The 276,013-nt window shown below is 50.1% G+C and overlaps 16 protein-coding genes and 1 long non-coding RNA gene across 38 annotated transcripts; 7 read left to right on the top strand and 10 right to left on the bottom strand.

Moving 5' to 3' along the window:
- The first annotated feature begins 328 nt into the window (after positions 1-328).
- LOC131399043 (uncharacterized) lies at positions 329-1,867 on the top strand. Its single transcript, XR_009217055.1, has 3 exons — positions 329-460; positions 852-931; positions 1,502-1,867. It is a non-coding gene; the product is annotated as an uncharacterized LOC131399043 (long non-coding RNA).
- An 18,805-nt stretch (positions 1,868-20,672) lies between these two features.
- Positions 20,673-22,982, bottom strand: CFAP65 (cilia and flagella associated protein 65). Its single transcript, XM_058533025.1, has 2 exons — positions 22,824-22,982; positions 20,673-20,921 (listed from the first exon to the last, which is right to left on the bottom strand). Exons 1-2 carry the CDS (start codon positions 22,980-22,982, stop codon positions 20,673-20,675), a joined length of 408 nt encoding a protein of 135 aa, XP_058389008.1.
- A 13,040-nt stretch (positions 22,983-36,022) lies between these two features.
- Positions 36,023-42,527, bottom strand: IHH (Indian hedgehog signaling molecule). Its single transcript, XM_058533027.1, has 3 exons — positions 41,846-42,527; positions 39,193-39,454; positions 36,023-37,458 (listed from the first exon to the last, which is right to left on the bottom strand). Exons 1-3 carry the CDS (start codon positions 42,155-42,157, stop codon positions 36,800-36,802), a joined length of 1,233 nt encoding a protein of 410 aa, XP_058389010.1. The 5' UTR covers positions 42,158-42,527; the 3' UTR covers positions 36,023-36,799.
- Positions 42,528-55,909: 13,382 nt separating this feature from the next.
- On the bottom strand, positions 55,910-132,973 carry NHEJ1 (non-homologous end joining factor 1). Of its 5 annotated transcripts, none has more exons than XM_058533030.1 (8): positions 132,892-132,973; positions 130,094-130,270; positions 129,460-129,672; positions 122,496-122,634; positions 121,844-121,902; positions 57,816-57,933; positions 56,905-57,023; positions 55,910-56,417 (listed from the first exon to the last, which is right to left on the bottom strand). In XM_058533030.1, exons 2-8 carry the CDS (start codon positions 130,268-130,270, stop codon positions 56,343-56,345), a joined length of 900 nt encoding a protein of 299 aa, XP_058389013.1. In that variant the 5' UTR covers positions 132,892-132,973; the 3' UTR covers positions 55,910-56,342. The 5 variants fall into 5 exon arrangements, with proteins under 5 accessions (XP_058389013.1, XP_058389016.1, XP_058389011.1 ...); XM_058533033.1 differs by having other exon boundaries at positions 56,905-57,020; positions 130,094-130,370; positions 132,892-132,952; XM_058533028.1 differs by having other exon boundaries at positions 130,094-130,370; positions 132,892-132,950.
- A 1,107-nt stretch (positions 132,974-134,080) lies between these two features.
- SLC23A3 (solute carrier family 23 member 3) lies at positions 134,081-140,074 on the bottom strand. Of its 2 annotated transcripts, XM_058533467.1 has the most exons (12): positions 139,462-140,074; positions 139,167-139,324; positions 138,931-139,052; positions 138,672-138,745; positions 138,292-138,473; positions 137,863-137,986; positions 137,597-137,711; positions 136,342-136,595; positions 136,017-136,122; positions 135,559-135,726; positions 134,454-134,549; positions 134,081-134,376 (listed from the first exon to the last, which is right to left on the bottom strand). In XM_058533467.1, exons 1-12 carry the CDS (start codon positions 139,645-139,647, stop codon positions 134,087-134,089), a joined length of 1,875 nt encoding a protein of 624 aa, XP_058389450.1. In that variant the 5' UTR covers positions 139,648-140,074; the 3' UTR covers positions 134,081-134,086. The 2 variants fall into 2 exon arrangements, with proteins under 2 accessions (XP_058389450.1, XP_058389452.1); XM_058533469.1 differs by lacking the exon at positions 136,342-136,595 and having other exon boundaries at positions 137,597-137,642; positions 137,854-137,955; positions 138,955-139,052.
- A 1,356-nt stretch (positions 140,075-141,430) lies between these two features.
- CNPPD1 (cyclin Pas1/PHO80 domain containing 1) lies at positions 141,431-147,266 on the bottom strand. 3 transcript variants are annotated; one of them, XM_058533035.1, is made up of 9 exons: positions 147,179-147,251; positions 145,876-145,965; positions 145,323-145,431; positions 144,694-144,775; positions 144,409-144,529; positions 144,195-144,323; positions 143,587-143,648; positions 142,841-142,958; positions 141,431-142,697 (listed from the first exon to the last, which is right to left on the bottom strand). In XM_058533035.1, the coding sequence occupies exons 2-9, from the start codon at positions 145,942-145,944 to the stop codon at positions 142,152-142,154; spliced, it is 1,236 nt and encodes a 411-aa protein (XP_058389018.1). In that variant the 5' UTR covers positions 145,945-145,965; positions 147,179-147,251; the 3' UTR covers positions 141,431-142,151. The 3 variants fall into 3 exon arrangements, with proteins under 3 accessions (XP_058389018.1, XP_058389017.1, XP_058389019.1); XM_058533034.1 differs by lacking the exon at positions 147,179-147,251 and adding an exon at positions 146,826-147,172; XM_058533036.1 differs by lacking the exon at positions 145,323-145,431 and having other exon boundaries at positions 147,179-147,266.
- A 196-nt stretch (positions 147,267-147,462) lies between these two features.
- RETREG2 (reticulophagy regulator family member 2) lies at positions 147,463-153,175 on the top strand. Its single transcript, XM_058533037.1, has 9 exons — positions 147,463-147,803; positions 148,096-148,202; positions 148,913-148,943; positions 149,299-149,434; positions 149,856-149,940; positions 150,249-150,392; positions 150,559-150,653; positions 150,820-150,955; positions 151,202-153,175. Exons 1-9 carry the CDS (start codon positions 147,529-147,531, stop codon positions 151,825-151,827), a joined length of 1,635 nt encoding a protein of 544 aa, XP_058389020.1. The 5' UTR covers positions 147,463-147,528; the 3' UTR covers positions 151,828-153,175.
- Positions 153,176-170,482: 17,307 nt separating this feature from the next.
- On the top strand, positions 170,483-173,546 carry ZFAND2B (zinc finger AN1-type containing 2B). 4 transcript variants are annotated; one of them, XM_058533044.1, is made up of 10 exons: positions 170,483-170,541; positions 170,663-170,737; positions 171,017-171,111; positions 171,338-171,469; positions 171,590-171,741; positions 171,995-172,090; positions 172,166-172,226; positions 172,310-172,377; positions 172,703-172,775; positions 173,019-173,546. In XM_058533044.1, the coding sequence occupies exons 2-10, from the start codon at positions 170,683-170,685 to the stop codon at positions 173,061-173,063; spliced, it is 777 nt and encodes a 258-aa protein (XP_058389027.1). In that variant the 5' UTR covers positions 170,483-170,541; positions 170,663-170,682; the 3' UTR covers positions 173,064-173,546. The 4 variants fall into 4 exon arrangements, with proteins under 4 accessions (XP_058389027.1, XP_058389026.1, XP_058389028.1 ...); XM_058533043.1 differs by having other exon boundaries at positions 170,488-170,541; positions 170,666-170,737; XM_058533045.1 differs by having other exon boundaries at positions 170,488-170,541; positions 170,666-170,737; positions 173,123-173,546.
- ABCB6 (ATP binding cassette subfamily B member 6 (Langereis blood group)) lies at positions 173,509-180,547 on the bottom strand. The gene is made up of 19 exons (XM_058533042.1): positions 179,801-180,547; positions 179,342-179,479; positions 178,909-179,095; positions 178,611-178,712; positions 178,266-178,449; positions 177,554-177,675; positions 176,944-177,053; positions 176,682-176,747; positions 176,390-176,515; positions 176,158-176,234; positions 176,008-176,071; positions 175,810-175,895; positions 175,567-175,624; positions 175,316-175,420; positions 174,713-174,887; positions 174,456-174,568; positions 174,121-174,215; positions 173,979-174,047; positions 173,509-173,792 (listed from the first exon to the last, which is right to left on the bottom strand). The coding sequence occupies exons 1-19, from the start codon at positions 180,347-180,349 to the stop codon at positions 173,696-173,698; spliced, it is 2,523 nt and encodes an 840-aa protein (XP_058389025.1). The 5' UTR covers positions 180,350-180,547; the 3' UTR covers positions 173,509-173,695.
- A 465-nt stretch (positions 180,548-181,012) lies between these two features.
- ATG9A (autophagy related 9A) lies at positions 181,013-190,106 on the bottom strand. 3 transcript variants are annotated; one of them, XM_058533039.1, is made up of 16 exons: positions 190,088-190,106; positions 189,044-189,098; positions 188,496-188,627; positions 188,335-188,378; positions 187,742-187,806; positions 186,811-186,972; positions 186,486-186,627; positions 185,500-186,248; positions 185,263-185,416; positions 184,979-185,158; positions 184,325-184,573; positions 183,938-184,116; positions 183,717-183,834; positions 182,709-182,931; positions 182,375-182,520; positions 181,013-182,087 (listed from the first exon to the last, which is right to left on the bottom strand). In XM_058533039.1, exons 3-16 carry the CDS (start codon positions 188,596-188,598, stop codon positions 182,082-182,084), a joined length of 2,520 nt encoding a protein of 839 aa, XP_058389022.1. In that variant the 5' UTR covers positions 188,599-188,627; positions 189,044-189,098; positions 190,088-190,106; the 3' UTR covers positions 181,013-182,081. The 3 variants fall into 3 exon arrangements, with proteins under 3 accessions (XP_058389022.1, XP_058389024.1, XP_058389021.1); XM_058533041.1 differs by having other exon boundaries at positions 190,073-190,106; XM_058533038.1 differs by lacking the exon at positions 190,088-190,106 and adding an exon at positions 189,638-189,954.
- Positions 190,107-190,443: 337 nt separating this feature from the next.
- ANKZF1 (ankyrin repeat and zinc finger peptidyl tRNA hydrolase 1) lies at positions 190,444-196,944 on the top strand. Of its 2 annotated transcripts, none has more exons than XM_058533048.1 (13): positions 190,444-191,021; positions 192,151-192,263; positions 192,450-192,552; positions 192,675-192,892; positions 193,232-193,344; positions 193,438-193,585; positions 193,866-194,094; positions 194,271-194,420; positions 195,090-195,576; positions 195,739-195,850; positions 195,985-196,152; positions 196,288-196,373; positions 196,597-196,944. In XM_058533048.1, the coding sequence occupies exons 1-13, from the start codon at positions 190,874-190,876 to the stop codon at positions 196,718-196,720; spliced, it is 2,199 nt and encodes a 732-aa protein (XP_058389031.1). In that variant the 5' UTR covers positions 190,444-190,873; the 3' UTR covers positions 196,721-196,944. The 2 variants fall into 2 exon arrangements, with proteins under 2 accessions (XP_058389031.1, XP_058389030.1); XM_058533047.1 differs by having other exon boundaries at positions 190,445-191,021; positions 192,675-192,868.
- Positions 196,873-207,888, bottom strand: GLB1L (galactosidase beta 1 like). Of its 6 annotated transcripts, none has more exons than XM_058533055.1 (17): positions 206,391-206,529; positions 205,071-205,155; positions 204,723-204,889; positions 204,317-204,467; positions 204,091-204,151; positions 200,260-200,354; positions 199,970-200,159; positions 199,839-199,897; positions 199,614-199,735; positions 199,467-199,507; positions 199,148-199,266; positions 198,772-198,846; positions 198,581-198,670; positions 198,326-198,439; positions 197,922-198,053; positions 197,475-197,690; positions 196,873-197,311 (listed from the first exon to the last, which is right to left on the bottom strand). In XM_058533055.1, exons 2-17 carry the CDS (start codon positions 205,137-205,139, stop codon positions 197,042-197,044), a joined length of 1,971 nt encoding a protein of 656 aa, XP_058389038.1. In that variant the 5' UTR covers positions 205,140-205,155; positions 206,391-206,529; the 3' UTR covers positions 196,873-197,041. The 6 variants fall into 6 exon arrangements, with proteins under 6 accessions (XP_058389038.1, XP_058389033.1, XP_058389032.1 ...); XM_058533050.1 differs by having other exon boundaries at positions 199,985-200,159; positions 206,391-206,439; XM_058533049.1 differs by lacking the exon at positions 206,391-206,529 and adding an exon at positions 207,349-207,888 and having other exon boundaries at positions 199,839-200,159.
- On the top strand, positions 206,765-209,854 carry STK16 (serine/threonine kinase 16). Of its 2 annotated transcripts, XM_058533060.1 has the most exons (8): positions 206,765-206,844; positions 207,045-207,234; positions 207,813-208,032; positions 208,284-208,417; positions 208,575-208,695; positions 208,824-208,919; positions 209,284-209,405; positions 209,516-209,854. In XM_058533060.1, the coding sequence occupies exons 2-8, from the start codon at positions 207,149-207,151 to the stop codon at positions 209,652-209,654; spliced, it is 918 nt and encodes a 305-aa protein (XP_058389043.1). In that variant the 5' UTR covers positions 206,765-206,844; positions 207,045-207,148; the 3' UTR covers positions 209,655-209,854. The 2 variants fall into 2 exon arrangements, with proteins under 2 accessions (XP_058389043.1, XP_058389042.1); XM_058533059.1 differs by lacking the exon at positions 206,765-206,844 and having other exon boundaries at positions 206,851-207,234.
- Positions 209,855-211,405: 1,551 nt separating this feature from the next.
- Positions 211,406-215,183, bottom strand: LOC131399057 (tubulin alpha-4A chain). Its single transcript, XM_058533056.1, has 4 exons — positions 215,103-215,183; positions 213,128-213,350; positions 212,690-212,838; positions 211,406-212,445 (listed from the first exon to the last, which is right to left on the bottom strand). Exons 1-4 carry the CDS (start codon positions 215,103-215,105, stop codon positions 211,474-211,476), a joined length of 1,347 nt encoding a protein of 448 aa, XP_058389039.1. The 5' UTR covers positions 215,106-215,183; the 3' UTR covers positions 211,406-211,473.
- A 9,409-nt stretch (positions 215,184-224,592) lies between these two features.
- On the top strand, positions 224,593-229,913 carry LOC131399249 (tubulin alpha-1D chain). Its single transcript, XM_058533423.1, has 4 exons — positions 224,593-224,673; positions 227,468-227,690; positions 228,025-228,173; positions 228,930-229,913. Exons 1-4 carry the CDS (start codon positions 224,593-224,595, stop codon positions 229,911-229,913), a joined length of 1,437 nt encoding a protein of 478 aa, XP_058389406.1.
- Positions 229,914-236,048: 6,135 nt separating this feature from the next.
- DNAJB2 (DnaJ heat shock protein family (Hsp40) member B2) lies at positions 236,049-242,571 on the top strand. Of its 2 annotated transcripts, XM_058533058.1 has the most exons (10): positions 236,053-236,218; positions 236,496-236,596; positions 237,245-237,354; positions 238,429-238,482; positions 238,649-238,771; positions 239,551-239,643; positions 239,862-239,964; positions 240,140-240,210; positions 241,068-241,274; positions 242,428-242,571. In XM_058533058.1, the coding sequence occupies exons 2-10, from the start codon at positions 236,532-236,534 to the stop codon at positions 242,436-242,438; spliced, it is 837 nt and encodes a 278-aa protein (XP_058389041.1). In that variant the 5' UTR covers positions 236,053-236,218; positions 236,496-236,531; the 3' UTR covers positions 242,439-242,571. The 2 variants fall into 2 exon arrangements, with proteins under 2 accessions (XP_058389040.1, XP_058389041.1); XM_058533057.1 differs by lacking the exon at positions 242,428-242,571 and having other exon boundaries at positions 236,049-236,218; positions 241,068-242,421.
- A 2,399-nt stretch (positions 242,572-244,970) lies between these two features.
- PTPRN (protein tyrosine phosphatase receptor type N) lies at positions 244,971-263,112 on the bottom strand. 2 transcript variants are annotated; one of them, XM_058533062.1, is made up of 23 exons: positions 262,989-263,112; positions 261,490-261,540; positions 261,140-261,253; positions 258,118-258,214; positions 256,950-257,211; positions 256,511-256,865; positions 255,963-256,094; positions 255,326-255,360; positions 254,396-254,670; positions 254,131-254,217; positions 253,721-253,800; positions 253,482-253,546; positions 252,602-252,820; positions 251,977-252,177; positions 251,730-251,877; positions 251,497-251,570; positions 251,183-251,260; positions 250,951-251,070; positions 249,810-249,976; positions 246,867-246,920; positions 246,148-246,212; positions 245,872-245,945; positions 244,971-245,662 (listed from the first exon to the last, which is right to left on the bottom strand). In XM_058533062.1, exons 1-23 carry the CDS (start codon positions 263,101-263,103, stop codon positions 245,591-245,593), a joined length of 2,940 nt encoding a protein of 979 aa, XP_058389045.1. In that variant the 5' UTR covers positions 263,104-263,112; the 3' UTR covers positions 244,971-245,590. The 2 variants fall into 2 exon arrangements, with proteins under 2 accessions (XP_058389045.1, XP_058389044.1); XM_058533061.1 differs by lacking the exon at positions 262,989-263,112 and having other exon boundaries at positions 255,963-256,097; positions 261,490-261,717.
- Between the last annotated feature and the right edge of the window lie 12,901 nt (positions 263,113-276,013).

Genomic DNA, 276,013 nt, shown 5'->3' on the forward strand with positions numbered 1-276,013 from the left:
AAGGGTGGGGTCTTTGTCACCCCGTCAAGGGCTGATGCAGATACATGGAGATCCATGCTTAGGCCTCTTGGTGACCGGGACAGTGTAGATCACTGACCTGCCTCGGGGGCAGTGGGTCGCCGATGGGGACCGGGATGAACTGGTGGCTAGTGGAGGTGAAATGCACGTACTTCTGCTCTGGCTTCACTGTCACACCTACGAAATTCAGCTGGAAATAGAAAGCCCATGAGTAGCATCCTTCCCAGGAGGAACAGAAGCACCTAGCAGAGAGATCTGGACCCCAGCTCCCCGGGGGGCTCGGTGTCTTGGTTGCCCAGGACAGGACCAGGGTGCTGGGGCCTCACCAGGATCTCCCGGCCATGGGACACCTTGAAGAGCACCGGGAGGCGATCAGTGCCGATGAACACGTGGCTGGAAGAGAGGAGACAAGTCCGAGATGAGCTATGGAGCTGTGGTACAGGTGGGAGAACAAATGGTCATGGCACGCTTGTGGCTTTGAGCTGGCTAGCCTTTGGGAGCATGTGGAGACCCCTGAGTTGGGATGGAGCAGGAGGGGAATTAAACCTCCCCTGCAGGTGGGAAGGTGGGGTCCTCCCGGGGTGGTGGCCACTCAGGGACTCCTAGAGTCACACAGTGCAAGGCCAGGCTCGTCCAGGAGCCAGGGGAAACGGGGTCTCCAGGACCGGAAGTGCAGGGTGGGTGGTGGGGGAGCACCTGTATTTGAACTCCACCATCCGCTCCTGCCCGGGACTCAAGCTCCCGGCCTTGGGGCTGATGGAGAATATGCAATTGTCCAGCACGCGCATTTGATGCAGCTCGGTGGCGTCAAACTCTGCTTGCTCTGCCCACAGCTCCAGGTCGATCTGCTGGTCACTCGGGAAGAGGAAGGCCCTGGAAGAGGAGGGAGGAGTCTCTCAGTCAAAACAGAGAGGTGGGAGCTTTGAGCCCTGGATGGGATGGATGGAGGGCTCCTCCACGCTCCCCCCACTTCATGCCCCCATTTGGCAAGCTCTCCCATGCATGGCTGAGCAAATGTGGCTGTTGTGGATTCTCATTCCATAATGGCCTCAAAACCTGGGAACAGAAGCAGGGCTGTGGTGACTAAACGGGAAGTGGAGACTGGGCCTCTGATTGTGGGTGCCAAGGGGCACCCGAGGGGGTGGCTTGTATATGTGGGTCACTTTGAGCTGGCCACTAACCCTGGAGGGGTTTCTGTGACAAAGCTCTTAGGAATAGCCATTTGAGGTGTCTAGGAACGCCCACAGCACCAGCCAGGGGCCCAGAGAGGGAGGGTGTCCGCCCAGCTTGGGCACAGGGCAGAGAACAGATGCTCCAGGAGGGCTGGCACTCTGGAATTTAAAGCAAGGCTGGGCAGAGAATTAATGCCCCTGAAATTCCTCATGTTGTAGTAAAGTAGACACTGCACTCTAAATAGCTGACAACACAAGTGACAGAGGGGTCCCAGGGTCACAATCTGAAAAGGAGACCCCCTCACTCTCAGAGAGATGGCACAGAACTGGCCTCAAACTGGGCAGCAGATATGAACAGGGAGCAGCCAGAAGGGGAAAAGAAAATGGCCAAGACATCTGAGAAGGCTCGATGAGTTGGAGAAATGCGAGTCGAAATCCCCTCGAATCAATCTTACGTTATGTTCACGTCGGAAACGCGAAAAATGGTTACACTCAAAGCCGGTGAGTTTAGAGAGAAGAGACCCCCTCCAACATGGGAAGGGAGAGAAGGAGCTGCTGCCACCTTTTGTTGTAGGAACTTTGGGAGCAACTATTAGAATAAAAAATGTATATGCCCTTTGACTCAAGAATTCCATTTTGGGGAACCTGCGAGAATAAATGCATGCATGTGTGCGCGCGCACACACACTCACACACACACATCCATGGATGTTATTACAGCTTTGTTTGTAGTGGCAAAAAACAAAACAAAACAAAACAAAACAAAGCACTGGCTAATGTCATCCAGTAAAGGAGTGGTTTAATAACTTAAGGTCCATTCATATTAGAGAATATTATGCAACTATTAAAAAGAATGATTGAAATCTGTATGGATTGATCTGCATTGATCTGAAGGGAATGTTATTGGTATAATGCGGAATGAAAATGTTATTGATATAATGCTGAGCAGGAAGTAATATGTATAGTTTCGTGCCATTACTGTAAGAAAAAAAATGCGAGGGAAACAGAGTAACCCTGTAGCCGCATCCGTGTGTCTGTACGTTGTACGAGGCTGAGAGCAGAGCACATGCTGATCCCTCGTCATCCCCTCCGAGTGGGCTTGGAGGGGGAGCTAGCCATCTCTTACTTTTCTCCCATCACCCTTGTATTGTTGACTTGTTACAGGTCGTTTTATCTGGGGATACGGATCAGTGGCAAAACCGGAGATCTCGCTCCTTTAGGGTCATCTGGGTAGTTTCAATACCTCTGTTTCCTTTGTGGTCCTCACCCAGTCTCCCTCCAAATAATCCCGACCCCCTTGCCTTTTCTAGCGTGGTACCCCATCTGGGGACTGCAGCAGCCTCCACACCTGTCCCCCTGCCTCAAGCCGCTGACCCATTCCTCTCTCCACACCCCGCGCCCCAGACCAGAGTGACAGGTCTTGAAAGTAGACCATGTCTTTGCCCCCCATCCCATCGATGCCCTCAGGAAGAAGACCACACTCCTAGAAGGAGAAGGATTCCGAGGCCCCGCATGCATTGGCCCCGGCCTGCCTCCCCAGCCGCATCCCAGGCCCTTCCCTCCCCCTGATCAACGCTCCAGCCACGCTGTGCCCTTTTCTCTTACCCATGTTCATGCCAGGCCCTCTGTCTGGAAGGCTCTTCACAGCCTCTCTTTCTCTTCTCCTGAGGCTGCAGGTCTAGCTTAGTTGTAGCTTCCTCCAGGAAGCCTTTTTGGTATGCCCCCCACCATCAATTGCAAAATGGAGTGAAGTGGCCTTGAGGGCTGCCCACACCTTCACAGCAGACATCACCCTGTGCCAAAAGGTTGGTCTGCCCTGAGACCCCTGCCATACCTGGAGGCCAGGGCCTGGGCTCCTTCTCACTTCTATTCTGAAGGCCGAGCCTGAGCCCCTGCCTAGGAAGCCCCCAGCAAATGTTTAGCCAATGACTTAATGAGTGTATGAGGGAACAAATGACGTTAACCAGCATATCTGACATCTGTAAGGAATCTCCCCTTAAATGCGAGACCTGACCTCTCCCTGGGCCGAGAGCAGAGGCATCAGAGGAGAAGGCTTGGAGGGGGTTGGGCGGCCTTCTGGTGCCCTATTTCCCCCGGTGGGCCCCCTCCCACTTGGGGCTCTCACTCCGTCCTGCCTGCTGCTGCCTCCAGGCCAAGAGTCCACACTCCCCGTTTCTTACTGGTCTTGGCAGGAATAAAACCTTCAGTCTGTTCTTTATGAGCTCAGCAGAGACCGGCTCGAATTTTCAAAAATAGCCTTCTAAGAAACTGAAAGGAAACACAACAACACAAAAAGCCAGGAGAGTCCAGCCTTCCAAGGAAGGTTGCCTGTGCTCAGAATTCTGGAAGGAGCACGGACTGCCTTCCTGAACCTCAGATGGTCTCCTGACGGACGGCTCAGCTCAGTGGGCACCCTGCCTGGCTTTCCTCTCGCCTCGGTTTCCAGCCACCTGGACCCTCTCCACCGAGAGTGTGAGCTGGCTTGCTCCTACACAAACACACACACGTACAACCCACCAAAATACCCTGCTGCATGCCAGGATGCAGGCCAACGCCGCTTTCCCTGCCCCCGCCCCCGAGCCCTGTAGGGCCTGGCTCCTGGCCACTCAGAGCCCAGTGAATGGTGGATCCGGCCCCGCCTGGCCAGCAGCCCTGCCTGCCAAGCCTCCTCAGTCATTCAGGGCCCGGAGGCCTGTTACTCACAGTCCTCGCACTTCTCAGACAGGAGCCACCTAAGAAACCAGCTTCCCCAGGCACCTCCACCACACGGAGGGGCCGGGCAATCCAGACAGTAAGGGGGGGCCACTGTACCCCGACGATGCAGCCCCACTCCAGCTTCACCCCCACACACCCTAAGACTCTGCTCAGGCAGGAGGGTTCCTGAGACCACAGATGCCCCTGCCTGTGTATTTTCACTCTCATCCTCCCACGGTCACGCCCAGGCTGGGCCCCCGGCTCTCTCTCCCAGGCCTGACCCAGATCGGGACACATCTTCCTCACCTCCCTTTAGCCAAGTGAAGTTGGAAGTCATCAAAAAGAAGTTAACTAGGAAATCAAGGGGCGTGGTGGAGGCAGGGAGGAAGAACAAGAAAAAGCCCTGGTGTGGAAACGGGATGTTCGCTGGGCACAAGTTTGGGGCTCCAGGGGGAGGAAAGTGCAGCACAGGAAGGGCGAGGCATGGCAGGCTCAGGTCTCCGGGCCTGGGCCCCTTGTGACTGGAGAAGTGCAGCCCGCCCCGGGGCCAGCCTTCACCCTTCCCGTAGCCCCACACGGCTTCACTCAGCCAGGCCATCCTCCCCGACACCTACTCGGTGGCAGCAGATCCCTGTCGTTCCTCACCAGAGACCTTCAACTCGCCCTCATGCAGGCCCAGTCCCCCTGGGCCAGGGCTCCATCAGGGGTGCCCCAGGGCCTAGCACAGTGCCTGGCATGCAGCAGATGCTCAATGGATGTTTCTTGTTCATGAAGCTATGAAGATGAACGTGCCAGTCTTCATCAGGATGATTCCACCACTGCTGAGACCATTGATGCGTCTCAGCCAGTGACAGCTCCGGTGTCCTGCTGGGCAAGCCCGGTCCCACCCTGGCTTCCACACCCCATCACTGGGGGGTCCCGCTCTTCACAGACACCATGCAGCCAAGCCTACCATCAGCAAGAGAAAGCCTCCAGCACCTGCCTCCTGGGCCCCCTCGCATCCCCCTCCAGCCAGCCATACCAGTCCAGGGGCACCACTCCGCTGTTCTTCAGGACCAGGAGCACCACAGAAGGTGGGGCCTCTATCGGTGCTGCCCCAAAATTGAAGTCGAGCTTCAGAGGGGTGAAGACGTGGGGGATCTGGCTTGTGCTGTGTGGAGCAGAGAAGCGGGTTCAGAGACAGGGATGGTGACAGGATGGGGCCCTCCCAGGGGTGGCTGGCTTGGCACTCATCTCCCTCCAGGTGGGAATTGGAGAATCTGGGACTCAGGGGTAGGGGTGGGCTGGCACTTCCGACCTCCAGTCAATCCCTGCCTTCTCCAGGCCCCTCCAGGGATGGGCAAGAAGTTGGGGGGAGATAGGGAGCCACTTCTTGGACAGCTCCTGGTGCTGGGGTGTGGGCAGAAAGCCCCAAGAACATCTCCAGATGGGCCCTGCCCCTCCCCAGGCCCAGCTCACCTGTGCCGGGTGGGCACCTTGTAGGTGAGCTCGCAGGGCATGGGGTCGCGCTCCAAGTAACTGTTGAGCATGTCCAGGGAGAAGAGGCGCCACAGGTGCTTCCGGGTGATGCCCTCGGCGCTGCCCATGGAGCAGGCATCCAGGATGGACAGTAAGGGGTACACGGCCATCAGGGACACGTGACACAGCTCCTGCTTCTCCCCAACCTTGTTATCTGGGGGAAAGGGATGTGGAAGAGGAGAGCAAGCTCACCTCCCGGAGCGGGGCGTGCAGGCTGAGGGTGCAGGACCCCCGGGCCCCCTGTCCCAGGACCCTGGTCAGGAGCAGCAGGTGTCTCCCAGGCTCCGGGATGCTTCCGACAACGGCTGACCCTTGACTGATGCTTTTTCCATGCCAGGCCTTGTCCTAAGTGCTTCCCACACATCAGTGTATTGAATGTCCACCATGATTTGTTTTCAAACTAGTAATTCTTACTAACAGCTTTATTGAGATATCATTTATACACCATAAAATTAACCCTTTTAATGTGCACAATTCAGTGGTTTTTCATATATTCACAGAGTTGTGCAACCAACACCACTATCTAATTTTAGACCATTTTCAACACCCCAAAAAGAAACCTGGTACCAAGTAGCTGTCACTCTCCATCCACCCCTCCCCTCATCTCTGGCAACCACGAATCTACTTTCCGTCTCTAGAGATTTGCCTATTCTGGACGTGTCACTTAAATGGTGTCATACATATGTGGCTTTTTGTGCCTGGCTTCTTTCACTTGGTGTAATGTTTTCAAGGTTCATCCATGTGGTAGCATGTCTCAGTACTTCCTTTCTCTTGCCTGCACACCGTTAATATCCCCATTTTACAGATGTGGAAATTGAGGCACAGGGAGGTTAAACAACTTGCTAAGGTTACATGGCTAATCAGCGCTGGGGCCGGGGTCCAACCCCAGGCAGTCTGGCTCGAGCCCACACTCTCGGTGGCTCTTCTGTGCTGCCTGGATTCCTCCCAGCAGGACTGGGGGAGGCTGGTAACAACTCCATTTTACGGAGAAGGCTGAGCCCCAGGGTAGCTGAGGATCTAAGATCCCACAATAAATTAGCACAGCTCCAAGCTCTTCATGTTGAGTCCTCCAGAGCTCAAGCACACACAGACACAGACACCCCCACAGACAGATGTGGGTGGAAAAAGGCATGCACATCAGACAAAGGCACACCCTAGCACGCTCGCACTCTGCTAGCTCTGTCTGGACCCTCAGCATCCTCCCACCCCAAGTCCTGCTCCCACAGCCCTCCCCCTCTCCTCGTTGGTCCTCAGTCTCTGTGTCAGATGGCCCAGTACCTCTGTGGGAGAGGAGAGAGTAGCTGATGGTCCAGGAGAACTGGGCCTGGAATTTGGGACAGGCGGTCAGGCAGATGGTGTCCTGGGACCGGGCTGGCACGCTCCCCTCTGTACGGTCCAGCTGCAGAGCTGCTCAGGGATGACCCAGGTGGGGTCAGGGCAGAGGAGGCCCTCAGTGCAGGCCAGGGAGGCCAGCCTCTCCTCCTGCTCCTTCCCAAATACCCTCCCCCGGGCCAGAAGAGCACTGGCAGGAGAGCAGGCCCTGAGCTAGAAAGTAGGGAGCAGAGTCTCTCCTCCCAGACCAAGACAGAGGGGACCTGTCTCTGCGTCACTGGAACCTGCTAAGCCCTTTGTTCCACCTGGCAGCCCCGCGAGGTGGGTGCCACCATAGCCCCGTTTTACAGACGAGGAAGTTAAGGCTCAGAGAGGACAGTCACCCGCCCAATGCCACGCATCTAGAAAGTGGCAAGCACCAAGTGCTCTGCCGGCCCCCAAACCAGGGTCTGGTCAACCAGTCTGAACCAGTGCCCCTCACGGCCCGCCTCCCTGGCCCCAGTCCCGGCCCAGGGTACCGAGGGTACCGTCGCCGACGAGCTCGGGGCTGCGCTGCTGCAGGAAGAGGCGGTAGTGGAGCGTGCAGCTGCCGGCGTTTAGGAGCACCAGCAGCCTGGACTGCTTGCTGTTCACCAGCATGTTCCCGAAGTCCAGCTCCTTTTCCTTGGCCTGAGGGCCAGACTCAGCCAGCCCAGGCTCGGGGGCTCCCCCAGGCCCACGGTGCCAGCTTTCCCACCCCTGGCCTCAGAGAATCCCCAGGAAGGGCAGGTCCAGGGTGCGGGCAGGAGGGCCAGAGGGCTCCCATCCTCTACCTCTTGGAGTCGGGCACCCTGGGGTCTTCCCTCCCACCTGTGCCCCGGCCACTGTTCCCACCCCCACCCTTCAGGGCTCTCCCACTCACAGAGAGGCTGCTGGTGATGCCCATGCCCACCAGCCGGAGCATGTAGTGGGTGGTGGCGGGGGGGTTGGTGTTTGGGGGCAGGCCGCCTTCCCAGACCCACAGCCCCACTTGGAACAGGTACTTGGTCTCCTCCAGAGGGCTGAAGGTCCATGTCAGCGTCTGGGGTCACAGAAATTATCCCTGCATGGGGGTCTCCAGGAACCACCCCGGCCAGGCTCCTAGCCATCTGAGGTCCGATTACAGGATATCCAGCTATGGTGACCCTTTCTGAGTGTCTGCCCTGTGCCAGGCACTTCACACACATCACATATTACATTATCTCCCTAAGCCCCTCAATCTTTTATCCCCACGAGCTAAGTGGTATTATTTTAGTGCCTCGTTTTCTGAGGAGAAAGTGGACACTCAGAGAAGTGGGGTAACCAGCCCAAGGTCACACAGCTGGTGAGGCGCCTAGAGGGGGCTGGGGTGTGGACTCTCATGGCTGACTCCAGAGCCTGTGTGGTCTCTCACCTCGCTGATTATTTCCCCTGGGTTCTTACAGACACCAGGCGTTGCTGGTTCTGGGCCCAAGCTTGGCCTCCCCAACTAGTCTATAAGGCCCTCTAGGGATGGGGGTCTGCTAGTGTGGGTCCCAGCCCGTGTCCCCCTCCAGGCTGCTACTGGGCCTCTAGAAGTCCCCTTTCTCACTCCTTAATGATAGCCACCCATTTGGCCCCAAATCCAGCTGCTCCAAACTACCCCCTAGTGATCTCACAGCTGTGGGGCCTATGGATGGAGAGTGGACTCTCCCCCGAACACTGGCATTAGAAACCCTAGTTCAAGTCCCAGCTCTGGGCCTCCTAATTTATAATCTTAGTAAGTGGCGTTTTCTTCTCTAAGTCTCAACTCTTTGTAAACTGATGATGGTAACAGTGGTACCTCCTCACAAGGCTGGGGGAGGTGACTAGGATTGAGTGGTTGGGGTCACACAGTAAGCCTGGACCCTGAGAGGCGTGAGTAAGAGATGATGGTGACAGTGAGGATGACGGGGACCCTTCCCTCCAGCCCTTGGCAGTGGGGCAGGGCACTCACGAGGCTCTCGTTGGGCTGGATGAGCCCCCTGGCAGGCTGGACGGCCAGCATCTTTCGGTGCTGCTGGGAGACCCTCCACTCAAACTCCAGGGGCAGACGCGAGGGGTTGCGGCAGGTGGAGAGGCTGGTGGAGCAGCAGCCCACCCAGGTGGGCTTGAAGAAGATGCTTCTGCCAGCGTCCAGCCTCAGCTGCAGTGGCTCCTCCCGGCTCTGCATGCTCACCTCCTGGGGCCAGAGGAGGGAGGGCAGTGCCCTGACCTTACCCCACAGCCCTGGCTCCACCACACGTCCAGGAAGCCACAGAGGGGCAGCTTTTCCCCCTTGGAGAGGGCAGCAAGAGGCCCTCTGCCAGCCGGGGCCTGGGCAGCTTCTGCCAAAGGCAGAGTAAGTAGCGACTGACCCAGAAGATGGTTCTTGGAAAGAACTCAGGGACCGAGAGAGGATGTACAGACCATCTTACGGGGCAGGCACGGGTCCACCACTCTGGACCCTTTCCATGGCCTGGCCCCACACACCCCTCTACCTCCTGCAGATACGAGTCTTGCATTGCCCCTGCTCCTTCCTTTGGGACCTCTGCGCCCTTTTCCTTGTCCCAGACCCCCTGAGGTGGACGGGCAGGGCCCTGAGGGCTGGGAGAGCTATTCACAAATGTGGCCAAGGGGTCCTCCCCCTGCTCTGCCACTTCCTGAAGGAGAAGCGGCCCCTCGGCTGCTGTAGGGGAGTGTTAGAGGCCAACCCCAGAATGTGGTTTTGAAAAAGGAAGCCCCAGACTACGGCCCACTCCCAAGGACCCAGTCCCCTTCCCCTGCCTCCCACCTTGAGATACTGGGGGCCAAAATTGAACTGCAAGTAGAACGTGTGCTGCTTCCAGGCGTTGCCCTTGGGGTAGGTACAGACGAGGAAGATCTGGTGGGCCCCAGGGGCCACGAGGCCTGAGCTGGGCCGCAGGGAGATGTCTGAGCTGCTTTTGGGGGCCAGGCTGAAGGTGAGGAGCATGGAGCCTTTGTTGACCAGGAGCAGGCTGCGGTAGGAGGGGTCGCCGGGGGACACTGCAGGAAATAGCTGGGGTGCGAGAGAAGAGGGACCCAAGCTCAGATCTATGCCTCCCCCCATTCCCCATACACACAGTCAGGGCAGTCTGTGTGGGCTCAGGTGGGGCCATCTGCAAGGAGATCCAAGATGCCTCCACACACTCCAGCCAAGGCCCTGGGAGCAGGGAACGGTGGGAGGCCATAGCCTCGCACCAAAAAATGCTTCTGTCCTCCAGAGACTTCCAGACAGTGAGAGGGGGTGGCCCCAGGACCTGGCTCTGGGAAACTCCAGCTTCTGAGATCCTTCTCAAGGTTAAGTAGAAATTGTGGCATTTTAGCGTGCCCTCAAATCATCCTTTGGAGAACCCGCTTTCAGAGATCCTGGTCCAGAAGCTCTGGGGTAAGCAGCCCCTTCTAGACGATTCTCATGCAGGTGGCTGAGGGGAAACCCCCTTTGAGAAAGGGAAAGCCCTCACAAGCCCAGCTTCCAACCACTCCATCAGCATCTCAGTGTGGCCAGTGCCAGGCTGAGAGCTGAGCAGGCTAGGAAACACGAGGCCTGGAATCACTGCCCAGGGCGCCCCACCCATCCAGCTGGGGTAAAATGTGCACTGTGTGAGACGGCGAGGGGGCGACATGGGCCCAGAATCTGCTGGACTGCAGGAGAGGCCACAGACCTCTGGGAGGAACTGGTCAAGGGAAAGGGATGGGGGGTCGGTGAGGGGAACCCTGTGCTGTCAGGGAGGGCCTCAGGAAGGGGTGCCCTGAGCTGAATCTTGCGGGTGGAGTAGGTTTGGGACTAGAGGGCAGAAGTGTAGCTGGTGGGAGGAGCAAGATCGCCCCCAAGCACATGGTCCCAAAGTGGCACCTTTCCAGCAATACGAGGCACAAGGGTAGCAAAGACATGAGGGGACAGCCCGGTGGCGTAGTGGTTAAGTTCGCGCACTCTGCCCGGGGTTCACGGGTTTGGATCCCGGGCACAGACCTACCCGCTGCTTATCAAGCCGTACTGTGGCAGGCGTCCCACATGTAGAATAGAGGAAGATTGGCACAGATGTTAGCTCAGGGCCAATCTTCCTTACCAAAAAAAAAAACACTGATGAAAAGCCTGACAATAGTACCAGAAGTTGGAAAGAGGCATCAAGGGAGAAACCAGAATTGGAACGTGGCTGTCTGGTTCCAGGGTCTGTGCTTTAAGCCCTATGTCATCCTGCTGCTCGGGTCAGCCAGGGCCACCAGGGGCCCTCCAGAGAGGCCTGGGAATTACGACTCCCTGAGAAGGGGCTAGGCCAAGGGGCCAGCTCTGTGACCCCTGCAGGCCTCGGCGGTCCCCCAAGGCAGGGGCTCATGGTGTGCGTGGTCGTATCCCTTGGGCCTAGTCCAGAACTTGGGGCACAGCAGGTGCTCAGTAAACAGGACAAATGAAGGGACTGGAGAGTTTTAAGCTCAGTGTGAGAGGACCAGAGAGTATTTCAGATGGAGCAGGGAGGAGCCAGCAGTCCAAGCCCCAGACTCTCCCCAGGCCCAGTGCTGAGGCCCCAGAGAGAGTCCTCCACTGGCCCAGAGCCCCGGGGCTGGCGGTGGGGAGGGTGGGACGACCGGGGAGGGTGGTGGGATGTGTTCCTGAGGCCATCAGAGAGGGAAGAGCGGAAGCCAGGCTTCCCCGTCCCACCCCCCACTGCCGCTACCTTGGGGGCATCCAGGGAATACTGGGGGACGCGGTGCTCCAAGCTGGGGTAGTAGCTGTGGCCTCGAGCCCGGAGCGTCAGGCACCAGGACGGGCACACGGTGCAGTCCTCCTCGATATTACTGTAGCTCTGCAGCACCTGCAGGGGCCAGACCCACAGACAAGCTCAGGACCCTGCGTCCGACCTTGGGGGCTCCCCAACTTGCCCCCCTGTACTGCGAGAGTCCTGCCTGGGGCCCTGGGAAGACAGGGCAGGGAACAACAGTCATCACAGCCGTGCACTGAGCACTCGGCAAACATGCTCCATAATCCTCACGACAGCCCGGGACGAGGCTGGGGCTGGGATGTGAAAGCCACATTCATCCTGCAGGAATGCGCCTAGAGAAGCGCCAGCCAATGGAAACAGAACGCGAGCCACAGATGCAAGCCGCAGACGTCATTTCAAATGTTCCAGCAGCCACAGTCACACAGTGAAACATGGGGAATTAGTTTCAATAATATGTTTTATTTAACCCAATAGATCCAAAATCTTATCATTTCAACACATAATCAATATATAAGTGACGTGTGAGATATTTTGCACGCTTTTCGCGCTAAGTAGTGGAAATCTGGCGTGTCTCTTATGCTCATAGCACATCTCAGTTTGGACCAGCCACACTCCACGTGCTCAGTAGCCAGCTGGGGCTGGTGGCCGCCGTATCCGACAGCATAGGGCTAGAGCCTGTAGCCTGAAAATCTGACGGGCTCAGCCCCAGCCAAGCCAGGTGTCCACCATCTTATTCCTACAAACCTCCCCATTCCCCCACTGCCAAGGAATTGGAACAGAGGTAATGCAAGACTCAGCTTTGGAAAGCCTTCTTGAAAGTTCGGACATGACCCCAAGTTTGTAGATGAAAAGACCAGGGCTCAGAGGCATTAAGGGACTTGCCCAGGGTCACACAGCTGGTAAGGGACTCTGATCTTGACTGCACTGCTCTACTCTTCTCTTGGCCCCTGGACCCGGGCCAGTGGGAGAGAATAGCAGGGTAGGCAGAGCTGAGAAGGGAGGGAAAGGGCAGAACTGATGTGTCCTAGGCTGGGGACAGCCTGTGCTCTGATTCCCTGGCAAACAGAAGTTGTGCTAGAAGCCCCTCCCGCACACGCCTAATCACCGGTGCCCCTGACTCTGTCCCCCACGATATGGATCCTGCTCACGGCTCTTCTAGAGGGACCACTTCCTGCTTCAAGGACTAGAGAAAAGCCAGGAGTCCTTCTAGCCAGGAGCCTCAGGGAGCTACTCCCTGTGCACCAAATTTTCCCAAAGGGCTTGACCCTAGCTGAGTCCTCCCTCTGGAGGGTGTGGGAGGCCACATATGAATGAGACATAATCAGATGGGCCAAGAAGCCCCCCAGCCAAGGCAGGCCTGCCTGCCTTGAGGCTGGGAGAAGATAAACCAGTAAGGCCGCCGTCCAGCCAAGGAGAAGAGCCTGGCAGAGAGGAAGGATCCTACTGCAGCCATCCGTCACCCCCTCCAACCCCACCCTGCCATTCAGGCTCCAGGCCAGAGACCCTGTCTCCCCCCATTTCGTCTGCCTGCACACACCTTATAGACAGCGAAGGCTTCGAGCTCCACGGCGTAGAGGGTGTTGGGGTAAGGCGGCCGGAAGTGGAGGCGCCCGGCCGTGGACTTGAGCGGGGGCACATCACAGGTGTCTGGGGTCACCCAGAAGGGGCAGTCGGACCTGCGCGTCCAGACCACGGTGATCTTGCCCTTGGTGTGGTTCACCAGGCACAGGGGGACAGGGCTGGGGTCCTCGGGCCCAGGACAGGCACCAAAATCCACCTCGACAGGCTCTATGCTGACGGGCGGGGGGAAGATGGCCATGTCATTGGTGCCGTCGAAGAAGTACTCAGCCATGGGGGGGATGAGGGGATACTGCGGGGCTGGCGTGTCCTCCAGGTCCTGCGTGGGGAGAGACCAACTGCCATTCCCCTGCCGCTGCCCTTGATCTGCAGGCTACTTTCTGGAAAAGGCTACAAGAGCTCCACACAGGTCACCCCCAACTACTAATGGCGGCACGGGACTGCCCAAGAATTGCTAGAGAAGAAAGCATGCACCTGGGGAAGGTAGCCTGCCTCCGGGGGATCCAGAGGGGTCACCATACCTCAGTGGGAATCATGAGGGCCCCGCTCCTATCCTGCTCCAACTTCTTCTCGTGCAGCATGATGCCCAGGATGTCAGGAGGGTAGAGCGTTAGGCCCCGTACCAAGTGTGTGCGGTACCAGGTGAGGTGCTGAGGCTTCAGAATGGCAGGCTTGGTGCTGTCTGAGTGGCAGGTCCCGAGCAGGTCCAGGAACAGCGGGTCCTATGACATTTGTCCATGAGCAGCTAGATTTCAGACCCCACTCGCCACATTGGCCAGGCACCAGCTGGCTAGGGCACCATTTGTACCACCTTGCCCAGGAGCCTGGGTTGGGGTCCTCGCTTCAAGGCTCTCTGCCCTGCACATGCTGTGTGGGGTGAGATCCAATCCCCCCTCTTCCCAGCCCAGCAGCAGCAGCAGCAGCAGCAGCAGCAGAACAGTCCCTGGCCTGGCAGCAGTGAGGGCAAGATGGACATATCCACCTGGCCCAGACTGGGCTTCATGTGCCCCGCCCATGCTCTCTCTCCAAAAGCTAGGCTGGGGCCCTGGAGGAGATGATCCAGGCAGACAGCCCCAGAAGTTCCAGAACACAAGAGAGTGAGCATCAAGCACTGCCTTCATCATTAGGCCTCAGAGGGGCCCCTCCAGCTCCTAGGGGAGCCCCTCCTCCCCTGTCTCCCACCTCTCACCTGGTGGTGGATGAGACAGGCCACCCGCCGGAAGTAGATGATGGGGTGAGTGGGCTGGAAGGCACAGTGCAGGGTCACGCGGGCCTTGCCCACCAGTGTCCCAAAGGTAGGTCTGATGCTGAAGACACTTTCCTGGCAGTCAATGGCAAACTGGAAGTGGGCCGTACAGTCCGACTTGTTCTCAATCCACAAGGGCTGCTCAGAGCGCTCCCCGAGGTTGACCCAGCTGAAGTTGACGCAGTAGTGCTGCAGGGACACATCAGGACCTGGGCGTAGGAGATGCGGTCCCCGTGAGTGGGCCCTGCCACCTGGGTGGGGCTGGGGTACCAGCCTCCCCAAGGATATCTCAAAAAGGGTCCAACTCATGGGAGGTGGTGCTGCCAGGAGATGGGAGGCTGGAAAGGCCAGGAGCCCCAGTGGCCTGAGCAGAACTCCAGCATCACCAGGGGCGAGGGTGGCAACATCATCTCCAGGTGTCTGCAACTGATTCCTCACTGAGCCCACTAGGGGGCAGCAGACACCCAGGCTGAAGGGCAAGGAGGCATCCGGCTCTTAGGAGCAGGCAAGGAGCACTTCCCATCCTAAGTGTGGGCTGCTCCTGGGGACTGCAGTGTCCTGGGGTTGCCAGTACCTCTACAGAAACCAACGACTTGGAGCAGGGTTTGGGAGGCACAGCCAGAGGGCATGATGGACAAGTAGTCCATAGTTCTGACGTCCAGGGTCTCGGGGTGGAAGAACACCGACACCCATCTCTTCTCTCCTGGGGGCACGATGCCATGGGCCGTGGGGCACGAGAAGGCCTGGTCTTTGGCCAGTGTGTCTGAGGCCATTTCGATCCTGAAGGGGGCGCTCACCTGTGGGGCCAGGTGGGGGCAGGAAGGGTCAGGTCACAGGGTGGGGCAGTCTGCCATTATAGAGGTGCCCCACTCAGGGAGTGAGGGCAGCTGGCATCCAGCCTGCACCCCACTTGTCAGCTTTGAGTGTGGGGTGAGGCCACGTCCACCAGGAGGAAGGAAGGGACCAAGCTGTGTGCCCTGCACTGGGACCACCCAGAGGGGGCACGCTTTTCTTTTCCCAAAGAAAGGATACATAAAGGATAGCTGGGGTCCTGGAGTCAGGACAATCTTAGAGCTGCTCTTGGGGTTGCTCTGGGGGTCAAGCCATACCCCAGTCCAGCCTCCAGCTGAGAGGAGAGGGGGACACCTGTTGACACACGTGTGTATCAACAGACATAGGTTACGTGAGGCATGGGACCAAGGGTATGAAGAGAAAGAGGTATGCTGTAAAGGCGGTGGGTTTTCGGAGCACCCAGCCCTGTGGCCCCTGACTGAACAGTCCCTCGGGGTTGTTCTGCCCCCCCCCACATACACAGGTCGCATACCACCGACGGGTTATACAGCTTGATCTGCCTCTTGGCAGTGCAGCCCACAGCCACGGAGCCAAAGTGCAGCACTTTCTGGAAGCCTTCGACATCCTGGTCCTCTGGTCGCTTCTGCTTTATGCTCACCAGCAGCTGGGCGCATTTGGCTGGGGCAGAGATGGGAGGTCTTGAGGAGAAACCCACCAGGGCCCCTGCGGCCCCTGCTGAACAGCCCCTCGAAGAAAGCAGGGGTCCCCAGGGAAACATTGGCCTGTGACACCAAGGAGGGCAAAGAAAAGGCAAAGCCTGAGGGCGGGGGGAGGGCAGGAAGCTGCCGGAGGTCCCATGGGGGGCAGGCCAGGGTGGCAGGTGGGGTAGGTGGCACAGTGAGGCTTTGAGACCCAGGGAGGTGCACAGGTGAGCCCTGGGGACAGGTGAGAGCTCGGGCCTCACCCACAGCCTGCAGCTGGATGCTGCTCTTCTGCTTGCTGCCCTCCCCGTACCAGCACGTGGCTGGAACTTCATAGATGATCGCCATAAGGGGCTGAATGGTCACCTTGATCTGGCAGGCCTGGCCTGGCTCCAGCAGCCCCGTGGTGGGCAGCATCTGGAACGGGCTGGGGAAGTCCCAGCTGAAGAAGGTGGGCAGGTCCCTGGAGGGGGGTGCAGGTCAGAGCCACCGGGCTCATTCTCACCACTGCCCTTGCTTTAGAAAGATGGAGATGCTGGGCAGCCCTCTCTACTCCCCCCACCCCCTGCCCCCTCCAGACACACCAGTCTCTCCCGCTCCCAGGAACCCTCCTCATGGTTCCCGCTCTGCACACTTCTGAGCCTCAGCCACTCCTCTCACCCCACATTGTCCAGGCAGAACCAGGCCTCGGCCGTGTCCCCCACGGCACACATGGGCAACTGCAGGAATGGTGGGCAGGTCAGATTGTGGCAAGGCAGGGTGGCCCTCAGGTCCACACAGAACATCCCCTCTGCTTTCTCAAACCACAGCTGGTCCATGTACTCCTTCTGCAGTGCGGGGGGTGGCGGGCAGAGGGAGTCCCTGGTCAGTGGTACCTGGGTGGGACTCAGGGACGACACATCCCACTCTAGCCCTTGGCCATCTCCCCAGCACAACCACTGAGGGATGGGCTGGGCCATGGCCCTCCATCTCAGTCTCTGAGGAGAGGGTCAGTTACCTATGCTCCAACACTGTCTTGGTCTCAGAGATATGGGGCCTCTTTTGTGAGGAACAACATATTTGGGGGAATGTTTTGAGAGTAGGAAGAGGCCAAGGAATCTAGGGCTTTCTGAGGGCTGATTCAGTAGCACAGCGTTTAACCTCCAACATCCAACTGGGAACCCCCTCTGTCTAGTGAGTTTAGGGTCTGAGCCCCTCCAGGGCTTCCCAAGCTGGAGTTTTTCCTCCAGCTGGCAGGCTGTGTGTGTGTGGGAGCTCCTTGCTGCTCTGCCCTGCCTCCTGTTCCAAGGTCACTGTGCCTGTGTCCCTCCCTGCTCTCTGCTCGCCGTGGCAGACCTTACCTCCTCCAGAGGCCGGAAGATGATGGGGAGCGTGAGGGTTATGCCCGGGCTCAGGAAGATAGGCTGAGGGATGACCGTGAAGAAGAACTTAGTCTTGGGGGGCCTGCGGGAGAGAGCCAGGAGATAAGCAATTCAGGATCATCGCTCAGAAAACTAGAACGAGGAGAAAGGTTAGGGAAGACCCTGGAAAGCTGAGGGGGCTGGGTCCTTAGGACTATGGAGGGGGAAACAAGGGGATTCTGTCACAGGAGGACCTGTCTCCCTCATCCTACAACTTTTCTGGCAGCCCTTCACTTCAGGATGTCAGAGCACTGAATGAATAGATGCGCTGCGAGGAAGCAGCACTGGTACCTCTGGTGCACGTGGGGGTCAGCAGGGACGGGGGTGGGGAAGGCTCCTTGATGTGACCTAGTGCCTGAGCGCTTAGCTGGGAAAAACCAAGGCTGAGAACAGAGGTACTGGGGATGCCTTTCCAAGGGCTCCAGGATGGGTCCAAACCACAGATCCTGCAGACTTCACAAATATTAATAAGATATTGCCAATAAGTCTGTACCAATAAATGTTAAACTTTAGATGAAAGAAATACATTCCTAGGAAAGTATAACTTAGCAAAACTGACTCAAGAATTATACAATAAATCTTACGGCCACCCTACCTAAAAATGATCAAAGAAATTGAATAAGTAGTCAAAAATCTTCCCACAAAAAACACTAGGCTGGATGACTTCACAGTAAGTCCTAACAAGCATTTGATAAAAAAATAATTCCAGCCTTAATTTCCCGATAATATAAAATGAGGAACCACTGCCCAACATATTCTGTGAATCCATCATAACATTGTTACCAAATCCTGACAGAGGCAGGAGCCAAGAGAGGAAACAAAAATTACAGGCCAATCTCACCCACAAACGAAATATTGGCCAAAAGAATTTAGCAATATCTAGAAAGGATACTCAATCATGCCCAAGTTGGGCTTATCCTAGGAATATTTAGGTTTAGAAAAATCAGTTAATGTAATCCACCATATTAACAATTTAAGAGAGGAAAAATTAAATGATCATTTCAATAAAGAAAAATATTAGATAAACTTCAACATATATTTATGAGAAAAACTCTCAGCAACCTAGGAATAGAAGGGAATTTCCTTAACCTGATACAGTCTAAAAAGACAAAACAGAACAAAACAACTACAGGAAACACCCAAATTAACGGTGAAACATTGGAATCTTTCACTTTGAGATCGTGAATAAAACAAGGCCGGCTTCTATAACCACTTCTGTTTAACAACAAGGAAAGATCAAGAAAGAAAAGGTATAAGGATTGGAAAGGAAGAAAGAAAAATGCCATTTCCGTATAAAATATAAATGTGTACATGGAAAAGAAGATTGACAAACAAATGATTAGAATTAATGAGAGGATGTATCAAGGTTGCTGGACACAATAAGGTTATGCACAAGACATCCACATAAAAAATGACTTCCTGGGGGCCGGCCCAGTGGCGCAAGCGGTTAAGTGCACATGCTCCGTTTCGGCGGCCCGGGGTTCGCAGGTTCGGATCCTGGCGCACACCAATGCACCACTTGTCACGCCATGCTGTAGTGGCGTCCCATATAAAGTAGAGGAAGACGAGCACAAATGTTAGCTCAGGGCCAATCTTCCTCGCAGAAAAAAAAAAAGAGGAGGATCGGCATCAGATTTTAGCTCAGGGGTGATCTTCCTCACACACAAAAAAATGACTTTCTAAAAAAATAGGAACATGCAGAAAATGAAACAACTTTAAGAGATACCATATATAACATCATCAAAAATATAAATACTTGGGAATAAAGCTAACTAAAGATACGTAAGACACCTCTGGAGAAAATTTTACACTTTATTGAGAGATATGGAAGAACACCTAAATAAATATCAAGATACACCAGTCTCCTGAATTGAAAGACTCAATTTTTAATAATGTCAATTCTCCCCAAATTCAATTAAATCCCAATCAAAATCTCAAAAAGTTTTTTATGTGTAAGCTGATTTGAAGATTTATATGAAAGTTCAAAGGGCCAAGAATAGCCAAGACAATCGAATAAGAACGAAGTTGGAGGACTTACACTACCATGTATCAAGCTTCACTATAAGCTCTAATAGTTAGTTCAGAATGATACTGACTCAGGGAGAGAGCGGTAGAGCAAGGAGACAAAATAGAGAGCTCAGAAATGGCCCCACACATATACGGACACTCGCCATACATCAGCGGTGGGGGAGATCACCACAGACAGTATGAACTTTTCAATAGATGGTGTTGGGACAATCGGACATTTGGTTGAGGAAAAAATGTCATTGGATCCCTACTTCAAACCATTCACAAAATTCAGTTCCATATAAATAAAAGACAAATATGAAAGGCAAAATTATAAAGGTTTTAGAAGATACTGTGGGAGAATATCATGACCCAGGGAGGGGTAGAGAAGGACTTCTTAAGCAAGACAAAAAATTATCAACCATAAAATAAAAAGATCAATACATTTGATTCCTTTGAAATGAAGAACTTTTCTTCAAAAGACATCAAGAGAGGAAAGGATAAGCAACAAGGTGGGAGAAGATATTTACAACACATAACTGACAAAGGATTGGTACCCAGGATAAGAACTCCTAATAAAAAAAGAAAAAAAAAAAAAAAAGATGATCTAGTAGAAAAATGGGGACAGACTTAAGCAGGAATTTCACAAACATTAACACATGCACATTCACATTCAATAACATACAAAAAGACACCCAACTGTATCAGTAATCAGGGAAATGCAAATTAAAACCACAACAAATTATCATTTTGGCAAAAATTTTAAATCGTGACAATAACAATTGTTGGTAAAGATGTGGAGGAATGAGAACGCATATGTGGCTGGTGGGAATATAAACGGATACGGGTACTTTGGAAAATAGGTACTTTAGCTACGCAAAGCAAATACGTACATGTTCTAAGTCACAGCAATTCTCCTCCTATGTATCTACCCTGGAAACACGCTTGTACTTGTGCAAGGGGAGATGCATACATGATTGTTGATAACAGTCCCAAACTGGAAACAACCCAAACGTCCCTCAACAGAGGAATGAATGAACACATTATAATATAAGCATATGTTGGAATATTATACTGCAATTAAAAAGGATGAACTATAGCTGCACATGGATGAGTCTTCAAACATAATTGAGCAAAATAAAAGAATGACAAAAGTATACCATATTATTCCACTTATCTAAAGTTCGTAAGAAGGTAAAATTAAATTATATCATTTAGGGACGCAAATATAGGTGGTTAATCTATTTGAGAAAAGCAAGGACATCATTATCATGATAGTGAGGATGGTGGGTACCTTTATGGGAAGGGAAGGTGTTCCAATAGGGGCGGGGCATGTAATGGGAGAAGGTGGGCTTCAGACACTGTTATTATTCCATTATTCAACCTGGTCGCATGGTTCCACTTTCAATAATTATCCAAACCGTACATGTCTTGTACACTCTTCTGATTTTACATAACATTTTAAAAGTTTGTTTTTTTTTAAGTGCCTGCTTTGGGGGCTTGAGGGCTCGGGCGCTGGGTCTCTGACCCCGCCCACTGGTACCTGTACTTCATCTTCTGGATTTTCCAGGAGAGATTTTTCAGAACGAGGTTCTTGGTGATCTCCTTCCCTAGCTCCCAGCCTTTCCACTGCAGCTCCTCAGCCACCTCAATGCCCCAGATGACTCTCTTCCTCACTTTGTCCTGCTTCTCTGGGAAGCATATCTGAGTGTCCATGGAGCTGGCAGGCTGTTCAGTTGGCAGAGAGAAGGGGGAGAAGGAAGGATGCATTAGTGAGGTCTGAGTCAAACACCCAGAGAAGGGGCAAAGATCTCCCCACCTCCAGAAAGTAACGAATTACATCACCCCTTGCCCCTGGGGGATGGTCTGGAGAGAGAAGGTGAGGAGCAGGCAGGCCCTCGAGTTGGCTATTACCTCTTCCAAGGTCACTGGAATGGTTTTCCAATTAGATTCCCTGCGACCCTGCCCCTGAAGCCTTCCCTGGGCCACCCCATCTGGCCATTCCATCCGGCACACTTAGCAGTCTTAGTCTGCCTGTTCTGTTCCTCAGCGCACCCTCAGGGACCGCTCCCCTCGGGTGCTGCCTCCTCCTCCTTTTTCTCCCTGTCCTGGCCCTTCACTACAGCAGCCTCTCCTAGCTGGAGTGCTCTATCCCAGGCACTTTTCCAGACCACACAGACACGCCACCATTCCCTCTCCCATCCCTCATCTGGCTGGTGGAGCAGAGCAGGGAGTCGATTTGCCTGCAACCAACCCCACCCCAGGCCCTGACTTTGGGGCCCCTCCAAGCACTGCTCCTGAGGATGCTAAAGGTGCAATGTGCCAGTGCTTCCCGTCTATAATGGAACATCCTTTTGTGGGCTGATCCCTAACCCCTCTCTATTTGATGAGGGGCACGGGAACCCCTAGGACGGCATGGTGAACACAGGAGAGTGAACCAGGTACCTCTTCCTACCACAGTCATTGCTATGAATGCTCAACTCACTGCCATCTTATTTTATCTTTGACCAAGTATCGCCTTTATACAGTTACATAACATAAGGACGTATTCATCCGTTCAACAAATATTTGTTGACTACCTATTATACACCAGACACTGTGCTGGTGCCAGGACTATAATGGTGAACAAGACTGACAAATCCCTTCCTTCTTGGAGCTCACACTCTCGGTTTCAATATTTACAGTGTCAGATGGCCAATACAGTATTTTATTTGCCTATGGAGAAAGGGCAACGTGGGGGAGCGAGGGTAATTTATTATAAACACCAGTTGGTGCATCAGTCAGGTCCAACCAGAAAAACAGAAGCCACTCTGGGTGTTCAAAACAAGGAATTTAATGCACAACCAGGGGAGAGTAAAGTAACCCCGAAGTTAGCAACATCAAGAAGGTGCTACCACATCTAGGTTAGGGGACAGGATGGGGTTCTCAGAGCCCAGAGGCCTCTCTGTTGGGGACTGGATTCACAGGGAGACGCAGCTGCTGATGGAGACACTGTCAAAAGCAGAGAGGGAGAAGAGAAATACCCGGGCTTCTCCATTCCTCCCACTTTTCAATCTCCAGCCCGCTCACAGCAGAGCAGGGCAGGGCAGTGTGTGAATCTGAGAGCAAACAGGCCCAAAATGGCACAGATGGAGGGGTGAGATGACCCCTGGTCCCCAGGGCAGCAAATGCACCCACCAGCACACCCAAGGAGACATGAGAATCCACACACAACACAGACACACGCCGCACCAAACACAAAGTCGTATCCCGTAGTCACACCTCCAGTCACCGCCCCCACTCCCCACCCCTGCGCTGTCACATACAGAGAACCCCCAGAGCTGCAAAAAGTAAGCAACATCCACGCATTGGTCCAGCACAAAGTCCTAGTGGTCAAGACCAGAAGAGCTTTCTGTGGGAAGAGAGAACTCCTGGATACTCAATCACCACCCTTGAGTTCTCCTCCCCATTACGGCCACTGTCACTGCTACCACTGCTCCAGTCAGCCTGGTGCTCAATCTATGCAGGGTCTCGTGCTGGGGTGTAGACAGGAGACTCAGGTCCTCTCAGATTCCCACCCCCCTGCCCTGCCACCCCTCTCGCACCCTAGCCCTGCTGCGCCCTGCTCCACGGCCCTGGACGCCTCCTTACACGGGCACTGATGCTACTGCTGCTGCAGGCACTCATGGCCGCGCTGCTGCCAGCGATGGTGGGAATGGCCATCGTGCTGGCACTTAGGCATGATCCGGAGTTCATGGTGGAGTCCCCGCTGTCCCTAATCCTCTTGAGGGGGGCTGCCTGGGTGAGCATCTGGCACCTGGAACACAAATCCAAGGGTAGTACTCTGGCTAGCCAGGAGTTCCTGCCACTTTGGAGCTGGGAAGAGACCAGAGGCGAGACAAGAAAGACTTGAAAAAGAGAGGCCGATGGAGAAGACTCTCCCTGGCCATCATTATCACGGAGGAGCGCCTGCCTTGGAGCTCTGGCAACAGGTGTGAGGTGGCCCCATGAGGAACCAGCCTGAATACGAGATGCACGGCTTTGCCTGGGAGCCTAGAGACTCTCCATTCAGGAAAGGCACTTAGAAGAGGGACTTGGGGACGAGGCCCATGCAGCCATGCCCTCCTTGGCCACACTCGGCATTTCTCAGCAGGCCCCCAGTGAGTGTTACTGAAGCATATTACCTCTATCTGGCTTTTACTCTCTACTTGTTTCTTCTGACCATGTCGTGCCCCCTGTGAGAAGACGAATAAGGGGCAAAGAAGAGGCAAATGAGACCGGAGGGTTTTCAGTCTTCTGGGTTTCCTCTAATGGTACGCAACCTGTAGTCCAGGTTTAAAGGAAACAGTCACTGAAATAATGACTCAGTCCAAGGATAAATGAATCGACCCCTAAGGCAGAGGGATCTGTGGATGGACTGCAGCTGCAAATTATATGCAAATATATGCAAATATTACAGGCAAATTATATGCAAAATGTCACGTGTATGGACATGTGCTCTTTTCCAGGGAGAGCATCCACAGCTTCACCAAGTGCTCAGAAGGGTGCCTGGCCCTGCTCTAGGGGACACACAAATGTCCCAAACTGGCTCTGGCTCCATCTCCTCAAATCCTCTCTTCCTTTAGCAGACTTCCTTCGGCACACACACTTAGGTGTAGCTACCATACTATATTGCACAGTGTCAATCTATTTTTTGAACATATGTTTATTTTTCAGACTACTCGGTACTCTTCCCCACCTCTTCAAATAAGAATCTCAAAAATAAATAACGACTTCTACTGACATTTACCAAGAACTTATAATGGGCCAGGCAGTGTTGTAAGGCCTTCACATGTATTTTAATCCTTACAACGGTTTATGATTAGATGTGAATTCCCTTTTATTTGGCCTAAAATTATCGCTTTTCAAGTTTGAAGGTTAGCGCCTTATTATAACATATTATGCTTAAGTAAACAATTTTATGGTCACTCTTTAGAAATTTACACACTTCCGTCAGACATTCTCCCATCCCCTCCTCACCACCCACCCAGAGCAAAGATTCTGTTATTCAGTTTTTCTTAATTGGCAACATCTCCAGAGTTTCTGGAGGGGCTTATCTTAGAGTCACTCACTCACTCACTCATTCATTCATTCATTCACAAAGCATTTACTGAGGGCCTGTTAGGCACCAGACAAGACCCCTACCTTCAACTGTGAAGTGTACATTCAGGTGGAATGAAAGAAATGCAAGCTGGGGAGACAGGGAGGAGGGTCCTGTTACTTGTCTGCTACTGGATGGCTCTTTAGGCCTGCCTGTGACCTCAGGGCTTCTACAGACAGCCCCTGCTTCAGGGCTCTGAAAAAGTCTCCAATCAACCCATGAAACATCCCAAGAGTGCATAGAAGAGATGAGAGACGATGGGGTAGAAAGCTGGTGCAGACTTAGGGCTGAGGGCTTAGGGGAATGAACACTGAGCCTGGAGCGAGGAAAGCTGGCTTCCAGCATCAGCTCAGATTCGTTTGAGATGGGCAAGTTTCTCCAGATCACTGAGCCTCAGTCCCCTAGCTTATGAAATGAGAGTTATCCTGCCTATTTCACAAAGCTGATGTGAAGCTCGAATGAAACAGGAGACTTGAAAAAGCCGTGGACAAACCTACGTTACCATAATTACCAATCATAACCCCCACACTAGCCTGCACCACTCTTCCAAAAGACTCACATATCTGCAATTATTGTGAAGACACTGGGCAGGGAGCAGGTCTTTTTTAATCCAATTTTCTAATCTCAAGGACTTGAAAAAATATTTTATCGGCTTCCTTTATTTGTCTAATTTCCAACCTAAAAATTTCTAAGATGACTAGTGGAAAAAGTGGCGGGTCGTTGTGGAGAGTCAAAGAAGGAGGAAACAGGTAAAATGAAGAGAAAACATATACTTAGAGCTGTTCCTCCTTTCTCTTAGGAATCCCCAGTCTGATTGATCTCGCCCAAGTCTCAGTCCCACGGGGCTCTCCGAAGGACATGGAGGGGACTCGGGCCACCTCCCGAGGAGGTGGTCTCCCGGGACAGATACCTTCTCTGGCCACTCGCGCCGCTCCCTGTGTGCCTGGGATCAACGCTCACACCACCGCCATGTTGTCGTCTCCATAGATACAGGACGCGCAGGACCGGCGTCTCCTGGTATCTCAGGGCAACGACGGCAGCCCGAATGAGTCATGGTTCAGAGAAGGCGAAAGCACCGCCCAACTTTAATTCCCACCTTCATTTTTGATTTTCTAACTTCACCTACAAGTAGTAACTGAGCTTCTACCAGTCTCAACATGGTATGTCTAGTCCCCTAGTTATCGAGACGTCCCGTCAATCAAGACTTTAGTTGACGACCAAATTCATAAGAGGCTTCTTGATGGATTCGGCGCCTGAGTGGGAGTCGGTCCTGTTCTTTTCCGACATGCGACATGCGTTGGTGACATAGGGTCAGAATCTCAACCGGAACTTCATTTTTGTGACTGCAATTGTTAACTTAAAAGCAGCCCGTAGTTATTTCTTATTTGCATATTGCTTTGCAAATGGATTCCTTTTTCTGATGGAAGAGAATGTATCCTCGGCTTTTTCTGCCGGCATTTCCTCCTGCCCAGCACAAAGCTAACTCTTTAGGGACCTGAAGGCTAAAGTATGAAGAAGGCATTGCTATACATAATGAAGATTTTTGGAAGTCCATTTGTTCGTTTGCCGGTGTGTGTGTGTTGGGGGAAAGGGTCTCGTTTGGTGAAGACTCCTTGGGTGAGTGAAGCTGAAAGTCTCAAAGTTCATTCATGGGCAAGAAAAGATGTTTCACTACCCAGGACAGTGGTGGGGGGCAGGTGTTAGGGGTGAGACCTTAGTGAGTCTAGGGGTAAACCCAGAAAATAAATTCTCTTTTTGGGAAAGTTGAGTTTACTTGTGAAAGGTGAAAGATGGCCTTCGGTGACAAGGTGGCCTGAGTTGGCCTGAGGGGTCATATGGCCAGAGGCTGGCTGGACTGGAGGGAAGGGGCAGGCCAGGGGGCCAATTAAGTTATGCCAGCATGATTAGGTCTGGAGTTTTCTTGGGACTGAGGAATGTGGTACTCAGTGAGCTTTTCACTGGTTTTAAAATCATTCTCAGAATCTGAAACCTGCACTTTGGACATGACGACTTTTATGCTGTTTGTAGTTTCTATAATGATTTTCTGTTTGTTTTCCCCTAAACTCTTTTTGAAATGATCAGCCTGACTCAGCTGGACCTAAGGGACCTGTTTATCTATTCTTAGTCTAAAAAGAAATAGAGAGCAGTGGGCGCAAGTCTTGGCGGTGGCCTCAGGAATCCTGGCAAGAAAACCCCAAGGAGGAGGAAGAGCTCACGCTAGAAGCTTCACATCCTTGCACCTCTTCCCTAAGAGAGTGTCTCTCCAGAGATCTGGCCTTCCCAAACCTTGGTAGATTCTGGGCTTGGGACTACGAAGAGATTCTCAGTAGGGGCCCTGCAGTTTCTGCTTCTTTGAGGTTTTGGCCCCCTCCCAGGAGCTCTGCTGGTGAGTGACCTTGACTCATATGGACTCCCAGGGAGAGGCCTGAGCTGGACTTTGGCCCAGGAGGCAAACAGCATAGAAAGGGGCGTGGCAAGGGGTTGAGCCCGAGGATGGGAGAGGAAGCCAGGTTTGCTTCAGAAGTCCCCCTTTTCAGGAGCCCAGAACCCCGTGGAAGATAATGGGTGCTGGCTCCTGGTGACCATATCCTCCATGGATCCAAGACAGATGATGGACGTGGGTGCTGTTTGGTCCAAGGCTGCGAACAAGGGTGAGTGATGATTCAGGAAATTGATGAGGACCAGCATGTGGGAGGAAAGGAGGAAGGAGGATAGGATAGGACACAGACTCCAGTCCTCCTGGCTGGAAGCTGGAGATGGGGTTAATAAAGATAAAGCACACCCATGACCTGGGCTGCAGCACACATACAAATATCTTTTCTAAGCTTTTTTCCCATACTCCCTTGCTTCCCTGTGGAATAGAGAAGACTCTGGGGGAAATCAAGCAGATCTGAGATTAATCGTGACTCTGCAACTTACTGGCTGTGTGACCCTAGGCAAGTCACATGACCTCTCTGAGCCTCCGTTTCCTCATCTGTTATCTGGGGATAATTATCAAAAGGCTGATGTAGGGATTGAGTGACCAGGCATGTGTAAAGTACTTAACACATGGTAGACAATCAGCAAAGTTAGATACATACACACACACACATGCACACACACAGGAATGTCACTCACTAAATAGAAGATCCCTATAAATAAGCCACTAGGCCTTCTGTGCCCCCTCCTTTCCTACCACCTCCCAGCCTCTCTGCTGCACACTAAAGAGGCAGGAAATTTTTCTCCTCTCCAGATCCTCCTCTTGTTTCTCCAAGAAGGAGGCTGCCTTGCTGGCCTGGGGTGGAGAAAGACAAAAGGAAATGCCAGGGTGATCTGCTGTCCAGACGGCAAGTCAACCCAGCTCCAGCACCTGCAAAGCCCTCTCCACCTTCCCTCCCCTGTGACTCTGACTCCATTTGGAATGTTGGTTCTGAAATCGGGTCTGCATCCAAGATGTACTTAATTTAGGGGAGGGAGACGAGGAGGTGGGTCCTCCCACAGAAGCTCCTGACCTCTGAAGTTAGTGGAGTAAGTCTTCTAAGCCCAACCTGAGGGGTGGAGAGTGATGGAAGACTGCAGCCAAGAGGGCAACTGGGCTGGTTCAGGGCTGGATCTGGGAGCAGGCATGGAGCACTCTCTGCATTAGAGTGCCGTGTTCCCCTCTAGCAGCTGGGGGGTGGAAGGGAGTGCATTAAGAGATTGATGGCACCTCCAACCTGAAAGCTGCCAGGGCACAAAACTGGCAGGGGTTTGAGGGTAGACTGCCATATGTCAAGAGAATTCAAAAGAAAGTGTTCCATTCAGCGTGGGACCCCCATCGGGTTTTCTAACTCTCCTGTGCCAACCCAAACCCCCTAGATAACTTTCTTCCTCTATTCATCATCCCCACCAAAGGGTAGATAGACACACAGGCCAAAAGTAGGGAGATGGAGGGAAGAGGACAAGAAGTTTGATCCCAGAAGATTTGAGTTCAAGTCCTGATACTAGCATTTAATAGCTGAGCAGTTTCAGGTAAATTGTTAAACATTCCAGAACATCACTTTCCTCATCTGTAAAATGGGGACAAAAGGGTAGTATTCAAAATACTTAAGAATTGGTAAAGTGTGGAGAATGACCTATGAAAATGGACTTTAGCTGGCCTGAGAGTCAGAGTAGGGTCCTGGGAGCCCACTCTGTGCCAGGCCTTAACCCTTTAGCTGTTGGGTCATAGGGAAGCCTGGGGGTGCAGGGAGGAGACTGGGAGAGCAGCCACAGCAGTGGAGGACTCAGTCAGTGACTATTTACCAACTGGCACTAAAGTATCTCTAGATTTCAACAATCAGTATCACTATACTGAACAGTATTAGTTGCAAGTCAGAGCTGAGGACAAATCCCTGTCTCAGCTACTGTATATACGGTTATTTATTTCAATCCAAAACTTGAAGTCTCTCCCCATCTAATTCCTCCTCACTGGTGGAGGATCTGTCACCACGTGTACCTGCTCTTTCCTTCTACTCTGAGCAGTGCTCCTTCTGTGTTAGCTCTCCCGGTTGTCTTCCCCTACACCATCTCCTGCAGGCTCTCCAGCTCCACGCCTCTCTGACCAGCACCATGGACAGCTCCAGCTGACCGGCCCATCCTAGGCCATCCCCTTCCTCCTGCCTTCTATGTCCTCTTCCCTCACCCACCCCAGCACAGAAACCTTTAGGTATGAACTGAATGAGGGACATCCCCGAGAAGACAGGGGAGTGGAGTGGTTAAGAACAAGCGCTAGAGTAAAACAGACTGGATTTGAATCCCAACCCCACCAGCTCTCAGCTGTATGATCTTGTTCCCTTCACTTCTGTAAAACCCAGTTTCCTCATCTGCAGACAGCGAACACTTTAACAGCTACCTCAAGGGTTGTGAGGTTAAGTGAGATAAAAGATTTAAAGAACTTAGCACAGTACCTGGCTCATTATATGTTCTGAATAAATGAAGAACACCATTATTCGGTGACTTTCCATCCTATCTAATTCCTCAAACTCTTTTCCAATCCACTTCTGACCAACCCAATTATGACCGTTTTCAATCCATTTTCCTCTCTCAAGTAAAGATGTCGTAACATGACCACTGGCTCAGTGCATCTGGCCTCTTTTGGGTGTGGAAATTGGCTTGGACTTCACGTACGGTAATGGAGCCCGCCTTTGACTGGTCTGCGAGATTCTTTCTTTTAGATTTTTTTTTTTGCATTTTTTAAATATTGAGTTAATTTTAGATGTACAGAAGAGTCATAAAAATAGTACAGGGAGTTCTCATAAACCCTTTACCCAGCTGCCCCTTAGTTTAACATGTACAGAATTTATCTATATTTCACAAGTCTGTTCACTAATGTCCTTTTTCTGTTTCAGTATCCAATCCAGGAAGCCACCTGGGGTATTTCCTGAGTCTTTCTTTGTCTTTCATGACCTCGACTCTTTTGAAGAGTCCTGTCAATTATTTTGTAAAATATTCCTCAGTCTGGGTTTGTTTCTTATGATTAGAGTAAGGTGTGCATCATTAGGAAGCATAACACAGAGGTGACATGCCCTTCTTGGTGCATCATATCAGGGAGTGCATGGTGTCAATGTGTTTTATTGGTGACATTAACTTTGGTTACTTGGCTAATGTGGTGTCTGCCAGGATTCTCCACTGTAAACTTGCTATTTTTACCTCTATGTTAGATTTTGATCATGCCCATCTTTTGCCTCTCTAGGATTAAGAGTTCAAAACCAAGAAACCTGTCCTCACAGTAACCTCTCCACCCCTACACTCCCAACCACTCCCCCAAGTCATACCCATTCCCTATTATCTGCCTGGTCACTTTCCTCTGAGTTTCCCTGACTTGGACATTCGGAGGTGTGTGCAGAAGCCAGTTGCAGATGTATCTGAAGTTTGTGAGGGCAACAGCGTGCTTCCGGTTCATTTTCATGGACCTTCTTGTTGAGGTCCTACAAATGTCTGCTGGCAGGAGCACTCTGAGAGAAGGTGGCCAGCGACTGTCCACAGGAATGTCCAACCCTTTCTTAGGTCTGGCTTCCACCTTTGAGCACTTTCTTCAACATCTAACATTTGGGTTTTTCAAAATCTCTAATAACATTCCTTCCACTTGGCCATGTATAGCTGCTTGCTACCCACTAGCCCAGATCCATGAGCTCTCTTCCTTCCAGAAGGCTCTTCACTCCTCCCAGAGTTCACTATCATCAGAGATCCTGCCACCAGAGCAGATACATAACATTCTTTCAAGCAACTGAGTGTGAAGAGATGTGCTTATCCAACTCTCCCCCTTTGTCTCCATCTCTATCTGCCCGGAGTTTATTCCAGGTCAGCTCGTCTTCTCACGCTGCTCCTTAGAAGATGAAGAGGCATCATACCTCCTCCAGCCTCATGCAGGCCCCATTTTTAAGAGCTTTTGTGTAAAAGTGTGTTAAAGGCCTCTGGAAAGCCTCAGAAGATGACTTCATCGGTTCCCATTCCCTCTTTGACCTTTGTTCTGGTTACTATTGCCGTGCAAGAAATTACTCCAAAACTTCAAGATTCCAGACAACCATTTTATCTTGCTTATGATTTTGTGTATCAGGAATTCCAGAATAGCTTGGTCAAGCAGTTCTCTCTTGGAGTCACTCATGCATTGCATTCAGATGTTGGCCTGGGCTGCAGCCATTTGAAGGCTCCATTGGGATGGACGTCCAAGATGGCACACTCACATGGCTGACAGTTGATGCTGGCTGTTGACTGGAAGCTCACCTAGGCCATGGATGGGAACACCTGTCTATAGCCTCTCCAATCTCAGGGTAGATCCAGGCAGAAGCTACACGGCCTTTTCTGACCCAGCCTCAGGCCAGATTCAAAGGGAGAGGAGTGTCAACTAATTTGTGGACATATTTTAACCATTGTCACTCCCACCAAAATGCAATCCTCTACAGCATCTAGAACATTATTCCTCCAGGGCCACCTTCCCTGACAGGTTCTTAGCCACCCTCAGCCCCATCAGATCTTTTAGGTTGAGGCTAGGACTGCCTTCCTCCCATTCTTCTGGGATGGTGACTCATCATTTCCCTCAGTTACCTCCCACAGTTTGCTGCTGCAGGGGACTTGGGTTCTAGTCTGGACTCTGCCACTGTGTGACCTGGGGAAAGTGACTGCACCTCTCTGGGCCTCAGTTTCTTCCCTGCAAAGTAGGAATTAGGAACAACCTCACTTCAAAGGCTACTACGATTTAAAAAGATAATGTAAATAGCACAATTGGTGCTCCTAAGTGTGGAAGAAATAGCGTGGGCAAGTCATTTTCCCTCTTGGAGCTTTGGTTTCTTTATCTCTGAGATGAGGATCATTCCCTTATCCTGTTTCCCCACGTGGATCAGAGGGGGTCTTAAACAGACTGCAGCCGGTGCCAGTCCAGAGGTTGAGGCTTCCCGATCCCAACCTGGACGGGAAGTCCCCTTCCTCTATGCCTTATCTTGGGAGAACGCGACGTGGACGTGCGTGCCGTGCGGTGCGAGCTGGCTTGGGTGTGGCTTGGGGCGGCACTGAGCGCAAGGTGGGGCCGCTATCTGCTCCACACGGCCTTATCAGATCCGGGCTGGCCACAGCTTGGCCCAGTGGAACAAAGAGGCTTTGAGAACCAGGCTGGGGTGTGGGACGTGGGGCTGAGCCCCAGGAGGCGCATTCCACCCAGGGGCCAGAGGGCACGGGCTGAGGGAGCTGCCGCCGTCAACCCCTGCCAGGGTGGTTTCCCGTGGCGGAGGCACACTTCGAGATGGGGAGCAGGGCCTGTGCTCTCCCCCAGGGCCTCCATTCCTAGAGTCCGGCTTCCTGGGGGTGTTTCCTGCCCCTGCGTGGGGCGCAGCCTTTCCTCTCCCCCACTCCCATTTTGCAGTCTCCCCTCCTGGCACCTTTAGCCCCAGCCACACTGGCTCCCAGTCCTAGAGCGTGCCCTGCACTCTTCCTCCGCGCTTCTGCTCCTAATGATCCATCCACCTACCCTTGCCTAAGTCACTCACACCCTGAAGACCCAGCCCAAAGCCACTTCCAGGAAGTCCCTCTGTGCTTCCTCCCGTGTGGCACTGTACAGAACTTCTCTCTGAATGTTCATCACCGTGGAATCGGCTGAGCCTGGCAGAGGCCCAGGCCCATCAGGACCACTGTGTAGGGTAGTACAAGTTGTACACTGCACAAGGGCTCTAGGTTGGGGAGGCAAAGGAGAATGAAATCCAGACGTGCTGCATGTCCCAGCGTGCACCCTGAAGGAGGCGCTCTCCTAAATGGGCTTCCTGTCTCCTGGAGCCAGGCCAGAAGAGTTGCCTTTTCTAGCTGGATCTCCTGAGGGGGCCTGTTTGCTACATTTTCTCAATGGAGGGGTGCCTATTTCTGGTTCCTCCACTGGGGCTGCAGGTGCTAGCAGGGTTGGTGGTCTAAAGGGTTGTTGCATTTGGGTCAGCCCTTCCCAACACAGCGTCAGTCACTGTCGGAAGCCATCCCGCAGGCAGCATCTTTTGGCGTGTGTTGGGGGAGAGAGAGGAGTACAGGCCCCATGGCTTCAGAAGAGCCATGCCTGGTGGTGATTGGGTCTTTCCAAACAGGAGAGAGGAGGCTGCAAGGACGGCTTGAGGATGGGGAACTGAGGAGAGGCCTTGGCACAAACAAGTAGGGGAGCCAGGGTGCAGTGGCCCCTGTGTTGAGGGTAGTCTGCCCAGGAAGCTCCAGGGGCCTCATAGCCAGGAGGTTCCCACACTTTGTCTCCTGGACCCCGACACTCCAGGTCTCACTGTATCCATTTCTCCCCAAGGAGGGCTGAGGCACAGGTCTTGCAACTTGCCTGGGCTGGGCTATCAGGGGCTACTCTGTGTCCCCTCCCCATGCACTTCCGGGGACGGGTGGGCACCAAGAGAGCAGGAGCCTGGAGGGCCCCTTCAACCCAGGCAGACCAGCCTTGGGCAATGAGGAGAGATGATGCTTATATGGGAAAGCCCTGGACATCCCCTTACAGGTGCAGACACTAAGGCCAGAGAAGGACCGAGGTCAAGGGTGCTGGGCATGGGGGCTCTGGATCTCATGCTTAAAAGCCCATGGTTGACTTGGGCCCTTTCCTCACCCCCACTGCTCATCTGAACTGGCTTCTGGTCCTGGCCATTCTACTGCCTAAATGTCTACAATCTCTCACCTTCTTTCTGACCCCATGGCCACCTCTTCAGTCCAGGTCACCAACTTCTCTCCCCAGTAAACAGACTCCCTGCTTGGGCCATGGCTGCCTTCTCTCGTCTGTCCTCCACACTGCGGCTAGTGAGCCTTCTGAAACCATCTAGTTGTGAGCTTCCCTGACTTCAAACCCTCCAGGCGCTCTCCAAGCCTTCAAGATCAAGTCTAGATGCATGGAAGACAAGGATCTGCGTCATCAAACTCCTGCCCACCTTTCTACCTCAGCTTTGCCAAACCCACACGCGCTGAATAGCTTTGCAATGCCGACCTGATGGCGGCTCCTCCAAGCCCCCAGGCTCACTCAAGCCTCTAAGACTTGGCATTTACTGTATCCGCAGCCTAGATCCCCTTCCTTGACTTACCTGCCGCGCAACCTCCTCCTCGCCCTGCCTGCAGCATCCTCACCTCCAGGAAGTCTTCCTACTTCCCAGGTTCTTCCTGTCACTCTCGTAGCCCCTGTGAGGATGTCAGCCACAGCACACAGCACATGGTGGGGACATCCGTCTCCACGCCCCTCCATACCACCCAGGAGTTCACTGAAGTCAGGGACTACCTCTTTCCCCCACTCTGGCGCAGCGTCCGACTCAACGGAGTCCAGTGAACGATGACTGAACGGGTGAATGAAGATCACAACTGTGCACACGGCAGCCTTGGGGGCTGAGCTTGTGCCTGAGAGGAGAGGCCAGCTTTGAGTAAGTAGCTGCCTGGGCCTGGGCACTGTCCTCGACCTTCCTCTGGGCCTTGGCATCGTATGGAGGATGCATCAAGCTCGGTTCTGGTGGGAGGGATTGGGGCCACCGTGCTGCAGAGGTGGAGGGTGACTTTCCAGGCTGTCTCTGCTTGTCTCCCCACTCACACAGTTTCCCCAAGCCTGGGCCCAGGATCCCCAGAAAAGCTGCAGGGCCCCACCTCCACCCCAAGGTTGGTCTTTTGAGGGTCTGAATGCAAGCAACATTTTTTTCTGAATCTTTGCAGCCTTCTTTGTCTGAAGGATAAATGTGTTTCCTAAGGAGGCCCATCTAGAATAAAAAGGTCTGGGGACACCAAATGGCTCTGTGTCTGCAGGACAGAGTGTGCCCAGGCCCAGTAGGAGAGGTGGGTAGCGCCCCCCGCCCCATAGGGAAGAGCCTCTCTCTCATTCTGTCTCTCTTTCTCTCTCTCCCCCAATAGAATATCTATAGGGAATGTGCAAATGAAAGGACGAGAGTATCTTGGCCTTGACATCATGTTTCTCACTATAAATGAGTTCATGGCCATTCTGGTCCCTGTGAGCCTGATCTCTGAGAGTCTGCCACAGAGAAATGGGTCCACTCTAGATGTGCTGACATAGCAGATTTCCATGCTCTGAAATGCTAAGCATGCCTTCCAGAGAGGACTCAAGTTCACCAATGGAAAAGCCTTGTGGTTGAAAACAGTGGGCCCCGAAAGCTAGATGCATGGGTTCAAATCCTGCTTCTGTCACTTGCTGTGTAATCTTAGGCAAGTTACTTAACCTCCCTGAGCTTCCGCATTCTCATCTGGAAAATGGTACTATTAATGTATATACCACACAGGACTGTTATGAAAACTAAATGGGTTACTACATATAAAGCACTTAGAACAATGCCTGGCAATGGTTAATCTTCATTAAATGACAGCAGTTTGTCATTATAGCCTGTAGGGGCCTATTTCCTCCCAGATGACACAGTCCCTAGGGTGATGAATTTTTCTTTGGAGTTTTCCTCCATGGAGGTGGGGGGTGGGTGAGAGTCTGAGCAGACATCCCCACACAGTAATCTCTGGAAGAGGATAGAACCTGGGCAGTGGTATGCTTTAACACGGGCTCTCCATACTGGCGGGAACCCTAATTTGCAGCATTTGCCAATTTCCTCCATGACCTATTTCAACTGGCTCCTGAAATTCCTGAAAATTTAACAATTGTACCACTGGACCTGGGAATCTCAGCTGATCCTTAGTGAGTATAGAAAACACTGCCTTGGGATGGAGAGACCAAGAGAAAATGGAGAAGGGGGTCGTCCTGTGTTGGCAATAAACTAGGCCTTCTCTAGGCGAAGCATGCTTCTCAAAGTGTAGTCCACGGACCACCTGCCATATTTGGGGTGTTTGTAAAAATAAGTTCCTGGGCCTCACTCTGGATCTATTAAAGCAGAATCCTAGAAGTAGGGCCGTGAATCATTTTTAAACAAGCTGCCTGAGTGATCCTGAGGTTTGAGAACTGCTAGTTTAGGGACCTCTGATTTATCCAAGAAGTCAGAATGGGCCACTAGGCAGATGTGAAGTGGACTAGTTACCTCAGTTCTCTCTCTGGTCCAACGGCATTTAGGGCAACCTTTGGGGTCAGCAGGCGAAGGCCTTGCCTGTCAAAGAGCCCAGCTCTCTATTAGGACTTTGCAGAGCTGCTGGATGAGAAAGGGCCAGCAAAGAGGTGGAGCACTGCGGGTTTGCTTGCAGGAAGGGGAGCACACCCCCGGACAGACTCACCCAGGCTCCAGACTATCTCTATATTGGCCCCACTCAGCATCCTGGACTCCATGGCTCTAACAACTTAAATAATTTTTATTACAAAAGGAAGAAAAGACCAAAACATCCTCATAATTCTCCCGGGGGCTTCCCCCTCCTCGCCAATAAATAAGGTGGGGGAGACTGACCGGAGGAGGGGGTGGGGTCATGGTTCAGCAGAAGAGGGAGCTTAGCCTGGGCAGGGGCGGGAAGGACATTCAGCCCACTCGCCCGGCTCCGGGCACCAGGATCACATTGGCTGAAGCACAGAACTCTGCCCACTGACAGCAACAGTCCCTGGATGTGTCCCGAGGAGTGTGGCCAGGGAGGAAGTTCATGCCTCAGGATGGCCAGGCTGGCTGCCCTGCCCTGCGGCCTTCTCAGTTCTGGGCAGCATTGAGTCCAGCCAGCTCCCTGCTGGCTCCCAGGGAATCTAGCAGCATCAACTGAGGTGCAAGCCCACCTAAGGGGGGCCTAAGACAGATGAATGGGCCCTCCCCATTGGGGGAGGCAGGTATGAAAAACCGTAGTGAGAGCTGGCTGTGTTGGGACCCAACGTGCCAGCCTCGAGGTCTCTAGGATAGAAGGACACACCACCCCCGTCGCCAGCTCAGCTTGCAGCTCTGTTATACACCAAGACAGGGGTGGGGGACGCTGGCGTTGCCCAGTCAAGTCTCAACGGTGTATCTCTGTGGTGGAGGAGATGGTGGGAACCAGTGCCCCCTGCTCAGGTCCCTTCCAGGGCCAGTGCCCCCTGGCAGGGAGGCCTTTGGATCCAGTTGGGTAGTTCCAGGAGGGCAGCTGAGGAATCTTTTCAGCTCCCTGGGCCGGCCACGCCCAGTGAGTGGAAGCTGCCCTCTTCCAGCAAGAGCCGCCCCAGGCGGTAGAGCAGCTGGGGGTACCAGTGCACTCCCTCCCCCGGGGTCCAGCTGCCCCATGCCAAGCTGTGAAACAGTCGCAGGGGCCAGAAGGCCAGCTGAGCCAAGTGGTGGTCAGCCACGGCCGCGAAGCAGGAGGCCACCACATCCTCCACCACCAACGTCCCGTGCCTTGTTAGCGGGGCGTAGGCCCCAAGGGCCACGTGTGTGGAGACGGCAGCTACCCGGGCAGGCTGCAGGCCCGGCACCCCGGCCACCAGCACATACTGGCCAGGCTGCACTTGGCTGGCAAATGTGGCCCGGAAGTGGGCCGCGGGTTCTGTGTGATTGTTGGCGGTGAAGAGCAGGTGGGCAGGCGTGAGTGCCAGGCGGCGCGGGGGGTCCTGGGTCTCGATGACCTGGAAGGCCCTCAGCTTGTCTGGCTCCCGATCCAGGAAAATGAGCACGTCACTGAAGGTGGGGTTCCCATCCTCCCCCATGGCCAGCACCCGGTCTCCTGGCCTCACCGCTGACAAGGCCACACGTGCCCCACTCTCCAGGCGCACCTGGGCTCTGGCAGGGAAGCAGCCGCCTGTCTTGGCGGCGGCTGAGTGCTCTGTGGAAAGAAGTGACATGAAGGTGTTACTGCTGTGGAGCTCAGATTCCCAGTCGCAGCACCCCCTCCCCCCGCCCCCAGCCCAGCCCAGCCAGAGCTCCTCTTGCTCCCAGAGAGCCCCCCATCACCAGATCCTGGCCTCTGCCCCCACTGCAGCCTTGAACCCACCCCAGCCCACAACGTGATCTGCTGCCCTCCTCCCCAGTCTAATCCTTTGCCAGTGAGAGAAGCATAATTGTGGTTCCAGGACCCAGTAAGCAGAAGAGAAAGGGCCCTTCTGAAGCCGAGGTGAAGCCCCCTCTTCCCAGTCTGCCCTCTTCCTGACAATGCTATGAACCTGCCAGAGAGGCCAGGGGTCAGCTGAGCAAGGCAGTGGTCGGCTTGTGACACCCAGAAAGCTGCAGCCTCCTGGAGAAGGCCAGTTGCTTAGCTCCTCTGGGGTCTAGATGTCCCATTATTTCTCATTCCTTGCTCAGACACTCCCCAAAAAGTGCCCTCAGACTGACAGCCCAAGTTCTGTGCCAGGGCTGGCCCTTGGAGTCTATATGGAAGTGAGAGACGAGGAGGATGGTCCGTGGGCGAATACAGACTCCTGGGGAAGCTCAGAGTGGAAGGTCAGGCCAGGGCGTGGCTCAGTAGCAAGGGCGAAGTCATCATCTTCAGTTCATGTGCTGGGTCCTTGTGCAGGGACAGGACACAGTGGCATCAGTGGGTGGGAGGGAGAACAGTGTTTGGGGGCCAGGAGTCATGAATGGAACTGGCCACTCTGGGGGCTGGCACAGGGCCAGTGTTTGCAGACGAAGGGGGGATGTGAATTGAAGTAGATGTGTTGGCAGGCAAGTGCTAGGGGCAGGGTGGGGGCAGGGTCACCACTGTGAGCCAAGGTGGGATGGGAATAGTACAAAGCGGACCTGGTCTCAGTGTGCGTGTCTGCGAGTGTGACTTCTGCATGGTGCCCACATGGAGGCCGAGCCCGCAGCCAGGTGGGGCCAGGCTGGCAGTCACACAGGAACCATCTGAAGCATCCTTGACTGGGTTGAGTGTAGATGACAGGGATGCTGACAATATTTGAAGGAGGGGTGAGGCCCCAGTGCCTGCCCATTCTGATCAACAAGGCGGCCACTCTGGGAAAATCCACTTTATTAAGTCCACTCTTGATTCTGGCCCTCACTGCTGGCTTTGCCCCCAAATGTCCAGCTTCAGGGCTCTGAGGGGAGGGTGGGGGACGCCTGCACCCACTGGGAGGAGCTTACAGAGTGCCCTAAAGGGCCTGACCTGCAGCAGGGTTGTGGGCTCTGAACCTCTGGGCTCCTCGCTCCTGGTCAGGCATGCTGGTGACTGGGCACACCCTGGCCCCTGGCCCCACCACCCGCCTCCGTTCTGCACCTCGCTGGGTGGGGAGTCTGTCTCTGCCGGCCTGGCTTCCTCCATCTGTCCAGCTTGCTCTGTCTTGCACCTCCTGCGGCAGGCTCTGGATTGTGGACCACCAGGTCAGCAACCCAGCGAGCTGGGACAGGGCCCTGTCTCCCTAGGCTCCTGCCATGTCACTACCAGGCGCAGGACGAGCAGGCGGTCACTAGCAGGAGTGGGGAGTGCCGCTGACGTCCTCTTCCCCGGGGTCCCCGCCTCCATCCCCGGGCGGGCCTTTTCACCTTCTTGGCCCCAGCGGGCCCTGTGCCGCCTGCCTACGCCCTGCGGCCCCGGCCCTGGGCCCAGCCCCCGGCAGAGGCTCACCAGACTTGACGGAGCAGTGCACGTGGGCCTTGGACTCGTAATAGACCCAGTCGAAACCGGCCTCCACCGCCAAGCGCGCCAGCAGTCCGTACTTATTGCGGTCGCGGTCCGATGTGGTGATGTCCACCGCGCGGCCCTCATAGTGCAGCGACTCCTCCGAGTGGTGACCGTCCTCGTCCCAGCCCTCGGTCACCCGCAGCTTCACCCCGGGCCACTGGTTCATCACCGAGATGGCCAGCGAGTTCAGGCGATCCTTGCAGCGCTGCGAGAGGAAAGCGCGCGGAGTTAAGGGGAGGAGCTGGCCGGCGCGCAGGGGGAGGCGCAGCCTGGCCCCATGTTCTCCCACTGCACCCGCTGGAGTTGGGAAACCGGGGAGGGTGCTCTGGCCCTCTCTCAGGAACAGAGAGCCCTAAGGTGGCTTCCTTCCATTCTAGCATCCGGCTGCCCCGAGACCTGGACCGCATGGTGGCGCCACAAATCTGGAGGGCGCGTTGAGCCGCGCACCGATGGGGCGCCCTTCTCTGATAAATGGTCCCTCCCTACTGTGTTCTCTCCCCAGCTCGGGGTACCGATCCCTCCGCAGACAGGGCTATATCTTTCCAGCACCCAGTTTCTCTGTTTCATCGAGGCGCCAGGAACCAGGGACTGCCGGCTGCCTGGAGGGTGGGGGTGGTAGCAAGCCGACCGCCAGCGGCTGGCCTGCTAGGCATGCAAGGCCGGAGGTGCCCAGTAGGTGTCACCGTAGCCTCAGGGCTGAGACCCGGGGACACCGGCCCCGGAGGCGCGGCAGGTGCGGAGCGTTCCAGCAGCGTGGGGGTGTGTTGGAGGGGAATCCCGAGCTGTCTGGATCCCTCGTGCGCCACAGCATTCCCGCTGGGACCATCTTACGATCCAAAACCGGCCCGCACTCGCGCCCGGGGTGCGGCAGCACGGGAACCAGAAGCTGGTGGAAAGGCCAGGGCCTCAGCCCCTTGGAGGGCGACGCGGAACGTCTCGTGCTGCAAGGGGCGCGCGCGCGATTGATAATTCCAGGCAACGTCCTCCCTGAGCCCAGAGTCCTCAAAACCTCTGCGCCTACCCCTATCTGGGAAGGGACAGGAGAAACCGAGCCTCGGATCTCAGAGAGCCGGCTCCACGCTCCGCCTCACAGAGGGTGGGAGTAGAGCCGCGCCCTGGGGGAAGGACGGGAGAGATGATCCGTCTATGCTGGCTCCTTGAGTGCCTGGAGCCCAAGGGACCCTGCAGCTGACTAGGGGGAGGGGCTTGGAAGAGAGGGGGCCCTGCCACAGTCCTTGACTCTGAGGTGCAAGGTGCCGCCAAGTGTGGGCAGCCCCTGTCTCAACCTACCCCCGCCTCGCAGAGCCCGGGCCCCGTAGACCCTTGGACTCGTTCTCCCAGGAGCCAACAGCGGCTACAACCCAAGGCCCGGTCGGTCTTCCCAGGCGAGCAGTTTAGCTGGGGGCGCTCACTGCCCAGGGAGGGAGCTCCGTGTGCTCCTTGCCACCAGGCTTCTAGCCCCCCACCTATGTCCGCCCCGCGGGCCCCTGCTCCCCGCCCCTCTTTCCCCCACTACCCCCCCTCCTCGGGTCCAGAGCCGGGGCGCGCGCTGTCAATGATTGCCCAGCCCGTGGCCCGGATCCTTATCTGCATTCCTCGGCGCCCGGCCCGGCCCGGCCACCAGCCAACCTTCGCCCCGACACGGGCCGGCCAGCCCCGGCGCCAGGGCGCATGCTGAGGGCCGTGGTCTAGCTGCTCTTCCTAAGGCACCTAGAAAGCAGGCTGCCTGCCTGCGGGGGAGCCCCGGGAGACCACTGAGGAAGGGGGCGTAGGTCTCTTCCCTTGCGGACCTGGCTGCAGGAAAGAAAGTTTGCTCCCCCCCTCCCGCGCTTGGGCTGAGCGCGGGTCCTGTTCGGAGCATGCAAAGACTAGCGTTAACTCTGCTCACTGCCTTCCCCCGCATCCCATCTCCTCTCATCCAGTCCACACCACCAAGCCCAGTGATCCCCCAAGTTCCTTCCCAGCGCTCTAAGGCCCCGGCACCCCACCCTTCAACCGCAGCTGCGCCTTTTAGCTCTCGGGGCAGACACGTGGGCTCGCCCAGCAAGTTCCCTTTCCCACCTCCGCCTCCCGGCTCAACTCTTTCCCGCTGTTCCTTAACCCCAGACCCAGCCGGGAAGTTGCTCCAGGAGGGGGCAGCGCAGCGAACCAAGAGCGCGCGTGGGGCCCGCCGCGCCCAGAGCTTCTTCGCTCAGGCTTGGAAATGAAAGGGGCGCAGAGGTGCGGAAGGTTAGGCCGGGAGGGACGGCGTGGGTCCCGGAGGCGCAGGAGGCAGTCGTGTCGAGGTACCTCCGGGTGCCGCGTCTGACCTGAGCTGCCAGCACTCCGAGGCAGAGCGGCCGCCGCCAACCGGCTGGGCTGTGGCGCTTGGCAGCGGAGAGCTCTTCTCGCAGCCTCTGGCGGGCTCGGGGATGCCGACAATCCCGCCGAGACCCCTGGCCAGCCCATCTTGGGCAGGAGGCAGCCAGGCTTGGCGAGAGGGGCAGGTGCCAGGGGGCGTGCCAGCCAGTCAAGAAAAGGTGCCAGGGGGGCGGGTAGGGCCGGGCAGGTGGCGGTGCTTCGGCAGCGGCGCCCTACCAAGGCGGGTCGCCCTCACCTGGGTCATGAGGCGGTCGGCGCCCGTGTTCTCCTCGTCCTTGAAGATGATGTCGGGATTGTAGTTGGGGGTGAGCTCCTTGAAGCGCTCGGAGCTGCGCGCGATCTTGCCTTCATAGCGCCCGCTGGCGCCCAGGGTCTTCTCGGGCACGTTGGGGCTGAACTGCTTATAGGCGAGCGGCACGAGCTTGCGCGGCGGCCGCCGGCGGCTGCCCACCACCCGGCCCGGCCCGCAGCCCCGCGCCGCCGGCACCAGCAGCAGCAGCAGGAGCAGGCAGAACCGCAGGCGGGGCCGGAGCCGGGCGGGAGACATGGCCGGGGAGCCCGGGAGAGGGGCAGGCGAGGGCGCCTGGTGGGCTGATGGGTGGGCGAGCCGACGGGAGCGCTGCGGGGGCTCAGGCGTCCGGGTGGCTCCGGGGGGCTCCAGGTGGGGGCGCCATGGGCTGCGCGGCGCGGCGCAGGGCTGGCGGGACTCAGGTGCGGGGTGGGGGCCCGGGGCCCTGGCTAGTGGCGGCGCGCTGTCCCCCTCGGCGCCTCCACTCTGAGCTGCCCGGCTCGCCGGCCGCCAATAAATAGGCCGGCCCGTTTGTTTTGGCAACGCGGCGGCGGCGGGGGGCGGCGGGCGGCGGGGCTGCGGGCCGCCGGGCTGGGCTGGGCTGGCCGGGCCGGCGGGCTGGCGGGCCCCGCGGTTAGCACCCCGGCCCGGCGGTCAGGCGGCTCGGGCGGAGCGGGAGCTGCTGCCGTCTGCGGCGCAGCCCGGGGCCGAGTGAGAGGGGAAATGGAAGAGATCCGGGCTCGGGCCCCGCGCAGACCGCACCCTACCCATGTCCCTGCCTCCTGTGCGCTCGACAGCGAACCTGCAGCAAGGGCAGCACAGCCTCCTCCCCCTCGGGCGGGCGGCCCCGGCACTAGCCAGCCCTCGTCCCGCTCGGTCCTCTGCCGCGCGTCCGCCCTCGGCGCCCCCTGCACTGCCTGAGTTTGCCCTCCCCGCCCGGACGCGCCCCACCCCGCCTTGGCCTCGCCTCTGGGCTCCCCGCGGCTCCGGGGTGCCCCGCCAGGCGCTAACCTCCCGGACAGCAGCTGCCACCCCCACAGAGACCGCAACCCACGGCGCGGCCGGACGCGAGGGGCGGGGGGCAGTGGCCGGACCGCATAGCCGCCTACGGTGTCCCCTGCGGGGAAGTAAACCCAAAAGGCAGGAGGCCGCTCATAACCTGGTGCCCCACCCTGGCCCAGGAGACGCGCCCTCTCAGCTTGGTGGAGCTGAATTCTGTATCACCCCGGTGCTCATCCCACGGCCGCCCGCCGGGTGTGAAGCTGGGAGCCGGGCGTCCAGGCTTAGAGGAGTCAAACAGGGGTTTTTGAGTTGGCAACACTGTTAAAAGGAGCAAGATGAAATTGCAAAGGGATATGCCAAGGTGTAGAGGAGAACAGCTAAATGGTGGCATCAACAGAATACCGGAGGAACCCGGACTGACCGTGGTCAAGAGGGGCTGCACAGATCTCAGGGGCAGGGGGGCTTGCTCAAAATGGGAAAAAGATTCAAAGCCACCAGCATATAGGAGCTGCTAAATAAAATTACCCTCGTAGTTCTACTTTACAAGTTAAAAAGGACAGAGACTATGTAGAGGCAGCTAGAGAAGTAAACATGGGCTGTGTGTGTATCTTAATGTGACATTCAGGAAAGCTGAATGAATTAGGATTCATTCTGCTAAAACAAGAAAAGGCAAGTGTGTTAAAAACACCACCACTACTGCCAACAACAACTGTTATGATTTGGTTGCAATATATTCTACAAATTCAATAGAGATAGAAAATAAAAGGTTTAAAAATTGTTATTACAAGAATATTAATACAATAGGTACCGTTTTATTGACACTTATGTGCCTGATACATGGAAGCTATTAGATATTATCATACTAAGTAGTCTACTTGCATTATCTAATTTCAGCTCACAACCCCAAATGAGCTATTATTATCCCCATTTTACGAATGAAGATTTTGCAGTTCAGAGAGGATAAGCAACTTGCTCCTGGCTGAAGAGCAGGGAAGGAGTCAACCTCCTCCTCCCCCGTCTGACCCCAGCACCCAGCCCTCACCCCTGCAGATGCATTGGCCTCTCTCTCTGCACCTCACTTGACCAGGACAGCCTGGGTTGGGGGACTGAGGTGGCTTCTCATAGACGTACTCACATTTTCTTTGGATCAATTTCGTGAACACAAATTCAGAATTGGAAGGAACCCAAGAGAATGCTTAATCTAAGTACTTCATATTACAGAAAAGGAAACTGAGGCCCACAGAAGGGAATTTAGGATGGCTCCACCAGGAGTGCAGTAGCATCTGTCACTTGGAAACAAAATGGATTGTGTCCTTTCCTCCCCTTTGCCCGTACTTCCTCCCCCACGCCCTGCTGTTCTTACATTAGCATTTGGATTCTTCTCCCAGTCACAGATTACTCTAACGTTGCTTCTTTTCCTTGAAAGCTTTCAAGTGCCTTAACTTGTGTTTTCCAGGTTTCAAGAACTATCCCTGCAGTATCCACCCTACCTACCTCCTGCTCAGATTCCTGGGGCAGACTACTCAGCCAGGTGAGCACCTCCCCCAGCCCAGATAAACAGGGGCTCTCTGTTTTTACGGAGCTCCAAAAGAGAAAATCCCATAGGCTTCCATGGTCACCCATCCCAGTGCTTCATAATAATTTTCTAGAGAAGCTTTGCCTAAATTCAATCTTTCTTTCTTCCTCCCTCTCTAATGTAAATTCAACTCCTTCCCTCATTTTCCAGTAATTACTAAGTAATTTCCACTTAGTAATTAGAGCCATCATCCTGCTTGTTATCCCGTATGCATGGTCTTGAAGAGTTGTGGAAATCACTTTCAATCTTCTTCTCTCCAAGTGAAAGATAATTTCTTTAAGATTCTCTCAGAGGTTCTAGATGATAACCATTTATTACCTTTGCCATTCTTCCTCTCATTTCTCCTCTTAAACTGTGACCCTCGTGAACACAAATCGCTGGTAAAGATCTGATCAGTATCAAACAGGCATTACTTATGCGATGCTGAGGTAGCTTGGTGCCTCAATAGCAGCGTGACCTCGCTGGTTTAGAATGTGTGACCCTCCTCGGCCCGGCTCGCTTAGGAGCAGTGATCAAGGTGTGTACTGAGAGAAGCAGATGGGGGGCTAACATTGATCATGTTTTTTCTCTATGATAGGTGCTTTAAGCACTTGTAAGATCTTCACAATAACCCCCTGTGCACAGCAATTAGTATGCTCATTTTACAAATCTACAACTCTAAAGCTCTTGCCTGTGGTCCCATGGTCAAGATTTGAAGCCAGAGCTTTTTTTTACTCCAAAGCTATACTCTTTTCTCAGGACACAGTGGGATTCAGTTCAAGATCTAAATCTCAAATTTAGATCCGCATCAGCCCAATCTCCTTCAGTGGAGGAAGGAGGAGAGGAGGGCAGAGATTGGAGGCATCATCGTTTCTACAGCAGTGACCCTGGAGTACTTTTAATCCAAGTGGGGGCCTAGGAACCTTGATCATTTCTTATCTATGTTCTTAGCTGTTCAGTAGATGTAGGCTAGCTTTTGAACTGGGCCAGTCCGTTAGACCTATCAAACAGCCTGGCTCTTCTTCTAGTCATGGCCAGGCTCTTGCCACCAGTCAAACTGGGAAACTGAGGTGTGCCACTCTGGAGGCGCCAATGGCCTGGGGTGTGAGCAGCAGTGATAGACCTGATCAGGGCACCTCACATCTGGGCCTGCTGGTAAAATCGCTCTTCTTCTCTCACGTTTAGACCTCGTCTACCCTTCAATCATCTCTATTTTGCAGAAAACAAAGTAAAATCTATTTCTTTGGATAATATGATTAATTTTTTGCAAGTGAAAGTTGGAAAAATAGGTTGGAAGGAAAGAGAGGGAGGAAAATATCCCATAGAAGCTGATAATGTAAACATCTGTTTAGTCGACTACCATGTTAGTATTTTTAGTCAATCTTGAATTTAATGCTATAGTACAAATATAGCACACTTACAGTGATATATTCATATGTATGTTCACACAAACCCACACACTGTGTAGGTCCACACTTCTATAATCAACTAGTCTCTTTTTTCCTGATCCTGCCACTTGACCAGATCAATCCTGCTCTAAATCCATGGGTGCTGAGCCACAGCCAGACAAGTTTCAGGAATGCAGTTAGTCAAATATCCTCCAATGACTCAGTGCACAGCGGCCCTGGCTCAGGAGAAATAGCACTACGCCTGGAGTTGGCAGATCTGTGCCCGAACACTGACTTTGATACCTTCTACTGTGTGGCCTTGGGCAAGTCACTTGACTTCTCCAAATTTTAGCTTTCTCGTCTCTACAGTGAAAATCATATCACCTACCTTGCAGGCTTACTGCGAGGGTTAAAAATATAAGCTGTAAAGTACAAATCTTACGTGTGGTTTGTTTTCATCCTCTGCTGGATTGACTAGCGGTAGCATCAGCTCTCTGATTTCCAAGGGGAATACATCAGGATGCTCATGTCTGTGTGTCCCATCACAGTAGGGATTAGGAGGCTCTGCCTCTTTCTATTAGCCAGCATCTACCTTGCGCAAACTGGTATCATAGGCACATAAGGATAGAGAATGCAATTAGAAAAGTAGAAGACACAGTTGTTGTCCTCAAGTTGCTGTCCTATTTAACCTTAAAGATAAATCATGAAAATAAAAGGCAGTTACAAAGCCATGAATGCCGCTCATAAATTAGCACAGAATAATGCATGACAAACTAGATAGGTTAATAGATAAGATGAACTTGGTCTAGAAGAATATGGAAACAGGAAACGATTAGCCTCGGCTTAGACCTCTTGGAAGAAATCCGTCTTGAAGGAGGCAGAAGAATGACTGAAAAGAATGAAGAGGATGGGGCCGGCCCTTAAGTGTCTGCGCTCTGCTGCGGCGGCCCGGGGTTCGCCGGTTCGGATCCCAGGTGCGCACCGACGCACCGCTTGTCAAGCCATTCTGTGGCGGCGTCCCGTATAAAGTAGAGAAAGATGGGCATGGACGTTAGCTCAGGGCCAGTCTTCCTCAGCAAAAAACGAGGAGGATTGGCATCAGATGTTAACTCAGGGCTGATCTTCCTGACCAAAAAAAAAAAAAGAGAGAGAATGAAGAGGATACTCAGGAAAAGGCAAGGGCATAAGCAGAGATGATGGCACTCGCACTGATGAAGAGCAAGTTGGATGATCTAGTAAAGGGCAGAAACCGTAATATTTCATGTTGCCTTCACAAAAACCTTAAGAAGCTGACACTGTTATCCTCATTTTACAAACGAGGAACTGGGGTTCAGAGCTTCTGAGAGAGGGAGTTGGAGTTGGAATTCAGGCCTGTTTGACTCCATAATAATCCACTTTCTTGGTGAGTGAGTCTGAGGGCAGGCATCCGGGGTTGCTGATCTCTGTTTAAGTCACTCATTTCCTCCCTAAATCTAGGAAACTCTTTTGTTACCTTCTTCTTGGGTTCTTAAGCCCTCATAGAGTCGGCCCTCTGTATCTGTGGCTTCTGTATCCTCGGATCCAACTGTGGATGGAGAGGCCTACGACGGTTGCATCTGTACCGAACACTTACAGACTTCTTCTTGTCATTATTCCCTAAACAATACAGTATAACAACTATTTACATTGTATTAGGTAGTATAAGTCATCTAGAGGTGATTTAAAGTAAACGAGAGGATTGCGTAGGTTCTATGCAAATACTAAGCCCTTTTATAGAAGGAACTTGAGCATCTGTGGATTTTGGAATGGGGGGCAGTGTCCTGGAACCAATCCCCCGAGGATACTCCATTTGACCATTTCCCCAGTGGGTTGGGATCATTCTGATTTCTACCGTCGATTTTTTGAAGAGGTTAGCAACTCCACCAACTTTGGCTCATATGTAGAAATGGAAGCATGACTATCTTTAAAGCTTCAGATCAGTCTAGAACACGTTTGGAGGTCCAATTAGAGCCACTCAAAACTAACAATGCTTTGAAAGCTAGCTATTGATTAGAAATGGGAATGTCAAGTTACCTTTGCCCAAACAATAAGCTCGTTACAAGGCACTTCAGAGAGATTCAAGCATTAAAGACCATGTGTTGATGACTTTGAAAAGGCAGGAAGAGGCGGCAGCATTAGTTACAAAGAGTGTTTTCCCCTCAAGAGAGAGACTAAAGATTGTGGGAAATTCTTACAGATGGAAAGACACTTGCAGACAGAAAGACATACATATATTTCTGTATATGGATTATAACATGTTTACTAATTAACAGGCTTTATTGCCACCCCAGTGGCTCTATTTGGGAAGAAATTAGTTGCTTAAAGAGAATTTTGGAAAATACCAGTCCAGTGAATGTTCCGTAAAGGGGGAGGGGACACCACTCTTTTAATAGTTACAGGTGCTTCTGCCATGTCTGTCAGCTTCCTGTAACTGGGTCTGTACTGTCCACCCACACTCTCACCATCTCTTTTGAAGGAGACAGCACCCTAAGGATGCTGGGGATCTAGACCCAAAGAAAGCAAGAAGCTGTAGTCACTGCTTTTCATTGATTTATTTATTTTATGCTGAGGAAGACTGTCGCTGAGTTAACATCTGTGCCAATCATCTTCTATTTTGTATGTGGGTCGCCGCCACAGCATGGCTGCAGACGCGCAGTGTAGGTCTGCACCCAGGAATTGAACCCGGGCCACCGAAGCAGAGCATGCCCAACTTAACCACTAGGCCACCTGTATTGTCAGTTTCTGCAAAATGACAAATTCACTCTGTTATGGTGATAGCTGACAGAAGGGTATTTAACCCCCACTCCCACTCTATGACTGGTTGCCCCCCGCAAAAAAAGATTACATTCACTTATACCTAAAACCACTTCAAGAGTGTAGAGGGGTGTGGGTCTGAGTGATCATCTTTCTTCATTTATTCGCTCTACACGTATTTTTGAGCACCTGCTAAGTGCCAGACACTGTTCGAGGTGCTTGGGATGTGAGAGAACAATAAAACCAGAAAGACAAAGATTCCTGCCTTTATGGAGCTTTATCCTAGTGGGGAGACACTGGGGAGACAGACAATTAAAAATATATATAAAAATAAGTAAAGTATATAATGTGTAAGATGGGAATAAGGAGGGACCATGAGGACAAAACATAAAACAGGGTACAGGATCGGGGGTGCATCAGCCTGTGGGGAGGGTGTGAGGCCAGGAGGCAGGTGGCTCTGTTAAGTGGGCTCTGTTAAGTGGAGGCCTCATTGAGAAGGTGCAATTTAAGCTAAGAAAGAAGCGAGGGCTTCAACCAAGCAGAGATCTAGAGGAAGAGCATTCTAGGCAGAGAGAACTGCCTAGAGCAAAGGCCCTACTGTGCTGGCCTGTTAGAGAAATAGCAAAGAGACCAGCGTGATGGAAGATGAAGCTGGGGGAAAATGGAGTGGGTAAGCTTGACTTTCTACTTTCTGATTATGAGGGTGTTTTTCAAACTTTTGATAAAGGTCAGAGTGAAGACAATTTACCCTTTAAAGAGATTTATGTACTGACTTGTAAATATAGACACAACATAGTTAAGTAAAAGTCAAAGCAGGTGACAAAACAGTATTTATACATACGATTCTTCCAACTTTATAAAAATCTAAATATAGACATGGCTCTCACTTTCTACTTCATACACCTGAAAAACTTTGGGGGGGGAAAAACCCGATCCTTTAAATATCATCTTTGGATTGTAGGCTTCTCGAAATCAGGAGATATGTCTTTGTGGCCACACAGCAAGTAGCATCATGCCCCTGTTGGTGGGGATGCCAGTGAGTAAGCCACCAATATATAGATATGATTTGAGAGAATGTGTGCTTAATTATTCCTGTTTCTTGTTGAATACGGGTTTTCTATCTCATTCTCAACACATTTCCTACAAAGTTGTGCCATTCTTTTGAATTCCTTTGTAGTGATCTGGAATTTTCCTGTTGGACTTTTCCATTTGTTCAAATCTACGCACAGCATAAGGTTTAACCAACCAACTTGGCTTCTTACATCCCTCTTCCTGGTCATGAATATAGCCCATTCTTGGAGCTTCCATTGGGGGTCTTTCTTCCCATTGAATTCTTCCCATTGGTTATCCAAGTTGCTTAACTGTTGACATATTTTCCGTCACATTTAGATGATTCTGATATCAGTTTCATACCTGTTTGAACTCCATTTGATGACCGCCATTAAGCTATTTTTGAGATTGCTATCCAGAAGCATACATACCTCTTAGATTCTCATTCCCAGGAATTATTTTCCAGATGTCTTTTTGGTGGGAAGCTCACCTCCCAGCAAGCAGTTCCTGCTTTCAAATGGCTTTGATGAACGACCTACAGGAGCCATGCCAGTGCCTGAATGATCACATAGCACCCTAGGTGAGAAACATCAAGTGCTCTCTGTTGTGGCTCCACCGCACCCCATATGAACAGATTAAGTAAACACAGTTTCGTTTGGCACAGTTCTGCTGTTTTCATTCTTCACATCCTAAACACCCACATACACTTTGACCGTTCAATAGTCCACGGCGCCAGAGCTGGGGCCTCACTGTACTTCACCTCGGTGACTGGTGACACCTCCAAAAGCAGGGTGGCTGCAATTTGTGCCCAGTGCCTCCGGGGTGCACAACGGCCAAGTACAAACTTGGAGTCGGCCACTTCACAAGCCTGGTGCCCTCGTGTCTGCAAGAGGAACATTCTCTCCCTTTTGCTGAACATATCACTGTGTTAATTTTCCCCATTAGCACAATCCAGACACTGCATCTTTTTTTGATTCAAAATGCCATTGTACAGCTTATCTATTCCCTCTGTCCTGCTATTCTAATTATGTAAATTATCCTGCTACATTTAACTAGTACCTATTAAAGAGAGCAACATAATGGACATCACCACTACCAGAGACCCACTCAAGCTGAGACATCAGTATCACAACCATACATCATCAGAGTATTATTATTTGTATTGCTGTTATATCAGGTTACTAATGAAACAGAAATCCTCATTACCAATTCCCCTTCCCCCAACCAGTGCCTTCCTGTTCCTCCCATATGTGACATAGGACCAAATGGTCTTGCTTTGTGCCCTGAAAGCGCCAGGCAGCAATAATAAATGAAACTGGACGTCTTTCCCTCTCATCTGGCAGCAGTCTTTTTCTGTCTCGAATAAGGAATTCCTTACCACCCAGGATTCCCATCAGTACTGCTCTCGACCCCTGAACACAGACCCCGACCCTGCAAGGCTCCCCCACCACCACCCCTGCTCACCCTTCAAGGCCTGGGCTCGGAGGGGAGGCAGGATGGAGTGCCAGGCAAGAAGATTACCCTTCCCCTACTCCGTTCTCCCTTCTCCCGTCACCGATTTCTGACCGGCTGTCGATCCTATCAGGGGTCCATAAAGCGAGGAGGACTCTGGCCCGGGAGAGGGGGGTAGGGGTTAGGCAAACAGGCCAGGGAGGCAGTTGGTTGAAATTTAACCACAATATTCTTGGTCTCTATTGTTTTGAGTGAGGCCCAATATTTCCACAGCAGGATTATAGGATCTGATTAACCGTGTTAGACAACAATGCTGAGCTGGGATGGGTTCCCCTTCCAGCTGCCAATATACAAAAGCAAATACAGCACCCAGATCTCAGAAGGGACTCCCAGTGGTGCCCGAACCTACTCCCCGATTCTAACCCTGCTACTGGCTTTGGCCCCAAAGTGAGGGTAGGGAGGCAGAGTGTGGCACTGCATGCTCCTTTAACTCCTGGCCCTTGGCCCAGCAGGACGAGTAATCCTGGCACAGTCTTCCCAGGTGAGTCAATGGCTGTGTGCTCCCCACACCCTGGAGTTCTTCAGTGCCTCTTCCGGGTTCCCCTAGGCTGGCCCAGAGTCTCAGGAACTCAGAAGAGTTGGGTGCCGAGAGGCTAGTCCTCACTCGGAAGGGTTCAGGAGTGTGGAAAGCAGAACAAAATCAGCTGGGGTCCAGGATAGAGAAACTGAATGCAGGGAGGACTTCACAGTTTGGAGGAGTGGTTGAGACTTGGCTAGAATGCTTTGGGGCTACCTAATGACTTCCATGTGCCAGGGGACAGAAATGAGGCCCCAGAATTGAGGGGAAGCATAGAGGCCACGGTAAGGCAAAGTCTCAGGAGGGGAGAACGTATTCCCCAAAGGGTCTGGGATGAAAGAGGATAGATAGAAACCTCTACTTGAGGGAGCTCGTCAGGCAGAGAGAAATTCCCCAGGGTCCCTCTGCCTCACACACAGACAAGCACCTCATGCCCTCCCCTCTCTGGATGTTTCCCTGCAGGGTGGGATCTTCTGAGGCCCTGTCCAAGACAGGGGGAAGAAAAATAGAGCAATGAGGGGCCCTCAACAAGAGTGCTCTCTATCAGCTCCCAGGAGGTCACAGAAGCTAGGAAAACCCTCCCTCCACAGTGTGGGCCCCTTCTCTCCAGCATTTCTCTCTGTATCTGAGTGCCTAGCATCATCCTTTACAATTCTGTGAGCCAACACTGATGCTCAGAACAGGGACTAGGAGCCAAAGGCGTTGAGCTCTGAGTTTGGTGGCTTCCTTGTAGCATGTCACTTACTCCTTTGGAACAGTTTCTTCTTCAGGAAAATTAGAAGATAGAAAATACTTCAGGGCAGAGCTTAGAAAAGCATATCCTGATTGTATCAAAAACCCAGTTAACACCAAGTGGCACCCTTTAGTAGGATAAGACCCCCACAGTGGTATTTTCTGAGTTAGGGTTAAGATCTCGAAGATCTAAGGAAAGGATGGAAACACACAGCACGTAGGACATGTGTATATAAACCAGATTACATCAATAGCAGATAGTGAGGTGATAGGCAGAAACAAATAAGAGTGAGCTTACCACATCACGAGGAACAGTAATTAAGAGGATTTTAGGTTTCCCTATACTCTTTAGAGCAAATTTCCTACTTTTGTAAATAAGAGGAATTGAGGGACACAATAGTTGGAGAGAAGAAAATGCCCCAGCAACAACATCAAGAATGAGACTAAATCCAGGACCAGGAGGAAGCACGGCCTTTTCCATCCCCCTCCTCCTGCCATCTCTGCACAGAGAATGACACATGGGGCTCCTGCTCATCTCCCAGCAGACCAGGGCGAAGGAGGAGGTCAGGGCTTCGGAAAATGGGAGGTTTAGATGAACAGGACGGCAAGGAGAGTTCAAATGCTCCACGGGATAAAACTAAGCAGCAGTAGGGTTGAGTATTCGGGAGACTCGAGCATCTCTCCTCCCCGCAAGTGCCCATGTAGGTCAACTGCATCAGGCCCCTGGAAGGATCTGGGTCTGACAGCGACAGATTCTTCTCACGTCCAGAGCATAGGAGCAGATCTCACTCTTTGCCACCTTACAGCCTAGGAATTCCAGGGCTAGCTCCTCAGGATTCAGTGGGAAGAGACTAGAAGCTCCTTTGTCCCTTCTCAATAACTTTACTATCCTTTGGAAACACTCCTTGATCTGGGAGACTGGCTGACTGGTGGCAGGAGAAAAGAGAATGACCCTCGTGGGCTTTTCCAGGACCCAGCAAGGGCTCTGCCTTCCAGGGCTGCTGGGGAAGCCCTTGGTGAGGCCTGAGTATAGGAGGTGCTGCCCAGCTGGAATGCTAAGGGATGAAGATTTCTCCTCCAGCAGAGCTGGCCTGTCTTAGCTGACCATGGGGGAGGGGTGAACCAGCCAGCAAGGCCAAGTAGGCCTTGCAGCCTAGGTGGCGCTATTTCTCTATTTTTTAGGTCAAGTTCCTGCAGGAACTTCCTCGAGGTCCCTAGTCCTGCTCCTGGTTTGCTGGCTTGCTCGTGTAAACCACCTTATATTATTTTTTTTTCTAAAAATACTCCAAAGCAATTGAAAGAGTCCCTTCTCCCACCAGCCAGCCCTGGCCCCAGCCCCGGCCCCGGGGAGCGGGCGGGTAGGCGGGGAGGTGGGCCACTGCTTTATTAAACACAGGGAAAACTAATATTTACGGAATAAAATTTATGGAGCAGCCACGAGAATTCGACCCTTTTATGTGCATGTGGAGTGGGGGTTGGGCCAGGCTGGGGGCCTTGGGGAGGGGCCCAAGCCAGGGGGCAGGGCTGGAATACAGCCTGGCTGGGCCAATTTGTCAAGGCAGGGATTTCCCTGGACTTGCCCTGGGATGAATGATTCTCAACCACCACTCCTAGCTTTGGGGGTAAGAGCTTCAGGGCAAGGACGCCTCAGGCAGGGCCTCTGGGAGCAATGTTTCTCTAAGGATATGTCTGGGCAAGATCCCCACGGAGGCAGCCACCTTTGGGGATAAAGGGAACAGCGGAAGGGAAGGTCATTAGGCATATTCTTACCTAACCCTTTTAAAAAGTATACATTCTTTTGAGAACATGAAAAATGTTATGCTCTTAGAATATTCCTTACAATTTTGGGGGATTCACAAACCCCTGATCCCACTATGATTAAAAATCCCTGCCCTGGAGACTGTCCTCTTAGGGCAGACGGATTATCTAGGACAAAGAACCTATATTCTTGCTTGCTGGGGAAGTCTTTCCATTTTCCATGTGGTCTCATATCTTGACACTGGAATCTGACTGACTAAATTATGCCAAAAAGAAACTAAAGAATGAAGTGAGCCATCTGATAGATTTTTACATAGTTCCCATTTCACTTTGATGACAGTCACGACACCCTGGGGCACTGTGGTCTGGAGGTAAAGAAAGTTACCAGCAGCACCTGGGAATGAGCCCTGGTGGAGCTCCAGCAGACCCAGGCGCTCACCAGCAGGTGAGGCACGGGGGCCAGTCCCGGAGTCCTCACAGGCTCCTGCCCTGAAGAGCCAATGGGAAGAACATCCTATTGAAAGGAGGCAGGGTCACAGGAGAAGGATGTTACAGTGGGAGACAGGCGAGGAGGACCTAACATCCCTCCTGGAAAATGTTTTCAGTAATGTACATAATAACACAGTTAAGAACTCAGCTGTCCAGGTTCAAATTCTGGCTGTTACTTATTAGCTATGTGACCTTTAAGTAAGTCACTTAATCACTTCAAGCCTCCACTTCCTAGTGGGTTAACAGAATCTTCCTCACATGATGCTGTGAGGAGTCAATGTCAGGCCCTCATTAGAGTACCTGGTATACATTAACTGCTCAATAAATTTACTAGTATTGTTGTTCTTATTATAATCATTATTATTGCTTGGACTGTCCCCTCTCACATGACTTGACATAAGGACAGAAACACCAGTCCCAGGTAGAGAGAACATGTGGATGAGCAGGCATTTGACCGTCATCTGTAAATAAACCAGAAAAGGCCCCTGTGGGTTCTGCCCTGACCCCTTCCTCTGCCTAACAGCTGCCAGTGAACATCTGAGTTCTCCTTTCTTTCCTGTCTCTCCAAGGTAAAGTCTCATAAGGTCTTACCTATAGACGAAAACCTAGCAGAGAAGGCCAAGGGACTTTGCCAGTCCTGGTCTGCTCCATCTTGCTAGATTTGTCCAAAGAGTTGACTTTCTAACTGTCTAAGATTCTGCCTATCTCCTACAGCCTTTCTATTTTTTCTTGCTAAGCACTATTCATTCTATAGGTCAATTCTGTTGTCCTAGGGAACTCCTATGGCCATTTCTTGTTCCCTGTCATCCCACCTTTCCCGGTTCTTCTAGTTACCATGTTATTTGAAGTGGAGGGAAGGATGGGAAAGTAAAATTCCTTTTTCTCCCACTCCAGTGGGAAACTACCTTGATCCTAGTGCTTGGAGCTCTTCATAATTTCAGTCCCATATTGTGGTCTAACCTATTGTCTATGCCTTGGAAACAGAACAAAAAACCTACATCAAGTTGGCAAAGGAGAGCAGCAGCCATCTGTTCTGCCCTGTGCCCACCATGGAGAGAGTTTTCAAGATCAAGCCCCAGATGGAGGCTTAGCACAGGCCACCGCAGAGGACCATAAGAAGAAGCTGAAGGATTGGACTGAGGGCCTAGACTTCATCCAGAGACCACAACGGGGTGGAACCCAGTAAAGTCAAGTGGCTTACGTGTTCCACAGAATAAGTGCTCTCAAAAGCAAGGGAATGTGAGTGGTTTTTATTCCATGCTAAAGAAAGAGGTGGGTCTCTGAGGAGCCCCTGGGATGGCTAGGGACTCTTGAGAGAGGTAGACAAGGCTTCCTAAGCATGTTGTGCCTTTTTGCTGACTTGCCCTGTATTCCTAAAGTCCATGGTAGGGTCCTGTGTCTAGAGAACCTCCATCAAAAAAGAGGAGAATATGGGATTCCCAGAGACTGGCTTCCGCTTGGATAGAGAAGGCCGATGCCCAATGGGTTGGAGCCAAGATTCCCTCGGTTAACGGTACCCAGGTGCCTGTCAACATGAACCTCAGTTGTCTTGCTCTTTCAGTGGGGCCTCTGACTATATAACTGTGTCAGAGATACTGCTGCCACAGAGCTCCTTTCAAGGTGACATCATTCTCCAAGTCCATCCTCAGCAGTTGAGACAGCAATAGGTTAACTGAAGAGCCCCCTTAGCTTCTTCCTCTTGACCTTTGACAGCTGAGGTCTCTGCACAGGGCCTGAAGTACCCTAGGAAAAAAAGTAACCCAAGTTAATAGGGGTTTTGAACAGTTCCTCTTAAGTTAGGAAAGGAATTGCCTTCCGTGGCTCTGGTTAGGATGAGGCCTTTTTGAAGGGGCTGACACAGGCGTTCTGACGTCTATGTCAGGCAGTGAATGTGATGTGAGACTTGTGCAGGAGATGTGTACATCCCTTCTCCCCCAGGGAACAGCCTCACAGACCATCACCAGAAGTGGGATAAGGTAGAAAAAGAGTCAAGGTCCATCGTTCAGCACAAGAATTGCAGAGAGGAGACAGCAAGGGAAGACGTGAAAAACCATGAGTCTCCATCTAGAAATCCACAATGTGGAGGCCTGGTATCCTGGGACAAGTATCCCCCAATATTGTTAAGGCAGCATCAACCAGGTGGCAATTTCAGGGACCACTGGCTTAAGGGCTATTGGCACAGACTCCTCCAATTGTCAGAACACCACCCAGGAAGCTGCTCATGACTCACTGTGGGCTCTTTCTCAGGCGCTGGGAGGGATGGTGCTGAGGAGATCAGCTCTTCGGGCTGGTTCAGAAGTTGGATATCTGTTCTTTGCGGGGAGGCGCTGCTTGACGTCTGAGGATCTTCTGAATGAGAAAGATCAAGGGAAGATTGTGATAAATGTCTTCTTCTTACCAGGAAGACATTGGCATTTACCTTGGCATTCTGATAAAGGCCAGGGTTTGGTTCTAATATACAAATAGCCAGAAGTAGCCACAAATCCAACTTCCAGCTGACTTTCAGAAAACCCTGTTTCTGAGTCTGAAGAGTCCCCAGACCCACTTTGACCAAGCAGGACAAGAGTTTCCTTGACTCAAAATAGCCAACACGGGCTGGCCGGGTGGCAGAGTGGTTAAGTTCTCGTGCTCCGCTGTGGCGGCCCCGGGGTTCGCAGGTTCAGATCCCGGGCACAGACCTACGCACCACTTACCAAGCCATGCTGTGGCGGCGTCCTACGTATAAAGTAGAGGAACATGGGCACGGATGTTAGCCCATGGCCAATCTTCCTCACCACACACACGAAAAATAGCCAACAGTTCTTCTACACATTTCCTGACATGGCTCAGGTAGGGAGAGTAATCTTTCTCCTGGTTCTCTCACTAATTCTCCTAAGCACCTAGACCAGTCTAATAGAACTTTCTACAGTGATGGAAATGTTCTGTACCTGCACTGTCTAACTTGGTAGCCACTAGCCACATGTGGCTGCTGAGCACCTGAAATGTGGCTAGAGCAAATGAAGAAATGAATTTTCCATTTTATTTCATTTTTATTAATTTAAACTTAAACAGTCACAAGTGGCTAGAGCCACCATATTGGACATCACAAACCTGGACCCTGACCCTAACCTCAGGGAGACCACGTACCCTGGAGCTACTCACCAGTGCCTTGATGCTTCTGTCCCACCTGGACCTCTTGCCTGGTGACTGCCAAATACAGACTCTGCAGATTCATGACAAAGGGTCTCCCATCACCAACACTGCATGCCTCTGGTAGTTTCTATAGGGGAGAGGAGATGCTGTCATTGGTTACACTGCATTGCCAGAGAAAAGGAACTTGATATTCCACTGGGCAGAACTGGGATCAACCCCAAAAGAATTCATATACAGAAGTTAGATCCAATATAGGGCATCCATATCCAAGTCTGTTAGGACCAATATAAAGACCTCTAGGGAGGTATCCCCCTTTGAAAGGCAATTCCAAACGTGTATCTTTATTTCTCCCAATACTGAGGTCTATTACGTTTTCCCATGAATACGCCAGAGGTCTCTAGGCTCTTCTTCCATAGGGATGACCTCTTAGAGGACTGTTTTAGGAAATCATCTTCCCTAAATTGTCCCTGAGCTGTACAGATTACTATTTTAATTAAATTCATTCCTAAACTTCCACATTAAAGAGAGAAAAAAGATGAAATCCAGGATAGGGAAGAGAGAACAAAATGGGAATGAAAGACAAGAAAAAATTATGAAGTTGTGATGTTCAGTCAGAGGAGATGGAGGAAATAAAGTTTGCAAAGCATTGGAGGCTTACCTGACATTTCATATTCCCTACTGTGATCCTCCCTGTGCTTTACTATAATCCATGAACTCACAATGGGGTGATATTCCCCTCACTGCGGGTGAAAATTGGTTCTTGAGGGATGAAAAAAGCCTTATTCTTTAAAGTAAAAGCACAGGGCCGGCCCTGTGGCTTAGCAGTTAAGTGCGTGCGCTCTGCTGCTGGCGGCCCGGGTTCGGATCCTGGGCATGCACCTACGCACCGCTTCTCCGGCCATGCTGAGGCCGCGTCCCACATATAGCAACTAGAAGGATGTGCAGCTATGACATACAATTATCTACTGGGGCTTTGGGGGGAAAAATAAATAAATAAAATCTTTAAAGTACAGATATACATAAACATAAATAGAATTTTTGTGTATCTATAGTACTAAAAATTTCCTGGGTGGGGTGGGGGGGTGATTAAGAAAAAATGTCCTAAAAGGTTCCTTAGGGAGGTGATAATGAAAAAAATATTGAGAAACACTGCTACAATCACACTATATTTATCTGTTTCCTTCACTACGGAATGAACTGTGGATTTACATGCTTTGCCTAGTTCAAGTTTCATATCCTCGGCTGACCTGAGTTGAAATAACGGCTGAAGGCTAAAGAGAGTGCAATAAAAATGAGATGAAAGAGAGGAAGATGGGCACAGATGTTAGCCCAGGGCCAATCTTCCTCAGCAAAAAGAGGAAGATTGGCAACGGATGTTAGCTCAGGGCTAATCTTCCTCGCCAAAAAAAAAAAAAAGAGAGAGAGAGATGAAAGAGTATGGTGTCCAGTGGTCCTGAACCTGGCTGCATTTCAGAATCTTGGAAAGGGCCCAGAACGACTTCATCTGTCCCCATGCATGCAAATCATCATGGTTCCCAGCCAAGTGAGCAGGTCTCCAAGGGAATTCACGCCAGCAGCTCACATGGGAACCGACCCAAGAATCCTGGATTGGCCCATATCTCTCATCAAGGGCACTTTCTCTGGGCTATAAGGGGGTTCATTTCTGAAAACCCGCTGTGGGAGAAGGATGGAAGACAGAAGGTGGGGGAATCAGTGAGGTAGTTGCTGAACCATAGTCAAGATGATACAGTTATCTTTCCCTCAGCATGGTGGGAGCTGAAAAACTTGTTGATCCCCAGGAAATAAACATTTCTACTCCAACCCTACTCCCATAAAGACATTATCAGTCTTGGACTTTCACTGGAAACCATAGACAATGAATCAGGAGCCTTGAGTCCAAACTTTCCTTCTAGCCAGTAATCACAGTAGGAGCGTAACCCTCTTCAGCAGCCTTCCCCGAGGAATGAACTGAAACAGGGAAGGCAAACCTTCAGCCACACACTTCTACGTCACCCCGCTCTCCTTCCTAGCTTCAGCTCTCCAACCCCCAAGCCACCTCCTACAGCAGAAGGTCCTCTACTCTACAGCCAGAGAGCTGACAGCGAAGAGGCCAACAGCTGCTCTTCTCCTTCCTTACAGCTCATGAATCTAGGACCTCCCTTCATATTGCTCAAGAGATGTGGCCTCTCTTGGGGTCACCCACACATGGCTTGGTAGGCACTGTGCTGTTTGTACAAATGGCCTAGGCAGAATCTAGGCAGTCCAGGGTCACCTCCTCCTGCCCTTTCTATGGAACTAAACAGACTCATAAATTTCCCAGGGTGATCTTTAGCCAGCTCACGTATTTAGTCTCAAAAGAAGTGCCAGAAACAAAAGGCCACTGAAGGCAGTGCTGTCCTGAACCTAAGTCCAAATCCGGAACCGATGTATTAGCCCACCCTCTAGCCTTCCCCTTCTCAGAGAGATCTGGTCCTACAGCTGCTGCCAAAGCTGATCCCACCTAAGCATTATCAGAAAAGCACTGGGAAGAGAATACTGGTACACTTGCTGCATATTTACTATGTGCTAGACACTGTTCTAAGTATTGAAACATATTAACACATTTTTGCCTTATTCACTGCTATTTCCCTGACACCTCGAACAACCTGGCCCATCATAGGCTCAATAACTATTTGTGAATGAATGTACATGGCAGGCTATAGGATGAGCCCATTTTACTGATGTAGCCACAGCTAGTAAGTGGTTGAGCAGGATGAAAATCCAGACAGTCTGGCTCCAGGGCCCACTCACCCTATTTACTTCTCTGAACAGCAGAATTTTAATCAAAAAGGCAATACGGCCTTTCCCAGGATCACAGCCCTGAACCCCTCGCATCACAGATCATCTGACTATATTCCCATCCAGCTCAGGAACAAGCTCCCTCAGGTGACAAGAAACAAGTAAGCAGATGAAAAGGAGGCAGTAGCCCTACCTGGAACTCCCGGGGGCTAAGAGGCCATACCCTTACTCCTGTTCTAGCTGTTCCCCGTCATCACTGATTGCTTGGGCGTCGCCCTCAGAATACGCTAGGGCAGAGAGGTGGAGAGGCCTGAGCTTGGGAAGGAGACACGTTAGCTCCCGCACAAGGCAATGGCGGGGCGAGCTGCAGCGGGCGGCAGAGATCAAAGGGAGAAGGCTGGACTCAGGATGAAGAAAAGCAAATAGTAGTGCTCTGCTACAAGCAGGACTGAGCCAGGAGCAAGGTGTACCAGCCACGAAGCGGGTCACTGCCCAGGGCGAGGAGGGGAAGAAGAGACAGGTCAGTCTATTGTATAATGTGTTCATCTGATGAACCCAGAATCAATTCTACTCAGTAAGGAAGTTATGGAGAGTCTACCATGTGCCAGGCACTACAGGCGGGGGTGGGGGGTGGCGTGAATGGATGCACCCGTCCTTCCTTCCTCAGAACAGGACTGAGCTAGTACAAAGACAAGTAAGGCAGAGCCCCTGCCTCAGAGAGTTTATATTCACACGCGGGAGATAGGCAGATATATGGGGTTTTTTTTCCCCCAAGCATTATGCTGTAACAGAGTTATAAACACAGGGTATTACGACACAGAGGAGAAGAAAGAGATGAATTCTGACTGAGCGTCCTGCAAAAAGCTTCAAGCCGAGCCCTGCAAGGTTACACTGTGAACGTGGTGGAAGTATTTGAGGCACAAGGTGTGAAACGTGGACGTATCTCCTGGGAAACGAGACCAGAAGGCTAAACTCACACCCACCGGATTGCAAAAAGCTTCGTTTTCTGAATTATGGATATGCCCATGGGAATTTCCCTTTGTTTCACCAAGTGGCTTTCTCCACTATAAAACTGCGTGCCAAGGCTGCCTTCCCTCCAAACTATTATTGATACAACAGTGAGGAATCAGAAGCTTCCTCTAGTTTCCCTTTTTAGGCTTCCTGCTACATTCATGTAACCTCTTTTAGTAGCTCTTCACTACTTACTGCTAGTACTGTGACTTTTCAATAGCCACAGAGCTATATTACGCTCCTGTCTCCAATTCACTAGGATTTTGGCCCCTCCTATACAGCCATATCAGGAGCTTTAGGAAAACCAGTTACAGAAATCCTACAGGGCATTTTATTTCCCTTCTTGTCCCTGTTGCAGCCCCTACTGGTACCTAGGGGGCCCAAAGTCCCCTCTTAGCCAACTCCCATCTTCCTCAGGTCTAAAACTCACTCCTAGTGGTCCAGAAATTCTACGACTCCCTCCTACTCTCGGATCCCAACAGGATCTGTTGGACAGATCTCAATTGGAACTTTCAGCTAGAAATAAGAGGCCTGATCTGATCTCACCCCGACCCTTCATGTCCATCTCATCCCTCCTTTCCTCTGAGGCTGTTTCAGAAAAGAAACCTTTAGGGTCCTGGGTAAGGAAAGGCTGGACCCTGATGTACTGCTCACCGCACTCAATATGGGCCCACGGGCTGAGGATACAGACTGAATACAAGAAAAAGGGGAAATGAGCAAACTGGAGCTCCCAGTGTCAGCCTTGAGCAGGTCTGGCTCTGGCACGGCCCTGAGGCCCTGACACCGACTGTCACAGTGTCACAACCGCAGGGCAGGGCCCCCAACGAGTGACTTCCTAAGGGTAAGAATTCCTCCCCTCCCTCCTGAAATCTGGTAAACTCTGCTGGTTTACAAACTTCCTTGTCTAGGAAGCCTGAGTCTCAATTTAGGAAATCATGGTAATTTTCCTCATTAGCTCCTCTAAGGGGTAGGAGCACTTATAACTCTTCTAAGGTCTCAAATTACCGCAGGGTTAAAAAAATAAAGAGAGAGGAACAAGAAAAATGGTTTAGGAAAGTGGACTTTAGTGAGAAAGACTCTTCAAGAAATAGAACCCTCCCGCATCCATCCATTCAACAAATATTTACTGACCATCTGTGGTGCTCAGGATGACTGAGATGCTGGGGATGTAGTATATTGAACAAAAGATAAAAATCCCCTGCCTCTCGAAGTTTGCATTCTAGAGAGGGGAGATCAACAACAAATACATAGCTATCAGATGATGACAACACCATTAAAAAAATAAATCAGCACAGGCTTTATGGGATGGGGCAGGGATGTGTTGCAGTTTTTAAATAGAGGTCAAAGAAGGCCTCACTGAGAGGGTGACATTTTAAAAAGCCCTAAAGGGAAGAGAGAAAGATCCATGTGGCTATCTGGGTCAAGTGACCAGATTCCCAGTTTGCCTGGGTCAGTCCCAGTTTATGCTTGTTGTTATTTGTTAATAGAGCTCCCTTTCTCTCTTATAAGTGTCCCAGTTTGGATGACAAATTACATGGTCACCCTATATCAGACGAAGAGCACGGCAGGTATCCATACGTATCTGTGTTGATTTAAAACTGTGAGATAATATTAGCTCTTATTCTGTAAGATGGGAAGCCATTAGAGCTCATAAACAGAAGAGTGAAAAGATCTGATTTACATTTTAAAAGGATCACTCTGAGTACAGGACAAGAGGAGAAGTGGGCAGAGCGGCTAGCAGGCTGCTACAACAACCAGGTGGGAGATAATGGTACTTGGGCCAAGGGGTAGCAGTGGAGGTGATGAGAAGTGATCAGACTCTGGATCTATCTGAAGGTATGGCCAACAGGACTTGCTGATGGATTGGCTGCAGGATGCGAGAGAAGTCAGCGTAATTCCACTCTAGGGCATAAGGTAGATGCTACACAGGGATGATCCAGAAACCTTAAATAAAATCCCTAAATCAAAGATACTCTGAGATGACCCCCGGGCCCGCCACATAGACCCAGTTTTGATAGTAACGGGTGAGAGTCAGAAGGAAAGGGGGACCCAATGCCCAAGGGAAGTAGCAATGTTTAAAAAGAGAAAGCCAAAAGTGGCTTTTCACTCAAAGAGGAAGAAGCAAGACTCTCCAGGAATTAGGAAAAAAATTCTTAGGAAAAAAATAAAAACTAGAAACAAGCTTTAAGTTCTGTCTTTAGAGTCTCAAAGACTTGGATTTGTACGTAAGGTCTTCTGTTTGTTGCTGTGACACTTTGGGCAGGTCATTATACTTAATCAATGTCTTATTCTGAGAGAGAGATGGAGGGGTGGATAGTGGTGGGGGGACCTGAGACTAACAACATCTATGTCATAGAGTTCATGAAAGGATTAAATGAGAGGGTACAGTAAGTACCCAGGAATGTCTGTCCCTCCCCTTTGTGAGGCACACTGAGACTTTTCTCGCCTGGCCCCTGTCCAGTGCCAAGGAGGCTCATCCTAATGCTGTAGTGCACAGAGAAGCCAGGGTCTGACCCAGTGATGAACCTTCCCCCACTGCATCCCGAAGCATGTGACCTGCTAACTATTCAGTGACTAGTCAAAGCCCAGAGCAGGGAGATAACAGTCACAGAAAGCCTAGCTGGTACCCTGTGGGCAGTTCCACCATCACCACATGGCCCCCTCCTCAGTCTTTGGTAAGAACCAAGACCTCATGGCTTTTGTATCCGAAGGTCCTGGCTTTCAAGCCTAGCTTTGCCAGTTGGCGGCTATGTTACTAATCTCTTTCAGTGCTGTTCCCTCATCAGGAAAATGAGGAGACCAATACCTACTTTTATGAGACTGCAGAAGGATCACACGAGGTAATATCTGTGCAGGTTTACTGCTCATGACAGATTATGTCTCCTTACCTCCCCCAAAACGGCTCTTGCTGCTTCTCAAAGATCTCCTTTACTCTCCCAATGTTCAGGACCCACCCAAGAGGCCAAGCTTTCACTTTCATTCACCTCAGCCTTCTTTGGGGGGGTGGATATAATGATGGAGTGAAAAGCTACCCTCTCCAGAAACACACAAAGCACAAACAGCTTGCTCCTCAAAAAATTTTAGCACGAGTATTTCACATAGCCCACTTGTCCAACAACACTTCAACCAGGAATTTTCTCGCCACCATTTCCTGCTCCCTAATGTGGCTTGTGCAAGAGGCTCTGCCATGCCATTTCCATTTTAAAGTAAGATACACTCAATAAAGGCTATGTGGAAAGTCGAGAAACATGATCTGCAGGTATGTCATCCAAATAGTTAACAGCCAAATGGCTCTTGATGGGATTACTTGCACAGTTTCTTCAGAACCTGAGAGAAAAAATGTGACTAGACAGAAAAGAGATATGGTGGTGATGTCCCGGTTTTAAAAAGACAACCAGCTCACTCTCCCTTCTCCTCACTTCAGATTTTTCCACAGCGGCTCACTTGGACGAGCTGTGTCTGAGTTTTAAGCAAAGTCCAACCCTGCGGGGTCCCTCTGCTTTGTTCCTCACAGAACACTCCTCCAGTTCTCAGTTCACTGATCACAAACCTTGGTGATGTGGGAGAGAACACAGTACCCCAAGTCTACGAGGCACGCTGCCCTTGAAGATCGCGTGTGAAGTTGACGAGACAGCTCGCACGCTCCTGTGTTTGGTCTGGTTTAGCTTTGTTTGGGTCTGTGCCGCACAAGGCCCACCTTGACCACTCTGCCCTGCCGCTGCTGACCTCAGCAAGCTCTCCCGTCAGCCTCTGGCTCCTGAGCACCCACCCCTCAGCGCTGCGCTCTGCTAGGGGAAAAACACAGAGAAGCTTGAACTTAATCTTGTGTTTGGGACCTTGCAAATTAATTCTAGTCCGTCTCGTCCTTCCTCCCTTTTAAAACAGGGTGGGAGAATGCAAGCACCCTTACATCCTGACATTCATGGAGCATGCAGGTATGCAATCTAGTCAAATCACTAAATCACTTTCTTCGTGGCTGCCCTTCAAAATGGATAATTTTGCTGGTTCGCTCTCTCTTACGTGCTGGAAATACTCTGGAGATAAGATAGGTGCAGAGTTCAAAACAATTTGAGATAAAGTCCAGTTCTACTTATATTATTCAGAATTTTCTGGTTCTGCTTGAGGCCTAGCTAGGTCCCTGAACTGCACAGTCAGAAGACAAGGGAGATGGGAAGATTATAAAGAGACATCCAAACAAGGCTAGCATAACATTAGATTAACATTTTGGAATACTATGGAAGTACTAGGTACAAGGCTAAGCATTTTAATGTATTTTCTCAATTAATCTCTATCAGCTAGGCACTAAAGTCATTCTCATTCTGTATATGAGAAAACAAAGGCTCAGAGAGGTTAAGTAACTTGACCAAGGCCACAGCTAGAAAGTAGCAGGATGGGGAAGAAGACTCAGGAAGTCGGACTCCAGAACATACACTGGAACCTCCACACTGTAATGCCTCTTAGAATCACCCAGTGAGACATACATTTCTCTCTCCCCCTCCCCAGAAGGAGGCTGGTCCCTGTTCTGATGTCTAGTCGTACTAAAAGCTAGCTCTCACCTCCTTTCTTAAATCTCCAAATAGCCCTAGAGGCTGATAGCGGGAAAAGACAAAACTCCCTCCAGAGAAGGAAAGCCTTACGCCTTACTTAACCCCCTGAGCATCTTCCAATGGTACTAGAAAATCAGAAAAGTGAATCTCTGGTATGGGGAGGCTCTAGACTCTAAATCTCCTTTTAAAATAAGTACAGGCCCTCAAAGTCATAGCAGGAAGGCCCCTCAGCTCTGCCCCAAAAGAAAAATAATGGTAAAGGGAGTGGAAGTGAAGGTGGGGGCAGGGGCCGCTGCTCTCATAAGAGCCCTTTGTGGTGGCTGCCTCTGAAAGGAGGTTTTGCTAGACAAGGTGGAACTTCTCAAGGTGACAAGCGAATGGTACAGCCTAAGCTGTGACCCTCTGCTCGCTCCATACCCACCCCCGCCCCCTTGGAGGCCAGAGCCTAAACTGTCCCCGAAGCCCCACCCAGCCCCAGGACAAACCGTGGCTTTCTAGTCTGGAGAGCGACTAACAAGCAACCAAGGGGCTGGGGGGACGAAAGTGGTTTCCTGGGGGGGACGAATCCTCAGAGCCCCTCAGAAAGGGCAGTAGCAACCCTCAATCCTTCTGTTCTCTGCTCCCACTCCTTCTCCAGGAAGAACAAGCAGCTCCTGTCAGCTCTGGCTCAGGCAGGGGGCTCCGACCAGCCTAGCAGGGGGACAACCAGTCTGAAGGACAGTTAAGCACCTCTCTCAAATCCAGCCGTCTCTCCATCCTTGTCCCAAATGGAAATGAAACAGTGTGGTAGAAATCAGAAAGAAAAAAGCATCAGGCTTAATAACCAAAAGAAAATCAGAGCTCTAAGGCAGGCATCTGGCTCCGAAAGCCCTCGATCCCTGCCCTGTGCCACGAGCACTGCGCACGAGTGCGTATTTCATTTTTTTTTTTTCTGTTTTAGTGGAGAAGAGAGGACAGTCAGCTGGGTCTGCAGAGCAGAGAGGTGATTTAGAGGGCCCAGTAGTATTCTCTGTGGACCTCTACCACCAAAGGGATTCTCTTTCACTCCAGATTACACGCTTGACAGCTGGGAACACAGCCTGTGGCAGCTGTGATCTCATGGGTTCCCTGCCCCTACCCCGCCTGCCGCCTGCTCCCTGTAGGGTGACACAGTGTGCTCTCCACCCTGCGAAGTCTTATTCTGTAGGGTGATACCCCCCCTCCACACATGTATACACACACAGACACACTCTCGTGATAGGGGCCTGATCTTCGTGACCTTAGGTAGGTAAAGATTTCTTAACAGGACACAAATCATAAAGGAAAAGATTGATAAATTGAACTACATTAAAATTAGGAACTTCTGTTCATCAGAAGATACAATTACGAAAGCAAAAAAGCAAGTTATATAGTGGGAGAAAATATTTGCAATATATATAACCAACAAAGGACTCGTTTCCAGAATATATGAAGAACACTTAAAAATCAATACGAAAAACACAAATAACCCAACAGAAAACTGACAAAAGGCTCAGTCATATCCAAACGACCAGAACCTCATTAGTCATTAGGGAAGTTCAAACCACAATAAGATAACACTATATATTCCCTATAATGGCTAAAAAGAAAAAGGCAGACATTACAAGTGCTGACAAGGATGTGGTATAACCAGAACTCTCCTACACTGCTTGTATGAGTATAATCAATACAGCCACTTTGGAAAACTGTTTGGCAGTATCTATCTACTAAGTCTAAGCATATGCATAACTCTGAAGCAACCATTCCACGTCTATGTATATATCCAACACAAATGCATAGATCGATTGTGGTATAGTCTTACAATGAAGTTTTATACAGAAATAAAATTAACAAAGTACTGCTATACACAACAACATGGATGAATTTCATAAACATTTTGTTGCATGAAAGAAGTCAGACACAAAAAAGTATATACCATATGATTCCATTTATATGAAGGCAAAATTAATTAATAAATTTATTAAACAGGCAAAATTAATCTATCATATTAGAAGTCAGGATGGTGGTTACCCTTTGGAGGTATTAGGTACTAAAGTACTGGAAATTTTCTTGTTCTTGATTTGAGTGATTATGCGGCTATGTTCATTTTGTAATAATTCTTCAAGTTGTATACTTATGATATGGGCTCTTTTCTATTTGCATCTTATACTTTGATTTTAAAAGTTTATTGATAAAAGATAAACCACTATGAAAAACAATTTCGCAGTTCCTCAAAAAGTTAAATGTAGAGTTACTATATGATCCAACAATTGCTCTCCTCGTTTTATACCCAAGAGAATTGAAAACATATATTCACACAAAAACTTGTACACGAATGTTCATAGCAGCATTGTTGATAATAACTCAAAAGTGGAAACAACCCAACTGTCCATCAACTGATGAATGGATAAACAAAATGGTGTATATCCATATAATGGCATATTATTTATTCTGCCACAAAAAGGAATAAAGTACTGAATCTTGCTTCAGTGGATGAACCTTGAAAACATAATGCTAAGTGCAAGAAGCCAGACACAAAAGACCACATACTGTATGATTCCATTTGTATGAAATATTCAGAATAGGCAAATCCACACAGAGACAGAAAGTAGATTAGTGATTTTCAAGAGCTGGGGGAAGGGGGAATGCAGAATGACTGTAAACGGGTACAGGGTTTCTTTTTGGGGTGATGAAAAGGTTCTGGAATTAGATAGTACTTATGGTTGCATAATCTAGTGAATATTGTAAAACCACTGGATTGTACACTTTTGGTGTATACTTTTTGGTAAATGTAATGGTATGTGAATTATGTCTCAATTTTTAAAAAGGATTTAAAAAAAAGATAGTCTCTATTCTCCCACTCTCCTCTGCCTGTTCTCCACTCAGTTCCCTCTTTTAGGAATAGACTCTCAGGCTCCCAACAGGCCTGGACAACATTTAAGGGACTTGAACACAGCCAGTGCAGCAGATTCCTGCCTAGCGACTGAGTGAATGGAGTTAGCATATAATGGGGACAGAGCACGGGATCTGGAATCACACGGGCCTAGCTTTGAAAACAAGTCCACCACATATTTGCCTTATGATGTTGGCCAAGTGACAATCTCTTTGAGCCTCCATTTTCTCTCTATAAAATTAATAAACTAATTCCTATCAATGAGGGTTCTTGTGAGAATTGTTAAATGAGATAATGTATGTAACATATTAATTTCATTCCCTTGAGAGTTTCAAGCAATCTCAGCCACTTGAAGGCAACCAGAGACACACTTTAATTTGGCAAGACAGCATGGGCTGTAGATCTGAATTGCTTACCCTCAAATCCCAAGTCCATTACTTTATCTTTCTAAGCCTTAGTTTTTCCAACTGTATAAGAGGAATAGTACTACTACTTGCATTAAAGAGTTATTATGAGGATTAAATGAGATAATGCATGTGACATGCTCACTACGCTGCCTGGCACATAGAAAGCACTCAATAAATATTAACTGCTATTATTAATTCAATCATTAAACAAAATCATTGAGTGTGCCAGAGAGCGTGCTGTGTCCTAAGAATAAGACAGAGGTCACTGCCTTCAAGGAGCTCGTAGTCTGGTTGGGGAGTGAGACACAGAAACAAACCATTGTTCTTCACAGCCGGGCACACACTGGAGCCTTTGATTGCCCGTCAGCAACACTAGGTCTAAGGCATTACAAAACAAAGCTGGATATGGAAGGAGCGGGTGGAGTGGGGGCAGCGGCGACCAGACTAACCGTGAATCAACAGTAGACCCTCTTTTTTCGACAAACAGCCTACAAGAGTCTAGACAATAGGCATGCAGACTTCCTCCTCAGCATTACTACTAACCGGCAGGGGCTTAGGGGCATCTCCTGTATTTCCCCCTACTCTTCAAGTGGCTGGTTCCTCCTCATCTTTCAGATCTCAGTTTAAATGTCACCACTTCTGCCCCCCTGACCATATCACCTAAAGTATTTGCTCTTAGAGCACTCTATTCTTTTTCCTCAAAACAATTACAATAATGTTCAATTATTTATTTGTTTACTTGTTTCCTATCTCCCCCACTAGGCTGTAAGCTCCTACAGTTCAGGTTCATTCAGCAGATATTTACTGAGTATCTACTATGTGCCAGGCTCTGAAGAATGCGCTGGGTATTCGGCTTGGGGAACAGACATGGCCACTGCCCTCATGGAGTTTATAGTCTCTATCTGCTGCAGAGCTTCGGGATAGAAGTTTATCCCAATCCTGACTGAGGACCGTCTTCTGACCAGCCCAGTTAGATACGAGCCCTTGGCGGCCAATCTCTCACTGAGTCCAAAGAGCAAGAGGCTAGAACCCTGGGAACTTCTCAGTTCTTCCTTTTACAGTCCTGGATTCCCATGCTCACAGCCCAGGAGATTTGAAGCGAGGGGCAAACAGCACAACCTCAGAGCCATTTCTGCAAGTTCTTTCCTTCTAAAGCTATATAACAGCATTCTAAGAGCAAGAACAGTTGGTATCAGGCAAGGGATATACTGGCTGGGATGAGGGATGGGGTGGGAGGTAGGGATAGGGAGGCAAGAGTCTCCCTAGGTCCCACAGAGAAGGAATAACTAGACCTGGAAGTGCTGAGCCCTCAGCACCCTTCAAATTCAGTGCCCTGAGATTCTCAGATGACTGCTTCCCATAGTCTGAGCTTCTCTGCCATTGAGACTGACTTCATCCCAAAGGCTGCTTCCTGCTAAAGCCAGCCTGAGGTCTAGGGATGCTGAATTAGACTCCAATAAATATATCTACTGCAACTGTCTGGGATAGGCTGAGGGAACACTGCTTTCCAGGACTGGGAAACAATAAAATTTAAAGGATTATTCAAAAAGCTGCTTCAAATTCTTTATTAAATGAACAGGGTATGCATGTATGTTTGTATGTATGCATTTATGTGTGTGTGTGTATGCATGCTTTGTATGTCCTGAAAGCAGAATCAGGAAAAAAGTCTGAAGCCGTAGAAACAAATATATTTATTCATTCAAGAATCACTTGGCACATTCTCTCAGCCAGATTGTTCTAGGTCCAAAGAAATAAATGAATGATTATGGGTTTGGCAAAATATGTCCAGTTCTATGATACAGGTCTATGCACAGCCTGCTTTGAGAGAACAGCAGGAAGCAGGCAGGCATTTTCATCCTTGTTTGGGTTTTCACAGCCCCGCCCCAAACTCCCTGCCCTTAATGTGCACTAGACTAAGAGGCAAACAGAAGCAATGGCTCAGGGTGGATCTGGAGGGTGGGGCTGGGCTAAAGGTAAGCCCATTAAATCAGGACAGCACGTTGAGTTGAAAACAGGAGGGAAATCCATAGGAACCAGCCAACTAACAGCCCCCAGCCCATATTGCTGCTGCCAGATCTGTCAGAATTAATGATGCGACTGTAGGAAAGCTGGAGAAACAGTGTCATGTGGGGAATGATGTTTTGCAGCGAAATCTGTGTGAAATTGTCCCAGAAAAGTGAGATTCTCTGGAAATCTCTGCACTCACATTCCTAACTCAGCCCCAGGTTAGAAGAACGCATGTCCTCAGCATTAATCTCCCTGCCCCACTTGGAGCAGGTGGTAAATTTCATGTTGTCCTGGTGTGGGGACTTCGCATATCCTAGATGAATACACTGAGCCCATCCCTGACAGGTTCAACGTGGAACAACCTATAATTTGGAGAAAATGAGTATGGAAAGGGTGGATCTCCCAGGATCCATGATCCTGGGGGATGGGGGAAGGAATACATTTTTTTTCACTCAACATCAAAACTTTGCTATTATTCCAATCACTAACTGTGTTTTCTTACCACACTAACACGATGCTACCTAGTAGCATCAGTAGGGCTCCTTCTGGATTCAGATTCATCTGTCCACACTCTACTGCCTGGTTCCTCTGATGATCAACAGCACATATTTTCTAGATGGATGGTACAACATGACTGTGGAAGAAAACTGTTCTCTGCATCAAAAACAAATGACTACAAGGTAAATTAAGGCGGCCAGTGCAGTTAAGCTCCCTTCTTTGGAAGCATGTCCTATTCACCCACAGCCCCCCTTAAAAGGGTAAGACGAGGGGGTCAAATCTGTACTATGGGATCCTGATACCCCGGATCCAGCTAATTAGACCAATGGTGGACACCTAACCCAAGAGAACTCAATTCCTAGACTAGTCAGATTCTCTCTATCAGGTATGTGACCCAAAAGCCATAAAGCATGGGTTCTTAGCTTTTTCTGTGTGCCATGGACTCCTCTGCAGTCTGGTGAAGGCTAGGAATCCTTTTTAAATGCATAAAATAAAATATATCAGATTACAAAAGAAACCAATTAATTAAAATGTCATTATTCAAATATTAAAAAATACCAAAGGTGTAATATAATAATATATGTGCTTCTTTATTAACACATAAAGTAGAAGATCTAGTAGCGGGTTTAATAATTACCATAATTTCAAGTAGTGATGAGCATAAACTATTTCATGATATCTGCAGCAACTAAAAAATGATATGAAAATACCTGTGATTTCTATTGGTGACAAAGTCACAGATCCTGCTAATGCCATGTGGGTTTTGTTTACATTTACAATAGAAGGAAATGCTAAATTTCAGTTACAGGTTAATGAAAATAAAGATGCAATTTTTCCCCCATCCAATTCATGAAACCCTGAATTCTAAGCATGGATTCTCAAGGGATCCATGGACCTCAGGGTAAAAACGCCTCCTGTAAAGACTCTCATTGGATAACAGTGGATGCTTAGTTAGAGAGGCTGCGAAGAGCTAGTCAGAGGTAGCGACAAGGCGAGCCAAAGCCACATATCAGTCAAGAGTCTGCAGGAGCAGAAACAAACTAGCCTGCGGGTGGGCCGTGAGGGGCAGCCATGAGCGATCTTGATTCCAGAGAAAGAAGCTACCTTTCCATTCCTGTGAGGCCTCCTTAGGCGTCCTGAAATTGGGCACTGAGAGATTTCCCCGTGCCTTTTCAGTCAATTCCCTTTTTACTTAAGCTAATTGAGGGGATTTTCTTCCTTACAGTTAATTGCTGAGATAATACTTTAAACAAATGAGCTTATTGAGACGTGTTTATATTATGTATATTAACATCTTACCGGATTATAATTCCTTAATAGTTCAGAGTATGTATAATCTTAATTCTGTAAAGCCCACAGCTGCTGATTTCTGCTGTAGAAGATACTAATAATGTCAAATGCCTCAGGGGAGGAGGGAAAGTGGCCTTTCCTCTGCCTACGTGGCCAAACCAGGCAGCAAACCTGGGCAGTTTATCTCTAGATATTGAGGTTGTAGGAGCAGGAAGAGAAATCAATGAAGTCCTAGTACTATCTGAAGCACTGCAGATCTCTAGGTTAAGGGAGGGCAAGGGCCAGAGGGAGATATAAATGGCAGAAGAAACCAAAGCTGTCAGAGGTCCGCTCGGAAAATGAGTCTTAAACAGATACTCTATTTTATTGGGGGTGGGGGACTGAGGGTGATAAACGGGGTCCCGACCAGCTTTCCTGTTACAGAAGCGACACAGATGGGCAATGCCTCAGCTCCCACCACACAGACGTAGGCCTGGGGCCACTTGTGTGGAGAAGGGAACAAGGCTTCTCCAGCTGGGCTTCCCACTGTTTCTAATCCCACGGAGGGCCCGCAGGAAAGGAGAAGAGAGGGACAGGGACTGAATATTACTGTTAACTGTTCGAAAATGCAGTGAGCGGTGGGGACATAGTGTTTGCTTTATTATCCTTTATATCTAATATATATGTCATATATTTTCTTTTGTATGTGTTAAATATTTTATAGTAAAAATATTTTTAAAGACACAGTGAAAACCAAATCAAATCAAACAGCCACATGGAAAAAGTGAAAATTATTTAACACAACATCCGCAGTGATACCACAGTCCAAGCACAGCAAGTCCACTGAGGGACGTGTGCTCCAGACCTGTACCAATGCCTGGTCCCCCTGGACTCCGAGTTTAAAGAAGGGCAAGGAGGGGCCGGCCCCGTGGCTTGGCAGTTGGGTGCGCATGCTCTGTTACTGGCGGCCCGGGTTCAGATCCCCGGCACGCACCAACCTACGGCTTGTTGGGCCATGCTGAGGCGGCGTCCCACATACAGCAACTAGAAGGATTTGCAACTATGACATACAACTATCTACGGGAGCTTTGGGGAGAAAAAGGGAAAAAAAGGAGGAGGATTGGCAATAGATGTTAGCTCAGAGCCGGTCTTCCTTAGCAAAAAGAAGAGGATTGGCATGGATGTTAGCTCAGGGCTTATCTTCCTCACACACATACGCACGCGCGCGCGCGCGCACACACACACACACACACACAAACACACAAAGAAAGGCAAGGATTCCAAGGAGTTTGAGGTTCTAGAAAAAAAAATTCTGGACACGAAGTCACTTTCCAGAAAGTCAAGGAGGCCTGAGTTATCTGCCACCAGTTTAACTCAAAATCCTCATTCACAACATGGCCCCTGCCTAACCCATGGCTGGGATGGCAATGGAGGGATGTGACCTAAAATTGTCCAACGATGACTCTAAAATCCAGTGCCTAGGGAAAATTCAGCAGGCCTAACAAGGCATTAAAGAGATACCAGAAAAAGATGGAGTACAGGGAGGAAAAAGTGGAAGTTAAAAGATACACTTCAAGTCAGACCTCAACTCAGAAGAGGAGTGTGGTTGCACTACGGGGAGGTGAGGGTGGGTGGTGGAGAAGAGGGCTGGAGAAAGAGAGAGGTGTGAATCTGAAAAGGAGTGGAGACAGGCCTGATGAGGAGGAAATTTTCCTAAAAGGATGTGATCAGGTTTGAGGCCAAAAGCTCCTTCCTGAGACTTCTCGTCCCTCAGCCCGGGATTTCTGCAGATCTTGTCCTCTCTCCTGGCTACAGCCAGGTTCTCTGAAATGTCCAGATCATTTCTAGGTGCAGCACATCTCACACTCTTTTGGATCTAGGTTTCACTGAGGAGGAGAGAAGGCCCTGGTTACCTAATATCACATTTCCTCACTGATATGCTCCCACTTCCTTGCAGGAAGCCATAATCCTATGGATTCAAGATTTCCACTGAGTTTGCTACACCCCTATCCTCAGGCTCACTTAGGAGGCGAGGACTGGCGGCCCTGACACCAGGCTGACCCTTGGGAATGGAACAGCTTCTCCAGGGTTCATCTCCAGGTGAGGGGATGAAGCAAGAACCAAATCTAGGCTCTGGTTACAGGGCATCTGAACACCTGCTGATAATAAAACATTATCTGTCAAAGCTTTGGCCCTCCAACCCACCAAACAGAGGAAGAGGGTGGGAGAGGAATTTTATTCCCTCTGATTCCCACCCCAGGGAATAACAACCCCCTCCCTCCACTCTACCCCAAAGGCCACTAGCCAGAGAGGAAGGGCACCTAAGGGAGGATCTAAAGAAAAGACTGACCAAGAGACGTGAAAGGCTGTATCAGTCCCTTCCTAGAAAGGGAAGGTGGGCAGTGGATATAAGTGAAATGCCAAGGAAACACTTGGCCACATCAGCTTTCTTCCTTTCCCGCTTCCATTGAGTCTAACTACTGAGGTGGATTTGTAAGATCTGTGGGATAATAAAGCAGAGAAGGGAAAGGAATACAATAAATGATAAAAGAGACCGTGCAGTGTGTAGATTTCTAGCCCAAGAGGCCAGGTCTCCAGGTTTTGAGGAGTGTATCTTTCATGGGGAGTCCTGACTGTTCAAAGATCTCACCACCAGCTCTTAGCATGTGTTTCTAGTTGACATAGTACCATGCTTTACACCTGATGGTCACTGAATAGCTGTCCCCTGCCCACTCATCTCCATACAATCTACACCTTAGTTTATTGAGACTTTAGCCTTTGGCCATGCCTTGTTCCCAGGCCTAATCTGGGTCAAGAAGAGCCTTACCACAGTGAGGAGAACCAACATTGAATAGGGACAGCATGATCAAATTTTCTCGATCAAATTCTTAATAGCCTGGAGTCTAGTTCAGAGAGGAGGGGTATGGGTACTATTATGAATGCAGGCAGAGAGGTATCCTTACCAGAAGAATATAGAAAGAGCTAAGGGGCAGGTTTTTAGGTAGACAGGAAGTAAGAAACATTTTCACTGAGGTCATGAGGAGCACCGAAGGCAGAAAACCAGACAAAAGCTGGGGGAAGCAATGAATGTATTAATTAGACTACATCTGGGTTGGGTCTAAGAAGAAAAGCCTTGAAAAACTGGCAAAAAGTAAGAGGGTCAATAAAACAAAACAGATTGGGGGAGTGAGGTGGAGACTCACTTATTCTACCTAATCCAGAAACGTTTCCTAAAACTGGATCCCAAAGCCCAGACATCAGGGAATCAAACCGAGAGAGGGACACTTGGAGAAGATGGAAACATGGTCTCCTTCTTTCTGGGCCGGCCCCGTGGCGTAGCGGTTAAGTGGGTGCACTCCACGGCTGGCGGCCCGGGTTCGGATCCCGGGTGCACACTGACGCACAGCTTGTCAGGCCATGCTGTGGCGGTGTTCCACATAAAGTGGAGGAAGATGGGCACAGATGTTAGCTGGAGGCCAGTCTTCCTCAGCAAAAAGAGGAGGATTGGCATGGATGTTAGCTCAGGGCTGATCTTCCTCACACACACACAAAAAGATTTCCTTCTTTCTAAATAATTCAGGGCAGGAGGAAAGTGAGGACCTACTTCTTGCTATTTATGTCTTTTTTTTAACTCTTTGAATTTTTTCTTGTATAAAGTTGGTAGAATTTTGCAAGACTGGTCCCCCGGGGAGGAGAATACCTGCGAAAGTAGAAGAAGAATTGGTAATGAGCTGGGAAAGATTCTGGAAATAGAAGGTGCTGTAGACAGATATGAAATTAGTACTCAGACTCAACTTGTCAGTCATCTGAGCTCCATGATCATGCCTAAAACTAGATGAGTATTAATTCAATGGATATTTTTTGAGGACCTACTATGTTCCAGCTACTGTTCTTGGCTATTGAGACACAAAAGTGAACAAAACATTAAAAAATTCCTGCCCTTGTGATGCTTACATTTCAGAGGTGAAAGATCATCAATACAAAATAGTATGTTAGAGGTTGTTAAGTGCTATGGAAAACAAAAGAAAAAGAAGCGTAGGGTAAGGGATTGGGAGTGTAGAGATGGAGGGGTGGACTGCAATTTTAAACAGGGTGGTCAGAGTAGGCTTTGATGAGATGACATTTGAGCAAAAATTTGAAGGACCTGAGAGATTTAGCTCATGGATATCTGAGGAACAAGAGTTGGTAGAGGGAATAGCTAGTGCGAAGGCCTAAGGCAGGAGTGTGCCCAGTCTATTAAAAGAATAATAAGATCATCAGTGTGTCTAGAGTGAATACGGGAGAGAGAGATTGTAGGAGACAGATCAGAGAGGTTATGGGGGTCAGATAATGTAGAGCCTTGTAAGCCACTGTGAGGACTACTTTTACTTGAAGTGACATGGGAATCCATTGCAAGGTTTTAAGCAAAGAAGTGGCATCAACTGACGAACTTTAAAGGATCACTCTAGCTTCCCAAGTTGAGAACAGACTGTAGGAGAGCAAGGGTGGAAGCACGGAGATCAGTTCAGAGGCTACTGCAGTCATCCAAGCGAGAAATGATGGTGGCTCAGATTAAGGTGGCAGAAGCAATGGCAGGTTCAGTATTTATTTTGAAAGAAGAGCCAACAGAATTTCCTGATGGACTGGATGTGAGGTATGAGAGAAACACAAAAGTCAAACGTGACTCTAAGATTATTATGCCGAGGAACTGGAAGGATGGCGTTGCCATCAACTGAGAAGGAGAAGGTTATAGGAGGAGCATGCTTGGTGGATGTGTGGTGGGGAGAGGGGGAAAATCATTTTGATTCGAATGTGTTGAGTTTGAGATGTCTATCAGACTTTCAAGTGGAAAAGTTGAACAAGCAGTCGGAAACACAAGTCTGGGGTTTGGGAAGATCTAGGCTGGAGATATAGTCATAAAGATGGTATTTAAAGCCATGAGATTGAATGCAATCACCAACACAGGTTATGCAGGTAGAGAATGGAGGAGGACCAAGGACGGAGCCCTGAAGATGGTACAGAAGAGAAGGAATCGGCAAAAGAGATTATTGTCCACTTCTTGGTTACTTCTTCATCAAGTCAGGAAAGCGCACAGCTCTGGAAGCCAAGTGAAGAAAGTGTGTCAAGAAGGCCTGAGGGACCAACTGTAACAAAGGCTGCTTGTAGACCAAATAAGAGGAGAACCAAGAGCTAACTATTGGGTTTTGCAATGAGAAGTCAGTGGAAACCCTTTCGAGAACAACTTCAGTAAAGTGATGGGAGTCAGAGCTCCACTGAAATGGTTTTAAGAGAGAACTGGAAGAGAGGAATTGATCACAATGAAAACAAACAACTCTTCTAGGGAGTTTTGCAGCAAAGGGAGCAAAGAAGTAGGGTAGTAACTGGTGGGCAAAATGGGGTATCAAGAGGAAGATTTTTAAGATGAGAATATTAATAATAATAGCACATTTGTATGCTAATATGATAAACCTATAGAAGGTGAAAAGTTAGAGAGAGGAGAATTACTGGAGCAATTTCCTTGATAGGTGACATGGAATCTAATGCACAAATGGAGGGCCTGTCTTTAGACAGGCAGATGGCTAATTTATCCACGTAAATAGGTAGAGAGGCAGTGTATGAAGGTATATATGCTAGCAGTAAGTAGAAGTGGTGGTGTAAGACTGTTACAGTTCACTTCTGATTGATTCTTCTTTTTTTTCCCCAGCAAAACAGGAAGCAAACTTAAGGTGATGGGGCTGGAGGGAAGAGAAAAAGGTGTGAAATAGTCATCCAGAATGATGGGAGAGTGAATGGATTAGGGAAATATAGTATGATTGCCTGGCAGTGTTAAGGGTGCATTTGAGGTTCATGATGGAGAATTTAAATTGAAACTAGTCAACATGGGTGTAACTTTCTGACTACATGTGGTTGCATATGCAAGTACAGAAGAGGTAGAAAAGTTAGGTTTAACTGTACACAACACAAGAGATGGACAACAGAATCAAGAGTGCATGCAAGAAAGTGATATAATGATTGACCATAGAGGCTGGGTAAGGAAGGGAAGCAGAACATCAAAGGAGTCAGGACAATGAAAAGGAGGGTGGGATCAACGGACTGGAGGTCTCTGTGGGATAAAGGAATGCTGAGTCGAGGTAGAGAAAGAGAGCTGCAAGGATAAGGGGAGGGAATGGTTGGAAAGCAGGATGACTGAGATTATGGAGGGGTTGCAATTGTTGGCAATGACAAGGACTAGAGCAGACTCTAGAGCAGTTTCTAAACAACAGCACTACTGACACCTTGGGCTGGACAAGTCTTTGTCATGGGGGGCCTCCTGTGCACTACAGGATGTTGAGCAGCATCCCTGGACACTACCCACTAGGTGCCAGTAGTACCTCTCAAGTTATGACAACCAAAAATGTCTCCAGACACTGCCAAATGTTCCCTGAGGGCAAAACCTCCCCTCGTAGAGAACCACTGCTCTACAGTATGTCCACAGAAATCAGTGAATGAGAGAGAGCAGAAGTCAAGATAATCCGAGAAGACTGGGGAAAGTGGCAGTGACTCAGGAGCTGAAGTCCTCCAGAAATGAGTGGAGATGACTCAGAGTCAGTGCATGACAACAGCAGTGAAGAGCGCTGGATGACATAATTTGATGACATGAGATTCAAAGCGGGGCTTTTTAGGGAAGGGGAGGGGGAGTGGTCAGAAAGCAGTAATTATAAGCAATGGGGACACATATCCCACCTGCATACTCAGTGGTAAGAGGATTCTGGGAGAACAAATAGCCACCATGTGAGAGGGCTGCAGAAAAACAAGCATCCTCAGGGGAAAGTCAGGTTTCTGAGCAAGAAGCAGAAAGGAATGCTCAGAGAAGAGACTGAAGATAAAGAAGATTTTGTGATGATGGACTATTAATTCCAGAAGGCACAGTGGAAGGGTTCAGGAACTGGGGAAGGGTGGGAAAAGAGGACAGAATAGGGAAGTGCAAAATGTGTTCCTCAAACTGGAGGATGGAATCCAGTGGGAGGTCCACTAAGAGGAGTGGTGGGGAAGTGGACACAGATCTTCAAAACAAGACAAGAAGGAAGTCTTCTGTTATTTTGGCAGAAGGTGGACACAAGGTAAGAATCTACCGGGAATATGGCACATGCCACTAGGAGTCACACTATAATTACCAACCCTAGGCCAGGACTCGGCTAGAACAAAAGGATAACTTTCTAAGTGCCAAAGAACAGCACCAACTTTAATATTAGAAAGTGAACCAAACAGACACACATCTATCAGGAGATGAGAACAGGGTTTTCAAAGGTACAGGAGCTAAGGAACCTTCGAGAAGGGTGAAGCTTATGTAAGGTTAGTACAGATAGGCCTAGTACAGATAGGCCTAAAGCCCTAAGTAGAATTCTTGGGACCAATCAGGGAAGTGTCTTCCTCAGTAGAGGATTGGAAACTAGGGTGACCTAGAGGGGCAGAGTGGCTGTAAAGAAGCAATAAAACATGGCCAAGAACCCAGAGGACCCGATCTCATCTTACCCCCTGGAAGAGAATTAGAATGTACATTCCCAGAGGGGCCGAGAATCCCCCCAAGCCAGACAACGTTGAGGAAAGGAACCTGGAATAAGGAGCCCAGAAAGCTACAGCAATCGAGCTAAGAAACGGCAAAGAACTCTACCGGGATAAGGAACTGGTGCTGAGCAAACCCATCCATTTATTTTTCTTCCTTTTAAAAGAATTACAAAAAAACATACTGACCCAACACTTAAGTTTACACTTAACACAAGTTTAAACACTACAGAAGCATATAAGTAAAAGTAAAAGACCCCCTTCTCTTCACCTCCAACCCATTCCTCAGAGGTAACCACTGTGAACACTTTGGTGTTATCCTCCCAGACTTTTTTCTATTCTTATATAAACATACATACAGAGGTGGTTTTTTTCCCCCAGAATGGGATCACATTACATATATTCTTATGCATTTTGCTTTTTCACTTAATAGTATATCATGGTCACCCTTTCAAGGTATACACAGGTCTACCTCATTCTTTTTAATGGTTTCACTGTATTACATTGTACGGATAAACCATAATTTTTCATATTTACATAACAATGGGCATTTAAACTGTTTCCAGTTTTCCCTATTATAAACAACACTGCTTTGAACACACTTGTGTATGTGTCTTTGCATATTAATAATTCTAACAGATTCCATTCCTACCTGCTAAATTAAAGGATATATCTGATACTGCTAAAAAATTGCCCTCCAAAAATAATATATCAATTTACCTTCCCACTAAAATTGCATAAAGAATGCCCAGTTCCCCATACTCTTGCCAAAGCTATAATCATCAGTCTTAATTCTTGCCGACTGACAGAAGAGGATCTCATTCTTGTTTTAACGTGAACTCCTTTTTGCTTTGTTTATTTTGGTGGGGGAGGATAATGTCAGTTTAAGAATAATGAAAACTGTATTCAAATTCATGTATATGCATAAACATTGAACCAAGAGGATACTATTTTATTTTTTTATTTTCTTTTTTTTGGTGAGGAATAGTGGCCCTGAGCTAACACATGTTGCCAATCTTCCTCTTTTTTTTTTTTTTTTGTGAGCAAGATTAGCCCTGAGCTAACATCCGATGCCAAGCCTCCTCTTTTTGCTGAGGAAGATTGGCTCTGGGCTAACATCCGTGCCCATCTTCCTCTACTTTATATGGGACGCCACCACAGCATGGCTTGACAAGCAGTGCGTAGGTCCGTGCCCGGGATCCGAACCTGCAAACCCCGGGCCACAGAAGCGGAGCACGTGAACTTAACTGCTACAAGACTGGGCCGGCCCCTACCAATCTTCCTCTTTTTGCTTGAGGAAGAGTGGCCCTGAGCTAACATCTACGCGAGTCTTCCTCTATTTTGTATGTGGGATGCCACCACAGCATGGCTTGATACGCGGTGTAGGTCCGCGCCCAGGATCCAAACTCGTGAACCCAGGCCACCGAAGCAGAGCGTGCCGAACTTAACCACTATGCCACCAGGCTGGCCCCAAGAGGATACCATCTTTGTTAAATATACTGATTGCTAAATGGAAAGAAACATGAAAATAACAATAATTACATACAGAACCAATACTTTTGAATGTTTATTATGTGCCAGACACTATGAAAAGCACCTAAGTATACTATCTTATTGAGCGCTCACAACTCTATAGAGAGCATTAATATGCCCATTTTACACAAACAGAAACTGAAGCCAGATAGGTTAAGTAACTTTCTCAAAGTCACACAGCTAGTAACGGGGTATAACCAGGTTGAACCCAGACCATCTGACTCGGGAACCCCCATTTAGACAAGTTAAGTAACTCGCTCAACCAAAGTCGCATAGCCATTAAATGGTACAGTCAGGATTCAAACCTAGCTCTGCCTAACTCCAGGGCACACATATGTAGGAGGTTGGTTTATTTAACAGAACTTGCATTATCTCTATGAAGAATGCAATGACAGTGTGGGGAAGAATTTATTCCTATCTAAAGTTTTTTTTTTGGTTCTGGTTTTGGTATTTTTAGTTCTGTTTTGCCTAAGGTTTAAAAAAAATACTGACATTGCCTTGGTTGAACTAAAGGCAGGGCCACTGCATTGCATGACTCCAGGGGCATCACACTTTATGTGACTGGAACTCACTGGAGTTGTGCAGTACACAACCTGCAGGGCCGACTATGGCGGCCCCAGGACCAGATACAAAGACTAAAGGAAAAGGGAGATTTCTCCCTACAATTAGGCCAAGAGAGCTAAGGGAAACAGAGTGTCCCCTAGTGGTGAGAATAGCGTTAACAACTGCAAAAATCTAGCTAAAGATCTCCAGAACAGACAGAACCAAGGTAGCTGCTGAAGTGAAATTAAGAGACATGAAAACTCATTGCTGCTCTCTCTACCTAGAGGGCTCCCTTACAAGAGAAGGCAAGATACCTCAAGACTACTCTCCGGAGAACAGTTTCCTAGGAAACAAAGGGGAACAGAGGATAAGCATCACCCACAACTCAGGTCTCACGAATAAGATGCCTACACAGTAAATGAAGAGAGCAAAGGAAAATGATCTTACTAATCTAGAGAAGGGGGCAGAGAAGGGGGGATATACATAAATAGACTCAAGACTAGATAATCAGTCCTGGAAACTTCTTAGTAATCTTCCAAAAGTCTTCCCCTTAAAAAAAAAAAAAAAAACTAGAAAATTAGGAGAACCTTGAAAATGTTCTCAAGGGGAAAAATGATGCTAAAAGAAACCCAGATGTGGTGAATATAAAATGAATGGAATTTTGGATTCACTCCTACTGTCAGCCTCTCTTAGAATTGAGGCAAAGGCAATTGCAGACTTGGGAAGAAAGGCTTAACTTGACCAAATTAAAATGGCCTGAAGCCATGAAGACACCATGGGTAAAACAGAAACACACATCAGCTGGGCAGAAGATGGGCTCCGAGAACCAGCACAGTAACAGAGAGAAACGGAGAAGATTCAGCCAAGGTCAACACGATTATAGTGCGTGCCTATCACTCGCTTGATTGAGAAGGAGATATTCTGGTTAATCATTTTCTAGCCTAATATTTACCATGTTACTTATACAGATTATCAATTTTCAAAGACTTCAAAAGCATGTTGTAAAATAAAAATAACACTAAAATGTAAGACACCTCATAATCTTCCAATGACATGGGATGTTTTCAAAAGTATCAATCATCACTAAATCTCGGGTTTGTGCAGAATCTGATCTCAGTTACTGACCTGTCAAAGATCTGGCTAAGAAGAAACAATCTAGAAAGATGTAGATGGCACCAAATAAGGAGATGACAATGCCCAGAGAGTTAAGGGACATTATTTATTTTAGTTCAAAGGACTTACTACAAGGCTGGCCTTGTGGCTTAGTGGTTAAGTGCGTGCGCTCCGCTGCTGGCGGCCCGGGTTCGGATCCTGGGTGTGCACCGATGCACCGCTTGTCCGGCCATGCTGAGGCCGCGTCCCACATACAGCAACTAGAAGGATGTGCAGCTATGACATACAACTATCTACTAGGGCTTTGGGGGAAAAATATATAAATAAATAAAAATTAAAAAAAAAAAAAGGACTTACTACAGTAAGAAGTACATGAATGAACAGCAATGGGACAGAAAAAAAATGCCACATTCCTTTTGACAACTCCTTAGACTCTTAAGTTGCATGAGAGCAAGGACTCGGTTGTGGGCATTGCTCTATCGCTGCTTCTAGAACAGTGACTGGCACACAGCAGGCACTCGAAAATATTTCAAGAAGGAATAAGTGCTGTTCTGTTTAATAGGTCCTTTTCCCATTCTCTCTAAAAATATTTCTGGAAAGAAAGAATGAACACGGTTCATTCTGTCTAATATCCTTTTTCACATTCTCTACTTAGGGAAATTATTATCCTTCAAGGCCCAGCTTGAATTCCTTCTCTTTCTCAAAATCTTCCCTGGTCCCTTCCTGCTGCCCACAACCCTACCTTCTTCAAAAAGACAGAATTAAACCTTCTTTATCCTCTTCTTCCAAAGCACATGACTCGGACCCGTATTTGCTCCCATTTCATTCTGCACTGCACTGTAGCTCAGTATTTACATGTCTGATCCTTCTACTGGGTTATTAGCTCCTTGGGGGCAAAGTTCTGGAGTCAGTTATTCTTTTTTTTGTGTGTGTGTGAGGAAGATCAGCCCTGAGCTAACATCCTATGCCAATCCTCCTCTTTTTTGCTGAGGAAGACTGGCCCTGAGCTAACATCCTATGCCAATCCTCCTCTTTTTTTTTTGCCGAGGAAGACTGGCCCTGGGCTAACATCTGTGCCCATCTTCCTCTACTTTATATGGCACGCTGCCACAGCATGGCTTGATAAGGTGCATGGTGAGCGTCCAGGATCTGAACCTGCGAACACTCGGGGTGCCGAAGCGGAGCACATGCACTTAACCGCTATGCCACTGGGCCGGCCCCTGGATTCAGTTATTCTTGAACTCCCATCTTCTAACATAATGCCTTCAAACAGTAATTACTTAAGTGTCTGCTAAGTTTAATAAAATAGAATTCTATTCTTGGTGTCTAACAAGAAGCCAGTATATAATAGGCGCTCGATAAATGTTTATTACATGAATGCACTGAGAGAAAGATAATACCAACAAAATTAAGTTCTTTGCCTCAGATCCCAGGGCTGGGAGGCCTCATGCCCTAAAGACAGAGAAATGGTCTCTTTCCCTTGGTTCTAAGGAGATCCCGCCTGGTTCACGTGCCCAGTATCACGCACTCTGGCACCAAAACTGGAGAGAGAAGCTTGAGGGGGTTCCAGGAAGAGCAACATAACTGACTTGGGGTGGGGGAGGAAAGGACGAGAAAGGAGCGATTAGGGACTTAAGCTAGGCAGATGGTCCAAGTGAGGTCTGAGACTAGACACGATAACCTTCTGCTAACACTGGGAGGGTGTAAACACCTAAGAGGGGAGGGATTGTTTAGCCTGGTCCAAAGAGCTCAAAGGAGGAGAAAGGATGACACAAGGGATGGAAGACCAAAGCACTGGGACAGGAAAGCAACCAGGAGAGACACTGCTCTCCTTCGACTCAGAAAACAATGCCATATACATTTTCACAGATATCAACAAGTGTTACAATCCTCATCTTCAGGCATAAAGGAGGTCTACAAACAGATGGATTATTGAAACTAGAAGAACTGAAACCTAATACAAAGAGCCTATGGAACAGCAAGTCTTTTCACCACTATGCAAAACATAGCCCCATACTCGGTGTTATTAAAGCAGTGTCCCAAAAAACCACTGATTCAGACTGCACGCATAAGTAAAAGCATCTTCGAGAGAAGATGCAAGAAGGAAATCTCCCATCTGCGTTCTCATTCGCTGTTTTCCATTTTACTCTAACAAAGACACCTCTCAAAGTGCAGTTTGCTGAAAACATATCATTTCTTCCTATTTCCCATTCCACGCCAGGTCTGCCTGCCCACCTCTAGGGAAGTCTTAGGGCTTCGGTGGTGCCTACAACATTAACAGTCAGTGCTGTGAGAGGTCGAGATAGAGAAGAAGTGGTTTCCTGCTTCAAAGAACTTGTAATCTACTTGAAGAGACAAAATATAAATATGTGAAAATAGCAAGAAAATAAGTGCAAAGAAACATACAATATATGCAAGAGAAGAGAAGATCAACAGCTAATGGCCTGTGGAGTAAGAGGAAGATACGATTGAACTGATCATTCACAGGGAAGATAATTCCTGGCACAGGTGAATTTGCTTCCTGAAGAAGAAAACTAGGAATGGACTGATTGAAATCAATTTAGGGGTTTATAAAAGCTAGAAGGAACCTTAGGGTGTATTCTATGAAAATTGCTCATTGACAGATGAATTAAACAGAAGCCCAGGGAGCTTAAATAATATGTCCAAGTGACAAAGGCTGTAAGGAAGAAGGTGAGCAGATCGGCTTGGCTGCGACAGAGGGACTGTTTCTTAGAGGACGGAGAAATAAGACGCCCCAGTCTACTCCATATAATCTGAGCGGCTCCGTGTAAGATTCCACTTCTCTCCCTCTTCAGGAACACCCACCACACCTCAGTGACAGGGGCCCTGCAGGACTTCTGCACTTCCCACCCCACAGGTCCTGCACTGAGACCTTATCTTAAGATACAAGTCTGACTCCCAGATGCCTGCTAATCCTAAGGACCCTAGAAGCTCCAAGATACACACACGGCAAAACTAACCAAGAAGCTACTCTACATATGAACTTTTGGTTCAGCTCACAACCCCACCCTCCTCCTTCGCCCCCACCAACACTGAGGAAACCAGATGTACAAATGGTTAACAGAGAAAAAAAAATCCCACCCAGACCACTTGAAACGCGGCTAGTCTGGCTGGGCTTCGAGTCCGCTCAGCGACTGCTCCATGTCTGCTATTTATAGCCTCTGGGTGCCCAGCCCAGCTTCCAGGTCACTAATTGTGGCCCAGCCCCGAGCCAACCCCCACACCTCCTCCCCCGCCCTGCAACACAGGGAACAAGAAGCATATCCAGCTTGGTCCAGCCCAGGAAGAACAGCCAGGGGCGAGATCTGAATCCAAGACCTTATATTATATGTCTTGTGGAAGGTATCAAACCTGTCCAGAAGGGTCTGCCTTTGTACTGCATATCTTGGAGAGCTGAGCTAGCCCTTCCTTCTACGGCAGGCATCCTTTCCTGAATTCTTTAAGTTCACCTGAATTTGAATCCTGGTTCAGGCTAACCCACTCAAATACTAAAGAGGGGAGATACGGCTTTTGGCTATCAAGGACATCAGCCAATAGTCCAGCAAGGAGCCTATCTCTTTGAGTAAGTGTCTAAGTATCCACGGATTGGTATGCTTGCCCCCTCTTGGGGTCTATTTGTTAGGTTATCTACCCATTTATTTGTATTACCACTCCACAACAAGCAAAGTACCCAGGGAGGAGGCATGCTCAAAATTAAACTTCTAAAAATTCTTTTCTCGCACCCACCAAATACATTTGAAATCACCCACATTCTTAGTTTCAGACAGAGGCCCTGAATATGATAGTTTTATTAGAGTGCTATAAATAATCCCATCTGATTCCAAGATGCTACTATTCAAGTATTATTCTATAATACTGTTTTCCCCCTAGGCATGCACGTGACTCTGAGATGGGCAAGGACCATTTTTTGACATGTGAGGCTTTGTCAAGTTACTCTGAGTGGAGAAAAGTTGTTGTTATTGTTTTATAAAGGCACAAGAGTTAACAGCAAAAAGACTCAGTGAAGCTTTCTCTATTAGTTCTGTATCCGTGCTCCACTGGGGCAACCACCAATGGGCCACACTCTTGACTATCAATTCTATATCTGAAGCCTTGTCTCCATTCCAGTTAAACCCGACCGTTGTCAGTGATGTCCATATTCAGAGCAAAGGACTGGGACCAGAGGTGAAGGAAGAGTTAAAAGGCTCAGAATAAGAGCGAGAAGTCACCTTCCTTTCCCAGTTCCCCAACTCTGGCTTCCATCTTCTCAGACAGCCCAACAAGCTCCCAACCCTCTAGATCCTTGACTGATACTGCCCAAGACTCTACATCCCAAAGTCAGTCTTCCCCTTCTCATTTGGGGGTTCATTTGGGCCGCCAGATAATATGCCAGGGATTCTGGTTATTGGTGCCAGAAGCAGAATGCTGCTGTGCTATCTCATCATCACCCACAAATACCAATTCCCAGCCCCAAATCTTTCCTCCCAAGACCACAAGGGGAAAAAAGTTTCCAAATTAAAATACTAAAACTGGCAACAAAGGTGCCCCATGGCAGTAACCTTTAAAACTGGCCATTAAAGTTTATAAGTCAGACGGGCACCAACGTGAACGATCAAGAACAGAAAAACAGCCCCCTCCCTTGGGGACCCGGAGCCACAGCCTTCCCCCTAAAGCCACAGAGCTGATGTCACAAGAAGCGCTTGCTGCCGTCAAGGGCTCTCTGTGTCCCGACTACAACCACTCACAATGTAGGCAGCCTCTGTGTGCTGGAGGCGGGTGGGTGTCTGGCTGAGAATAAAGGAAAGGGGAGGGGCAAGGAGACATGGGTTGGGGGTACGTAGGAGGTAGGGAAAGGTGGGGAGGGGGAGAAAAACAACAAATCTTGTAGCCACGAGGGCTGCCTGCAACTCGCAGGCCAGGAGGGACAGGCCCGTCAGGCTGCCTAGGACAGTGGTTCTCAACTTTTTTCCACCCAACACACGAGGCATACCCCATATTTTCGTCAGTAACTATAGGTCATTATGCAATGATCCTTCACTATCCTGGGGGAGAGGGGGCACATACCAGAATTTTTTGGCAAGTGTATGAAGAGTTTGAACAGCTCTCCAAATCATTCTGACCACCTCCCCTACAGGTTACGTACCCCCTACAAAGACTCATCAGTTTAGGGAGCCTACTTCTCCAACCCTCCCTTCCTTCCTTCCACGTATTCCTTCCTTACAATGTATTCAACAAATGCATTTTGAGAGCTCATATGTGCCAGGCATCGGGGCACTGGGCAGACAGCAATGAACACACAGACAAAATCTCTGCCCTTACTGAGAATCCACGCCTTCACAGGGGAGAAAAACACCACCACAAAAAAAAAGTAAAATCTATGGTATGTTGGGTAATGATAAGTGCTAAGGAGAAAAAGAGAGCAGGGAAAGGGGATGGAAAGTGCTGGTGGGGGTGTGGACGGAATTTTAGATAGGATGGCCAGGAAGTCCTCAACTGGAAGGCAGCACATGAAAAAAAGACCTAAAGGAAGAAAAGGAATGAGCCACGTGGATATCTGGGGAAAAAGCATTCTTAGCAGAAGGACCAGCCAGTGCGAAGGTCTAAGGTGGGGGACACGTCTAGTACGTTCAAGGAAGAGTAAGGTGGCGGCCACCATGGCTGGAGCCCACACACCACTGTCATGGCAGAGCTCCTCCTCCACTTCAGACTCTGCGGCTCTGAGGAGCCGGTCTGATCGCCTGTTGGACTAAACTGTCCAAGCCAGGGACACGCTCACAAGCAGAAAAAACTTAAAAAGCTTTGGAAGGGGACACAGGTAGGTAAGATGAGCTTAGTGTTAAAGTATTTCTCTTTATTTAAACAGCTCAGAGTTCTTTTGAATAAAATCTCATCCATTCGCACAAAATCCTTATAAGGAACAAAGGTCATATCCCCTTAACTAAGGACCAGAGGGAAAAAACGACTAGCTCGAGAATCATTTTTTAAATGATTTTAAAGCTAGAAACTGGAATAGGATTAACTCTTGATACCCAGTCAACTGCTCTATTCTCATAAAATCACAGGATATTAAAAGCTGGAAGAGGCCTTAAGAGATTATATGAAGCATTCCCTTCATCTCACTCAAGAAGCAGCTGCCAAATTAGAACCCAGGATAAGGGGTTAACTAACTCTTTAGAAAGCAAAATGGGGGGATGGTGAGGATTTTAAAAGAGGGGACCATTTCTCAAATGCTGCATTCTAGAATCTCTCCTGCAAGGGAAGATATGGTGATGACACTAGGATTACCGAAGACTAAGTAGTTCTCTGTCCCCTGACCCCTAGAAAAGGTCTGTTATCTCCACATGCTAGGCCCACTGCCCTTTATCTAGCTCCCTTCAGCCCAAATGTCCTTCAGGAGACAGGGCCTGGTCCAGCCAGTGGACTGCAGGTTCTGAAGATCAGAACTAAGTCCACAGTGTGAATACAGATACACACACACACACAGACGCACACAGTCGGGGGAAGGAGGGGAAGGAGAGCACACACAACACAACACACCAGGGCAGCTGCAGAAAACAACTGCTTGTTAAGTTAAAATTAAACTCTGCACAAATATTGACCTTTGGAGGGGACAGAAACCGGTCCCATATTTACCAGTTTTATAAATGGGACTGACCACAGCTGCCCCACGCGCTTGGCCAGCCCGATGGCAGGATGGGGCGAGGCCACGCTTTGGGGGTGGGGGATGAATGAGAGGGGCAGGAGACATTTTAAACACTCTCTTAAACGTAGTTACTACTGGTAGGTCAAAGTTCCCGAAAGCCTTAAAAGAGGAATTTCTAGGAAAGCAAATAAGGCTGTCTCTGAAAGTGGGGGGTCAGAGAAGTAGGGATAGAGAGGAAAAAGGAAGTGTCAGGAAGAAAAACAATTGCTAAAAATAGTGAGAACTATAACAGAGATTGAAGCTGAATGGGGAGAACACTGGGGAGCTTATCCTTTTGAACTCTGGCCCTTGGTCAAACCAAGAGTCATAAGGTAGGAGACCAGGTGACCAACTGAAGCCAGTGGAACAATCTGAACTGACCTGGTTGGAGCCTTGGCTCTGCTGCCTTCTTGCTATGTAACTTGGGAAACTCAGGGACCCCGGTTTCCTCATCTATAAAATAGGGGTAATAACAGAAAAACATTGCCCTAATTCACAAAGACGACAACCGAAAGACAATGTAAGTGTAAGCACTTCGCTGACCATAACTGCCACACAGGTATAAACCATTATTTTTATTAATTCTATCCCAGCTAACCGTGCACCTCTATACTCCGAACTGGCCAGTAAACTGCAGTCTCTCGAAGAGCAAAGCCAGGGGCCAGAAGGGAGAGCTGAGCTTCCCCTGAACTTGTTAAAAACCTCCTAAAGGCAACACCTAATCGTCCCTTTGTTGCAGGATGACAGGGAGGCCAGCTAGCTGAAATAGACCCCAAAAGCCATACTCCCAGTTGCAAAAGGTCCAGATACAAAGGAGAACGAAAGATTTATCAATACTATTTCCCTGAAAGCTGATCTCTGGCAACCCACGGTTTTTCAGGAACAAATATCACAGATGCTGGCAACTTAGTTCTGTTCCAAATCTCTGATACCTTCACCCTCTTATACTTCCTTACACTCACGACTTTCACGATTAATAACAATAAGCATTGGGGCCGAGCCGGTGGCACAGTGGTTAAGTTCAAGCACTCCACTTCCGTGGCCTGGGGTTCGCAGGTTCGGATCCCAGGCGCGCACCAACGCACTGCTTGTCAAGCCATGCTGTGGTGGCATCCCATATAAAGTGGAGGAAGATGGGCACGGACGTTAGCCCAGGACCAGTCTTCCTCAGCAAAAAGAGGAGGATTGGCATTGGATGTTAGCTCAGGGCTGATCCTCCTCATAAAAAAAAAGAAAAAAAAGGAAAAATACATGGAAAGATTTTGCTGAAATTAGCTGCCCAGGTTTACAGAAAGCTCCTGTGCCTTTACGTGGTACACTGTTTACACTCTACACCTGAAAAGCACGGGGCAGACAAGCATCTGTCACTTATGTCACACGAAAAAGGCGGAGATGAAGTTAAAGTCCTTTACCCCCTCGGCACTAACCAAACACATGTCACTGGTATCTTTTGACTCTGCTTCACTTGTTCAATGTTTTACCTTAATATATTACAGTTTATATTGTTAAACGTGTGTCATAAAATATAAACAATGTACAGCACAACCCTGTCAGCAATTCAGGAAGAATTTCCAACGCTGCAGTCTCTGTGGTCACAAGGCAGGAAGATGTTTTGCATCTGCTGCAGCGAACACGTGGTGAAGTACAGGTTCCAAACAAATTGGGGAGGGGGAGACAGACAGGAAAGAAAAGGGGAAGAGAATGGGGAAATTATACTCCATGTGGGGCACTGGCTTCCTTGAATTCTGATCCAAGAACTTATTTGAAAATGTAATCATTATAAATTTCCATAACCTGCTTCCTACGACTTTGTCCTTTTTCAGGGGCTCCAGAGAAGTGAGATGTCTCCAGGTTCAGCCACACAGGGCCTCTAGGGCTTTTGTTTTTCTAACGTAGAAAAGAGTCCTCTCCTCACTCCAGCCCCATCTTTCCCATGAGCAAATGACTTCCCCTCTTTAGGTCTTAGTTTCGTCTTCTTATAAACTATGGAGAAGTTGAGCTAGCTGACCTTCCTGCATGAGCTTAAGATTCCTTGCCAAACCTATTAAACTATAGCCAGAACTGATATTATTTTCAAGTATTCCATCCTTCTAGAAAAAGGGAAATGAGAGTTACCAGCATTAAGACTGTCACCCACTGAATACTCCAAAAAAGTCCATCCTTCTCCTCAGCGCCAAAGCTCACAGGTGAAGCCCTGAACAGAACTTGACAGTCTATCCCTCTTCAAGATCCTCCTCCCACAATATTCTCATCCAAATAAAATCAATGTATTCTTAAGGAGAAATTAATGGCTACTAAATCTCTGAAAAAACAATAAAGTCCACGATGGGGCAAGCGATGATCATCCAGCAATGAGAAGTGACGTGTCCAAGGATGCTTTGCCTAGGAGGGTCTCTTGACCCTCTACCCACAGCCCCATCTGTGAGACTCTGCTGATCCCCTCCCAGACTAAATTCAGGCTGCCTAAATTCAACAAAATGCAGCCAAATGCAGCCCCACATAGGATTTCTAGTCGAATGTGGTTTGCTTCAGTGATGTCCTGCTCTCTCCAAGCCAAACTGGTAGACTGATCTCTCAGAGAAGTCTCTAAGCAGATCACGGGCCTGGGTGGGTTCCTATTCAGAATGCCTTGGCCCAAGCAAGCAAAATGTCATTCTTGGGGGCTTCAGGACAGAAGGGCACTTAAATATTAAAGATGACAGCAACATAAGTGCTCTAAAAGCCTACAAGAGACATGCTTATAAGGCCTAAGAAATAGAAAATGGAAGCCAGAGTCCCCAGAAATGCTCTGATGGGACCCGACACCTGGATAATAAGGGGACTCTTACACAGGGACTGGATGAGGCTGGGAGCAGAATGAAGCACCAAGAAGAAACCCACGGACCTGCAGAACATCTCCACACACAAGTGCGCATCTATTTTATATCCGAGGCCCACACATTGCAGAAGTTTAGGATTGTGTAAGAACTATGTCTGTAATCCAGAAACAACTAAATCACAAGCGTCCTGGGAAGCATCTCTCCACTGTAATCTCTGAAGACCCTAGAGAAGCAAATAAGGAAACATTGCTACCGGTACCAGCGAGCGCTGCCGACTCACCAGCCCTAGGAAATGTCTGAACAGAGTCTTATTCAAGCCAAGGGAAAACGCTGTTAAAACACACAAAACTCCTTTGACTAATGTGAGAGGGGGAAAGAGCCTCTATAATTAACAGAAACTGTCACAGGCATTGGGGGCCTCCGACGTGTTCAATGCATACCACTTGAAAAGACCCGGTCTTCGAGGAGAAGGCTGGGGTTTGTGAGTGGGGCTCCACCAGGCTGGAGACAGCTTTTCCAAAAGCATCCCACCATATTAAAAAAAGAAGAAGAAGGAGGAGGAGAAGAAAAAAAAGAGGGGGGAAAAAAAAAGAAAGGAAAAACCCAAACCTCAGTTGAATGTTTTTCCACCACTGGAACTAAAAAGCAGAACAGAAGAAGAAAAATCAAATGCAACCAGTTTTCAATTAGGGCCTAATTAGAAAGAAAAGTGGCAGTGCTATTATTACAGATCTGGGGAGGAAGAAATGCAGTCAATGACTTTAGTTTGGGCTGAGCCATCCACTTGAAAGCTGTGATGATTAGAGGGACAATTTATGGTGAGAGATGTTGAAGGGTAAGGGAGGCAGAGAAGAAGAAGGCCTGGGGGCTGGCTGATTGTGCCAATCAAGAGCCAAAGCAGATAGTCAAAAACACATATTGATCAGCCACAAAGCCTTACACGAAGGGCTGAGGAGAAACGAAGATCGTAACAGACATCATTTGGACCTGAAGAGGCTTATAAACACTGTCTCTGCAATAAGTAGCCAGCTCTTAACACTCAGCCGCTATATACACATGCACAAGTCTTCAGAGGAAATGTAACCTCGACTTCTTTTTACACACAAAGTCCACTCTGACCACTCAGGAGGCCTCTCTGCATTTCTCCCAGATCCCTCCTCATTTCCACACATGACACACAGAGACTTGACGAGAAAAAAGATGCCATCATCAAATATAATTCCTGAATGAAGCTATCTGGATTTGCCTCAGCCCTCGAAAGAAGCCAGGCAAGGTCTACAGCCTGGCTCAGGCAGGCTGAGACCATACATCAAGACAGGGAATCTCAGAATAGCCAGAGGGGTATTTTCTGCTTTCTTTATGATCCGGAAGGACTCAGGTCCATTTTCTAGGTAAAGGCCATAATACATGAGAACAAGCAGAAAGGTATCAGGGATGGGCACCCTTATATACGGCTATCGGAAGGAAGGGGTCTGCCAGTTTCATTCCATATTTGCAATAATACAAAGCAGTTTGATTGGTAGAAGCATGAAGTCCTTTCTTCCCTTGCTCTGGGGTACCCTCTCCCTTGTTGATTTAGTTCAGCAACTTGGAGGAGGGACAGGAAGGGCCAGGGCAAACATGTCACAGCCTGCAGTGAATAGGGCCAACAGAAGGGAGAGGCGAAGAACAGAGCCTAGAGGAGAGGAAAAGAGGAGAGGCCTCTCTTCCCATCCCACAACCTGGGCTCCATCCAACACAAAGTTAATTCCTAACCTCGGCTCACCACCCTGCCCACTGCTTGCATGATTTATCCCCCTATCTGCCTGCATCGCCTTTACAAGCCTTCTAGCCCTGCACACCATTATAAAAGCTGTCTGTGCTGCTGGCTCGACCTGGCCTGGCCCGGGCTCCTGCCACAGTAACCCTTCCCCACCCCTGCATTTTACAAGCCTTCCGCCATCATGGAAATCTGAAATCCCACGAAAGAACAGTAAACATCGCAGGGAAAAGAAAATACCCAGCCAGGCGACTCGGACAGCAGTCACAAACGGACTGATGTCTCTAAGCCGGGGACGAAGGCCTTGAGGCAACAACGTGAGCTGCGTTCTTGCCTGAGCTCAGCTGGATAATAACAAAGACACGCACACGCAGATGTGCCAATCCTATACGGGGCACAGCCAGCCATCCTGGTACCCTGGGAGCTCCCAGGCTCAGAGAATCAGCCAGAACGTCAGGGTAACTCACAAGTAAACACAGGTGTCAGGTTTAGAGAACCATGTGGAAACGTGACATTTTAAATAACGGAAAGAGACTAAACCTTATTCAGACCGCAGACTAAGTCAGAATCAGCTCTGTCACCTTCTCGCGGGCTCCTTAGGGAGGCAGCACGGTGAGTGGAAAGAGCATGGGCTTCAGATTCAGCTGACGGGCTCTGAAAGCGGGCTTCAGCGCTTATTTATCAGCCGTGTGATTTGGGGAACTTAGGCTCTCTGAATCTCAGATTCGCTCTCTGTACCACGGGAAAATACAAACTCATAAAAAGGGTGTGAAGAGGCACAACAAGATGTACACTCAATAGGTACAAAAAAACGGCAGCTATTATGATAATTTGTGATGTTAGATATCCTAAAACCCGGGGGTGGGGAGGGTTCTATTGCTCCCCCATGCAAATTTTGCCTGCTTAACAGGTTTCCCTTTATTCTATGCAAACTTTCTCTTTCTAAACCAGATTCCACCATTTCATCTCCTGGCCAGAGATTCAGCCAAAAGGGAGTCCCCTGGGGGTGTATTCTTTCCTGCCCACTGTCTTGAGTCCCCTTGTCTCTTCATCACTTTGAGCTCCTCTGACCCAGTTCTGCTCCTGACCCCCTCACCGGGCCCCCATTGGCTCCTCCGGCCTCAGTTCATAAAGGCTCTTCTTCTTGTTCTTCATATGCCTCAAGAGAACCAGCCAGCACCCACTGGGTTCCATTCTTTTCGAGAAATGCCAGACTGCCCTATTACAGCAGAGTCCAAGCCACAAGTCAGGGTTCAGACCTTCCCCAACTGACTTAGTGGAGAAACGGACACTAAAGAATTCTCCATGAGTCTCTGGAGTTCCAAAATGCCCTGCCAATGAGGCAGAGTGCTCCCCAGAGCTCTGTTATTCACTTGGGGGTAGGTAGTGGGGAGATGGAGGCGGAGGGACGGGGGAGGGCAGGAAGAGAAGAGAGCCTTGATTCAGGGGCCAGACTGAGTCCGCCACAGGCCAGGCTCCGCTGAGGTTTCTCGGGTGAAACACGTCTCTGTGATGGCTGTGCCTGTGAAGCGGATGGAAATGCCCATAAAGCCGTATCAAACCCTGTGCAGAGAAGGACAGGGATATATATAGAACCAGGAACCAAAGGGGCCACAGGGGATTCAGGCCGACAGCTCCGCCCAGCCCTTAAACCCGCCCCAGGGAAGGGGGAGGCCCAAGGAACAAGCTCAAGGAATGAAGGTTGGAGACAGCCCGGCGGGTTTACGAAGGGAGTGGGGAAATTAGGGGCGTCAGGGACAATGCTCGAAGAGAGCTAACGACTAGGCCGTGGGAATCAATCAGGGCTGGGGAGCCATGCCTGCTCCAGCGTGGACTAGAGAGCCAGCCTCTGAGTTCTGGCAGATCCTGAGGTGACTTTTCACACTCTGCTTCAGTGTCCTACAGTCTTGACAGTGCTCTGCTTCCTTCTCAGAACCAAAGAGCCTCTAACGAACCAGCTTTCCCTGTTCTCCTTTGCTCTCCCGACCAGCATCTCCAGTTTAAGTTCGTCCAGGGGCCAGTGTGCTCCATTCCCCACCCCTATAACCCCACTCCCAGCCTCCCAGAGAAACTGGGGTGAGGGCCAGTGAAAAAAAGAAATCTATCCATAAGGAAAGTGTCCTGAAACAAGAAAAGTACCCTAAGATGGACATCTGTCAAAAGAGAGAAACAAATTCATAGAAAGGAAAGAGGCTCACGGAAGTGAGGCAAGAGCCTCAGAAACCATGGCCTCTGGTAGAATCAGGCCCTAAAGGAGACACAGTCACGTCAGGGACAGAGAGTGACGGGCTCTTCCTGCACTCTTTAATTTGCTGCCATCCCCCTCTCCCCACCAACCTTCTTGCCAAAGTCGGATGTTGGAGGTACAGATCCTGGGTGATGGGGAGCTGGCAGACACGGAGCCCGTGAGGATTCCTTACCTGAGCAACAGCCTGGGTAGCCAGTGCCCCCTCCCTGTCCCCAGTTTAAAAGAGAATCCTTCCCTCTCTCCACCTGGAGTCTTTTCCCAAGACAGCACCAGAAGTAGGACAATGTTTTGGCGCCACCTGCTGTCCCTTATTGACAGCTGAGTAGAACAGATCTGGATGGACCTCAAATTCACCTTCTTTAATTCATCATAAGCCCTAAAGGAATGGAATTCAAGAAAAAGAAACCATAACTTCTACCAAAGGGGATATTCATATGGAGCGCAATGGACAAATCTGGACCTCCACCCTTCTCCTGTGTCCTTGGACTGTTGTCTTAGGAACTCCAACTAGCCAGAACCTTCCCACTGAGTTTTGAGTTCTAGTCTTAACAGCCAGTAGTCTATGAAGCTCCTCTGAGAGTCTTGCTGATTTGAGAACCAGGAATACTCAACAAACCCTTTCTCTATTTAATAGATTCCATATATTTTAAAAAATTATTGCTACATCACACTGTTTTGGTTTTCTTGGTTTTAGGTAGAAATTCTAATTTTGCACCGAGATGACACGATCCTTTGTCATCAAATAGTCAAATGAGAGCAGTGTCACCCAATGAGCAATGACTTAGATATTTTACAGTGCTCCACCATTCCTGTGGTCCTCACTATGGTCTGGGCAAACATTCTAACGAGCAAAAAGCTCATTGAGAAGTCAGTTCATCTCACAAATACAAACATTTGTTCATCCATTTAACAAATATTTCAGTAGCACCTACGATGAACCAGGCACAAGCTGGAGGTACAGTGGTAAATAAGACATACGAGGTTCCTATTCTCATGGGGTCTCCATTTTGGCATTTATCTGATTCATTAAGGTGGTCTAGCAATTTCTCGCTCATCTTAAAGAATACCTGCGTGAACTGCAAAGATCAAGACAAAAATATAAACAGACTTTGTAAAGAGACAGAATGAAGAAATATAAGAGGATATAGAGGAAGGATATACAGGGTGGGACAATGAATGTGTATAGAAAAAGAACTGTTAATATTATTTCTTCCTCATATTCCTTGTGGATAAGTTTTTTTTCCCTAAAACCCATTCCTGGTCCTAACTCTAGGAACTGCATGCCAGCTTCCAAGGTCAGCTTGCTCAGACCTCAAGATTTACAAGTCTTCAGAAGCAAGTGTGGAGGGATGCCTGGGATTGACAGCTTTAATTACACACAAGTATTTTCCCTAATGTCACCACAGGAAATATGTGGGGCTCCATAAAAAGTATTGTCATCTGGTAGAAGAGACAGAAGCTTCTGAGAGGTCCTAGCATGAGCCAGTAAATCGAGGGGAGTAGAGTTAACCACAGACTCTTAGGGCCAGCCATGCTCTCTCCTAATCTTGCTCTCCAACTGTTTCCAAGCAGAATTGTGCTACACCTGTTCTTAGGGAAAGAATCTTAAGAATTCTAGGAAGGGAGTTTCCAAAGGTTCCCTGGGAACATTCTAGTCAGGTGAAAAATTCTTCTCTGTACTTCAGCTACATCCTTATTGCTATCATTCAAGCTCATCCTTTCTTGCAATACCTTGAAAGAAATGCAGAAAAGCCATTTACCACCCTACACATGCTGATTTTTCATATTTAAAAGAATGATTTACTACTCAATCTACTCTCCGAATTAAAGAATCCCATTTTCCTTGGATACTTTTTTTTTATTCTGTTTCCATCTCTTTTGTTATTGTTCTGATTTTCCTTCAGGCACTAAGACACCATGCATCTTTCAAACACAACACCAAAATCCTAAAAGGCCAGCTAATGCTAACTACAATGGGAGGGTGGCCTCAGGCTCTCAAGCTCTTATTTTAAGTATACAATCTGGAATTATGTTCATCCTGTTAAATACCCAAACTATGGGAAAGACTCTATCACAGTTAGGAGCTCTTACTAGTTAAATCTTTCAGAAAAAAAGGAGAAAACTTCCCAACTAGGAAGTAGAAGGGTACTTTATAGGAAAGAAGTTCTATTAAATAAGAAACTGGAGGGCGACAAATAAGAAACTGGTGATGTACTGGTTGAGTTCACGTACTCCGCTTCAGAGGGCCGGGATTCGTGGGGTTGGATTCCGTGCATGGACCTGCACACTGCTTGTCAAGCCATGCTGTGGCGGCGTCCCACATACAAAATAGAGGAAGACTGGCACAGACGTTAGCTCAGGGACAATCTTCCTCACCAAAGAAATAAAAAATTACAAAAATAAGATATTGGAATAGCGAAAGCATCTGACGAAAGGAGTAGCAGGCAAGGTTGGTAAGCAGAGAGCCCAGGAGGGGCATTCGGGGGGGGCTTTATGCCTTGTTGAGGGTTATCAAAGGAGTTACAGAAAATTCTACTTTACTTTCCTTAGATCCACCCTCCTTTCCAGAGCTCCCTGGGAATCCTTCACTAATTTTCCCCACAGAGAAGGACTTCCTCATTTGTCCTCACTCAGCACTTTGTATATATCTCCGGTAAGCCCTCTCACCTTGGATTGTGGGTATGTGTACACCCAGCTGTCTCCTCTCCTCTTCCATATGCTTCTCCAGGCAGGAATCAGGTCAGTTATTGTTGTATCCCTAACACTCACTAACTACTTAACAATGCTAGTTTCCTACCCCCTTAGTACCTTGTACAAGAACCTAAACTCAGCAGTATTCAATAAACACTGGGTAAGGAGGATAACATTAACAGCCATCCAGCACAACTCTACTAAGTTGTCAGACCAGTTTAGGATATTGGCATGGAAACTCCTTTTTCTCTTGGCCCAGACATTTACTCTTAAGCTTTGCCTCCTCCTCAAGACACTCCAGGAAATAGGGTTAGTTTTAAGTTCTAGAAACTCTAATCATTCCTGTTTTCTCCAAGCTAAGGGCCTAAAGGAAGACTGCAGATACCTCATGAATATTAATGAGCCTCTGCGGTCACATGAATATTAACAACACCCTGTGGCTTTCGGGAACAGCAGCCCAGCTAGAAGGTCTAATATTAACCTTGGCTGGTCCCAAAAGGTGGGAAGAGCATATGTCCATACATCGCCATGGCGAGTAAAGAGTGCATGGCGGAGTCTAGTACGGGGGTTGGCCCCTGTGCAAACACTGGACACAAGGGCAGTTAAGAAAGGACTAAACCTTGTGCCCCACGTCCTTGGCACTGAGGGCTCTGTTAGCTGCTACCCAGGCAGAAATCCCCAATTCTCAAGTTTTGCAGAGAAGAACTGGTAGGGATACGCTGACCTAGTTCAATAGCTACGGCAGAGGGGTAGGGAAGGTACCAAGTCAGATCTCATTGGACAAAAACGAGAATCAAAGAAGAAGGCTCGTTTAGGCAACAAAATACACAGTTAGCAGGTCACACATCAACAGTAATGAAAGATCTCCAGACTACGGAGTTTCTAGCTCCACACCTTCTGTGAAACTAGCGGACACAGAGACCCGAGACTCCTGGTTAAGAGGAAGATGTTCTAGGGTGGAAGCACCAAGAGACAGGAGGGGTCAGGTTCTTTTAGCACTACGGATTCTGAACCCAGAAGACACCAGAATGAATGACGACTGTTATTAAAAACAAATAAATACAGGAGCAGTACTGTGAATCAGAGTCGAGCAAAGAAACCCATGCACCCCTGGCCCTGGGTCTAAGTTCGCAACCTACGTCTGTGGCACATGACAACACTGTTGAAAGGAAAAGCAGGTTAAGTGGCCTCATGCAGTGACTGGAATTAATGCTAAGAGTGAGATTCCTGCTGTTCTCACACACTGGGAAAAGCACCTCTTTCCTCCTCTCCCAGATCCTACTCAAAGGCCTTGACCCCTGAGCTCTGTCTGAAAAGCTGACCCAGCCCCCCTCACACGCCTCGCCCAGGCCGAGGTGGTGAGAGGCCGGCCACACCTAGGAAGAGGGTGGGGGCTGCTCACGGGAGCTGTGTTCTGTCACACAATTACCATATTATGTAGCTCTAATAAAAAGAAATACTTGAAGTTTTACTAGTGCCATATAATAAAGTATTTATAGAATCCGGGGGGTGGGGGTGGGCGGAGGTCGAGAGGGAGGAGGGAAAAAGGAGGAATCAGCATTGTTAGCAAGAGCCCTGGCTAGGACAACTCCCAGCATTCACCGTATAGGAGAACTTCAAAGCCGTCAGCCTGGGACATCAGGCTTGCACTCTCTAACCTAGATCAAGGCGGCTTACTGTTCACCCCCTCCATAACAGTCTGTCTCTGACTTCTTCCTGGTTAACAAAGAAAGAGATGAGAAACTTGAAGGAATAGGAAAGAGGAACAAGGAATGTTAGCACAACTATGTGGAGCCTAGGCCTGCAAAGGCTGGGGACCAGAGCAAAGGGGACGTCAGGCGAAAGAATGAACGGAATGTGAGCTTTAAAAGGTTCCATTCTGAGGCTAAACTTCTAGGTCTCACCATCCAACATACCTGACGGTTTTGAAATTTGCCAAAACAGGGTTTTCCATCATTGCATTGGCCCCTTTTGCACACCTCTCACATTCCCCATTCCAACCACACTCTCCACTTGCCACCACCGCGAGAGCAGCGTGCTCCACACCTACGACAACCACACAGCACGCACCCACAGCTTCTCCCACCCCCCCCCCACACACACACACGGTCCTCACAGCCACAGCGTCACACACACACAACACACTCACCACAACACACTCCTCCCCAAGAGCACTCACTGGCTGCCTGGATTTCCTGGGCATCTTCCCAACTTAAGACACATCCTAGATAAAAACATTCTGGGAGTCTACAACCCTCTTTAACATTTCAAAATTTTCTATTACCCAGAAAATCTCCCCAAAGAGAGAGAGCAGTGAGGGCTGTGGCATTATTACAGAGGAGACTATAAACAGAACAAATATAGAGCTGCTTTATTACAAGGCAGTGTGGGGTTGGTGGCCAGCTGATTACAGGGACACTCCTCAGAGCTCTCTGCAGTCCTAGACCTCAATAAAGGCCAGACGAGAGCCACTTTCAACTGAGAGGGAATCGGATCCAGGGGCCCCTCGAATCCCTTCAGATTCCAGTCCAGGATATGATACCTGCCTTGGTGAAGATAAGAAGGAAAGAAAACACAATCTAAGAACAACCAGGCTTGGCAAGGAGCCACCAGGCCATCTTCTCAAAGGCAAACACAATTAGTACGGTTTGGGTTTGTTGAAATCAACAGATATCAAACTTCAGATAAAAAAACCCCAACTACAGAAATCAAGAACAAATTGATAGACTGAAAACCCACATACATCAGGGATAGTGCAGAGTAAGGAGAAAGAATGGACTGGAAGACAGAGAGAGAGGCAGCATAGCTTGAGTGACTAAAGCAGCCCATATTACGCATGAAATCATAGAAGGAAAGAGTGGGAAATCCACCAGTCCTCTCTCCTAGGCTCTGGGCACACGGCGTCCCTTCCTGGGTGACTCACAGTGGGATCACCTTCACCCCCCGCTTCATGTGGTGAGGGCCTCTTTATAAGGAGACACACCGCGAGCCTTCTCCTCCTCCAGCCCCACGAGCCAGGGCAATTGCGTCACTGACCTCCACACACACTCACTCCCTCCTCTTTCCAGCCGGCCACCACACAAGGGATCTTGTCTTGTGGTCCCTGCGATCCTTTCATCTGGGCTCCAAACCCACTGTCACCTTGGCCCTGAATCACTCCCCAGGAGACACTGGGAAAACATTGCTGGACAAAGAACGTCTGGGTCCTGTATGGCTAGAATTTACTGAGCCGTGCCGGTGAGAGAACCCGGGCCCTGCTCTTCCTTGCCCAAAGGCCAGGGCACAGGAATAATTTTGAACCTGGCCTTGTGGTTCAACCTACAGATTAGGTTTCCGCTGACTTGGGTGATAACCAATTCCCTCCAGCTCCCAAGAGCCATAGGATAAAAAGGGCTGAGAGGCAGCCTTAAAGGTTCTAGCTCATCTACCTTTCTTGTTCAGTGGCTGAGAAACTGCTAGAATTGGAAGAGGGCCAGCAAGTATGCCCCCCAGTTCTTTTCTCATCCCACTTGGCTATTCTGTCCTCAGGGCGGCCCCAAGGAAAACATTTTGGCAGCTGAAAATGTCAGTGTCTCTCAGATCCTTCTCCAAGATCGAGGATTCCCCTCCAACGGTGTCTCAGCTCATTTCCATGTCTCATGGTCCTAACATTTTCCCTTGACTTTCTAATGTGATGACACTACAGTCTGGTGCTCGGCCATTTTTCTATAATTTCAGACCTGTGTTTCAATGGGCAGACTTAAGAAGAATTACAGGAACGCTTTTTGCTCTCTGAGTATCCTCCCTTCCCAAATATATTTCATTAAAACAGAGCCTCCGAGACAGTGTGAGATAGTGGAAAAAAGCTCTGTACTAGAAAGTCAAGGATGAGGTTCTGGTTTCAACTGCAATTACTTGTGGCACTCAAGGTCACTTAATTTCTCTGAGCCAACCCATCATATCTCCTCGTCCTGAAGTGGCCCTAGTGGGGTAAAAAAAAAAGAATTTATGTAAATTTGTTCTTTCTTTTTAGTCTTTTTATCTGAGTAGGTGATCAATATGTTTGTGTTGAATTTTACCCGATGAAGCCTGTTCATTTCACTAGGTAGTTATAAGAGAATCAAATTAAATAAGAAAAGCAAAAATCCTCTGCAGAATACATAGCATCACAAAATTTACTGAGTGCTTCCAATGGATCAGATGAGTTACACAAGACAGATAATATCCCTGCCCTCAGGGAACTTCCCATCTAGTTGCTGAGCCAGAAAAACCAGTGACAATAATGCAGTGTTGATGGGGCCTATGTCAGCAAATAAAGTAGCACGTAAGAAGGGCAACTGACCTGAACTCAGAGGGCCAGGAAAATTCCCTAGAGGGAGTGACATCTTCAATGAAATGCAAACAGGAGTTATGGGTTTCCAGAGGGAACAGCAGGTGCCAAGGACTAGAGATAGAGAATAATGGGCTCTAGAAACTAACAGCAGTGCACTGAGACTGAAGTGTAGATTTAGGATAGAAGGTGGGGAGTGTGGAGGGTGGTGGATGGGGCCTAGCAGGCGAGTGGCAGATGAAGCTGGAGACGTAGGTAAAGGCCAAATCATAAAAGGCCTTAATGGTTTTATTAAGGAGTTTGGACTTTACCCCAAGGTCAATAGGAAGCCACCAACAGTTTTAAGCAGGAACACGTGACCAGATTTTCTTTAATCAGGAGGTTCCATCTGGTTTCTTTTCCTGATTGCAGATCCCTGGGTTTAGTGGGGTGTTAAAAAGAAATAAGAAGCAGAGGTGAGACTGGGCCTAGTTCTTTTCCTCCTGTCCTTTAGCAAGGGTAGAACCCAGCAGGTTCCCACTCCCTTCCTCATGGAACTCTCCAGTCCTTTAAATTCTTGGCTTACTTTCCAAACAGTCTTTCTTCTCAGTCCCCTTATTCCTTTCTCTCTGGCAAAGAAAAACCTTTGACTGCGTGGCAAGTCCTTTCCAACCAGCTGCTCCACAGACCCAAGCTGTTAGCCTTCTTTCCTGAGTCTTACCCCCCACTCTCCAACAAGGGTGTCAGGTAACTCTGCCAATAATCCACATTTCTAATCCAAGTCCCATTTCTTATCTTTTACTTGAATTCCACCAACTCTGCCAATATTTACTTTTCTCCTCAATCCTAGATCTCTCAACCTCTAGAAACAATCTGGTGGTCTCCTAACAGAAGACTAAGATAATGCTGACCAAACACGTGATCGATCTGTGTAAGAAAGACCTCGTATCTAGACGATAATGACAGACTTGTAAATGAACTCTATGAAAAACATCCACTCCTTTTCTTTCTTTACCTCATTAAGTCACCTAGAGCTGCAGTTTAAGGCTTAGAATCAATACCCAACGGGAAAATCATCATGGCCATTAACTTTATCTCTTGGCCTCACCATGTAAGCTTAAAATCACAGAACCTTAGCACTGGGAAAGAAACTTTTAATCGTCTAGTCCAATATTCCACTTCAGTGTCGGAGCTCTACGGCATGACTTGGCAAGTGAGATCAGATTATTTCTTACCGTCTGAAATTTCCTTAAGAATTAATTCCTTTTCTGTCCATCCCCCACTGATCAGGTTTAGGATAGGACCTCTATGTCCAATAGGGACTAGCTCAAACTCACTAGGTCTTAAGGTTCTAGAACAATGCTATTCAAAGGGCAATCAGCAAACTGGTGCTGGTCCGAGAACTCTTTGTTACTAGCCCATGATGAGCTAAGTGTAGAAATCGAGTGTTAAGCATTTGAAAAAGCATTTAAAAACTGACATTGCCATGACATCAAACACATGTTCAGAGGACTCATCTCGATGAACAGGGTATAAAATGGTTTGAGTATTGTTGAACTTGTCCCATGCGGCATGTACTGCATATTAGCTATGCACAGTAAGACCATGCTTCAGATTACTTTGAAAAGCACTGTTCTAGAAGGTTCCATGGGAAGAGAAGAAGCTAGGTCTGCGGGTAGGAGGGCCAGCTCTCCTCTTTTTTCCCCTTTCTGGGTACAATAGAGAGTGAATCTGCTGCCTAGGATGAGGAACAGGAAGCTGCTCCCACTAAGCCACTGGCTGTATGGGGTGAAGAGGAGGGCAGGAGTTGGTGGCCAGGTTATCAGGCAATAACAAACTCAGCATCCAAGCACGCGACTTCCAGCAATGCAACGAGTTTCCTTTGTTTTGGGAAAACAAGAGCTGCAAGAAGCCTCTCCTTGACACGTTCTTGCCTGGCTTCGGGAGGAGCCCAACCACCCCCGACACACAAACAGGACAGTCCTGGCCAATGACAGACAAGCCAGCACCCTGACCACAACCCCTGTTTGCTTTTCCTTTTCCACCACTTCCTCAGTTGGAGGGCCACTGTGGGGCCATAGGTAGCTGCCAGCCTAGGTCACTGTTCAAGAACTTCACCCCCCATGACCCAGTACCTTTCTCCATACAACTCTGCTGATGCCCTTTCTACAGCCAACTTTCTCTCCCCAGTATGGTACTTCTGGTCTGAGACCAAGGGCTTCTGGCCCCTTCCCTGGAGTTGTAGGCAAAGCTAAGCCTCAGAGCACCACTCTGACAAAGGCCATGGGATGCTCTAGCAAACTATGCTATTTTACCTCTAAAACCGAGAATACCAGCATCTATCCAAGTGCCCAAGAAGAACAATATCTGAGGTTTCAATAGAATCTTCTGAACAAGTATTTTTATGTTACCTGAGAGGGGTCACTTGATTATATTAGATCCTCAGCTTTAAGAACCTAGTTATCAGCAGGACTAACATATAGAAAACAACGCACCTCTTCCTGAGGCAGAATGTTGTCAAAACTAAACGCTAGCTAGGGAGCTTAGGACCAAAGACCAAAACCTCCAACAATACCTGGGAGCCTAGCTCCTGGGGTATATACAGAATAAGAGTGTCCACCTCTAAGACTCACATGAAGTGCCTTCTAAGACCAAAGACTTTAGGACATTTTCTCCAAGAGCTCTGAGAAGGAAGGCTAGCAAGTCCCACTTATGACTTGACTTTATGATAAATCAAGAGCCTTGGGGACCAGCAAACCTTCCTCCGTTTCTGCTTAATCAAGGGAGCTTACTCTTTACCCTGATGGCCCAAGAGCCCACGTTTCTATGAAGTCTCATTTGTCCAGTAAGGGGAGCGGTGTGGGGGCGGGACTCCCCCCACTCCCGGCCTCCTTCACGCCAAAGGAGGAGGAAACAGAATAAGCAAAATAAAATTCATAAAGCGAAGCAGTAATTATGGTGTGGTCAACACGAGGCTGTCCTCAGGCCCATCATTATGTGGCTAAATTTAACGCCCTGCGCGGCCAGGGGAGCCGTGCGCCCCGGGCACCGTGTGTGCACACAGACGCCAGCTCTGCTACCTTCACCCGCTCGACAGCCGCCAGGGCTGCCAGAAAGCAGGTCACAATTTTTTTTATAGTCTGTTTACCAAGATGCTGTTTTTACTGCCGAGGTTTCTCTCATTTTATCTCTTTTTCCCTTTTCCCCAAACAGACTGGCCTGTATTTTCTGTCCTGGTTTTTTTCTTTTTTTTTTTTTCTTTCTCCCTCTCTCAGTACTATTTTCAGAACTCTAATTTTATATGGTATGTCCCTTTTTTTTTTTTTTTTTTTTGGTAAATATTTGCCATGACTAAGCCAGGCACATCCAGTTTAAAAGGCTCCGTCCCACAAAACATCGGGTCTTTAACGATATGCATCTCATTAGCTTGCCCCATGAAAGGAGGTATAGAAAAAAAAAAAAAGCAACTTAAAGACTCTCACTTTTTATATCTAGAGAGACCTATATTTATATACGAGGACAAGCTGAAAACTGACATTCTGAGCCCCGATACGAGGTTAGTACAATGGTCATTTGATTCAGGCTTTGCAGCCTCAGAAGGAGCTTCAGAAGAGAGGAGCTAGCTGATCCAGATGGTTCTGACGAGATCAGCACAGCTCAAACCAACCCTCGGACTCTGAGGTATGAGGGCTCTCTAGATCAGGGATACAAAACTCTAGGAAGTCCTCTGACACTAAATTTCCTAAAATGGGTGTGAGAAAACAAAGAGGGGCAAAGGAGCACCAATATTTCCCTCCTTCACTGGGGGACGAAGTCGAAGAAAGGGAAGCTGTGAGTTACTAGAGTGCTGAGAGAGACCCCCTCCAAGTTAGAACTCCCACACACCCCACTGACCATCCAAAGGGCTTCTCCAGCTGGGCAAAGCCCCAAAATCGAGGGGAGAATTTCTTACTGGACATGTTAGTTTCGATGAAAGAGGTTGCATGGTCGAGTCCACTTATTGCACAGAGCATCCAATAAGCACTCTGAGTACTTCTCTGCGATGCTTTTAAATCCAGCTTGACGCTCTCGGATTGAGTTAGAGGAGCCCCCAGTACTCAGGGTTTCTTTTTTGTTTTTTTGTGAGGCAGATCAGCCCTGAGCTAACATCTATGCTAATCCTCCTCTTTTTGCTGAGGAAGACCGGCTCTGAGCTAACATCTATTGCCAATCCTCTTCCTTTTCTTCTTTTCCCCCAAAGCCCCAGTAGATAGTTGTATGTCATAGTTGCACATCCTTCTAGTTGCTGTATGTGGGACGCGGCCTCAGCATGGCCGGACAAGCGGTGCACTGGTGCGCGCCCGGGATCCGAACCCGGGCCGCCAGTAGTGGAGCGTGCTCACTTAACCACTAAGCCATGAGGCTGGCCCCTCAGTGTTTTCAATAAGAAATGCTGGGGTAGGGAGACAGATACAGGGATTAGGACACCCTAAGTGTCTGCTCAAGCAGCATGTCACAGGGAATCTATACTTTGTAGGGGTCACCAAGGGCACAGAGTCTCTAACTTGGTTTTCATTGGTTAATTTAGGGATAATCAGACTCTAGAGGACTGATTGATACTAACAATAATCACAAGAAATTAAAATGCCAATTTATTAGTTTACAAGGTGGGGGCTATCCCATTCCAGTGACTATAGATCTTCAGCTGATTTTTCCTGGGAAGCTAAATAAACACTGAGAGTGCTCCTTGTTAAACACAGACAAGAGGCAAAAAACAGCACATTGCTTTATGGCATAGTTCATATATACACTGTGGAAAAAGCTAGGCGTTCATCCTCATTCTACTCTATCATTGCTTTGGCACTGTGCTGGATAAATTAATAAATTGTTACTCCTGGGTTTTTCTTTTTTGAATTCTGTAAAACTGCTCCTCTGTTAGTACATCTCCTCAGACCTCATGAATTAATTATATAACAGTTTTTCTCAAACTGCTTATCAGAGCCTAGAGGTGTGCAAGACCAAGAGTTGCAAGAAAGCGATGTCAAACATATATGGAATCAGAAATAAGGCAATACTTGGGGCAGAGTTCTCTAGCCATGGACCACTTTCCTATCTCTTAATTAAGTTAGGTCTCTATGTTGCTCACAAATGGGTCTCAGTCTTGCGAACTGCCCACAGCAAGTTCAAGCCCAGCCGTGTGCCATGTGGCAAGGCTATGGACATGATGGAAGAATACTGGACTGGAAGTTCAGAGCCCTGGGGCCTGGTGCCAAATTCTGGGTCCTGGTGGCAAAATCTACCACTCTTTGTCTACATAAGAGTTCTTTTATCTTTGTGGGCCCTAATTTCCTCATAAGCAAAACAAAGAGGCTTGATATAGCCTTAGATTGATAAAGTCCCTTCCAGCTCATAAAGTCTATGCCTCTAATCTTCTGTAAGAGATATCTGAGAGGCCATGATTTCCTTCGTCAAGGTACCAGCCATTGCCCTTGATGAGATTTGCAACCTAGTCTCTTAAGCAATATATTTACAAACAGTGGGTGGGTTATTTTTGTAGATGCTCATCTCACCCATTTCATATTGATTCTTATTTATTTCAGTATCAGAGGTTAGCCAAAATTTGGGGGGGATACTCTGTTTGAGACTTGCATTTCTTAGGTACCCAGTAAATTCAGCAGTTTCACTCTGCTCCTCCCCCGGCTGCTGGGGGCTGCAGAAAACTAAATGCTAAGACGAAGAACTATTCCTTCTTTAAATCAAGCAGTATTGTCATCCTTTCTCAAAGTTCCTCCTCATTCCTAACTTCACTCACACCAAACTGTAAGGGGTTCTTTGGAGCAAAAGATTCTAAGAGGACCATGTGTAGCATCAGAACTGCTCAAACTTTCAAGCATGAGAGTAACAGATGCCAAAGGGCTTTTGAAGGATTCCCTCGAACCACCACACCGAGGGAGCGCCTCTCAGATCATGTAACTGAATAAAATACTTAGTTGTGTCTTTCCTTCGGCAGCCATCCACCATACAAAATCCCTCTGAACTCTTGGCTCAAGATTCACCTCTTCCACAAATACCTTACCCAGACTAGCCTGGTATGAACCCCATGTTCCATCCAAATCAATCTATTTCTTCCTCCTCTCAGGTAACACATATTTTATCTATTTAGAATATTTTTTGTACGTATGTAAATTCCAGTGGTCTAATCTCTCTCAAAAGTCCCTCTTTCAAGGGCAGAAACCATGTTTTAACTTTTCAGTATGACTCCACGATGTTTAATATTTTCACTGGTCCTTAATAAGTACTGTCCACATAGAGTTTAAACTTCCAAACAGAAAAACAAATAGACCAAAGATCTCCCACACAGAATGAAAAAAAAAAAATGCTTCCTGAGACTTTGTGGCAATTTGTCCCTTGACAATTCCCTTATGGGAGATAACAAGAATGCTCATGAATCCTACATTATCATTCCCTAACCGTTGGACAGCTAAGCTGCTAACCTACAGGACTCGGTCTCTGTGGAACTCCCACTTTTCAATGTGACTCACTATCCGAAAGAAATATCACCCAAAAGTGCAGGCCATAAGAGAACACTTTAGGTCTAAGGCCAAAGTTATGAAGGCAGTAGGTCAGGGAAAGCTTAAAGGTAAGTTGTCTGAACTTTTGTTTTCTGTCTTCATTTCTATAACCAGAGACAACCTTTACCAATGTGGGAGACTCCTTGAATGCCAAGACCTTTAAGCTACAACCACTCATTACTGTGAACCTCCTATCTCCAAGGCACTGCGGTAGGTGCAGAAGAGAAAACAAGATGAGCAAGACAGTTCTGCACTTCAGGAGTTTATAATCTAACAGGGGAGGTAAGTATGGAAATTCCTACTATATAAGGCCACAGTGATCAGTGACACAGGAAAGATATGAAGTGTTGTGGGAGTTCAGAACAGGGAAAGAATATAGTTTATCCTTCTACTTCTGTCCCTTTCACTATTTCTGCCATAACAGAAAAGTCATGTCACCATCTGATCCTCCTCTTTTTTTGGGGGGGGGGTGAGGAAGATTGGCCCTGAGCTAATATCTGTTGCCAATCTTCTTCTTTTTGCTTGAGGAAGATTGTTGCTGAGCCAATCTTCCTCTATTTTTTGTATGTGGGACGCCACCACAGCATGGCTTGACGAGCGGTTTGTAGGTCCACTCCTGGGATCCAAACCAGCGAACCCCAGGCCGCCAAAGCAGAGCGTGCGAACTTAACTACTACACCACTGGGCCCGCCCAGATCCTCTTTTTAAGTAAGGCAAATTGAATGCCCTTGGAAAGGACGTAAAAATTCTTGGATGAAAAGGCTACACCTTCTGGGGAAAGAGGATGGAAACAGGCAGAAATCAAGTTGTCTATCTTCAAAATATTGCTCATACCTTCTCCCCATCCACAAACCCCAGATGAAGAACTCATCTTCCACCAGGCTCAGCTTTATAGGGCGCTGCTTTCACACGATCACTTTCCCTTCTCTAGCAGAAATCTCTCCTTTTCCCCTTTGCTGTCAAACATATATGTGTATTCCCATCTTAAAAAGAGTTTAGCGTAAGCCACTTCTAGCCCTCCAGCTAGCTCTCATTTCCTTTTCCTGGTGAAACTTCTCTGATGCGAGTCCTACGCTCACTGTCTCCATGGCCTTATCAATTCATCCTTCTTTAGCTGCAATCTGCTGACATTGCCAAGATCATGAACTGCCTAAGCTCTCTCCCCAGGCAGTCGCCCTTTCTCTCTGGTCTCTCCCGCAGGGGGCACTGGGGATGACCCTAATTGGGGACGGAAAGAGCACGGGATTCGAGTAGAGACAAATATGAGTAAATCAGCTGAACGACCTGAAGCAAATTACTTAGCCCTTGAACCTCTGCTTCTCTATCTTTAAAATGAGGATCATATCACCAACCTCACAGGTTTGTTGTAAGGATTAAAAGTTAGAACTTAGATAAAGCACTCACCACTGTGTCTAGCCAGGCACAATATGTACTTGATAACTGTTAGCTCCCCCTTCTTGGCTAATTTACTCCTCTGTCCAGATTCTCTTCCTATCTCACCCACACTTCCTTCACTGGCTCCTACCACTCCTTCCAATTATGACTGTTCCCCAAATCTCAATCACTGCCCTTTTGTTCTTGTCTCCATGCTCTTCCCAGCAAAAGATGCGCCCATTATCATGCCTTCAAATACTGAAGAAGGGCCCCAAATCTATTGCTGTAGGTCCTTTTTTCAACCTGAGCTTCAACCCTATTTTTTTAACTCTTGCCTGAACATTCCCACTTGTATGTCCTATAATCCATTTAAATCCAACATGTACTGAAAAAGATCTTCATCTTATGTTTTTAAATTAACTTTATATATAAGCCATCAATTTTCTGTAAGCTTCAGCATTGTTAAATGGTCACACTGTAATGAATGGACTTTTATGAACCCTTTGGAAGAGGAGGGAGACTCTACTGTGTGAACCACAGCAAACTCTTCCAGAGGTATATGGAGCTTATAGGTTAGGCCTAAAAGGGCTCGATCATTTGCCAGAAATAAGGTATCAATCATCAGTGCCTAGTAACTCAATTCTGAACTAAGTGGATATCTCAGACTGGAGATTAAAACCAAATGAGAGGCTAACAGCAGATTTGGTGGAGCTAAACAGAAAAAAAAAAAAAGTTTTCATTTTAGAAGAGTTGGTAATTTCCTTTGAATGAAGTAAGATACGCAACCCCCGGAGCAGTGTCTGTTAAATTGTGCCGGCCTCTCTGGGTCTAGATACAGGGGGCATGCAGGATTTAGTTTTCCACAGGCCTCCACAAATCTCTACTGTCTGTTATCCAGCCTGATACACATATTTATGTTATATGCCTATCCCCTGTAGGCACCTGAGTTTGTAACACCTGAGTTTTGAGGTTTTTTTAGGATAAGAGAATTCGGAATATGACAGATAACAGGCCTTCACTATTGGGATTCCTACAATCAGAAACTTATCTTTTGGAAATGAGTAATTTTATCCCATTTGTATTTTCTGTATTTATTTCCTTTCCGTTTTCCCTCAGATTTTTCATAACTTTTCTTTTAAAATTTTAAGCCCTTATAAAACTTTGTAAAAGGAAAATAAAGAAAGAAGCCTTTTTATGCATTCTTGGGCCAAAAAGAAAAGAAGTGGTGACCCCTGGTAGCAGGGCTCAGCGGTGACTATAGGAATCACAGTGAGAAAACCCCAAAGAGAGGGCAAAATTCAGAAGAAATATAGTTGAGAAACATGTGCAGCCATATCCCTTCCTCCCTGGAGATTTTCATTCCAGAGCTCACATCCTGGTGGATTTGTGTTTTAAATAAGGAAAACCATTCCTTTATATGCCCAAGATTAGATTTAATTGAGCCCCACCCACAATTTTCCTAGTTTGTCAATGGGACCACTATTCTTCAGATCACATAGGCAGACCACTGACAGCCTAATCTTCCTAAAAGATCACTTTCATATGTCAATTCTCCAGTCAAAACTTTCAGCGGTTTCCCACTATCTACAACGGTAATTAATCACTGCAAGAAGGAAGTGCCTCATCTCCTCCCTAGGCGATGTGCTCCTGTTTGAGAATCACTGCATGTAATGATAGATGTTAATACACGGACTGAAATGGGCAAATAAATGGATTACAGGCACAAAAAAGCTGAACCACATTTGCCTTCAGAATAAAAGCACCAATCTTCCAGGCCAGCATTTAAGGCTCCTCACAACCTAGCATCGAGTTATTATCTTGCTAACCTTATTTTCTACTAATCCTCACCCACTCTTATTCTTATAAATTATATCCTTCACCCATGTGGTTCCCACCTAAAATGCCTTCCACGTAGTTCCCTAGCAAAACCTAAAAAAAAATTCAAGTCCAGTTCAAGTCCCGCCTGTTACAGGAATCTTTTTCCCATCACTCCTCTGTGGCCCCTATTATCATTCATTAAGGGCAGTGAGCTCTCTGATGACACTATTATCACACCTCATAGGCTCAGAGAACCTGGCATAGTGCACACACACCATGCTGAATACTGGAAGAATGAATTAACCACGGGTTTCTCTAGATCCGAGAAGTGACACACACAATGGTAGGGAGGACATTCTCATGCATCTAGACTTACCCTTCTTTATGATGCCCAAGAAGGACACTGAAAAAACATGCTCTGAATCCTATGTCTTCCTCCATGTAGAACAACAGTAGAGGAGCTGCTCTTCTAACGGTGGAAGTAGAGCCCAGAGAGAGGAAAGACTGAGCAAAGAAGAAACTTAATAACTCACTTTTGGCTCTATGACTCATGTTCTTTCCAGGATTTTGTTAGGTTCCTATTCCTTTCGTTTTTGAGATATTTAATTTCTTAACTGGGTCTAGAAAAGAAGTTCTAGGGTCTCTCAATAATAAAAGATTCAAGATTTCTACTTCATCCCAAAGTTGGGACTATCTCCCAGTAAACTAAGTATCAAAGAAACAAGGCAGGTGGAGGATGGTGGTCTAACAGTGGTCCTCTCCTTAGACTACTCATCTATTCACAGTGGACTAAGTCGCAGGCTACCAACAGGTGATAATTTCTCGGCCTATTCATGAGACAGGGAAAATAAAGAGGAATGGGAGGATATGATTCCTTCATCCATCCAAGAAGTATTTCCTGAGGGCCTACTATGTGGGAGGCACTGTTCTAGACACTCCGGATAAACCAGTGCACAAAACACATCCTTGTCCACGCTGAGCTTACACATCCTAGCAGGAGGGAGACAGACCATAAACAATAAGCATAATAAAATAACTAAATTTTATAGTAATATGTTGGAAGATAAGTGCCATGGAAAAAATAAAAAGTAGAGCTTGGAAAGTGAAATGGGAGTACCAGGTGCAGAGGGGCAGATATGTGGCCCAAAATTTTAAATAGGATAGTCAGGGTAAACCATTGAGAAGACGACACTTGAACAAAGACATGATTGGAGTCCATGTAGATATGTCCACACGCTTTTTGACACAGCCCCCCTTAAGAGGGGGCGCTTAATTACCCTCCCCTTGAGTGTGGTCTGGATATTGACTCCCTCCTAATGAAGAGAATACGGCAAGATAGTGATGGGAGGTCACTTCTGAGATGAGGTTATAAAGACTGCAGCTTCCATTGTGGTCTCCGTCTTGCTCTCTTGGTCTGTCTCGTAGATGACTTGCTCTGGAGGAAGCCAAGGCCGGGTCATGTGAGCAGCCCTAAGGAGAGGGCATGTGGCAAGAAAATGGCACCTCCTGCCAACAGCCACGTGAGAGAGCTTGGAAGCGAATTCCCTAGACCTTACAATGACTGCATTCTCAGCCAACACCTTAACTGTGACTTCATGAGAGACTCTGAGCCAGAATAACCCATCTAAGCTGCTTCCAGATTCCTGACCCTCCAAAACTGTATGGGATAATAAATGTTGGTCATTTTAAGACACTAAGTCTTGGAGTAATTTGTTATACAGCAATAGATAACTAATACAGACTTAAAGGACGTGAGGGTGTTGGCCACACAAATATCTGAAGAAAGAACATTCCAGGCAGAGGCAACAGGCAGCATAAAGGCCTAAGGGCAAGTGATGCTTAGAGTGTTAGAAAACCAGCAAGAGGCCAGTGCAGCTGCAGTGGAGGGAGGGAGCGAGTAGATGAGGTCAGAAAGGTAACAAGGTCCAGATCACATAGGACCATTTTAAGGTCTCTGGGTTTTACTCTATAAGTGAAACGTGAAGCCAGTGAAGAGCTTCGAGCAGGGGAATATCATGGTGTGATCTGTGTTGTAATAGGATCACTTTGTTGGTAATGGGACAGAAGGGGGCATACTCAGCAGCAGGGATACCAGGCAGAAGGCGATTGCAATAGTGCAGGGAACAGACTATGGTGGCTCAGACCACAGTGGTAGCAGCAGAGATGAAATTACAGGTATATTTTGAAGGTAGAGGCAACAGGGTTTCCTGATGGACTAGATGTAGGGTGTGAGAGAAAGACAGAAGTCAAGGATGACTCCAAGGTTTGTGGCCCTAGCAAGTGAAAGGATGAAGTTTCCATTGACTAAGATGGGAGGAGGTTGTTAGAAAAGGAAATTTGGGAGTAAGATTAGGAGTTCAGTTTGGGACATGTTGAGTCTGAGATTCTATTAGACGTCCATGTGGAAATGTTGAGCAGGCAGTCCAGAGTCTGGGGGCAAGGTCTAAGGATGAAGATTAAATTTGGGATTCATCAACAAGATGATATTTCGAGCCATGGGACTAGATGAGATCACTAAAGGAATGAGTGAAAAAAGATATGAGCACCATGGACTGAGTCCTTAAGAGGTAAAGGAGAAGAAGAATCAGCAAAAGATTCTAAGATGGAGCAACCAATGAATAGGAAGAAAAACAGGAGAGTATTATGGTGTGGAAGCCATGCAAAGAAAGTATATTGAAGAGAAGGAATTGACAAGCATTATAAAGAAAAAACCAAAACAGCCAAGGATCAGCCAACCCAACTGTCCCCTGCCTCCCTATCCTTCCTTTTCATTTCTGTATCCTCCCTTATGACAAACACTATGGCAGAGGTATGTACAGGGGGCTGTGGGAACAGCAGGAGAGTGTACCCATGCCTGGAAGAAGGAGAGCAGACTGAGGAAAGGGAAAACTGTCATGGGAAGTTCACAAAAGGGACAATGCCTGTGCCGCGTTGGGAAAGTTGAACAGCAGTCTGCCATGAGGACGAGCAAGAAGAGAATACCAGGCAAACTGGTCAAGAGATGTACGGGCAGGAGGCTGTCAGGACTTCAGTACGGGTTCTACGGGAGAGCAACGGGATCAGACTGAAGAGGTCAACAGGACCAAATCATAAATGATCTTGTGTGGCATGCAAGGAGTTTGAACTTTATCCTCTAGGCAACTGGGGACCACTGAAGGACTTGAAGCAATCAGGTTTCTGTGTCTGTTTCGAAGAGGACACTCTGACACAAGTGCAAGCGCAGCTGGAGGGGAATAAGGACTGACTGGGAGACAAGTCAGGAGGCTGTTGCAAGGCCAAACCAGAAAGGGGTGGGGGGGTGGCTAATCTAAAGCAGTGGAAGCTGGCATCGAGAAGAACAGATTCAAAAGACAGTTGACAAGTTAGGCTTTGGAAGTAAGGACAAAGAGAAAAGTGGGTAACTCGAAGTTTCTAGCCTAGAAAACTGAATGGATAATGGTATAATTCCCCAAGAGAAGGAATATAAGAAGAGAAACAGGTTGGGGGAAGTAGATGATTAACTTTGGACATGTTTAAGGTGTTGCACATGGGCCATCCAGGTGGAAATGTCAAATATGCAGAAAGAAATATGGCTTGACACACAGTGGAGATATCAAATTGGTACTCAGTGGTGTACTAGTGATAGCTGAAGCTGGGTCTGGATGAGGTGCCCCTGAGAGAAAGAGACTGAAGACTGAGAGGGTCTCGGCCACACTCACATTTAAGGGGCAGGTAAAGAACGGCAAGCCAGCCAAAGAAACCCAATAGAAGCAGTCTGTGAATGAATTTAACAGGACAGCAACTTTCAGGTTAAAGGAGTCCCCATCTTCTCCAGATGTCTTTGACATAACCTCTAGCTTCCTAAGAGCAGCAATGAATATCTTCACAGCTCGAAGTACCTGCTCTAGAATCAGGCTGCAACCAGACAGGGCATGAAGATAGTAACGAAAACTAGACAGGACACAAAGGCCGTGGCTACATTTAGGATGCTGAGTCAAATCAACATTAACTACAGTTATATAACTATAAGTACATAAGAGAAATTGGTTAAGGTATAATACCGAACAGATTATAAGTTTTACAAGGCATTCAGAATGCAGCAATGGGAGTGATGGGTATGCTGAATACTCCCCTCTGAAGACAGAGAAGGAGAGAACTGCACAACCTCTGTCTCTGTTAAGATCCCCCTCCCCAAGGAAGCCAGCTTCACGCAACTGCCCAGGTTTTGGTGTCAAGGGCTGATTCTCAGCCAGGGGCTGCCAGCTGCAGAGGGCGGGGCTCTATTTTGGGCTGCCTGCTGTCCCTGAGCCTGGCCGCGTCTGGTTTGAGCAGCATGCAGCCCAGTGACTCACACACCCATGCAAACCGCCTGTGGCTCAGTGGCATGGCCTTGGAATGCCAGCCTTAGGCCAGCTCCCTCCTCACCCCATTACACTGGGATAAATAAATAAAGAGCCCGCCAGCAGCCGCACAGCCTGATGGCAACCAGATGGAGAGAGGGAGGCACGGATGGGGCCAGGGAAAGGGACTCCCTCCAGTGGACTAGACTGAGAGTGGGCCACGCCAGCCCACTCGTCCTAAACTTCGTTTCTAACACAGTTCCCACTGTTATGCAATAATATTCCCCAATTCCTTAACTCATCTTCCACTCCCAACGGTGCCTCTCAGCCCCTGGCCCTAGGAATTGCTCTATAGGGGGATCTGGCCTCTATGAGGAGGATCACGCCAGCAGCCACCCCACCAGCCGACCTGAATCGATATTGCCAGTATTCCCCATCTAGTTAGGCCACCGTTGATTGGCCCCCGTGGGCTCCCTGGAAAAGAGAAATCAGAGGCTCTTTATGGAGAGGAAAAACAAAAGGACTAAATATGGAAAAGTAACCCCTGTGCAATCCTTAAATATTTTTCCTGGCCTTGCTATCCTAGAAACCCCCCTGTCCTACCATCCCCTGTGCCCTCTCTCTATGGCCTCTTGCCTAGCAATAGTCCCAACGAGCACTAGGAAAAACAGACCCCCGGCACTGACCGCATGGCCCTCTGACATCAGCCCTGGCCCCCCTGCACCTTCATCCCGAGCTCTCTGTCCCTGGTTTGTTTATCTTCCTATGTTGCTTATTTTGATGGCACATCCTTTCAGCTCAGTCTTGGGTGACCCCATGACCCTTCTGTGTCCTGTTTGTAGGACCCCAGGCAAGCAGAGTAACTGCAAAGTGCAGTGGCCGTAAGAAATTCTGCAGTCCCGTTGGAAAACCTTCCAGTTCTAGCAGCTCTGCAGGACATTCAGTGATCCTACGGGACAATGCAATGATCCCAGAGGTCACAAGAATTCCACATTATCCTAGCCCTTAACTCACGTCTAATCGGTGTGTACCACCAGTTAAAGTAGCAAAATAAAATAGGGATAATTCTAGACAAGAAATGTAGGAGGTGATAACATAACAGCTACCACTCTATGACCTTAGGCATGTCACTTAACCTCTCTGAGGCCCAATTTCTTAATTTATGAAATGGAAAGTTACAACTACCTACCTCTCAGATCCTTTCTAGATATAATACAATTCTACAAGTCTATGTGGTTTGGATGTGACCCACCCAGAACCTAGAGGACCAGTATTCTTAAAGTAGTTGGTTCCCAAACACCAATACCCTTCCTGAGCTAGCACCTGGATTCTATATGCTTTCTCATTCAATTCTGCAGGGTTCTCCCCGCCCCAATAGCATGGAAGAGAGGAGCCTCCAATTTTATAAATGAGAAAATAGAGGCTCTGAGAGAAGTGATTTATCCAAAAAATAAACCAGGAGAATAACCAAAGACCCCAAATATAAATCTAACAAGCAACATCGTATCCACAGGCCACATTGCCCATATTTTCATAAAATCTCCCTAGCGTAGATTTATCCACATATTCACCCACAAACTTACTGAGAACCTACCACTGCTAGGCACTATATTCAGTGCTAGGGATACAGAAATGCATTCAACACAGTCCTTTCCCTCAAATAGTCATAGATCAGAGGAGGAGAAAGATTCTTGCAGACATACAAACAGTAATATTACAAAGTTATAGGTGGCAAAACAGAGGTAGGAACCAAGGCACTATAGCACAGGGAAGAAAGATTATCTCTACAAGGAGAGTTTGGAAAGGTCTCCCAAAGGAGCTGAAGCTGACACTTGAAAGATTAATAGATGTTTACAAGGTAGATAAGGCCAGGGCATTGGGCATTCTAGATAAAGGGAACAATGTGTGCAAAGACATAAAGGCCAGAGAAAACAGCATTTCTGGCAATTCAAAGTCATTCTATATGGCTGAAGCATAAAGGACATAAAGAAAAATGTCAAGAAACCGAGCTGGATAGGTATGTAGGCACTAGATCAGGAAGGGACTTCTCTGCTGGGCTAAGAATACACCTTGCATTGTTTAACTATGGGGCTGGGCAGGTAACTAGTATGTCATCCCCAAACTAGTATGTCAGCCTACGTTAACCTCCTTAATACCCAAACTTATAGACAGGGGAAGCCATCTGGGAGAAAAATGGCCTAGGAAATCTCTCTGTTACAAGTCTAGGTTTAATGGTCTCTCTTTCCCCATGAAGACTTCAAACCTATTCTGCTTCGGGACTTAATGACACATCGTTTCCTTCTTCTCCAAGTTACAACTGCTTCAGGAGATGAACTGAGCACTCAACTTGCACTTTTTTTCTTAGTGTTAAGACCCCAAGCATTATGGAGTCACTGCTCAGTCAACGCAGAGAGGCAGAACAGAAGGTTCCAAGTCAAGAACACCTGCTTTATGCCTAGCCCTGTGAAAAGTACTAATTTCAGGTTCAAAAGAAGTATGAGTCACAGTTCCCGTCCACAAGGAGTTTACAAATTAGCCTAGAAGACAAGCCAGAAATATGAATAATCTATACATAACAGAATATTATAATAGCATTATTTATTTACATAATAAAGTACCAACTTGGGTAACATGTATAATTAGAAAATAGAGCAATAATACTAAGGTACCAATTGTACCACCAACAAGTCCCAGAAGAGTTAGAGAAGAAGAAGATCAATATTGACTGGTATTATCAAAGGTCACTATTATTAATACTCCCCTGGTTTGGCATTTAATAGATGTTTCTTTTGGCCAAGCTCAATCCTTAGAAGGGAAACCTAGGCAGGAGCTTCTGACAGGCCACAATTATCTACTCCCCATTCATGCCTTTGCCAGGCCCCTTGTATAAACACTGTGATTTTCCACAGCCTACTGTGCCCACAAGACAGTTCCCAAATGGTAGCCCTGTGCTCTTCACCTTCCTCTACTGCGGGATGTTGAAGGGGCCTGGACAAGTATTAATGACTAGCCCCCTGCTCCACAATCCATACCCGCGATCAGATCTCAACAAGCCAAAACTTAGCAACTGGTCAACCAAGCTTTCCAAGGTTAGAGGATTCCAAATGAAATTCCTAGGTTCCTTAACAGAGATGTCTTACAAATGTTAATCAGACCGCTTTTGCCTTTCACATTCTTTTTCCCTCCTTCTCCCACTTTCCCCACGTACATCTCAAACTTTTACAGATTTTCTATAGGCAACTTTTTCAGAAAAAAGGCTTTCCAACCATGCAAGCAATCTGACACCCAAAATGCAAGTCACCACTCAAGTACCTGGAAAGAGGAAGGAAAGGAAAGTTGCATAAGGAGAAAGGAAATAATAAATACTCTACCTCTACCATAAATTGTTCCAAGAAGGAATTTTCTTCAAATGGCTCTGTCTTCAACCGATCTGTAATAAGAAGGGATAAAGAAAAGACATACAAGTCTCAGGATGAGCTTCCTACCTGTGAGATGGAAAGGGAACAGAGCCAAGAACAGGACATCTTGGGAGAGAGGGTAAAGATATGACACCCAGAGGCACCTAGTCCAGTGGGAGAAGAAGGGTTGAGAGCACACGGGCAAACAGGAGGAGGGAGGGTGATTAGTAACAAATGACAGGTTCAGGGGCAGCACGTGCTCCAGGAGGTTTGCCCGCCACAAAGACAAAGGACAGACTGAATTTTTATTCTGAAGCTGGAGCTACAGCTTCCTACGGTCCCAAGTCGTGTTGCCCTCATACAATTTCGTGTAGCTGTTGGCCCCTTTTCAAAGTCTTCCCTTGCCATTGCCTAGGGCATCTGGACTCAGTTACAGCTTCTATTGGCCACTCGGGCACCAGCCAGGTCCTCGAGGCAGACAGAAGTGTCACCTAGCGTCAAGTCTCCAGTTCCTGGCTGGTACCCAGTCCTGACCCTTGGGGAAGCAAGTCTCTAATGCCTTTTCTGAGGCCCTCTGACAATCTGTACCACTCCCCACCCAACTCCTCAAAGAATGTCCTCTCACCTCGGCTCAGGGCAGCCCCACTCTCCTGGTAGTCCTGGATCTCTAGATCTTTCAAATGAAGCAATGTTGCCAGCTCTCTCGCTTGGCACTGCAACGCCAGACTCATGCCCATCAGAGGACGAATCAAATGCTGGGAGACCTTTCAAGGAAGAGAAATCAATTAGCCAATGGATACTTACAAAGTACTCCCCATATTAGGAACTAGAAAAAACACTGAAGAATAAATGTTTTTACAGGAATTCATAGCTTCATAGGCAAGAAATCCATTTACATGAATATAAACACAAATATAACAATTAAATAAGTATATGAAAGAAGTTCAAGGATCTTCTTCACAGCACAGATAAAAGGATGAGAAGAGTAAAGGGGAACACTCATAAATAGATAACCTAGAGCCGTGATTTAAAGAGAAGGATGTGATACAGTTGATAAGAGGACAGTGTTCACTCAACTCTCAGCAGAGACTGGGAGACAAAAGCAGAAGATCCAAGTAACCTTTAAGAAAGTAGGTGTGGCTAAGACACAGTATGCCAGGTGGAGTATAACAGAAGACAGAAATCAACAGAAAGTAGAGAGCTCTGAAAGGCAAATTAGACCCAGACACTAAGTAGGAGCCATTTCAGGGCTGATGACAGCCCAGAATAAGCCCAGAGGGTCAATCTGTTCCCACAAATGCAGCAAAGTCTAAGGTCATTGTTATAATAGAAGCAAGCCAGTCACCAAGAGACCAGCCTAGGAAGGAATTAATCACCCCCCCACACACACGCAAATCTTGCTCTTAACGAGGGATAAGAGGGATGCAAGCACAGCCACACTACAGTGTAGCCAAGGTGCTAAGAGTGTACAGCTATACAGAATAATCATTTAATTCACCTATGTCAGGTGTCCATTCACCTGTCAAAGAAAATAGAATTGATATCTATTTGTGGCTAGGGGATGTTACCAGAGTTCCTTTCCCTTCCCCCAAGAAGATGAACTCAAGGAGGCACTAAGGAGAAATGCCCTAGATCAGGGGTCAGCACACTTTTTCTGGAAGGGCCAGATAGTCAATATTTTCAGCTCTGTGGCCCCTACAGTCCCTGCAGCAATACTCAACTCTCCTGTGGCAGCACGAAAGCAGCCGCAGACAACAGGTGGTCAACAAGGGTGGCTGGGCTCCAATATAACTTGGCAAAAACAGGCAACAAGCCAGATTTGGCCCACTGGCCATGGTACGCCAACTCTCGCCCTAGACCTGAAAAGGAGAACTTTTAGACAAGATACCCCACACAGGCTTGAATTGAGGAAAAGGTGCTGGAGTGTCCCATCAGATGTGCCAGCCAGATGCATCAGGATCAGGATCGAAGTCTGGGCTCTTTAGACTTCTATGGTTTTGTTTTCCACTAACTGTCTAGTAAAACTTACTACTAACAACTCCAATTGCATTGTGGCTCAAACTGAGAGGAAAGGGCTTTTTTCCATATTTCTCTAAGCACAGGTTAGAAAAGACTGGGTGTGGGGGGTATGGGGGAAGGTTAAGAGTTAGTGGCAGCAGCTTTTGCACCAGCACCAGGACCCAAGACACGCAGCGGTACTGGAGCAGAGTGGAAGGCCAGAAATCCAGTCCAGCTCTAGACACCGGTCACTTCCTTCCACCACACGGCACATCTCATCCTGGTCCTGTCTCCCAGCTCAGGTCCTTAGTCTAAACTTAAGCCTCCGGGAAGGCTGTTCAGGATGTGGCAGAAGTTCTGCTTTGGGAAAATTTATCTGCTCTGGACCCAACTCTCTTTCCAGGAACTATTTTGTTAAGTTTGGTCCTGTTCAAGGTAGATCAGGAGGAAAAACAGGTGAAAACTTGGATGAAATCAAGTCAATGTTTGGTGGGTTGAATTGAAAGCAACTGTATTTGCTAATCAAGGAGCATTACCATCCATCTGGTGACAGCCCTCAAATAACAGAAACTCTGGAAGTTAATAACCAGCCTCTCTCTGGGAGGCCACCTTAACAGCAATTTCTTTGAGTGATGGTAAATATAACATGAAACATGATCAGAAATAGATGGATTTTGTTTTTTGTGGGTTTTTTGGTGAAGAAGATTAGCCCTGAGCTAACATCTGTTACCAATCCTCTTTTTGCTGAGGAAGATTGGTCCTGGGCTAACGTCCGTGCCCATGTTCCTCTACTTTTATATGTGGGATGCCGCCACAGCCTGGCTGATAAGCAGTGCGTAGGTGCACGCCCGGGATCCGAACCTGCGAACCCCAGGCCACCGAAGTGGAGCACACGAATTTAACCAGTATGCCACCAGGCCAGCCCCCAGCAATACCTTTTAATCAATGTCTTGTCTAATTAAATATGGTAATGCCATACAAAGCACCTGAAATTATCTATCAGACTCCAATGTCTACATAGCCAAAAAAAAAAAAAAAATTTTATCAGTAAATATTTCTCAAATAATTTCATAGGATTGGATTAAACCACTCTGAATCATTGGAGTATAACTCATTTCAAAGTTAGATGAACACTGACTTAGACCAGTTAATTAGAACAAGGCACCGTGGCTGAAGTAACAGATTTCAAAGCAAATCCATAGACACCACAAGGAAAATTCTCGAAGTGCTTTAGGAAGTCAGGGACACCCCCTTTTCATTTACAGATGGCAACGTATAAAGAGATTCAGTTCAGCAATTAATTCAACAAATACCTACCATGCACCTAATCCATGCTCTGACCCTATAGGCCTCTGCCCTCAAAGAGCTCACAACAGTTAAGGAGGTCAGGCAGTGGGGTGGATATAAAAGCAGGAGTCGCCAATCTTCTCCAGAGGAAAAGCTATTTATAACTGCCCCCGGCATCTTCAGATTTCCCATAGAAACATTCACAAGTCATAGGCAGGAGAGCAGAATAGTTATCAATCCCAAGATGAATCGTATCAGGTTTGGATACAGTGAAAAGATTAATAGACCGGGCGGTAGGAGACTTAGATTCTAGTCCTGGCTCTGACAGCATCTAGATGCAAAAACGGCTTGATCCCAAGGACTCTCATGGTCCTTATCTTTCCTAAAAAGAAAAACTATGGAGCTGGATATTTGCTCTCACAGGCCCACTATAATGCTAAGGTTAAGTAATATTATACGTGTTCTCTTATTCAGTCCTCGCAGCTCCATAGTAAAGATTGGTATCTCCATTTTACAGAATAAGAAACTGAGTCCCATAAAAATTCAGTAACTTATCCATGGTAATACAAGTAGTCAAAGTGGTGGGGCTGAGTTACAAATTCAGGGCTGTTGGTTCCAAAGCCCGTGCTCTTCCCACCATAAAAAACCTTTGGATGTGACTCCTAGGAATTATAAAATGGCCAAAGAGGCGACAAATGTGAAAGTCAAAATACAGAATATCAAGAATTACATTAGCAAAAACAAAGATGGGAGCCAGCCCGTTGGCATAGTGGTTAAGTTTGCTCATTCTGCTTCGGCGGCCCGGGGTTCGCTGGTTCGGATCCTGGGTGCGGAACTACACACCGTTTGTCAAGCCATGCTGTGGCAGTGTCCCATATACAACATAGAGGAAGACTGGCACAGATGTTAGCTCAGGGTCAGTCTTCCTCAAGCAGAAAAAAAAAAAGAGGAAGATTGGCAACAGATGGTAGCTCAGGGCCAATATTCCTCACCAAAAAGAAAAAAAAACAAAAGCAAAAACAAAGATGACAATAACAAAAGAGAATTACATGAGATACTAGAAAGAAGAGACAGTGGGAAGGAGGAGATGAAGAGAAGTTGGCCAGAAGTAGAAATGGGCTCAGTGTTAGAAAGCAGAGACCCGAAGCTTTATATATTCCATAATATCTTGCAGAGCTTAAGAACTATTAAATCATTAATGTGAATACACTATGTTGTAGAGAACGTGGGAAAATGGTACTCTCCTACTCTCCTGTATGACGAGTCCGAGTTAAGCCGCATCATCTCTCTGGAAGACAATTTGGCATTACACTAGCAAGATCAAAGATGCAAATATTCCTTGATCCAGCTATTGCACTTCTAGGAATTTCCTCACACACTGACACATAGGAAAAGTAAATACGAGGATATTCACTATATATAACAACAAAAGAAGAGAAACAACTTAAGCGTCGACTAGTAGCATATCAATTAAATACATGTTGATGCCTTCATTAAATAAACACTATGTTGCCATTAAAAAATATGAAGGCAGGTCTTCTAAACATATTGCTATGAATGATTTCTAAGTTCTATACTTAAGTGAAAAAAAGTGAGGTACTGAACAGTGTAAACAGCGTGCCGCCATTTGCAAAAATACACACATATATCCAGATGTGTGTTTCACTGGGTGCGTATATACATACCCATACACAGCTTTAAGAATTCACAAGAAGCTTTGATATCGGTAGTTGCTTTAAAGAAGGAAAATAAGGGCCCAGAGAAGGGGGTAGAAAGACCTATTTTTTCACTGTACACCCTTAAATGCTGTTTGAAATGTTTGCCTTTTGCATGAATTACTCATTCAAAAAAAATTAAATAAAAACTATCACAAGAATGAGTAACAAACAAAAATTATGACTGTGTGACCTCACAGACGCACACACGAGCCTGAAATAGTATCCGCCTACATCCTTGCCAATGTCCACTGGCTCGAACTCTTTCCCTATAAAGAGACCTTAGGTTCAGGGGTTTCCCTGGGATGGTATTCTTCTTTTTTCAAGAATAAACATTCTATTTTACCTTCAAGTGTAATTGCCAATCCACTGTTCAACACTAACTGCTGCCCACAGACAACAAGACCCACTATAAACACTGTTTTTTTCCTCATTGTAGCTCCTCAATTAGAGGAATTTGCCTAGAATAGCTCGATTTTTCTTTATAAATTATTTTCAACTATAATATCATTATACAAGTGTTCTTTCCTATATTCTTTTGAAAGAAAAAACCATTAGAGCCCATCAGCCTCCAAGGAGTCCCACCTCCCCAATGTCACTATTCTGAATTTCTAGGGCTGTGTGATGGAAAATGAGACCAGCTATTACTTGAGCTTCCCAAAGGCAGCCGAAACGTTTTGCTCCCAGAACAAGCATTACTGAGGGAACAGCGCCCCCTGGTGTTCCTTGGAAAAGGTTACAGGGGTTTTGAACAAAATCGGCAAATTCTGTATCTAAAGCAGGATAGAAAATTTCACAAGAAATTCGATTAAAACCAACAATATGAGTGACTGTTATCTGCTAAGCACTGTTGATGGGCCTTAGAAATTCAGAGATGAATGTGAAGTAGTTCTCCAAGCACTCAAGTCTAGTTTTACTGAGTCCCAGATCAAAAATAAACACCAGAGAATAGTTTCTCAAAAAGCACTTGATTCCATGCACCCTGTTGATGGCAAAGCATCACATCACCTCTGGGAGACTAAAGAAGGGAGGAGGGAAATGATGCCCACACGTCTTCAGATCCCTCTGCTGATAAACCTACAGCCTTAGGCCTCCCACAGAAGACCCCATCCTCTGACGCTGGTGACTGAAGCAAGCTCTGTGTATACAGAATGGTGAAAGGGACCAGCAGCAGTATTCCTGCAACCTAGCTCTTAATGTCCACTCTCAACTAATTTCTAATAAAAGCTCTTGGGGCCTGGAAAACTACAAGTGAGCAGAGGACATGATCCTCCTACTCCCTGAAAACGGGCTCTTGAATCAGAGTCAAATCCCAAATCACTCCTCTATAAACTGGCTGACTTTGGACAAATTACCTTCAATCTCAGTTTCCTACTCTGAAAAATGGGGATAACACTACTTCTCTTGCAGGACAGTTGTGACGATTAAATGATGAGATAATGTTCAGAAAGATACCCAACACTGGCCCATGCTCTGCCCTGTTGCCAGGTGATCTTGATAAATTACAAATTGGATCATGTTAAACCCCTGCTTAAAGTTTTTCAATGAATCCCTGTTGCCTTTGAAATAAAATCTAAACTCATTAGACTCCTTCAAGATCTGGCCACTGCCTACCTCATCTCTCACAACCCCCTGCAGCCATGAAGTCCCCCAGTTGCCCCACACGCATCTCCATGCCTCTCAAAATGCCCTCTCGCCTAGAATGACCTCTTTATTTTCTCCCAGTTTGTTCCTACTCATCTTCAAAACAGCTCAGAAACTATATCTTGGGCCAGCCCTGATGGCCTAGTGGTTAAAGTTCGGTATGCTCTGCTTTGGCGGCCTGGGTCTGGTTCCCAGCCGTGGAACCACATCACTCGTCTGTCAGTAGCCATGCTGTGGTGGCAGCTCACATAAAAAGAGGAAGATTGGCAACAGATGCTAGCTCAGGGCGAATCTTTCCCAGCAAAAAAAGAACGAAAGAAAGAAACTGTCTCTTCAAAAAGGTTTTTCAGATCCTCAATCATCCTGGGCTTAACTTAATCAAAGAATTTACTATACTTTATCCTGCTTCCTGTTTGTCTGTCTTCTCACTAGATGATAAACTTCAGGAATAGGCTATATTGTTTTAGATCTGGACACCCAACAATCAGCCCATAGTAGATGCTTAATAAATGGTAAAGTATGAATAAAGACACCCAACGAAGCATGTAGACCTAAACTCTGCTCCCTTTGCAAGGAAAGTATGCAGCAGTCAAGAATTCTTTTTTTTTTCCCCCCAAAGCCCCAGTAGATAGTTGTATGTCATGGTCGCACATCCTTCTAGTTGCTGTATGTGGGACACGGCCTCAGCATGGCCAGAGAAGTGGTTCCTGGGTGCGTGCCGGGGATCCGAACCCGGGCCGCCAGCAGCGGAGTGCGCGCACTCAACCTCTAAGCCACGAGGCCGGCCCGCAGTCAAGAATTCTTTCTGCCCTCTGTCTAGCCAAGGAAAGTTTTCTAATTGGAGAAGAATTTCAAATGGAGTTTACAAAAAACAAGAGCACCTAAAGCTTCATCTCAAAACAGCTGGCATTCCCCTTCCCCACCCCACACTGGAATTGCACTTACCAGGGAAGGGCTAGCTAGGATGCAGTGGAAATTCCAATAGAAAGGAAGACCAGACAGCTCACTCCGCACCCGCAGTATCAGCGCCTCTGCCACGTGATCACAGGAGAAGGTGGCTTTGCCAGGGCAAGCAGTGTCCTTCAACAACGGGCGAAGCAGATCAGCCAAATGACAGAGAAAAGCCGCGGGGGGTGCAGTCAGACGCTTGTTCAGCTCCTAAAAAGACAGCAGGAGTTGTATAGGGTGAGGGTGCTCAAGGGCCTGACTCCCTCATAAGTAACAGCAAAGGAAAACTCTGGTTAACATGAAGAGAGCAGGCATGAGAGGAAGGGAAGATAAAAACATCGGCACAGGAAAGAAGATGACAAAAAGAAGAGTGATCAACGGTTCTAATTCACAATTCCACCTTGTACCGTATGCAGTACAGAAACTAACACACACACTCACAGCCATACAGAAAGATCCCAGGGCTCTAGGGAGAAGGGCAGGGCATCCACTGGAATGGTCTCAACCTCATCCGACCTTCCTCGGCAACCTACAGGTTAGCAAGCTGGTTGACGTTAACGTCCCCTGACCTTCACCAGGAAGGAAATTATATCCACTACCACCCCACAGCAGGACTTCTCTTCCCACTTACCTTGGCTCGCTGGCTGACCACACTAGTGTCCACCTGTTCATGCCACACGTGGTGAAGATTTGAAACCAGCAAGGCATAGCCCTGCTTAGTGATATAAGCCTTGGCCAAGAGGGAGTCCTCGGCAAGCTGTAGCCACGCCCACGGCTGCATCAACAGGCCTTGTTCTAGTTCCTCCATCTGCAGGAGAGTCTTAACTCAGCAAAGCGCCCCAGGGTGCTGGAGGCCCGGGAGGGGCACCGTTCAGACAGTCTATACCAAGTGAGTCTTGTGAAAATCTCTTGTGAAATAAAACAGAAGGCATGGATTTACATTCTACACCCCTTTCCGCCACCTCCTACTCCCATATCCAACCAGCTGAACACCAATCTTATTACCTCTGGGCCACTAAACATCCATTTAGAATTTTGAGGGTTTTTTTTTTTCATATTAAGTTCCTAGAAGGCATAAAATATCTCTTCTTTCCATAGTGTTTAAGCCTCAGCTTACTGATATTAGCACTTCTGCTTTCCAAGAATATAACTTAACGTGGAAACCGAAACCATTCTTGTTGCATCTTTATCACATTCCTGATAAATATGTCAATGCTATCCCTTACCAGAACTTCTAGAAGAGAAGAAATGGTTCTCGTCTTATAAAGCATCATAAGTCATAAGTGTCATGGGCAGGAAAATTCAAATTATTTGATCATTATCTGAAAACTCTGGAAGCTCTCAGAATTTCCAATATATATATCCTAAATATATATATATTCCCTATATATACACCCTAAATATATATATATTCCCTATATACATATTTATTCCCTAAATATATATATTTATTCCCTAAATATACATATTTCCTTAAATATATATATTTATTCCCTGAATATACATATTTCCCTAAATATACATATATTCCCTGAATATATATATATATTCCCTGAATATACATATATTCTCTGAATATATATATATATATTCCCTAAGACAGGGATTCTTAGTCTAGAGTCTACGTATGTGAATCCTCTGGAATTATATGCAAAATTTGTGCACACACACATATACCCATTTGGGGGGAAGAGGTCCACAGCTATCGACAAATTCTCAAAGTGATCAATGACACACAAATAAATAGCTAATAAACTGTTTCCAGAAGCAAACAGAAAAGCCCCAAATCTCATTTCAAGAAGAGCCTGACCGACTAAGAAGTCATGAATACAAGCCCAGCACAGAGGGAGAGACAGTGAACTAACCTCCACTTCGCTCATCTCCCACATGCCCATCCTGAGGCACTGCCATCCATGACACCAGGCCCTGCTGTGCATGCTAAAACCAACCATCCTGGAAACCAACTTTTCTCCTTCAGCAACTACATTTGTAGCCATAACCTCATAGATGTTCAGCAACTATGGCTACTTTACAGGAACTTTGATCATTTTTCCCATGGGTTAAAAAAAAAAAAAGGGATAGAATTTCTTTCATTATTTCCATCTATAAGTACAAAGTGAAGTGGGGGAGAAATCTTAGAATATAAAGAAAATAACGAAACCCCTTAGATTTCATTAACACCGTTAGCAGGGTTCAGCTCCTCCAGGCATTCCTAATCTCAGTCTAAGCCATTATTCTTCCAACCGTAGTTTTTGAAGCGCAGTCTTGTAACACAGCTTAATTTGTACAGTCACTAGGTGAAATATAAATATATATTGTGATTTTTATTTGCTGCAGCCTTAAAACTCTGTTTGTTGGACGGCAGTACTTCAGTCACAAGCCCCACGTGCTGTTCCTACGGGGAGCAGATCTTGGAATGATTAAGCTAGCCCTCACGGGACCAGAGTTTCACGTTGCCAAAGGTCACGAAGGCAAGCGAGGTGGCCAAGCCCTTCTCTCCTTTAGAGGCGCTCCCCAGTGCGCACTCTAAGAGTCACCAAAATTGGGTTGATTATCCTAGCCTGTCAGTTCGAAGCCAGAAGCTCAGGACCCTCAAACTGTATGGTTGTTTTTTGTTTTGTCTGGGGAGGCGGGGAAAGAATTAAAACGTGGCCAGTGTCAACAGGCCCCATAAAAAGGTCTGTGACATTCAGCACCAAAACCTGGGGTTAGCTGCTCCCACCACACACGTCCTGTTGACTCTGAGGCCTCTACATCCCACCTTTTTCTTTTTCCTTCGCGGCTGCTTTTAACCTTCACGTTAACCTGATTCACCCGTTTATTATTCTCGAATGACGGAGAGGAGCGCCGAGGGCCAGCAGCCGGGTGGGGTCGCTGAGAACCGGGGTCCGCACCAGTCGCGCCCCTCCGCCGGGAGCGCCCCTCAGCGCAGTTCCGCCGCCATCCTGCAGGGGGCAGCAGGGCCCTGGCGGCCATCCAGGATGGGCCACGGCCCGTCCCTCTGGGAGAGGACGAGCCCTCGCTCCCTTGACCACGGCCCCACCCCGGGAGCCCCGCCTGGCGTCCCGTTTCCACCCGGCCTCGCTGGAGAGGCCTTCGCTGTACCCCATTCCATTGCTACAGCACCGGCTGCACTGAGGTGCGGCTCGGGTCCCCCGTGGGGGGTAACAAAGCCAGCAACCGCCTGCCTTCTCGCACCACGCCGCCCACCAAGGACCATCTCCCCAAACTCCGCCCCGCAGCCGGGAGGCGGGCTGCGCATGCGCGGCCCCGCGGCCCCGCCCACCCCCGGAGGCCTGCCCCAGAACCCGGGCCGCGCGCGGGCCCCTGCTGGGGATAAACGTCCTGTCCCGGGCCAGCCCGCAGGGTCAGAGCAGTCAGTCCCTCGCCGCCCGGCCCTCGCCCTGATTCGAGCCCGACCCCACCTACCGTGAGCGGCCACGAGAGCTCCCACCCTCCCAGCAGCAGGCCCGCCCTCGCAAACCGAAAGGCCTAGAGTACTGGCGTTCCCCCGCCACGGGGGGCGGGGTCTTGGGCCACGGGGGCGGAGCCCGGACCCCGCGTGGGCGGGGCATCTGGGCCCCCTGACCTGAGCTGATTGAAGGAGCGCTCGGAGCTGGAGGGCCACGTGGGCACGGCTGGGCGACCCGCCGGTGGGGAGGAGGAGGGTGGCCCTCCTTAGAGTCACTGTGGCGGAGTAGGAAGAAGGCCGGACGAAGTGCGGGAGAGGGGTCCCGGGATTTGTACTTGGTAAACTCAAGTCCCTTCCCTCCCCTCCCCCTACCTGTCCAACCTCTTTTTTTTTTTTTTAATAAAACGAGGGGATTGAACTTCACTAGATAATCTCTCAGGTCCTCACCAGCACTCGAGTTGTTTAAGAGATGAGTCTCCCAGGCATAAATCCCATGGTCTGACCTCATCCTTTACCTCTCCTGTCTCCTCTCTCTCTCCATCCACCCCCATACTTACGCTCCACCACCCCTGAGAAGTTGAAAATCCCTCAACTCCTCTTGTACTTTGTACAACTCATGATTTTGCTCGAGCTGGATACCGGAGCCTTTTACCTCGCCATCCATTCTCCACGACCGAAAATCCTCCTCTTGTCAAGGCCAGCCTCAGTGCTGCTGCTTTCATAATGCCTTTCCCGCTATCCCCAATCAGAATGAATTGTTTGTCTTTCTTTGCATTGTTTTAATCTTTATTACAGACAGCTGCCTTCTTTGGATTTTAGTTAGTAATTACGTAGTTTTTTTTAAACTGTAAGTGCCTTGAGAGGGCAGGGACCCTGTCTCATCCATATCTGTAGTTCCAGGCCCTTGCACATGAGAGGCACTCAATAAATATTAAGTGGATGCTGGGGTTCAAGTATAGATAGTTCACAGGCAAAATCTTTCATTCATTCACGGCCCACAAAACTATGGCCCCTACTCTGGAACTGTTAGGCTTAATTAAGAGAAGGCAACACACCTATGAGGAAATGAGACCTTTAGGTGGGTCCATTTTACACACACACACACACACACACACACCCTTTCCTTAGGAGAAAGTAGGCCTGGAAGCTGACTCTCCAGCAAGCTGGGAGATAGGGCTAAACTAACCAGGACAGAAGTAGGAGTCCTAGTAATTACTGGGGCCTAAGTTCTCTGCTAGACCCTGGGCATTGCTCCCCAAAGCTAGGCAGCAAGTCGGCTGTCTCTCCTGGCTCAGAGGGCCCTCCTTCCTCATTCCCATGGTCTTCAGGCAGCGGGCAGAGGCAATGGAGGGGCTGGGGGATGCAGGGACACAGGTTTTGAATGGGGAGAGGAAGCTCGTACTCTTGAGCAGCCTTCTCCCTGGACTTCTTAGGCATCCAAGCCTCTTGGGCAGCGAAAGGAGATGGCAGCCCTTGACCTAGGCCTCGCTCAAGCTGTGTGCCTGCAAAAGAGAAGCTAGTCAGGGAGTGATGACCTCCTGGCCATTCCCCAGTCTACTGGGGCCTGGCCTCAACTTACCAGGAATGGTGTTCTCCAGGAGGAAGCCCAAAAGTCCAGCCAGGAAGATGGGCTCTCTGAGCAGCGAGCGCAGTAACACATCCAAGGGGCTCCAGCCTGCAGGGGGTTGGGGCCAGGCAGGAAGGGAACTCTGATCCCGTGCAGGGCCAAGGGGTCTTATACTTCCAGACCTAAACCTAAGTCTTGGATTAAGAACAGATCTTTCTGAATTGTCATTCCATCCCCCCACCTTTGTCCCGCTACTCCCATTTCCCATACCCAGGCCCTTCCCACTGGATCCCTGCTCAACACTCAGTCTTCTGAGCATCCACCTGCCCCTCCAGATATGCTTTGATGATTCCAGGCTCCATGTCTAGAAAGTTTGGTATTAAAAGCCCCAACCTTATTTCCCACTCTTACCTTCTATGCTCTAGCCTGGGTTTCTCAACCTTAGTACTAGTGACATTTTGGACCAGATGATTCTTTGTTTGAGGGGGGCTGTCCTGTGCATTGCAGGATGTTTAGTAGCGTCCCTCTACCCACTAAATGCCCGTCATAATCACCACTCCCGTTTGTAACAGCCAAAAATGTCTCCAAACATTCCCTGTGGGGCAAAATCATCCTTGGTTGAGAACCACTGCTATTTGCTAAGCTGAGCTAACAAACTAAGCTGTTGCTGCTCCCAGGACATACCCTACGACTTCCTACCTCCATGTCTTTGTTTATGATGGCTCCTCCACCAGGAATGACCTTCATCTCACCAAATATAGTTACATCTGACCATCCTTCAAGACCAGCTCAATGTTACTTTCTCCATGAAACTTACCTGGACCATCTCAAAGAGAAGCCATCTCTCTCACCGCTGCTGCACCACAGCTCTTTATCTGAAACTTTCCTGGTATATTCCCACATGTCTCATCTCTTTTACTAGACTTTACCATCTAGAGGCACCTTTGTATCCCAAGGGGCTAGCATGGTACTCGATAAATATTTGCTAAACAAATGGATGAACTGTTGACACCAAAGCCCACAGATGGGTATGGGGCCTGGAGTCCAGAGCGCCTGAAGCCTCAAGCCCTTGCTTTCCCGCTGCTGAGTGACTCCCCCCCGTCCCCACTCCTCCCACCTGTGCTCAGGAGGACCGGGGCTTCCTGAAGCCACCTTGGCAACAGCAGGGCCATGAAGATGGAGAAGCCAACAATGAAGACATTCCGCCCGGAGTCAATGTCAGCCAGGTGGAAGCTGGAGAATCCAGTAGCCAGAACCACAGCCTGGGTCACCCCCAGCACCCCGCCTGTCTCGAACGGAAGTGATCGAAGGGGTTGAGAGAGGGCTGGTACAGTGGGGAGTGTTACAGGGCGGGGCGGGTTGTGATGGAGAGAGACAACCCAAAGGCTCATTTCTGATTCTGCCAGAAGCCCAGTCAAGAGGCCAAGATATGGGGCTGAGAAAATGTGGGCAGCTGATGCATGCTCATACCCATGTATCAGGGAGGCTATTCAGAAAGAAGGGTGCCAGCCACAACAAGTTGGTCACGCTGGGGGGTACTGGTTCAATACTAGTCTTGCTGATACATCCACTTACCAAGCACAGATAGCGGGATGGTGGTGAGGAGCTGGGCCAGCCTCGGGGAGAGCCCCAGCGCCATGCAGAGCAGCCCCACCAAGTGGGCCACTCGCCGAGATCCAGCCTACGTGAAGAGGAGACAGTAGAAGACACAGCCACCTCCTTGACTGTTCAAGGGTTTTGCCTGGCTGGCCCCTTCTCGTCATTTGGACCCCAACTCGAATGTTACCCTTCCAAGAAGCATCCCTGACAGAGTGCTGGGCACAGCTGGCAGTCAGTCAATGTGAGTGCCCTTCCCTCTCCTGCATCACCAGCTCTCCCGCCGGCACCCCCGTCCACATACCTGGAGAAGACTCACTGTGCCCACATTGGGGAAGCTGGATGCAGTGCCCATGGGGCTCCCCAACAGCCCGGCCAGCACACTGCCCAGACCCTCTAGGCTCAGCCCTCGACTGCAGGCATGTGGAGGTGGAGAAGGGAACTGCAGCAGCCGGCCACACAGGGCGTAGCAGCCCAGGGAGCTGGTAGAGGCTGCAAAGGCCATGGAGATGCCTGCAGCCAGAGCCCTGGGCGTCAGCAGGGGCCAGTCCCACTCAGCTGGGGAGGGAGAAAGAGCCACCTTGGGGCCAGACTCGAGTCTGGAGCAATCCCTCTGCCTCCAAAGGCCTATGCCACAAGAACCCTAGAGGCCCCTTTGTCTTTGCAGATAATGTCTTGGGACAGAACCACCAAACTCTCAGGATAAAGACCCATCCCTTTACCATGGTCTACAAGGGCCTTTTTGGTCTGACCCTTACCTCTCTCTCTCTAGCCTCATCTCCCACCACACTCTGCCTCACTGCCTTCCCTCCAGATACACTGGCCTTGTTTCAGTCCCCTGTACTTGCTGAGCTGCCAGCTACCACAGGGCCTTTGCATACGCTGTTCTGTGCACCTAGAATGCTCTTCTGTCTTGCCTTCACCCAATTAGCTCCTACTCATCTCTCACATCTCAGCTCAGTGATCACTTCCTCAAGAATTCCTTTCCTGACATCTCTGATAAAGTCAGATTCCCCATTATAAGCACTCATCGCACAATGTACCTCCACTTTGCTACACTTACCACGTGCAAATTTTACATTTACTTGGGTGACTATTTAATTAGTATCTGTATTCCCCAACAGATTATAAACTTCCTGAGCATAGGTACTATGTCTGTCATGTTCATCACCATGTCCCCTGTCATAGGCCTAGCACATAATCAGCATTCAACAGACCTTTATTAAATTGATGAATGAGCACATTTCATATAAAATGTCTCAAAAGCAATCTTCATATAGAGGTTACCAACTCCAGTGCCTATGGGGGGAGGTAACAGAAATGTGTAAATTGGGTAAGGAGTACAGTAGGGAGTGGTGGGGCTTATAGATGTCTGTTAAGACTAAGTAAAACACCTGTGGTGAGGGGCTGGCATGCCCCTCCAACTGGCAATTTCTCTCCCTTGTGTGTTTTGAGAAAACATAGGATTTAACTCAGAAATGAAATTCATTAAATCTTGAGTTTAAAGAAACAGACACCTTTATTTGAGTGAGAGGATGGAGGACTAGGAGAACACCTACCAGGGTGAGGCAGCCAAAACCACGGTGCCTTGGAGGGGGCAGACAGCTCCAGGGGGATGACGCTGAGACCCAGAAGGGCAGTGACGATCCACCCACAGGCCACTGGGATCAGCACCTGAGGGGCGAGACTGAGACAGAAAGAACCCCTCCCCCAGAACCTTCCAAGCCAACCTGGGAGGGGCAGACAAAAGCCAAAAAGTAGGGGCCGAGCGAACGTTCTATGCCAGCCCTTCTACCTTCAACGCCCCTGCCCAGACCCCTTGTACCGAGAGGAGCCGGAAGGCAGGGATGCGAGTGTGAGGTGAAGAGGATGAGGCTGGCCTCCAGGGGCGTGGGGATAACTGGCAGGAGCCCAGGTGCTGAGAACAGACCACCATGAGCAGGATAACCCTAGGAGAGGGAAGGAGCTTTAGAAGCAAGAGGAAAGAGGCATCCTGAGTGGGGGGTAACAGATGTAGGAGTGGCAGAAAACCATAAAAAGGGGCCCCAGAGAAGAAAGCATCCATGGAAACGGGAAGGAGACAGTGTGAGGGTCAGGAAGACCGAATAAATCCAGCAAAAGTCCCAATTCCAAATCCACAAAGTGTTGTCCCTGCTCAGATCACTGCTGAATCTGGTGGGGCCAACAGCTCTGCCCTCCCCCAGTCCCACACACCCCGCTGGTCACCACCCCACGCCTCTCAGGACTTACGTACAGCGAAGCCAGTCCCCAGTGAGTGGAGCAGAACAGGGCCACCTCCCTGTGGACAGAGAGCCCTGCCACCACCAGGCTGGGGGCCAGCACTAGGGGCCCACAGTGGGGGAACAAGTGGCCAGGACCCCCCAGCAGTCCCAGCATGCCTTGCAGCAGCCCAGACACCACCACGGCCCCAGACACCTGGTGGAGTGGAATGGAGGACAGAGAGAGAACATTCTGCTCAACCAAGTTGACCTCAGCCTAGACTTCTTAACTAATCCCAGGATCCAGGAGTGGGTCCCTCCTGCAGAGCATCTCAGTCCCTGCAAAATGGAAACAAGAGCCTCCCCAATCGTGGACCACCCTTAGCCCTCCTGCTCCCCCTCTCCAGGCACTCACCTCTCGGAGAGAAGTGTTCCAGGATTCCAGGCCAGGGCAGCCAGGTTCCCCACACAGGCGCAGCACGAAGGAGGCTGGGAAAAGTTGGGGGCATGGAGAGAAGAGAAGGAAATGAAGACCCGCTGCTCTTCAGTCCTAGCTGGTGCCTGGCACAGCTCTAAAACCCCACAGTGCCCTTACCAGTCCCATCATTGCCCAATCTCAGTCCTGCACTCACCCACACCTGTACGCTCAGACTAGCACCCAACCCTGCCCTCACCCTGTGTCCTTGCTCTGTGCTCACAGTTTCCAGGTGTCCGGATGGCCAAAGGTAGCTTCTGGCTGGTCAGCACCAGAGCAGGGACAAGGAACTCTAAGGATGGAGCCTGGACAAGAGGCAGCCTGTAGGAACAGCAGCCCCGGCAGGTCTGGAAACCTGTGGCAACTGTAAGGACTCCCCAAGACTCTCCTACCCCCGGGGGCCCTGCCCCTCTCTCTCCCGGGAGTCCCCCTCACCTGCTGCCCATCCAAGTCTGCAGGGTGGTAGACACACCACATGAAAAGAGGCTGGAGGCCAGGAGCTGGGCAGGGGAGTAAGAGAGTCCTCCTGGGGGGAGACTTCGAAGCAGGAGCAGGTGGGAGGCACACAGCAGAGAAGCCAGGACCAAGATGTGCTGCAGGTGGAGGGATGGGAAAGGGCAATCTTCAGAAATAGACAGAAATACCTATTTCCAGAGCGTTTCTCATGCCACATCTACTCCCCCACAGACCCTGTTAAGCCGGCACCAACTCCTGCACCTCTGCGTCCTACCTGCAGAGCCAGAAGACAGCTGAGGCCCCAGGGAGGAGGCCCACCCGGAGAAGCCCCAGAGCGAGAGGAGGGATTTTGGACAGCAGGCCGCAGTGGCGTTGGTGGCAGAGGAACCAGGGAATCTTGGGAGCCCACGGAGCACAGCTGGATGGGATGGGGGGGTGGTCGGCTCATGCTGCCCTGCATTTTGTCTTGTCTTGGCTGGCGTGGGCCAGACTTAAGCAGAGAGTAAGAGGTCAGAGTTGAGTGAAGCTAGCTGCCTGGAGTGGGGAGGAGGTGGGGTGTCAATGAAGCGGAGAGAAGGGATGAGGATTTGGGTCAGGACATGGCCCTTTCGCCTTTGCCCAGCTCCTTTCACCTTTGCCCAGCTCTTGTGCAAATTCCATCACCCATTAACAGGGCAGCCATGTTCTGGACCCTCCCCCCAAGAATCTCCACCTAGAGCCCCTGTTCCAGGCTCCAGAAAGCAGGGTAGAAGGGGTGGGGAGGAGACCTATAAAACAACCTGGGGAGATGTTACAGACTGTATTCGCTCCTCACCCCGCCATTTCGAACCATCACTCTTACACCACAGTTCTCCACCCTTCAGGGTCAAGACCGCTGGACAATCTCAAAAGACAATGCAAGGGCCATATCCCTACGTTGTGCATGACAACAGCCATGACCACAACTCCGTGTAATGTCCTCACAGTAACATAAAGGAGAAATAAAAGTAATTTATAACAACAGGTATGTAGATATGCGAAAGCTTGGGCCCAGCTAAAGCAGAAGACGATGAAGTGGTCCAGTGCCCACCCCCATCTGTAGAATCATCGTGGGTGTGACAGCTATGATGCCAACTGATACTGGTCTTTCCTGGCGGCTCATGTACCACAGGCAGTGCTGCCATCGGTGACCCGAGGCTCCAAAATAGTGAACAGGTTCTTGGTAAAGTGCTGAATAAAGTAAGGTACAGTTTTAACTTACACGGAGGTGCAGTCTTGGCAAACTGAATCTTCTTCAAAATGTGCAAAAACTAGCTTGCGTTTACATGTAAAAAGTTATTTAGTTATAGGCGTCCTATACATGATGTCCAGCTGGTCATTCAAATGTTGTCTTGAGAATTCTTCATAATAAGGGAGGTCCTGAGCATCCTGCCCAGGCTGGCTAAATGCCCGTAGCATCCCTTAGAACATGTCAAAAAATGCCCCATAAATTTCCAAAATGCCCCCTAGGGGGCAGTACCACCCCTGCTGTGGATCATCTTTAAAAGTCCCAAATACCCTCAGTCCAGCTGCCCAGGACGTTTTCCTTCTTCCAATGATAACTCAGCCTTGGATTTAACAACACTGACTACCACCGTGTGTCAGACCCGACTGAAGTCAGGCTAGAGAGAGGTGTCCTGGGGCTTGTCCTCAGTGAGCTCATGGGGCTCTGCTGGATCCTCAGCTTGGCCTCTCCACGCGATGTGCTTCAGGACCCACAAGGATGCTGCTCACTCAGAACTTGTGACAGACAGGGCAACCCCAGGCATGGTACAGTCACCATCTATGCCCCGTGGCAGCCAAGTCGAGCAGTGCTGGCGCCCCCAGGGTGCTGGGAGCAAGGACGAGGGGAAGTTTGACATGGGAGCCTGAGCCTGTGACTAACAGGGAAGTTCTCTCTCTCTTTTTTTTTTTTGTGAGGAAGATCAGCCCTGAGCTAACATCCGTGCCCATCTTCCTCCACTTTATATGGGACGCCACCACAGCATGGCCCGACAAGTGGTGCGTCAGTGCGCGCCGGGGATCCGAACCCGGGCCGCCAGCAGCGGAGCACGTGCACTTAACCGCTACGCCATGGGGCCGGCACAAACAGGGAAGTTCTGATATGGGGCTCAGAGAGAAGGAATTGCAGATGACGGGACCAGGCAGGAGGGAGGCTCAGAAGGCAGACACGGGGCGGGGCAGAGGTTCTTCAGGGGCTGCCGCCGAAGGAAGAGGCCAGGCCATGCAATGGAAACTGTTTATTGAAACCTCAGTTCTACAAAAGCGTGAAAAATCCAGATACAAAGCGGCGGCCAGAGAGGCCTGTGAAGAGAAGACCCGGGAGAGGAACCGGAGGAGAGGGAAGCCCAGGAGCAGGGTACTAAGAAGAGAGGGCTGGAAGACAAGAGGGCAAGGCTGAAGGTCCCAGCAGGCCCTGGCTCCTTTGGACTACATCCAGGGGACAGGTGTGGAGAGGGCTTCCCACCTTCCCCACCTTCCCTCCACAGCTTCTACCTTGGCCCGATCAGCCCCTGGCTCTCCGGCTCCAGGAACATCACACAGACCAGTCAATGTCCCCCGTACCCCCACCCTCGCCATCCCCCCATTTCTCCCATCACCAACCATTATCCTTCCATCCTGGGGAGCTCAAAAACAAGTCTAGAAGAGCCCAGGGGAGGTGGAGAGAGAGGGGCTTCTCCTCTGCCCAGCTGTGACATGCCCCTGGTCACTGAGCTCACTTTCCCAGGTACCATCACTGCCCTGGCCAAGCAGCCAGCCACTGAGCCTAGGAGAGTGAGTGACCTTCAGTCCTTCTGCCCCACAACCCCTTAAGCTCCATCACCCAGGAGGACAAGGGACCAGCCAAGGACCCAGAGAGGTAGAGAGGATCTAAATCAAGCTTTGCTCCTCCAGGTTCTCCCTAGGGACTCCCAAGTCCTCTGCGTGCACTCCTTGGAGCCCTACCTAGCCTGGGAAAATGAAAGACTTGAGGCGGGCCAGCTCCATGATCTTGAGAAGGGAACACTGCTGGGGCTGTGGGAGCAGAGGAAGCACTGGGCTCCAGGGCCAGGGGGGAGCCAGGCCGTGGGAGTGGTACCAAGGGCTGGGGGCCCCCGTGGGGACCGTACGGTTGAGGTGGCGGCAGGCGCGGCAGGTTGTGGAGTCTCTCTGGAGCTTCGGGCAAAGGGGGCAGTTATGGAGAAGAGTGGGAGGGGCGGGAGGGTCTGGAGGAGGCAATGGTGGGGGAGTCAGCGAGGCCAGAACGCTGCCCCAAAGTGAACGCAGCCCTACATCGCCTTCCAGGCAGCTGGAGACGTTAGCAGGACACGGCAGGCACTGTGGCACGGGAGAAGGTGTGCAGGGTTCCAAGAGGCAGCTGGAGGCCAGTCCAAGGTCCGGAGGGCCAGGTGGGGGGCTGCAGGACAGCCCCAAGGACTGGTGTATCACAGCCACCGATGCCACAGCCAGGGCCACACTGCTCACATAGGCCATGGCTAACAGGCAGGAGAGCTGTAGAATAAAGGGTCAGAAAGGTCAGCACCCAAATACCCTTCCCCCCAAACCTGCTTCTGACTGTCTTTAACACCCTCACCCCTTGTCACTAGAAAGTGACAGCCCACTCAAGCCCCCTATTCTTCCCGACCCCTCCTCACCTTTGCCAGCCGCTGGCAGAGGGAGCCCAGGGCCAGCTGCCAGGCCGGCTGCTCGAGCAGCACACACAGGTCTGTGTAGGTGTACCAGCCCCGCCGCCGGCCCTGCTGCTCGGCCACACTGTTGGAAGAGGAGAAAAGACACTCTGCAACTCTCCTGCAGCTGGCCCAATAGCGCCTTCATTCCCCCGGGAACCCACCAGGAAACGCTGGGGGGCTTGTTAAACATACAGAGTCCTAGGCTACCTGTTGATCCAGAAACAGGACGAGACCAAGACCTGTATTTTATTTTTATTTATTTTTTTTGTGAGGAAGATCAGCCCTGAGCTAACATCTGTTGCCAATCCTCCTCTTTTTGCTGAGGAAGACTGGCCCTGGGCTAACATCCATGCCCATCTTCCTCCACTTTATATGGGACGCCGCCACGGCATGGCCTGACAAGTTGTGCGTCAGTGCGCGCCTGGGATCCAAACTGGCGAACCCCAGGCCGCTGCAGCAGAGTGCGTGCACTTAACTGCTTGTGCCTCCGGACTGGCCCCCAAGACCTGTATTTTAAATGAGCTTCTTCCACCCTCCCAAAGATGATTATGAAGAGGGCAGACAGGTTTGGCAACCACCACCTTGGGTGATTCTCTTTCCTGTCTCCTCCCTCCCCCCAGTTACACAGACCCTCATCTCTGTCTAGTCCTATGGCTTAGGCCTCAGCCCCCAAATCCCTCGAGCCCCTCTTCCCAACTCCTAGAACCTACCAGCTCTCCAGCCAGCTCAGCACCTCAAAGATCTCCCGAGGGTCAGTGTAGAGACGCCAATCCTGTGGGCAGGAAGAGAAGGGCACCAAACCAGGCCCAGGTATGAGACACAGTTATTCAATAACCACAGTTGCAGAAGCAACTACAACCACCACTACAGCTAACACTTAGCACTTACTGTGTGCCAGATACTGTTCCAAGAGCTTTTACATATTAACTTGTTTAATCACCACGTATCTGGTATACTCTATTAAGGGCACTGGGAGGAAATAATTCTGAGAATGGTCCATGCCCATAGGGAGCTCAGAGTCTAGAGACAAGGAAATTCTGGAACCCAATAAGATGAGCTCTGACTCAGAGTGTGCCCTGTTGGGCCTGGAGGAATGGGGAGGATGCTCCATTTCTGGCCTCACCACCCTAGGAACCTCCAAAGTCTGTGGTTAGTGCAGAAGAACTAGGAAGGGAAGACACTAACAAGGAAAGACACAAAGAGAATAGGCAGAAAGAGAAATGAACAAAAAACAGAAGGTTGAGAAAGAAAAGAAAAAGGTGAAAGGAACATAAAGATGGGCCAGGGAAACACAGTGAGAAAAAGAACAGCTACTCACCATGGCACTCAGGAAGCCCCTCTCCAGGGCATTGAGAGTGGGCACGGCCACGCCCCCGGCAGCCCCCCATTCATCATTGAAGACCTCTTCCTCCTCCCCTTCATCATACAGGTACTTACTGGCTACCATCTGCAGAGGAGCCAGAGGCGGCATCAGTAGAGCTCACAGCGGGCTCCTGGCTCACCAGGGAGATGAAGGGGAGGGGGCGTCTTACCATGGAGATCAGGAACAAGTCAGAGGATGACACGTGCTGTAGGTAGTCGGGGTTTCGGTGCCGGAGGCGCTCAATATACACCAGAGCTAGCATCATCGCACATGGGGAGATGCATGCCTCCCTGCACAGTAGGAAGGCCCAGGAATTAAACCCAAGGGTCTTTCAGCTCTTGTAACTCTTATGATGCTCATCTCTGTGTCTTTACATTTTCTCTTTAGAAAGAACTATTCCCCACTCCCTAGGACCCAAACACTCTCCTCCTGTCCCCCTCAATTCTGGGCTCACCGGGACACATGGGCTACATATTTCTTCTGGAGTCGGCGAATAGGGCTGGGGGCCGCCTTCTGGAGCAGTTCCACAGCAATGTCTGCAGGGGGCAGAAGGAAGGCAGAGCAAGTAAACAACTCTCCCCAACTAGTCCCCAGGGTTATCAGCAGAAGACCCAGACTTATATTATCTGAGGCCTTGGGGACAGGACCATAGTAACAAAACACACATCAAATTCTCCCACGCTGAGACAAAATGCCCATTCCAAGTTTGAGTTTCAGCTCCTTCCAGCAAGAAGCCTTATTTTCCTGTCGCCTGAAATTATCTAGATTCGTCTTCCACTCTTACTCATTTGAGAAAACAAACATGTCTTGTTTATTTGGGAAACATATGATGGATATCTTCAGAAAATTAAAACTTTCTGGTAAAAAAAAACTCAAGAGTGATATGGAGTTGTAAGATACCAATGTTTTTTACTCATTTGGGCTAAAGATATGTGAAATATAAACTGGGTGCTTACACCAACTACCAATGAACCAGCTATAAGGAGACAGTAGCTCATGGGGTACACCTAGAGTCATTGTGGTGACTGTCGACAACCCCATTCGCATGCCTCTCACTCGCGCCGTCACACAACACTGTCGAACCTGCCACAGGGCTGGAGAGCTCCTCCAGGCTACAGTCAGCTTCCCAGTCCCAGCCATAATAGAGTCTCCTTCGGATCCGGGCACTCAGCTTCTGGTGTCCCGGGAGGAACTGAAACAGGGCAGGAGGCGGGTGGAGAGTGAAGGGCAGCGAAGGGTTGGAGATCCTGGCTCCGGGCTGGAAGCGGGGTGCGGAGAAGCAGGCCTGCCTCACTACTAGTGGGGGCTGTGCCCCACCCAGCCCGGCGATCTCTGGATTGTTTGCCAGTGGCGGCCTGTCCACAGGGGGAGGAACCCTCCTCCGCCGAGGGCTCCCAGGAGAGGTTCTCAGAAGGGCCCCGGCTGGCCACCCCTATCCCCATTTCTGTACCCGGCGGCTCACCCTCAGGGCCCAAGCAGCCCGGGCCTCGAGTAGGCAAGGCTCGAGCGGCTGCCGCCCGGTTCTCGGGCAAGACCGTCAGGCGAGCTCGCAGTCCCGATCGGGCCCCGAGGGGAGCGCCCGGGGTCCCGGCTCCAAGCGCCGGGAGGCCGGGGAGGGGGCGGGCCGCGCACTCACCGTGAAGTCCTGGAAGCCGGTGAGGGAGAAGGCGCCTTCTTCGTCCAGCAGGAGCCCGGCCAGGTCCATCGCGCCGCACCAGCCGCTGTCCTGCGAAGGTGGAAGGGAAGAGAAGGAGTCGTAGTGAGGCCACGGAGCCGGTCCTGCCCGCCTGTCCACCTGCCCGCCGGCCTCGCCCGCGCGCACCGCCGCCCTCACCAGTGCAGCCCCCTCCCCTCGCGCCGGCGGCGGCAGGCGGGGCCCGGGCAGGCGGGCGCCTCTTCCTGTTCCGCCCGGGCGGGGCTCCGGCCTGGACTCCGAGCGTGGGGCTCGAGAGCCGGGGCGCTCCCCTCGCGGAGCGGAGAGGAGACCCGGCCGCCCCGCGCGTCTGCCCCGCGTTGACAAGCCGCGGAGGTGTCGCCGGCGAGTCAGCGCCCGGCACTTCCTGCCGCCCGCTGGGCCGAGCCGCCGGCCCCGACCGCCAGGAAGGAGCCGCACTGAGCCCGGGCAAGTCACGGAGCTGAGCCCCACGTGCCCTCATCTGAGAAACGGGGAGACTGCTAGGGGACAATGCCGCACTGAGGATGAACGAGCCCGGCTGACCTTTTCGTACCCATGTAGATGTTAATATCAGTAAAACAGGGACGCCGGGCAGCGAGTTGCTCTGATTTTTTAAAGTGGAGCTAAACCATAAACACACAGAGAAATGTACATAAAAAGCCTCAGAAAGGATACAGAAGAAATTTAACAGTGGGCGAACTGTGGACTAGGTGCCAAGGAAACTTACTTTTAGCTGTATACCTTCCTTTTAGTATAGTTTGAAAATTTAAACCTAACTACGTATTTTCTAGGGTTATTGCAGATTAAATGATCTCAAGAGAATATTAAGCGCCTGGTACGTTGTAAGCCTCAATAAATGGTGTTAACCTGCCCCCCAAAGAGTAAACACAGGGTTTTATTTTTAAACTCACCCCCCGATCCCAATCTCCTGATTGAGCAAAGGATTGGAAGGAGCTTCGATACGTGGAGGCGGGAAAGTTTACAGAAAGAGATGGGGAGGAAACAACTTTTCAGAGTTGTTTGAGTTGTGAAGCTGTTTTGGAGTCTGTCGCGTCACGCGCTGGTGTTTGTTTATCCGCGGAGGGGAGGGAACTGGGAGGGCAGTATGTCGAGGGCTGAGTAATAGGATGGCCGCCGCCCTCCCAGAGCAGAGGCTGATCCTACCGGGCATACTGGGCATCTGTAAGCCCCCTTCCAGTCCCTTCGGTCCGATTCGCACCGGGAGTACCCGGCCAGCACCCGACTCCCTAGCTGCCCTGCCTACCCAGGGAGAGGAAACCGGGCTGGGGTGGGGAAACGCAGAGACACGGTCCTTCCATCAGGCAGACTTAGAGACAGCCCAGTCAGCGACCTGGCTCGCGACTTCACCAGCCAGAGCACGCACCTGCGCAGAAGCAGGGTCCCTGGCCGCCGCCAGCGCGCAGGCGCAGGCCGCCCAGTCCCGGCGATTAGGCCGCGTCACGTGACGGGGTCGCCGCTCCGCTGTCACGTGACGTTCGCCACGGCCTCGGCGGCGCTCTCTGCGGCGTGCGCCCCCTTCCGCCTGACGCGCCCCCGGCGGTGGCCGCGCAGCCCTGGCTCCTCGCGGGCTCGGGCAGCGGCTGCAGCGGGGCTATGGCGAGCGGCGGCGGCGGTGGGAACCCCGGCGCGGGTGGGGGCCCGGCGCTGGGCCTCGGCCTGGGCCTGGGTTTGAGCCTCGGCATGGCTGAGGCTACCGGCGAGGCGGAGGAGGAGGCGGCCACGGCCGAGGCGGTGGGACGCCTGGCCACGGCGCTGCGGCTGCGGCTCCGCGGCTGGGAGGCCGTGCTGGCGGCCGCGCAGCGGCTGCTTGTGTGGGAGAGGCCGCTGCACAGCCTGATCACGGCGGCCGCGCTCAACGGCCTCTTCTGGTAACGGCCGCGGAGGAGGGGGCGGGGCCGGGCTGCGCGGGAGAGCGGGGGCGGGAGGGACCGGGAGCCCCAGTCCCCTCTCTGGGGTTGACACCTGCCCTGGGGGAAGGACCCCTCCCCCAGTTCTTAAAGCCTGTTGTCCTCCTGGGTTGGCCGGTTCCTCTGTCTTCGGTCTCGAGCTAGGCCTGGAGGTTCCCATTCCCCCCCATCAGTGGGCGCTTTTCCGCCTTTCGCGATGGATGCGGGAGCCTGTCTCACCCACTCCCCGCTGAGGTCCCTGTCTCTCCCGCAGGTTGCTGTCTTCGTCGTCCCTCCGGCCCATCTTCCTACTCAGCATCTCCCTTTTGGCCTATTTTCTACTGGATCTCTGGCAGCCTCGCTTCCTCCCTGATGTCTCCGGTGAGTGTGATTTCCTTCGTTCAGCAAGCCCCATCGTGCACCTGCTTTGCGCCAGATCCCGCTGGCTGGGTGGAATGGTGAGGGGAATGTACAGCAGGCCCCCTGCCTCCCAGGCGCCACCACTGCCCCAGTTAGGAAATGGAGCATTGCCCCTTTCTCAGAATTACTGTTACTGTGAGGGGGGTAGTTAGGCTGTGGACTCTGCAGCCAGATTGCCTGGGTTCCGTTGTCTGCTGTGCCACTTACCGCGTGTGACCTTGTAAAAGTGGCTCAGTCTCTTCCTCGGTTTCCTCATCTATAAAACAAGGGTGATAGAACTTAACTTCATAGGGAGGTGGAGATTAATGAGTTAATACATGTTATGTGCTTCCGGTAGGACTTCACATGTGATGGAAATGTTAGCTCTTATCGCTGTTTTTTTGTTATCTGTATATTTATTGGATAGGTATTTTGGAGCAACTAGGTGCCAGGCTTGTGGGTGAGTTGCTTGGGATGTAAACATGAATAAGGCATGGTTCCTGTGTTTGCAAAGGGTAAAGTCTAAAGAAGGAGACAGATGTACAAACAACAATAACAATGAAATGTTTTCTGTGATTGGCATCTGAAGAAAGTGCTCTGGGACTGCAGAGGAGGGGCAACTATTTCTGCCTTGGGGAGTGTCTCCCAGAGCCACTACCACTTAGTAACTTGTCCCCCTCCTCTCCCTATAGCATCATCCCCAGAGGAGCCACACTCTGACAGGTGAGTGCAGGCCACCTCTCGAAGACACATGCCCAAACCCTGTCTCACTTTGGTGCCGATGTCACCACGGTGCAGGGCAACACTGCAGCTTCTGCAGGCGCAGACTCCAGCATAGTGAACGGACTGGTAACAAGCTTGGTCCTAGGTTTCTGTGTAGGTGTTTGTGTGCCTGCTGCTTTGGGAGCAGAGGGTTGGGAGCTCTGGGCTTTGCTTCCCAGGACCAGGACAGCCTCCCTTTGGGGGGTGGGGTTGTCTACTTCATAGACTGAAGATCTCACTGGCATTCTCAAGAGGGCTTTGAGTGCCTAGGAAGCTGGTGCCTGAGGCCTCCAGGGCTCATGTCATGTCTCCCCAGTGAGGGTGCGGGGTCAGGCGCCCGGCCGCACCTGCTGAGTGTGCCCGAGCTGTGCAGATACCTGGCTGAGAGCTGGCTCACCTTCCAGATTCACCTGCAGGAGCTGCTGCAGTACAAGAGGCAGAATCCAGCTCAGGTAACCTCCCCCGTGTCATACAACAGTTCCCTGCCCTGTGGGGAAATGGGCGGGGGATGGGGAGGAGTAACGTGGACTCCCTGGTTGGAGACTCTTAAGGAAGAGGGCTGCTGCCTTCTTGAGGCAACATTCACGGCTAGTACCCTGGTCCAGAAGGCAGGCTCGCCTCAGGGCATAAGCTTCTGATGTTCTGACACTATTTCGGACAAGGCAGACCAGTCTGAATTATAGGTGTTTGGCAATGTCAATTGCAGACTTCCTGATTTGGTGGGGTTGGACATCCTTTTGGCTAGACTGGATCATTGCATTCTTAGAGGGCAAATCGCTCCTTCCACCTGCTGAGCAGTAGTTTCTTACCCAGATGAGTGGGGCGTGTGCCTCAGCCCACAGTTCTTCTTAGAGCCCATGCTCTTCTCTGCAGTTCTGTGCTCGTGCCTGCTCTGGCTGTGCTGTGCTGGCTGTGCTGGGGCACTATGTTCCAGGGGTTATGATTTCCTACATTGTCTGTGAGTATGGTCTAACCCCTGCCCTTCCCAAAGCCTTCTCCTTGCCTTCTTTTCCCTGGACCGACCCAAAGAGAGGGCAGTGCTCTCTCTCTGCTTCGTTACCCATTTATGGAGATTTCCAGGGGATGCTGTAGCATCAGTAACAGTGGAAGAGTTGTCTGGGGAGGAGGGCAGTGGATGTGGAGGGAAGAGGTTGACACAGCCTCAGGAAAGGACCTCGTCTTCTTCAGCCCTGTTTGGGGACCAGTTGAACAAGAGCCCTTAAGAAATAGGCATAGGGAGCTCTGAGTGGCCCCTCTAACCCCTAGTGCTGAGTATCCTACTGTGGCCCCTGGTGGTGTATCATGAGCTGATCCAGAGGATGTACACTCGCCTGGAGCCCCTCCTCATGCAGCTGGACTACAGCATGAAGGCGGAAGCTGATGCCCTGCATCACAAACACGACAAGAAAAGTAAGGAGCTCCCATAACCGGTGGGGGTGGGGTGGGGAGGGGCTTGGCTTATGGCTCATGAAATGCATTGGAACTTGGATACTCTCCAGTCCCTTGCCCATGTTTGTCCCCCTCCCCCCAACACTGTCCCTGCTTAGTCACTGCCCTGCCACTCTTTCTGCTCTAGAACGGCAGGGAAAGAACGTGCCCCCCGAAGGTGATGAGCCACTGGCGGAGACAGAGAGTGAAAGCGAGGCAGAGCTGGCTGGCTTCTCCCCGGTGGTGAGGTCCAAGGGAGGGGGGGTGTCAAGTAGAAGGCCGGGGGAGAACCTCTGTGCTTCAGAGCAGCCGCCTCCCAAGGGGGTAGGGGTGCAGGCGGGGGCGGTGCTCCTGGAAGATGGGTTCTCTTATCCCCTCGCCTGTTGTGTCCGTCCTGGCTCTCCTGCAGGTTGATGTGAAGAAAACGGCACTGGCTTTGGCCATTACAGACTCCGAGCTGTCAGATGAGGAGGCTTCTATCTTGGAGAGCGGCGGCTTCTCTGTATCCCGGGCCACGACTCCACAACTAACCGATGTCTCCGAGGGTATGGGAAGCCCTTCACCTCTCTTGATCTTCCTGTTCCCTGTTGTGGGATGGTGGCTGTGCTCTCTGGTTGTTGCCCCCATAAATGTTCTCTTTGGGAAACTGACCCTCTAATTCTGCTCCAAGCTCCTGAACGCCTCAGGCCTGGCCCAGCATTCCCCGTCCTGAGTTCTCACCTCGAACTGATTGCCCTGTTATGGACGTTCAGAACAGCAGGCCTGTTCCTGACCCATTGTTTTCTGCACAGATTTGGACCAGCAGAGCCTGCCAAGTGAGCCAGAGGAGGCCCTGAGCCGGGAGCTGGGGGAGGGAGAGGAGACAGAGCTGGCCCCTCCTGAAGACCTGCTGGGCCCCCCTCAGGCCCTCTCAAGGCAAGACCTGGACTCGGAGGAGGAGGAGGAAGATGCAGCAGCCAAGGAAACCTTGCTTCGGCTCTCGTCCCCCCTCCACTTTGTGAACACACACTTCAACGGGGCAGGGTCTCCCACAGACGGAGCGAAGCTCTCCCCTGGAGGACCAGTGGAGACGCTGAGCCCGGAGGCAGTGAGTGGTGACCTCACCACTCCACCCAGCACCCTCTCACCCCTACTTCGCCTTGCTGAAAGTGACCCCATCCCCTCCCCCTCAGTGCTCCCACCTCTTCCCCAGGACTCACCCCAGCCCCTGCCTGCCCCTGAGGAAGAAGAGGCACTCACCACTGAGGACTTCGAGTTGCTGGATCAGGGGGAGCTGGAGCAGCTGAATGCGGAGCTGGGGCTGGGGCCAGAGACATCCTCGGAGCCCCCTGATGCTCCACCCCCTCCACCCCTGGGGCCTGACACCCTGTCTCTGGTACAGTCAGACCAAGAGGCTCAGGCTGTGGCAGAGCCATGAGCCATGGGGGAAAGAGTTGCAGGCACAGGAGGGCTTCCTGGCTAGGGGTGTCACTGTTTCCTCCTTTCCTTACTACTCTGGGAGGGACAGTACGTGGGAAAGCTGGCTGTCGCATGGTAGCCAATCCACTCTCTGCCTGCCTGCCTGCTATCCCAGGCCTGGTACAGTACCTGGGATTGGTTTTAAGTTTGTAAATAATTTTACATTTGGGTTAGTGGATGTGAAAAGGGCTAGGGAAGTCCTTCCCACGGCCTGCACTTGCCTCCCTGCCTCATCTCTATTCTCATTCCACAATGTCCCAAGCCCTGGTGGTCTGTCCCTTTCTTTTTCCTCCTATCCTCAGGGACCTGTGCTGCTCTGTCCTCTTGTCCCACTTGGTTGTTTAGTTCAGGCACTTTATCATTTTTCTCTCCTGTCCCACGCTCCTCTCTGCTTTATTTCCCTGCTGTGTCCTGTCCTTAGCAGCTCAACCCCCACTCCTGGCCACCTCCTCCTCCCCAGCAGGCCCTGGCTAAGCTGTAGGGAGGCTCCTGTCTGGGAGGCACAGACTAACCCTGGGGTGGTGGGCCAGGCCAGGGGTCATGCACTTAGGTCACTGTAGCCCGGGTACCCTCTGCTGCCCCTTGCCCTAGTTCACCCCGGCCTTTCACGATACAGGAGAAGAGCAGGGATCCCACGGCACAGGCACCAGCACCGTGTTAGTGAGCAGGACTCTGTTGTTGGGGTGAGAGGCTTTCTTACTGTCCTAGGGAGGAGTCGGGAGACCTGCTCCTCTGGGCCGTCGGTGCCCCACGTGTGGTGGGCCCCCTCCTAGGGTCAGGAACTGGACAGTAACATCTGTACAGGTATTGGCTGGAAAAATAAAGCATTGATTGGCTAGAACTGCTGCTGCCTGCCTCACTGCGAGCTGCCCCCCCACGCTGTGCTCTGTGTCCCCCACCCCTTACCTCGGTTCCCAGTCTAGCCCTGGCTGTTTTACGTTGGTGCAAAACAGGACCAGAATCAAGGGTTACCCTGATAGCCCTAACTTGCCCTCAGCCGCCTTCCCTGATGGTGCCATATGTTTAGTGAGATCTAGCATGTGTGAATAAAGTGTATGCAGGAGGAAATTGCCTCGTCTTCCCAATCAATAGAAATTTGGGACCCTAACAATTGTTTCTACCATGTCGCCTACAACCTTAACACTGTCTTAACAAGTCCTTAGCCGTCTACGTGCTAGCAGCTCGCTCAGCCCTGGTTTATCTGCATTGAGAGAACCAAACAGGCGGGACCCATACCTGGATCAAAGCTGATTTCGGGCCGAGGAACACTAAAGAAATGGTCTCTAACCCTTAATGCGTAATGTGTGCTTGGCACTCTTCTGAGTGGTGTGTGTTAACTTGTGTTTCCCTCACACCCTGGGATGTATACTGTTAGTAACTCAGCCTTACAGACAGGTTGACTTTCCGGAAGGCGACAGTCCTAGTGAATGCTGAGCCAGGATCCCATCTCCAGCTGTGTGTCTCCAGCTATTGCCCTGGGAGAGGAAGCCCCTGTCCCTTAAGAGGGCCCAAGTGGGGACACGCTCGAGGACGTGGGAGCTATAGAAGACCAATCTACATCTGGGTTTCACCAAGTAGACTCAGCAGTCCTTGCTCTTGAGGGAAGAACAACATTCGAGAAAGCCCGGAACTGAGCAGATGGCCTCCTTTATCGGTTCACATCCTTGGCCTTCAGCTGGAGGTACCAGATGGCGATGCTACCTGACTTTGAGGTTGACTTCTATGCCACGTCTCTCCAAAGTGTGGGAGAATTTTTCCCTTTCCATTTGTTTCACGTTTGCCTGAGAGACAATCTTTCAGGGTTGATTGAGGCCCTGTCCTCTGCTAGGAAGGAACATAAAATTCATCGTCTAGAGAGTTTTCAGAAGAGAATGAAAAAACAGTTCTTTTTTTTTTAAATGTGATTCTCTTGCTTTTTTTTTTTTTTTGTGAGGAAGATCAGCCCTGAGCTAACATCCATGCCAATCCTCCTTTTTTTGCTGAGGAAGACCGGCTCTGAGCTATCATCTATTGCCAATCCTCCTCCTTTTTTTTCCCCAAAGCCCCAGTAGATAGTTGTATGTCATAGTTGCACATCCTTCTAGTTGCTGTATGTGGACGCGGCCTCAGCATGGCCGGAGAAGTGGTGCGTCGGTGCGTGCCCGGGATCGGAACCCGGGCGGCCGGTAGCGGAGCACGCACATTTAACCGCTAAGCCACAGGGCTGGCTCCAGAAAAAACACTTCTAATCAACAAACAGGCAATTCAAGAAAAGTAGAATTGACCAATCAGAAGGACAATGGCTGCCATATGCCCCACCTTTAATCCATGTCCTTGTTAAACTCCAAGGTTGAAGATAGAGCCAGAAGCCTGTAGCTGGATGAAAACATTCACCATAGGTTTGGAGTTCTATGAGGGTCCATTCTTGACATTCAGGCTGGTCTGATGGTTGCTACACGTTTGTCTAAATTTTTTTGTTATCAGGTGTCCTGGCCATATCCTGCCCCAAGATAAAAGGGACAAGAAGGAAGCTTTTCATATGAGTGATAGAAAAATGAGCAGGAATGTGAAACCTACAATTCGGCTAAACAAAAACCAATTGTAGGAGTACAGGCTGGGGAAAGAAGAGTTGGTTACATGTTTATGTTGCGGGGAGGGCAGTGCACTTTAGTTAACTATATGCTCAAATCGCTAATAGTGTAATGTCGCTGCTCATAAGCTTAATTTAACTTTAGGCTGCATTACTGGAAATATAGTTTCCAAAACAAGCTAATACCTATAGTGTACTGTACACAAGTTAAAATACTGCCAGAGGGTGGCCTGCTACGCTTGTGGACAAATCGACAAATTGCAGTGTGCCCAGGAGAAGATCGCCAGGGATGAAGGCAGAAAATTGTCATATGGGAAACCATTGAAGGAACTGAGAACGTTTAAGCCAAGAAGAGAGAGCTGAGTCGGGTCACATTAGCCCCCTTCAAACTTTGGAGGGTTATCTCTAGGGCTTCAGAGGACAGAAATTAAATCTTTGAGAAGAGTTTGATTAATAATAGTGCTAGGCAGAATTTGTTTTTCTGGTCAAGGGATATTGCAAAACAGAGTAGATTTAAATGATCTTTAAAAGTACAAAGATCACGGGGGCTGGCCCGGTGGCATAGCGGTTAAGTGCGCGCGCCCGGGGTTCGCAGGTTCGGATCCTGGGCACGCACCAACGCACCGCTTGGCAAGCCATGCTGTGGCGGCTTCCCATATAAAATGGAGGAAGATGGGCATGGATGATAGCCCAGGGCCAATCTTCCTCAGCAAAAAGAGGAGGATTGGCATCGGATGTTAGCTCAGGGCTAATCTTCCTCACCAAAAAAAAAAAAAAACAGTACAAAGATCAAAGATTCTAAGAATCGTTAACTCCATCATGGAAGGACAATATATCACCACATTGTTTTGCTTTTAATGTCCAACTAAAGTCTCCTTGGGCTTCCTCCACCTGCTCTCTTTACTGTTGGTTTTTCATTGGGTCTGTCACTGGCTCAGTTTTCTTCACACTCTGCCTGGGCGGTTTCATGTGTTCACCCATTTAGTTTCCACTCATATGCCAAAGACTTCTAAATCTTAGCTCAGCTTCTTTCCCAGAACTTCCAACTAGGCGTTTCCACTTGAATGTCCCATGGGTACCTTCTGCTCAACATACCAAAAACTGAACACATGCTCTTTCCACTCTGTGCTCCACCCCCCACCTCCCCTAAACAGATAGACTTTCTCTGTATTTTCCATCTTGCTTGCTGGCACCACCAACTATGAAGGCCTGCTTCTCCCTCATCCCACACCCAGTCCATCACCAGTTGCTGCTAATTTGATGTCCTAATTATTTTTTGATTCTGCCACCTCCAGCATAGCCCTGATTCATATCCTTCTCATCTCTCACCTGGCTCACTGCAACAGTTTCCCTGCCCACATTCGTGTCCCCCACCCGAAATTCATGCCCAACAAATTGGTTAGATTATTTAAAAATATAAATGTGATGACCTTTCTGCTATTTAATGTTAATCAAAGGCTCCCCTCCTACGGGATATCATTCAAGCTCCCTGATATGGTTAAGAAGCCTTCTGAGATCTGCCCCTGCCCTATCTTGCTCTTTACACTACAGCGTTAAACCCCAAGCAGCTTTGTTCTTCCCTCTGCTCAGCTGCGCTGCACTCCCCCACCCCTGCTGTACACACACATGCACACACACACACGCAGTATCCCTCCACTTGGCAAACACTTCACTTGTCTTTTAAAATGTACTTCAGGCCACACCTCATCTTCAAAAATTTCCCTATGTCCCACATCACCCACCCCCCACCCGCCATATCAGACCTGCTCTCCTAGTGCTCCCTCCATATACTTCTGTTTTTCCACATATCCCTTGGAATCTTCATTATCTCTATATGAGTATGGTATATGTGTCTATGTATAGCCTCCACCATACTGTTGTTTATTCTTTTTTTTTTTCGTGAGGAATATCAGCCCTGAGCTAACATCCATGCCAATCCTCTTTTTTTGCTGAGGGAGACTGGCCCTGGGCTAACATCCATGCCCATCTTCCTCCACATTATATGGGACGCCACCACAGCATGGCCTGACAAGCGGTGCATTGGTGGAGCCCAGGATCCAGACCCGGGCTGCCAGCAACAGAGCGTATGCACTTAACCACTATGCCACGGGGCCGGCCCCCATACTGTTTATTCTTGAGGGCAGGGACTATGTTTTAATGGTCTGCATATTCCCAGAGCCCAGCACAGTGCCTGGCCCATAGCAGATGCTCAAGAACTGTTTATTGGACTAAAGTGGACTGGTGGACTAGGGTAAACAGTCCTACTTTTTGAAGCAGCCAACGTAAATAGATTTTGGTGATTCATACACATCTGTTGACAGTAAACAACTTGCCTTTGTTATTGTTCCAGAGAGGATGGAAGCTAAGTTAAAATAACCCACAGATAGACTTGTGAGCTCTTTGTTCTGGACTAGGTTAAAGGCAATGAAAATGATCTAGATTTGCAGGTTCATATTTTGGCTGGTTTTGGGACTAAAAGAGTTTACAGTAAGATTGCCCAACCAACTTGATCTTCTGTGATTGCATCAAATTACCATGTTATTTCAAAAACAATTTTGACTAAACTATTTAGACTCAACAAAATAGTTTGATCAAAAATCCAATTACATGTATTAGTGCTTGCTTGAAAAATATGTGACTCTGCAGAAATGGAATAAGGTCAAAAGAAGTCTGGGTTTTTTCATTTTAAGTATAAAAAGTCAGTTGACTCCACTTCAAAAATATCAATTTCATAAAAGATAATGAAAAACTGAGGAACTATTCAAGATTAAAAAGGAGACCAAACAGACAACAATAAATGCAAAGTGTGATCTTGGATTGGATCCAGTGTGGGACAAAAAAGTTACTATAAAGGACACTATTGGGACAACCAGTAAAATTTGAATATGGATTGTATATTAGATAAAAGAGCGTATCAAGACCAAATTTTTTGAATTTGATCATTTCACTTTGGTTATATAAGAGAATACCTTTATTTTTAGAATACACATTCTGAAGGTTTTAGAGGTGAAGTGTTATATTCTCTGCAAATTATATCAAATGGTTTCGAAATGTAAATAAAGAAATAAGAATGAGTATGTGAATATATGATGAGCATGTGTGGAGAGAGAGAATGATAAAGCAAATGCGGTAAAATGTTGGGAAGAAACACGTATAATAAATAAATGTGTACACAGAAATAAATATAATACACAGAAGTTTGCTATTCAATGGATAAATACATTGTCTTATATTCAGACAACTAAATTGAATAAATAAAATACAATTAAACATAAGTGAATCTTATAAACAAAATATTGATTACAAGAAACTAGACACAAAAGAATATATGATGTATGATTCCTTTTGTATAAAGTATATTGTTAGAAGTCAAGATAGTGGCTACATTTGGGGGCAGGGGAGCAGTGACTGGAGGAGTCTCCTGGGGCTAGTAATGTTTTATTTCTTGGTCTGGGTAATGGTAATGTGGAAGTGTTCAATTTGTGAAAATTCATTGACCTGTGTACGTTTCTGTGTGTTACACATCAATAAAAAGTATCAATACCAAAGTGTGCTGATGATCTATTTCTGCATAACAAATTACACCAAAACTTAGCAGCCTAAAACAACAATTATCTCACACTATTTCTGAGGATCAAGAATCTGGGAGCAGCTTAGCCGGGTGGTTCTGGTTCAAGGTCTCCCACGAGGTTGCAATGAAGACATCAGCCAGGGCTGGCTGCAGTCATCTGAAGGCTTGACTGGGGCTGGAGGGTCTGCTTCCAAGATGGCGCACTCACACAGCAGTTGGCTAGAAGCCTCAATTCCTCACTTACTGTTGGCAAAAGGCCCCAGTTCCTTCTCACACTAACCTCTCCTTATGGCTGCTTGAGTGTCTTCATAGCATGACAACTACCTTCCCTAGAGCAAGTGATTCAAGAGAGAGCAAGAAGGAAGCCACAATGCTTTTTATGACCTAGCATCAAAAGTCACACTCCATCACTTCCACCATATTTTCTTCATTAGAAGCAAGTCACTGAGTCCAGCCCACATTCGAAGGGAGAAGTAGCAAAGAATTTGTGAACATATTTTAAAACCACCACAGCAAGCTTATCTGGAAATTATATTAAAGGATTTGGACTGACAATCTATATTAAATAAAATAAAGACAATGTATCAACACAAGAGAAATGAACAAATATAGTAATAACTAATAATATACACAAACAACGAATAATATACGTTTGTTAATTTATTTGGTATATGTCAGTCATAGATCTAAGTGCTTTACATGCACTCTTTTGTGTAATCTTCACTACCGTGCTTTGATGTTGGAACCCACTTTTCCTCCCATTTTACAGATGAGGAAATTGAGGTTTAGTGTGGCATGATGGCTTACCTAAAGTTACACAGCTGGTTGTAATGACAGTACCGTTTTCCGATATTATGGTATTCTCACATATCCTCATATTTTAAAGTACCAAAACCAGAATTCTAGTTGAGGTAAAACCGTTCTTTCAGCATTTGGAAAAGAAATCTGAATTCTGAATCATTTATAAGTGAGGTGTAACTGCATTCAAAATTTGAACACACAAAAGTTTGTTTGTTTAGAAGGCATTGTTGCATTCCACAGACTTCAAGAGGAGGGAAAAATGTCAATACACAAAACGAGCTTCTATTATAAGAATAATTACTCTAGTTCAAAGACACTTTAAACCAGGAGACTTAGGAACAGGGCAACATTAAAATTAATATAGATTCTCTGCATCAGAATCTCAATCTATTTTCAGGGAAATTAAAGAAGGTGGAACAAATCAGAAACGTTCCATTTGAAACAAAAAGTAGAGCTTGCTAGAAATTTAAAGAAAAAAATCACATCCACCTAGAGAAACAAAAAAATGTCTTTAAAAAGATCTCCTCAAAGTTATCGAGCAAGAGATGAGATTATTTGAACAAGGAGTCATAGAACTACACTTGAAGTTAAATTTATAACCATCTTCTCACATTCTCTTGAGTACTGTAACACCAGAAAGAGCTTTATCAGCAGCTAGAAAAATCTGCACAAAAAATACACTTACAACTTAACAGTGACACCTTTATATATTTTCTTGAAATCACTATTTTTATAAAGAGCAAATAATTTTATTTTTAAAATTTATTATTACATTTTAATGTTCATTGGTGTTATTTGGTGTTATCATTACTTTAAAATAATATTTTATTAATTTTATATGCTAATAATTTATATTAAAATAATAATGTATATTTAACAATCATATTTTTTAAACCTACATTTTTACATTTAGCTATGTGCGTATATATATATATATATATATGTATGTCTGTCTTTCAAAGATATTAGGAAACTTTATTTTTTAAAATGCTGCACATTTTGCTTAAAAAAGAAATTACTGTTTTATGTAAATAAATACTGAAACACCAGCGAAGTCACTTGCTCTGATCTGTCAGTCTCTAATAGCTAGTAATTACTGGCAGTGGGATTTGAACTCAGTCAGAATAGCTGCAGTATTACATTTCATCTAAATCGGGGTTTCTCAACTATTGAATGACTATATGTGCTGTTGACATATGAGCCAGATAATTCTTTGTTGGTGGTGACAAGGACTGTCCCGTTCATTGTAGAATGTTTGGCAGCATCCTTGGCCTCTACCTATTAGATCCAGGAGCACCCTCCCCGCCCCACCCCTCGAAGCAAAATTGCCCCTAGTTGAGAACTGTTGATCTAAGTTATACTGCCTTCTGGCTAGATGAAAAGAATACTAAAATTGGAATCAAGATTTGAATTTGAATCCTAGTTTTACCATCTGCATGTAGACATTTCTAAGCAGACATTTCAAAATAATACAAAAATTACCTGGCTGTTCGGTTTCTGCCCATTTCTCCCCTCTAATTTGATATTCCAATCACAGGACAACAAGGATTTGCAATTCTCCATTCTGGTCCATCACTCCTTTGCATTTGTGTCTCTCTCAGTTGAAAAGACTTTTCCCTACTTTCGATCTGGACAAGTCTGACTCATTCTTCAAGACTGCTGTTTTCTTATCTTTTCTTTCCTATTTTTCCATTTATTTATCTTTTTACTGTACTTTCTAAAATATTTTCTCAACTTTACATTGCAACCTTTCTTCTGGATTTTTTATTTCTGTGATTGTATTTTTTTATTTCTAAGCACTTTGTTTTCTGAATATCCCTTTTTATAGTTTCTTGCTCTTGTGTGTCAGATGAAAAATCTGATCTCAGAAAATATTATATTAATCATTATTAATACATTATATTATTATTAATATATTAATTATATTTTTATGTTCCCTGCATTGTCCCTGTTCTCCCCCCACCCTGCCCATCCTGCATTGGTTTCTTTCTTTTGGTCTCTCATGGTAGAAGTAGATTGCCCCTCAAATCCTAGTTTGCTCCTACATATTTGAGCAGAGGCTCTGAGCAGAGGCTCTTTTTGTTTTTCCTTTCGGTGAGGAAGATCAGCCTTGAGCTAACATCCGTGCCAATCCTCCTCTTTTTGCTGAGGAAGACTGGCCCTGAGCTAACATCCGTGCTGATCTTCCTCCACTGTATGTGGGACTCCGCCACAGCATGGCCTGACAAGCGGTGTGTTGGTGCGCCCCCGGGATCCAAACCCGGGTCGCCGGTAGCGGAGGGTGCACACTTATCTGCTACTCCACGGGGCTGGCCCTGAGCAGACGCTCTTTAAAGCCCAAGTGAATGCTCTCTAGGCATAGGTAGGACTTATTGGTTGGCATCTTCCCTGTAGGCTGATTTGGCAGAGACAACCACTTTGTTGGGAACCCGCAAATGCCAATATCCATGGATCTTTTCTCTTAGGCTGTTCGTTCCCCTAGAGAAGAATTTTGCAACCTCCAGCCTAGGGAGCGTAAACTTGGCTGCCAGCGCTCTAGAAGCCAGGTGACACAAGGCTGTGGTTCCTCCTCCTCTCCACCTCCAGTTGTGTCTAGTGACCCTAAGCCCAGAGTCCCTCTGGTTCACTCTCTCTAGATAGTACACTCCTGCCTCCTGCTGGGGTGAGAGACGGGCAACCACCTGGCCGCCCAGATTAGAGGAAGCAATCTGGGAATCTAACTGCTCCTTGTATCGATTTTAAGTCCATCCTTCTGTTTTCAGCCCCGGCCTTCCAGGCCACCTTCAGAAGTCCTCGTTGCTTCCCATCCTGAGCCTTTCCAAGGGTCTGCAGTCCAAACTGGCTTGCTCCTTGTTGTTTGCCACTTAGGTTGCAGCTTTCTCAGATCCCCAGTCATCCCTCTTCCTTTAGCTTTCCATCTTCCAAAGAAAGCATCTTTGTCATATCTCCACGTATTCTTTCTTCTTCCGTACTCTATTTTTTTGCTGTTATTTTAGTGGAGTTTGAGAAGGGAGCAAACATAAAATGGTGTGTCTAATCTATCATGTTTAACAGAAAGTCCCTTTTCCACCCTCCTCATCACTTGGGCACTCAATCTCCTCCGTGCTCTACTTGGGAGGATAATATGTAAGATTTGCAATGCTCTGGGCATGTCCTTCCTGTGGCTGGAATACCTTCAGCATCTTGTCTGCCTGGAGACCTCTCATTGTCCATCCCAGCCTCACTCCTGGGCATTACTGGCTCTCTTATCTGTGTTCCCATAGCCTCTGTACATCCATTAGCGCATGGTTTTCAAACTGGGAGTCAGGAAATTAGTGGGTCATGAAATCAATTTAGTGGACCTTAAACAGTATTTATTTTATATTTATATATGTATATTGAGATGAGAATAAGATATATTTCTTACTGTGAGTCAAGGTTGAATAAGTTTGAAAGCCACTGTATCAGGCTACTTTTCACTTTGAGTTAGTCGTTTATGTGTCATTATGACTAGGGATTGAACAACTTGAGAGTAGAGACCATGAGTTATTCACGCTCTCTGTGCCCAGGACCTAGTGTAAGATCTGACAAGGCTTGGTTAATATTTAGCAAATTGAATCAAATATATATGAAGTCACTGTGTAACCTGTACAGTCATATGAATTTGAACTATGTGCCTAAACTAGGAGTCTATAATTAGGTCACGGGAGAGCTAGGGCAAGTGACTGGGTATTGTTGCAAAGATTGTATATCACACACCTGAGAGAGCAAGGCAGCTCTCAGCGAAGGCAGAGCCATGCTGGTCTACCAATCTCCTGGGATCTGAAGCCAGTTCAAATCAAAGAGCTTCCCCATCCTGGTTATGTCACTTAGATATTTAAGTACCTTGCTCTGATTCGGTGTTTGATTATTGATGACCCACAGAGAGATTTGGGGTTTTCCACTAACACTCTGAGAAAACCACCGCTTAAGATTCCTCTTTCCAGTTTGTTAACAACGAGGCATAGAGTAGATTTTTGGGAGGCAATGTTGTACAATGAAAGAACACAGGACTTCAGGCAATACAAAAATCTGGGTCCAGATCCCCTTTCCAGAAGCAAGTAACTGAATCTCTCTCAATCTCAGTTTTCTTCTCAGCAAAATGGGAATACATAATATCTACTTCAAAAGGTTTTCATGAGGGATTAAATAAACTAACACACGAGTAAGAGCAGGACAGGACAGTTAGCAAAACAGTTCTTTCTTTCCCTTTCTGTACATACTGTTTCTGTAAGTCGATTGAGGAGGTGGAAAACCACTAAACAGACACCACTAAATGACTATTCGTGTAGAATTGGGCCCGAGACACTCTTGCTGGCATTCTCGCTTTGACCTTGTCTTCCTTAAACCTGCTGATGCTGAGATAAGAGGTGTCTGGCTGTGATTACACCTGTTAATTTGTAGAGGAGCTGATTTCTGCTGTTCTGATGGGAGGCTGCTAATCCCCCCACAACCGAAGTTCAAAGCTACTTAGCAGGTCTGCGTAGGCTTTCTTGGTCTACAATAAAAGAGACCTGAGCAATGCTCAGCTGTCAAGTGATATCTTCTGACACAGCTTGTTCAAGGTGGAAAATGTTGTCAGATTTCTCTTTGTGTTCTCCTTTATTCCATTGTTCAGGAAGCAGGAAACCTACATCCAAACTAAGTATGAGAGAGCGGTGACTTTGGTCTGCTCATCACCTTTTTTAAATCTTGGGAAGCTCCTGGGCTGTTGATCACCACAGGACTACTACCCACCAATCAGGAAATGTTTTGCATGAGAAAAGAGAAGCTGTGAGGGCTTCACTTTCTCGTGGTCTCTGAGGTCTCTGAGGCAAGTCTGTCACGGCAGACAGAATGTTTTCTGTCTCGTGCCGAGCACGAGACATTCTGGCTCGTGCTCAAGAGAGAGCTGCAAAGATTTTATTTTTCAAGTTCTCTAAGACTTGGGTTATCTGAGCATTCATGGAGTGGGAGCAGGGAGAGAGGCAGTATTTATCTTTGTTTAGTCTGCTCCAGACAAGGTTCCCAAACTAGAAGCCTACAATTCTAAAGTGACTGATGAATGTAGAGTGAAAAAAATGAACAAATAAAAATCTTGCGATCAAATGATTATAACTTAACATGAAAAGAATTATTTAAAGTCTGACAGTTGTATATTAGGACAAAATCAAAGCATTTATAAAGCCTTGGAAGTAATTTAAAATTAAAAACAAGTAAACAGAATATTAATGCACAGAAAGTAATATGACTATATCAGGAATCTTCCCAGAGCTATGAGGGGAGGCTCCCTAAGGTTGACTGGGGAGCTCAACAATCATTCCACTGACACCACCACAGCCACCACCATGTGTAGACAATACACCAGCAAAAAGTTCCAACTGGGTGAATCAAATGCTCATTTTTATTAAGATGAGCTGCCACAACAGGTGTATCACAAAGGAAACTTTGGGTTGCAAAATGCAGAAAACCTTGCTAATAAGGACATTTACTGTCTTAGCAAGAGGCCAGATGTGGTATACGAGGTTGGTTAATTTGTCAATGACCCTGGATCTTTTCCATCTTTCTTCTCTGCCATCTTCAGCATTATGGTTTGTCCTCTCTGCCTGGCTCCACTTATGGTCACAAAATGGCTCCTGAATGCCACAGGATGTCACAGGTAACGTCTAGAGCAGAAATAAATTCTCATCCAAACAGACTGTATGTGCATATAAAGGTTTTACTTAAATCACGAAAGAGGAAACTGTTGTTGTAGAGAACACAAAAAGTTGGTTCTCTGAATGTTTTCAGGAAAGAAATGTATATATTTTTTCAATTCAATAAATATATAGTTTTTATTTTAAATATATATTTTTTCATTCAATAAATGAAAAAAACGACTAGGTTAGATACAAAGCTGATTAACATTCCACAGGGTTAAAAAATAAAGCCTTTGGGGTTAATGTTTCTTCAAGTCTCTACAAAAACAACACCTTATCAATTTCTACAGGTTAATCTTACAGAACTGTAAACTCGGTGCTTTTTTCAGTAGCAGACTTTAGTCAAAAATACTGTGACAACAGTTATATTCCCAAGAGTATCAGATGAAGGTCAAGTAGGCGTATTAGAAAAACTCTAGTGTTATATTAAAAAAAACCGAGTGATCATCATTTTGTCTTTTTTAAAGTTTGGGATAAAATTTTCTTTCAGATGAAAATTGTTTTACATGCCTTAACCACGGGGAATGAAGGCACTTTAATTGGCTTAGAGTAGTTTTTCCAAACTGAAGTTTGCAACCAATCAATGGGATGGTAGGATGGGAATCAACGTAGTGTATAGCAACCAGTATTTAAAAAAAAATGAAATAGAAAAGAATATCAGAGTGTATGAAACATAATAAGGTCAAGTATCAGTTTTGTAATTCTGTGTGTGTGTATGTGTGTGTATGCTGGGTTATAAAATGTAGTTCCTAATATGGGTAATGGTTAAAAAGTTTGAAAAACCCTGACTTAGACCATTTAAGACTCATCCCGAGAGCTGCAAAGGGACCCATGTAAAACACAACTGCTTGGAAAAGGATGATTAAAATCAGGGTTTTGTCCTCAAGGAGGCAGCTGGGGAATGGCTGTTGGGTAGACAACCAACAGAGTGGGCGACAATAAATGACTGACCGAGTGGTGCTCAATCCTGTTGTTCTCATCTTCAAACCCCATGAGCTAAGAAAAATACCTTGCACACCTTTTTGGCTGCTCTGTGACTTTAAGTGACCCACCCACCACCTGCTTCATTACTTCAAGCTCAGGATGATCTAAATATCATAAAAGTCATCTTTTATTTCCCTTTGTGACATTAGTTGTCTCCATATATCTGTTTTCCTTCACTGATATAATAATTGAAATTTTATCTGGGCACATGGCCAGATAAGGACTACATTTCCCAGCTTCCCTGGAACTAGGTATGATCACGTGACTAAGTATTGGCGGGTGTGGTGATGTATGCAAATTCAGGGTTGTGTCCTTAAAAGGCAGAGGTATGCCCTCCTTTTTCTCTCCCTCTTTCTGATACCTGGAATGAGGACTCATTTTGGACCACATGGACAAAGGCAATGCCTTAGGGATGGTGGAGCAACAAAATAGGAGGTGTCCAGGTCCCTGGCTTGCTGTCATATCAGCTCTGGATTATTACATAAGCAAGAAATTAAACTCCTTTCTTTAAGCCACTGTTACTTTGAATTCCTATTGTGGCAGCTTAACCTACATCCTACCTAATACCCTCTTCTTATACATTATCAGTAGAAAATGGTGGAAGTTTGAAGGGCTAAGGTGCATACAAATTTGGCCCATCTGATTTTAAGGCGTGTGGACTTTAAACCATGCTCTCAGACAGTGACTGTTTGCCCTCATGTCTGGTCTTCAAAACCCAGCAGGCCGAGGATTAGATAGAAGGTCAGAGAAAAACAATTCTTGCCCGTCACACGTGCTGTTTAGATTAGATTAAACCATATGAAATTATTTTTTTAAGCGAAAAAAATAGTCAAATATTAGCAATTTCATAAATTTAAATCTAATAGAACTGATGCTGAATTTCACAGATATGGATTGTGGAATTCACAAATGGGAAGCTCTGCAAAGGTCTTTTCTAAAGGGCCTTTGTTCTTTCTAACTGGCCTTTCTAATTCGGCCTTTCTAAAGGCCAAAAGCTGAATCCCCATGGCAGAGGGCCCTTAGGTGCACACCTGGATCAAAGTCTCCTGCATGTCACTAGCCTGACTTCAGGTTGTCACCAGAGATTTTGACAAAGCCTTGAGAAATGTTGAATCTAATGGGATGACTTATAACATCCTGAATCTAATGGGATGACTTATAACTATCTTAAAAGAGACAAAGTGAAACCAATAAAGCGATGGCAGTTAGCGACAGTTTTGTCGGGGGCTGTAGACTTTGAGAGGAGGCAAGAGTCAGGTGATGATATGACTTAAACCCACGTGTCATTCTCTTTTGATGGAGCTCACTGTGTTCCTTCAGTCAGAGTACTGCAGATAACCATCTCTTCTCCTGTCCCTCAGCCAGTCTTACAGTGTGGTACTACGGCAGATGGCCATCCCATAGCTTATATGTTATAGGCCCAATGGTGTTATGAACACTAATTTCCTTGGCCTCCATTTCAAATTCCCAGGAAAGAATCTGATTGGCCAAACATAGCAGATGTTCCTGGAGCCCTGTGCCACATCTCCTTGGCCCATCTCTGACTTCAGCTGCCGCTGTAGCGGACAGGGCCTATGAGCTGTTTTCAGGTGTACATCGTTAAATTTTGATTTCTGTGTAGACTACATCATGTTCACCACCCAAAGACTAATTTACCATCCATCACCGTACACAGGTGCCTTTTTACTGCTTTAGTCCTCCCCCCCTTCCCCTCTGGTAGCCACCAATCTAATCTCTATATCTATATGTTTGTTTGTTGTTGTTGCTGTTTTTATCTTCCACTTATGAGTATCCCCAAAGCCTACATAGCTCAATCAATTTGCACACAGGTGTCAGCTGGCTGCGAGAGGTAGGCGCGAGGGAGTTATCACCTCCAGCAGCAACTCCAACTTACAGAAGACAGCCTCCTGTACTTTAGAGGGACAACTCTGAGGTGCTTTCTATATGCTTCCTCCTAGGGTTCCCAGTAGAACTGAGCTCCTATAACCTCAGTGGGAACCAGCCCAATAACACTCTTTATTGGTTTTCCTTCCTTCCCTGCCTCCCTTCTTCCTACTCTCTTACTCTGGCTAGGATTACCTCCCACATGAATTGCTTGTACCCAAATCTTTGTCTCAGACTATGCTTTTGGGGGAACACAAACTTAGATCCCCAGTATGGGTCAGATGAGCACTCCCAGACCAATCATTTTTGGCAGGGGCAAAACATGGCTTCCCAGAGCCTACCCCAGGGCATGAGGGTGGGTTGAGGGAAGTAGCTGCTAGAATTTCCCTGAAGATTGGCCAGCGATGTTCCATACACTAACAGAACGTTTGGCTGAACTTTTGCACAGAGGTAGGTCAAGGTGTTTCTTGCAGATAAGGTCACAATTTTTCTTTAAAAAATTGTTCTGAGTACCTTTTGATTGCTCTGGGAATAGAATTTCTTTTTTTCCATTTTATCTTTTCAGTGATATATTGGAAAGTTACTTATTTTAAAATATCCCTCTCATATCTAACCTTTCTACCGAGCTCTCATTAATTGTGCCGCCACCCTGGTTCAAGCCCTCATCATCTCTTGCCTGGATTACAGCAACAGCCTCACCTGGTCTCCCTGTTTCCAATATCATAATTCCTTCAATCTCTTCTCCACTCTGAAGCCAGAGTGACTTTCCCAAAATACAAATCTGATTGTGTCACTCCCCTGCTTAAAGCTATCTATAGTTTCTCATTATACAGTCACGCGTCGCTTAAAGACACGGAAACGTTCTGAGAAATGCATTGTTAGGCGATTTCATCGTTGTGCAAACATCACAGAGTGTACTTACACCTAGAAGGTATAGCCTACTACACACCTAGGCTACATGGTTGTAATTTTATGAGACCACCGTCATATACGTGGTTTGTCGTTGACTGAAATGTTGTTATGTGGCACATGACTGCATTTGTGTTTAAATTCTCCATGCTGACATGGCTTCCACTGCCTGAGGTGATTTGGCCCCTGCTGGCTCTCCAGCTTCCTCTCCTGCCTCTCACACCCCAAGATCCAGTGCCTCAAGCTTTTTTAAAGCTCATCTAAAGGAATTTGTTCCCTATTATCTCCAAGCCTTTGTCTCTGCTGTTTCCTCTGCCTGGAACACCATCTCCTTCCACCCCTTTCCTTCCTCCCTTGGCCTTCACCTAGCCAACGTCTACTCACTCGAAACCTGTGTTCAGGTTTTGGCTTAAATAATGCTCATCGACTCCAGAGTGGGGGTATCTGAAATGTTCTGCTATGTTGCCCTGCACGTCCTAGTCTTTGCATATATCGTCCAGTGACAGGCTCCTGAGAGGACACTCAATGTATTGTTGTTAAATCAGTAAAGGAAGGAATTGAACGGATTCTCCTGGGTTTTCTGGAAGGATGCTCCAAGCCAGCTTGGAGATTTTAACTTTAGGTGCAGCTCACTCCTTTCCCCGAAACATGAGACTCAGGCCTAGCCCGTCAGAACATCACATACGCTGGCCACAGGGCCAGAGGTCAGGGCCTGGCAGATGATCCAAGTCGAGGCAATCAGGCATAGTCAGAGCTGAGATTAGGCCTTCTGCTCAAGGAACCAGGAAAAATGGTTTTAATTTCCACTGGCCTTAGAGCTGTGAGGATGTAAGAAGCAGATACAGAGGGAAACAGAGCCAGAAGTTGGAGGGGGAGAGGGAAGGGAAGAGTGAGAGAGGAGACTGTCTCCTCATTTCCAATTGTAGCCTGAGTTATCTCTCCATTTTGGAGGACACCGTTCAACTCTATTTCACTGTTTACTTGGCCCCAGGCCCAAAGTTATGGGAAGACCGAGCGCAACCAACACCGTGTATGAGGGGCCAGAGGCATGTGAGAAGCAAAATGTGCTGAAGCTGGGAGGTCTCAACATGGGGCTCCCTAGGGCAAAGCAGGACATCAACCCAGTGACTTGCACGCTTCATTCAAGAAACATTTAATAAGCACTCAGAATATTCTTGGCTCCTGTTTTTCAAACTGTATTAAATGGGGCCGGCCCTGTGGCTTAGCAGTTAGGTGCGTGCGCTCTGCTGCTGGCGGCCCGGGTTCACGTACCGGGCGGGCACCGACGCACCGCTTCTCCGGCCAGGCTGAGGCCGCGTCCCACATACAGCAACTAGAAGGATGTGCAACTATGACATACAACTATCTACTGGGGCTTTGGGGAAAAAGAAAGAAATAAATAAAATTACAAAGCGTATTAAATGGATAATCTGTGTCAGAATTCTCTCAGGTGTTTCCTGCTGAATTAGAAACTCCAGGGCCCAGGAATCTGCATTTTTAAACCAGCTCAGTAGGTGGTTCAGATTCACACTGATGTCTGAAAACTACACAGCTGTACGCACTGCGCTGGGTGCTAGGGACCTAACGCAGAACAAGGTGGGCGTGGTCCCTGACTTCCCAGTCTATTTAATGTGTGTTTTGGGGCGGGGGGGGGGGGGGGGGGGGGGCTGTGAAGGAACAGCGGATTATATTAAGGTGATATGGTGCTAGGATGGAATCATGGAGATCCTAGCAGCGGCGCTTAGCTCAGACTGGGGAGTCAGGGAAGCAGTACATAAAGGGCATCAAACCTAAACCTGGAGGATCTACAGCTCTGGAGAGAAATCTGTACTTCAGAGAAATATGGGAGTCGTGAGCCCTTGGAGAGTAAGTGCAGTCGTGGCCGTGAAGGAAATGGCTAGAGGGAGGGTGTAGAGAGAGAAGCGGCCGAAGGATCGACTTGTGAAAGACCTCAACCCGCCCCAGCCCTCCTTCCCCAAAATATCTGTCCTCGCCTTCGCCGGCCCTTTCGCCCCTCGTACAGATAAGCCCGCGCCCAGGATCGCTGAGCCCCGCGCGGCCACCCACACGCCTAGCGACAGCCAGCCAGCTTCCCGCCCCGCGGAGCAAAAGGGGGCGGGGCTTGGCTCCGGGGGGACGCTCCCGCCGCCGCCGCCCGGAGACTGCGCGGAACGGCCCCGCCCTGCGCGGTGACGTCAGCGCGCCCGCCCGCGCGAAGAGAGGAGTGGGAGCCGCCAGCAGGGAGGCGAGGAGGCTCCGGTAACCCAGGCTGGGCGGGGGAGAGGAAGGGGCGGGGCAGGGCGCCCCCCGAGAGTGCGGGGTCGCCGTCCAGACCCGAAGCGGTAACCCTAGAGACGCTCAGCATCGCTTCTTCTCCCAGCAGGCCCCGGCCGGCCGGCGATGGAGTTTCCGGACCTCGGGGCTCACTGTTCCGAGCCGAGCTGTCAGCGCTTGGGTGAGGGGCGGAGCGGGCAGGGGGCGGGCCCGGCGGAGAGGGGCTCGGAACTGCACGTGGGGCGAAGGGTGGGCTGGGGGCCGTAAATACGAGAGAGGGGCGGGGCTCGAAGTTGAGCGCCGCGGCTGAGGGGGCGTGGCCAGGGAGATAGTGGACTGGGGCAAGGGTGCAGTTTGTTGTAAACAGGGTGGTGTTTGCCTTCCCCTGAGTGGAAGGCTTGAGCGAGCGGGAACGACATCGAGGTCCCGCTGGACCTGCAATCCGACCCACTCCCTGCAGATTTTCTGCCGCTCAAGTGTGACGCCTGCTCGGGCATCTTCTGCGCAGACCATGTGGCCTACGCCCAGCATCACTGTGGATCTGCTTACCAAAAGGTGAGGGGGCGGCCTGAGGGTGAAAGGGGGCGGGTGGAGGATGCATGCAGAACCTCCGGAATCCCTCTGCCTCCCGTTTCCTCTCCTTTATTGTCTTTCTGAGGCTCACTGCTGGGAACATTGTTTCCTTGTGCGTTTGGGGGGGGCATATCCAGGTTCTTTGAGGACCAGATATTTGGTTGGACTGGGAGTGGGCCACAGACTGACCCCTGCTCCTTAACTATAGGACATCCAGGTACCTGTCTGCCCACTCTGTAATGTGCCTGTGCCTGTGGCCAGAGGGGAGCCCCCTGACCGCGCTGTCGGGGAGCACATTGACAGAGACTGTCGCTCTGATCCAGCACAGCAAAAACGTAAGGTAAGCGTTGGAGGGGTTAGCCATGACCACGGATGCCTGGAAACCTGAACAGCTGTTAGGATGGTGTTGGAGAAGGGGGTCAGAGTCTCAGCAGAGACAAACCTTCCCACTCTGCCTCAGATCTTCACCAATAAGTGTGAACGCCCTGGCTGCCGGCGGCGGGAAATGATGAAGCTGACCTGCGAACGCTGTGGGCGAAACTTCTGCATCAAACACCGTCACCCACTGGACCATGATTGCTCTGAGGAGGGGCACCCAACCAGCAAGGCAGGGTAATTGCAAGCGAGTCCTCTACTTGCCTTTGGGATCATCCCATCCTTCTGGAACTGACTCAACCTCTATCATTACAAGTCGGGAAGCTTCAACCCTGTCCTTTGGCTAGGGGAGTCTTTTAGCTTCCTTTTTGAGTGCATATTTTCCAGACTGTGTGGAGGAACTCCTCTTCTGACTTCCTGGGTGAGGCCTGGGAGGAGCATGGAAGCTGGCTGTTCTTGGAGGCATGCCAAGACTGTCTCTTTCCTACAGACTTGCTGCCATCTCCAGAGCACAGGGTCTGGCTTCCTCCACAAGCACCGTCCCCAGCCCAAGCCAGACCTTGCCTTCATCTACCTCTCCCAGCAGGTAGGCCTGCCCCCTTCTCCTCTCCCTTTTTTCCCTTTGCATCTCTGACCTCAGCCTCTTGAATGTCTGCCACAGGGCCACAGCGCAGTCTCCGTCGAGGACAGCGTCTCCAGTGACTGCTTTGCAGAATGACTTGGTGAGTTGGGCAGAGGGTAGATGGACAGAAGCAAACCCACACAGAGAGTCAAGTCCAAGGCAACTGGTCTTGTCCTTTTACAGAGTGAAGATGAGGCTCTGCAGCGAGCCCTGGAACTGTCCCTGGCAGAGACCAAACCCCAGGTCCCAAGGTACCTACTCTCTGGTGAGAGAGGGTGTGATGTGGGCAAGGGCTCAGTTTGGAGTGAAGTTGGTGAGACCACTCTGACCCGATGCAGGATAATAGTTAGGAACTTGGGCTCAAAATTAAGCTCATGAACTATATGACCTTTGACAGGTTCTCTAACTCACTAGGGTCTTGATCTCCTCTATTAAATGGGACAGTACTAATACCTACTTTGTAGGGTTGGATGCAAACTGAGGTAATACTCAGAAGTGCCTGGCACAGTGGTGCTGAAGAGATCAGGTGCTCGCATTTTAGATATTGTCTCAACTGAAGCTGTTCCTCCTTCCCAGTTCTCAGGAGGAAGAAGACTTAGCTTTAGCACAAGCACTATCAGCCAGCGAGGCAGAATACCGGCAGCAGCAGGTACGAGGAGGGGGTAGAGATGGGGTCCTGCGCTTGGAGGGAGTAAGGAGTGGGGGGGGGGGGCAGTTCCTTCTAATCTGTAGAGTTTGGGAATGGTGGTTATCCTTCTGTTTTCAGTATGACTCCAGCCCACGCTGAGCTCTGAAGTGAGGACTGTCCTCTCATTTTCTTGATGTCATGCTCTGTCTTCCTCTCCTTCCCCTCCTTTCCCTCCTCCCCCTCCTTCCCCTCTCCTTGCTCCAGGCTCAAAGCCGCAGCTTGAAGCCGTCCAACTGCAGCCTGTGCTAGGGCCCTGGGCGTGGGGAGGGGGGCTCAGCTGAGGAGGACTGTGGCCCTCACACCTCTAGGGTACACAGGGAGAGGAGACCCAGAGCAGCCCGGAGTGAAGAGCAATGTGGAGGCCGCCTCCAGGGAGCATCAGGAGAAACAGCTTGTGGAGCTGAGCCTACAGAAGGCCCTGCTGCCCTCTCCACTGCATGAGAGAGAGCATGAACTGTTCCCTGGTTGGGCCCTCGGAGGATGCTGGTCATCCCCTTACACTGGGGTTGCCCCCACGTGTGGGGGGCAGGGAGGGGCCTGGAAAGAATAAAGGATCTTGGCAGTCAATAAGACATCCAAGTGGTATGTTTCTTTCTCCTCTCCAACCGAAAACAGAAGAGTCCTGTCAAGAATGTTCACCTGGACCTAAGGGGAGAGGCCCATTGCAACGCCCTACACCACAAAGTCACAGTGATCCTAGCACAGTTCATACTTTTATTTCCCTAAAAAGTGCTTTTCTGAAAGGTCCCTTTCCCTCACTAGAGCGAGCACCATACCCCAAGACCAGGATGAAATATGCCAGGGAAGAGGGTTACATCTTACTCTCCTCTGAGTTTTCCTTTGGGAGGGAAGCAGCCACTCTTGTGTCACCATGCCTTAGTCTAGGGCTTGGTGTCTTCAGAGAGTTCTTCCTGGCCCTGCTGCTGCAGCTCCCACATGTCAGCATACACCCCGCCTTGGGACAGCAGAGCATCGTGCCTGGGGCAAAGAGGAGAGTGTAAGTCCCAACTCTCAGTTTAACCCCTAGAGTCCTCGCCCCAGCCCACAGAGATGACAGAGGGGATTGGCGAGGGATATTTCTTTCAGAACCCCTAAGATTTCACAACCTTTTCCTGGGCCCCTGATTCAGAGGCCCTGCCCTGTTCCTCCTGCTGTGTCTCTTACCGTCCTCTCTCCACAATGCAGCCATCCTTGAGGACGAGGATCTGGTCAGCATTGACCACAGTTGAGAGCCTGAGAAGTCAGAGGTCAGTTACTTACCACAGCACCAAAAGCGAGCCCTGCTGCCTGCTGCCCGGTGCCGTACCTGTGTGCCACTACGATGGTGGTGCGGTTGGCGCAGACTTTGGCCAGAGAAGCCTGGATGGCCCTCTCGTTTGGCGTATCCAGCGCTGAGGTTGCCTACAGAGAGGGACTGGGTAAAACCGCCCCTGGCACCCAAACTCCCCCGTGGAATGAGGATGCAAGCTGCTGGCAGAGGCCTCGGGAACAAAGAAGAACTTTGCATTTGAGAAACTGTAAGGTGTTTTTGTGAAACACAGATTCATGCTATCTATCCTCGATGGAAGACTGTGCCCAGCGGGAATGGCGTGGGCACAGGCAGGGGAGGAAGGAGGAGAGAGGGCTGCCCGGGGCCCTCACCTCATCCAGCAGAATGATGTCTGGAGCCTTGAGAATGGTGCGAGCGATGGCGACACGCTGCTTCTCCCCACCGCTCAGCTTCAGTCCCCGCTCGCCCACCTGTGTCTTGTACCCTGTGGATATTGCCCACCTCCCTCAAGTCACACGTAATAAACTCGGTCTCTGTGACCAGATGGGCAAGGAAGGGATGGAAGAGAGATCAGAGGGCGTAACAGGACTAAACTGGACAGGGGAGGGACTCTGCGGGGGAAACTCACCTTCGGGGAAAGCCAAGATGGCATCATGGATGCCTGCAGCCTGAGCAGCTGCCTCCACCTCATCATTCCCAGCTGTGATGCGGCCATAGCGGATGTTGTTGGCGATGGTGTCATTGAAGAGGACAGTGTCCTGGGGCACGACTCCAATGTGAGACCGGAGGGAGATCTGGGTCACCTGGGGCCAAAAGACCGAATGCCCTGGCCTGTGAGATCCCCCAGGCCTGGGAGGTAGGACGGGCTGGCAGGAAGCACGCGGGGTGAGAGGCCCTGGGTAAGAATCCTGCCCCCCCCAACCCTCCAAGTCCTAGCTGTAGGGGCAGATCCCTTTACCTCTCTGAGTCTGCTTCCCCATGTAGAAAGAGAAAACACACTTTCTGTCTCCGCTTCCCTGCACTGCCGCAGATCTTAGTACCTCGTGTGGCACCAGACAAACCATTCCCATGACGGCTTTACTTGTGTAAGCCATGTGGTGCTGGAAAAACAGGTCTCCTGCCCCAGCTTGTTGCAGGGGTAACATCTCCTTCTCCTCTCCCTGGATGCCCAGCACTTCCCTTCTTTTACACACAGGCCCCTAAATTACTGTCTTCTCCCAAGCAACCTTACCTGTGAAACGTCCTGCCCATCTATCCGGATGCAGCCAGAGCTGACGTCATAGAAGCGGAACAGCAGGCGCAAAATGGTACTCTTCCCTGCTCCAGATGGGCCCACCTGTTGCATTGGAAACAGAGGGGAAACATTCTCAGGCCTGTTGGCCTGTTGGCCCTCTGACCCCACAGGGTGGGTCACAAGCTACCATGGGCACTGGAATGAGGGAAGCTTGAGGAGTTGGGGCCAGCTGGCTGGGTGTCTCTCACCAGGGCCAGTGTCTGTCCAGGCATCACGGTGAAAGACACATCCTGCAGGGTCTCCCGCCTGCAAGGAAGAGCGGCGTGGTCAGCAGGCCTGCTGCACTCCCAGTGCCCCCTCCATCGCTGGGGCTTCTGCTGGGCCCCGCCCCTGCCCTGCTCGGGCCCTCTTGCCAGGTCGTAGGCGGCTGAGAAGCAGGGATGAGGGGCAGGGAGGCAGTGTGTAAACGGACAGTGGGAATGGGGGCTCACCCACTGGCATAGCTGAAGTGCACGTTCTCAAACTCAATATGGCCCCTCTGGAAGTGAAGGGGCCCCGCTCCAGGGAGGTCCTTCACCTGGGAGAGTACCATCAACGCGTGCCACTGTTACAGGCCTGGTATTCTCCAGACACAAAAAACACCACGCAGGTTCCCGCTTCTTACAAACCCTACTCCTCTCTCCACTCACTTCTTTCCCCTCTTTCAGCAGGTCAAACATGTTCTCCATGTCAATGAAGTTGGCCTGGATCATCCTGCAAGAAGAGCACCAGCTGGAGCTCCTCTGAGGAGCTGGGGAGTAACAGCGCCCCGGACAGCTGAGGGCCAGGGCTCAGATTACCTGTAGTAGGTGCCAAACCAGTTGAGGGGCCCGTACAGCTGGAGGATATAGGTGCCAAACAACACAAAGTCCCCGACCTGTGAAGATCCAGAGAAGAGGACCGAGTCACAGGAGGCCAGTGGGCTGTCACCCTGTCCACAGACTGTCACCCGCCTGCTTCCCATCCAGGAGCCTGGTGGCCTAGACATAAGCCCCGGGCTCCTCTTCCCCGTCCCCAGCACAATTCCCTTACCTGTAGCTTCTGCTTGCCGACAAAGTACGCACAGAGCAGGGAGCCGGCGAGAAGCCCGAGTCCAATCACCAGGTTCTGGGTCTGATTTAGTAAAACCAGTGAAGCATTTGACTTCCACTCCAAATCCTGGGGCAATAACATGGGAGGGAGGAATGTCACATACACGCCAACTGTCACCAAATCCAAACCTGGGCCCCAGCACCTTCAACCTTACAGCCCACATTTTACTCCTCTCGGCCTTTCTGCAAGACCAGGACGTTGCTCTCAGTAGGCCTCAAACCAGCATCCTCACCTGAAACTTGATGATGGCCTCCCGATAGCGTTCCACTTCATAACCCTCCGCGTTGTAATACTTCACCTGAGGAAGTCAAACCACCCTTGTTCGACACGGCTGCAGGGTCCAGCACCCAGATCACCTCCTACAGATTTCCAACTTCTCCTTCCCAATTTTAAACAGCACACGTCGCACCCCCCAGCTCCTCGTCAGCCCCGGTGGTCCCAGGCAAACTCCACATCTCCGTGCCTCACACCACTGCCACCGAGGCCTCCGTTACCGTCTCAAAGTTTAGCAAAGAGTCCACCGCTCGTGCCCGGGTAGCATTTTCCTGGATGTTCATAGCTCGTCGAAACTTCGCTCTCCACTCGGTGACCACGATGGTCAGGGCTGGAGAGTGACAGGAGGAGGAGGAGGGGGAAGAGATCACGACATCACTCCCGACAGCAGAGACCGTATGTGTACGGCTGCTACCCGCCACACATGCACTAACTCTACGCTACAGCCCAGGGACCCAAACCTTGGAGGGAGAGCCCGAAGCTCCCTGAGGGAAGGGGCTGTGTCCAAAACGTCTTTGCAGCCTGTACAAAGCCTCGTGTGTAAAATGCTTGTGGTGAACAAATGAAGGCAAGCTGCATCTTGTGACATGAATGAGGTTTCTCCTTGACCTGCATCCACAGCGGGCACCAAGTGGAACCAGGATGCCCTTCCTCGGCCCTCCATCCAGGTTGGCAGAGGAGAAGCCCTCCCATCACATTGGGGAGCAGAGGGGCCTGTTCAAGTCCACTGATCTACAGCCTCCAAAAGCTGGGTCACCTGAGCCGGGGCAGTGCCCACCCAAGGGAGTCCCTGGATGGTCCATGGAGACGGTTTCACCAAGGAGCACTCACCGAGGTACAGACTCATGCACAGGAACACAATGAGGCCAAACCAGGCGTTGAAGAACATGCTGAAGTAGATGATGCCGATGATGATGTCGGCCAGCGTGGGGATGATGCTGAACACCAGGTAGCTAGAAGGGCAAGCCAAGCGACAAAGAAGGTTTACGGGCGTGGAGCCAGCAGCTCTACCTCTAGGAGTTTCAGTGTAGTGCTTTGTTTTCAACAGCAACAGACTACAATCAAGCTAAATGCCCCTAAAGAGGTGGACGGCTAAATAAGCCATAGCATGCCCAAACTACAGAATACTCTGGATCAACTACAATGAATGAGGGAGATCTTCACGCACAGACGAAACTATATCTCCATAACATTTTGTTAATAAAGCACTCCGAGAGTGGCGCCTGTCATGTACCATTTGTTTTAGTAAAAACAGCCACAATACCACTCTGGTTCTGTGAGTCTGCACACATATATGTAAAAATGCAGAAAAGCAGAACTCAACACACTAAAAGGAATGGGGACCTCTGGAGAAGTGAGCAAATTTAGAAAAGATGTGCTCTCTATCTGCTTTGAGTTCTTACGAGCACTTGTACATTAACCTTATAATTTTATTAAAAAAGAAAAAGGATGGAAGGACAGCTCGTCAAGCTGGGTCTGCTCTCCCGAGAGCCCTTGCATCCCTGCCTCTCCAGCCCCACCCTGCCCTCCCCCGGCTGGGCACCTGAGCAGCCCTGTGACACTGGACGTGCCCCGGTCCACGATCCGCAGCACCTCCCCCGTGCGGCGCCCCAGGTGCCAGCGCAGTGAGAGTTCGTGCAGGTGGGAGAAGAGGCGCAGCTCCAGCTGCCGCGATGTGAACTGCTGCACGCGGATCCACAGGAACGTGCGCAGGTTGCTCACGAAGCCTGGGGGAGCCAGAGGAAGCCTCAGTAGGGCTTAGGGGCCAAATGACATCAGCCCACCACCAAGATGTGAAAGGTCTGGGGGAGGAATGCCTGTGGGAGGGGACTACCAGGAGGAGGGGAGGAGCCAACACCAACCCGGGTGAGAGCAGAGTCCCTCATACCTGTACTGCCAGTGCCACCCCCCTGGAGGAACTTGAGAAAGACATAGGTGGTGACAGTCCAGGCCACGGAGCTCCAAGGTGCCTTCTCAGTCAGCAAGTTCACTACAGAGAAGATGAGGCAGAGCCCACTTACGGCCCCTAGGGCTCTCTTCAGGAGAAAGGGCCCCAGACACCAGCTACAGCCTCTTTCTGACTACCCAGCTCCCAACTCTGTCCCATCTCCCTAGGCTAGCTCCCCCCCATGCCCCAACCAGGCCAATGCAGGACCAGAGCACTGAGCTAACTCTCCTCCCCTCACCTATGTCCCTATAGAAGATAGGGACCAACACGTTCAGTCCCCGGTCCAACGCCATGAGTCCCACACAAATGAACACAACAAGCTGCAGAGCTGGACTCCGCCGGGGCCACAGGTAACCACTCAGGAGGCGGAGCTTCCTGCCAAGGTCTCGCCAGGTAGACTGTGGTAGCCCCCCTGTTGACTGCACCTAAGATGGTGAAACACACATAGGAGGGGAGCACAGAAATCAACAAGTGCACTAGCCAGAGACCCTCTAGGGAAAACATATGGGATTGCAGCTTATAAGTATCTGAGACCCACAGGTGACCCCTGATGGGGTCAGAAAGGCTAACGGCGCCAAGGTTGGGGAAGGAAGCAGTTTATTATGGTGGGAAGAAACGATGACAGGGAATGGAATTAAGATAGACCCTAAGATTCAGAAGTTGAGCTATACCTGGCTCCCCTCTACGTCTTGATCCTCCTCGTTGATCCGCAAGGTGTACGACTGGGGTCGAAGTCCAGGGGCCCAGAGCCCCAAGACAAAAAGCCCTCCAGAGACCACATACCGCAGTACCCACAGGCTAAACTGAACCTAGAATGAAACGTTAGGAGAGTTATCAAGGTGGGCCAAAATCCCATTGTTACTACAGTGCCTATAACAGGGCTGGGAACTGGTATAGGGCACACCCCCAAGTCCTCCTCAGAGGCCCAGCATTTACTAGGCTTAAAGTCCACAGTGACTCAGCACAGACACGCCCCACCAGCTGGCTATCGGCTCCCCGCTGGCGCCGGGCCCTCCCTTCTTCCCTTTCTTAGCAGCATCCCAAAGCGTGCAGACAGTATGACCAGACATGGTGTCCTTTTTCCCAGCCCCTGTCACCCACGCTTCCCCTTTCCCCACGAGGTCCCTCACCTGCTGGCCCAAGTCTGCCCTTGCCCACCACCATTGTGGGCTGTTCCAAGACACCAAGGCCAAATTCTCGGCCGCAAATGCCACAGTCCAGAAGAGCAGGAGACCCACGCTGTGCCTGAACTTGATCCAGATGCCCATTGCTAGTTTCTGCCGTGCCTGGTTCCGTTCCACCACGAGCAGCCCCAGGCCACAGGCGCTGGCCAGAGTCCCCAGTATGGAAGCCAGCAGCAGGTAGCCTGGCAGCGGGCCCCCCTGGGCAGTGCCCATCCGGCCAACCAGGCCGGCTAGGGGCAGCGCCACCTGAAGTGTGGCCAGGAGCAGCTGCAGCCCGTAGGGAGCGACACGAGGGCCGGCCCCCCACGACAGCGCGTCGGCGCCAGGGGGCCGCTCCTGACGCTTGCAGGGAAGGGCCAGCACCAAGGCCAGAGCCCCTAGGCCCATCAGCGTCGAGGGCACGAGCGTGAAGAAGAAGCAGGGACTCAAGCCACCTTCCGCCCAGGCCGGACCCACGGGCCCTTCGGTCTCGCAGTAGTTGCCCACAGTCACCATGGCAATGCGGGGCCGCAGGCCGAGGCTGCAGGGACTGCGGGAGGGGAGAACTGGACCGGCCGCTCGGGGCGGGGCGTGGAGGCCAGGGTGTCTCGGCTCATGGAGTGCAGGGGTCCCAGGGCGCGGAGGTCGCGGCAGGGACGCACGTGGACCCCGCGACACCGCCCACCCGCTCCGCGCACGCGCCGCCGCCACGCACACACGCAGGCCACGCACGCCGTCTCCGCCCGCCCGCCCCTCGCTGGCAGCCCGGGAGCCTCCTGCCAAGCACCTGCGCGCAGGAATGTGGAGCGGCGACTGCAGCCGCTTTCCTCTGCAGCAGCCTCGCCCATCGGGGCGGCCCCCCGGCCCTACCCAGGGCCCCCATTGGCCAAACGTCTCCGAGGGGCGGGGGGAACAGTGCACGCGGAAAAGGCAAAATAGACGAGCGGAGTCGGCCTGCTCATGTGCTCAGGGCGGGAAATCTGACCGCACGTCCGGCTGGAGACCTTGACCTCCACCCAGCCATGGGTCGGAAGCGGCCCGACTGCTCGCTGGCTAGCTCGGTATACCCCACTTTACCCCAGGTCCCGGCCAAGTGCCGGGAGATCACCTGGGAGATCACACGCACGCCACCCTGCTTGTTCCTAGAACCCTAGCCTCGAGAATCAACGAGCCGCAACCTGGTCAAAGTCCCTTCTTTATTAAGGGTTGTCAAGCTATACACGGTCCCCACCCGACTCCAATGTGGGCTGGGGCAGTGCAGGTCACCGCTCACCCGCAGCAGACCACAGCTGGGGGAGAAGGGGGCGGAGGGGAGGAGCTGGGTCCCAGCATGCAATGCGGCAGCCCAAAGCCTAGGGCCAAGCCGTCCTGTCGCCCCTCCATCCCTCTCTAGGGACAGCGGGAGGCAGGCGAGAGCTGTCTCGCTGGGAGGTAGACAGCCAAGGGCACACTCCAGCCCTGTCCGTCCCATGTGCAGGTGGTGGGGGTACAATAAGCAGCAATGGGGGCCAGGAAGTCCTCAGTCTCCCAGGGGCCCATCCCAAAAGTTGGAGAGGGCAGCAAAGAATTTCCATCTTGCTCCTGCAGTTTAGAAACTTTCCTTCTTAGTGTCAAAAGATAGCGTGAGGGGAACTGGGAACTAGGGCCTCCACGTCAACACCAAGCAAAAGCTGAATAGAAGAGGAGTAAGCGAACAAAAAGGGAGCAAGCGGCACACACATGCCAGAGATGTGCAGGAAGCGGGAGAGAGGTGAGCAGGCTGCAGCACTGGGAGAGAACTGGGGGTGAGGTAAGGGCCACAGCCTGAGCTGCTCATCTGTGCAGGGTGGGGCAGGGTGGCTGCAGAGGTTGAGGGTCCAGGCCCAACCTCCCCACTCCACAGTTGGCACAGGTTCTCCCTGCTTGGCAGCTTCTGTGGTGGGCAGTCCTCTGAAGACTTGCAGGGCAGGGTGCAAAGGTGGCAGTACTGGGGCTGGGCTGGGGACCAGTTTCTAGCACCACACTCTGAGCCAAGGGGGGTCCTGGGGATGAGGCTAGAGTCCTGTGTGCCCTGCTTCTTAGACCCCCAATTTCTCTCCTGGAGCTGTGATGAGCCCAGTGTTGGCACCTCCCTTGGCCAGGCACGGACACACAAACACCACACGCGTGGAGCCAGGCAACACTCAGAGGAGCCTCCATGGCAGGCGGACGGGATGGCAGAGCCACAGTGGCCTCCATCCCGGGGCATAGGAACCCTCGTGAGCCTCGTCTATACCTGTGGAGAGAAAAGGGTTGATAGTGGAGACAGTCTTCAGCTATCTGCTTACCCAACAGAAGCCTGGAGATAAAGGAAAAAAGAAAGCTTGATTCTTGGGGAGGTAAGTGAAGGAAAAATCAAGCTCTGGGTTTCAGAGTGGGTAAGGGAAGAAAGGGGAGTGTATTTTGGAGGGGAGGGTGCACTATCTTTGCACAAGAGGCCTTCCTTCTTTCACATGAGAATCTTTGACCTCAGCCTGGAGGTTACTACTTCTGACAATTGTTCTTGGGTCCTGGAACACTTACCTTGTGCACCTGAGGGGGAAGCTCATCTTCTGAGCCCTCCTCGGGCACGGGCTCTGGATGCCTTGAGGCTGACTGCCCATCTTCAGCCCACCCTCCAAGGGGCAGCCGAGAGAAGTGAGAGGGAGGCCGGGGCACTGTGCCAGGATCTAGAGACACAAGTAAACATACTCTTAGAATGAACAAACAGGAATAAGGACAAGGGTTCTGGGGTTGCTCAGGGTGCGGGGTTAGTCTCCTTGGGCGTGGTCCCTCTGCCCTCTCCCTCCCCTAGAGGCCCTGGGGAGAACCACCCTTCCCTGAAGGCTCTGTGTCCTCCTGTACCCCCACTGGATACCTGTGATGCCCCCGTAGCGCCTCTGGAAGCCCCCCTGCAGGGCAGTGGTCTCGGGTGCTCCAGGCCGGGGTGTAGCACAGGGATAGCTGGCAGAGCGGGGGATAGGTTGGGGGGCCCGGGCACCCTCTCCCCCCTCTTCAGGGGCGCTCTCCCCACTTTCATCACTCTCCCGGCGGTGCCATACATGCCGCTCAGGTTCAGCCTGGGCCTGCTGCTTGTGGAGCTGAGAAGTGGGAGGCTCATTAGTTGGGGACAGAAGGGTATTTGTCTGAAACAGGTGCCCCCCACCATGGAATTGGCCAGTTCCCATTTATACCGCCTAACCTAGAATCACTGACCCAGAGCGCCTATTGGTTATTAGTAACATACATATGATGTTTTACAGGTTAGCTTCTCAGCGGGTCCCTGGAACAAGCCTGTGCATGGGTCATAATGGCGCTCATTTTACCGAGTCATTTGATTCGAGAACTGGCTACGGATCTAAGTGCCAGGCACTCTATAAGGTGCTGGGAATATAGCAGTAAACAAAACTGGCAAAAATCCCAGTCCTGACCCAGGGGCAGGGGTGGTGGGGGGAGACAATAAACAAATAAATAAGGAAAAAATACAATATATCAGATAGTGCTAAACGTTATAGACAAAAATAGAGCAGGAGGATTCAGAAGGGTGGGCAGGGAATGCTTTTACTCAGGGTGGCCAAAGACGGTCTCATGGAAAAGGTTAGAGCAGAGACCTGAATAAGGAGAAGGAGGGAGCCATACGGATTTCTCAAAGAGGTGGATTCTTGGTAGGGGAGACCACAAGTCACAAGTGTGTAAAGGCCCTGGATGAGAGTAAGTTGGCTAAAATGGACTGTAGGAGGATCCAGGTGGGAATGGAGACCGCAGAGCAGGTAAATGGCAGAGAAGGGATGGGACCCCATGTCTTGCTTCTCCACATCTGCAACCCTCTATTCTACTTTCAGCTGCCACCTCAGTTCTCTGGCCCTGCCCCTTCCTGCCCACTCACCTGGTGCATATAGAGGGCGTGCAGGCTCATCTCGGTGGATGCGTATTCTGACAGCACGAGGCTCTGCAGCTGTCCTTCCCACACACTGCTCCCGGAGCTGGCTGTCCTGGCATCCACCCTGTCCTCCCAGCACAGACAGACAGTGCTCATCATTTCTGAGACCCACACAAACTGCTGGGGGCTTCTTCTGTGCCCTCCCACCTTAGCCCCCCTCTACTCACCCAGAGCCTGTCATGGTGCTGGGAGCCCGGCCAGTGGGCACCTGACCAGATTGCAGAGGGGAGAAGGAGCACAAGGCAGAGGCGACTTCAGCCCTGTGCCTGGAGCCCTGCAGGTCTCTGGGCAGTGGGGGGCCCCGGCAGGAGGAGCCGGCTACCACATTTGCAATAAGGCTCAGTGGCTATGAAAGAAAGGGGTGGGTAGAATTCTCAGGGCAGGAGGGAGGCCTCTGGGTCCCCCCCACTGTTCTGCACGTCAGGACCCAATGGCACAAAGTGAACAGACAGAAGGAAACGGGCAGGGTAGGCCCTTCCACCCCATGCCCGGTCCTCAACTGCCAGCTCCTGGAGTCCACTCTGCCCATCATCTCCCAGTCCCCAGGAACACACCTCAGACTCAGACTGTAAGGACTGGATGGATGTAAAGAGGGCATTTTCAGGGAGCAGACCCCCTTGGGCAAGGCCAGCAGCTGCTCCATCCCGCTGAACCTGCTCCTTGAGGAAGCCTAGGAAGGCTGTGCTCTCGCGTGGTGGCTGCCAGCCAGGGTTGGTGATGGCAAAGTGCATGAGTGACAACTCTGTCTTCCCATCCTCGGCTTGCTGGTACACTGAGGCCTCCGTCTGCCCACCGGACAGCCACTGCAGAAGGCAGGCTGCCGTGAGCAGGACTGTCCTCTCACAGGAACCCTTTCTGTACCTCTCCTGCTGGGGGGAGGCCTTGCCCCTGGAGGACAGAGACCGCAATGCACTGTTGTGTCTTGTCCAGGGGCCCCGGTACCCACCCCTGGAGTGGCCACATGGTGGGCTAGTTGCTTGGTTTGTGCCTTTCTCAAGCGAGCCTGGCCAAGGGTGCAAGCTTTGGGCTAAAATTCAGCCTAGGCTCCTGTTTACTATGCCGTGTGTACCTTGGTACAAGGCTGCCCGGAGGCACGGCTGCCTTTTTGTGACTTGCTGGCTCAAAAGGGGTGCCTTTTTGCAATCTGCCCAAAGATACTGTCTGTGCCAGCATTGCCTCTGGCCACCTGCCCCCTCTTCTCCCAGTACCTGGGGATGCCCATGCTGGCGAACATCCATCTGAGCAAAGGAGCAGGTATCTCCAACACCAACGACCTCCACAGTGAAATTGCGGAAGAAGTCTATAATCTCCAGGGCCCGTGGGCGCAGACAGAAGATGAGGATAAGGGGTGTGACAATGGGGCTCAGTAACTCCTCCAAGATGAACACCTAAAAGAGAGGGGACCAAGGTCACAAGAGAGCAGGAGGGACCCAGCCCTTAGCACCGAGCTGTCAGCCAGTCTCTAGCAGGCCCTAACTCCAACTCCACTCACTGCCTTGTACTGGAAGAGCTGGGCAAACTCGTCCCGGGTCTGCGAGCGGTGGGCATTACCCTGCCAGTGGTCAGGCATGTAGTGGATGTGAGCGAGGATCACGCGGAGCAGCTGCTCAGGGCAGAACACCATGTGCTGGTCCGGGATAAAGGACCTGGTGGGATCAGGGTCATGGTGAGATGTAAGCCTTTACCAGGAACGCTGATCTGCTTGCTCCCACCTGCTGCCCCGGCCCACCTGCACACGGTCACAGTGACCCCCAGGAGCGTGACGGTGGTGAGGACGTGTTCCACAGCCAACACATCTTCGTCATAGATGGTGAGGGCAATCAGCACGGCCAGGATGGAGCCAGCGAAGAAGGCGCCATTCTTGGCCAGCAGTGTCAGCAGAGGTGACAGGAAGCAATTCATGTACTTGGAGGCGGGTTTGTAGCCGCGGCTGAGGCGGGACTGCAGCTCATGCTCCAGCTCGTTGAAGTGGCGGAGGTAGCAGCGGCCGTAGAGTGACCAGCAGCGTGCTCCCAGGGCCCCTGGCTCCCGCTTCAGCACCTCAGCGTAGCTGAAGAAGGCGTAGAGGATCTGCCAGATGAGGATGAGGGGGCACAGCAGGAAGTTGGCGATGCCAATCCACAGGATGCGGTTGCTGAGGCGCTGGGCCAGCTCTAGCCGTTGCCCCCCCCGTTTGTACTCAGCCTTGAGGCTCCATTCATTGAGAAAGAGAGAGCCAGGTCCCCAGAAGAGGATCAGCTCGAAGTTGTACTTGAGGCCACGGGTGAAGAAGACGGCCTCCCCGAGGCCGGGCAGGCGGAAGCGTAGAGGCAGGAGGGACTTGTTCACCAGTGCCACCATGTAGTTCTGGAAACGGAGGATGCGGTGGTAGATGTCCAGCTCCGTCAGCTCGCGCTTGTGGATGCAGATCTGGTGCTCTTTCTGCGTCTGCACAATTCGGGCCTGCACTTCCTGCCACGTGCAGTACGGAAGGGCAGACTGGGGAGTGGGGAAGAGACAAGGTATGGAAGGTGGGCTTGTGCTTCGGCCCCTTGCCCCGCATTAGCTGTGAGGCTCGGGGGTCCTGTCTTTAGCTGAGGGGAGCCTTTAAGCAGATGCTCCCTGACCCACCAACAACAATGAGGATGCCTGATGCCCAGGAATACACCCCGCCCTTCCCAGGCTGCAGAAGATGTCTCGGGCTGTGGTGCTAACTGCCCAACTCCCCAGTCTCACCATGGGGATACGCAGAGCATGCAGGTAGAAGGAGTGGATTTCCCAGTAGCAGCAAATGTTATAGATGAACTTGATAAGCCGGTGGATCCAGAAGACAGCAGCGATGACAAGGATGGTGATAAGGGAGCCATTTTCCTGAATCCTGGTGGGGAAAAAGGAGGGCAGGAGGGGTGGCCTTGAGGAATCTTGCAGACATACTGCTATCCTGCAGGATTCAGCTTGAGTCTGTGCTCTAGGGAATGGGTAACTGCCTCACCCTCCACTCCATTTCCCTAACTGCTAGCAGAACTACAGGCTCTGGTGCCCTCTGACCTGCAGCCCTTACCTGGCACTACAGACTTGGGCAGGCAAAAAGGCATCTGGCAGAGTGACCTTGACGGGCTCGGTAGGGTGAAGACTGTGGTTCACCAGCTTGTTGGCAAATAGGATGTCGTAGTCCACACAGCTGACCAGGAAGGTGGTGAAGGCAACCACAAAGAGGAACTGCCTGGGGAAATGGGAAAAGGGACACAGTCCGAGAGCCCGAGAGGCACCAGTAAAATAAGATGGGAAAAGAGAAGAGTCAAGATTGGGGAGCAGCCTCTGGGAAATGGAGGGGCTGGAGAACTCCCAGTGGGCTCTCACTAATGCTCAGCCCCAGGGGACCTTCAGGTCCAAACCACCTATTTTTGCTCTTAGCCTCAGGTGCCACAGCATCAGCCTCCTTTCCTCTCCTCAGAGTAAGCTCTGCCACCACTTACTGGACTCTGCCAAAGGTCTTGTGATTGTGGTCTCTGGTCCCCAGGCCCTGATTTCCTTTTGAGATAGGAGTTAGAAGCCCTTTGGGGATTTGAACTCTTTTCTTACTGAGGGAGGGTTCCCCAACCCCTTCCCCTTTGGCAAGGCCATATGGCTCCTTCCTCTTAGAAGGCTCTCTGCCCAGCAGCAGGCCTGAGATGTAACCAAGGCAGAACAGAGATTTTTCTCGAGGAAGTAGCTGGCATCTCTGAGACCTCCTGACTGAACCATGCCCATTCCACTGGAGCTCTGATGAAATGACCAAGTCTGAGTTCTCTTTGTGGAAGAGACAGGACTTGGAAAGCTTTCCTTTTAAGGGAGAGATAAAAGGTGGGGCTGTAAATTTTCGTGCCACACCCAGTCCCTGAACTAGTGAGCCTAGGACTCCACTGCGTTGGCAGGTAGGGCCAGGCGGGAGCTCAAGGAGAGGAGAGACAGAGATGTATTCCTTCAACACATCATTCATCCCTTATACTTACATGAGCTCAAAGATCTCCCCGATGAGCATACAAGTAAAGCCATTCTTCTGGTGTAGATTGTAAACGTGTGATTGTTAAGAAAAAGTGGTCGGTAGAGACAGCAGGTAAGAGCACAGACTTTGGCGTCACACCCCTGAGCTTAAGTCCTGGCTTTATGACTTTCTGGCTAGGTGACTTTGGCCAAGTTACTTAACTTCTCTCAGCTGTTGTCTGCAGTGGTCTATTGGGAATAATAGCACCTGCCTCACAGGATTATTAGGTCTGAAATAATGCATGTAAAGTATTTAACACAGAGCTGACACAGAATGAGTCAAAACACAGTAGTTATTATGGTTATTAGCATGCCATCAAAAAGGAGGATCACCCTTAGAAAGCTTCTTTATAAATTAACACCACGAAGTACAAAGCACAGAGCTCTTGGTATATGTGAGGTATCATTATTTATAACGATCATTATTTTCCCAGCCACTTTCAGCCTCAAGATTCCACCCCCCTTCCAGGGAGAGTCAAACCCACCCCAACTTCCCATCAGGGGCCTGGCTTAGAGAGGGACTAAAGGTCCCAGATCTCCAACACAGAGACACGAAGGATATTCGAGAGAAGAAGAGGTCAAGGTTTTCGATGTGGTGCCAAGGTGCTGTGGGCACAGGAGCAGAGATGTCAAGGCCCTGAAGAAACGTAAGCCCCTTTCTCCCTCAGTGTTCCCCCAACTCCCCCCATGTCCCAGCTCTGGCTGTCATGTCCGAGAACTCACACTTGCTCCCCTCAGGGACGTGCACCAACAGGTCCTCCTCCCCCGGGGGCGAATCACTGTAGGAGGCCTCTAGGCGCTGGTATTCAGTGTCAAACTGCGCCATCACCACCGCCCCCTGTCCACCGTGTCCACCTGCCAGTGACAAGGAAGAAGAGACCCAGGTTCAGACCCCAGTACAACTCGTCTGCTGCCCTGCCTCCTAGGCCCGAAGGAGTGAGCAGGAACCTTGGGCTTGGTCTTCACTACCAGTCTTCTTGGCTCAAAGGCAGAGGAGGAGGAATAACCCAAGGAAAGCAGCAAGCTCAGGGTTTGGGAGGCCTTCCCTGACCAGTGAGGTCAGTCATTCCCAGACCCTTTATTGAGTGTCTACTGAGGCCTTGCTGGCCTAAAGCCAGACTCTCCCCTTTGGGGGTGGAGGGGCTTTCAACTTATATTCAGTGGAGAAAAGGGGCCCTCCCCTCCCCTCCTGGAGAAACCCTGGTCTCACAAGTGACTAGCAGTTGGAAGCACTGTGTAAACCAAAGTTTGAGATAAGCACATGGTCCTACCAGCTCCATGGACAGTGTCTGCTCCGCTTCAGCCCTCGATGCCCTGGCTCTGCAGCTGCCGGAAGAGAAGGTCAGGCCCCAGAGAGTGGGGAGTGGGGACAGAAAGAAACCCCCCCTCGCACCCCCCCACCCTCCCCACTAAGAGGGGCCAAGCATGGGGCAGCGGGGCTGCAGTGGGGAAGAGGCACCCTTCCAGCCTAGGGCTATGCCCACTTCCTCTGGTTGTCTATACAGGGCCACTCAGCCAACTCTAGGATCCCAAGAAGTGGCTTATTGAACCTGTGAAGACTGAGTCAGTAGAGGCCTGAGGTTGGCGGCCCCTCTGGACTGTTTCTTTATTACCCAACCTCAGCCTCAGAAATTAGACAGGCCTCTCAAGGTCCATAAAACCCCAAACCCAAAACCCAAGAAGAGAGTCTTTTCTCAAGGGGACCTTTCTCATCAACCCCTTCCCCTGCTTCCCTAGCACCAAAGGCCCAGCAGGCAGGCATATCTCCTGGATGGGAAATCACGACTGGGTCAGTGTAGACCCAGATCCTGGGTGAACTGTGGGTTCCCTAGGTCCCCGGAGCCAGGGGTCTAGGTGGCACTCACCCAGTCAGTGTAGACCCTGGGACTGTGGAGCACGGCCCAGCCTGGCCCGGTGGGATTCCCTGGTGGGTGAGAGCCCTGGGTCCAAAGGAGCTGACCAAGCCCTCAGGGAACTCACCCGTCACCGGGACAGTGTGGACCCAGGGCCCAGGGAGACCCAGCGTGGGCTCAGAGGTTCCTGCGGATGTTGGAGGAACCGAGCCAGCCCGACAGCCGATACCCCAGGGGGGCTTGGTTGCCTCCCGACACCCAGCCGCCACGACCCGAGCCCAGGGCGCCCCCGGGTAGCCGGCCCTAGGCCGAGGGCTCGGCTCCCAACAGCGGACAACCTCGCGCGCGCCCCCGCCGCCCCCGCGCACCCCCGGCCGCGCGCCCCCGCTATCAAAACATTCCGGCGGCGCGCCTCCGCCCCGCCCGCGGCGCCCCTTCCCCCGTTACCCGCTGCGAGCTCACTTAGGGCTCCGCCGACACCCCTGGCCAGGCCAGGCCCGGACCCTGGGATTCCAGTAACCGGTCTCGCGTCTCCCCTCAAGAACGGTGACCCGGGTGATTCCAGGGCTTCCGTCGGCTCCGCTGGGCTCGGCCAGACCCGAGCGCTAGGCCCGGCGTCTGCCACTCACTGTCACCCGCAGCCAGCCTGACCAATGAGCATGGGGGGTGGAGACACGACGGCCAATTATCGGCTTCGGGGGCGGGACCAAGGGCTCGAGGCGGGTCTTGGACAGTCGGAGGACCAATAGCTCGCGCTACGTGGGGCGGGGCTCAGGTGCCGGCGCAGTCGTTTTGTCCTCTTCGCTACTCCGTAGTGACGAGATTGTTGTGTTGCCGAAATCCTGGCTTCGAACAGTGGACGTACGTGCCGCTCGGTTCCCGGGGACGTTTGATGCAGCTTCCGAGGGCGGGGGCGAGTCCACGCGGTATAGTCATTGCTGGAGCTCATCGCGGTCGGCTAGGAAACTTCAGTAATTTTAACTCTATGGGCCTCAGTTAGGAAGGTGGATGCGCCCCCATTTCACTCTTGTGTGGCCCGAGACGGGACTTGGGAGAAAGCGGGCTGGGGTCACGGATTAACCCCAGAACTGACTCCTGGTACCAGGGTGAGGGCCAGGGTGTCTTGCGGCGTGGGGGAGACCAAGTCACGCATGCGGGAGTCGCGGCAGTAGGATCTCGCTTTGGGGAGCTCTGTTTCCTACCCCCTTTCCGCTCCAGGAGCTGCTTCTCAGTAATTTCTGCTCAGCCATGTCGCCGGCTCCAGCTGCAGCCCAGGCTCCTGCGTCGGTCTCCCTGTTTGACCTCAGCGTGGATGCTCCGGTCCTTCAGGGCCTCCGCCTAGTGAGCCACGCTCCCGGGGAGGCTCTGGCCCAGGCTCTGCAGACTTCCTGTCCAGGTACCCGGGAAGGCGTGGTGTGCACCCATGAGGACCGTGACAGGGCTCTTTGGAGCGTATTGCTCTTCTAGGGAACACATTCTTGTTGGTATTCCACAGCTGAGGAGCCCTTATTGACATCTTTTTCCGTTTAATAAAATTTATCTTAAATTCACTCAATCTCTGGGTTGTTTCCAGCACAGGCCCCTGAATTGTCTTAACAGATCTCTTGCCATTGCTTATGTCTCATCACGTTACACCACTGCCTGCAGAAATACTTGAAAATTCCTAGATATATTTTCAAAATTCCTAGATATAAGTCTAAATTTAACTGGATTCCAATCAAATCATTCCTTCTTGCTAAATATAAGACTTTTTATTGGTTTTGTACAACTTTGGTTTGTTTCCAGCTGTTTTTCTTATACTTTTTAAAACCAAACTGCACACTGTAATTGGAAATGTAAGCTAAAAAACTGGTATTTCAGAAGTGGTTTTTGCACAGTTAAAAATAATTTTAACCTTACCAAAAATTATTTTCTACAGGATTCCTCTAAACAATCCCTTTGGTTAATTTAAATACAATGTTTGATTTATATTCATTTTACATACATCTTTTCAGAAGCATATTTATTGTACCAAGTGATTGCTGCGCCATTTTCTTCGCAATTACTAGGTTATAAATTCCTTGAAGGCAAGGACATGCCATCTCGTTCTGTTGTATCCTCCTCTGCTTTGTGTGTAATTCTGGTACTGTGGATTTGGGCTCCCTTTCTTATTTATTTGTTTGTTTATTCATTCATTCATTCATTTAGTGAGGAAGATCAGCCCTCAGCTAACATCCATGCTAATCCTCCTCTTTTTGCTGAGGAAGACCGGCCCTGAGCTAACATCTATTGCCAATCCTCCTCCTTTTTTTTTTTTCCCTTTTTCTCCCCAAAACCCCAGTAGATAGTTGTATGTCATACTTGCACATCCTTCTAGTTGATGTATGTGGGATGCTGCCTCAGCATGGCTGGACAAGCAGTGCATTGGTGTGTGCCCGGGATCCTAACCCGGGCCGCCAGTAGCAGAGCGCGCGCACTTAACCGCTAAGCCGTGGGGCCGGCCCCTGGGCTCCCTTTCTACCTCTAATTACCCTCCCCTTATTTAGGTTCAGGGGAGAGAGCAAGCCCAGAAAGAAAATCACTCCAGGGTCCTCCAGATATTTCAGAGAAGTTACTTTGTTCAACCTGTGACCAGACCTTCCAGAACCACCAGGAACAGGTAAAGGGCCAGGTGCAGAGTTAAATGGTAGAAGCAAAAGTATAATGGTGGGTGAAGACAGACATTTGTCTTTAATTAATAGAGGTCCATGTTTTGACTAAGGCAGTTGGTGTTACCTGGTCTTGGGTATCATAAAACGCCAGGCTGGGCATATTTCCACATTCTGCCTCCCTCTCCTCCTGCTAGAGGGAACATTATAAGCTTGATTGGCATCGGTTTAACCTAAAGCAGCGTCTCAAGGACAAGCCTCTCCTGTCTGCCGTGGACTTTGAAAAGCAGAGCTCCACAGGTGAGGTCTGGTGGGAGAGCCGTGTGGGGGTAGGACATGGGGTGGAGGAAGGCCCTAGTGGAGGAGCTTGAGGAGAGGTCAGAGATAGGGCACCAAACTCGTGTATCTCATGTTGTTCTCAGGAGATCTTTCCAGCATCTCAGGATCAGAAGACTCAGACTCAGCCAATGAGGAGGACTTGCAGATACTGGATGAGGAGAGGCCTGACTTGGAGAAGCCTAACAGACCCCGAGGCTTCCACCCACATCGGGTTCTTTTCCAAAATGCGCAGGGCCAGTTTCTTTATGCCTATCGCTGTGTCCTAGGTCCTCGCCAGGCAAGTGTCAGCACAGGTTGTGCAGTGAACTCCAGCCTTTTATACAGTCATTCTAGATTTCCCCATAGCCTAGTCCATTTTTCACTTCTTCCCTTCCTTCCTGTTGGGTGTGGGTATCACACTTGACAGCATAGTTTTGGATTGAACTGGCCTGAATCCTGGAATGATCAAGTTTAATGGAATCAAGTTTGGAAACAGACCAATCTAGGTTTGAATTGTGATTATATCACTTGATCTTGATGAGCCTTGGGGTGGTTGTATTAAATGAAGGAATGCGTGTGAAGCTGTTAGCAGTGGCACTTGGTTTCTTGCTCTCAGTGGATGCAACAGATAGGATGTTTGTGCTGCTCCTCTGTCGTCCAGGTGCCCCCAGAAGAACCAGAACTGCTGCTACAGAACCTGCCAAGTGGAGGTCCCAGATCCTGCGTGGTGCTCATGGCTGCAGCTGGGCACTTTGCTGGTGCCATTTTCCAAGGGTGAGAGGGTGCTGCATGGGGTGAGGATGGAATGGATCCTGTTAGCCTGGGAGTACCAGCTGGTTTCCAGTACTGAGTCTGTGCTGTCTACAGAAGAGAAGTGGTGACACACAAAACCTTTCACCGCTACACAGTGCGGGCCAAGCGGGGCACAGCCCAGGGGCTTCGGGATGCCCGGGGTGGGGCTTCTCGCTCTGCTGGAGCCAACCTGAGGCGCTACAATGAAGCCACACTGTATAAGGTGAGTTGGGTGTCCCACATCTGGTGGTCCTCTAATCCATACTTTTTTCTTTCTCAACTCATTAAATGTTACAGTAGGGAGGTTGACTCCTGTATCCTTCCAGCCTTCATTATTTCTGGGGAGACAAAGACAGAATAGGGATGGATCCTCAGCAGTCTTAGTCCTCTCATTCTTCCTCTCTCTGTGTCATCTACCTCTTCATATGATTTGTGGGCCATTTTTTGGTTGGAGATTTAACAGCAAGTGAAGCCATGCAGGGCTGAGTTACTGTCTTCTCCAGGATGTTCGTGACCTGCTGGCAGGGCCAGACTGGGCTAAGGCACTGGGGGAGGCTGGGACAATACTGCTGCGTGCCCCTCGCTCTGGCCGGTCCTTGTTCTTCGGAGGCCACGGGGCACCCCTGGAACGGGGGGATCCCCGACTTTGGGATATCCCCCTCGCTACCCGCAGACCCACCTTCCGAGAGCTACAGCGTGTGCTCCATAAGCTGACTACCCTGCATATTTATGGTAAGCCTTTTATCCAGATCCCTAGACTCCCTAGACCTTCCAGCCCAATCTTCAGGTTCTCATTTGTGCATCCAGATAATTTTCTAGGACTGCAGCGTGATGGCATCTTCACTGAGAGAAACCTGGGCTGGCTTCTCCTCAGCTAAACTTGAGAAACATCTTTTGTTTTATGGCAGGAGAAGACCCCCGGGAGACAGTCAGGTTGGACTTAGCTCAGACACACTGGAAGACAATGAGAGAGAGGAAGAAGGCTGTTGAGGAAGAAAGAAGGGTCCCCAGCGATGAAAATGAGGCAGCTGGGCAGAACGAGGACGCTCCCAAACAGGGTTTGAGCACCATCTGGGAATTGCCATATTTCTATCTGGGTCTGTCCTGGAAATGCAAGAGGCAAATCCCCTACTCTCATAACTGACCCACTTCCCTATTTATAGATGAGCCCTTACACACACACAGGTCTGTTAATAACATGGGGCATATGGTAGCAATTACTGAGACACGTTCAGTGACCTTTCCAAATCTCCTATTATCTCTTGTTCGTTGACGTATCCCCAGCACGTAGAAAAGTCTTAGCATGTAGTAGATGCTTGGATATGTGTTGGGTGAATCTCACATAATTTACCTGTCTTATTGGATGCTCTGCTTTTGGGCTAAGGGCTGCTTCCCTGGCTGCATGCTCTTGGCTTGCACGGCTGCCACTGCCCCCAGGCTTTCCTCTGCTATGCACCATCCCGAGGCTGCTCACGGGGAATGCCCAGAGACTCCTGTCCCTGTAGAGCTCCTTCTGGGCCTGGGCCGCGAGCCCCATTTCTGCATGTGATACCAATGGCTTCAGCCCTTGATGTGCTCCTTTATCTCAGGTGACAGAATACAAACAATATTATTTCAAGATGCTGGATTATCTCTTCATGTACATTCTTATACATCTGGGGCAGCCCACACCCTTCCACCCTCTGCTTATTCTTTAGATGGATCTAACACGTCAATTTTTTCCCTAGGTTCAGAGTCAGAGGAAGAGGACAGCTTCCAGGTACAGTTGGAGCTAGTTGAGTTGACACTTGGGACCCTGGATCTTCGTGAGTTTGAGGTATTGCCCAAGCAGAGGAGGAGAAAAAGGAACAAGAGGGAGAAAAGCCGAGACCTGGAGGCTGGGGCACATATGACTCTTCTCCAGCAAGCTCAAGAAGATGAGGCCTTCTCACAGTCGGCCCAGGCACCTGCAGCCCCTTTGGGGCCTGCCCCAGATGAGGCCAAGGCCCCTGGTCAGCCAGAGCTCTGGGATGTACTTCTAGCTGCTTGCCGAGCTGGAGACGTTGGGATGCTGAAGCTCCAGCTAGCAGCCAGCCCCGTAGACCCTGGAGTTCTGTCTCTGCTCAGCGCCCCCTTGGGCTCCAGTGGCTTCACCCTCCTGCACGCAGCAGCTGCAGCTGGGAGAGGCTCAGTGGTTCGCCTGCTGCTGGAGGCAGGTGCCGACCCCACTGTGCTGTAAGTAGGGGTCCACCTGCTGGTCCCTTTTCAGGTAGGGAGGGTGATCTGGAGGCTAACGTTGGCACTGGCTACTCGACAGTATGCCCCTTGGTCTGGGTGGGTGATGTTGGGAGATGCAGGAGGCAAGCTGAACCCATTTTTTTGGGTTTTCGCACCCAGGGACTCCCGGGCCCGGCCACCGTATACAGTTGCAGCTGACAGATCAACACGCAATGAGTTCCGAAGGTTCATGGAGAAGAATCCAGATGCTTATGATTACAACAAGGCTCAGGTCAGCTGGAAAAGGAAGAAGCAGAGTGGGAAGGCACCACCATAGATCCTGGCTAGATCTTTCCTCCTTTCTTACAGTTTTACCAAGCATAGTTTGCATAGGCCTTACCTCATACTTTCCCGGGAATCCTCCAGGTGCCAGGGCCACTGACACCAGACATGGAGGCGCGGCAGGCTCTGCGGAAAAGGGCGCAGAAGGCAGCCCGGCGGCAGCGGGAAGAACAGCAGCGGAGGCAGCGGGAGCAGGAGATGCGGGAGCAAGAAGAGCAGCGGCGCTTTGCCGCCCTCAGCGACCGCGAGAAGGTGAGGCTGCAGGTTCTCTCTCCACGGCGAGACTTCCTTAGAGGTCCGGTCCCTTCCTAGTGTGCAGCCGTCACTTCTTAGGGATGCTCTCCACCACTGGGGCCTTGACCTGAACGCAGCTCCTGTTCCCCTCAGAGAGCTCTGGCTGCAGAGCGCCGCCTCGCTGCCCAGTCGGGAGCCCCTGCCCCTCAGCTCCCCGACCCTGCCGTCGTCAATGTTCGGTACGTGGAGGGGGCAGGTGGGAGCGGGCAGACTGTGATGCTGTGGGGACCATTTGGGGTGAGTGGAATGAGTGTCTGCACAGGACTCTGAAAGGCTGTTGAGGGGATTTGAGATGTTCTGCAAACCTTTGGAGGCAAAACAAATGGCAGGAGGAGGGATGGGGAGAGCTGCATTGGGAAGTTTCTGGGGTACCAGTCCAGCCATTTTCTTCCTCTCGTTCAGACGCTGCTGGAGTTGTGGGACATCCCTCCAAGGCCTCATTCCCTTTCACTACCTCGACTTCTCTTTCTGCTCCACACGCTGCCTCCAGCATCACCGCCGTCAGGCTGGGAAGCCCTCTTCCTGATCTCTTACAGCTCCGACTGGGGCCAGCTCTAGGCCCTGCGAGGGCACCTTCACACTAGCCCTAGGTTTCTTCCTTCCCTCGAAACCGGAGAGTATTTGGAAGATTAGGGTGAGGGGGATTCGGGAACCAGGGCAAAGACAGGGCCACAGAGGTGTGTGGAGGTGGGACCATCTCTGGAACTTTAATCACAATAAAGTTTGGCATGGAAACTGCCCTTGAACTTACATTCAGGCCTGTGGCCTGTGGTTCCATGTGGTCACTGTGGCCAGCACCAAGGCATCCTGCCCCCTCCATGTCTCAGGTCCAAGGGTTACCTTTCTTTCAGTGCCCACTTAACTCCATTGGCTCAGGGGTACTTTGTACATCAGCTGTGAGGGAATAGATGTATGTCCTATGCAAGGTGCTGTTGAGGATGGGCCTATCCAGGAACTGGATTTGGGGCTGGGGAGGCGCATTTTCTAGCTCCAGCAACGTGATTTTGTTGAGGGCTCCCCTAGGGTACAGCAGGGGTCTTGGCACATAAAGGGTCTGTTGTGGCCCCCGCTTTGTCCAGTAGCGGCCTAAGTTAAACCCATTGATCCAGACTTGGCCCTGGGAAGGAGGGAAGAGAGAGGAAAATAAAGGGTCAGCTCTTAAGGGGGGAGAATCATCCCCTTTGGGGTTTCTAATGAGGAATAATTTCTGCTCCCTGCCTTCCATGATTTTCCTCTCTTCCCACCCCACTCCCCACCCCAACCAGCATCGTGAGCAATACCTTGGTCCATCCAGGTAGGTAGAGAAATGTGTCCCCACTTGAGCCTAAAATTGGAAACGTTGTGGAGTAGAAGGTGGGGCCAGAGGGATTTTGAGGACGTGACTTTTTCAGCAGCTGGAGCGGAAACCACCACTTTACAAGCTTATCAACTTTCAGAGGGAACATCAGCCACTCGGTAAGGACTGTTTGCCCCAGAACTGGTGGCTCTAAGAGGCCCTGTGGAGAAGGCAAAGGCGCATTCATCACTCACTAAGCTCTGAGGCCCGACTGTCCCTAACGAAGTCCTGGGATGCAGCTAGTGGCCATGTCCAGATACCAGAAGCCACTGCTTTGCTGCCTAACTCCTAAGGACATGGCTCTTGTTTATCTGCCATTTGACTCCTATCTTTCCAAGGGAGTTTGGTCAGTAAGAGTATGAGGGCGAGGGGGCGGGCAGAACTAGCTTACCTTGAAGTCACTGCTGTTAGACCCGAAACTGAGCCTCCCCATGCTCTCCAGCAAGACGTCCAGTTTGGCCCCCACTTGCCCCATCACAAATAATTTGTGTTTCATGTTTCGTTCCAAAACACCATGAAACACCTGTGGATGAGAGTCTCTATGAGAGGAAGGGCCCAGCGTCTAGCTCGTGGCCATCACACAGGAAGCCACGTTAGGACGCTTATTTGGAGGGCAAAGAGAGTGCAGCCCTTCTGTCAGTTACCCATCCATTCTGGAACCTTATCCTTAGTTGAACCTTTTCTCATCCCAGCTTATCCCTGGACCCCCTGCAAATGTGAGCAGGCAATGGGAAAAGGTAGATATGGGGACTTAAGGCTTAAGGGTGCCGGGGAGGAGAGGAAACTGGGACTCACCCCATCCACCATCACGTAGGCACGGTCATGGACTCCGTTGTTTGGCACCCAGAATCGTGTTGGCTTAGAAACAGTATAGCTCAGGAAGGTCCGGTACAACATAAAGCCATGGTCCTGGGTGGGGAAGAAGGAGTACTTAAGATGGACTGAGAGAGAAGAAAGGGTGCTGTGGGCAAAATGCTGAGCTGAGGGAACCTGTGGCTACAGCTGTTGAGGAAGGTTGCCATACCCACCAAATGTGAGATTACGCCTTACCTGCTTGACAGCCTCAAAGGTCATTGGCAAGATTGAATGGATGGGCCCTTGAGGGCACAGGAAGTTTAGGAAATCCAGCAAATCCCCATCCTATTAGAATAAGGGGGAAGTATCAGAACTGAGGGCAGGACAGACTGGGCTATTTAGAGAATCAAGGAGTAGAATGGGAGAAAAAATGGGGAGGAGCTTACCAGGTGCAATGTCAAAGGTCCGAGCATCATCTTGGGGCTGGGGGGAGGTAAAGGTCCCAAGGGAATTTCCTGGAACTGAGCCCAAATTCTCTCAGGAGTCATAAGAAAACCACACAAACAACCCCTATTCCAAGACCCTAGCACAGAGTTCTTAACCTGGGGTCCAGGGAACGGCTTCAGGGGTCATGAAGATCCAGTAATTTTGTACATATTTGTGTATCTCCCCAGGGAGTCCCATTTGGGTGGGTGGGAAATGCTTCCATGTGATGCTCAGAGAGCTCTGTGGCCCTGACAACAATCCCTTTACAAACAATTTGGGCACTCCCTTCCCCCAAATTAATAAAAGCCTTTGGCGCTTAATGAAGTGGTAGGGCACCTTGCTGATGACATCTCGAAGAGCAAAAAGCTTAGGTGTGGGGTCCCCTGCTTCAGATATGGGTGCATCATAGTCATAGCTGGTAGTAATTGGAAGAAAGCGTCCCTTCTCATCAGCACCTGCGGTCAAACCCATTTAATTAATTCAATATATCTTTCAGATGATAGACACTAAGCAAAGAAATTCATGCAGAGAATTCTGCCATCAGAGGGGGCGGTGCTGGCCATATCCAGCTTCTAGACATCCTAATGCCCCCAGCCATCAAATTCTGATTCCTTGCTACCTCCCTGCTTCTGCCCCAGGGACCATCTGGACTCACCATTCCAGTATCCAAAGTTGGTACCTCCGTGGAACATGTACCTGAAGTGGGGGAGGGCGGGGGGAAAGGTAAAAGCTGACCCACTGAATCTTAACTTTTCCCAACACCCAGTTACAGATTCATGTTGGCCCCAGTGTCTCCAGTTACATGTTCACACTGGCTCCCAGCTTCAGCATTTTCTCTAGTCCTTTGGTTACAGATGGAATGGACCGTGTGGAGTGGTTCTGGCCCCAGTAATCCAGCCAGCCTGTGTAGTACTCGGAGTTCACCTAGCGTGTGAAGTGAAAGGAGCCGTGAGTGAGATGAGAGCTGAGCTGGACCCAATCCCAACCCTGACTCTTGCTTTGATTGCCCTCCCTTCTGGCTCCTCACCAGTGGTCCATGGGGTTCATACTTCCGAAGCCGGGCAAAGATTTTGGTCATGTTGTCAGCTGCAGAAAGGAGGCAAAGGTGAAAGATAAACATCATAGAAGAGGGGCCCGTTCCCCAACTCCACTCCTCACCCTTGCTCAGGAGACCTGGGCCGAAGTCTACAGTGGTATAGAGTCCCTGGAGGGAGCCACACTTGAGTCCTTCAGGCCCATCTGTGGTGAACAGCAAGATCTTGTCTCCTAGCAGCGCACGGAAGAGCCCAGCCAGGTGCCTCATGTAGCTGAAGTCACAGGCCCTGTAGCTACCATATTCATTCTCCACCTGCCAGGGGAAGGGACAGGTGGAGCTCAGCTATGAGGTGGAGAAGGTTCAGGACCCCTGGCACCTCCTTCCCCTTGCCCAGTCAACTTGCCACTTGTACCTGAATGCTAATGATGTTGCCCCCATTGTGGTAGAGCCATGGATATATCTTGGGCAGCAAGACCTTGAACCAGGAGTCCACTGCGGCAAGGAAGTCTAAAGGAAGGAGCAGTGCTCTGCTTGTTAGGACACCCCCACCTCTGCAGCCCCCACCCCCGGCATCAGTGCTGGCAACTTCAGTGCTGCCTGAACTCAGGGCTGCAGTTTGCATCCACTTGTCCACAACTAAATCTGGGGAGCAGTTACTCTTGTCAGAAGAAACTCTCAACCCTAACACTTGTATGTTTGCATGGCAATGAAATTTGAGCATAGGGAACCTTAAAGTTGTATTTCTCGTAAGGTTATTTTTTAAATGGAAGAAAAATGTTAAATACATCGTATGGAGCTATTATTATATAATCAGTGTATACTTGAGATTGCTCTGAAGTAGCACGGCAATTCGCAGAAATGTAGACTGTCTGACCTGTACCCTGACAGTCTAGGGATTGAAGTCATCAATTGAAAGATCATTACAGTAGGCATCATGCCTTAAACTCTCAACTCCTATTTGTGGATTCATCCTCAGGGTCTTCCTGCATGTTATCACCTCTGCCTGACACTTTCTCCCCACCCTCTTTACCTAGCCAACTCCAACTCAGGCTCCAGGTCCTAACTTACATCTCACTTCCTCAAGAAAAGCTTTGATGTCCCACATTAGGGTAGACCCCCTTGTTATACACTCTCGCATCATCTCATACTTCTCTTTGAAGCACTTAACCAATTACAATGAAGCATTTATTTCCGTAGTTCTTTACCGCTGGTCTCCCCACCGGTGAGCAGGAGCCTCGTCTCTCCGCTTCAGTGCCTGCGTCCCTATCATTGAAGACCATGCCTAGCAGGAAGCAGACTCTCCAAGGTGGGTTCAGTGGAAGATGTTTTCGTAGTCTTAAAACGGTTAATTCTTTTACATTTTGTGTTCTGTATAAAGGAGGCCTAGGTTTTATTGCCTCCTTTGATCCAAGCAGACGTTAAATCTCATTCAACAAATATTTATGGTTGCTGACTGCACCAAGCACTGTTCTAGGTATTAGGGATATAGAATAGAACAAAACAGACAAAAATCTCTGCTGTCGTGGAATTTCCAGTGAGGGAGGCAGATGATAAATAAATAGGTAAAATATATAGTGCGTTAATGCCAAGGACAAGAGATAAAGCAGAGAAAGAGGATAAAAAATGGTGGGGTGGGGAGCTTAAATGTTTGTTAGAGGGCAGCCCAGGGAAGGCCTCCCTGAGAACGAGGTTGTGCAGGAGGACAGAGGGAGCACACGTGCAAAGGCCTCAAAGCAGGAGCGTGTCTGGTGGGTTTGAAGAACAGCAATGAGGCCGCTGGACAATGAGGAGAAGGGCAGATGTCAGGGAGGTGCCTGTCCAATTGGTAGGACCTAGTAGACCATTTTAAGGAATCCATGGGTCATATTCTGCATGAGAACCTATTGGAGAGGTTTAAGCAGAGAAATGACATGATCCAAGATAATTAAACATATGTTAACAGGATCCCCCTGGCTGCTGTATTGAGAATAGACTACATGGGGGAGGGGCAAAGAAGGGCAACCAGTTGGGAAGCTATTAAAATAGTCCAGCTGAGAGGTGGTTTGGACCAGGGTGGTGGCAGTGGGGGTGATGAAAAGTAGTTGAATTCGATATATTTGGAGGATAAAGCTGGCAGGATTTTCTGATGGATTGAATGTGGGGTGTGAGAGAAAAATAGGCCTCAAACATACCATAGTGTTTAGCCCGATCAGTTGGGAAACAGAGTTGCTGTTAACCGAGATGGGGAGATTGTAGGAACTGCTGGTTTGGGAAGCAATACAGGAGTTGAGTTGCATCATTATGCCTTTTAGATCTCCAAATGCAGAAGCCAAGTAGACAGTTGGATATACATTTCTGGAGGCCAAGGGAGGGTCCTGACTGGAGATACACATTTCAGAGTTATTACCTATTAGATGGAATTTAAAGCCAGGCGAAAGGATGAGATCATCTACGGAGTGAACATAGTTAGAAAGGAAAAGCACCCAAGGACTGAGCCCTAAAACAAGCCAGCATTTAGCGGAAAGGAAAATAAAGAAGAATGAGTAAGAGACTGAGAAGTGGTCAAAAAGATTAGGGGGGAGGGGCAGGGACCAGATAGTGTGGCATCATGGAAGCCAAGAGAAGAAGGTATTTCAAAGGACAGAGTGATAGACTGTGCCGAATGCTGCTGATTGGTCAAGGAGGATGAGGCCTAAGAAATCACCATGGATTTAGCAACGAAGAGGTCACTGGTTTTCTTGAGAAAAACAGAGATTGCATGTTTGGTGTTCCAGCCATACTTTATCATTTTAAACGTATTTCATAGTCAACTGAGTTTAGGAAATGCTGTAAGGGACATAAAGCTCTCCAGCACCCTAAGAAGTGGAACAGTACCTAGAGAGTTCCTCAGCAGATATAAGGCATTTACCAGAATGATCTTTTTAAAAGGTATAAATCAGATAAAGTTATTCCCTTGCTGTAATGACTTACTATTTGCACCTGAAATGAAATCCAAATTCCTTGAAATATTGGGCATCTCAGAGCTTAATCTTGAGTTCTCATCGTTTGTTTCTCTACGCTCTTTCCCCAGGTGATGTCTCAGTCCCCATGGGTGTAAATGCCATATTTAGACTGACGACTCCCAGATTTCTCTCTCTAGCTCAGACCCCCGCCCCGCCCCGAGGCTCCACACTCACACATCCTATTGCTTGCAATATCCTCACCTGAGTGTGATATGATAAAAATTTAACATGACCATAAGTATTGTTTTTACCCCCAAGAGTTGCTCCTTTGCCACTCCTAGTCTTCTCTATCTTCCCTGTATCAGTAAATGGCACCACCACCTTGACTGGCCAGAAACTTGATTCCTCTCTTTCCGGCCCCTACCCACACTATCCCCGCCCCTCCTCTTCCCATCAAAATCTATCAACAGTCCTGGTGATTTTTATCTCCAACCTGTATCTCAACTCTGCCCTCTTCTTTCCATTTCCATCACCATCACCTTAGTCCAGGAGCCATCATCTCTCTCCTCAACCACAGTCATAGTCTCCCAATTAGTTTCTCCACCTCCACCCTTGCTCCCCTCAATCCATTCTCCATATCCAGGCTCAAGTAATCTGAAAACAAACCAGGTATGTCTGGTTATACTCTTTCAATGGCTTTCTACTGTGCTTAGAATAAAATGCGAACCCCTCACAATGGCCTACAAGGTCCTGCATTAATAGTTACTATCTATCACCAATTTCATGTCACACTGCTCTCTCCCTTACTCGCTATGCTCCAGCCATGCTGGCCTCAACCATGCCATATTCTTTCCCAGAGAAGAATATTCTCGGGGTCTTACAATATACCATTCCCTCTACCTGCTCATTCTCTCCTCACTCTTCATATGACCAGAGCTTTCCCTTCCCTAGAGTCAAGTGAAATGTCATCTTCTCAGAAAAGCCATTTCTGACCTCCCCACCTAAAAGAGGCCCACTGTGTTATTCACGATCTCAACTCCTTGTCTGTTTTCTTGTGTGGTATCTCTACAGCTTGCAATAATCTTAGAGGTCTTTGGTTTTTTTAAGAATCTGCTGCTTTCACTATAAGTTGCATTGCACAGGGACTGGGTCTGTCTGGTCCCCCTGATTCTAGCATCCTGCTGGGCATGAAGGAAACACTCAATAAATATTTGAATGAATGATCTCCAATCAGGGGACACTCTCTTCTGTTTTGGGCACCCAAATGACTCATTTTGTTATTGTTTACTTTTTCCTGTGGTAAATCTTTTGTCTCAACTCACCTGGATCTGAGGTTCTCAGATGAATTTTAGGTTTTCGAAGCAACCAGGCTGGGAGACCCCCCTGAGACAAACACGAAGACAACAAAGAAACATGTAGGTTTTGCTGAGAGTGGAGTAGGGAGGTAAGAAGAGAGTAAGTTGAAGTGGCCCGAGAGTGTGGGCACATGGGTATAGTAGGAACCGCACATGGGTGGCTGTGGTTCTATCCCTTCTCCAACTAACTCACCATCTCCCACTCTGCACAGATGTAAGGTCCTGGTCTCAGTATGACCAACAGGTTCGCTATAGCTGCCTCATTTAGAAATGCAATGAGGTCTCGGCTGCCATGAAAGTTATAGACCCCAGGCTCTGGTTCATGGTAGTTCCAGGGCACATAACTGAGAAAGGAAGAGGTTAACAGGGCCCAAGGAGGGTAGGGGACTGCCGGGGAGGCCTAAGGGCTCAGGCCTTGCAGGGAATCTCCAGGAAGTTGTTGGAAGGAGGTCCCGGCCCGCCTTTTCCCACCCTTGGCCTGGAGGCTCTGAGCTCTAATCCCTCCTCATACCCAGCCAGTCTTCCTGTCCAGAGCCCCTTAACGGGGTGGTAGGAAGAGTAAATCCCACCCCTCCCTGGCTTGCACGAGCACTTCTTACAACTGCACGGTGTTGAGGCCACTCATTCGCATCTTGAAAAGCCGGTCTGCCCAAAGCACCCTCGGTACCCGAAAGTAGTGGAGGCTGCCAGACACGTAGCGGAACGGGACCCCGTCCAGGAGAAATCTGTCATGATCCCGATCCACTACGAACGACCGAGTGTCTGCCTGCAAGGGGACAGACCGTGCTCAGCAGAGGTCTGGAGTGGGCAGTCAGCGTCTCCCGAGAGCAGATGAGATGGAACTAGCCCTGCCCGTTGTTTTGTTATTTTCACTTTCTTTCTCTCCTCCGCCAGATCCGATCCCACCTCACTGCACCCAGCCGGCCGGTTCAACCCTCTCTTCTTACCTGGGGCAGCAGCAGCGTCAGGAGCGGCAGCAGCAGGGAGGGAAGGCAGCGGGGCTTCTTGGGAGCCATGGCGCTTACCGGGGTCCTAGAGTCAGAGACAGCGGACCGATCATCACGTGGTGGATTCCTGGGAGGGAACCTCAGAGAGCAAGGGGGCGGAGACTACCTCAAATTGCCAGGCAATTAGCCTGGACTTTGTCTCCAGCCTGCAGCCACCCGCTACTCTACTGTGTGTAAAATCCTTTACATTTGAACCAGCTTCCTCAGCATCACCTGGGAGCTTGTTAGAAATGCAGAGTCCTACCTCTGACCTATAGAATCAGAATTTGTATTTTAACAAGATTCCCGGGCGATCCTAAGCAGTGCTCTACTAGACTGAGCTCCCTGAGGATGGGAAGTGCCTTTTGCCCATCTTGAATCCCCAGCTTCTAGCACAGGGCCGGGCACATAGCAGGTTAAATCTAGATGAATGTCAGAACCGGGGGCTAAAACAGGTTCCGAACCAAGGGAAACTGTAGGAAGATCTTCCCAGTGATGTGGGGGGGGAGGGTTACAAAACGGATCTTTTTCCTAGAGAGCCCTGTTTCAGCAAAAGAGACCATCCAGACCATTCCATCTTCTTTGGAAGAGCACCCCTTTCCAATTGATCGCTGCCTGCCTGGGCAAGAGATGTCAAAAACAGCTGCCTGGTGCCAAGGCTTGGGAATTTATGAATTCCACTCCTGCCTTCACAGTCCCAAACCTAGGATGTGAGAACCAGGGTAATAATAATAATTATTATTATTTCTGTTTATTGACATTTACTGAGGGCTGTGTGTCAGATATTGTGCTAAGCACTTTACATCTCATTTAATCTTCAGACAACTGGATGAGATAGATAATTATCATTCCCATTTTACAGATGAGGAAATCGAGGAACGAGAATATTAAGTAGCCTGTCCAAGGTCACACAACTATTTTAGTAGAGCTGGGATCTGAACTAGGCAGTCTGGCCTCACTGTTCATGCACTTAACCTTAGGTGCTATTATACCTATTTTACAGTTAGGGAAAGAGAGACTCCGAAAGGTTATGTAACTTGTCTGAGGTCACACAGCTTGAGACCTCAGATCTATTAAGACCGGATTTAGACCCTAGTCTGGTTCAAGAGCCTGAGCTCTTAACCGCAGAGACGAGGTAGTGGGATACAGGCCAGAGCCTCCCAGGTTGTACTGATCAGAGCTCTAGGGGGCCAAGCAGCCAGTACTCGCCCCTCCTTGCGTCCCCCTCCGGGCTGAACTGTAGTCACCCACCCAGCGCGCCGGAGGGATGAGGCCTCCTACCTCCGGCATTGGGAGATGGAGGTCCTGGGGGCCTCGGGCCGAGCCCGGCTTTGCTCCCCTTTGCCGTAGGTGCCTGCGTCTTGACCCCTACTGAAGGCCAGGCGTGGAACCCTCTGCGGGTCCTGGGACCGGTCCTCCCCAGGCCTAGCCCGCCCCCGGCCTCCCAGCTCCACGCCCCCACATCCTCCGGACGCCCGGCGGTTGCTAGGAGACCGCGGGCCGTTATGCCAGCGCGGACTGATGACGTAACCACTGCTTCCGGTCCCTGGCGCTTCCCTTTGGCCGGAGCCAGGTCAGTAGGGGGGCTGGGCTGGGTAACCCAGGGCTCTGTGCGCCGAGGACGAGGGTGGGCCATGCAACGGGTGGGCCCGAGCCTCGCCCCCCCGGACCCCCGGAACTGGCCTCTGCCGTACGTTTGCGGCGCGACGGGCGTGGGAGCCGGGGCCGCCCGAAGGTGCGCTGGGGGTGGAGGAAGCGTCTGGTAGTGTGTGGCCTGAGGCTTCAAGGCACCTGACCCCAGGCTTCTTGGAGCTGGCGTCGCCAGGGCCCGTTTTTTCTAGGTTCCGAGACCTGGGCCTGAGCTCTCCACATTGGGACTCCAGGGGTCATCTGGATTGTGCCCGACCCGCGACCCTGCCGGTTTTTCCCTTCCAGCATGATCCGCTGGGCCTCCAGTGCGTCGCCTGGAGGAGCCCACTCAACCTGGACGAACTCTTTGGCAGCCTCAGAACGTCCTTGAGGAGGATGAGTGAGACACTATGGGCCACGCGCTCTGTGTCTGCTCTCGGGGAACTGTCGTCATTGACAATAAGCGCTACCTCTTCATCCAGAAACTCGGGGAGGGGTGAGTGTTTGGAAATCACTTAGCTGGTCCCCAGGGTTGTGGTGATTGGGGGACATAAGTCTGAACGTGATAGGGGCATAAAGGTTTTATTCTCTAACCTATCCTTTAACTCACCTGACAGAGCCTAGCTACACGTAGTCAAAAAAGTGGATTCTGGGGCCAGGCCTCCTAGATCCACGTTCTGTGACCTTGATAAGCCATGGTTTCTTCATCTCCTTAACGGAGATAATGATCTTGTGTCACTGATGGAGCTGTGAGGATTAAAAGAGAGAACACATATAAAATGTCTCGGTCAATGCCTGGTTCATAGCACGTGATAAATGTTGACTATTATTTATTTAATATTTATTGAGCATCTGTCATTTTCAGAGCATTGCGTTATGACTGTGGAACCTCAAAGATTACTATGTCCCTGCTCTTGAGCTCAAAGTGTAATAGTCTTCAGATGTCTCTTAGAGCCACGTCTTGGGAGGGTTTCTAATAAATGGGAAAGACAGCCCCCTCTTCTCCCAGGGAGTTCTGGGTCCAAGCCATGTGGGAGATGACCGTGGTCCTTCACTGACCCCTTTGGCCCACAGTGGGTTCAGCTATGTGGACCTAGTGGAGGGGTTACATGATGGACACTTCTACGCCCTGAAGCGGATCCTGTGTCACGAGCAGCAGGACCGGGAAGACGCCCAGCGAGAAGCAGACATGCATCGCCTCTTCTATCAGCCCAACATCCTTCGCCTTGTGGCTTATTGTCTGAAGGAGCGGGGCAGTAAACATGAGGCCTGGCTGCTGCTGCCTTTCTTCAAGGTCAGAAAGTCTCCTGGTTACAGAGGGGGTTGCAACAGAGCCACCTCCCAAGGCCTGTGTGAGCAGGCAAGCATGTTAGGAAACAGAAGCCATGTCCTGGGTTTGACCACTTGGGGTTCAGAGGAAGCCAAGGGTGACTGTGGAGTGTGTGTGGTGAAAGGGTCGATAGGCTTTTGACATAGGGAAGGGATCAGGCTCAGGGAGCAGAGACTTGAAAAGCCTCTCCAACTGTGGGGAAACTTGTGTTGCAGAGAGGTACGTTGTGGACCGAGATAGAAAGGCTGAAGGACACAGGCAACTTCTTGACTGAAGATCAGATCCTTCGGCTGCTGCTGGGTATCTGCAGAGGCCTTGAGGCCATTCATGCCAAGGGTTATGCCCACAGGTCAGTGGGAGGGCCCTGTGTCCCTGCTGGGACAGAAAGGAAGAGCCTCACCAAGAGAAATGAGAGATCTCTGCTCTCCTCCCATGATTCTTTTGCCCCCTGGGATTCCAGCTTCCCTGTCCAGGGACACTCATGGGTCATTTCCACTTCCCTACAGGGACCTGAAGCCCACCAATATCTTGCTTGGAGATGAGGGGCAGCCGGTTTTAATGGACTTGGGTTCCATGAATCAAGCATGCATCCACGTGGAGGGCTCCCGCCAGGCTCTGGCCCTGCAGGTAAGAGAGTCTCCAGGTTCCTTTGCCCACCTGCTCCCCATCCTTGACCCCTTCTGCTGCATGCCCCCGTTTGGTCACATGACCATGACCTGTTGTCCCACTTTTGAGCTCTGGGGCCACTGTTCCAGGACTGGGCAGCTCAGCGGTGCACCATCTCATACCGGGCCCCGGAGCTCTTCTCTGTGCAGAGCCACTGTGTCATCGATGAGCGGACTGATGTCTGGGTGAGGAGGAATACTGCTCTGCACCTACGGTGGGGGAGAGGAGCAGGTTTCTGGTGCATGGGGCCCCAGGAACCATATATGTCCCCATCCCCCTTGACTTCCTTCCTGGGAACTGTCACTGTATTCAGTTGCTCAGGAAGTGGTTAAATCCTGGGGTACAGCTAAATGTCAGGGCTGAAGGCAGTGACTAAGCAAGGGGTGCAGAGGCCTCTGGCTAACTGGCAGTTTTCTCTGAGCCCTGGTGGTGTGACATGGCTGAGGTCGGCATAGTCCTTCTGGCTTATGTAGTCTCCTTTCACTACAGAATTAAGAGGAGAGTGATCACCTCCACTGGTCTTCCAAGGAATAACCAAGTTATGCTCAGTCCCTAGGCTGTGTGCTATATGCCATGATGTTTGGGGAAGGCCCTTATGACATGGTGTTCCAGAAGGGTGACAGTGTGGCCCTTGCTGTGCAGAACCAACTCAGCATCCCGCAGAGCCCCAGGTGAGCGGTAACGGGCACTAAGCATTTCAGACTCCTCCCTGACATGAGCACAGTCGGAGCCTTAGCACGGGGGATGGGTGCCCTGCAGTCACCCTGCCCTCCTCCCACAGGCATTCTTCAGCACTGCGGCAGCTGCTGGCCTCCATGATGACCGTGGACCCGCAGCAGCGCCCTCACATTCCTCTCCTCCTCAGTCAGTTGGAGGCACTGCAACCCTCAGCTCCGGGCCAGCACACTACCCAAATCTGAATAAACGTGGCCACATTGAGGACGTGGCCCCTGTGCCTTGGAAAGAGTCTCCCATCCCTCACTGGAATCTGTCCATTGTATCCAGGATGCTCTCTTGTATTTGGGGGCAGCTCAGTCTTCTTTCTCTGCTTCTGCTCTCTTCACCCAAGAGCAACAACGGGACAGGGGCCCTGAGTTGGGGTGTGGGGGGGATGGGGAAGGGGAAACGGATAGAATATGTCAAGGCTCTGAGCAGGACTGCTGAGCTCCCATCATGTCTGCTCCAACTCGAGGAGCAGGAGAATGTATAAATAGAATAAAGTGAAAATAGCTTGGTGTGGATCTTAGTCTCATTGTTCCTACAGTGAGAAGAGGTGCAGGGGGTCTGGAGTCTGGGTGTCATTTCCAGGGGAGCAGCCTGGGAAGAAGAGGGACTGATGTAGAGTCAGGAATGGTGTGATTTCATCGTTCCATGTAAGGAGGCGGGTATCCTTACCTTAGAGCTGGCTGGTTGGCGGTGGGCAGTTCTAGCTTGTCTTGATCAAAAACATAAAGCTACTCTGGCTCAAACTGACTTCTATGCCAAGAACTGGGAGCAGGGCCCCCTAAAAGCACCCTCAACTCCTTTCCTTCCTTTGGTCCCAGGGGCGGGTAGCTTAGTCAAAGCAGCCCAGCCGGTTTGCCAGGCAAGGGCTTCTGGGTGGAGATACCTGAGGAAGCTTTGAGACATAGCAGGTCTCCCAGCCTCAGCCTAGGGGCAAGGGGAGTGGAGGGGGCAGCCATTTTGGCCCAGTCTTGCCCAGATGGTTCTAGCTCACACATGGTTAATGATTAATGAGGCCACTGTGGCGTGGCAGTATCCAGCTGCCACTTCCTGCCTAGTCTGCTGAGTAAACAGGGGCCCTGCCTTTGCTGGGCTTGAAACCTGTTCCCCAGGGAAGGGTACTGCGTCCCTGAATCAGCAGGGAGGGGAGGCAAGGGCAGGGTTGGCATCTCCTGCTCCTGAGATTGAAGCTTCTGCCCCCCAACCGTGCCCACCCCCACATGCTGACGTCAGTGTGGGTCCTGGGGTGCCTATTAGCAAAGTTGAGATTTTCCCCAGGGCCCTGGCAGGAGGCTCCCCCCAGCTAGCACAGAGGCTGAGGGCAGAAAGAAAGCACAAACGGGAGACGACCTGACTTTTAATGGCACAGCCCTAGGCTCTGGCAAAGCAGCAAGGCAGACAGTAAGCTATGCAAAGCTGCTGGGAGACGCAGGGACACACAGAACTTGAGGAGATTGCCCTTGTTCCCTCCCATCCCCCAAGCTTATGACTAGGCTCCATGCCCAGGAACTCTGGGCCAGCTCAGCCCCACTCCCAAGCCCTCATAACACAGAGATGCTTGGGCCAAGCCTTGCTTCCAGAGTTGGTGAATGTAGAAGCAGCAACAGAATAGGGTAGCAGTCTAACTCTCAAATACAGAAAGTGCTGGACTTTAACTCCTACTTGGAAAGGAAGTGAAGACTCGTATCCTACAGCAGCTTGTGGCTGGACAGACAGATCCAGGGTTCGGTCCTCATTTCCTCCCTATCGTGGGCGCCCCTAGGATCTTACGTCAAGGAAGGCGACCCTGGGGTCATGTTTCCTGGGCCTGGCAAGGACCCCTTGGCAGGTCTCACCTTCAGCCATGGAAGGGAAAGGGTCATGAGCAGTAAATAGGGCGGCGGCAGCAGCAGAAGCAGCACAAAGGGGAAGCAGCAGCTCGGGCACTCACAGAAGGGACAAGAGACCGTGCATGGAGACTGTTTATTTCGAAAGGATTTTGCAATAAACATAGTGCGTGGGCTCCAGGCAGCTGTTCTATTCTTCTCCCTCATCCTCGTCCTCATAGGAGTCGATGCCCACCTCCTCGTAATCCTTCTCCAGAGCAGCCATATCCTCCCGGGCCTCAGAGAACTCACCCTCCTCCATGCCCTCGCCCACGTACCAGTGCACAAACGCCCTCTTGGCATACATCAGGTCGAACTTGTGGTCCAGGCGGGCCCAGGCCTCGGCGATGGCGGTCGTGTTGCTCAGCATGCACACGGCACGCTGCACCTTGGCCAGGTCACCCCCGGGCACCACAGTGGGTGGCTGGTAGTTGATACCAACCTTGAAGCCCGTGGGGCACCAGTCCACGAACTGAATACTGCGCTTGGTCTTGATGGCAGCGATGGCGGCATTGACATCCTTGGGCACCACATCCCCGCGGTACAGCAGGCAGCAGGCCATGTACTTGCCGTGGCGGGGATCACACTTCACCATCTGGTTGGCAGGCTCGAAGCAGGCATTGGTGATCTCTGCCACTGACAGCTGCTCATGGTAGGCCTTCTCTGCAGAGATGACTGGCGCATAGGTGGCCAGGGGGAAGTGGATGCGAGGATAGGGCACCAGGTTGGTCTGGAACTCTGTCAGGTCCACATTGAGGGCCCCGTCGAAGCGCAGGGAAGCTGTGATGGAGGAGACGATTTGGCTGATGAGGCGGTTGAGGTTGGTGTAGGTCGGGCGCTCAATGTCCAGGTTGCGACGACAGATGTCATAGATGGCTTCATTGTCCACCATGAAGGCACAGTCTGAGTGCTCCAGGGTGGTGTGGGTGGTCAGGATGGAGTTGTAGGGCTCGACCACGGCTGTGGACACCTGGGGGGCTGGGTAGATGGAGAACTCCAGCTTGGATTTCTTGCCATAGTCGACAGAGAGCCGCTCCATGAGGAGCGAGGTGAAGCCAGAGCCGGTGCCCCCTCCAAAGCTGTGGAACACCAGGAAGCCCTGAAGTCCTGTGCACTGGTCAGACTGCAAGGTGCGAAAGAGAAAGAGCAATGTAGGTAGGGGAGGGGTCTGAGGAATGCTATCTTCTGGTCCCATAGAAGCCTAAACTATCTCAGGAGTCAGGGCAAAGATGATGGGTATTCCATAGCAGCAGCACACTCTGGAACACATACAATTAGAGATGACCCCCTGAAATAGATCTAAAAAAAAATGTTCCCGACCATTAACGTGGTCTCAAAAGCTCCCTCCTTTCATCCCAAATTCTCACCAGCTTGCGGATCCGGTCCAGCACAGGGTCAATGATCTCCTTGCCAATGGTGTAGTGGCCTCGGGCATAGTTGTTGGCAGCATCCTCCTTCCCAGTGATGAGCTGCTCTGGGTGGAAGAGCTGCCGGTACGGGCCATTTCGGATCTCATCTGGAAGGGCACAAACCACAGCGCTGTGCTCAGCAGGACCCTCCCTCCCCCAGCCTGGTAGCTTCGGTCAGACGTATGGAAGAGCTCCTCCTTCTGCCAGCCTGAGATAGCAGAGTAAGAGAGACACCCAGAGCTGCTGCCCAGGCCAGCCTGCGATAAGTTTGCCTTCTTTAGCTTTAAACAGGGCGAGCGTGCAGGGCCAGGAAAGCCAGGTCTGGACACCCTCCCTCCAGAGAGAAGCTTAGAGTCACTCTCCACTCCCCTCAATTCCACCCCCTCTTCCTCTCACCAATCACAGTGGGCTCCAAATCCACAAACACTGCCCGGGGCACGTGCTTTCCAGCACCAGTTTCACAGAAGAAGGTGGTGAAGGAGTCATCCCCTCCTCCAATGGTCTTGTCACTGGGCATCTGCCCATCAGGCTGGATCCCATGTTCCAGACAGTAGAGCTCCCAGCAGGCATTGCCCATCTGGACACCTGCCTGCCCCACATGGACTGAGATGCATTCACGCTGAGGGGTAAAGAGAGGGGACACAGCATAAGCCCCAGATCTACAAGTCCTCACCTGATGAGCCTCTCTCCCACCCTACCACCTACCAGCTAGGATGACTCAGTTGGCAAAAGTAGAGGCTAGGGCTGGGCAGAGGTCAGAAGAGGCTGGCAGCCTGCCCAGGCTCCCCTGCATAGGACTTCCCAGCCTCAGTCTACTCCGTGGGGACCTTGTCAAGAAAGAGCTGCAGCTCCTCATGACCCTGCCACGTTCTCAGGACACTCAGGGAGGACGGAGAGGGCAAATACATGTGAGCAGGGCAGACACCGCAGTAACTGAGACAAGGACAAGCGACTTTCCAGCTGTTCCTGACCTTACTCCCACAAACCAGCTTCTCAAGAACCTGAGAAGGCACAGAAGGTTTTCCAGAGCTGGGAGGTCATAGCTACAGGCCCCCCACTGGGTTAATTCTTTGCTTTGAGGATAAACAACTAGAATTTCATATTACCCTCTCCCCCTTTCTTTTCTGTGGGCTGCAGAGGCATCTCAGCCTTCCAGTCTGGCATTAACTGACCACACGCCATCAGGATGCCCTCTCCCCTCCTGCAAATCCCATTTGGCTCTGGGGATCAAGCCCATCTGGCTCCTCTCCCCACTTCCACCTCCCACACTCTGGGTGTCTTCACCATCTTCAACAACCGCATAGCCCTCGCGGAAAAAGCACAGACGGCAGGTGCGGGCAATAAGGGGCAATGAGCGGCGCGGGCACTGGGACACTCGCTGCCCTAGGCTCATCCCTGCTACTCTGAAATTAACCCCTGAAGAGCCAAAGTGGTGCGGGCGCAGGGCCCGCGCACCCTCCCTTCCCAGCACCGAAATGGCGGGGTAAAGGTTTCCAAATACCCAGAAAAGGAAGCGGAACCTGCGGTGAGGCCCCGGAGGTAACCCGCCCTGCCCTGGGCAGAGTGAGCGGCATCCTGCACCATGGCCCTGCATTCACTCCCCTTCTAGATTCTTTCCAGTTACATCCCAGCCGAAAGCGAGGATTGGATTTCGGCCGTGGTCCCTGGGCTATAAATACCACCCCCTACACACACCTCTCTCCCCTCCCCCCAACCTGGCCTCGGCCCGCGCTCTCGCTCAGCGCCAGCTGTCTCTGCCCGTCCGCTCACCCGGGGTCCGGCTGGAGAGGGGCCGGCTCGCCTCACGAGGCCGAACCCCATTCCCGCCACCTCTCTGGCCTCAGAAGCGGGGTGCTGAGTCACGGAGGGGGGGATGCGGCTAAGAGGGATGTACACAGTCGGAGGAAAAGGGGATGCTGCACCCAGTAATCTGACCCGTTTCCACCTTCTTGCGCCAAGCACGTGTTCGGTCAGTTCCAGGGACTGGAGGGATGGCGGGGAGGCTAGGGACCGAGGGCAGCCAAGCGGGTCGTCCCTCGCCCGCGGAAAGTACTGGGCGCGGGACTGCGTGACTCCCCTCCGGAGGGTTAGGGCACAAATGCCTGGTGGAGCAGGAGGAGATTTCCAGGAGGACTCCTCTCTGCTAGTGAACAATCCTACCTCCCGCCCCCAACCCCCCTTCCCCAGACTCCGAAAGTGGACAACACGGCTTGGCCAAAGTCACCAGGAGGGGGTGGGGGGAATGCAAAAACCCTCGCATCTCCTCGAGACCCTGAACGCCGGATGGAGGGCCGCGAGCATCCCGGGAGGAAGGGTCCCCGAAGGAGAGGGGCAATTAGGGACAGGCGCGGGCCGGCGGGGCCGCACTCACCATGGCGAGTCCGGCGGTAAGTCTCACACAGAGTCCGGGTGACGGGTCTCAGTGAGAAGTGCGCTAGCTGCAGTGCCGCACCGCTCTTATAGGTGGGGGGCGGGCCCGCGCGCTCCGCTCGCCCACTGGGGGCTGGGCGGCCCGGAGGCCACGCCCCCGAGGGGGTGGGCGGCCCCGAGGGGTGGGACCAGGGCTGGTCCCCTCCCCCTGCGGCGCAGCGAGCCCTCACCTGTCGGACTTGGGTTACGTGCAGCCGCCCGGGCTTTAACCCTTCGCTCCCGGGTTTGAGCCGAGACACTCCGGCCTCCCGAGCTCCGCTGCGGGAACGCAGGACGCACTGCCAGGGTGCTTCTCGCCTGCACTTGCGTCATGGGGGCGCCGGTTGCTCAGGTGCTCTGATTTGGGCCGGGTGCTGGAGAGACTGTCCTTCCTAAGTGGCTGCAGCCGGCCTTCACCCGTACTCTCCTCGCCCCGCCTCCTTGGAAGCTCCGGCCGGCTGCCTGGCTCCGGCCCGGGGAACCCCTTGCAGCGGCACGCGGTCTGCTGGTCCCCGGCCCGGACGGCTGGCCTTCGCCACCGCCTGTGGGCGGCCGAGGACCGGGGGCTGCACAGCCTGAGCCCCAGGGTGCCGATCCCTTAAGCTGCCCGGCAGAGCCGATCCCCGCAGCCTATCTGCTAGGACCGACCCCTGGAATCTGCCGCGGCTCGCCGGCTGCCCACCGGTCAGTGGCCTCGTCGTCATCGCCGTCACTATTAGCGAGCCCTCGCCACTGCCACCTGCCCGCTTGCCTGCCGCCAGAACCGCCGGAGCTCTGGCCTGAAGCTCTCAGGACCTGGATTCGCATCCTGACCTGCCCTCTGTGAACTTGGGCAAATGGCTTAACCTCACCGAGTCCTTGGCATCTTCGTTGGTGACAAGGAGACAATGATTCCACCCTGAAAGCGTTGTTGGGAGGTCTCAAAATGTTTGTTGACTGTGAAGAGGAAAAAAAGAAAATGGAAATTCTGACATCACGTTCCTGTCCTCTTCTGATCCTAAGTGGTAGGCAGGACCTGCCACCTGCATCTTAATGCCCTCAGAGCTCAGGCCGAGATTTCAGCAGAAGCTATTCCTGCTTTCTACATTTCGTTTCCATTTGTTACAAGAATGGGCTTTTCAGTCTACTTCTGCTTTCCCTTACATGTCTTACATGTTCTAGCTGTCTCCTTCACTGGGAAAATCATCAGGCCAGTGCCCCACGTGCCCATTGGCACGTTCTTAAGAAACCTGTCTCCTAGGCTAGTCACTTGGAAAAGATTCACCTGCCTCTGTTTCCTAGGGCCGGGGCTGTCTGACAATACAACAACAGGATGAAATAGCTAGCAATGGCAACTTTCTACCAGCAAATAGCCAATTGACACCTTACTTAGGCAAGGCATGGAAAGGAATGCAGTGAAATATGACAAGGTCTCTCTTCCCAGTAGACTTGGCCATCTGGTTGGGAGAACAAGACCCATTCATAATAAAAGAAAACTGACAAGGGCATGGAGTGAGGCTGTTGCAGGAAATGGGGTCTTGGTCTCTACAGAGCAAGGACCTTGGTGATTACAGGACACATGGCCTCTCACAGACCTTCCCCGGCCCTCTCTTTTCCTTGTGTACCCCCACCCCAGCTGAGTGAGTATCATAAGAGACTTGAGCTATCTTAGCAAAACCATAAACCTCTTTGACCCTCAGTTCAGGTTCTTCATTTGTAAAACTGGGATAACAACATCGGATTGTGAGCATCAGATGAATTTAGGGATGTGTACATGCACAGCAAAGCACTGTGTAAGCAGCTGTCTGCATTCTTAGGGCATTTTATTCGTTTATTTTAGTGCGTGGAACACATCATGCTGCAAGTATTTGTGTACATGTCCATCTTACTAGATAGCAAACTTGTTGAAGGTAAGATTGTATCTTATTTATCTTTGTGTCCCTGGTTCCTAGTCTGGTGCTTAGCACATGATAAGCATTTGCTAAGTGTGTTTCAGATGAATTGTGTCATTTCAGAGATGGGACTAAAGTTAGGGTAAAACTCTAAGAAGCCAGAAGTTGCAAATTGGCAGCCTGGAGGTCAGATTTCCTCTCAGAAATGTTTTGTTTGACCCTCACAGTGTTAACCCCCATAGCGTTCAGAAAATGAAAAACATCAGGAATTGTCTTTGTGTTGGAGAATCCCCGAGACACCCCCCTCCCCCCCCCCCCCTTAGGAGATTTGCTAGAAGAATTCACAGGACTCAGCATAAGGATGTGCTCACAGCTAAGGTTTATTACAGTGATGTAGGAAGGATACACAGCTGGCTCCTGTGGGGAAGATATAAGCAGAGTCTGAAGGAACCTATGGCCTCTCCCTCCCATAAGGGCTCACACAGCATACTCTTTCTCCAAAATGAAAATGGAGCAACATTTCCCTGCAATGTTTCTGCCCAAGGAAGCCCATTAGAGACCCAGCACCCAAGGTTTTTAGTGGGGGCTGGTCACATAAGCACCTCTGCCTTGCACATACCAAAATTCCAGACTCCTAGAAGAAAAGCAGACGTTCAACATAAACCATACTGCTTACACACATCGTAGGCACAATAAACCATCCTTATCAGTTACCTGTTGACTGGGAGCACTCTAAGAGCCAGTTCCCAGATGCCAAGAGCCAACTTTGCAAGCAGGACTTTGTAAGAATAACAGTCTCAGGCTGCTGTTATGTTAACTCTTTTCTACACAGTCATAGAAAATCCAGATTTCTTGAAAAGAATTGGAAGATCTGGCTATACCAGGCCCGAAGTCCCATTTAGCAATTGTGATAGGCAGAATAATAGCCCCCCAAAGGTGTCCACCTCCTAATCGCTGAAACCTGTGACTATGCTACCTTACATGGCAAAAGACTTTACAGATGTGATTAAGGTCAAGATCTTGAGATGGGAGATTATTCTGATTACATTGGATGGGCCCAATGTAATCACAAGGGTCCTTATAAGTGGAAGAGGGAGGCAGGAGAGTCCGAGTCAGGGAAGCAGAGGTCAGAGTGATGTGATTATTGGCTTTCGAGATGGAAGGAGGCCATGAGTCAAGGAATGTGGGCAGCCTCTAGAAGATGGAAAAGGCAAGCATTGGATTCTCCTTGTAAAGTCTCTAGAAGGAAGGCAACCCTGCCAACACCTTGAGTTTATCCCTAAATAGGTTCTGGTATCAATTCCAATGTGGAAAGGGGGCTTCCCCACATACCACCAAGCAATTCTCAGATGCCAGCAGGGTGTCTGAAAATTCAACTCAATTCTGGCACTATCTACTCGGAGATAGCATCAGATTCCACAGATTGAGGGCTCAGTCCTTCAAGACTGCAATGCTCCCCCCTCCTTCAGATGCCGGTCACAGGCCCAGGTTGTTACCTGTGCTTCTGACCCACCAGCTACAAACAGGAGGTTCCAACAACCCCCTCCAACTCAGGATGCCAATTGCCAGTCCAGGTTGTTACCTGTACTTCTGACCCAGTGGCTATAAATTAGAGGTTCCCATGACCCCCTCCTCAGGTTCAATTAATTTCCTAGAGTGTATCACAGAGCTAAGAGAAACATTGTACTTACTACATAACTGGTTTATTATAAAAGGATATAAATCGGGAACAGCCAGATAGAAGAGATACACAGGGCAAGGGATGGGGAAAGGGCGAGGAGCTTCCATGCTCTTTCTAGGAGTGTCACTCTCCCAGCACCTCCTTGTGTCATCAACCTGGAAGCTCTCTGAACTCCATCCTTTTGGGTTTTTATGGAGGCTTCATTACATAGGCATGATTTGATTAAATCATTGGCCATTGGTGATTGAACTCAATCTTCAGCCCCTCTCTCCCCCCCCAGGAAGTGGGGGGGAATGAAAGTTCCAACCCTCTAGTCTAATGGTTGGCTCCACTGGCATCCAGCCCGGATCCTTAGGTGCTTTCCAAAAGCCATCTTATTAACATAACAAAAAACACCTTTATCACTCTCAACACTTAGGAAGTTACAAGGGTTTTGGAAACTGAACCAGGAACTCTGGACCAAGACCAAATATATATGAGAATATATTTTGGTCATCTAAATAACCAAGTATGTATTTTTCTTATAAATGACAATATTGTAATCCCCATAAGACCTATTTTGGACTTCTGATCTCCAGAACTATAAGATAATAAATTTGTGTTGTTTTAAGCTACTAAGTTTGTGCAATTTGTTACAGCAGCAATATGGCAACAAATGGAACTGGGTGGTGGCTACCTTCTTAGAATGGGCAGCAAGCTGCTCTCGTTCACCAAATTTCATCACTCTATGGCTCCCTGATGCAGAAGATGAGTGTCTGTTGCCATTTAATATCATCTGCTCAACCCACGTTACACATTTGTGTTACCCTGGCCCCAGTAGCAAGGAGCTTGCTGAGCAGGCAACCCCTGAGCAGGCCTTCTGGCAGGGAACATGGAGAAGATGAGTGGGCAGGGAGAAATGACCAAGGCGTGTTAGTGGAATACAGATTCTGCTTCTGATTGTCTGTGTGTGCATGTGTGCCCATGACTGTATACAGATCCCCTGAATTAGGGCCATAAACTGTGGGTGGGTGTGTAGGTGATGGTCCACCTTACCAGACTGGAAACTTTTAGACATTCACATACATGTACAGAATCTACAAGTTGATGCCAGGTACTTCCTCACTCTTCCCGTTGAATCACCGCTCAGTCCATCTACCTTCCATGGGTGTCCAGCAGGCCACTCTTTCACCCACTTCCCCTTGCCTGTTGTTATCTCCATCTTTCCTATTCCCTTCCCAGAGCTCACCTCCGTCTTGAAGCAGAGCAGCAAAGTCCTCCAAGTCGAAAATATCTCCACTGATGCCACCTGGGAGAGGTGGATCTGAACCTTAATGCACATCCTTCTGTTTTTTCAGGCTGGAGCATCTACCAGCAGTCCTCCTTCTCCCAGCACAATCTTTCCAAAGGGATCTGTCCACGTCTTCTCTCCTCCCCACCGTCCACACAGGCTTGGTTCAACGCTCCTCTGAGATGCTCTTGACAACGTCTCTGGTGACCTCTGTCTTGCCAAAGCCAAAGGTCACATCTCTATCTTCATTTTTCTCAGCCTCTCAGCAGTGTTTGTCATAATTGATGCTTCCTTCCTTCTTGAAACACTTTCTTCTTGGCTTGGATGACATCCCCCTCTCCTGGTTTTTGTCCTGGCCACTCCTTGGTGGTCTTTGATGGCTTACCTCTAAAGGGTGGTCCCCATGGCTCAGGCCTAGGCTCTCCCTTTTCTTCACGTGCCTTTCTCCCTGCAAGACGGGTGGAGCATATGGGGAGTATGTTATCTCTACTTTTGGGTATATTTTGAAATATCCTTAATAAAAAGTTATCGTCACATTCCTAGGGTTATTCAAAAAGGAATAGAGCTAGAATATACACATTCCCAAACCATAGTGAAAGAATAGAATAAAAAGAAAGAAATATCATCTATACGCTTATGACTTTCAAATTTATATCTCCATTTTGGACCTCTCCTCTGAACTTCAGACTCAACGTGTCTATTTGCTTTCTTGACATCATTACTTGAGAGCCCATTAGACATCTCAAACATAGTCATTCAAAGTCACTGAACTCTCGATATCCTACCCTCACCCCACTCCCTGCCAAACCTGCTTCTGTTGCTTCCAAGCCTAAGTGAACAACATCACCTTCCACCCATGGGATTGACTTAAAAACCTGGGATCATCCTGCATTCCTCTTTCCCTCTCTCCTCCCCCTCTTTTATTAGTTAGAATTTTTTTGGCTGCAAATAATGGAAAACCTAATTATGAGCAGCTTAACAATGAGGATATTTGTTATCGCACAAGAAATCTGAGTGTAGGGCGGTTCCAGCGTTGATCCAGTGATGTCACCAATAACTCCGGTATTTCCAGCTTTCTGCTCTGGCATCCTCAGTGGGCTGGTGACATCTTCCCTTATGATCACAAGATGGCTGAAGCAGCTCCAAGTGTCGTGTCTTCATGTGACACTGTCCTAGGGCAGGAAAGGGGGGTTTCCTTTCATATCTCTTTTTATCAGGGAGAAACACCTTTCCTTAAAGGCCCCTTGCAGACTTCCCCTTATATCTCACTAGCCCCATGCCTAAACCAGTCACCAGAAGGAGGGAATGGAATTAACATGAACGGTTTAGACTAATCTGCACTCACCTCTGGGTCTGGGGGAAGGCCATCTTCCTTGAGCAAGTGGAAGGGTGAATAACTAAACAAAATCAGGACCCTGCCAGCAAAGAAGTGGAGGCAGGGGGCAGGGAGGAGGGGAGGTGGGGAGGTCTGGACACCCTACATTAGCATGTCCTATTGCTTTACTTTGAATCCAGCTACTTCCCGCCATCCCCACTCTAGTCCAAGCTACCATCCACTCATTTCTGGACGCCTGCTGTAGTCTCCCAACCAGCTTCCTGCTTCTGCTCTTAAACCCCTGCAGTGATCCTCCACACAGCAGCTGCAATTATCTTTCTAAAACAAAGTAGGCAATGATGCTTGCTTACAACCCTCCCACTGCACAATAAAAGCCATTCTCCTTCCAAGGCCTCCTTACCTCTGTGCTCTCATCTTGTTTAGCTCCCCTCCTCCCTCCTTCCCTCAGTTTCCTTGAACACAAGGGGCTTGCTCCTCCTTAGGAGATTTGCACTCGCTGTTCTCTCTGCCTGGAGCACTGGTGTCCAGATCTTGCTGTTGCTGATTCTGTGCCATTCAGTCTCAGTTCAATACCACCTTCTAAGAGAGCTGCTCCCCTCAATAGTAGCCCCCATCTCTTTCTGTGCCATTATCCTTTTTGTTTTCTTCATGAGTTTATCGCTACCTGAAATTGTCTTGTTTATTTATGATCTGTCTTCCACACGAAATGTAAGCTCCTTAAGAGCACAGACTCTTTTGTCCGCCACTGCATCCCTGGCACCTGGAACCGTGCTTGGCACACAGCAGACACTCAATAAATATTCATTGAAGGAATTAAAAGTATTGACAGCCCCTTGTTTTACAACTTAGATATACGAATAGGTTTATAAAATCTCAGTCTCTTGACTCTGTTTTACATAAGACCCCTCGTCCCGCCTGCCTTTAGGGTAATTTTCTTTCCAGAGTTGGCGATCTCCAGGCTGACTCGGAGAGGTGCAACCTCAAAGACCAATTGGGAGAAGTTAAAGTGCTAGACAGGAGAGTTTTGTGTCCAGTGGGCCCTCTGGGCCCCAGATGTCTCCATCTGGATAATGATTCCTCAGGATGATAATTCCCGAGGTCTATGGCTTCGTGGATCAACCCACTGCAAGGCTGGCCTTCCTTGCCTTTGACGGGTTGGTTGTCTGTGCCCTATCTCTGGGGATCTTGGCCTCTTGGTTCCAGGTGGAGAGAGAAGACTTCAGTCCATATCCGAAACCAGAGTTAACTCTCTTGATGCTCTGGGTCACTCCCAGGCATACCGGGATGACAAGGGCTCTGAAAAAGACCCTACCTCAAAATAACTCCCCTACCACTTGCCACGGGGACTGAAATTTCTCGTTAAGTAATTACTTCCCAGATAAAGCCGCCAGATAAAATTGTTTTATTTGCAAATCTGGCAACTTTACTCCTGATCATGGTTGCTGTCTGGAAGAGTGGCTGGAGAGAGGGAGTGTGGTTTCAGGGCAGCATTAGGGTCCATTTGAGGTTAGTGGTCATGGACTTGGAGTCAGATCAGTCAGCATGCTTCTGGGTTTTTCTACAGCTACTGCTCAGCTGGGTCAGTGCAGGCACAGAGTTGGTGAAGAAATGGATTTAACCAGGGTCGCGGTTTAGTCAAACAAGGATGCTGAAGCTAGAGGATGCCAGGGAGTTGAGGGGTACCCAAGAGAGTGATGACCACTGACCTTGGAATTTAAGATGGGAAGAAAGGAAATAAAGACACGGGGAGGATGAGAGACAGTGGAAACTCTGTCAGGCGGGAAGAGGAGAAGCGCTGAGACTAAGTCCCAGATGAATCTTAATTCCACCACTAAGTAACCTCCATGGGACCTTGGGTAAGACACAAGACACTTCCGTTTTCCTTTTCTTCTTCTCAGGAATGGAGGCCCTGACTTGCCTACCTCACAAAGTTGTTGAGGGATTCAGACGAGATAAGGGGGGAGGCTGCCTTAAGAAATACAAAGCAGGGTACAAAGCCGATTAACATTTTTATTTCCTAACTTTGCCTGAGGCCATAGGGAGACTCCCTCTATGGGGAAACCAGGCCAGGCTAGACCAGCAACGACTTGCACTGGTTAGGAAGAGACACTTACGAACAGCCCTGTGCTCCTGCTCCTCATTCTGCTTCCCTGTGGAGAACAACAGCGATTCTAGACTACGCACTTAGGAAAGTTTATCTCATTTAATCCTCACGATACTACCTCTCCCCATTCTACAGACGAGAAAACTGAGGCAAAATAAGAAGTGAAGTGCTAGAGATGGGGCTAAACGGAGCCCCAGCTCCCTATGTTCTAGGGTATTCTGAGTTTCCACCCAGAAGGCCCTGAGCCTTGGTCTCTCATGCTAGGACTCATCATTCCTGGTTCACTGCAGACCTTTCTTAGCCCTACCCCCAATCCCCTTCCAGTCTTCACCAATCGGGGCGGGGGGGGGGGCTGTTGGAGCTAGGGTGAGGGGAGAGGGGACTTGATTTTTTTTTTTTGTAAATTTTTATTTTTATTTATTTTCCCCCAAAGCCCCAGTAGATAGTTGTATGTCATAGCTGCACAGCCTTCTAGTTGCTGTATGTGGGACACGGCCTCATCGTGGCTGGAGAAGCGGTGCGTGGGTGCTCGCCTGGGATCCGAACCAGGGCCACCAGCAGCAGAGCATGCGTGCTTAACCGCTAAGCCACGGGGCCGGCCCGGGACTTGATTTTTAAACCATCTCCCACCTGTAAGGGGCTGGCTGTGCCACCAGGAAATGAGATTGTGTGACTGAGCTACAGACACGGTGTACCCAGGGGCCTGGATACCCGTGTGGGGTTACCAGCCTGGCCCCTCCTCTGTCCATCCCACCTGGCTCCCCTGTCTGGGACCAGGCCCAGCGCTTGCCTGCTGTGTGGTAACCAAGTCAACAGACCTGCCCTCCTGAGGCCGTTTCTAACAACATTCCCCACTCGGAGAGACAACTAGAGACTATAAAGAAGCTGGTGGCTCTGGGTCTCTCACAGACCCATCCCTGCTTCCCATCAAGGAGCAGACAGACAAGAGACGTCCCCAGCCAGACCCCAGCCAGGCAGCATGGTGAGCAGAGGTGGGGGCTGAGCATGCAAGTGAGGGTCCCAGTGGGCCCAGGGGTGGTATGAGTGACTCTTGGGAGTCCAGGTGTTCATGGGGCTACAGCGACTGGGAAGGTGAGGAAGGAGAGAGGGAAAGACTTCCAGATGTGAGTGTGGCCTGCCAGGTGTGCTGGCATGTGGGTGCATGCAAAGGGGTGGAGAAGGACAGGGCGATGGTAACCAGGAGCAGGGCTGCCAAGGGCTCTGAATTTAGGTGTGGGAAGTATGGGGTGAACAGGAATGGAGCAGAAAGTGTAGGCACTTTCCTGGAAACCCTGGTCCCCGACAGATTCACTGGCTTCTGATCCCACCTCCCAGCTGTGGGGACACGTCCTCATAGCTCTGCCCATCTGCTCCACCTTTGTCTGACCCCTCATTTTGGATACATATCAGTGGGGAGATGGAGGAGGAGAAAGGAGAGGGAGGGTGCTCCCATTTATGGAGAGCTGGCTGTGCTTGGGGCTCATTCGATATCTTTTACCCATCTCCCCACCGGGCAGGATAGAAGAGCAGTTAAGAGCATGGTTGGAGGCAGGCTGTGCCCACTCTGAATGTTCCTAGTCTTGCTCATGACCTCCAGCTAGTTGCTTAACCTCTCTGCGAGTCAGTTTCCTCATCTGTAAAATGGGCTAACAAAAGTACTTACCTAAGGGGATTGTTGTGAAGATTAAATGAGATGATGTATGTGAAGCCTTAGCACAGTGCCTGACACCTAATTAATATGCAAGAACTAAACAACGTCGCAACAAAGCCTGCCAGGTACGAGATTATCCTATTTTTACAGTCAAGAAAAGGGAGCTAGAGCAGCTGAGGTGAAGTAATTTGTCTGAGGTCATAGAGGGATGGGGGTTTGAGGCTGAGTCTGTGTGATTCCAGGGGCTGAGTTCTTTGCCCCAAACCTACTGCCCTACAGTATCTTCCAGCAGCTCAGGCATATGAGAGGTCAGAGACATCTTGTGTTGTTGGGGGCAGGATGGTGTCTGGCTTTGTAGATCTGTCTACAAAGATCTGGGCAGGCTCTGAGGGGCAGCAGCTGGCACTGGCCTCGCCATGTGACTGGTGAGCCCAGTCAGCCCTCCCTCCTGGACCTGGGGATTTCCAGTCCTTGTGTCCCTGAATCCCTCCCAGCTTAATTCATTACCTTCTCTTGCTATGACACTGGGGGTTGGGAGATGGGGAATTGGTAAGAGGACCCAACATGCATGGCTCATCCTAGTATGTGTCATGCAATGAGCCAGGAAATTTGCAAGCATTCTTTCATTAAATCTGCATCGTAATTGTAGGAGGGGGTTCTTATTATCGCCCCATTTCACAGGGGAGGACACCCACAGACTGGTTAAGACTCTTGCTCAAGGCAAGTGGAGAAGTAATGAGGCTGGTTACACATGATTTATGGATTAATCCCCCTCATCACAAAATCATAAGTCGAGGCCCCTGTGTCATACTAAAAAAGCCAGTGAAGTGTTAAATTTATGGAAAAAGCCTCCTCAATAAAAAATTATGAAATATTTCAGACATGCAAAATGGTATAAAAAATAGTATAATGAACTCCTGCCTACCCACCTTAAGAAATACAATCCCTCTCTGATTGCATTCACCTCCCTCCTCTACCAGGGCAAACCATTATTCCAAATTTGGTGTTAATATTTTCCCCTGCTTTCTTTATTTTTGTAATACACACACATTACAAGAATATGTAGTGAATATATATAATTTATCTGTAGATGATGCATAGTATTGATTTACAAGTTAAAGATATACGGTATCATATTGTATGCTTCTTCTTAATTTGCTTTTTTTCTGGTAAGAATTTTTTCTTGGTGAGATTCTTGTAGTTCATCCATTTCCACTTCTGAATCATTCTTTACCCATTTCCTGCTGTTGAAGGATATTCAACTGGCTTCCGTTGCTATGGTACTGTGACTTTTCTTGCACCTGTTTTCTTGTTTATCTGTGAGAATTCTCTAGAGTAAGAGCATCTTCATCTTTCCTAGATATCACCAAATTACTCTCCAAAAGAGGTGCATCAGCATCTCTTCTATCAGCAGTGTAAGAGTTCACATTTCTCCACGTCCTCCACAAGGTTAAGCCTTAAAGTTTGGGGAAATTTGATGGATGTGCTCGTTTTGTTTTTAAGGTCTATGGTAACTACTTCTCAAGCAGAGCTGGGAGACATACTCTGGTATCCCTCTTACCACACTGTCACATATCTGTTAACTATGAAGCTCTCCGTTCCCTAGACAGTGAGCTTCTTGAGGACAGGGACCAGTGTTTGGTGTTACATATCCTTAGTGTCAACACAGTGTTCGGCAGATGGTAGAGGCTCAATTAACGTTTGATGAAGCAAGATGGTCAAGCCTTCTTGATTCCCACGAGACTCCCCAGGAAGGGCACTGACCCTTCTCTTTTCTAAGACCAAGCAAGTTATCCCAGTCCTGCTTCAGAGGGCAAGAGTTCTTTGACTACCAGCCTGAAATCATGTGGGGAAGAACATCCCCCCCAGCCCCACTCTGCTCCAGAACCATGCACACTCAAGAGAGGAAAGAATAGCGCATGCACATCCACTCCAGCCCCACTTTTCCCTTCCTCGCTGGCATTTGTAGCTGTAACATGAATCTAGAGTTCTTTCTGCTTTCTAGACCTCTTCCTTATCTCTGCCCCCTGAAATGTGACTTGGATCTTGCTTTCCTCCCCAGTGGCCCCTAATTTCTTTCTGAACACGACTGGGTTGACTATCGTGCTCTGCCAGACTCATTTGATCCCCTTAATATTCCTTAAGAGGCTTAGTCACTGAGCAAGACTCTATAATCTTACAACTGCCCACATCTTCTGCTTCCCTTGAGGTTTTGGCTCAGCCCCCGGGGCCAATGCCTGTTGGTCCTCAACACACCAGTAAATGCTTAGACACAGAAGGTGGGGCAGGGTGAGCAGAGTCCGGGAAACTTTGCCCTCAGCCAGTGAACCACTAAAGGAAGGAAGGCAGGAATTGTGTCCAGGCGTGATATGCTTCTCTCTGCTAAGGGTGTTCTCTGCCCTTTGCCCACTCAGCGTGAGTGCATCTCAGTCCACGTGGGGCAGGCCGGTGTGCAGATTGGCAATGCCTGCTGGGAGCTCTACTGCTTGGAACATGGGATCCAGCCTGATGGGCAGATGCCCAGTGACAAGACCATCGGGGGAGGGGACGACTCTTTCAACACCTTCTTTAGTGAAACTGGGGCTGGAAAACATGTGCCCCGGGCGGTGTTTGTGGATCTGGAGCCCACTGTGATTGGTGAGTGATGATCAGTCCCTGCATGGCCTTGGGTACCACAGCAAATCCATCTCCATAACTGGAGAGCACTGGAGTTTGGGGTTCCCAGTTGCTGCAGCCAATTAGAACTCCAGATCTGCAGAACCACTGTCACTCAGCTCCAGAGTCTCAAGGTCACTCCACATCTCTTTCCCTTTCATTGAAGAACACTTGAAGTCCAGGGCAATAGCAGTAGTCTAAATGGGGCTCCTCTAGGGTAGGACTTGGGCCTTAGTGACGCCACTCTGTCGGGGTACCCTGGGGCTCTGGAAGCCAGGCTGCAAGGGTGGGGGGCCTAAAACTCTGCCCACTGCAGATGAGGTTCGGACGGGCACGTACCGCCAGCTCTTCCATCCAGAGCAGCTCATCACTGGCAAGGAGGATGCTGCCAACAACTATGCCCGAGGCCACTACACCATTGGGAAGGAGCTCATTGACCTGGTGCTGGACCGGATTCGAAAGCTGGTGAGAGAAGGGCTGAGGGTTGGGGCAGGGGGAATCTGGATTCCTGTCATGAAGTGGTCTGGAGACCAGATGGGGGAAGGGAAGCTTCAGCCCTTGGGAGAACCTCCTGGACAAGTCTTAAACACGCAGGATCAGGACTAGTGAGGAAGGGAGGCAGAGCATAGGCTCCAGCCTGGAGCTGAGGGTCCTCTTTATCCCCTATAGCAACTGGCCTGATGCCAGTGGCCACCAGGGCAAACATGCCCATGGGCTACCTGGTCAAGCTATGGGGGTCCATAAGCATTCCCAGAATATCACCTTGTATTGTAGGGATGTGAGCAGAAGGCCCTGTGAAAAACAGGGATCCAAATAATGCCAGCCCAAGCCTCTGTGATCAACTTTGGCCTCCACCAAGGATGGGGGTCAGGTTCCCGGATTGTTGATCTCAGTAGAGAAACCCTCTAGAAACATCTGAAGTTAAATCAGGGGGGCATGGGTATGAAGCTGGGTGGAGTTGGCAAGTTATGATGACAAATATGACTATGTCGCAAGATTCAAGACAGCTGCCTGTTAGAGACCTCAGGAGGTTTTAGAGAGGAAAAGGGACAGGGAGAAGAGAGAGTGGGCTCTCCCTATGAGGATCTGTTTTGTGTTCTTGGAAAAGTCTTCCATGGATTCTATGAAACTTTTGGGGAATTTGAAACAGCATAAGCTGGTTCTTTCCTGTGTGTCAGCTGGGCTTCGTGTCCCACATTTCTCTTTGCCTTCACTTTCCAGGCTGACCAGTGCACGGGACTCCAGGGATTCCTCATCTTCCACAGCTTCGGAGGGGGCACCGGCTCCGGCTTCACCTCGCTCCTCATGGAGCGGCTCTCTGTCGACTACGGCAAGAAATCCAAGCTGGAGTTCTCCATCTACCCAGCCCCGCAGGTGTCCACAGCCGTGGTCGAGCCCTACAACTCCATTCTGACCACCCACACCACCCTGGAGCACTCAGACTGTGCCTTCATGGTGGACAATGAAGCCATCTATGACATCTGCCGTCGCAACCTGGACATTGAGCGCCCGACCTACACCAACCTCAACCGCCTCATTGGCCAAATCGTCTCCTCCATCACAGCTTCCTTGCGCTTCGACGGGGCCCTCAATGTGGACCTGACAGAGTTCCAGACCAACCTGGTGCCCTATCCTCGCATCCACTTCCCCCTGGCCACCTATGCGCCAGTCATCTCTGCAGAGAAGGCCTACCATGAGCAGCTGTCAGTGGCAGAGATCACCAATGCCTGCTTCGAGCCTGCCAACCAGATGGTGAAGTGTGATCCCCGCCACGGCAAGTACATGGCCTGCTGCCTGCTGTACCGCGGGGACGTGGTGCCCAAGGATGTCAATGCCGCCATTGCTGCCATCAAGACCAAGCGCAGTATTCAGTTCGTGGACTGGTGCCCCACGGGCTTCAAGGTTGGTATCAACTACCAGCCACCCACTGTGGTGCCTGGGGGTGACCTGGCCAAGGTGCAGCGTGCCGTGTGCATGCTGAGCAACACGACCGCCATCGCTGAGGCCTGGGCCCGCCTGGACCACAAGTTCGACCTGATGTATGCCAAGAGGGCGTTTGTGCACTGGTACGTGGGCGAGGGCATGGAGGAGGGTGAGTTCTCTGAGGCCCGGGAGGATATGGCTGCTCTGGAGAAGGATTACGAGGAGGTGGGCATGGATAGCGTGGAGGGAGAGGGAGAAGAAGAGGAGGGGGATGAATACTAGAGGAATCCTGCATGTCTGTCCTAAACAAAGTGCTGTGGGCTTATTGTCTCACAAATGTCTTTTTCTCTTGGGAAAAGCCATGGGGGGGTTCTTCTTCTTCAAGAGATAGGAAGGCTGATATCTTAGCCTGGGATCCCCAGAAAGCAGATCTGATTTCAGATTTCATTAGAGGGAAATTCCGGAGAACAGAATGGGGGCTAAAGGGAGTAAAGCAGAGAAGGGGGGAGAATTCACCCTAGAGAAGATGCAGCCAAATAAATGGTATCTCAGAACCATTCTTTGGGTGAGGGGGCAGGAGAAGAGGTGAGGGTGGGAGAATTTATGCACTGGCTCCATTCTTCCATTGGTTAAACCTTCGCCCCATCAAGCATGAACTCCTCTGTACTTCCGGGTTGTACATACCTGGGCTGCAGGGTCAACAGGGAAATCCTGGAGCAGGAGGCGAGGCGCTGTTAGGTTTCATGTGTGTGAGTTGGTCCCTGCTGCACAGGGCTGCAACAAAAGCCTGGTGAGGCGAGGAGGTCTGCAGTGGTGCCTTACAGTAGTCTGATAGAGCTGGTGCCCACTAGCCCACCCTACAGATTGGGGGTTTGTCTTCTTCAGGCAGGAAGTGTGGGTATAGAGAGTCCAGAAGCTGGTATTAAGGCAGCACAGTGGCACAGTGACAGCAACAATGGGGAACGGCCGGGGGCAGGGTGCTAACCTCCCAGTAATCTCCATCAACACTCACCACTTTTTGATAAAGACAACTGACCTTTCTTCAATGCTATGCCTTGTGTTATGCAAGCACAGCTTCCAACCAGATGGCTGCCCCTAAAATCCTTCTATATGGACTTTCTGTAGCCCCTGCAGGGCTGGAGGGATGGTTTAACCATCGGATGTGCTGGAACTAGAGCAATCCCCACCACCAGCCCCAGAGAGAGTCGATGCTCGGTGCTGCCCTCAGCTCTGTCCTTCCTGCAGTCTCCTCTTCCCAGGATTGGATGTTGGCAACTCCAAAGTCAGCAACACCAGGAAGCTGCCATCACCCTTAGAGCTGGAGGAGCCAAGGGATGAGATGGTGATCTGAGAGCCTTGGAGCTAGGACACCAGGTGGGAGCTGGAGCCACAGCAGAGCTACCCAGAGGGAGCAGGAGGGACCAAGGAAGGAGGGACATTTGGCAGGATTCAGAGCCATGGAGGAGACACAGCCACTGCCTTAGGCGCCACCTGGTTCTCCCTTCCTCCCACCCTCATGTCCAGCCAGTGGCTCCCATTGTCTGAACCTACACAGAAGCTAGTTGGCAGGGGGCGGGGCTAGGAAAAAGGGGGTGCAGCCTGTGAGATATAGAGCAGGGCAGGGAAGGAGGGAAAACGGATCTCAGAGAAAACAGGTGAATCAAACACACACCCACACCTAGATCTAGCACCCGGATGCCATTCAGGGCCTGGAGTGACCCCTGCCCTCCATCTGGTCCCCCTCACCTGTCCTTGTCACCCTTGTCCCAATGATTACATCGTCATGAGTAGAGGATGGAGTGGAAGCAACAGGATGGTGGGGGGTTTAGAGAAGAAAATAGGCATGCCCAGTGTAGCAGTTCCCTCCTTCTATTTTGGAATTATTTGCCTGGAGAGAGCAAGTATTCTCAGCTGTTCTTTGAGGATTTACGCTTATAGGGGAAGCTCTGTCCCGGGAAGGGAGAGGGCTGCAGTTGTACATATGTGTGTGTGGTGCTTGCAGAGGGAATTTAATTCAGAGGGAGTATTTAGAAGCCCATTTTAGTTGAATAACTCTGCTATATCCTCAAATCTACTTTCCCCCCCCATTAAAATGGCTGACTTTCAAATCTTTATTTGACTCTTGTGTCTTTCTCTCTTTCAACTGGTTTTAAACTTGGGGAAGGAAGAGGGGTTCTTTTGGGAGCCCTTCGAACCCCAAGAAATTCATGTAATTTATTGAGCATCTACTGTGTACTAGGCCCTTATCCCTATTGTCTTATTTAGTCCTGAGGTCAATATGGTTATACCCGCTGGACTGGAAGCTCGTGGGAACAAGGCCTGTTCTAGTCTCAGCACCTGCAATGTTGCCTGACACATATCAGACACCAGATATTTGTTGAATAGACTTGTTAAATGAATGCCCATTTTATAGACATGGAGACTGAGGCTCAGAGAAGTTATCTGAGTTGCCCAAGGTTACTAAGCTAGTAAATGGAGGAATCCGGATTCAAACCCAGGTCCGCCTGGGCCAAAGCTTATGCTGCTGCCCTCCCCTTCCTCAGAGGCCCTTCCCTCCTGCCCACAGCAGTTCCAGGCACCCCTCCAGATGTCACCTCTTCTGGGCCTGCCAGGTTCCCAATGTCCAGAGAGTGACTCAGGTGCCTCGAAGGCAGGGAGGGGACGACACTTGACACTCCCCTGCCCAGGCACTGGTGGAGGGCATGTATGGGGGTGCAGGGACCCAGCTTCTGCGGCTGAACAAGAGTAGAGGCATCTTTGGGGCCAGGTTTTGGGGCAGTCAGTGCCCTCTGGAAAGGGCCCCACCCCATGACATCATAAGAGGTGAGGTGAGGGCTTGGGAGAGGCCAGAAGGGAGGGCCAAGAGAGAAGTGAGGTCTTTACCTGCCAGGATGGCTGGGCATCCAGAGAGGTGGCCAGGCTCCCTCCTGTCTGCTGTACCAGCCAGCTCACCCTGGGCAGGTGCATGGCCACCTCCTCTCAGAACCCGCAAACCCACCCAGCTAGTAACTGGCAGGTACTGGCAGGCGTAGTGGACTGGGTGTGGGTTTGGGGAGGCAAGAACCCAAAGTTCCATAGAGCAGCTGGGAGCGCCACCCAGCCTGGCTCCTGGGGACTCCCTCAGTGCGGGGCAATGCTTTCATCTCTGACGTTTCTAAAGCCAGGGTACCATAACCTCCTCCAGGCAGACACAAGAGACAGATTCCCAAGCTTGGATTCTACCCGACACATTTATTCCCTCGCCTCTGATGTGTCAGGAACAGGCCTGCCTCCAAAGCTGCCTTCTCACCAGCCCCTCCTTCTGGAACACCACTGCCCCCTTCTCCTCTCAAAGTTGCCATTCCTTCCAGCTTAGGTCACAGTCACCCAGCACGCATCCAGTCCCGGGGAGCGCTCCCTCCTGTAGGCTCTTCTGACACCTACTGTCTGTCTCTATCACTCATTCAGCACTTGGCACAGACTGCCTGGTATGGTCGCACTTAGCTTCTCGCCAATATCCTATTTCCCTAACTAGATTTTTAAAAATTAAGTATGTGTTTGAACAGTTATTACATGCACATGCTTCAGAATTCAAAAGGTACCAAAGAGGTTTAGAAACAGCAAAAACAAGTCAATACAGCAAAAATAAATCCTCTTCATTTGTTCCCCTCTTGGCAGCCACCAATGTTAACTTTTTTGTTAGTGTTTCCTTCCAGAGACATCTAAGTATATACAAATGTACATACACACATTTAGATACACTTTGTTCTATACCTTGTCTTTTCACTTAATAAATCTAGAAGATGGTCCATATCAGTACATATAAATATGCCTCATTCTTTTTGGTGACAACATAATATTCCGTCGTATAGTGTACTATTGCTTATTTAACCAGTCTGCTATTAATAGTCTTTAGGTTGTTTCCAATCCTTGCTGTTGAAAAGAATGCAGTAACCCTCGTATCTACCTCTTTGCACATATGTACAACCATAAATTATTAGAATTGGAATTGCTGGGTCAAAGGCCATGCACCTTTAATTCTGATATATCTCATATTGCTCTCTTTAGCAGTTATACCAAATTACTCTCCCACTGCCAATGTGAGAGAATGCCTGTGCCCACAGCCTTGCCCATACAATGTATTAAACTTTTTGATCCTTGTCAATCATCTAAGTGAAACAAAGTATTTTGTTGTAGCATTCCTTTATAATTCCCTTGTTATGAATGAGGTTGAGCATCTTTTCATATATTTAAAACCAAGTATTTCCTCTTCTGTGAACTGTCTTGTCTGTGCCTTTTGTGCATTTCAAAAATTGCGTTGTATGTCTTACTAATTTGTTGGAATTCTTTGTGGAAAGGAAATTAACCTGTTGTCTGCTAGATGTGTTCCATATAATTTCCCTCAGCTGTCATTTGTCAGTGTCCCAGCTAGATTTTCATCTCTTTGAGTTCAGGGACTGGAACTTAAATCTCTTTGTATTCCTTTTCTTAATACAATACCACATACATGGAAGGTGCTAGACAAGTGTCTGTTGAGGTAACAGAAGCAAGAAGAAGAAAGATAGATCTGGAAGATTTTGGAGTGACCTACCCTAACCCATTCCTTCCTTTTATACCAAGGCCAGTCAGGACTCTCGTTGTAAACAACAGAAACTAACTCTGGCAAATTAAAAAAAGAAAAAAAGAGAAGAAAAATCACACAATTGGAGAGAGATTGGGTAGCACACAGAATCAATGCGAGGCTGATTCAAACAGGCAACAAACAAGACTTCACAGACAGGTAGGCACCAAGGGAAGCTGGGCAGCCAGCACCATAGTCAAGGTCAGGGCACAGGACAGCCTGCCTAAAAGACCCCTGTCGCCTCCACCCACGGCAGTGAGGCCCCCTCCCACCAGGCACTGAGGCTGACATTTCCTCCTCCAGACACTAGAGGCCGCTGCTGGCTCCGCCGCCAGCGCCGCAGAAATGAGCTCTCACCTGCCCGTGCCTCTCTGTGACCTGCTCCAGATTCCAAGTCCCAGTTGGAGCTTCTCATTGGCAGAGCTTGTGTCTTTTGCCTGCACCTTGGAGCCGAGAAGTCTGGGAGAGCGAGCGTCAGGGCTTTGTGGCAGGTAGTGACCTGCCTCCCATCAAGGCCTACGCAACGGGAATTCTCCAAATGCGTGCAGGAAGCTCAGACCGTGCGCAGCCAGGAAAACGACAAATGCACTCCACCCTCTTCGCTCTTGTTTGGTTTAAGCCCTTCTCTTGGTGAAAGGTTTCTGGGTCATCCACCCTAAAACTCTCTCTGGACTCACATAACCGGTACTGCTTGGGTCAGTCATGATGCCAGAGAGGATCTGTACTGAGACCTACTGTATACCATGCCTCATTTGACTTCCAAACAGCCCTAGGTGTTACCCGTATTTAGGGAGGAAAAACTGAGTCCTCAGAAGTTTTCCCAAGGCACACAGTAGTGCCAGGTTGCAAGCCAGGGTCTATTTGTTTCCAAAGCCCTGGGGTTTCCCTGTGGGCTCTATTGATGGGTGGGTATCTTGTCAAGTTGGAGCTCTGTGAAGGCAGAGGTTGGACCTCATCCTTCTTTTTACATCCTGGCAGCATCTACTGTGTAGAAGATGCTCAATTAATGCTTGTGGATTCACCTGGATGATATCAAGCAGGAGCCAGTTCTGGAAGGTTCTCTAACTCTCCCTTGAGGCCTGAACCCAGGAATCATCTTGAGGTGGAAGAGGTCTACTCATCACTTTGGGAAGAAAAACCTTGAACATGGGGAATTTCGTTTTCCTTTTTTTTTCCTTTTACCCTTTAACCCCACCTTCCCTCAAATATGTCAAAGCTGTCAACAGGAGGTTCACATCTGTTCATTATTTAAGCATCCAGTGGATATTTTTGAATCCCACGACTGCCCTAATACTCTAGCGAGAAAAAAGACACAATCTCTGCCCCATGGAATTTACATTCTAGTGGGGCAGGTGAATGTCAATCAAATAATCAAACAAATAAAGGCTAATTTGTAGCTCTGACACGTGTGATGAAGGATGCCATGAGATGCTGTAGGAGGCAGGTCTGACCTACTCAGGGAAGTCGGGCAGCGTCTTTTGGGGACCTGGGGCTGGAGCTGGGATCTGAGGAAGGGAGAGGATTTAGGCCCAGAGGGGAGTCTGTGAGTCCTTGAGATGACGATTTCCTCCGGGGTGAGTAACCATCGATCATCGAGCCTGTTTATAGGCAAGCGACAGAGGGACCAGGGGTCAGGTGGCTTGCTATTGGCGAGTGCGCCATGCCTGGATGGTCCCGGCGGCTGTCTCCCAAGTCCCATCTGGGGATGACGTCATCCTGGTGCAAGCCCAAAATAGCCGGCTCCGCCTCCATCTCCCGGCAGCCCCTGCAGCCGCACCCCCTCCACCCCCCGCCCCTCGGGTGACAGGCCGAGCCGGTCGCCTCTGGGTCTCTAGTAGTTTCCGTGTCGCTGACGCATGCTTGCGCGCACAGCTGGGCCGGCCGCGTCCTACGCAGCAGCCGCGAGCCGGGCAGCCGGTGCCAGACGGTTCCCGGCGGGGGGCAGGGGCGGGGCGCTGCAGGAGGCCAGGGACTCCCGGCCAAGGAGGTGCGGGCGGGGGACCCCGGTCAGGCTGGGGGGCCCTGGGCCGGGCTGCTGCAATTAAGGGACTTCGACAGGACTCCCCGGGCCTGGTCACCAAGATAGCCCGTGGCACCGGCCTGCGGGGGCCGATAAGGCTCCCCGGGGGAGCCTAGTCACCGGCCGCAAGCAGAGCCCAGTGGGTTCCGCTTCCCCCGGGAGCGCCTTCCGCCACCGGGGGGGTCTCCAGCCCCAGGGAGGGGCCCTTGGTTCGTTCTGCCTGATTCCTCCTTCCTTCCTGCAGCCCCAAGGAGGCTCGCCTGACTACTGACGAGTTGCCATGGCATCCTACTACGATATCCTAGACGTGCCGCGAAGTGCGTCCGCTGATGACATCAAGAAGGCGTAAGTGCCTCCGCTGCGCATCAGAAAGCCTCACCCTCCTCCGACACCCGCACCCCTCCCCCACCATGGGGCCCTTCAGTGCCAGGGAACCAGGTCTATAGAAAGGATTGGGGGGCTCCCTCAGAGAGTGACACCTGTAGGGGAGGAAACCCCTGGATGAGTAGGAGAAAGTCCATAGCGTGAAGAAGTTCTGCTGGGAGCTGCACTGTGCGTCCTTCTGCGGTAAACCCTCCCTTCCCCTCTCCTCCACTCTTATCCCGACACCTGCCCCTAGTCTTCTCAGGATGCGGTGCAAAGATGCCCAGGCAATGTGACCAGGAGGGACCAGTGAACCTGTACCCTCCATGGCCACATGTACCCCCAGCCTTTGCAACCTCAGCCCCAGTGAGCCCCAGGGAGGGGTTAGGGCTGGGGTTTCCCCCCCTCACATTACATCCGCCGAGACAAGTGGTCCTAGTGCTGGCTGCAGAGGAGAGAGAGGGACTGCGCGAAAACATCGCAGCAGAGGCAGCCGCAGCAGCTGGGGTGGCCAGGGATGTGACTACGGAAAGGACAATGGTGGCTAATGGGAAAATGGGTCATTCTGTCCCGCGGTGGGAAGCAGCTGCATTTGTCCCCTGACCTTCCCCTCTGAACCACTTCCTGCAGGTACCGGCGGAAGGCGCTGCAGTGGCACCCGGACAAGAACCCGGATAATAAAGAGTTTGCTGAGAGGAAGTTCAAGGAGGTGGCTGAGGCGTATGAAGTGCTCTCGGACAGTAAGGGCCAGGGGCAGGGCAGGGCAGCACCCGTCGCCCCCACTTCAGGCCCTGTCCCACTCCTTCCCAAGGCCGTGCTGCCACCCCAGTCTCCTCCCTGCCTTTTTCCAACCTGGCATTTAAGTGCTCCCCTCCCGCAGGGACTCTGGGAAGTTTTTCTTTTTTTTTTGCTTGGAGTCAAATGAGTGCCTACTATGCGCAAAGCATCCTTTTATTTTCCCTTTAATCCTCTGTGCTCAGTGTCTGCTCCCCAGGATCTAGTAGGTGTGGCCTGGGTCCTGACAAGGGGAAGGAAGCAGGGCGGGTAACCGACGTGTGCCGAGCCTTCTCTGTGCCAGGCACTGGGGGGTGCCATCTCCATGAGTCCTCACAGTCATCCTGTGAGGCAGGGTTTATCACCCCCCACTTCACAGGCGAGGAGACTGGGGCTCAGAAAGGTGAAGTAACTTGCGCCAGGTCACACAGAGCTGGAATACGAATCCAGGTCTGTCTTTTATTCATTCATTCAAAAAATATTCACTGAATGCTTATGGTGCCGGGCACTTGTTGGGTTCTGGGGAACAATGGAGGACAAGGAGGCACTGTCCTCATCCTGCTGGGTTTATCATATTCTGGTCAGGGGAGACCGACATGAACCAAGTAAATACACAGACAAGAGTGTTCCAAAGGAAAGTAGTGGGGTGATGTGACAGGGAGTGATGGGCACCAGTTTTTGTTACGGTGTTCACAGGAGGCCTCTCTGAGGAGGTGACATTCAGGCTAAGCCCTGATAGTAATAACATAGTAATAATTAGCTAACATTCATTGAACACTTACTGTGTATCAGGCCCGGTGTTAAGAAGTTTACGTAGATTATTTCATTGAATCCTTGCAACAACCCTAAGAGGTAGGTGCTGCTGTGTCCATTTGAAAGATGAGAAGGACTGGGCTGCTGCTATAAGCTGTAGCCCGTGTCCCCTGTGCACCTTGTCGTCCCCCAAGTGTCAGTCTCAGGGCAGTCCTCTGAAGGTCCTAGCCCGGAAGGGGAGGCCGTCATCCCAGAGGGAGGAGAAATGATCTGCTCTCTCTTTCCAGAGCATAAGCGGGAGATCTACGACCGCTATGGCCGGGAAGGGCTGACGGGGGCAGGTAGGTGCAGCGGTGGGGCCCAGGGATGGAAGTGGGGGAGGGAGGGGGGTGCAGATTCTTGCAATGGATGCGCTCTTGAGGCTCCTGGCCGTGCCTTAGGTGGGGTGCCCTGGCTCAGGGCAGGATGCACACCCTCAGCCCCCTCCTTATGCTGCCTCTCCTCCAGGGACTGGCCCATCTCGGGCAGAAGCTGGCAGTGGTGGGCCTGGCTTCACCTTCACCTTCCGCAGCCCTGAGGAGGTCTTCCGGGACTTCTTCGGCAGCGGGGACCCTTTCTCGGAGCTCTTTGGTGAGTGGGCTCAGGAGGCCTCTGACTAGCTCGACTTCCCCCTCCAGGCCTGCCCCGTGAGCTCAGGGGCCCTTAGGCGAGAGGCTGAGAGGGAAGCAGAATTCCACAGACTGAAGATTTTGTGGGGGTGGATCCAGTGAGAGCCGGGACGAACCTTACACAGGCCTGAACCCGCGTGACCCTATAGAGACACTTCAGAGACTCGCCTTATTAAATGATAACAACAATAATACATTGTTAGACCTCACAATGACAGCCATGAGAGCAAGACTCAAAGCATCATGTGACAAAATGACATTACAAATACCAACAGAAGCCATTTTTTGAATAATTAATATGTGCCAAGTATCCCCCCCGCCCCCATCCTCTAATGAACCCTGCGAGGTGGACAATTTTATCCCCATTTACAGATCAGAAAACAGAGGCACATTCAAATAACTTGCTTAAGAGTCACACAGCAATTGGCAGTCGGGACTCGTAGCCATGTCTGCCTGACATCACCCCGAGCTTACCTGCCTGGACTCACAGAGCTATCTGTCCACCCTCCCTCATTCCCGCCCCTTATTCTTCATTGTGGACAGAATTTACCAGTGAACTTTTTCATATATAATATTAAATAGGAGCTTAATTTGTAAATAAGTCCAAGCAACAAAGAAAAAAATCAGAAATGTGCCCAGTTGCTTAGCACCTTATATTTCTAGACTTAAAAGCAGGGTTCACACCTGTTTTGGGGGGAAATGTCTTCACCAGATGACTGTTAATCTGCTCACTTGTTGCAGATGACCTGGGCCCCTTCTCAGAGCTTCAGAACCGGGGTCCCCGACACTCGGGCCCCTTCTTCAGCTTCTCTTCCTCCTTCCCTGGGCACTCTGGTAAGTGCTTTCTTGTCCCAGTTTTGCAAGCTCTGAGTCCCAGAACCCCTCGCTTTGGCTCATTGCTTGTCCAAGCCCTCTCTCCCGTGTGTCTGGAGGCCCGGCTCTGGGTGGCGATGTGGGCAGACTCCACAGAGGTGGCTGGCCCGTTGTGACTGCGGCGTGCCGCACACAGCCTCCGTCTAACGACCTCTCCTCCTTCTCTGTCCCGACCCCAGATTTCTCCTCCTCGTCTTTCTCCTTCAGTCCTGGGGCCGGTGCTTTTCGCTCTGTTTCTACGTCCACCACCTTCGTCCAAGGACGCCGCATCACGACGCGCAGGTGAGGGCTCCTGTGGCACCATGCGGGGCGTGGGGGTGGAGGGGGAGCTGCATACACCTAGAAAGTCAGCCCCTCGAGGGCAGAGCCAAGCCTGTCCTGCTCACTGCGGCCTCCCTGGACGGGCGCCTGTGGGACTCAGGCATGCTCGCTGACTGCAGTGTGCTGTCTTCCTCAGAATCATGGAGAACGGGCAGGAACGGGTGGAAGTGGAGGAGGACGGGCAGCTGAAGTCAGTCACGATCAATGGTGAGCAGCGCTCTGCCACCCGGGCCCGGGCAGGAAGCCCCAGCCCCAGGCCCCAAAGCCCCTTCCCCAAACTGCTCCTTTCTGGACTCCCTTGGGGCAGGGAGGGAATGGCGGCCGCAGGCCAGACTGGCAGGATCAGTGCTGGCGATCCGGGGAAGGGGGCTGGGATGGGGAAGTGGGGAGTCTCAGAGGGCCAGCTCATCGTCATCATCATTAGTGGGGTGCATGGCGTTTGCAGAGCACTTTACTATTTTTAAAGCACTTGCACACATACCATCTCTCCCGTATTTTTAAAACAGCCAGAGGGAAAGCTGGGCAGTTGTATTCGCCCTGTTTTTCATTTGAGGAGACTGAGCCTTGGCATGGTTAAATGGCCTGACCTCCCAAGGAGCCCCAGGCCCAAGGCTTTGTCCTACTTAGCAAGGGGAAAAGCCAGGAATGACACTCAGGATGCAGGAGTGAACTCTTCCCACAGCACCACGCCGTGCAGGATGGTCGCCATGGCTACCCTTCCATGCCTGCTGTCTCTGGAGCACCGTGTGCTAAGTACTTTCCATGGGCTGTCATAGTTAATCACTGGAACAATCTGACAGTGTACACATTCTCATCATCCCCATTTAACAGATGAGGAAAGGGAGGCTGAGGGAGGGTGAGTACCTTGCCCAAGGAGACAGCTCGTACCTGCTGGAGCTGAATACCAGCCCACGCTCATAACCGCTGTGCTAGGTGCCAGAACGCATGTGCGCCAGTTCCAAAGGAGGGGCTGCAAGTGGTCAGAGTCGTTGCTGCATGAGGCAGCCTGGCAGAAGTCTCCTGGCCTGGGTCAGAGAGCCTCATGGTGGCCGTGCCTCTTGCAGGCGTCCCAGATGACCTGGCACTGGGCTTGGAGCTGAGCCGTCGCGAGCAGCAACAGTCTGTCACCTCCAGGTCTGGGGGCACGCAGGTCCGGCAGACCCCTGCCTCACGCCCCTCTGACAGCGACCTCTCCGAGGATGATGAGGACCTGCAGCTGGCCATGGCCTACAGCCTGTCAGAGATGGAGGCAGCTGGGAAGAAACCGGCAGGTGGGCGGGCGGTGCAGCGACGACGGCACAGGCGGCCCAAGGCCCAGCACCAAGATCCGGGCATGGGGGTGACCCATGAGGGTGCCAGGGGTGATGCGGCCAAACCCAGCCCGTCCCCGGAGGAGAAGGCCTCTCGTTGCCTCATCCTCTGACCACCAGGCCCAACCCACCCCGATTCAGGGTGTCCAGGGGTCCTGCTCACTGTCAGCAGAGCAGAGAGGGGCGCGCCTAAGCTGCAGGAGCCCCTCCGCAACCCCACGCTCCCTCTGCAGGTTTCCCTCCCAGGGCCACCCACACTCCAGTGTGGACTCTGGATTTGCTGTGCTCAGCCCATGGCCGATAGGTCCCTGGTGAAGCCCAGAGTGGGGGGCCTCAGGGCAGTGGGAGGGCCTGAGGAGCCAGGATGCACTTATTCTTATTAGGTGGGGAGTTTCTAAGGGGCATTAGTGGTTTGGGTCGGGCCTTTTGTGCCCAGGTCTTCTGCCACCTGTGTTGCTGGTGATGTCAAGGAAGGAGGACTTGGCCTGGGGTTCTCTGAGCTGGAGTCGGCAGCTCCGCTGGGGAGTCTCCCGCTCTCCTTGCTCTGCAGCTGCAGACACCCCTCCCCCCCCGCCCCCTGATTTCTGTGCAGTATTCAGCTCTGACCGTCTCTGTTGCTTCCCTTCTGGTGCTGCTTCTCCTTCCTCGCACTCTTCTCTCTGCAATTCCCTGCGGGCTGCATCGCTTTCTTTCACTGCCGGCTGGCTAGGACTCCCTTCTTCCTTCCCCAAGAAGGCCTCAGTGTGGCGAGGAAGATGCTGTGGCCGGTAGGGCCATAAGGTCTTCCGGGGAGGCTAGCTGGGTGGGGCGGGAGCCTCTCGGCCGTCCAGATTCGGAACCGGAGCCCACTCCTCCTCCCTTCCTCTTGCTGCCTCAGCCTGCCCCAGGCCTCGGGACTAGGCAGAGGTGAGGCCGGCTAATCCTGGAGAGGTGGGATAAGGCCAGGGTGCCCCAGGAGGGAGGCCTAGGAGGGGACTGTACCTCGTCCTCCTTCACCATGCATCAGGGCTCAGGGGAGGCCACAGGGCTAGCCCAGGTCTGCATGCTCAGCTCCATCCTCCATGGCTTGCTGCTGACCCTCTCTCCTGTCACCCCGCCCCCGCTCTCTCCCCAGATGTGTTCTGAGCTGGTGTCCGGGATCCAGAGTCGCTGCACAGTTCCAACAGGACAGCGCCCTCCCCTGTGCACTGGGAGGGGACCCTCCATCCCTCTCCCTCACCCGTGCTGAGTGTAGAGCTGGGCCTGGGTGGTGGGTGGGGGCTGGGTGGGAGGTGTCTTAGCCTGTAAACTCTTCCCTGGGTCTTTGGTGCTGTCTCTTGGGGACTACAAGTCCCAGAATGCAATGCACCCTGCCTCATTTCTGATAGGTCATGCTTGGGGGAGGTGGTGCATGGTTATGGTGCATCTTGGGACATGTAGTTCCAGCCCAGATCGGCCTGTCACTCCCCATGAGACGGGGAGACCTTGTCATTTGATTTGTCCCCGGCAGGGCTGGCAAGAATGTGGATGAAGGGGTAACGGGCCTCGCTTCGGTTCCCCTGACACCTCTTGCTAGCGCCGGGGTGGGAGTGTACAAATCAAAGCCCTGCGGCATCTGGGAGTGACTCTTCCTGTGGGCAGTCCTGGGTCCCAGGAACAAGCCGGAGTGGATCTGCTAAGCAGGGCGTGGCCCCAGAAGGCTGGTGGGCGTGGGCCGGCAGAGAGCTTGGAAGGGAAGGCCGCCCTATTGGGATGTGTGTGTGTGTGTGGCCGGGATTGGCGTGTGATGGGCACTCCAGGCATGTTGCTGCTTGTACTGCTTCTTCTGCCTCTGACCCTGCTGCCCATTCCTTCTCTCCAACATCGCGGACGAGCTGCCTCTCCTCCTCCCTGCCTGGGGAGCCCAGGGGGCCCGGGAGGGGAGTGGTGGAGCCCGGGTGTTGCCAGCCCCTGGGACATGGAGTCTCAGAGACCTATCAAAGCCAGCTGGGCTGAGCTCAGACCGACGGGGAAACGCTGCAAGTCAATAAAGCTGAGTTTCCAGAGCTCAGTGGTGTGCTGTGTTCCTGTATTCTTCCTTTCCGGGGTGTCCAGGAGGGACCCTAGGGGACCAGTGGGTGACACACTTCCCTTTATTGCTGGAACAGCTCGAGGTCACAGCCTTTCCAGCTGACAGCAGAAGTCCCCTCTTTGCCCTCCCCAGTACATCAATGGGAATCCCCAAAAATGCTCGCAGTCTTCTGCCCTCACCTCTTGGGGACCCACAACTGGCTTCCCCGGGTAGCTGTTCCCCTTACGCAGGGACCCACCCCCCAACACCCATCAGCACAGCTAGGACCCAACTAAGTTGTGACTTGACTGAAAGCATGGGGAAAACAGGGAACACATGGTGAAAACCTGTAAAAACGTGCTCCTGAGGCCAGGACACTGGGCCCCTCACAGGGTTCCTTAGCTCAAGGCCAGTGGCTGGTCTCAGAGGCCAGCCTCTCCCAGTGGAGTGGCACAAATCTGCCCTACCAGGGTCCAGGGTGCCTCCCCCTTCTCTCTCCAGACACCTGCGGAGAGGCCTGTCCAGCCTCGGGACCAGCACCTTCCCGTTGTCAAGCAGGGACAGCGACCCCTTCCAGGATAAGGGCTTGGCTTCGTCTTCAATAGCCAAAGGGCCTGCACTGTATTTTCCTCAAAGCACAGAAGCAGCTTGCCCTGGAAGGAATTTCAAACCTCTATCTTGAGAGACAGAATCCACTGGAAGTTTGTAAAATGGCTGTCTTTCCCACTTCTCCCCGTTGAGGTGTCAAACATCCTGGAGGTGAGACTCGGCAGAGCACAGGTGAGGTGCAGGTGGGCCTGTGGTCTGCTCGCTGGCCCCGTCACTCCCTGTGCGGGGCAGATGAGACTTGCCTCATTGTTCATGTGAGGGGACCAAGCCTTGGCAAGGCTGAGTGGCCGTAACTCCCAAGTAGCTCCAGGCCCAAGGCTCTGTGTGCTTCATTTCTGTGTCCACCACATTTGTCCAAGGATGCCTCATGACATGCAGGCAAGGGCTCCTCTGGGACCATGCAGGGTGGAGGGTTCGGGGAGCCGGGGAAGTGGGGGGACAGAAAGAGAGAAAGTGCCCTTTGTCCTAGGTAAATGTCTACTGTGACATCTCACAGGCCTGTCTCTGAGTCGAGTCGCTATGAGCCGTTAGCTAGTTTTGCTGAACGTGTGGCGGGCTCTCTGCCGGTACCACCTCCTTCAGTCCTAACCTCAATGCCGCAGGACGTACGTTATTCCTGAGGCCGATTCCTGAGGCCAAAGGGCACGCAGCAGCTGCCCAAGAACGGAGAGGAGAGGCAGTAAAGAGGGTAAGCATGCCCAGGTTCGAATCCTAACGCCACCACTTTCAAGTCGTGTTACCCCGGGCGAGTTCTGCGCCGCAGTCTCTCCATCTGTAAAATGGGGCTAAGAATCCGTAGCATCGTCGTGAAGATCAAACAAGTTAATGCGTGTAAAGCACCCTGGAGACTGTCGGACGTGTAGGAAGCACAGCAGGAAAAACCCTGCCGGATTGTTATCGGCTACCATCCCAACCTCGGGGAGCCTGACTCGGCAGCCCGGCTCTCCCGTCACACTCTGCGTCTCCTGAGAAACGCAGCAGGCCCGGCTCCAGACCGAGGCTGAGGCTAGAGGCTGGAAGCAGAGCAGACGGGAATGCGTAGGAGTCCGCGTTGCAGCTGCACACACGACACACTAACTTTATTCACATTGATACAAAAGTAGATTTTTCTAGAAATGTTCTCTTGTGCCAGAGGGAGAGAGTTGAGTGGCATGTGGTGGGAGGGTGAGGGTGGCAGGTCTGCTTGGGGGGGACAGGAAGGGTGGGGACCAGAGTGTGGGTCACAGAGGCAGGACAGTGAGCAGCAGGGGCCCAGAAAGCAGGAAGAGCTGGGTGTGGTGGCCCCTCCACCCTGTTGTGTCCACTCTGGAGGGTGGGGGGCGTCCACACAGACAGATGGGGAGCATCCAAAATGACTGGAGATGGGGGCCAGGGAACTCAGGTGGGAGAAGGCTCTGGGAGGAATGGCTGCATACGACTGTCCTCTCCTCCTAACCAGCTGCCAGCTCCCCCACGGGATGCCCGGCTCTGGCATGCGAGAGGCTGGGTAGGTCTGCCCCTCCCCCCTCCCCTGCCTTACACACTCCTCTTGGAAGGGCCAAGGTAGCGGGTGGGGGAGCGAGGAGTGGGTACACAGAGAGATGCTCACACAGGCAAAGAGGGAGCGGAGGCCAGGATGCCCACAGAGGGCCCAGGGCTCTCACTGGGGCAGGGCCTTGAGGATGGCATTCACCTCCTCCGCCACAGCTGTCAGGGCAAATTCGAACTGGTCCTGGGGAGGGGCAGTGGGAAGGAGGTCATGGGGAGGCCTGGCCTCTGCTCCTGCCCCAGGGGGGCTTTTGGGAGGGGGAGCTGGGGAGGTCACTTGGGAGAGGAGGAGTCCTCCTGGGGGAGGGACAGAGGCAGGCGGGAGAGCCAAGCTGCTGCTGGTTTCTCTGGGGAAGGGTGGCAGCTGGGGTCGGGGCAGGGAGGGACAGTCACCTTAGAGCGGACAAGGCCAGGCCGCTGGTCACGGACATGCTCCAGGGTGGCAGCGATGTCAATCTCCTTCACTCCTGGAGGTGGGGGGCATGGCTGCTCAGGGGGTGTCCAGAGGAGGATAGGACCCAGAAAGCCTAGGGCATCCTGGGGTGGGAGGCTCGGAGGACTGGCAAAGCCTGGGGGTGTGAGAACTCGCCCCTGCATGAGCTCCTGTGACCCTAGGTGCTGGGGAGAGCTCAGGGGCGGGGCTGCGGGCCTCGTGGGGAAGGTTCTCACCTTTCGCCATGCGGTTCAGTACCATGTCGATGAGGATGTAAGTGCCCGTTCTCCCTGCACCGTCACTGAAACAGGAGATGGTGACAGGCTCAGCTGGGGACCCAGCAGAATGGGGGAGGGGCGGAGGAGACACGGGGGCTTGGGGTGGGGAGGACACTGGTGGACCCGTTAGGGTTGCCTCGGGGAGGGCGTGAGTGAGCCGAGGGCGTGGGACCCGTCACAGCGCCTGGGCCGTGAGCAGGAGCCTGTGACCCAGGGGGTGCACTTGGGCAGTGGGCCGACCAGAGAGGGGAGCCCTGGCCGAGCCCTGAGGCGGAGGCAGCAGGAGGCAAAGGGAACGGCCCTTTCCAGCCTCTGGCCAGGCTTCTGTTCAGCAAACTTTTTATGTAAATGGCCAGAGGGTAAATGGTTCCACCTTTGCGGGCCACATAGAGTCTCTTGTCACACATTCTTCTTTTTTCCTTCAACCATTTAAAAATGTAAACACCATTCTTAGCTCATGGGCCATTAAAAAAAAAAATAGATGGTATGCTGAATTTGGCCCATGGGCTGTAGTTTGCTGGCATCGAGGGGACAGGCGAGCAACGTGCATGGAGATGTGCACAGGGAGCAGGACCAGAGAGGGGTGGCGATCAGGACGCCTCACCTCAGGGCCCTCTGGCTGGGGCTGTCCAGTCCCCTTCCACCTCCACCCCCTCCCACAAGCCCTGTCCACGCACCTGCAGTGCACAATGATGGGGCAGGAGCGGCCCCGGTAACACTTGTTCACCTTCCTGCAACAAGAAATGGGTGTGAGGGCCAGGGGCACCGGCAGAGGGAAAGGGGAACCGAAACCCACACCTGTGGGCCTCGCTGTCGTCCTTTTCTCCCCACCTGCCCCGCGCAGAGGAGGGGAGAGGGCTGAAGAGAGGAGTCAGGGCTGGAGGGAAAGAACCAGAGACGGTGTGGGTGACGCTGGGCTTGCCTTGTCGCTTATGAGCTCTGTGCTCAAGCTATGCATCTGGAACCGCTGACTTAACCTCTCTGAGCCTCACTTTTCTTACCTGTGAAATGGGGATGATAAGAATAGTAACCTTCTTCTTAGGGTTCTTGTCATGATTACATGAGATAATCCATGTAAAGAACTAAGTGCAAGGTCTGGCACACAGTAGGTGCTCAATAAATGGTAGTACTATTCACGATCATGCATCATAATAGTAACAGCTCCCTCTGCCAGAAGTCCAGGGAGGATAGGCTTTCTGGTGACTTCAGGAGTGTCAGTCTTGCCACATCCCTGCTCTGCTCCTCTGCCCGCCTCTACAACTGCCCAGGCTGTTCCCCTCCCCAGTCGGGTTCCTTGTGGTCCTTACCAGCAGTGAGGTCAGATAGCCCTAGGCACAAAGTTCCTCTGGCCAGGGGAGGACAACTCCTCAGCTCTGAACATTATACTGCCTGTCTCCCTGGACCAGCCTCACCTCTGCATAGGCATTCTGTGGTTGGGTCATATTCAGACTTGGGGTCTACTTGGACCTCAGACTCGTCTCTGCTGCCCTGAACACAGCTCGGCAAGGAGCAAGGGGTTTCTCCCTCCCTCAGTGGCCCGTATAACCTGGCCTTGTCCCTTATGACTTTCCTGCTTTGAGAGCCACCTGCAGAATCCTGATATCCCTCAGTGGGCCAGGACTAGGGAGGACCTTCTTAGGGGTTATTAGATTGTTTCAGGAGAAGCTTGGAACTTAGTGGCCTTCAGTCTGGTGACTTCAAATGGTTTTTATAGGAGTCCACATGGGTTTCTAGCACATTGGCTCATATGTCAGAGGGCTGGGGTTGAAAAGAAGTTGCAACAGAGGTTCCCAATTGTTTAGTAATAATGACAATAAATAGTATCTAGAATTACCTGAACCCTTGCAATGTGCCAGGCATTTAAACTAGATTTGACAGACTTCATCCTAGTGATGCTTGTAATGACCCCCTAAAGTATGGGTCATCATCCTCATTTCACAGGTAAGGTCATAGAGGGATGTCAAGGAACTTGCTCAGGGTCACTTTCTGGGACTTAAAAAAATTATTTTGCCTTCCCTCTGATGGACCTTCACCAAACTGTATTTATTAAGCAGCAATTAATTTGTTCTACGTGTCTAATGCTAACCGAGTTTACATAATTTCAGCCTAAAGCAAAGAAATATAACCTTTTAGCTTACCTGTGTACCTTAAAACAGGTCCATGCACTAGTTCTATAAGGACTTTTAAAATGTAGAAAACAGGAAGTAGCTCTGATACCCCTGGCATTGCTTTTGAGAAGACTGTGCCCCGGGCCCCAGGGACCCCAGTTAGAAACCATTGTCCTGAGGCTCAGAAACTGTCCCCAGGTTCCCACTCCAGCTCTGCTCCTCTGCTCTCTGCCCAGCATCCAGAGACCTCAGGCCCACCTGGCAAGGGGCAGAGAAGCAGGAGGAGGGCGCAGTGTGGGTGAGCCCTGGCAGGTGGTGGCAGGCTTCTCAGCCACCTGTCTGGGGAGGGGGAAGGAAGGGGATGCTGGAGGCCTGGCCTGGGTGTGGTTTTGGTGTCTGAACAGGGTAAGCCCCTCAGTTGGCTTCCTGCCCCAGCCCCCACCCAGCTCCAGTGAGTCCCAAGAAACCAGAGAGTCTTCTGTACTCCCTTTCATAGTATTTGTCCCTTCCCCAAGCCCCCTCAGCCCCCAGCTCTCCCAGCAGCCTTTGGGGTGGTCTCGGGCCACATGTCCTGATGGTCCTGTCCGTGCAGCAGCCACACCTGCCCATGATCACTTTTGTGACTATGCAACTGGAACGAGAATACTAGCTGCAGATCACAAAAATGACACTGGCAGCTGTGAGAGCGAGGGAGAGAGAGGAAGACAGAGGAGGGAGGGAGAGGGAAGCACAGAGGGGGGACACAGACAGAGGGAGGGAGAGACAGAGGGTGAGACAGAGACAGAGAGGCAGAAATAAATAGAGATGGCAGAAGGTGGAGAAAAAGAAGAGAGAGAGAGAGAAGAAGAGACAGAACAAGGGAGAGGAGCAGAGAGGGAGAAATGGAGACAGAGTAAGAGAGAGACTGAGAGACTGTGATGGAGAGAGATGAGGGGAAGGAAGGGTGGGGGGAGAGAGAAGAGGAAAGGAAGGGAGGGAAAGAGAAGGAAAGACAGAGAGGGAGAGAAATAAAACTAGAGGCAAAGAGACAGAGAGGGACAAAGAAGGGAGATCCGCGGGAGGGAGAGAGAGAGAGTGAGGGGACGGCAGACAGAGAACAGTGCTGGAGGCCTGGAGGAGCACGACAGGAGGAAGAGAGAGGAGACAGGAGGCGGGGGCCAAGCAGGGGGAGAGAACTAGAAATCAGGTGAGCCCTTTTGGGGGGAAGGGGGTAATGGAGAAGGAGCCAGAGACGGAGAGGCGGGGAGAAAAAGGGGGCGCGCGAGACAGCAGCAACGGAGCTGGACCACAGGGTGGAGGGATGGGCACAGCAAGACAGAGCATCAGGCCTGGTTTGGGGGGTCTGGAAGGGGGCGGCTGGAAGTCAGAGGCGGAGGCTCCAGGTCAGGCTAGAGGGTCTGCCTCACAGCACCTGGGGCCCAGGCGGAGCTGATGGGCCGGGGGATCGCGGGGGAGCCCAGCTGCCGGCCCCCTGCTCCTGTGCTGCCCTCTCCCGGCGCTCAGGGCGCTCACCTGCGGAAGTCCAGCAGGGGCCGCGTGGAGGCCGGAGTGCCCTCTGCCGGCCAGCTGAGGAAGTGGAACTGCGTGAGCGTGCGCGTCTCCTGGGTCTGCACGTTCTTCAGGTAGAAGCTGCGCACCAGGAAGTCCTCGCACCAGATGTGCTCCGACACCAGGTTCACCTGCGCAGGGGCGGGCCCCGGCTTGAGCACGCGGGGCCTCTCCGCGTCTGCGCGCACGTTCCTCCGCCTCCCAGGCCGGTGCAAATTCTGAATCCTCCAGGAAGCTTACCCAATTGTCTCAGCTGTCCCCAAGAACCCTGTCTGTGCTGTCTACTATCTACTGCTATATGAATCTTATCTACTGCTCAGGACAACTGGTGGCTTTTCCATCTAGACGCAACCATTGTGAACTTCTTGAGGTCAGAGTTTCTCCTTCCTCTTCCTCACAGAGCCTAGCAAAGCGTCTGTGCCACACACACCAACTTGATGAAATTCTATAAAAGTTTTATTGGATTTTTTTCTTTAATCGTGAGCAAGACCAATTTAAAAAGCTTAAAAAAAAAAAAAAGACTGTCGAGTGCTCATCTGATGATGGAAAAAGTACTATCCAGCGCTCATCTGGTGACAACAAGCTGCTGTTGTGCTCTTAATGTCCTTGTTTTACAGGGGGGTCACCTCCCATTTGTCAGGAATCTGCTCCTCCTTCCCCTGCTTTGCCTCTGCCCAGTTCCCCCTACCCATCCTCTCTCCTAATGAAAAAGTTTGTTTCTATTTTGCATAAGCAACCTGTGTGACTGATGGTATTTCTTTCTTTGCTTTGGCCTCCAGGAAACTCAGAGCTAAGTTAGGCTCGATTAAAGGTCTTGATCTTGGCCTTTGGGTATACTTATCTTCCTTTTCTCACATACTCTTGGCTCTTAGCTTCTTATCTCAATTTTGGTGGTTTTATAGTTTGACTTCTGTACCTTTCATCATATTCCCTGCGAATGCTTTTTGGCGTCAGACTGGACACACACACGCACATATGTATATGTATGTATGTGAATATACATGTGTATGCATATATTTATATAGATATATGTTCATAGACGTATGAATGGTCCACCACCCACTCTGCCCACTCCCGTTGTCCCCTGGCCACGGGTCCTGCTGACCTCATATACATGGTAGAGGGAGGAGCCCTCGTCTGGCCAGTAGCGGTCACACTGCTTGATGCCATCCTCCACCAGTGGGGTCAGCATGACGATGACGGTGCAGCCACTCTCCCACACCATCTAGGGACAGAAACTCAGGTAAGCTCCCTCCTAACATCCCTGGGACCTGGCTGGCCCTGGCTGCCCTCCAGGGCCCCTGGTCCGTGGAGAAGCCCTCCTCCCAAGAGCCCACCTGCCAGAAGTCTGCAATGGTGTGGGACAGCGGGCCCTGTGTGGCTATGTAGGCTGGCATCCGAGGGTCGTGCTCGATCTGGGGGCAGAGGAGACATATGACAAGCCAGAATGGGAAATGCCACTATGGCGAAGCTTGGTCAAAGGAAGTGGGCCAGGGTCGGGGGAGCCTGAGAACCCCCATTTCCACACTAGGACATCAGGCCCCACAATTCCAAGGCCTCGGGTGGGGTGGGTGGCGACCGTAAGGAAGTGGAGTTTATGGGGGCAGGATCAAAAGGAGGCAGAGGTGGGGCTGGGGCCAGGGCCACTCACAATGGGGCTGGCGTTGATATAATCGCTCCGGGAAGGGCTGCTCTCCACCTTCAGCTTGATGCGGGCGTGGTCATCTGCACAGACCCGCATCCCGCCCCAAAGGCCCCGCCAGTCACCGGGGTCCTGGCACCTCTGCCACTGGGCCTGAGCCAGGAGCCCCACCCCACCCCGAGCCCTCCAGAGCTCCCAGCAGAGAGAGGGCTGGGCCAGGCTGGCCGGCAGGGCTCACTCACAGGGCAGGAAGTCGGGGTGACGGTTCTTTTTGACGTTGCCCTCCCCCTGGGCGGTGGCACAGGTGTTGGGCTCCGCCTGGTAGGCACACAGGGCCTGCCACTCCTTGGCCAAGCGGTCCCGGTTCCGCAGGTGGTCCTCCATGTACGCCTGCAGGGACACCACAGCCTGGCTCCGGCCCCACCGCCAGCCCTGCCTCTCCCACCATCCTGTCCCCTCACCCGCTCTGCGCCCGGGCCCTGTCCTGACCAGAATCATGTGTCCCGTGGAAATGTCCATGTTGGCCTGGGCGGGCTCCTCACACCAGGACGGCGTGCTGCTGTGGGAGCTGGGGCTGGCCTGGGCCGCATCGCTGAACTGGGAGGACACGCTGCTCACCCGAGAAGGCTCGGGCGGACCCTCTGCCCGGTTGAACAGGGACTTTGTGGCCATGTGCTGGCGGCACAGGTCCTGCAGGAGGAGAATGGGGCAGGGGCCAAGGTCCCCTGATGCCTTTTCAGCAGAGTCCTGGATTCAATTCTGGATCCCTAAGCTCATCCTCAGTTGGTTTTGAATGAAACCCATCTCCTCTGGGGTAAGTCTTCTGCCCTGGACCTCATCCTTTTCTGGGCTCTTCTGCCTGGGTGGTGCCTATGACAACCTCAGCTATTACAGAGTGGAACCCCAGAACCCCAGAATCGGAGGAACTTTAGGGACCATCTGCTCCCAATTCCCATTCATTCAACATCCCTACTGGGGCTCCTCCAGCCCCACCTGGACGTTCCCAGGGATGGGCACTCAATTCTCATCCAGCTCCCAGCCTCACCCCACGCGAGACCCACACTCCCAAGCCCTTTCCATTCCCTCTCCTCCCCAAGCTTCTGGGGCTGCACACCTGGTACTCAAAGGTAGTGTCTCCATGGGCCCCCTCGGGTCCCAGGGCTGCCAGGCGCTCCTTGTCCCGCTGCCGTGCATGCTGCCGCACACACAGAGCCACTGCCAGAGCCACCAGCAGCCCGGTGACACCCACCAGGGCCACCAGAGTAAGCAGCACGGAGCGCATGGGAGAGGTGCTGTGGGCCGGTCGGGGAAGGGCTGCAGCCGCCTCCTCCCTCTGTGGAAATAAGGCTAGAATCAAGGGGGGCAGCGGCGGGGGAGACAAGGGCTGCACCTCGCCCCCGTCCCACGCCACACTCCCCGCTAGGGTACCTCCTGGGACAAAGCTGGGAAGGCAGGGGCATGGTGGGACAGGCAGAAGGGCTCGGAGAGACCCAAGATCCTCCTTCTCAGTCCCCATGGGACCAACTCAACCACGTTGCACCGCCGGCCACATAGTGGGTGACCCCACCAGGAATCTTTGCATTTAAAAGTGGATGTAGAGAAGTGGAGAGAGAACCCAAAGAATTGAATAGTAGAATGTGAGGCATCAGTGTTGGATGCAGAATAGAAGACTATCTTGAGTTTAATGTCCTTTCTGCACAAGATTTTCCCTTGGAATTTAGAGACTTGGCTCCAGAGGGCTATGGGTGTTTCAGCTAGCTTTTGCCAAGCATGCTGCCTTTCTAGAGAGGGCTGGTCCTGCACGGAGGAGGAGCCACTGGGGCCATCTGCTGGTCAGAAAGAAAACTGCATGGGGGAGGCCTGCTTTGGCGAAGCTGGCAAACCAGCCTGGACTATGAGGTTTCAGCTCCAGGTAGCCTGTTGAGTTTGCCTCCATCTCTTGTGGGCAACGTCAGCCCTCTGGGGCTTTGCCTGATTCTCCAGTTAGCTCATACCTGTCCCACTCCTGTCTGCAAGATCTGGAGCCCTGTCTGTGCTTCCAGTTCGGACTTCACCAGCCCTGCAGGGAGGATGTAGGTCAGGCTCTCTCCAGCCCCAGGTGGTCTCCACCCCATGTCACACATGCTAGGTGGCAGACAGGGCCCAGGTGGATTACGAATATTTCAAAGGAAGCATCAGCCACAGGCCTGGGTATATCCTACTGGGGTTGGGGCCGGGGCCAGGCAGTATTTACCAGCTTGCTGGGTCACATCAGCCAAAGACAGGTTCTGTTCATTGTGCCGGATGCGGAAGGTGAGGGCTGGTCCCACCACACTGCCGAATATGAGTTATGTTAGTGCCTCACCCACTGTAGACCGCAGACTCTCAAAGAGAGGCCAGCTCTGGCCCTCTCCCCATTAGAGGATGGGGCTGGAGCCCATCAGAGATGCCCTACAGGGGCCTTTGGGGCCAGGGAGATACTGGATGGGGCCAGCAGCAGGGCTAGATGTGGCTGTACCTTCAATGCAGCTGGGAGCATCTCTGACCCCCCCTTGGCCCCTTAGCAAGAGCTTGTCTTCCTTTCCTCTCCTGAGCCCCTCCAGCCACCTCCCCGCTCCAGCTGCCTTCTAGGTCCCTGCTGCCCCAGCCGGGGAGCAGCCCCACCTGATGTTGATGAAGCTGCCTGAGGACACGTGCACGTGCTCGGCCAGGAGCTCCAGCAGCTTCACTCCGGCGGCCAGACTCAGGGGCCTGGAGATGGGGAGCAGGAAAGCGGGGACCCTCTGGGCCACTTTCTTGAAACAGGGCACCTCCAGGCATGCAGAGCAGCCCGCCCCCCGGTCTACTTCGCATCTGGATTTCTGCTCTCCGAGGCAGGCCAGCTCAACCCCCAGGGGACCGGAAGGCTTCCCGAGGCTGGAGCCCTTACTTCTGGTCGGTGACGATGTAGCCATACTCCTCCGCTGATGGCCGAGCTGAGGGCTGCCCTGACACCGTGGGCTGGCTCTGGCCCAGTGGACTTTTCTTCTCCAGCAGGACAGGCGTGGCAGGGGAGCCAGCCGCTCTAAGAGGCTCAGAGGACCCAGAGCTCAGTACCTGCTGGGCTTTATCGGAGGGGGGGCTGGCAGGGGGGTACCCAGGCAGGGAGGGCGTGGGGGGCAGAGGCTCGGCCGTGTCTCCGCCCTGTGCCTGCTCCTCCACGGTCTGTTTAGAAGAGAGGATAGAGGTGTGGTCTCTGGGCAGTGGAGGGGCTGGAAGGCTGGGGGCCCACACCCTGGACTCTGAGCTCTCTACAGAGGAACTCAGGACTTGTTTCTTTCTACTCCCAGGGCCTAGGGCAGCGCTAGGCATAGAGAGGGCACCCAGAAAGGTGAGCCAAGTGGGTGAATGAATGAATAAGGGTTGACTGAGTGGAACATGGTCATTAACAGTACACAAGATGGGAGTGGAGAGAACCTCTGAAGCGAGGGGAACTGGGGTTAGGGTAGAAGATGAATGGCAGGCAATGGTTTTAGACTTTTGTTTAGCCACAAATCTTGGAAGCCCATCATGTGGAGCAGATAAAGCTCCTCGAGCTGCAGGGGGCCAGGAGCCTGTCTGCTCAAGACTCCCCTCTTCCCCTAGGGATCTCAGAGCATGATCTGAAATGATCGTAGTGATCAAAGCATTGAGTCGAGAATTCTGGCCTCTAGAACCAGCTCTGCCATCAACTTGAGGTGAGACTTAGGCAATGACTTGCAGCCTCTGGGCCTTGGTTTCTCCAAAATGAGGGGTTAGAGGATACAGATTCTGGGTCCTGATCCTGAGGTGTAGATTTTGGCAAGGGGCACTATGGGTCAGGGAGGTGCTGGGAACTCACTTTCTTGATGTCAGCTCCAACGTTTAGAACCCCTCCTGTAGAGACAGGTAAACAAGACTCTGGGCAAAGGGCCAAGGCCAAGGTCCACACAAGGCAGGTGGGAGAAAGGGCCAGAGGCCCTGAGCCTGTTCCTTCTGCTGTGGCTTCTTTCCCCTCAGTCAGTGACCAAGACCCTGTCATTGGTCTCATCCTAACATGGCCTCATGCCTCTGCCTTATAATCCATTGTTTTATTGACTCTTCCCTCTGTCATTGGCCACACCTCTCAAAGCTATTCTTTGATCAGTGCTCCCTCTACCCATCAATTATTGGCTTCTCCTTGGCATTGGCCACGCCCCTCCTCAGGGCCTCATTGTCATCCACCTACCCTTCTGGGTGCCTCCTGATCCCACTCAGAGCCCCTGTTGGCTTCTTTTTCCATTACTTCCACCCGCCAGCCCTTTCCAGGTGTAACTCCTCAGCTCATCGCTGCACCCCCTTGCTCCCTTCCCTTTGTTGGCAATGACCCCATGTCTCAAAAGAACTCCCTTCTCTTGACCCTGACCCTTCCCCTCTAGGCTGCTCCATGTGGTCTTGAGAGGTGGGGCAAGAAGCCTTCATGGAGCTGGTAGTTGCTAGTCCCCTGTCTGGACACTCACCCAGAGTTCGTCCTGAGCCCTTGGGCAGCAGCTGCAGCAGAGTTGAGAGGCTGGAGAGCTGCTCAGGGGTCAGCTGACGCAGCTCCACCCCATAGCCCGCCAGCACGGCTGCCAGCCTCTGCAGGGTTGCGTCTGCTGGGAGCCAGACACAGAGCTTAGGGCTGGTGGCGAGATGAACTCGTGGGGATGCAGATGGGTGAGTTGGGGGTTGGGGGAACTAGCACATTTAAGAGCTTCTTCTCAAACACCAGGACACTGATGCCCTCCCCTTCCAGCCCTTCTCCACACTTTGGGGGGAAGACCTTTCTGGGGCCAAGACCAAACTTCAGGCCCACCATGGACATCTGGACTCCCCATCTGAAGAAGAGTTATGTCAGCTCCACCCCTCTACTGCCTACTTAGTGCCTGGCATAGATCGGGTTGTCAGTAGACATTAGTTAAATGTATGAATGACTTTAAGGACAAGTTAACAAATGCATGGATAGTCAGGAAGGAGCCCCCAACAGCAGCCCCCACAGGCAGGGAATGGATGCTGAGGCTTCTGATACCTGGCTGCTCTGCTGGGGAAGGAGGCTTCTCCCCACGACCCTCTAGTCCTTCCTCTTCATAGCCCTCTGAGGAGTCCTCTGCCCGGCTGCTGCCCCCTTGCTCTGGCAGCCTTGGTGCCCTGGCCCTGCTGGGCACTGGCGACTCCTGGGCCAGGTAGAGCAGCCCTGACTCCTGGAAAAGCTGAGCAGGTGGAGGCCCTGGAGGGTCCCCATAGGAGTGGCCAGGGTGAGCCCCAAACATGCCCTTGGAGGCAGCTCTGCTGAAGAGGGCAGAGGGTTCGGCCTTGGGCAGGGGGCCGACACTGACCATCCCTGGGGAGCTCTCGGAGCCCCGGGAGCCATCGCGGGAGCCAAACTGTGGGGAACCAGAGATCCGGGTAAGAGCAGATGTCGGGACTGGGGGATTGGGGTGGGGGTGGGGCTGGTGTCCAGGGCTCACCTGATGGAACAGGTAGGGCTGCAGCAGGGCAGGTTCATAACTCAGGGCAGGGTGGGGGTGCTGCGGGGGCAGCAGCAGATGCTCCAAGAGAGGGGGCAGCAGCTCAGCCTGCAGAGGGGACAGCGGGGAGCCTGCCCCAGCTCCACCCCCGCCCACTGGAGGTCGAGGAAGCCGGTGCTGGGCAGCAGGGGCGGAGCCAGTGGGGATGCCCTGTAAAAGCAGCTCCCCAGCAGGACTTGGTCTCCTGGGCACCAAGCCAGATCTGGAGAGGAAAGCAAAGTGTGTTTGTGTGTTGGTTGTGTGGGGCAAGGTGTACAGAGCCTACAAGGCAGAGATGGTGAGGCCAGACAAGCTCAGCAGTTTAGAGTAAGTCTGACTTCTTAAGAAATGAGGTAGCCTCAGGGGAGGAGAGAATAGCATGGGGAAGGGCCAGAGGACCAAGCCTGGGGCAGAGGCCATCACCTCCCTGGTAAGCATGCCTGGGTCCCTGAAACAGCAGCAGAGGCTAGGGAAGCATGAGGCTAGGGATGGAGAAGGTGAGAACTGGAGCAGGGGAAGGCAGCTGGGAAGCTCTCTAGATGAACTGTGGCTGCAGCTTGCCCTGTTGCCCTTGTGTGCATGTCCCCACACTTGGCTCTCCAAGTATACATTTAAACATTCAATACTGTGCCCTCTTTCTCCGCGCCCCCCACACCCCGTTCTGCCTTCTTCATTCTGGTCTCATCATCTGAGCCCCATGGCCCTCATTTACTTTCCTCTGCTTTACAGGGTCTGAACAATGCCTTCAGAGGCTCTAGCCACAAATAGATGGTGGTATCTTCCACCATATGCAATTCCACATAGAAATGAAACTGAACTTCAAACAACTTCAGTCCAACAAAATTCTAATTAGTCCCATGATGACTACTTTGATGCTTCTTTTAAAATATCAAATATCCAAGTTTTTCAAAACATGTTTTTAATGCCTCTGTTTTGCTGAATCCCCAGGGATGAGCTCAGCTCCTGCTGGGCGTGTGAGCATGTCAGAGGACCAGTCCTGGACCTCTTTTACCTGCTCCTCAGCCTGCTGACCTAGGTGCCCACTTTCCTCCTCCTTCCCTCCATCCATCAGGAAGACCACAGGCCCACCAGCCTTGCCATGCTAGAGTTGTTGAGAAAGGATGCCTACCTGTCCCTTGGACGGGGCTCTGGGGGGCGAAGCCTGGGGATGCGTTCCATCTCCTGGGAGATCACGTACTGGGTGAGGTCATCATGCCAGGACAATCCTGCCAGGGGACAGGATAGGCTGAGGTTGGCTGGGGATAGTCGGAGGGCCCAGTGGAAATCAAAACTGCACTCCAGAGCCTGCAGTGTATTGAGTTTGGCAGAGCAGAGGGGCAGTGGAGGGGGTCCAGAGACCTGGTCGGTGATCTGAGCTGTCGTCTTCCCACACTCAGGTACAGACTTTGGAGTCAGACTTCCTCCAGTCAGACTGGATTTGAATCCTCAGTAATTTACTAATTGTGTGACTTTGAGCAAATTGCTGAACCTGTCTGAGCCTCAATTCTCTCATTTGTAAAATGGGAGCTTATACCTCCTAAGAGTGTTGTGATAATTAAAATAATGCAATATAAAATGGTTAGAATAGTGCTTGTCACATAGTAAACTTTAAACAGCTGCTATTACTATTATCGTCATAATATTATTCCTATTTTTCTTCTTTTAGTTGATCCTGAACCTTAGTTTTCTTTGCAGTAAAGTGGGAATAATACATATTTCATGGGGCTGTCGTGAAGATCAAGCACAATCAGGGAAATGAAAGAGCTTAGAAAACTCTAAAGCACTGTACTTGTTTTAAGTATTCTCCTCTATCATCATCATCACCATCACCATCAACATCAACATCATCATCATCATCATCATCTCATCCCGAGGCAGATCTCCTGTTCGACCCTTTCCCCTCATGAGACTGCTTTCAGGAAAAGTCAGTCACCTATTCTAAAGGAATAATCTGCCACTCTCCACCCCCATTCCTTCTTCCTTGCTTCTGGATTAATAGTCTATATTGCTCTTAACTCATATTCTCGGATCCACTAGCATTCATACCTGCCTTCTTGCCTATTAACATTAGATGAACTATCTGTGTTCCTATTTAAGGCCGATTCCTCCACTTGAGCATTAGATTTCATCTTCTATTACCTACTCAAGAACATCTTCCCCACAATTCTGCCTTACTTCCTACATCATCATTTCTTCCTGTTCTCTACTAAATTATTCCCAAATATGATGCAATTTCCTCCATCTTAAAAAAATACTGCTTGACCCCACATTCCCCTCCAGCTATCACCCCATGTTTTTGTTTTCTTTGCAGCAAGACTCCTGGAAAATATTATCTATACTGGCTGTATACAATTCCTTTCCTCCCATTCCCTCCTAATCCACTCTATTCGGGATTTTATTCCCAACTATTCTACTGAAATTGCTTTCACCAAGATCACCAGTGACTTCTGCATATCTAAATCCAGTGGTCAATTCTCAGATCTCATCTTACTTAACCTACCATCATCATTCAACACTGTTGGTCACTCCTTCCTCCGTGACACACTTTCACTTCATTTCAAGGACGCCAAACACTCTTGTTTTGCCTCCTACCTCACTGGCTGTTGTTGGTTCCTCTCCTTCTCCTTGTCCTCTTAATATTAGACTTCTCTAGGGCTCTTCTTCATATTCATTCAATTCTTTGGTTATCTCATCCACCTCATTAGTTTGATTACCATCTACTTGCCAAGGAATTCCACATTTATGTCTCCACTCCAGACCTCTCTCTCTTTCAAAATCCAATCTCATATACTCAACTTCCTACACTACTTGAATGGATATCTTAAACTCAGTATATTCAAAACTAAACACCCCCTCTCCCAAGTTGGTCCTTCTGCATAGTTAATGACATCTCCATCAACTCAGTCGTTCAGGCAATAAAACCTGGGTGTCATACTTGACTCCTCTCTTTCTTTCACAGCCATATCCAATATTTCATGACATCGTGCTCACTACCTTAAAAATACATGTAGAATTATGTCATTCCTCACTACCTTCCTGCAACCACTCTGGTCCATGCCACATTCATCTCTTACATGAGTTATTGTGGTAGCTTTTAATGGTCTCCCTGCTTCTACTTTTGACTCCCTATAGTCTATTCCTAACACAGCAGCAAGCATGATCTTTTTAAAGTAGAAGTGAGATCATGCACCCCTATGCTCAAAACCTCGTGATAGTTTCCTCTTTTACTCAGAGTAAAGCCAATGTCCGTACATTCTCCTACAAGGCCCTACAATGATCTGCATCCCTTCCCCCATCACCTACCTAACTGCATCTTCTACTATTCCTCTCCATCCCTTATCTACAGCGACACTGAAGAGGTGTTCTCCATGGTGTGCCTCAAACTCGTGCTCCTGCTTTAGGGCTTTTGTTCTAGCTTTTTGGTCAGTTTGAAACACAGCCCCCAGATAACCTTCTGGAAAACACTCCCACCTCCTTGATATCTTCGTTCAAATTTTATAGTCTCAATAAGGTCTATCATTTTGACCACTTGATTTAATACTGCAGCTTCCTACCTCACCATTTCTGATCCCTTTATCCTGCTGTAATATCTGGTTTTTCCATGGCACTTATCACCTTCTAACATACTATATATTTTCTAATGTATATAGTGTATTCCCTCCCCTCACCCCCTAAATGTAAGCCCCAGTAGGCAGAGATCTTTCTCTATTTTATTCCCTGATACATCCCAAGCTCCTAAAACTAAGCTTGCCACATGGTAAGTACTCAATAACTACTTATTGAATGAGTGAATTGGACGAGTGAGGTGTGCTCCTGGCTGAGGACTCCAGGATTCATGGCTCTGGAGCACTTGGACAGTTCAGGGAGTGGGCTGATTCTAAGGAGATGAAAGCTGGCCTCTTCCAGTGGCTTCTTCTAGAAGCCTCCTCTAGATTCCTACAGAGAGTCTAAGTGTGAAGAGCCCATCTCTAGGATTCCACCTCTACTCCTTTCTTGCCCTCCTCTGCAGCAAAGTCTGGGAACGTGAGGCTTCAGAGTGGGTGTGATAAGAATGTTTCATGAACAGAAAGCCTTGAGTCAGGTGGCTCCTCACTTCCCCACCCTTATCTAACCGATCCCAATGTCTCTCCTCCAATGCACATAGACCTCACCTTGGGACATGAGCTGTCGAAGCACACCTTGTAAGCGCTGAAGAACTGGGGAGGTGACTTGCAAAAGGGGCCGGGCCTGCCCCACTCCCACCTGGCACTGTCCAAACAAGCCATCTAAGAGCACAAAAGTCGTGTCAGCAAGGGGCTTGGACAAGAGGCCTTCCAAAGTCCGGGTTGAAAATAGGCAGCACTCTCTCCATCTCCTCTCCTGGCTTCAAGGAGCTCTGCTCCTCTAGGCCAGTCCCCCATCTCCCCAAGGCCAGTACCCCTTCTCCCTTCCAGGCTTCCCCCACACTTCTTTCTCATTGTGTCCCCCGGTCTTGTAAATCCTGTGCCTGGGCCTCACTCACCCTGAATGCAGACTTCCAGGTGAGAGCAGAGTCTGCGGTCAAACAGACAGCCTGTAGAGGGACAGGTGAACAGACGCTCAGACAGCCACACACATAGAACGGTCAGATGGATGGACAGGCTGGGAAACAGGGAAGCAGATGGGGTCCATTCTTTCATTCTAAGGAAGGCTTTAAGCTGGGAGGAGAGTAGGGAAGAGGCCTAGAGTTCTTAAGAAAAGGAAGCACAGGATCTGGTTTTGGATTTCAAGGATCTGCGACTCTGGATCCTTTCTCTAAAAGCCTCACTTTGCTTAACCGAGTGGTGGAGAGAAGAAGCCTCCCAGGTGCATGGGGGTGGTGATGGTGAAGGATCATATACTTCTACTCTCATAGAATTACTATGGCGGAGTTTTGGGCCAAATTCTGAGGGAAAAGGGGATTTCTTTCCCAAATCTCCAAAAGCATCCTAACTATGATGGCCTGGGACTCAGAAGAGATGGCAACCCTAGCACACCTCCCCTCCGTGTGGGAAAGGGTAAAGGTGGGTGTCTCTAAGGCAATGCTCCCCACACGGTCCCTACTATCCGCGGCCCCATTGCCGCTGGCGCTGTCCGCGGTGCTGAAGCGCTGAGCCTGGCGCCGCCGAGAGCTCGCCTGGAAGCAGTTATGGGGGAGGGAGGGGTGACAGGGCAAGGAGTCTCCACAAGATCTGACCCCTCCGCCGTTCCAGACTTCATCTTCCACGTTACCAACCCACAGCGCCACAGGAAGTATCCTGCCTTGGCCTCCAAGCCCGGTGGGGAAGAAGGGCGCCAGACGGAGAGGCTGCGCCCCTTCCCCCACGCGCCCCCCGCCCCCACTCTCCCCCAACCCATGAGTCAGCGCTGACTGTCTCTGTCCGCTCAGATGTGAGTCAGCGCAGGGCCTGACTGTGGGGAGGGGGACGGGAGAGGACCCTTCCCTCTTCACCCTCTTCTGCCCCCTCCCCCTTATGTCCCCCTCTGGTTGGAAATCAGATAGCAGCCATTGGCCTCTCTAGGCTTAAAGACAAACCCGGCCCCTCCCTCGGCCTGATCCTCTTCTGGGAGCTGGGACCCTGATGCTCGAGCCACGGTCTCCTACTGCTAGATCAGGGTTCCCTCTCCCTCCTTCCCCCCCGCCTCCATCCTTCAGTTCCAGTCACCACTTCTCTGGCGCCCCGGTGCGACTTGCTTCTCCCCTGGTCTTGCAACCCCTCTCTAAGTCCCTCTGGCCATATGCACCCCCATTCCTCCTCCCAAACCAGCAATCTTCCCCTGAGCCCGCTTCTCTTAGGTCCCGCCCTCGTATTCCCAGCCCCACCTCCAGGCCTACGCCCCTTTCCTCTCAGACGCCCTCTCATCTTCCTCGTCTCACAGTGCCTCCCCTTACCCCACTCCACACATATTCTACCTGAGCTTCCTACCGTCTTGACACTGCCCCCCACCTGCCACTGAGTTTTGCTCCCGGCACCATCCCCCTACCCCCCATTTCCTCCTGACCGTGGGCACTAATGGCGCTGCAGCCTCCCGGGCGGCTGCTCAGCAGCAGGAGGCAGAGGAGCACCCGGAGACCCCCGGATGCCCCGGGACCCCCAGGCCGCCGCGGGCGCCGCATCCTTCCAGGCTCCGCGCGCCGGCTCAGCTGCCAGAGCCGCAGCGACGCTGGCCGGAGCTTGCCAGAGGGGCCAAGGCGGAGCCTGCCACTCCCCACCCACCTACGAGGCGGGGTCTATACGCCCCTCTCGCGGCAACTTGGCTAACCCAGGGCGGGTGGTGACGACATCTCCACCCCCGGCTCTTACGCTTATTTGCGTCATGCGTGACGTAAAAGCACCGTCTTAGCGGGGGACCTACCCACCCCTTCCCTCCTCCTCCAAATAGTAAGCGCCTCACTAGAATTCGCGCTTGGCCCCGTTTCTTTCGACATACGCTTCTCCGCAAGGACTACCACCTCTATCACTCAGTCCCAGGGTTGGCGAAAAGGGTTCAACTGGGTGGGGGCCGGGAAAAGGACGTGAGTGGGCTAGTATAAACCCTAAGATGAGGAGCCAGAATAGGTACTCTTGCGCATCTCAATTAATGGTACCGGCGTCATCCTTAAGAGCAGGAATGGTTGTGCGTGTGTGCCTGGATTCCAGTTCTAGCAATGCCACCTCCTGGAGGTGCTACTTTGGGCAAGTTGCTTAACCTCACTGCGTCCAAGTGTCCTCATCTGTAAAAGAGAGGTGTTAATAGTACCTCCCTCTCAAGGTGGTTGTGAAGGTTCCATGAGTTAAACTCATGTGGATCACTTAGGACTTTGACTGCACAGGCATAGATGAAACACTTGCTACATACTCGCTTTTGTTATTAGCCTCGACTCTCCTTTCTGTCGCCCTCTCCCACCAAGAGCCTATCAACAATCTTATCGTTTCTGTCTGCAAAATATACCTCCCATCAGTGTACTTCTCTCCATACTCGCTTCCCTGTCTAAGCCACTGTGCTCGTTCATCGCGAATATTGCGGTAATCATCTGACTAGTCTTTTGCTTCCACTCTTGTCACTCCATAAGCTCGTGAGTGAGCTTTCTCAAGTTCAAATTTGATCAATTTATTTTCTTGCTTTTCAGTAAAATTTTTCCAAAATACAAAAAAAGATACCAGTGCAGAGTAAATACTCATACACTCATCATCTAGACTTGACAGTTGTTGATATTTTGCCATATTTGCTTCTTTTTAATATTTAAAAGTAAATGATAGACATGTTTCCCTTATTAATATTTCAATATGTATCTCCAAGAAATAAAGACATTTCCCCGTGTAACCAAAATGCCATTATAACATCTACCAACGTTTACAATAATTCTCTAGTATCATTTAATGCTCAGTTCATATTCAAATTTCTCAAATTATTTCCCCAAATTGCCTTTTTTAGCTGTTTTGTTCAAAATAGGAGTCAATCAAAGACCACCATTGCATTTGGTTATGTTTCTTAATTCTCTTTAAATCAGCATAGACACGGTTCCTCCCCGCTCCTCTCCCATTTTTCACATTGTCTTGTTGAAGAGACCAGGTCAATTTTTCTTTACATCTCCTCACCCTCTGGATTTGCCTGATTGTTTCATCATGATATATATTCCTGCATTTTCCCTGTATGTATCCTGTACATCCCCTGTATTTCCTGTAAACTAGAAGTTCTATCTAGAGTCTTGATTGGATCAGGTTAAAAAAAATTTTAAAGCACAATTCTTTATAGTTGATGCTGTATGCTTCCAATTGTGTCATTTCCGAAAATGCATAATGTCTGGCTGTCCTACTATTAGTGACACTAAAATTGATCACTGGTTTAAGGTAAAGGCAGCCAGAGTGCTGTAGGTAAGGTTATGTTTTCCTCTTGTGACCAGTCTGTAATCTATGGGATGATATTTTGGCATTGTGAGAATATCTAGTTCCCGTCAACTTTTCACCTAGTAGTTTTGCCATTCATTGATGATCCTTGCCTAAATTATTTCATTAGAGGTTACAAAGTGGTGATTTTTCTAATTTTATTTTTCCTTTAACATTTATTAGTTGATATTACTTTGTAAAGAAGAGCTTTCTGTCATCAGTTGGGCTTAGTTATCCAAGAAATACAATTCCAACTGGAAAGGTAACATACATTCTTAATTTTTTCTGTTTAGTTACCAATTTGCCAAGTAATGAGTTGGTATAATAGTTACCTCCTACAGTGGCAAATAAATTTTTAAAAGTATTTTTATGATTTTTTGATTGAACATTACTATGGAAGTATGGATTTTTATATATTCAATGTGTATCAATCAATCCCAGTAATTATCCTTTTTGATGCTCAAATTGTCGCAGAGTAAATCAGTGAAAACTCCTTTAAATGGGATCTGGTGTCTTTTTGAAACATCCCATTAGTCACTGACAGCTTCCTTGCTTTCTATCACTCCAAGATGTTCCAGGTTTATCTTTTTTATTCCCTGCCCTAGACATGGAAGCAGCCGCTCTTCCAAAGAGACTTGATATCTTTTAGTAAGGACTGATTTTAAAGACTGCAATCTGAGTTTCAGGGGTGATAGTGGCTACTGAGATGATGCTGCTTCTAGGCCCTTTCAGTGCACAGAGCTAGGATATTAAGATACACACACACACACACACACACACTGATATTGTCAATTAAAATTTAACTGTGATTTTTACTGAACTCTTGATTTTATGCTTGTATCTATTCTTTCACGCAAAAATTTGGTTTCTAATGACATTAATATGATCACTTATATGTTTTGTTTTGTTTTTGTGAGGAATAATAGCCCTGAGCTAACACCTGTTGCCAATCCTTCTCTTTTTTTGCTGAGGTAGAGTGGCCCTGGGCTAACATCCGTGCCCATCTTCCTCCACTTTATGTGGCAGCCCTACCACAGCGTGGCTTGATGAGCGGCATGTAGGTTCACGCCTGGGATCTGAACCCGAGAATCCCGGGCCGCCAGAAGCGTGAACCCTGGGCCGCCAGAAGCAGAGCACGTGAACTTAACAACTATGCTGCCAGGCCGGCCCCCAATCACTTATGTGTTTAATCCTACAATATGCATACAATAATTTACAAATAATAACCTTACTCTACTAATAAAACAATGAATATGTTTAAAACTTTTGGTAGTTTATTTTGTCCTTAGAACCTAAGGATGCATGCTTAGGTTATAAAACTGTGAAAAAAAGCAAAGAAACACAGATTTTGGATTATCCCCAATCTTGGGTTATTGTGAATAGTGTGACTATATATACTCTTGTACATGATTCCTGTTGCACATGTGTGTTGGGGGAAGCAGACAGGCAGTAACAACCTCACAGGGAGGAAGCTGACGAAATAAATACCCTCTCCTCACTCTCCTCATTCCCTCCCTCTGATCTCCTTCTAGGTATTCCCATTGTCCTAACCTAACCAGAATCCAGAGGAAGAGGGAGCTCATTGAAGTAGTCCATACAGGTCAGCCCCTTGGGACAGAAAACAAGGTGAAGAGAGATGGAGAATGGATCCTAGGGGCAAACTTGAGGTATCTGCTCACTTGATCCCCTTCTCCCACTTTTTTGTTGTTGTGGGAGAAATTGTCTGTCAGCATAATTGTTACTCTTTTGTAGGTCACCTGTCTATGTCAACAGTTTTACTAGGTTGTGACTAGGGAGGGATTTCTTTTAATTTATTCTCTTTGAGATTCAAAGAGCTTCTTGAATATGTGGCTTGATGTCTTTCATCAGTTTTGAGGCATCCTCAGGTATTATTTCTTTAAACATTGATTCTGTCCCATTTTATTGCTCCTTTATTTGTGGCACTTCAAGTAGATATATGTTAGAGTTTCTTGTGGTATCTTCTATGGTTCTACCTTATCTTTTGTATTTTCCATTTTTTGTCTCTTTATACTTCATTCTGGATATTTTATTTTGAACTATATTCCAGTCAGTAATTTTCCCTTCAGCTGTGTACAATCTGATGTCTTGAACTTGGCTAGAACCAGAGGGCACACTCAATCAGAGTAAATAAGAAGAGTTTAATGAAGGAACTATTTATAAAGGTATGGACAGGTAAAAGAATATAGACTTTTGTCAACTCACAGATGGTCAGGGAGGGCGCCAGAGGAATACACACCTTGACCTCTCTCCTTTTTTGCCCTTTGATCTCTTGCCAATAGCTACTGTTGGCCAAATTCAACCAGGAGTCAGTGAGCAAGGACCTCTGGTTGATGCAGTCCAATGACATCAACCTGGGAACATAGAGCAGGGTGAAGAATGATGGAGCGTAAATATGGATGGGAAAATGGGGACTATCTAGCTTAATCCTAGCTTCCACTCTTGTCATTCGTTTGGATGAAAACCTTGTACCCTTATGACAAGCGACGCACACATCCCTTAATTCAGACATGCTCTCATATGAAACCTAAAACATTGTCCAAAGCCAGTGCTCCCATTATAAAGTGCAGGGAAAAGAAATGGGAGAAAAAAAGAAACTTTCATGCCAAGTTACTTTAAACACAGCTGCTACAATCCCTGCTTCTGTAGCTGGTCCTGAGACCTAAGTTGATAATTGCAACTTCCTTATTCTCCCACTCATTTCATGGTCTTCTTACCTTGGTCAGCATCTTGACTGCATGAGATTTTTGAGCCAGTGGGTTGAGCCAAATCTTTATTTCTGCCAGATCAGAGTCTTTGATGTTCCCAGCTTTATTTGGTTTCTGTAGTTTTCTATTGAATAGGTACTATTGCAAAAGAGAATACAAAGAACCCAAGTTCATCCCTTTGGTTCAGTTATAGCATTTCTTTGCCCTCATTTTATAGCAGCAACTCAACTTACCCCTGGTAATTGGAATCAATCACTGTGGCTAATATAGCGACACCCATATCTGTCTATCGGTTCAGTGGCAGGAGGAGTCCAAAGTGATCAGGTGGTAGTCTCAACTTCCAGTTTAACGTAACTACGACTGCAGTGAAAGCCTTCCTCCCTTGGGCACTGGGATCTGAAAACTCATCATTTGGGAGATGGGAAGCAACCATTCCTTCAGAGATTTTGAAGTTTTTGAAGTATAATAGTGAGAGGGGCCATTCTCACCTTTACTCCTTGGTTCCAGAACCCTTAGGGGTGGATAAAGCATTCTGTAAGTTCACTAATGGTAAGTGAATGCTGCCAGAAGTGTTATAGACAGGAAAGGCAAATCCATATCCAGAATATAAATCACTGCCCCTTTTCATGGTGAAAGGAATTCAGAATAAAAGTCTGTCACGAAGTGCACCATATTGGAGGCTCCTTTGCTGTTGGCAAATTGGTATGCAGGGCTGGCTGTAACCATATCATTCTTGGGGAGAGAAATCCATGTTGTTAAGCCCATGTATAGCCTCACTCCAGGCCACCATATCCATTGGTACATGGGCCCGTTAAGAAAGCACCAGGGTGGCTGGGGAAAGAGGATGATTGACATCCACGTTATGGGTCATTTCATAACCTGATTATTGACAAGCTTCCCCATAGTCTGTGCCTTCTGATGGTCATTTATGTAGGAAATCACAACTATCTTCACACTCTGTGTCTATTCCAAGTGATCCATCCCAGACTTCCTTATCATAGATCTTTATGTCTTATTCTATTCAAATCCCAGGTCAGCCAACCAAAGTGTTAACCATAAACACTATATTAATATAGATCCGTATCTTGGTTCTCCTCTTCTTGAATTCCAGGTGGACAACTAGATCTACCAACAAAACTTCCCACAGAGATGATTTCTCTTCACCAATGTAATTCACAGACACTTCTGAGTTGGGCTGTAATATAGCAGCCTTCCACTCTGGCTGTTGCCTGCTTTTTGTGCAGACATCTGTAAATTAGCTCTGTGCCTTTTTCCCCCGTCTGTTAGCTGGTCATAGAGAATTCCCCATGAGGCCATAATAAGGTTGTGAGAGGGAATGAACTGGTAAGAGTCTGAGCTACTTGCTCATGCAACTTACTTGGTCCATCCGGATCTTCTTAGGTCCAGCCTCATATATACCATTTCCATTTAACAATGGAATGCCATGATGAACCTCCAGTTTTATGATTTGGCGGATCAGATAATACCCAGTTTGTAATTACTTGTTTTCCCATGGCCAAGTGTTCGGTATGCCAGTGCCTGGTAGAAAACTAGGAGCTGCTTTTCAAATGGAGAATAGCTGATGGCATAAGAGGGCACAGTGTTACTCTAAAATCCTAGGGGCCTACACTATAACAATCTAACAGAGGCTTGTCAAAGGATTCATATGACATCTCGGTCTGCCAGAGACACTTCCAGTGCTGCTGAGACCACTGGGTCATAATTATCAAGTGAAAGGGTTGCTTGCATTGCAACCGGGAACTGCTGCAGAAACTTTTCTTGCTTCAGGCTGTACTAGAAGCTTGATGGGTTACTGGTAAATGGTAGCTGGTCCTGAGGTGTACGTTGAATGTGCTACATTCTGAGTAGCACATTGAAATGTGTTGTTTGTATGTTGCCTCAAATACCAAAGAATCCCATTCTTGCACAAAGAATATGGTCTTTTTTTATTGTGGTAGATGTCCAAGGTGAAATAATTTGTCTCATTTCTGAGAGGTATGTATCCTGGAATTGAAAACACTGGGTCATATGGGTACATCTAGCTTCAGTAGGTTTAGTGGCTTTGAAATGTGTTAACTCAGCTAGGCTGAACTATGTTTCTTTTTTTTTTTTTTAATTTTTATTTATTTATTTTTTCCCCCCAAAGCCCCATAGATAGTTGTATGTCATAGTTGCACAGCCTTCTAGTTGCTGTATGTGGGACGCGACCTCAGCATGGCCGGAGAAGTGGTGCATCGGTGCGCGCCCGGGATCTGAACCCGGGCCGCCAGCAGCGGAGCGCGTGCACGTAACCGCTAAGCCACGGGGCCGGCCCTGAGCTATGTTTCTTAGGATTACTTTCCCTGGATGTTTCCGGTTAGAGTAGGCCACAAGAAAGATTTCTGCATGAGATTTGACAGGCAGAAGTGAAGCAACAGCCATTTTTGAATTTTACCATTGGAAGGTCAGGGAAGGCACTTTTGTAGCTCACACACATTGTCGCTTATCTGCTGGCTTACTACATTGGGGTGAGGCAGAACCTGGTCCTATAACTACTTTACCTTCTCCTGGACCCTCCTTTACTTCTCCGACTCCTGAGCCAGGTGTGACCAAGGGGGCCAGCTCCATTAATGCCTGTTTCCGGTGGTGAAGGGGATATTGGCAGTCCATGACATGCAGTGGTAAAATAATTCCTCAAATTATTACCTGTGGATACCTATAATCAAGTGCCTATAGAAGGCAAGTCTCTGCATGACCAAGAGTTTATTGCCATAGAGAATTTTAGGGAAACAAGGAGTGTAATAGAGTTTGTTGGTTGTTTCTACTTGCACTGGAGACTTGTGGGAAAAAAAACGATGAGCTCAGGGCTCAAATTTCCAGCTCAAATTTGGTATAAGGAACCCAAATGTTTCTATCTAAATTTGCTGTGAAAGGAATCAGCTCTCTGTGACCTCAGCTCTCTGATATGCTCAAGAAAACTTATGATTCTGTAGTCAAACCAGCTGTTTTGTTGTTGTTAGAATGAGAATGTTGCTTTTTTGAGCTTCCTACATCCTAGGCAGAAGTAGAACTCCATTTTGAAGGATAATTTTGCTAGTTATTGATTTCTAGATTGACGGTTATTTTCTTTCAACACATTTAGGATATCATTTCTCTGTCTTCTGGCTTCTGTTGTTGGCTGTTGTGGAGTTAATTATCAGACTAAATGTTGCTCCTTTGAAAATAATTTTCTCCCTCACTACATTCACAGCTGCTTTTAAGAATTTTTTCTTTGACTTCATATTCCTGCAGTTTCACTATGGTTTTTTGTTTGTTTTAGTTTTAGTTTTTCATGTTTTTTATTTGTATTTTTTTTGGTGAGGGAGATTGGCCCTGAGCTAACATCTGTGCCCATCTTCCTCTGTTTTGTATATGGGACGCCACCACAGCATGGCTTGATAAGTGGTGCGTAGGTCCATGCCTGGCATCCGAACCTGTGAACCCCGGGCTGCCATAGCAGAGTGCCTGAACTTAACCATTATGCCACTGGCCAGCCCCTAGTTTTTTGTTTTTTAATATTCTTCTTGGGATTTGTCGGTAATCTTGAATCTCTGGATTAATATCTTTCAACAGTTTCGGAAATTTTTCAGCCGTGATCTCTTTAAATATTGCTTATACCCTAGTCTCTCTCTTCTCTTTCTGGGATTTCAATTAAATGGATGGTAGACCTCCTCACTGTATCTTCTTGGTTTCTTACTCTTTTTTTTCTGCATTTTCCATCCTTTGCCTCTTTGTACTTTTTGGAGGGAGGGGCTAGGTTTCTTCTGACCTATTTCCTGGTACACCAATTCTGTTTCAGCTATTTCTAATCAGCTGTTAAACCCATTCAATTAATTTAAAACTTTGGTTCTTGTATTTTTAAGTTTTAGAATTTGTATTTGATTTTTTTCTCGTTTCAAAGAACCAGTGTTGAGTTTCATTGATTTTTCTCTATTATTTTCCCATTTTTGATTTTATTGATTTCATTGATTTCTGCTCTAATTTTATTTATTTTCTTCTGCTTACTTTAAGCTTAAATTGCTCTTCTTTCTCTAGTTTCCTAAAGTGTGAACTTAATTTGTTGATTTTATATCATTCTTATTTTCTAATATATGCTTTCATTGCTATAAATCTCCTTCTAAGCACTGCTTTTGCTGCATGCCACAAATTGTGATAAATTATATTTTCATTTTTGTTTAGTTCAAGATATTTTAAAATTTCCCTTGAGATTTCTTCTTTGGCCCATGAATTATTTAGAAAGATGTGGTTTTCCAGATACTTGGAGATTTTCCAGCTATCTTTCTGTTATTGATTTCTAGTTTAATTTCATTGCACTCTGAGAATGTACTCTGTATAATTTCTATTCTTTTGAATCTGTTAAGGTGTGTTTTGTGGTGGTCTATCTTGATGAAAATTGTATGTGAGCTTGAGAAGAATGTTTAATGGTGTATTCTAAATGTCAATTAGATCAGGTTGAATGATTGTTCTGTTCGGTTCATCTATAGCCTTACTGATCTAGCTGCTTGATCTATCAATTACTGACAGAGGAGTGTTGAAGTCTCTAATTATAAAAGCACATTTTTCTATTACTCCTTTCAGTTCTATCAGTTTTTTGCCTCGTGTATTTTGATATGATTCGTTCTTTTAAAAATCTTCTGTATTACTTTCTGTGGTTTCTAGTTCCCTGTCAAAAATTACAGTTTGGCTTTTACATGCTTGAACATAGTAAGCACAGTTGTTTTGCATTGCGATCATCGGAATCACTGTGGGTCTGTTTCTGTTATCTATTGTGCAGAGCTTAAGTATTTGAAAAATTATTTTTAGAAATAATTTAAAGTCTTAGAGAATTTCCATTTGCTTCTGCAGGGGCCTAAAAGCACTAGCAACCTGATATAACCTTAATCCAATTTCAAGGACATGCTGCAAGCTGAGGAAGAGTTGATTTATTTCCATTTTATCCTTATTCCTAGAGTTTGCTTCTTGGTCCCAGACCAAAACAGAGAGCAGTTTTCTAGAGTTCTTCGTGTCATAGACCCTGGACACCGACATCTACTCCTCTAGCTCTGCAGGCTGTCTGAATCAGCCTTTCATTTGCTGCTTAAAATGAAAAATCTCCCCAGTCCAGAGCAACCCTGAACATTGAGTTTACCGTCTCTGGATTCTGTTGCTCTCCTGGATCTTGACTTAAGTCAGTTACTTCTCACTCTCTTGCTGGCTCCTTGATGCTTTTTAGAAGGTTTTCGGTAATGTTTCATCCAGCTTTTTAAGGTATACCAGGCACCACCTATTGCCCCATCTTGCGTCATCTTAGGTTACCTTTGAACTCCTGCCGTCACTGCAGCCACCAGCTACATGCAGGTGTAATCTGACACCGTCTGACTCACCTGCACTGCTTATCTTTTCTTTTTGGCCTGGGTGTTCTCTGCTACCATTAGATACCCATGGGAATCTGCTCAGACATTCTCATGCATGGAAAACCTGGAAGTATGAGGAAATTAGCATCCCATAGTGCAACCCTTGACCCAATGGGGGGTGGGCCCATAGGATAAATACTTTCCTTTTCTTTATCTCAGAGGACAATTCTGAGGTGCATTATATGTGATGCTTGAGACTCCCCAGAAGAACTGACCTCAGTTGCCCATAACTCATTAATGAGCCCTTCAGTTAGCTTTCCAAGCCCTCTGTTTTGCTCTTGCCATGCTCCCACTCTTCATCTTTCAAGCTTGTCCCAAACTAAACGACCTCCACGAAAGTCTTTATTTCAGGCTTTAATTTTGGGAGCAATCAGACTAAGTCAAGTTGTCTTCAGCAGGTAGGATAGTATGAATTACCTAGTGCACCATTACCAGAAGCAGAAATGGAGAAAAAAATTTAATATAGGTGATATCGCAGCATACTTATATGTTGATGAAAAGAATCAGGCATCCAGGGAAAAAGTAGTGATGGAGGTGAAAATTGCTGTTGTGATGTCCTTGAATGAGCTTCTGGCTTTAACCCTTAATAGTACATCCATTTTCCTTCTCCAGTCAGTCCTCCAGACGTCCCTGCTCTGAGTGGCATCACTGTTCACTCAGGCAGAACATCTCTAAATTCAGGTACGGATCCTCCTCCAACAAAACCCAGTCATCTGTGTTAGTTCCCCAGGGCTGCTGTAACAAAGTACCACAAACTGGGGAGCTTAACCAACAGAAATTTATCATTCACAGTTCTGGAGGCTAGAAGTCCAAAATCAAAGTGTCAGCAGGGTTGGTTCCTTCTGAGGGCTGTGAGGGAAGGATCTGTTCCAGGCCTCTCTCTCTGGTTTATAGATGGCCATCTTCTCCCTGTCTCCCTTCACATTGTTTTCCCTCTATGCATGCCCGTCTCCAAACTTCTCCTTTTTATAAGGATACTGGTCATACTGGATTAGGGCCACCCTAATGACCCCATCTTAACTAATTACATCTGCAACATGCCTGTTGCCAAGTAAGGTCACATTCTGAGGTATTGGAGATTGGGACTACAACATACGAATTTTTAGAGGACAGGATTCAACCCATAAGAGTTGCCAAGGCCTACAAATGCATCCTTCAAAATATCTCTCCTATGTGTCCTCTTTCCCTCAAGTTCAAGTCCTTGTGTGGCACACCCATACCATTTCAAGTCTTTCTAAAATGTTTCCACCCCTCTCCACTCCCTAACCCATCCTTAGACAGAAAGGTGAGATTGTTCTTCTTAAGCACAGCTTTCATTGTGTCACTTCCTTGCTCAACAAACCTTCAGTAGCTCCCCACTGTCTATCAAATAATAAGGTCCAAATCATGTAACTGCTCCTCTGCAATGAGAATTAAATTTACCTTCCTTTTTAAAAAATGCACATCTTTTTCTCCCCATTCACTGTATTTCAGAATTATCAGATTATTAAACTTCCCTTAAGTTTTATCTTTCCAACCTCTGCAACTTTACTCTGGGGGTGAAACAGATGTTAGGAAGATCACAGAATAGACCAAAAGGTATGTTGGGGATGGGACACTTGTGGGCAGAGGGACCTGCATACACAAGAGCCCAGGAACATGAACCAGCTGGGTACACTCTGGGAAATACAAGTAGGGCTAAATTTCTGAAGCAAATAGGATGGCAGAATGGGGAAAGCACTGTAGGACTGGAGAGGGTGGGGAGAACTTTGAGTGCTCTGTGGACCAGATAAATTGCTTGGACTTTTCCCTATAAACAGAGGGTTAGGAAATGATTTATGACCCAACTCCAAGGCAATGAACACTTTTCTTATTCACAGCTGTATCCCCAGGGCCTAGAAGAGCATCCAGCACATAGCAAGCTTAGTTTGGGTTGACCCAAAAGCAGACTGAGACAAGAACTTGGGTGCAAGTAGTTTGTGTGGAAGGTGATCCCAGAAATCACAAATGATTGGGAAAGTAAGCCAAAGAAGAAAGAAAAGTTAATAATATTAAGCACGGTGTTGAACAGGTTACCCCTGTGGGCAACTGAGCTGAATCTTACTAAGGACCATCTGAGGATCATACTGAACATTCCTCAGAATGGTCCACAAAGGGCTGGAGGAATCTGGGATATTTTTGCACTAAACTCAGTCCTTAGCTGGTGAGAGTTGCCTCTGGGGGTGTTAAGTGTCAGGCACTTCAGAGCCATCTGGAGTACAGGTAGGTGAGTCCCCCTGGTATTCCAGAAAATTCACATGGCCAGAAGCAGAGAGTCCTGGGGCTTGAGGTGGAAAGCTGTTAGCGGGTGCTAACTGTCCACCTGCAGCTGAAGGTGAAAGGAAGTGTGGGCCAGGAGATGTGGTGCAGAGCATCCATTGCATCCACTCCCTGTGGATACCTGTTGAATGAAGCTATGGTCTCTATGGTAACTTTCCTGACTGCTCTTCAAGGTTTTGAGGGCAAGAACCAAACAAACTCATAGAACCCAGGCACAGTGAAGCACAGGGTTTCCTAAATGTTTGTGAATGAGAGAGAAAAAACGGGAGAGTGAATGATGGGGAAATGTGGGTGAGTGGCGAGGTTAATGGATTTAATGAGAACTAGGTGCAGATGAATATGACTGGTCTAGTGTTGGGTTTAGCTATGTCTTTGAACTCAACAAATAGAGAGGAGAGGGCAAGAACAGCAGCTGACTGAGAATCTGTGAGATCAAGAACTAGAATTTAATTTCTCTGGGTTGCTTCAATGGGTGGCTGAGTCCCAATTCCTTAGAGAAACAAAATCTTAGTACCTGCCCATCTGCTTACACCCGGGAGCATCCAATGAGTATGAGAGTACTTTGTGAAGTATAAAGCTCTGCAAATAGGATGTTCTGGTGTTCAGTTGGGCTAAGCATGGGTGATCAGATTACCCACTCTCTTTTAAGATTTTAAGCCACCAGGAGCAAACTGGCAAGAGCCATCAAGATATTTAATGTGTGTACACTTGGATCACAGCACTTC

This window comes from Diceros bicornis, chromosome 37 (assembly GCF_020826845.1).
Source record: "Diceros bicornis minor isolate mBicDic1 chromosome 37, mDicBic1.mat.cur, whole genome shotgun sequence".
NCBI lineage: Eukaryota > Metazoa > Chordata > Mammalia > Perissodactyla > Rhinocerotidae > Diceros > Diceros bicornis.

Coding starts and splice junctions, on each gene's coding strand:
- CFAP65 (XM_058533025.1), bottom strand. CDS start 22,982: ATGCTCACCCAGGCAGCCCCCCTCAAGAGGATTAGGGACAGCGGGGAC. Junction 20,922..22,823: donor GCAGTAGCATCAGTGCCCGT/GTAAGGAGGCGT, acceptor CCAACTGAACAG/CCTGCCAGCTCCATGGACAC.
- IHH (XM_058533027.1), bottom strand. CDS start 42,157: ATGTCTCCCGCCCGGCTCCGGCCCCGCCTGCGGTTCTGCCTGCTCCTG. Junction 39,455..41,845: donor CCGACCGCCTCATGACCCAG/GTGAGGGCGACC, acceptor TTCCTCTCGCAG/CGCTGCAAGGATCGCCTGAA. Junction 37,459..39,192: donor GCACTGCTCCGTCAAGTCTG/GTGAGCCTCTGC, acceptor TTCTTTCCACAG/AGCACTCAGCCGCCGCCAAG.
- NHEJ1 (XM_058533030.1), bottom strand. CDS start 130,270: ATGGAGGAACTAGAACAAGGCCTGTTGATGCAGCCGTGGGCGTGGCTA. Junction 57,024..57,815: donor ACAGAAGCATCAAGGCACTG/GTGAGTAGCTCC, acceptor TTTCTCATTCAG/AAGATCCTCAGACGTCAAGC. Junction 56,418..56,904: donor CGCCTGAGAAAGAGCCCACA/GTGAGTCATGAG, acceptor TTTTTTTCCTAG/GGTACTTCAGGCCCTGTGCA.
- SLC23A3 (XM_058533467.1), bottom strand. CDS start 139,647: ATGCAGGGCAGCATGAGCCGACCACCCCCCCATCCCATCCAGCTGTGC. Junction 139,053..139,166: donor CAGACTTGGATGGGCAGCAG/GTGAGGGGGACT, acceptor CTGTTCCTACAG/GCTGCCTCTTGTCCAGGCTC. Junction 137,987..138,291: donor CACTGGGGACTGGCTTCGCT/GTACGTAAGTCC, acceptor TCCCTCTCCTAG/GGTTATCCTGCTCATGGTGG.
- CNPPD1 (XM_058533035.1), bottom strand. CDS start 145,944: ATGGACCTGGCCGGGCTCCTGCTGGACGAAGAAGGCGCCTTCTCCCTC. Junction 144,530..144,693: donor TATGTAGCCCATGTGTCCCG/GTGAGCCCAGAA, acceptor CCTACTGTGCAG/GGAGGCATGCATCTCCCCAT. Junction 143,649..144,194: donor GGGGCTTCCTGAGTGCCATG/GTGAGTAGCTGT, acceptor TCCTGCCCACAG/GATTGGCGTCTCTACACTGA.
- RETREG2 (XM_058533037.1), top strand. CDS start 147,529: ATGGCGAGCGGCGGCGGCGGTGGGAACCCCGGCGCGGGTGGGGGCCCG. Junction 148,944..149,298: donor GAGGAGCCACACTCTGACAG/GTGAGTGCAGGC, acceptor ATGTCTCCCCAG/TGAGGGTGCGGGGTCAGGCG. Junction 149,435..149,855: donor AGAGGCAGAATCCAGCTCAG/GTAACCTCCCCC, acceptor TCTTCTCTGCAG/TTCTGTGCTCGTGCCTGCTC.
- ZFAND2B (XM_058533044.1), top strand. CDS start 170,683: ATGGAGTTTCCGGACCTCGGGGCTCACTGTTCCGAGCCGAGCTGTCAG. Junction 171,742..171,994: donor CACCCAACCAGCAAGGCAGG/GTAATTGCAAGC, acceptor TCTTTCCTACAG/ACTTGCTGCCATCTCCAGAG. Junction 172,091..172,165: donor TCATCTACCTCTCCCAGCAG/GTAGGCCTGCCC, acceptor TGTCTGCCACAG/GGCCACAGCGCAGTCTCCGT.
- ABCB6 (XM_058533042.1), bottom strand. CDS start 180,349: ATGGTGACTGTGGGCAACTACTGCGAGACCGAAGGGCCCGTGGGTCCG. Junction 178,713..178,908: donor TATCTTCTATAGGGACATAG/GTGAGGGGAGGA, acceptor TCTTCTCTGTAG/TGAACTTGCTGACTGAGAAG. Junction 174,216..174,455: donor ACATCATTCTGCTGGATGAG/GTGAGGGCCCCG, acceptor CCCTCTCTGTAG/GCAACCTCAGCGCTGGATAC.
- ATG9A (XM_058533039.1), bottom strand. CDS start 188,598: ATGGCGCAGTTTGACACTGAATACCAGCGCCTAGAGGCCTCCTACAGT. Junction 186,973..187,741: donor GGGGAGATCTTTGAGCTCAT/GTAAGTATAAGG, acceptor CCATTTCCCCAG/GCAGTTCCTCTTTGTGGTTG. Junction 185,417..185,499: donor GTCACTGTGACCGTGTGCAG/GTGGGCCGGGGC, acceptor TGATCCCACCAG/GTCCTTTATCCCGGACCAGC.
- ANKZF1 (XM_058533048.1), top strand. CDS start 190,874: ATGTCGCCGGCTCCAGCTGCAGCCCAGGCTCCTGCGTCGGTCTCCCTG. Junction 191,022..192,150: donor TCTGCAGACTTCCTGTCCAG/GTACCCGGGAAG, acceptor CCCCTTATTTAG/GTTCAGGGGAGAGAGCAAGC. Junction 196,153..196,287: donor CCCTCAGCGACCGCGAGAAG/GTGAGGCTGCAG, acceptor TGTTCCCCTCAG/AGAGCTCTGGCTGCAGAGCG.
- GLB1L (XM_058533049.1), bottom strand. CDS start 205,139: ATGGCTCCCAAGAAGCCCCGCTGCCTTCCCTCCCTGCTGCTGCCGCTC. Junction 199,508..199,613: donor CTGGGAGCCAGTGTGAACAT/GTAACTGGAGAC, acceptor CCCCCACTTCAG/GTACATGTTCCACGGAGGTA. Junction 197,691..197,921: donor CTAACAGCAGTGACTTCAAG/GTAAGCTAGTTC, acceptor CCTTCTCCACAG/GGCCTCTTAGAGCCACCAGT.
- STK16 (XM_058533060.1), top strand. CDS start 207,149: ATGGGCCACGCGCTCTGTGTCTGCTCTCGGGGAACTGTCGTCATTGAC. Junction 208,418..208,574: donor GCCAAGGGTTATGCCCACAG/GTCAGTGGGAGG, acceptor ACTTCCCTACAG/GGACCTGAAGCCCACCAATA. Junction 208,696..208,823: donor GCCAGGCTCTGGCCCTGCAG/GTAAGAGAGTCT, acceptor CCACTGTTCCAG/GACTGGGCAGCTCAGCGGTG.
- LOC131399057 (XM_058533056.1), bottom strand. Junction 212,839..213,127: donor TTTGGAGCCCACTGTGATTG/GTGAGAGGAAGA, acceptor GTGCCCTTCCAG/ATGAGATCCGAAATGGCCCG. Junction 212,446..212,689: donor TGGACCGGATCCGCAAGCTG/GTGAGAATTTGG, acceptor CGCACCTTGCAG/TCTGACCAGTGCACAGGACT.
- LOC131399249 (XM_058533423.1), top strand. CDS start 224,593: ATGGTAACCAGGAGCAGGGCTGCCAAGGGCTCTGAATTTAGGTGTGGG. Junction 224,674..227,467: donor ACAGGAATGGAGCAGAAAGT/GTAGGCACTTTC, acceptor TTGCCCACTCAG/CGTGAGTGCATCTCAGTCCA. Junction 227,691..228,024: donor TCTGGAGCCCACTGTGATTG/GTGAGTGATGAT, acceptor TGCCCACTGCAG/ATGAGGTTCGGACGGGCACG.
- DNAJB2 (XM_058533057.1), top strand. CDS start 236,532: ATGGCATCCTACTACGATATCCTAGACGTGCCGCGAAGTGCGTCCGCT. Junction 236,597..237,244: donor GCTGATGACATCAAGAAGGC/GTAAGTGCCTCC, acceptor CACTTCCTGCAG/GTACCGGCGGAAGGCGCTGC. Junction 238,772..239,550: donor CCCTTTCTCGGAGCTCTTTG/GTGAGTGGGCTC, acceptor CACTTGTTGCAG/ATGACCTGGGCCCCTTCTCA.
- PTPRN (XM_058533062.1), bottom strand. CDS start 263,103: ATGCGGCGCCCGCGGCGGCCTGGGGGTCCCGGGGCATCCGGGGGTCTC. Junction 257,212..258,117: donor GAGCCCCGTCCAAGGGACAG/GTAGGCATCCTT, acceptor TTTCCTCTCCAG/ATCTGGCTTGGTGCCCAGGA. Junction 249,977..250,950: donor CCCTCTACCATGTATATGAG/GTCAGCAGGACC, acceptor GCCCCTGCGCAG/GTGAACCTGGTGTCGGAGCA.